A 215,150-nucleotide genomic window follows, 5' to 3' on the forward strand; every position below is an offset into this window, starting at 1 on the left:
TATACCGCCTAGCTTGCATCCATCCAAAAGTTCAACAATGGCAACAAAAGTGCCCGCTGATGCAGGCACTGTGCTTGGGGCTAAGGGTGAACACATATCCCACACAGTGATCTTGCTTGCCGTCTAGTGGAATCAACAGGCCCCAAAGCAAATTAAACAAAAATTGGTGTTACAGTCACGGTCATTACCTATTTCCTCACGTCTACCGCAAATGATAAACATCGGTCATGGTCATTCTTTCTTTCTTGCCAGAGGCTTGTTTAGAAAAGAGCAAGTGACTCAATACTTCTCAGTTAGACATGAAGGGAAGTCTCCTGAAGACTTCTGGGAAAGACATTCCCATTCCTAAGAAATAGACACAGAGAAAACAGTTGTTTCCATCCTTTAGACACTGTCCTATCTGGATGTGACTTCCTAGATGTTGCTTCTGGAACATCTGCTACAGCCATCCTGCTCCAGTGGGAGGAGGAAGCCCAGGGAGAGATGAGCAGGAGATAAGCTGCTGAGTGGACGTGCTGAAGAGCTGGAGAAGTGGGAGATTCAGATAATGAAAAACTTGATATTGAGGGGACTACAAAACTGACCGTCTAAACCAGAACACTTCCAAGAGTGAAAAGGGATGCTACTAATAAATAAACTGAGGCCGGGCATGGTGGCTCACAGCTGTAATCCTAGCATTTTGGGAGGCCGAGGCAGGCGGATTGCCTGAGCTCAGGAGTTCAAGACCAGCCTGGGCAACACGGTGAAACCCTGTCTCTACTAAAATACAAAAAAATTAGCCGGGCATGGCTGCGTGCGCCTGTAATCCCAGCTACTCAGGAGGCTGAGACAGGACCCCAGCGGCGGAGGCTGCAGTGAGCAGAGATCGGGCCACTGCACTCCAGCCTGGGTGGCAGAGCAAGACTCCATCTTCAAAAAAAAAGATCAAAAAAATAAATAAATAAACTGGGACAAGAGGCATACAGTGGAATAACCTACTTACATACTATGCTGATCAGTCTGGACTTTGTCTGGGCCTGGCTATTTCAGAACTTTTAAAAGGTTAGAGCCACTTCTGGATTTTATATGTATCTTTCTGGCTGCTATAGAGAGAAGGGCTTCCAGGGTAGGCCAAGAATCAGGGGATAAAACTGTAGGTCTGGCTAACATGAGAGAGGTTGAGGGACCCAATGAGGTCAGAGTGGTGTAGATCAATAAGAGGGGAAGATTAGAAAAATGTTCAAAAGGAAGAACGTGGTGGCTGCCTAGGTCTGAAGAAGGAAGGTAAGGTGGGATTCCGGTCCCTGGCTTGGGCATCTTCATGAAAGATGAAGCCATTTCCAAGAACTTGGAAAACCCAAGGAGTAATGGCCCTCCCCTCTTGCTGGGAAGACCCTGGCAACCAAACTTGGAAGGCTGCGGGACGCTAAGCTCACTGGACCTGCTGCATGAACTTGTACATAAGATGATATCTTGATGTAGAAAGTAACTTGGGGGTTGGGAGAACTGTGTTAGCGCTCTCAATCCTTCTGAAAGAGATTAACAATTAGAAAAAAATTTGAAGAAAGAGAATTAGACAGTGGCTAGGAGTCCAGTAGAAACTGTCAACAAGAGGAGATAGAGGGCAATATATTGTGATGTGTCTGAGGCACAGGACACATCAGGGAGACAAAATCTTGCCCTTGGCAGGAGCTACTTCATGCCTGGATTTCTAGGCACTCCTATGTTTTGGCTATAGTCAAATCATTCTCTTTCTTCCAAGAATCAATCTCTCTCTCTCCCTTTTTTCTCTCCTTGTTATTTCATCAGTTTTAATACAACTAGGGGGAAGGCTGAATTTTATTAAGCGTTCCGATACACAATTAAGATAATATATGCAACATGCTGGTTGCTGGCCAGGGGCTAAAACACCCACTGCTGTATTTCTTGAGAATCATTCATTCAACAAATACCTGTATTGAACACCATTCTGTGATTGGTGCTGTTCTTTCATTACAGAAAATAGAATACAAGGTATGATTGTTGCAGTCATGGCCAACTTCCAGGCTGTTTGTTCATGCTTGTGAAGCTAATTTAATAAAGATGTCTGATAGATGGATATTTGGCAAACACACACACACACACACACACACCTCTCTGTTTCCTCCCAACCTCCAAGTAAATCACCATATCATATTTCTCTACAAGAGCCAAAAGTGCTCTTGGGGATATTCAACTGAAAGAAACCTTGAATGTGATCAAGATAAAAGACAGTTTTTGTAAATTAATAATAAATTTTCTCTTTTCTTATTGTAGAACTTTTTTTTGCAAAAGACTGGTCTGAATCTAAGAAGACTTTTTCTGTACTTCATCTTCAGTGCTTTCAAAACAGCATTTCTTATATCAAACTACTATAGCTGCTAATGGTCAAAGTGACAGTGGTCTTTAGGATGAATTAAGAAGTAGAGAATCTCTTAAGGGAATACTCCTTTAGGTTAATACCATGCTCTCCTTTATTTGGCAGTTCATGCAATGCATATTTCTTGTCTGCTCTGTATAAAGGCCCTGTTCCAGGGGTGGAGACACAGAAAACCCTCCTCCTGGAGCATCTATTCTGGCAGGAGAGCCAAACAATAAGAAAGTAAAATTCAAGTAATTATTTAATTACAATTATGATGAGTGAAAAGTATATGTGCAAAGAAAACCAAAAACAGAGGCCTGAATTAGTCTGGAGAGACAAGAAAGGCTTCAATGAGGGCCTGAAATTTCAGCTGAGATTTGAGGGGTAAGGAGAAACTGGCAAGTTAAAAGGGAAGGAGGGAGGAGCAGAGAGTTTCCAGAGGGAAGGTGAACCTGAGCAAAGGCCCTTAGGGAGCAGAAGCAGGGTTGGAGAGGGGGAAGCAAGGGGGTGGGGGTGGTCCTGAGAGAAAAGCCCTGTGGCTGGAGCTTAGGGAGTTAGGAAGAGGAGGAGCATGGCAGGGAATGGGCGGCAAGGATTTGCAGAGAAGGTGGGGTCTCCAAAATAACTTACATTGGGGTATTGACACAATTGTTCCCAAGGCCTGATAGCACTCTGTTATTTGGTCAGTGGATTGAGAGACTAAAGGCTGTTATTGAACCAGCCATAACTAGGAAGGAGGTGGGAATGTCAGTGATTCACACCTACCTGAGCTAAGGGAGGCTCTGGTGCTGTCCACCTAGTACCTTACACTGAACAAAACTTACAAATTCCATGTTCTTCATTTGTGATTTTTTTCAGTGATTTATACTCTCAAAAGTAAGCCATAGGAAGGTAGTGGGACAAACTGATTAACAATGTCCTTGCAAATTATGTAAAGGGAGAAAATCCCATTACAATTGTTTCCTTCCCTAAAGCTCTATAATTTTGCACACGCTGTGTCACAGTAACATATGAATCCCTGATCTCCCAGGACCTTGAAAATGGAATGGTAACACATGGATCTAAATAGACCCCTCAGCCAAAACTAAGGCAACACATTTTATAGACATCATTTGGCGTAAAATTATTGTGAGTCCACTTTTCCAAATGGAACTGGAGAGCAAGTACATCCAAACCCAGGTCTGACCGGCAACGAAGGGCTAAGCCTGATGGCTTCTATGGCAGCCCGTTTTATTCAAATGACTGAATGGAACAGCAAACTGCATTTGTAATACAAGCTCACATGTTGATGTGAGTATAGAGATACATACTCACAAACAAGTACACTTATACATATGTAAATAGACATAAATATTTAATACTGTATTTCATCTGATCCAGGATGCCAATTTTATGAGATGCACCCTTGTTTTATGTACTAGTAAGAAAGAAAAAGAATGCTGCCAATTAAACTATGGCATGCTCTTGATTGTAAAATGCATCACAATTTCAAATAAGTTAAAATATGAAAATGTAAATCTCACAATTAACGAAACAAAGAGTATCTGTGTGTGTATATTGTGTGTGAGACACATACATACGCATACTTTTTTAATGCCCTTCACCTATGAAAAACTAAGCATTATGTTAGAACTAAAATGAAGCCTTGGATGATAGTCTCCTAGTGCCCACGTTATAAGATATCCAAACAGGATCACCATCAACTAAAAATTATATTATGTTGAAATCTGCTTATGTTTCAGGGCTCAGCACAAGTCCCACTTAATGCATGATTTCTCAGGGGAATCTCTCCCTTCCTGTCTGCTGGAGCAGCAGCAATTCAAAACTTGAGTTCAGAAGGTCTTTTTTCTTTTCTTTTTAATTTTATTTTTCCATAAGTTATTGGGGTACAGTTGGTATTTGGTTACATGAGTAAGTTCTTTAGTGGAGTTCTGTGAGAACCTGGTGCACCCATCACCTCAGCAGTATACACTGCACCATATTTGCTGTCTTTTACCCTTCAACCCCCCGACCCTTCCTCCCAAGTCCCCAAAGTCCATTGTACCATTCTTATGCCTTTGTGTCCTCATAGCTTAGTTCCCACATATCAGTGAGAACATGGAATGTTTGGTTTTCCATTCCCAAGTTACTTCACTTAGAATAATAGTCTCTAATCTCATCCAGGTCATTGCAAATGCTGTTAATTCATTCCTTTTTATGGCTGAGTAGTATTCCATTGTGTGTGTGTGTGTGGATATATATATCACATATATATCTGATATATATATATATCACATATATATCTGATATATATATATATCACATATATATCTGATATATATATATATCAGATATATCATATATATATCATATATATGTGATATATCAGATATATATTCTATATATATGTGATATATCAGATATATATTCTATATATATATATATGTATATATCAGAGTTTCTGTAACCACTCTTTGATTGATGGGCATTTGGGTTGGTTCCACAACTTTGCTAATCAAACTAAGGAGCTTTTGCATGGCAAAAAGAATAGTCAGCACAGTGAACAGACAACACACAGAGTGGGAGAAAATCTTCACAATCTATACATCTGACAAAGGACTAATATCCAGAATCTACAATGAACTCAAAGGAATCAATAAGAAGAAAACAATCAATTCTCATCAAAAAGTGGGCTAAGGACATGAACAGACAATTCTCAAAAGAAGATATACAAATGGACCAGGCGTGGTGGCTCACGCCTGTAATCCCAGCACTTTGGGAGGCCGAGGTGGGCAGATCATGAGGTCAGAAGATTGAGACCATCCTGGCTAACATAGTGAAACCCCGTCTCTACTAAAAATACAAAAAAATTAGCTGGGCGTGGTGGCGGGTGCCTGTAGTCCCAGCTACTCGGGAGGCTGAGGCAGGAGAATGGCGTGAACCCAGGAGGCAGAGCTTGCAGTGAGCCGAGATTGCGCCACTGCACTCCAGCCTGGGCAACAGAGCGAGACTCCGTCTCAAAAAAATATATACAAATGGGCAACAAACATAAGAAAAAATGCTCAGCATCACTAATGATCAGGGAAATGCAAATCAAAACCACAATGTGATACCACCTTATTCCTGTAAGAATGGCCACAATCAAAGAATCAAAAAACTGTAGACGTTGGCATGGATGTGGTGATCAGGGAACACTTCTAGACTGCTGGTGGGAATGTAAACTAGTACAGCCACTATGAAAAACAGTGTGGAGATTCCTTAAATAAGTAAAAGTAGAACTACCATTTGATCCAGCAATCCCACTACTGGGTATCTACCCAGAGGAAAAGAAGTCATTATTCGAAAAAGATACTTGCACACACACGTTTATGGCAGCACAATTAGGAGGTCTTGTTTTGACCTCTCTTTGTCTCTGTACTTAAATTTTGTATCCTTATCAAGATTTAAGTTCCCTGCATTGTGCATGTGAGTGGGGACAGATTACCGGTGACTGTTTATCTGTCCCTTGGGGCTCTTTGAACAAGCCTGAGCATAAATACCCATGCCTTTGACTTATATCCCAATGCTGTAAAGGTATAGATGTATAGAAAGAGCCCTCAATAGGTTGCTTATTAATGTTCCTGGTGCTTTTCAAAAGGAGAGAAAACTTTATAAGACAATCAGTTGAAGATTTCTCACTCTGAACATAAATTCCTTTTACCGAATCTTTTACTTAATTTTAATCAGCTAACATTTATGAAGCACCCACTAGGAGCAGGCACTTCCGGGCTAGCCACTACTGGGCTAGGCACTGTAGATACACAGAGAAGGGCTGCTGCTCATTGAGCACTCATTCCCATGTTGGGTGAGGGTCTAGAGCTGCTCACAGAGAGGCGGTGGGAGACAGGCACACCAGCATGCAAGTACAGTGCACTGGGATCTCTCTCACTAGATACAAGGAAGGTTTGGCAAATAAGTTTGTTTCTCATGGGCCATGATTATTAGCAGCTACTCTTGGATCACTGTGTTAAGAAGGATTCTGATGTCACAGCACTTCCTAACACTTCTGCTCCATTGTAAGGTGTTGCTGTGAAAGAATTCACCAGGAAAAGTACAGCTGAGCAAAGGAAGAAAGATAAGTTACCCATTAAGAACTAGCAATATTTTTGCTAGTGTAACCAGGGTCATAAAAACATAATTTTTATTTAATTATTTTAGGATATAATAACAAATGCATGTTAATTGTAGATATTTGGAAAGTACAAAAAATGTCACAGGAACCTAAAAATGTATACAAGGTCCCAGCATTAGGAGGCAATGCTATTGATGTGTCAGCATATTCCTTTCTAATCTTTTGTCTAAGCTTTGTTGAAAAGGAGGAATATTACAACAACAGTAAAGATATACAGAAGCCTTTACCTTTTAGGAACAGTTCCCCCAGTGTTTTCATAGAGCATTCTTGCCACAAGATGTCCTCAAAACAGGAGTCTGTGTTTGAATGCATTTGGGATACACTGTATCTTCTATCCCCATCTTAGGGATTCACACATGGTAACATGATACTAGCATAGTAAAGATCTTGGCAAGTTCCACAGTTAAAGAAAAATTCCTATGGAAATTTTCCTCCTTTCCTGCTTGCCTGCCTGCCTGCCTGCCTGCCTGCCTGCCTTCCTTCCTTCCCTCCCTCCCCCCTTCCTTCCTTCCTTCTTCCTTCCTTCCTTCTTTCCTTCCTTCCTTCCTTTTTTTTTTTTTTTTTTTTTTGAGACAGAGTCTCGCTCTGTCACCCAGGCTGGAGTGCAGTGGCGCGATCTCCACTCACTGCAAGCTCTGCCTCCCAGGTTCACTCCATTCTCCTGCCTCAGCCTCCCAAGTAGCTGGGACTACAGGTGCCTGCCACCGCGCCCGGCTAATTTTTGTTGTATTTTCAGTAGAGACAGGGTTTCACCATGTTAGCCAGGATGGTCTCGATCTCCTGACCTCGTGATCCACCCGCCTTGGCCTCCCAAAGTGCTGGGATTACAGGCGTGAGCCACTGCACCCGGCCTCCTTCCTTGCTTCCTTCCTTCCTTCTTTCTTTCTTTCTTTTTCTTTCTTTCTTCTTTCTTTCTTTTCTTTCTTTCTTTCTCTGTTTCTCTTTCTTTCTCTTTCTCTCTCTCTTTTTTTCTTTCTTCCCTTGCTCCCCTTTCTACTTCTCCACTATGCCTCTTTCTTTCCCTTCCCCTTCCTTCCTCTTTCTTTCTTTATTCCCTGCTTGCTTGCTTTTTTTATTACCTACTGACATCTTGCAGAATAACTACTTTCCTGAAGAATCCATGTTGGAAAATAATTTCTAAAAGAAAGGCAGTTCCTGATGTTCCCAAGGTCTCACATTTCTGTGTTTCTCAAAGTCAGGCAGCCAACATGAGGGAAGCAAGTCTAGCTGATGGAAGACAGTAAGTGCAAAGATAATTGCATTACACCTGGTGGCACCTGCTGAGGTATATTGCCTCAGAGAACACTGTATGGTACAAACAAGAGTGCAAAATAAATTCCCACATGCTGTACCCTCTGGATCGGTAGGATAAAGTAAAGATAAAGAATTAATGAACTTGAAAACTGCTAAAACTTGTAATTTACATAAACATCTGCTTTCTTTGCTCCCCAAACCTAAAATTAATCTTATATGTACCCAAAGTGAATGCATTTTTATAGTGAAGTCATATTTCTTACTCACCAATAATATCATGGGCACCAGCAGCATCCAGATTAAAGAAGGCAGAATTTCATATGTAAGGTTGGCCACCACTGTGCCTGAGCACCCTGTAATCACCCAACTGGGTTCATCTTGCCTGCTGCCCAGAAGTGCCAAACACTAAGAACAGCAGGAGTTGCGGTAGAGAAAGAGTTTAATAATCACAGTGCCAGCCAAGCTGAAGGGTGGGAGATGTTTTGCAAATCTACCTCTCTGAGAATTCAGAGGCTAAGGTTTTTCAAGGATAGTTTGGTGGGCAGGTGGCTAGGGAATGAGGGATGCTGACTGGTTGGGTCAGAGATAAAATTATAGGCGGTTGAAGTTCTCTTGTCATGTTGAGTTGGTTCTTGGGTAGCGGTCACAAGACCAGTTGAGCCAATTTATTGGTATCGCTACCAGTCCAGGTGGCACCACCTGGTCCATCAAAATGCAAGGTCTGAAAAACACCTCAAACACCAGTTTCAGTTTTTACAATAGTGATGCTATCTATAGGAGCAATTGAGGAGGTTAATTCTTGTTACCTCTGGTTACATAACTCCTGAACCATAATTCTAACCTTGTGGAGTTCTACAAAGGCAGTTTAAGTCCCTGAGCAAGGAGGAGGTTAGTTTCAGGAAATGACTTTGTTTTAAAGTTAAACTGTAAACTAAATTCCTCCCATAGCCTACGCCCAGGAATGAGCAAGAATAGTTTGTGAGATTACAAGTCAGATGGAATTAGTTATGTTAGATTTCTCTCACTGTCACAGTTTTTGCAAAGGTGGTTTCAACTGTGCACTGGAATACAGGCCCTGGGGACACAGAGAGGGGCACTATGAGGTTTTGATTCATCAGATAATTACCATGTCATCTTCATATGCAAGATATTGTCCTAAGCACACTCTGTCAATTTTCCTTGAAATAGGAGATCTCTTCAGTTCAACAACTATTGTGTGTCTATCATGTAAAAGGAACCCGGGACATAAAAGAAAGCCTCTATTCCTAGAAACTTGTAGTATAAAAAATTAGACAGCTATACCATGCCTTTACCTAAGAACTGATTGGGGAAGAAGAAGTGGTCCCAGAGATACAATATCCTTTGCCTCTAGCTTGAGGTAGATGCTCTAGTCATTAGAAAAAGACTGGAGCTGGAAAGCTCAAAATGAGATGTTTAGCCCAGGGTCACATCCCTCTAGTAAGTTCTGCCAGAATGAAAATCTCAGTCTACACAAAACTTCTGTTGGTGGCTTGTAGCTATTTTGTTCCATTTAAAAGCACTGCTTGATCTTTAGTGATTTGTTAACCACACCAGAATTGCTTTAGTATTTTATAATGGCTTAATTTTCAACTATTTAATTATTGATAATTTATCCTAAGAACACATTTATTATTTGTCATCTTAATTTTAGTTTATTTTAAATAATAATTATTATAAGCATAATCATAATATACATCATATATAATCATATAAACATTATACTTAATTATATATGAATCAGTATTTTTATACCAATTCATTTTAATCTTAATCTTTATTTTATTTTAATCCTCACTTTATTCATTTAAGTGAAGACTAGAAAATACCAGTGTAAATGAGACAGCCCCTGTTTTGCCTGTGCCCCAAATAAAAGAAGCCTATTGCTTTCTTCCTCCAGGCAGCAGTAGGGAAGTCTGTTGGCCCTTAAAGCAGATTTCCTCTCATGCTACTTATGTGGTTAAATAAGAAGTTCATAACATCCCCAGAAAAGGTCAGGTGAATAGCCTTAGGCTCAATATCACAGCTCTTGGCAACTCATTGTTTATTTATTTTTATTTTAATAAACAAATATAGCTATAGCCACTATATAGCAGATATTGTGGTAAGCATTTTATAAATATCCATCCAGGCCCCCCTCCTCAAAGAGGGAAATGTGTCTTATCTCAAGGAGTGCTCAGAAAAGCTGAGAAACTGCATTTCTGTCTTATTTTAGCACCACTCAGTTTCTAGCTGAGAAAATCTATGAGCTAAAACTCAAAGTCTCCAACACATATAATCAATATTAGACAAAAAACTAACCAGGTAGGAAGTCACAGCCCAGTGGGCCCTTCATTGTAATCACACCATGAGTTTAATTCAAGGAAAAATGCAGGTAATCCTGAAACTCTCTACAAGAGGTATGTGAACTATTTAAATCTATTATTCTACTTCTCTGAAACTGGACAACCACCAATAACATAAACTTTCTAAAGGAATAGTCCTGTTTAGTTCTTTCCCAGGTCCTTTCTCATCAAGAAAGCCAATAGAGCCTTCAGAAAGAAATATTCTATCATTACCCTATTCCCCATTTATAGAAAAGGAGCTCAAACCTCTCATGACAATTGCGGCTTAAGTAAAATCCCAGATGCCCTCAAGAATGGGTAATACACTCCAACCTTGCCTAGCTCCAGCTCAGTGTTTATAGGATAAGCAAGAGTGACCAGATTCCAACAATTTGAACAGAAGCAGAAAGGCAAACTGAAATGACTCCTCCCTACCCTTCCAGCTACAGAGAGATGATTACACACACATTTACAACTACTCCTTAAAGACTGCAGAACAGCTGTGCTAGATGATTATATAAGATGGAACCAGATGTGAAAGGAACTCAGCATGTAAAAATTAAAGCATTGGCCGGGCATGGTGGCTCATGCCTGTAATTCCAGCACTTTGGGAGGCCGAGGAGGGTGGATTACTTGAGGTCAGGCATTCAGGACCAGCCTGACCAATATGGTGAAACCTTGTCTCTGCTAAAAAAATTTAAAAACACAAAATACAAAATTAGCCGGGCATGGTGGCACACACCTGTAATCCCAGCTACTTTGGGAGGCTGAGACAGGAGAATCACTTGAACCCAGGAGGCGGAGGTTGCAGTGAGCCGAGATTGCACCCCTGCACTCCAGCCTGGGCAACAAGAGTAAAACTCCATCTCAAAAAAAAAAAAAATTAAAGCATTAAATAGGAAAGTGTTAAGGTGACAGTAACTGGCAGTGGGAAAGTTACTGCAGCATAATACCTTGAAGGAACACGCTTAGGAAAGTACCAGGAGGATGAAACAGACTAAAGAAAACACATGGAAGCCAAAAGACTGGTCCAGGACTTGACACTACTAGCACAAATTATTCAAAGCTTCTAACATGCAAACATACAGAAAGGGTAAAGTTTGGGCAGCACATAGCACTACAAGTATTGGTCTTCACTGGGTCCCTTGCAGCCAGACTCTGGAATTACTAACAGCAGTTTCAGTTCAGGTATATGCTGAAGATGATTCTCTAGCTGAAGTAAATCTGTGACAAGGGAGAGACTGTCCCTAAAATCAAGTTTTTATAGGCCTAAAGAAATTTCAGAGCAAGGGGACAATGGCAAAGGCCACAGCCACATCAAGTTCAAAAATGTCTTAAACTTTGTTGGAATGAAGAAATCCAAAGAAAGAGTAAGAGATCAGGACTTGGAGAAGGAGAGGCTACAAGGTGAGTCCCTGGGGCACGTCAGCCACAAATGTGTCACTAGACAGTCCAACGTAGCAGTGAGATTCTGGGGACACAAGACTTAAGAGGAAAAAGAAGTGAAAGGTTTTAAATAGGCATAAAAGGGAAAAGGGGAATTTCAAGCAAAGACATAGTGGCTGGCCACTACATAAACTTTTTAAATTTGCTAGAAGAAATGTCTCATATGCCATTCTCTGACAGAAAATATGCTTAGGTGCATTTTCTTGCAAATATGGCAAAGTGCCTTAGTAAACCTCATGATGGGTGATTTCTTCCATATGTTAAACTCTAGATAGCTGCACAGGAAGCCAAGCATACAAGTGAAACTGAAAAACCACACAATGTTCTCTTTTCTCTTGTTTTTCACACTCTACCACAAAGTCTCTGCTATGTTCTTTGGCAAATAATAGCAATGTGGGTTCTGAAGTTTGCTTAGGATGACTGCTATAGGGGCTCAAGATTTGTTTGTAGTTTCTAGGAGCCTGGGGTGTGAGGCTAGTGCTAGGAAAATCTTATGTGTCCTATTCATACTATAGATTCTTTAAGGAGAGGGTGATGAGAGAATGGGCTTTGATTAATCCGGTCACAGAGTTCTAAGGGAATAATGGCTATTCCAGTAATAGGCAGCTCAGGTTACTCAGGTTACAGATGCTGGAGACAGCCCTATTCACCCTAAACATCTGAGCATGATGGCTATAGTGGACAAAGCAATGAAGAAGGACGATTTGAGGACATAATGAAACATTAACTTACATGGGAGAGGAATTTTCATCTTCAGACATTAATTTTTCCCAGAAAATTTTAAAATGAGGTCATACGCATGGTGTTCAAATTGAGGGATTTTGTATATTGCTGGTGTATGGCAGATGCACTTGATAGCAATAACTCAAGCATACCCTGAGAATACCCTGGGTCTAAGAAGCATATATGTTCAGGGTTCCAAGTTAAAGAATCTGGAAGTACCAACCAAGATATGTACTCTTTATCTATGAAGAACATCCAATTCCCTGGCCCATCCCTTGGGATACAGCCTATACAGGGGATTGACGCCCTTTGTTTTGGGCTAAATGCAGGTTACTAGGCGGAAGCTGCTAAGTGGAAATGCTATATAACTGTGTGCTTTTTGTGAACCATAGCATTTTTCTAGTCCAGCCTGCCACTCCCGGACCTCCCTGTATGTGAGTCCTCAATAAACTCTATGTCTCATTCACTGGCTCCAGACCTCTTCGTTGGCCTCCAGGACACAGTGGCCACTGCTACTGGAGTCAGTAGGGGTCTAGCACAATAACTGGTACTGGGTATTTCTGTTGTCCTTGAAGCTCACTGCTTCATCTCTGGAGAGCTATATCGAACAACAGAGCTCACAATTGAGAATTAGAAGAGAGAACTGAGAGCAAAACTGAATTCTGGGTAGAATGTGACCTTAGAGTTAATTTCATTCATGAGCTGTTCTAACCCAATCCAGAACTTTCTGGGAGCAAAAGTTCACCCGGTGAGCCCAGAGAAAACATGAAGGAACAATAGTTGGTATTAGAACATCAGTCCTTAAACTGAACAGGGGGCCTATCGGGTCAAAACTACTTTCATAATTACACCATACTGCCTTTTTCACTCTACTGTCTCACATGTATATAGCTGAAGTCTCCACAGGCTCCATAACATGTGGCTCCATGACATTGCTCAGATGCTCCCACACCCCCTGCCACCTCCTGCTTACCCTCTCTATGAAAGTGATTTATCTTATAGGCGAGATTAAGCAAAGGGGATGAGCCTGTGTGGTTCAGCTCTTCCAGAGCTGGCTTGCCCACAAGCAGCTCATGTTCTTCTTCTCTTCCCTGCCTTCTCCATTCAGTGAGGTAGGCTCCACCACCGGTGGGAAGGTAGTCATCATCTAGCCTGTAGCTGAAGGGCAATGTTAATTCATAGGAAACGGACTAAAAAAAATCCAATTTTAACATCAGGTCCAGCTTTGCCAGAAACAAAACAATCTGGTAATCCTTATATGTATGTGTGAACCCAGAAAATCTGAGACAGGTCTGAGTTTATTTATTTAATTTAGAAAGTTTATCTTTGCCAAGGTTGAGGACGTGAGACAGCCTCAGGAAGTCCTGACAACATGTGCCCAATGTGGTCGGGGCACAGCTTGGTTTTATACATTTTAGGAAGACATGAGACATCAATCAATATATGTAAGAAGTACATTGGTTGGGTCTGGAAAGGTGGGACAACTTGAAGCAAAGGCAGGAAGACTCAGAGCAAAGCGAGAGGGAGCTTCCAGGTCACAGGTAGGTTAGAGACAAACGGTTGCATTCTTTGAGTTTTTAATTAGCCTTTCCAAAGGAGACAATCAGATATACATCTATCTCAGTGAGCAGAGGGGATAATGCTGAATAGAATGGGAAGCAGGTTTGTCTTCTCAGTTTCCACCTTGAGTTTTCCTTAGTGATTTTGGGGTCCCAAGATACTTTCTTTTCACATATGTTACTCAAATAGTGCATATGCTGAAAAGGAAAGTGTTGTAATTAATTTATACCTCAGATCCCAACCTGTGATCTTAGGTGAGTACTGTCCTTCCTGTACCTTAGTTTTCTCCTCTGGAAGATAGAAGATGGAGATATTACAGCTACCTCACAAGCTTATAATACACATAAAGAGCCCAGGACAGTTCCATAGCAGGTAGCCATGGCTTTATTATCATTCGTTAGATAAATCAGATGTCCCAGAGAGTTTCAGAATGCAAGAGAATGGGCTACATATAAGTAGAGAGCCATAAGGACATATTCACTACTCTAAAATGTTCTTTTATACCAACTAGCAACACTTGTGTCCTATCTTATCCTCACAGCAATCCAGCTCAAGTGACTATACTGAACTTTCTGAAACGATGGCAATTCTTTTGGTAGTCAGCCTTATAATCAGGAATTCAACAGTAACAAAGAAGCTCCTGCTCTGCTATTTCCATATCACTGAGACAGGCCTCACTTGCTGGTTGAAGTTTCTGTTCAAAGCCACACTCAGGGCAGTGGTGATCTGGGAGAGCTGCCTGGCTCCTGGTCTTTGCTGTGCTGGATGTTTTCAAGCCTGATAATAACAGTGGGATTTCCAGGCACTGCAGGTTGTATCCAAGATAATCAAGATGACAGAGGAGAGGTTGTAGTTCTTGAAGCTGAGGTCAAGCAACAACAACAAAAAACTGCATCTTAAAATGTGATGTGGGAGTTTGCAGAAATATTTGACGCCTGCATAAATAAATGAGAAAACGCAACCAAGCCCACAAACACTAGAATAAAGACAACCAAAACAATTCCTCAGCTGTAATAATAAAAATAATCTTCATATGGCATTATAACTTACTGAGGACCTCCTAGGTTCCAGGAACAGTGCTGGATACTTTAAAGGCATTATCTTTGATCCTTAGAAACAAGCTGCCAGGTTCTGTTATCAGCCTCATTCTACATGTAGTAACAAAAGCTAAGTATTCACCAAACCTATGTTCATTTCTTCTTGTGTACCCAGCTAGAATCTATTCTCCAATTTCCCTTCCAGTTAGGTATGTCATATAAATTACTTTTGCTGATAGAATGTGAACTGAAATCATATGTACGTTTTGAGATCAGGCTCATATAAACCTCCCACATGTAATGTTCTCTCTTCCCTAAATGCTAAATGGATATTGACAGAGTAATCTCAAAATCCATGGATAAAAAGAGGCAGAGCCTCCATCTGTCTGGATCCTTGAATGACTATATGAAGCAGAGCAAGGACTCCTACTGTTAGAGGAAAGGGGTCCCAATCCAGACCCCAAGAGAGGCTTCTTGGATCTCGCACAAGAAAGAATTCAGGGCGAGTCCATAGAGGAAAGTGAAAGCAAGTTGATTAGGAAAGTACAGGAATAAAAGAATGGCTACTCCATAGACAGAGCAGCCCCAAGGGCTACTGGTTGCGCATTTTTATGGTTATTTCTTGATGATATGTTAAACAAGGGGTGGATTATTCATGCCTCCCCTTTTTATACCATATAGGGTAACTTTCTGTCGTTGCCATGGCATTTGTAAACTGTCATGGCACTGGTGGAAGTGTAGCAGTGAGGACCACCAGAGGTCACTCTCAGGGCCATCTTGGTTTTGGTGGGTTAGAGCTGGCTTCTTTACTGCATCCTGTTTTAACAGCAAGGACTTTATGACCTGTATCTTTTGCCATCCTCCTATCTCATCCTGTGACTTAGAATGCCTTAACCATCTGGGAATGCAGCCCAATAGGTCTCAGCCTCATTTTACCCAGTTCCTATTCAAGATGGAGTTGTTCTCATTCACATATCTCTAACACTACCCCTCTAACCACTAAATAGACTTTATGTAAGTAAGAACCAAGTATTGCATTAAATCCATTGAGATTTGGGGGTTATATCATTTCACTTTATCTTAAATAATACATTGAATATTAGAAACTGGGGAAGAGCCATCTTAGAAAACTGAAGATGTCTCAGCTTATAAAAACATACACATTAACTTTACAGCAAGATTTGTTTCCAAAGTGCTGTAAGATTCCAAATCTCTATTCATACATCCACCTAATCATAAAGAAAATCCACACCATGTAGGAGCAAAAATAAAAACTTGTAGCCCCACTCTGCTTCTGTTTTTATTCCATTCATCCAAATAAGGAAATTTATATTGTTTAATTAAAAGCATTCTATGAGAAACTTAATATATGCATATGCAATTGTGTGTGTGTGTATATATATATATATTCATTCATTTAATATTCAATATTTCTATGAGGTAATGACTATTAACTCTTATTTTACAAATGAGGAAACTTAAACTTAATCCAGAAAGATCAGTAACTTGTTCAAAGTCCTTCAGCTAATAAGTGATGGAGCTGAAATGTGAAAGCAGACAGTTTGGCTTTGGAACTTGGACATGGAACCTCTATACTGTAGAGGGATGAAAAGAAATAGACTGAGTTAAAGAGCTAAATCATAAAATGTTTAGCAATAGAATTATGATTCCAATATTTATCCAGTACAACTGTATTGGTTTTTAAGTTCTGGACTACTTCCACACCAGTGGGTAAATATAATAACAAAGCCTGAGCCTGCTGGTGCCGCTTCCCCCTCCTCTTCCCCTGCCCTGCCCCAAACCTCATTGACTAAAGAGTTGGTTTCCTCTTCCTCTAGGAAGCTCCAAGACTCTGTTCTAATTCTATGGCTTACATTTCTTCTGACTACTTGACTCCCACATGCCATCTGATTGTTGCCTATCTTGAATATTGCCCCTGGGTATAATGAGATGCAAATTCTGTGACATGCAATTCTAGGTGCAAAAGTACTTTATCCAACATCAACAAATTATATCTGACCCCTACCAGAGTCAGGAATTACTTGATTCAGATATTAAAGTAGTTCTGTGTATGACATATGTGACTCAGGAAAGAGCACAGAAGAAAATTTCACTGAAGCCAGAAAATCTCTACATTTGGAAAGAGATAAAATTAATTTTTTTGAACACTGGTCTAACCTGTGCTTAATGTTCTTCATCAGTACCTGACACTGACATTGGACAAATTTAACTAATCTAAGACAGTTGTTAGTACATGACACATCTAACAAATGGGCATGAAAAAGTGCCTTCCATTTAACTTGCCTGCTGTCCTCTTCTAAATGGAGATATGCTTAGCAGAAAACGACGTTCTTTATGGGACCAGTCTACATGTCTCAGATCATTCTATATGCAATTTCTCTTTGGTTTGCACTTTCTCCCTCAAAATTTACCCTTTAGATTTGAAGTAAAAGAAGAAATAGGGGCCAGGCGCGGTGGCTCACACCTGTAATCCTGGCACTTTGGGAGGCCGAGGTGGGCAGATCACCTGAGGTCAGGAGTTCGAGACCAGCCTGGCCAACATGGTGAAACCCCATCTCTACTAAAAATATAAAAATTAGACAGGCGTGGTGGCGGGCACCTGTAATCCCAGCTACCCAGGAGGCTGAGGTGGGAGAATCGCTGAAACCCGGGAGGCAGAGGCTGCAGTGAGCCAAGATCATGCCACTGCACTCCAGCCAGCCTTGGTGAGAGAGTGAGACTCTTTCAAAAAAAAAGAAGAAGAAGAAGAAAGAAGGAAGAAGAGAAGGAAGAAGAAGAAAGAAAGAAGGAAGAAAGAGGGAAGAAAGAGGAAAGAAAGAAAGAAAGAAAGAAGAAGGAAGAAGGAAGGAAAGAAGAAGGAAGGAAGAAGGAAAGGAAGGAAGGAAGAAGGAAAGGAAGGAAGAAGGAAAGGAAGGAAGGAGGGAAGGAAGAAGAAGAAATAGGCCTGTGGATAGAGTATTAGCCAAAAACTATTAGTTTAATAGAACAGCACTGCCATTAGAATTGTAACACGGAGTAGATGAGCCTATAAAGCTCAAAGCCCTTTTACCCGGATAAAGTGGTCAAAGACGTTGGTTTCAAACACCTTCTAGAGCCCATCAGCAGTAATCTTGCCATTCTGGGTCAGCGGTTCTTCAGCTATGGAGAATACATGAATCACCTTTCTGAAACAGATGATTTTTTAAAAGAAGAAAATAAAAGAAAAAGAAATTTTACTCAATGTGCTATTTAGTTAAAAATCAAAAAGTTGTTCCTTTCTGAGAGAAGAGCTGTCTTTGTTTTCTGTTGCTTATAGTAGAATACTTGAATCTGGGTAATTTACAAAGAAATGTATTTCTTACGATTATGGAGGCTGAGAAGTCCAACATCCAAGGGCACATCTGTGAGGGTATTCTTGCAGGTAGAGACTCTCAAGAGTCCCGGGTGGTGCAGGACATCACACAGTGATGGGGCTGAGCATGTGAATGTGCTAGCTTAGGTCTCTTTTCTTCTTCTCACAAAGGCACCGTTCCTACTTTCATAATAACCCATTAATCCATTAGCCCATTAATCTATTCATCCATGAATGGGTTGGCTATTCATCTATTGATAAACTATTAGGTAGCCTCCAATCATTGTACCTGCCTCCTTGTGCACAAGTAGGAAAGTTTCTCTAGGAAGGACACCCAAAAAATCATCAGTGCTGGTTCATAAGTTACACTTAAAGTTTCATTAGACTTTACATTCCAAAGGTGACTATCACAATTTATGTACACTAGCCACACAATTTTATGCTTGTTCATTATTACCAATCTGATGGGTGTGAAATGTCTTGCATTATAATTTTAAATTACATGTGTCTGAGAACTAATGAGGTTGAGCATTTTTCTTCATTGCCATTGAGTCTCCTCTTCTGAGAACTGCCAATTTTTATACTATGCCCATTTGTCTATAGAGTTGTCATTTTCTTAATGGTTTGTAGTATAATTTTATTTTCTAGATTTTAATATTTTATTTATTATATATGTTGTGAATATTCTTCTTCCAGCTTCACCCTTGTTTTTTAACTTCATTTCTAGTATCTCTTATTAAACACTAATTTGGTTTTTTATAGTCAATTTCACCCATTTTTTTTCATGGTTTTTGATTTGGGGGTATTGTTTAAAAATCCTGTCTTAATTCCAAATTCATGATCACATTCTTCTGTTTTCTAATATGTTTATGTATTTTTATTCATTCATTTGTTCATCTATTTATTTGCATTTAGTCTTTAACTGATGTAGCATTTAATTTTGTGACTTTGATGAGGAAGATAACTAACTTTATCTTTCCACATGATATAGTCAATTGTCCCACTACTTGTCCCTGAATTTTAATGACACCCATTTATAGAACTAGTGCTGGATTTTGTTTTCTTCAATTTATTATTTTCTGCATCAGTTCCACACTACTGTAACTGCTATAGCTTTATAATATAGTTTAATATATATAGAATATATTCCCTACTTATTTTTCTATTTAAAAATTGTGTGGGGCCAGGTGTGGTGGCTCACACCTGTAATCCTAGCACTTTGGGAGGCTGAGGCAGGCAGATCACTTGAGGCCAGGAGTTTGAGACCAGCCTGGTCAACATAGTGAAACCCCATTTATTTTCTTTTTTCTTTTTTGAGATGGAGTCTTGCTCTGTCACCCAGGCTGGGATGCAGTGGCATGATCTCAGCTCACTGCTACCTCTGCATCCCTTTCATTAGACCTTACCTTCTAAAGGTGACTATCCCGAGTAGCTGGGGTTACAAACATGTGCCACTATGCCTGGCTAATTTTTGTATTTTTAGTAGAGATGGGGTTTCACCATGTGGCCCAGGCTGGTCTTGAACTCCTGACCTCAAGAGATCCACCCACCTCTGCCTCCCAAAATGTTGGGATTACAGGTGTGAACCACCACACCTGGCTGGCAAAACCTCATCTCCATTAAAAAATACATAAATTACCCAGGTGTGGTGGCATGCGCCTGTGATCCCAGCTACTAGGGAGGCTAAGGCATGAGAATCGATCATTTGAACCCGGCAGAGGATAGTGCCACTGCACTCCAGCCTGGGCGACAGAGTGAGACTGTCTAAAAAAAAATTGTTTAGTTAGTCTCACATCTTTATACATCCATATTACTCTTATAAACTGTTTGTCAAGTTTCTAAATACTCCCATTGGTAATAGCCAAAGAAACCTTGAAAAAGAACAAAGTTGGAGATCTCATTTCACATTTCCTGATTTCAAAATTTACTACAAACCTATTGTAATTAAAACAGTGTGGTGTGCTACATAAAGACAGATAGACCAAAAGAATAGAATATAGACAGCATAGAAGTAAATCCTTGCACATTTGGTTGAATGATTTGACAAAGGTGCCAAGACCATTTAGTGGGAAAAAAGGACAGTCTTTTCAACAAATGGTGTTGAGAAAACTGGATATCCACAAGCTAAAGAAAGAAGTTGACCTTTATCTTATACCATATGCAAAAAAGTAACTGAAATTGGTCAAAAACCTAAACATAAATGCTGGATTTGGCAATGATTTCTTGGATATGACACCAAAAGCACAGGCAGCAAAAGAAAAAATAGTTAAGTTGGACTCTATCAAAATTAAAAACTTTTGTGCATCAAAGGACACTATTAATACAGTGAAAAGGCAAACCACCAACTGGTAAAAATTTTTGCAAATCACTTACCAGATAAGGGGTTAATATCCAGAATACATAAAGAACTACTACATCTCTACAACAAAGAAACAAGCAACCCATTCCAAAAATGGGCAAAAGACTTGAATAGACATTTCTCCAGAGAAGGTATACAAATGACCAATCAGTACAGGAAAGGATGCTCAATGTCACTAGTCATTAGAGAAATACAAATTAAAACCACAATAAGATACCACTTCATACTCACTAGATGGTATTATCAAAAAACAAACAAACAAAAAATAAAAAGTATTGATGAGGATGTGGAGAAATGGGAACACTTTTACATTGCTGATGTGAATGTAAAATGGTGCAGCCACTATGGAAAACTGTATGGCAACTCTTCAATATATTAAACAGAATTACTATATGATCCAGCAACTCCACTTCAGGATACATATTCAAAAGAAGCAAAAGCAAGGATTCAAAGAGATATTTGTATACTCGGTCTCATAGCTGCATTATTCACAACAGCCAACAGGTAGAAGCAACTCAAGTGTCTATAGAGAGATGACTGGATAAACAAAATATGCTATATACATATAATAGAATATTATTCAGCCCTTAAGAAGAAATATTTTTAACTGTGGCAAAATACATCTAACATAAAACATATCATCCAGCCTGACCAACATGGAGAAACCCTGTCTCTACTAAAAATACAAAAATTAGCCAGGCAAGGTGGCGGGCACCTATAATCCCTGCTACTTAGGACACTGAGGCAGGAGAATTGCTTGAACCCAGGAGACGGAGGTTGCAGTGAGCCAAGATCACACCATTGCACTCCAGCCTGGGCGGCAAGAGCGAGACTCCATCTCAAAAAAAAAAAATTTTAAGGGTATAGTCTGTGATATTAAGTACATTTGCGCTATTGTGCAACCATCACCACCATCCATCCACAGAACATATTTCATCGTGAAAAACTGAAACTCTGCACCCATTAAACAATCATCTCCCCATTCCTCTCTCCCTCCACCCTCTGGCAACGACCTTTCTACTTTCTGTGTCTATGAATTTGACTATCTTAGGTAACTCACATAAGAAGAATCATACAGTATTTGTCCTTTTGTGGCTGGTCTATTTCACTCAACGTAACATCCTCAAGGTTCAGTCGTATGTCAGAAAGGAGCAGTAAATATGAGAGTTTGGATTGGAGAGAGAGAAAAGTATCTTTGAACCACAGGAAAAATAAGGAGCATATACAGCCAGAAGATTAAAGGATCAAGAACTTGAAATCTGCTCTAAGAAAGGACAAGGGGATGTTTACAGGGGCCTACCTGCCTGCCTGCTATTTCCATTGTATCCCAACCAATCACCATTTTTTATTTCCTTTGTTCTCTTCTAGTTCCTAGAATCTTCTACCTCCACGGCGGATCCCCTGATGCCACTCCAAACTTCTGTAATTGCACTCACATATGTGTATTCCAGATTTGATGTGGAAGGAAAAGGCAGTTACCGAGTGCTCAGTCTGCCATCTTGAAATAGAAATCAGAGATACCATTTCATGAGGACTGTCCAGGCATACTTTTGCTTGAGTTCCTTAGAGGCCTGGAGCACTGACTGCAGGTTGCCATCCACCTGCATCGTGGTGACCTTGACCGTATGGTGAGAGGCCAGCAGAGTTGCATGGACAGCTTCTGTATTGCTCATGTTCCTGCATGGCAAACACAGGTGAAGCTCATCATCTTCCACCAGCAGCTGCTGCAGAAGGATAGGTCAATGCCACCGGGAGGGCAGTTCAGACACAGAATGTGCATTATCTGGATGGCATCAGGTAGAGGCATTTCTCTCTGGTTCAGAAAACTGATTTTGACTGTTTTGGTTCCAAGCAGGAGCCCAAGGAAAGATTTTTTAAAGACTTAAAAATCTTTTAAGTAAAGGAAAGAGGGAACTCATACTCTAATAGCCACTTACTTAGTGTACTGTCAGCAATGAGAGCTGTACTTTTCCATTGCTCATTGCTCTATTGAGATTATTCTGAGGCACGTTATCATCCTGCATTTACTATGCAACTGATATCTAAGGGTGATTACAAACCATCCATAGCAAGTGTTAAAGACAGCATCTTTATCAACCATTTTAATACAATTTTTATTTTGTCAAGCAGTTTGCAAGTTCCTCAGGGGCATATACAATGCCATGAGTAAGTTTAATCATCACAGCTAGGGGGAAACAGCAAACGTTTTCTGCATGAATAAATGAATGAATTCATTGTTCATTAGCCAGTCAGTATGAGAACATAACTAATGTAAAAAGGAGCATTCAGTGTAATTAAGTGTTTACTTGTCTTTGCGATTTTTTTTTCCTTGAACAAATTAGGATTTTAGAAAGAAGAATGGAGGACATACAAATAGGGGCCAGGAAGGAGAAAGTAGGAAAAGTAGAATGCCTGAGGACACAGGAGTTCAGAGGAAGACAGGTCTTCAGAGGAAAGCCTTCAAAGGAAGCAAACAGGACTGTGTATTAAAAAGATGATAACCATGACCTGACACTGAATATATCCTCTCTGTCTCCCTGTAATTGTCACAAGGTGACAAATGGCTCAAGAATGCTCTAAAGCTCACTCTGAAACATGTCCTTAAGCAGCTGTGCCTGTAAGCACAGAGCCAAACACCTTCACTGTGTATCTTCCTTCACTGAGAAAAAATAAGCCTTACCTTATTTTTATGTACATTCAGAGAGAGAGAGAGAGAGAATGCCCATGTTGTGAACTGTACAATTTGGTAGTTATGAGTACAGAAGCTAGAGCTAGACTGGGTACATTTGAACCCTGACTCTATTGCTCACTAGCTCTGTACCTTGGGCAAGATACCTAATCCCTTTATCTTATCTGCAAAATGAGGATAATAATGGTGCCTAGCCCACAGCATGAAAATTACATGAAAAAAATATATAATGCACTTAGAACAGTGCCTGGAAATTGGTTAGTACTATTTAGTTGTTTAATATAGTTTTATAACAAGAATCTATCTTGATCGTGTGCACTGTTTTGGCACTGGTGGGTGGAAGACTGTCTAGGGGTTGTTTAGGAGGGTGAGAAGGGAAGTGGTGATTCACTGGATGTGGCAGAGGTGTCCTCAAGCACCTAAACATCAATTTTGATTAACAGGAAATGTAAGTAAATATGCTAAACACTGAGTCATTTTAATTGAGACTTTTAATCTAGTACTAGCATCTACCATAAATTCAGATTTCAAAAGCAGCAAAATGGATTGGTTAATGTCTATAGCCACTTTTTTTTTTATGCCCTGCACTGGCAAGGCAAATAAGTAAAACAGCCAGAAGCAGAAAGGGCCTACAAGATGAGCCACTGAAGGGTCTGTATGTTCTTTCCATATTCAACAGGTAAATGATTCTTCCCTCCAATGCTTAGTCATTGGAGGGAAGCTGTAAGGGGTGCAACATCCACTGAAGCTCTGCCAGTCCTTGTTCTACTTGTTAATTAAACCTAATTGAGAGAAGCTCTACAGCATGAAACAACTGGAAACCAATACATGACCACGTGAGTTAGGACCCCAGGCTCTGAGCCGAGTTGGGGATGGTCGGCTGCTCTCTCCCACCGCACCTGGAGGATTACTAGGATCCATCTGAAGGCAGAGCTCAGGTCCCTGGAGCCACGCCTGATTCAACTGCAAATTCCCTGAGCTCCCCGAGCTGGGCGCTGTTGGGAGGTGGCTGGTGGCGAGCCAGATGCGTCTCTGCCCAGCTAGGGGATGCAGTCACGGGGCGTCAGAGCTGTGAGTTCCCCACCCAGTCCGGTGGGGTCCACGGGGAGGCGTTCACCTGCTCACTCCGTAACCAAAACCACCTTCCTCATCATCAGCGTGATAAGCACGAAAACCGAGCACGCAAGCAACAGAGACCACAGCAGTTTCCCAGTTTATTTCTATCCGAGACTGACCCAGCGGCTGCACCCACGGCTCAGCCGTCGCCCCCTAGTCCCGCACCGGAGCACCCAGGGATGCCAGCCTCCCGGGCCCAGCCCAGCGCCGCCCGCGCCAGTCCCGCCCGGCGGCCGCAGTGAGGGGGCCTCTGCTGGCCGCGAGGCGCGTGGGGACGGAGCCCACCACCTGTCGTCCTAGACTCCACACCGGTCCACAGCGTTCCCCCATCCCTTTCGCACATCTTCCACCACAGGCTGGAGCTGCTTCACAGTGTTTTGCTAGAGGCTAAAATTTTCTATAATTATTCCATTTGTTCTTTCGCCTCATTTTAAATGCAAAAATCGAGGCACTGGCGACAAGAGCAAGGCTCCGTCTCAAAAAAAAAAAAAAAAAAAAAAAAGAATCGAGGCACTGTGTCATTTTTTATGTTCACACTCCAGTCATTCATCTCCTTTTCTTTCCCTCCTTCGCCATTACATTCCTAATTGCAGTCACCTATTAAAAGCAAAACAAAAAACTCTTCATGTCTTAGTTTCTTTGTTTACAGGCTGAAGCAGAAAATAACCTGGATTTTGATAAGGAATTGTATGTACTATTACAATATGTATTTTTATGGTGTAGAAAAGGTCATCCACTTCAACTGCCTCTGCTTAAAACCGAACCCTCTATAAAAGATTTCAGTCGATTTCTCTCTCCCTTTTTTTCTACTTCTCAGAACCATCTTTCCAAACACCCACCACGGAGGAGGTGGCAACTTCCAAGGAGGAGGCCTGGAGACAGAACTAAATCTAAACCAACCATTTACTACCTAGAGACATTTTTTTCTTTCTGAATAATAATTGAAAATAAAATATGTAAACTAAAAATTCAGTACAAGAAAAATGCAGTGAAAAGCCCATGTAGTATTCCTCTTGGCTACTTTGTCTTTACAGCGCAACTGTCACTGTCACAAAGCCCAAGTCTCTGATAGGGTCTTTCAGAGATTCTGTGTGTATGTATGTATATGTGTTGTGTGTATGTGTGTATAATACAAATGAAAACAAAAATCTATAAAGTTTACAGAATCTTGTTTTTATGCACTTAATCCACAATCCATATATACCACTTCATTTTTAAAACTTCACTCTTTTTAGTAATCGTATTTCTTTTAATATTTTTTATTACATTTTATGAATATGACATAATTCTTTATCCAGTACCCCAGAGGCTAGAGGAAGATGTTTCAGTTCTTTCTACTCTTTTGCTGTTACAGGAAAAAAAAATGCTGCAATGAATTGTTCTTGTACAGATCTAAAATCCTTTACCCACAATTCTAAAGTCCAAACAGCTAAGAAAATTTAGTCTTTTCAAATTTTTGGCACACTCATTTGGCAGCTGAACTATAGCTGTACTGATGTGAGGCTACTTATCATCTTTACTTCTACTACTTAATGTGAATTCATGTATCTTTTTTGCTAACATATAGCTAGGTTTGATTGCAGGTTGTTATCCCAGGTCCCAGTAGAATTATTGCAAAACATACTGTATTGTATGCACCAACTTATCTTTCTAAACTCCAAGCAATTTTAAATTCTAAAGCACGGTTAGTACACATTTTGCATAAGTGATGGCAGTCCTGTATAAATATCATTAGGTATATTAATGAGTTCTATCTTTAGGATAAATTTCAAAATGTAGAATTATTAAAGGTATGTGCATTTAAAATTTTGGTATTCTCAAATTGCTTTTCGAAGGAATTAACAATTTACATCACAAACAATATGAAATGAAAGTGCCTGTTCTTTCACACCCTGAACAAAACTTTTTGGTGTTTGATAATATGATAAGCAAAAAGGTGATAACTCATGTGCTTTTAATTTGATTTCATTTTACTATGGGTGAGATTAAAATTTACTATTGATTTGTGCACATTATTTAAATAGTGGGTTAATTATCCAATTGGCTTCTATGTTACAAATATTTTCCCAGCTTGTTATTTGAATTTTGATTTTTATTTGTGATAATTTATTGTACAGGAAATTTTAATTATTTTGTAATCATATTTATTCATCATTGATATATACGGAATTTATTTGGGTGTAAGGAATTGTATTAGTCTTCTATTGCTGCTGTAACAAATTGTCACAAATTTAGCAGCTTAAAACAATACACGTTTATTATCTGAGTTCTGTAGGTCAGAAGCCTGGCATAGCCTGACTGATTTCTGTGCTCAGGGTCCCACTAGGCTAAATAAAAGCCAGGCAGGCTCTGGGTCAAATCAGCTTCCAAGTTCACTTAGGCCCTTTGTAGAAACCAGTTCCTTGCTTGGTAGGTCCACAGTCCCACTTTCTTGCAGTTTATAAACTTTGCAGGGATGGAAGACAGAGGGGGGGATCCTCAGCTTTTAGAGGTCACCCACTATCCCGTCAGGTAGCCCTTTCTGCAGAAGGTAGTTTGCTCTTTCAGGGTCCACAGGAGAGCACTACTATAGCTGCAGATCTGACTTAACTTCTGCTCCTTCTCTACAGCTTTTAAGGGCTCATGTGGCCCACCTGAATAATCCAGGATAATCTCCCTATTTTAATAACAACTGTGCCACATAACAATGCAATCATGAGAGTGACTGGGCAAAGGTCATGGGGGACATTTTAAATTCTGCCTACTACGGCAGTGATAGAAGGCTCCAACTTTTTTTTTTTCCCCGTTTACTAGCCACTTGTCCCAAAATTATTTGGAATAAATCACTGATACTACCAATTTGTTTGGTTGTTTGACATTTAGATTACTGGATAATTCAGAAATGTTCATGATTTGAGAGGAACTCAGCCCCTACCCTTCTCCCACTCCAACTCCTTCCAAGACAAGAGATCAGTATTTGACAACTCTAACTCTGAAAATAAGAATAGTCTTATTCCAGGGCCAGACCCAAAGGCTCAATGTGAAAGTTCCTGGACTCAGAGGTGTCACGTAAGGAAAGAAAGTGAGTGGAAACTTGGGTGTGTGTCTGTCCCATGAAGAGCTCACCCTCTGGAAAACAGAAAAGGGTCCTAATCTTGGAGGTTTGACACTCATCATAATGTGGGAATGACAGCTAGGAAAAAACTGTGAACTCCAGGAAGGCTTGAAGGTACTGGAGCAAGGCCAGCAGCCTCTCCCTCCCACCATCACTTCCATCAGAACCACATAAGAAAGACCTAGTTTCTTGTTATCTCTAGAGACCTGGCACCTTTCACTAAAGAATTTGCTTTCAAGCCGCTGCAAACTTTGAACAATTGTCTGACCTACTAAAAGTAACAAAGACAGAACTCTAGATGACTGAAGAAATCATGTATTTAAGTTATTAAAATGTATTATGTATAGGACAGTTATCATGATACTATCATTTTGTTGATGTCTCTTTGTGTACTTTTGATACCAGCCAGGTTCACTCTACCTGCACAGTAAATAAATTACTGGGACAATGGGTTTTTGCAAAAGAAAAGATTAATTAGGCATCCCAGCAAGGAGGTGGACAACAGCTCTCAAATCTGCCTCCCCAAAGATAGGAAATATTTATGGATTAGAGAAGCAGGTGGTCTAAGGCATGGGGAAAGGTGATTGGCAGTGGGTTAAAATGAGGTAATCAGTGATCTATGCCAGCATTATCAGGGTTCATGGCATTTCACAGGATATGTGTCTCAGATCAGCATTAGCATGATCTGAGAATGGAGTTTTTGCCTCTGACATCAAAAGTTTCCCTCTCAGGTATCTGCACATGCCTAGTTGAAGGGTACGTGGTCTCAACTGGTTTGAACTGGACAGGAGCTGCCCTAAGTTCCTAAAAAACAACTGAAGTGACCACTACCATGTGACTTATGTTATCTGTAAAGTAGCCAGTGAAGGTTAAGTTACAGCATTCGGTGGTGCAGACTTCAGCTACCATGCCTTCAGCTTCAGGGAAAAACAAAAACAAAAGCAACAAGCAAACAACCCAAAGCAAGCAGGGCAGGATAAGTTTGGTGGATCTAATCAAATTAAGCCCTTGGTTTTACTTCCAGTAACTCCTACATTTTCGTCTTGACTTTTGTTGTGTTGATGTAGATATTTTAGTTTCTGGACATGGAGAAGCATCGCATCGCCTGGTCATGATAACTCTATTCCTGGACAACCATTCATCCATTCTCTCAATAAGAATCTGGCAGCTCTATCTGTGGCTGATTATTTGCTATTTTTTTCATCCACTTCTACCCTGAACTTTAAAATCTAGCTCTAATTCCTATCATGTGCCGGAACTAAGTCCTTGATGGCCAAGAATAAAATGATTTATTTTTAGCCCCTTATAACAGAGAACTTGTACTTCTCTGTAGATCTCTCTGGAATGAAGTTGCCTCCAGTTTCAAGCAGGGGGAAAGTACTGCCTTAACTCAAACACTCTCCCTTCACTTCCTTTCCCTCCTATCATCCATATCTCTTCTTTTCAAATCCCCATACCTCCGGCCTGGCTCATAACTAATGTGTGGGATAGGATTTTTTATATTGTTATAAATGATAAGTAATTAATTCTTACTCATATGGCATATATAATAAATCATTTTTTTTCCTGGGTGCTTGTGAATATATTTCTTTCAAATGTAGAATATAAATGATAGTTATAAATAGAGATCACTTTGCAATCAAAGATATAGAGAATATAGAATCATTTTGACTGTTAAATAGAGCAGGGTGGGATAGTTACTTCCTAGCCTAAGAAAGAAAATAAATCCAGATATATATATATATATAAATATAAATCCAGATATATATATATATATATCCAGATATATATAAAGCCTATATCTAAAGCATCATCTATGTCATCTACCCACATTTAAACCTATTTATGAGTCACTAACAAAAAATGTGTTTCTTGAACATCCAGAGTCTCTGAAATTTCTCTTTTCCACTATAAACTGCTATAAAACCTCCCATAATTCCCTTCTTTGAAACAGGAGTCAAATGAGACAGTGAGGAATAACCTCCAGCAATGGTGAGATGAGCTCTCTTTAACCCAGTGGATTGCTATCCATTTTCGACAGTCCTTTATGTATATTGTCATAGTTATTAAAAATAATAAGTAAATGAGACTTGTTGGATAATGAAATTTGTTCACATTTTCAGGTGGCAGACAAGAAACATGGATTATTGCGTGGAGTTCCATTAGTAGGAATAAGACTCATTCTACATTCTTGTTGTTCTTAGTGTTTTTTGTTTTTCATGAGAAGGAATTGTATCAGCACAAGGCAATATTCTAACATGACAATGACAGCAGACAGAACCTCAATAAACTCTGACTTGGTACTGCAAACACCATTTCATGATACCTTAATTCGAATAAACCTTTAATCAATTGTTCATATATTTATTTATACAACAAGCAGTAATCGAGTGCCTACTATGTGCCTTGCATTAATAGTGGCGAAACAATTTTTTTAAAAGTCCCAATCATCTTGGAGCTTATACTTCGGTAGGTTGAAAGGCAATAGACAAGATACGTAAAATACATATGTTAGATAGTAATAAGCAGCAAAAAGGAAAAAAAAAGGTAGATAAGAAAGATTAGAAGATATGAGGGGTATGATGAAATTTTAGACTGGGTGACCAGAAGACTTTGCTGAGAAGTGAAGCAAACAAAATGAGGGAAAAAAAATGTTTGAGCTGACAACCACAATAACCACCATCTCCCATGCCCAAGAAAACAACTACAAGGGAGAAGAAAATACTAACCCAATGAAACAGAATTAAATATCCTTAAACAAGCATTTGGAGATATTAAAAAATACTATGGATCAAAAATTTTAAAAACAGAAATGGACAAAGAACAGGAATAAATAAAACAAAAACTGATTATGCTCAGGAAAGAAACAGAAGAAAGTAAAATCATACAGAAATAAAGATGGAACTAAAAAGTGCGGAGAAGTCTTACTTTTAATTATAGCAATGTACCCCACCTACAGACCATCCTTCCTGAAGAACAACTATTAACTGTGGAAAAAAGGCAAAAAAAAAAAAAAAAAAACAACAATTACCTTAGAATTCCGAAGAAACAACAGCAGGCACAGTGTGGAGGACAGCCCATGAGACAATCACCAAAGCAGGCCTTATCCTAGGCCATATAACAAACCTCAACAAATTTAACGGTATAGAAATCAGACAGAATGTGTTCTCTGACTGTAATAGAATAAAACTGGAAATCAATAACAAAAAAAAGTCAGAAATCAATAACAAATTTTTTAAAATCTCTAAAAATATGTACATTAAACAATATTTCTAAATAATTCATGAGTAAAGAGAAACTATCAAAGGAAGTTAATAAAAATACCTACAACTTAATAAAAAAGAATGTGTCAAAAAATCTGGCATGCAGCTAGAATAGTGCTAAGAAGAAAATTTATAGTACTAAATGCTTATGATAAAAAAGAGGAAAAATTTCAAGTTAATAATTAAGTTTTTACAGCAAGAAAGTAGAGAAAGAAGAGCAAAATAAATCCAAAGCAAGCAGAAGGAAGGAAATAGAAAAGGTCTGAGCCGAAATCAGTGAAATTGGTAATAGGAAAACAATTGGGAAAATTTACCAAACAAAAAGTTGGTTCTTAGGAAAATACCATTAAAACTGAGAAACTCCTAGCAAGACTGACAAAAACTAAAAAAGAGAAGACATTAACATCAAGAACGAAATACAGAACATAATTACAGATCTCATAGCCATTAAAAAGAAAATAATACTACAAGCAACTTTTATGCTAATAAATTTGAAAACTTAGAAATAATTGACCAATTCCTTAAAAAGTACAAATGACAAAAACACAAAACAGAAAATCTGAATAGTTTTATCATCATTAACAATTACATGCATAATTTTAAAGATTCATAAAATAAATCTCCAGGCCCAGATGGTTTCACTGGTGAATTCTACCAAATATTTAAAGAAGAATTAACACCAATGTTATATAATATCTTCCAGAATATAGAAGGTGAGAGAACACTTCAACTCATTTTATGAGGTTGCTATTGCCAAATAACCAAACCAGTCAAAACCAAAAAAAAGTACAGACCAATATCTTTCATGAACTTAGACACATAAATTCTCCATAAAATATTAGCAAAGCAAATCCAACAATGTTAAAAAGAAATGATTTATTTTTGGTAAAGACAGCATCTCGTTATGTTGCCCAGGCTGGTCTCTAACTCCTGGCCTTAAGCAATCCTTCCACTTTAGCCTCCCAAAGTGCTGGGATTACAGGCATTAGCTAATCCACCCAGTGATTTTTGTCAATAATCTATTGTCTCCAATTGTTTTTGCAAGTTAGTTTCTTTGGTTCTCTGCAGTTTCACTATGTCTAGGTTTTTCTTTATCTGTGTCTATCTGGTGTGGAACTTGCCATTTTTCCTGAATCTGATGATCATGGCTTCCATCAATTCTAAAAAAAAAAAAAAAAACTCAGCCTTCATCTCCTCAAAGTTGCCTCTTTCCCATGTTCTCAATTCTTTCTAGAATGCCTAGAAGCATTTGAGATGTCTCACTCTATCATTCATATGTTAACTTCTATATCCTCAAAACCCAACAGTGCCTGGCATGTGGTCAGTGCTCATCTGTGGAACGAATGAATTATACTGAACCCATTGGAAATCAAAATAAATGTACCAGATCAAGGCAGAAAGCAGGCATCTGCTGAAATCCAACTTCCTAGCAGTTGAAGCTTTAACTTACTACTCCAGTCAGATACAAAAACAGTGAAACCTAGCATTGTTTAATGAAAGGAACCAATTGTACAGGTACATCATTTGGGAGCCTGGGAAGGGAGTGTTCCCTATTTTGAGGAAATTGGATAAAATGGCTCAGAAAATACGTACAGCACCAACCTAGTGACACATCATCAATGACGTGAAATCAAGATTGGTTCATGTTTAAAGCTTCCTTTTGAGTACTTAACGTAGAACAGAATTCAGTACCAATTTGCATTCACTGTGCACCTACTAGGATATTATCACAATTCTGCAAGGTAGGCACTGGCATCAATACTTTATGTAATTAAACTGAGGTACAAATTGATGTAACTTGCCCACAGTTATACAACTGGTCTCGAACTCCATACAGATAGTTAACTGGCTAAATCCAAATCTGATCCAAGGTCTGCCCAGCCCTAAAGCCCATACTCCTCCCACCACGCCCTCCCACTTGCTCAGATGCTGCCTTCCGGGTCAAACTTGGAAAATTAACCAACTCTACCAGATAGGAAGTGATCACTCAGTGCCTTACACCGTAGCATTTGAACCATGATATTCTGGCATATTCAATCTCCAGTAAAAATTATTACAATGTGCCAAAAAAAGCTCTTTATTCATTCACATATATTATTGCATTAAATCTTCACCCCATACCCATGAGTAGAAGCAGCAAAAAGATAACCACTCCACTTTACATATGAGGAACCTGAGATTCACAACAGATAATGTGCTTCTTCCAAATTTACAATGTGAGTGAATGGAAGAGTGAAAAACAGCTCTGATTTCAGGTCAACTTCACCCTTCTCTCCCAAAGACGGTGGACACAGTGGTGTGCAGCTCTCATTTTCACTTATAGAATGTTTATAGAAAACCTTTAACAACAAAATTAGAGAAACTAGAACCAAAAGCTTCATACTTTAAACTGTGAGGAAATTATATATCATTTTTTACTTTTGTCAAGTCATTCAAAATTTTACTGACTTTAGATTTCAGGCATTACATTGGTTATATTTAAAGTAAAAATATATGGCATTTTATCATTTTTCTTCATATCAAATGAGGCCTGGGGTGTGGTTCTTTGAAAATTTATAAAGTTTGCATAATTATCTGATACATGTAAACTAAATCCTCACTATAGTGTACCTTACACCAGCAGTTACCCAGTTAGAAAATTTTATTGAAACTTAATGTGAGTGAATAATTTCTTGCTGCAGGTTTACAACTATTAAGATACAATCATGAAAATGGGTTGGTCACTAATAAATTTGAAAATAATGTTAAGGGTCAGGCCCAATATTAGCATGAACTCCCTCAGAATCAATAAAAGATATTTTTTAAGCAAGAAATAATTCAAGTGACCCAAACATCTATCTATTTGGTTTTTGTTATTAACCACATGGGCACCCACATGAGGATTGTTAGGATTCTAACAATCTTAAGACTGTCAGAAGCAACATATGGAGGAAGAAATAAGGCAAAAGAGCTAAAAAAATTGATCATAAAGCAACCAAGTTCCGACTGCCACTCAGATAGTGGGCAGTACTTCCTTTTGCTGGGGCAGGCCAAAGAAAGGAGCAGTGTGTGCCTGTGTCACAATTATTCAAGTCCACCTCTTGTCCCATGGAGCACAGCTTAGGCCCCAGTTGGCAGAATAATATAAACAGATACTCTGTTGGGTGACTCAAGTAATTTTTATTTTTACATAAAATCTTTCCGAAAAGAACTCTAATAATTTTGATGTGATACCACTCTAGAGAACAACTAATTAATATTTTTACTTAATCAATTTTTTATTTTTGAGATGGAGTCTTGCTCTGTCACCCAGGCTGCAGTGCAGTGCCACGATCTCGGCCCACTGCAACCTCTGCTTCCTGAGTTCAAGTGATTCTCCTGTCTCAGCCTCCCAAGTAGCTGAGATTACAGGTGCACGCCACCACACCTGGCTAAGTTTTGTATTTTTAGTAGAGATGGGTTTTTGCCATGTTGGCCAGGCTGGTCTCAAACTCCTGACCTCATGATCCGCCCACCTCAGGCTCCCAAAGTGCTGGGATTACAGGCTTGAGCCACTGTGCCCGGCCCAATCTTTTTCTCATATGCATACACATACACAGTCTTGGAGATAATTCCAAAAGGAAGGAAAAGAGACAGTCATAGTTCATAGTTTATTACAAATGCATATTATCCAACTCAGTAGAAATCCATGTACCCCAGAATGTACAGAAGGTATGCAATGTTCCAGAGTGTCATTGTCAGCTCTGGTTTTATATATATATTAAATATATACATATTTTGAGACAGGGTCTCGCTGTCACCCAGGCTGGAGTGCAGTGGCACAATCTCAGCTCACTGCAACCTCTGCCTCCCAGCCTCAAGAGATCCTCCCACCTCATCCCCCTGAGTAGCTGGGACTACATGCGCATGCCACCACACCCAGCTATTATTTTTATTTCTTTTTGTAGAGACAAGGGCTCACTATGTTTCTCAGGCTGGTCTCGAACTCCTGGTCTCAAGTGATCCTTCTGCCTTGGCCTCCCAAAGTGCTGGAATTATAGGCATGAGCCACTGAGCCTGGCCTGATTATCTGTTTTTTGAATAGTGACCCTAATGTGCTTTTCCAGTTCCAGTAACTTTTGATAAAATTTTTCAGCAGTGTCTTCATCTAGGTCCATCTGGAAAAGAAGCAAAAATAGAGATGTCTAGAAATGAAAAATAAGATGAATAGTATTTGTATAAAAAAAAGGCATTCAATATATGAAATAAAAAGAAAGGAGGCAGCAGGAAAGGGCCATGGTGGCAGACACGTGGAAGAAGCTGAGAGCCTGAAGACATACTAAATCTCAGTCTCAGTTCCAACACTCACCAAACCCACTGATGCTTCCCTTAAACAGCAAGACTGAAAGATCTGAGTTTTGCTATCTCCCCCAATTTTTATATGCCCAGTAACAGAAGACACCAACCAACTGTGTTATCAAAGGACAAAACAGAAAAATCAAGAGTTTTGTGAATTTTTAACGGCTACTCACTTCCTAATATCAATCTGGCTTAGTAAAAGAGCCCTGGTTTTAGCTGGGCTCACTGCCCTCTGGATATAAGACGATACTTCAGCCTCCATTGAAACAATGGGTGCCAGAGCCATGAGACTATGTTCTGGCTAGTGAGATGTAAATAATACCTGGAGTCTCTTCAAGAGAAATAAAGCATCCCTTTTTTCTTCCCTTCTTCCACACCACTCTCGAGCCACAAGCCTGAGGGCCACGCCCTAAAGATGGCCAGGTGGTGATTGCAAGGAACTTGAGTACCTGACAATTTGTGGACTTGCCATGGCAGCCTGAGACTGCCTCTCTCCTAAATGCTTTTACATGCAAGAAATTAAAGATTCTATCTAGTTTAATCTATAGTTATTTTACATTCTTGTGTTTCATGCAGAAAATCTCGACAGTATGTACAGGCAAACTTTCAGCCCTTTTAAAATAGTGATATCCTTTTATCAAGCCAACACAGAGCCTAAACTTCAAGCACAGCCTCTTTGTTCACAAAATTGAAAGGCTAAAAATTAAATAAACTTTTGAACATTTTGAAAATAACATTTTTAAGGGCAGCCAGAGAGAAAGGTCGGGTTACCCACAAAGGGAAGCCCATCAGACTAACAGCGGATCTCTTGGCAGAAACTCTACAAGCCAGAAGAGAGTGGGGGCCAATATTCAACATTCTTAAAGAAAAGAATTTTCAATCCAGAATTTCATATCCAGCCAAACTTAGCTTCATAAGTGAAGGAGAAATAAAATCCTTTACAGACAAGCAAATGCTGAGAGATTTTGTCACCACCAAGCCTGCCCTACAAGAACTCCTGAAGGAAGCACTAAACATGGAAAGGAACAACCGGTACCAGCCACTGCAAAAACATGCCAAATTGTAAAGACCAGCGATGCTAGGAAGAAACTGCATCAACTAACAAACAAAACAACCAGCTAACATCATAATGACAGGATCAAATTCACACATAACAATATTAACCTTAAATGTAAATGGGCTAAATGATCCAACTAAAAGACACAGACTGGCAAATTGGATAAAGAGTCAAGACCCATCAGTGTGCTATATTCAGGAGACCCATTTCATGTGCAGAGACACACATAGGCTCAAAATAAAGGGATGGAGGGAGATCTACCAAGCAAATGGAAAACAAAAAAAGGCAGGGGTTGCAATCGTAGTCTCTGATAAAACAGACTTTAAACCAACAAAGATCAGAAGAGACAAAGAAGGCCATTACATAATGGTAAAGGGATCAATTCAACAAGAAGAACTAACTATCCTAAATATATATGCACCCAGTACAGGAGCACCCAGATTCATAAAGCAAGTCCTTAGAGACCTACAAAGAGGCTTAGACTCCCATACAATAATAATGGGAGACTTTAACACCCCACTGTCAACATTAGACAGATCAACGAGACAGAAAGTTAACAAGGATATCCAGGAATTGAACTCAGCTCCGCACCAAGCAGACCTAATAGACATCTACAGAACTCTCCACCCCAAATCAACAGAATATACATTCTTCTCAGCACCACACAGCACTTATTCTAAAATTGACCACATAGTTGGAAGTAAAGCATTCCTCAGCAAATGTGGAAGAACAGAAATTATAACAAACTGTCTCTCAGACCACAGTGCAATCAAACTAGAACTCAGGATTAAGAAACTCACTCAAAACTGCTCAACTACATGGAAACTGAACAACCGGCTCCTGAATGACTACTGGGTACATAACGAAATGAAGGCAGACATAAAGATGTTCTTTGAAACCAATGAGAACAAAGACACAACACACCAGAATCTCTGGGACACATTTAAAGCAGTGTGTAGAGTGAAATTTATAGCACTAAAAGCCCACAAGAGAAAGCAGGAAAGATCTAAAATTGACACTCTAACATCACAATTAAAAGAACTAGAGAAGCAAAAGCAAACACATTCAAAAGCTAGCAGAAGGCAAGAAATAACTAAGATCAGAGCAGAACTGAAGGAGATAGAGACACAAAAAAACTCTTCAAAAAAATCAATGAATCCAGGAGCTGGTTTTTCGAAAAGATCAACAAAATTGATAGACTGCTAGCAAGACTAATAAAGAAGAAGAGAGAGAAGAATCAAATAGACACAATAAAAAATAATAAAAGGGATATCACCACCGATCCCATCTGAGAATACTATAAACACCTCTACTCAAATAAACTAGAAAACCTAGAAGAAATGGATAAATTCCTGGACACTTACACCCTCCCAAGACTAAACCAGGAAGGGGTCAAATCCCTGAATAGACCAATAACAGGATCTGAAATTGAGGCAATAATTAATAGCCTATCAACCAAAAAAAGCCCAGGACCAGACGGATTCACAGCCGAATTCTACCGGAGGTACAAGGAGGAGCTGGTACCATTCCTTCTGAAACTATTCCAATCAACAGAAAAAGAGGGAATCTTCCCTAACTCATTTTATGAGGCCAGCATCATCCTGATACCAAAGCCTGACAGAGACACAACAAAAAAAGAGAATTTTAGACCAATATCCCTGATGAACACTGATGCAAAAATCCTCAATAAAATACTGGCAAACCGAATCCAGCAGCACATCAAAAAGCTTATCCACCATGATCAAGTGAGCTTCATCCCTGGGATGCAAGGCTGATTCAACATATGCAAATCAATAAACGTAATCCAGCATATAAACAGAACCAAAGACAAAAACCAAATGATTATCTCAATAGATGCAGAAAAAGCCTTTGACAAAATTCAACAGCGCTTCGTGCTAAAAACTCTCAATAAATTAGGTATTGATCGGACATATCTCAAAATAATAAGAGCTATTTATGACAAACTCACAGCCAATATCATATTGAATGGGCAAAAACTAGAAGAATTCCCTTTGAAAACTGGCACAAGACAGGGATGCCCTCTCTCTCCACTTCTATTTAACATAGTGTTGGAAGTTCTGGCCAGGGCAATCAGGCAGGAGAAAGAAAGAAAGGGTACTCAATTAGGAAAAGGGGAGGTCAAATTGTCCCTGTTTGCAAATTACATGATTGTATATTTATAAAACCCCATTGTCTCAGCCCAAAATCTCCTTAAGCTGATAAGCAACTTCAGCAAAGTCCCAGGATACAAAATCAATGTGCAAAAATCACAAGCATTCTTATACACCAATAAGAGACAAACAGAGAGCCAAATCATGAGTGAACTCCCATTCACAATTGCTTCAAAGAGAATAAAATATCTAGGAATTCAACTTACAAGAAATGTGAAGGACCTCTTCAAGGAGATCTACAAACCACTGCTCAATGAAATAAAAGAGGACACAAAAAAATGGAAGAACATTCCATGCTCATGGGTAGGAAGAATCAATATCATGAAAATGGCCATACTGGCCAAGGTAATTTATAGATTCAAAGCCATCCCCATCAAGCTACCAATGACTTTCTTCACAGAATTGGAAAAAACTACTTTCAAGTTCATATGGAACCAAAAAAGGGCCCACATTGCCAAGACAATCCTAAGCCAAAAGAACAAAGCTGGAGGCATCACGCTACCTGACTTCAAACTATACTACAAGGCTACAGTAACCAAAACAGCATGGTACTGGTACCAAAACAGAGATACAGACCAATGGAACAGAACACAGCCCTCAGAAATAATGCCGCATATCTACAACCATCTGATCTTTGACAAACCTGACAAAAACAAGAAATGGGGAAAGGATTCCCTATTTAATAAATGGTGCTGGGAAAACTGGCTAGCCATATGTAGAAAGCTGAAACTCGATCCCTTCCTTACACCTTATACAAAAATTAATTCGAGATGGATTAAAGACTTAAATGTTAGACCTAAAACCATAAAAACCCTAGAAGAAAACCTAGGCAATACCATTCAGGACATAGGCATGGGCAAGGACTTCATGTCTAAAACACCAAAAGCAATGGCAACAAAAGCCAAAATTGACAAATGGAATCTAATTAAACTAAAGAGCTTCTGCAAAGCAAAAGAAACTACCATCAGAGGAAGGCAACCTACAGAATGGGAGAAAATTTTTGCAATCTACCCATCTGACAAAGGGCTAATATCCAGAATCTACAATGAACTCAAATTTGCAAGAAACAAACAAACAACCCCATTAACAAGTGGGCAAAGGATATGAACAGACACTTCTCAAAAGAAGACACTTATGCAAGCAAAAGACACATGAAAAAATGCTCATCATCACTGGCCATTAGAGAAATGCAAATCAAAACCACAATGAGATACCATCTCACACCAGTTAGAATGGCGATCATTAAAAAGTCAGGAAACAACAGGTGCTGGAGAGGATGTGGAGAAATAGGAACACTTTTACACTGTTGGTGGGACTGTAAACTAGTTCAACCATTGTGGAAGTCAGTGTGGCGATTCCTCAAGGATCTAGAACTACAAATACCATTTGACCCAGCCATCCCATTACTGGGTATATACCCAAAGGATTATAAATCACGCTGCTATAAAGACCGATGCACATGTATGTTTACTGCGGCACTATTCACAATAGCAAAGACTTGGAATCAACCCAAATGTCCATCAATGATAGACTGGATTAAGAAAATGTGGCACATATACAGCATAGAATACTATGCAGCCATAAAAGAGGATGAGTTCATATCCTTTGTAGGGACATGGATGAAGCTGGAAACCATCATTCTCAGCAAACTATCACAAGGACAAAAAACCAAACACCGCATGTTCTCACTCATAGGTGGGAACTGAACAATGATAACACTTGGACACAGGAAGGGGAACCTCACACACTGGGGCCTGTTGTGGGGTGGGTGTAGGGGGGAGGGATAGCATTAGGAGATATACCTAATGTAAATGATGAGTTAATGGGTGCAGCACACCAACATGGCACATGTATACATATGTAACAAACCTGCACGTTGTGCACATGTACTCTAGAACTTAAAGTATAATAATAATTTTTAAAAAAAGAAAGAAATAACATTTATCTTCAATCAAGTTAGAGTTTTTCCATAATGGAACTGGAAGAAGAATTACAGAACTCTTCTAGTTCAACCCCATCTTTTAACAGAAGAGAAAGCTGACTTCCCCAAATTAATCAAATGTTAAAATACTTTCTTCAATGCATTTCCATCAAATGCTAATGTATGTCAGTTTGTAGAACTAAACATTTTCCCCTTGATAAACAAATCATTCCTTCTAAGTTAATAGACAGTAAGTTCAAATACACCCTGCTAGCCTAAAGTAAGCTATTAGTTTACAATAGAATTCCCCAAAGGGATGTTACAGGTTATGTAAAATTTGCTTTAAAAAAAATTCATGGTGAAGTACTGAAAACAGCAGGATAAAATATTTCACACACATTTCTTAACTGTTTCAACTTCTCACAGCCTTTACTTTGCTGATGTATGCTGTACAAGTCTCTGAAAGAGGGGAATGTAATATGAAGCATGGTTCAATTTTACTTGCTAGAGGAACTGCTTCTTGCAAATCTTCTCAGGAAACTAGTATCCCACAGAACATATTTTGAAAAACCTGGAAGGTTCACTTTTAGTGAACAGATAGCACAGGAAGCCAAGTGCATGGCTCCCCTTTTAACTCATGCTACTAACAGAGGCCAAGATCAATGCCAGTTACTTGACTTACCTGCGATAACAGTCACCTCAATCTCATTTTATCTTATGCTAATGCCTCCTCACAACAGGCTGGACAGTGGAAAATCGGGGGCTGAAATAAACCTTACGCATGACAAAAGTACAACAAAGTAGTTCTCTTAGTTTAAAATAAATTTTCTTATTCCCCAGTATGTAACGCTATGTTTGATTTCATTTTAGATTATACCAAGTCTAAAAAACACAGTACTGACTTTTTTTTCTGCACATTATTCTGTTCCTCTTCAAAACACCAATCTATTAAAGCTGACAACTGTCACAAGCAGAATTGAATACTCAAAGGGAAGTTAACTTCACACAGAAAAACACTTCATATTTCATTCAACTTGCAACGTATTTACTGAGCGTCTACCATGTGTAAGGCAGCCTGCTAGGAAATGGGGTATGACCCTCCTCCTCACAGAGCTTACATTCTGACAGGGGAACCCGAAAGTGAACAAGCATGATCTGCAACAGGTACGAGATGTCAAGAAAGCCTATTACAGAGGCACCCAGGCCCGGTCTACAGGGTCACTAAAGGCTATGGGATAAACTGATCTAAAGGATGAGCACAAATCAATCATCGAGAGGCTGAGAGCAGCTCAAGTCGGGGGAATAAGATGTGCGAGAAGCAGGAGAGAGCAGGATGAAATAAAATCAGGCCAGTGTGATGCTGGTGAACAGTGAGTACCCAGAGAAGCGAAGCTGGGGGGCTGAGGGGCTGGTCAGGAACACAGGCTTCATTCATCAACCCAACAGCAAACATCAGTGCAACAATGTAAGCACATTTACCTTCTGGGTCATAATGTAATTTCTTCCAAAGCCGGTGGTGGCACTCAGATATTTGATCAGAGGATTGAGAGATTCAGGCTTTTGGTGGAAAAGCCATACCTGGAAAGGAAGGATGTGTCAGTGATTTGTTTCTTCTGCCCAAGGTGAGTGAGGCTGGTGGAGAGTCACAATCTGCACTTTATAGAGCTCCCCAGACAAATTATAAACATCCTCTCAAATATCATCAGTGAATGGTTTGGCAAATATATTGAGAACCAATTAAAATATAGTTTAAAAGCACTTGCTTCTACAACCAATTTGTATTCCTACAATAAATGCATTTATTTCTGTAACACTTACCAGAACAAGAGCATCAAAGCCAATTCCATTTATGTTTTCCTTAGCTAACCTCAATTAAGTCAAGATTTAAGAATCTACTAAGTACTACAATGCTAGGTCCTCAGGTTTCCAAAGTGAATAAAAAATCCTGAAGGAGTTCAATGGAATGAGGGAGACAAATGTAAAGAACTGACTCAGATACAATGGGCTTTTTATGTAGGACAATTCTGAACCGTTAGTAGAGGCTGCCTCTGGAGCTCTGGGTTGAAGAATATTCAGAGACATCACGTGTGTATAGCCGAAAGGAGTATTATAGCCCATTAGTTATGTCTGCCATTGATGAGGAAACACATGCAACCCATTTGCCACGTGTGATTTAACTCCACTGGCTTCCTAATAAAATAACAACTTGATCTTCTAAGAGAGGGAAGAAAATCTTCATAGAGGGGAATGGTGTTGAACCTTGTTGTCCTGGCTCTTGACCCACAAAATGCTCTTTCTCCACGGGAAATCACAGACTGATTGTGCAGTCACCGTCCTGCTCTGCCTGTCCCTCCAGCTTCCCATTGCTCTGTATCTCCTCTAGCTGCTGGGGTATCTTGCCTCTAAAGAAGTGCTTTCCCTACAGTCATGGTGCCCAGTGCCATGGTACATGTTAAAACTTGCAAACTTCACTCCTAATGTTCTGTGCTTAGCCTTATAGTCCGCTTTAGTTCCCAACGGGACCTCAATTATTCACAGAGCTTATTCTCTTATTATCTTTTCTGTTGAAATTATTTCTACTACGAGTGAACCTATAATTCACATCTGCTAAGTCATCATACAAGTTATAAAAACTTCAGTAACATACCAGAGCTTCTGTTCCATTATATGGTGTCAAAGTGAATGCATTTGCAAAAAAGCGAAGCTGCAGAAAAGAAAACAACAGTTATTTTTTGGTGGTTTAGAATAGAGTCACGAAAGAATTATTCATTTAAATATTTTTTAAAACCCTGCCTTTCTGATTATAGAACACTTTTTAAGTAACAAAAAATAAAGAAGTCAAAAAAGAAACATCATTTAATCTCCATTATTCCAAATCCACTACTTTTAACATGAAGGCCTATTTACTTCTGATCTTTACTTTATGCCTGCCCTAAGGAAAAGACACTTCTTCCTGAGCCCTAAAGAGAGAATCATTTCCTAAAAGTAGCATTTTTCAAGATGTGCCACAGAAACAATGGTCCTGCAAGACGTTCAAATCACAAAACAAAAATATGGTTGTATAGTTACATAGTACAGAATTATCCCCTTCTTGGGAACTTTTGATGCACAGGATCAGTTTGAAAACTTAGAGAAGTCCAGTTTAACAATGTTCAACATGGGTTTTCTAAAATTATATGATTACAGAACTCTTGGGATCTGTGGTGCATGAGCAGTGAAACATTCCTTTAAAGAGAAGTGGACACTCAAATGGTGGTGTGGCAGTAACACTTAGAAATATTAAGCAGAGGTTTCACATTAAGTAAGTTCAAAAACCTCAAGTTAAATGGCATTCAGGTTCAATTCCTTAAATCATTTCCCAACCCTTAAACATATCTTCCAGGTCCCAAAAAGAGATTTTTATGAGTTAAGAAAAGAAGTATATTCATCACTTACTAGCAATATGGCCGGCATCAACAGCGTCCATATAAACGGAGGCAGAATTCCATATGTCAAATTGGTCAATGCTGTACCTGGACAGGCCACATTGGAATAGAGACCCTAGGAACAGAGAGGTGTAGCAATGAGACTTTAACTCAGTGTATATTGACTCAGTCCAGCTACATGCTAGTTAATAAAAGAGGTATGTACATGAGCCAGAAGGCAGGTAATAAAGAATTTATGTTCTGAGTTGTCTCTGAAGTTGGGTAAAACGTTTATGTTGAAGAATCATGTATTAAGAGAACCCACTGTGAGAGGCACCCAGGATGCAAAAATTAGTGGGACAAAGTCTCTATTCTCATGAACCTTGCAGTATAAAAAATAACCAATCTTAAAGCTGGGGGAGAAAAGCAGGGCCTGGTTATCTGAGTTTTCCCTATTATTGGCTTAACTGAAGATCAGCTTTTTAATCATAATAAGCATTTAAGATTAAAAGATGTACGGAGTACAGTCCTTGCCTTCAAGAAGTTTCTGGCCTAATAAATAGACAGCTAAACCTAAAGTATGTGTCTGTTTCCCTGCAAGTACATAAGACCCATACCTCTAGCTTGAGGGGGGTGCTCCCGGCATTAGGCTGTATGTGCTATCACAAAACTTTCTCCAACTGAAGATCTCTAAATCAGGTCCTTAGCCTAGAACTCATTTTAGAAAGTTCCACCCTACAAAGAGAGCCCCAATTAACACAGAGCTTATGTTAATACAAAGGGTCCTATGTGATCTATAGTTAAGTCCTGGAGCCCTGGGATCATGCCTCTTATTGGGATTTGTTTTACTATTTTATTTAGTTTAATTTATACTATACATTTTACTTTATTTTGATATTGACTATTTTAACTCATTTTTATCATTTTTAAACTCATTTTTTCTTTTAAATAAAAAAATAGGAAGTGCCAGTTTAACAGACAGTTCAACGGACAGACAGCACCCTAAGCAACAGAACCTGGAGGGTTTTCATCCTTTATTTGGTACTGCAGAGGCTTGGCACTGCCTGACATGGATCAACCATCCCTGAGAATCCCCTTGATTTACCAACAATCCTCTAGAAAAAAGTCAAGAGCTAAGACTTATCCTCATGATAGTCCAAAAGTTTTTCCTAAGAAAACAATGTACTCTGCCCCTAAAACAGCTAAGGAAAAGTTCTTATTCTAGGAGCTTCCTAGGATCACTTGGGGACTATTCTGTCCTAAACGCAGAAATCTTCAAACTAAAATCCAGCGTTTCCAACATATATAATTTTCTGATGTTGAGAGATAAACAAAAAAGAAAGAAGAAGATAATCTTAACCAAGACTGTATCCTTCCATTTGTTTAGTTATAGGGATTAAATTGTGATGATCCTGAGTATTTCTATACAGCTTGAGTGGGGGAGCATGCATGGATAATTAAAGTCTATCAGGCAGTCTATATAGAACCTGACAACATTTCCAGTAACGCAGGGCTTCAAAAGGAATCCTGTAATGTTATTCTTTCTCAGCTGCTTCTTTCCTCATAAAGGCCAAGAAGAAAAAGTCATTGGCTGAGAACCAATCTCAACAGATTTTACAAGCAATAGCTAAATCTCCCTCATTCGTAAAGGATAAAATCCCAAAGCTTACTTGATAATTGAGACTTAAATAGAATCCCAGACCTTTTTATGAAAGGAAAAGCTAATCCCTCTAAAAGGGAGTTCTCAGAGTATCAGGAAGCAGTTGTGACAAGTTTTTAAACATCTCAAGAAACTTCAGAAGGAGGTGCACAATTGGGCCAACATGCTGAGTCCAACCTGCAATATTAACAGCCAATACAAGAATATGTACACACATGTGCAGACCACATGCACTGACACCTACATACATGCACACACCCAAAAAATACATTCACAAACATATGTGCACACACCCACAAAACCCGTACATGTACATATGAACCTGCTACACATGGGTAGGCACACAAATACATACCCACATTCATGCATATCCACATGTACATATTTGCACAGACACATGCACACACAAACTCACATTCTGAATACAAAACACTGCTGTGAGTGCTTCATACAGATCCCCCTCAGTCAATCTTCCCAATAAATCTGTGAGGCAGGCACTATTACTATCCCTATTTTTCAGATGAGGAAACTGAGGCATAGGGAGATTAAATAATATGCCTAGGGTTACAAGGAGTCAGGATTCAAATTCAGTTCTAGAAAGTATGCTCTTAGCTTCAACTTTATAAGAGGCATGATTCAGGCTGGGCGCAAGCGCTGTAATCCCAGCATTTTGGGAGGCTGAGGCAGGCAGATACCTGAGGTCAGGAGTTCGAGACCAGCTTGGCCAACACAGTAAAACCCTGTCTCTACTAAAAACACAAAAATTGGGTGTGGTGGCACATCCCTGTAATCCCAGCTACTCGAGAAGCTGAGGCACAAGAATCACTTGAATTCAGAAGATAGAGGTTGCAGTGAGCCAAGATTGTGCCACCGCACTCCAGCCTGGGCAACAGAATGAGACTCTGTCTCAAAAAAAAGGGGGGGCACCATTCTAAGAGCCAGAACACAGAATACCACCTGATAAAGGTAGCAATTCCAGAATAAGCCAGGTCTAGACCATCACATAAGGGTTATATTTCTATGTCTAATTCATGATCCAAGAAGCTCCATTGAGGTAAAACATAATTCTTGATCATCATCTTATTTCACTTTCCTCCTCAACCCTAAACCTGGCCCAGTGCCCTAAACATGATAGGTCTTTTGTAAATGTTAGTGAAATTAAACTTCTCCATAGCCCCATACTCATACAACACTGTTAATCAAAGCAAACAAAAGAAAATGTCCAAGGGGAAGACTGGAGATTTTCAGGTAAGAATTTAGACCTGGGCAACAGAGACATACAAAAAGCAGTAAGCTGCAGACCACAGTGGCAACAAGGACTCAGTATGACCAACAAGGGTCACCATCCCCTGAAAAACATCCCATAAACTGAGATCCTCATAGAGACAGAGCTCTGGAGTCTTACCTAAAACCACCACTATCCAGAAGGTTTTATAACTACTTGACTGTCCTATAAACGTCTGCTATGACAAACACTAGGCGGCAGCATGGTACAGTGGGAAAAGTCCAAGCTATAAAGTCAGACAGCCTCGGGCTCAATTCTGAGCTCTACCGTTTACAAGTTGTGTGACCATCAGGTAAATGACTTAAGTTCTCCGAGATTTAGTGTCCTCATCTGAAAATGGTAATACTTAGACCCACCTCCATGTAATGAGGCAGGTATTTAATGACATACACAGACGAATACAGCACCTGAAACACAGCAAGTACCAAAACAGTAGCTATGATCACTTTTAGTAGTGTCACTCTGTTAACATAAGTTAGAATTCCTGAAGAACCACAGAATGATGAATGAACTACCTATAACTATAATGTCAGGAGCCAATTATCTCTGCCCTAACACTTTCATATACACCAAATATCAATCTAAACTAGAAGAGTTAGTGGAAAGCCAGCTACCTTATTAGGAAATCAACAGCAGGTAATTAAGAGAACCCTCCTCTGCCATTTCCGTATCACTGAGACAGGCCTTACCTGCTGGTTGAAGTTCCTGTTCAAAGCCACACTCAAAAGGTCAGTGGCATATTTGGAAGAGCTGTAGGGTTCCTTGCCTTTGCTGTGCTGGAAGTCCTCGAGGCTGAAATTAGATTTCCTTGCATTGCGAGATGATGTCCAGATGAGCTGAGATGGATTGTCACTGTGACAGAGGAGAGGCTCCAGTTCCCGAATCTGGGTGAAAGAAAAAAAAAAAGTATTAAAATATACTGACAGAATACAGATAAAAATTTTGAAACCACTGTACTGTATGGTAAGAGATTAGGGTCAGAGACATCAGTATTAACTAGTTATCTAAAAGAGACATGAATTAGTTACACAGAAAAATATTTATAGATATGCATACATACATGAGTTAGTATGTACATATATATCTCTTAGTCTATCAGCAGAGAGGGTTTAGAAGACACTGATATCTCAGTAGCAATAAGCACCCAGATCTTGGTTTCTAATAACCATTCTCTGATAAAAGAAAACATATGTCTTTAGAAAAGTAGCTGATTCTAGGACTGAACAAGGAAATACACAAGACGAGTCTGAAGGATCTTGTAGTGCCAGATAGTAAGAAACTGCTCAAAATGAAAGCTAAAACAAAAAGAGAAAACCATAACAATGGGGGTGTGCCAAAGAGATACAGGAGCCAACTGAAAGCGTTCCCAGTGGCCAAAACTGAAAAAATTTGAGCAGGAAAATAAAATAGTATTTATAATTTCAAAGCAGAAAATACATAAACATGAGTCCATATGGATATAATAAATGATTGAATAAAGACATAAATAAAGGAGAACTGACAATCTCCCTTGTGGAAAAAATCCAAATAATTTCTGTAGATAACCCACTCTCTTAAGGAGGTAGAGCACTAGCCAGTATGCATTGGCTGCACATAGTAACTTTTTTTCTTTTTCTCTTTTTTTTTTTTTTTTGAGACGGAGTTTCACTGTTGTTGCCCAGGCTGGAGTCCAATGGCATGACCTCGGCTCACCACAACTTCTGCCTCCCGGGTTCAAGCGATTCTTCTGCCTCAGCCTCCCAAGCAGCTGGGATTACAGGCATGCGTCACCACACCCGGCTAATTTTGTTTTTTGATAGAGATGGGGTTTCTCCATGTTGGTCAGGCTGTTCTCAAACTCCTGACCTCAGGTAATCTGCCCGCCTTGGCCTCCCAAAGTGCTGGGATTACAGGCAGGAGCCACCGTGCCCGGCCCAACTTTCTTTCAAAAAGTAGAGTATGAAAAGGGAGAAAGAAAAAGTAACTTCACAATGGAGAAACCTGACAGACATGACCTCAAGCCAGGTGATCAAGGTTAATATCAACACTGAGAAGTCATACTGATAGAATACACCCTTGATATGATGTCATGAGAATGTCACTTTACCTCTGTGGCCTTCCTCCCAAAAACCACATTCTTCAGTCTCACCATGAGAAAAACATCAGACAAATCCCGATTGAGAGAGTCTACAAAACACCTAAGCAGTACTCCTCAAAACTGTCAAGGTCATCAAAAACAAGGAAAGTCTGAGAAGCTGTCACAACCAAGAAGAGCCTAAGGAGACATGACTGCTAAATGTAATGTAGTATCTTGAATGGGATCCTAGAACTGAAAAAAGACATTAGGCAAAAACAGAACCTGAATAAAGTGTGTACTTTAGTTAATAATAATGTAGCAGAATTGATTCAGCTATTTTGACAAATGCATCATACCAATGCGAAATGTTAATAATGGGGAAACTGGGTGTAGGGCATACAGAAAGTCTCTGTACTATCTTTGCAGTAATTCTGTAAATCAAAAACTATTAGTACATTTATTAAAGAAAAATCTACTAGGAAAGCTTCCAGAAGTATTCCATGCTCACAATAAACAAGGCAAATGCAATCAAGAAAACTCAAACATGAGATAAAATCAGTTAACTGGCTGCTCAACTATAATAATGCCCTGTGCCCAGAGCTTTACAGAAACGATCACACCAAATATTAGCTTATTAAGCCCACAGCTTCTTTACCAGGATAAAATGGCCAAAGACATTGGTCTCAAACACCTCCTGAAGTCCATCAGCAGTGATCTTATCACCCTGGGTCAGCAGGCCTTCAGCTGTGGAGAACATATGAATCACTTTTCTGAAACAGCAGAAGATAATTGCATGACTTTTTAAAGCTTCTTTAACTGGAAATACTGAAAACACTTTCCAACCCATCCCCCCGACCCGTAAACTACACCTCCCTTGATTCTATAATGACAGGAATAAAAATACCTATTTCTCAGACTGGGTTATTGTATTAAATGAAATGCCAAAGACCCTCCTTCCCCCACTAATTCACAGAAATACTTACATACTTATAGCTCACGCTACCAATAGGAACTTGAGTCTCAAAAACCTGCTGCTAAAATTCTCTTCACCTCTTACCCAGTCAGGTTACAGGTAAACTGTTCTAAAGGAATAATAAGCTATGCCAAAGGGAAAAGAGTTTTCCTATGCACGAAGTATGTTTAACTGTCAAAAAAAAGAGTTAAACAGATTGTTTTTTTAACTGGGAATTCTTCAAACATATTAATATAGTGTTCTGCTGGGAGGTCAATTTAGTAGGTCAAGATCAATGCGGGGAGAGAGAGACAGAGAGAGTGTGAGAGTGTGAGAGTGTGAGTGTGTGTGTGTGTGTGTGTGTGTCTGTTTTTTAATGGAAAAGAAGTAAAGCAAAAGCATTGGTATAGTAAGCAGCACATAGTAAGAATGCCTATTTATGAATAAGTGTATTGGGTCACAAAGTAAGATTTATTCCTATAAATAAGAATTCTCCTGGTTGTGTTTCAACATTTTTGAAAGCCACTACACTAATGAGTAATGAGAATCTCCCAGGAAACATTAGTTGTCTGCATTTCCCCAACCTACTGGTCAGAGCACCTGACATACAGCTGGGAAATAGTTCAAAGTAACTTTCCTGGAAATTGGAGTCTCTCTGAGAACTCTGCCTAATTTCAAAATGTTCTTGCTAATAGGCATATCCAGGCAGACCAAAAAATGACCTTCTAAACCATTTAGAATGTCCTGGAGACTTAGAATACCATAAAAAACGGGACTTTCGGCACTCCCCACAAAAGAGGATTGCTTTTCTTTCATGATATGGTTGCAACATCTCCTTTTTCTGTCTTCAACCTTTTCAACAACCCCTTACCTTTCATCCCCCCAACTTAACACGCCATCAAAACTAGGCAGAAAAATGAACACATTCCTTCCAATCAGTTCATCCGTAAAACGAAAATTACCTTGAAAAGAGGCCAAAGAAAAGTGCTTTGATATTTAGTTGTGGATTAGGCATGATCCCAGCATTTAGATATATACAGTCTAATCTCTGAAACCTGCAAGTAAACCACCAAACAAGATTGTGAGTTGCAAGTAAAAACATCAGGACAAGACTGTGTATTCTATCTCTAGAGTGACTAGAATCAAGGAGGCCTAAGAAAGACAAAAAATACTTTCTAAATTAATAAATTAGCCACAGCAAGCTCAGAAGAATTTATAGCACATTAGAGTTACAGTTTTTCTTTAGCTACAGTAAACATTTGAGAATTCTTTCTTTGGTAGTGGCTTCAAACAGAATCTGTGGAGTCATCGTGGACTTTAAGTAAAACCTCTGATCAATAATTCCTTCCAGCTCTGTCCTCTCAATAAGGAATTGCAGCAACCCTCTATCTCTTAAACCCACTCTCCTCATCTTACAAAGTGTCTTGCTTTTAAAAAAAAAATCCACATTTCCTCTGGTTGACAAGTAAAATTTATATACTATTGATATTCACCTGACCTGATCTATTAATGCTGAAATCTGAATGCCAAAATATATAATAAAACAGAAGATCCATGTGGAAACCTTTCAGTGTTCATGGACAAGTCCTATGTATCCTAAAATGATGAAAGTTCATAAGAATACAATGAGATTATAAAAGATGAATGGGGGTAAGGTAATCTTGTTGGGCTCCCCCCTGAATACTTGTCATGGAAGGGATATGAAATGCTCAGCTGAAAAAGCATTTTCAGTTTTAAACCTATGTAAGTCTTCATCTAAGACTCTTCATCTAAGACTTACATAGGTTTAAATGTACTCATTTTGAACTAGGTTCAAGGCAGGTAAAGCCTGCTCTCATGATACTCACAGACACCATAAATATTCAGAATATCTCCTAGAGTTCTATGTACCAAACTGTCTCTGAATAACCCAAGATATTAAGAGTCATAGCTTCTAAAGTTAGGACCCTGAAATACATACATGGTCTTCAACACAGATCACATACAACCATTTCTTGATCATCCAATAAATAATTGACAAATGACTCAAATTATTAAATTGACCATTTAAAATGCTGATATTATTACCATCAGTTCATCATGTAAGTGCCACAAAGATAGTGTGAGTTCATCCATTGTTGCTTGTTCTATTACCTTATTTGCCAACTTTTATCTACGAATATTAACATATTTGGCTAGGAACGGAGAGGAAATGTTTAGTAAAGACATCAAATTAAGCTCTGGCTTCAGTAAAATGACATACCACTCATCAATAAAATAATTGATATATTGCTCTAATATGGATAAAACAGCATCACTATTTCTTACTAGTTTTCATCTGCACTATCTAATAGAAGAGAATGCTACAGATGGAAAGACCAGGTGTCAGGGATGGTGCTACTTGAGCCATTAGAAGGGATTCTCGAGCTCTCTTTAGCTCTAGTTTATTTCAGACTTAGAACTGAAGAGATCCATTTGAGCCACTGGGTGCAGTTTCTTGACATAAGTAAGAATCTATCTGGACACTTTCATATATTCCAAATTTGTGAATATCACTATAACCATCATTTCCTAAACTTGAATTAACACCAACCATCTCAAAAAAAAAGGCTGTTTTGCGGACTAAATAAATACCTCAAAACTTCACTAAAATGCTGATGACAGGTACCTGGGACAACTCACTTACCACCTGAAGTGCTCCCTTCTGCCCCACAGCCTCACTGCCTTGAATCTGTGCTAAGTTGCTAAATATCTTACGAAATACTAAATTACTAAACTTGCAATAAAGTACCGAATATCTTGAACCTTTGAAGGCATTTGGGAATAGTCAGTACTATAAATGTTAAAACTTTGGGTCTCAAAAGTAAACTGCATCGGAATGGGATATTATTAACTGGGAAATGAAGGTTCTTTTCTTCCAAATAAGAAAATATAACAAAATCTAAACAAAGCATGTAAGAAGCCAGCTGGCTAAGAAAGTTTGGGAAAAGAATGCCTGTAAACATGATTTAAAACTCGTAACTTCTCTCAACTTCATGGTTTTTATCTCCATAAGGACATTCAGTATACAGTTTCACAGCCCTGGAGATGCTTAAGTTATGGAGGAGTAGGGGATATGGAATATATCAAAATTTCTGTGAAAACAGAATCTAGAAAATCTCCTCAGGTTTTTTTTTTCTTTAAGATGCGGTAGAAAACTCTAATAGCTCAGCAGTACTGGAGAGAGAAACCACATTTACAGAGGACTAAGGCCACACTGAGAAGAGCTGGAGTGAAGAAAACTAGCTTTCACTTTGTAACTTGCGCATTTGGAACAGGCAAATGCAAATGATTATCAATTCACATCAAATGCGAAGTATTTTTATTCAGCAAATGTCTTCATCAAGAAGGCCTTCCTTGTTTCTACCCATTTCATTCTACTGTCCAAGGAAACAAGGTAGTTCTTTGTCTCTTAAGTGCCTCAATATTTGAAAATTAATTATTCCAGATAGCCCTAGGGCAGCATAGACTAGTGCAGGGTTCTTGGACTTTTTTCATCATAAATTCCTCTTACAATTTAAAAACAAATAAATTTAAAAAAAAGCCCTCTCTGCCCAGAAAATGCATTGTGCACCTACATGCAATTTTGTGTTCACTTTCAGGGGAGTTATACATCTGAGGACTCTATTCCTTCATATACCAAATATTGATCAAATGTCTATTACATGCCAATTACTGTGAAGGTGTGAACAAATCTTTACTGGCCTAGGGAAAAAAATACTCCTTAGGAAGCAGGGAGAAGCCCTGGGGTCTTGGACCCACCCAACTAATATAAGATTGGATGACCTTCCCAGGCATATTACCCTTATTTCTGTGTCTCAGTTTCTTCACTTGTTAAATGTCACTCACTACTTGCCTTATCTACTTAATGAATTCATTATGTGAAGAAAGATGTAAAAAATGAATTCAAATGTCAAAGGAGTTACCTTAACGTAAGGCAGTGCAACTGATCACACATCAGGATGTACTTACAAATTAGTCTCCATGAAATAATTATGATCATGATTGAGATTGAAAATGTGGTACTGGCCAAGTGCAATGGCTCACACCTGTAATCCCAGCACCAACTGATCGATCACATATCAGCATGTACTCATAACTTAGTCTCCATGAAATAATTATGATCATGATTGAGACTGAAAATGTGGTACCGGCTGGGCGCAATGGCTCACGCCTGTAATCCCAGCACCAACTGATCACATCAGGATGTACTCATAAATTAGTCTCCATGAAATAATTATGATCATGATTGAGATTGAAAATGTGGTACTGGCCAGGTGCAATGGCTCACGCCTGTAATCCCAGCACTTTGGGAGGCCGAGGCAGGTGGATCACGAGGTCAGGGGTTCGAAACCAGCCTGACCAAAATGGTAAAACCCCATCTCTACTAAAAATACAAAAATTAACCAGGCATGGTGGCGCATGTCTGTAATCCCAGCTACTCAGGAGGTGGAGGCAGGAGAATCACTTGAATCCAGGAGGCAGAGGTTGAAGTGAGCCGAGATCACGCCATTGCACTCCAGCCTGGGCAACAGAGCAAGACTCTATCTCTTTAAAAAAAAAAAAAAAGAAAGAAAGAAAACGTGGTACTGAGACACAATGGGTCACCCTATACAGACTTCCTCAACATAACTGCTTACACCGCACCTGTTTCTTTTCAGGTTTTTCTTTCCTCTCTTATTTTATTAAGTGTTATGCTGCACAATCACATGAGAAAAAAAATCCATCAGCAAGAGCTATACCTTTGCTTAAGTTCCTTGGAGGCCCGGAAGACCGACTGCAGGTTGCTGACATCCACCTGGACAATGGTGACCTCAGCAGTGGGGTGAGAGGCCAGCAGAGCAGCACAGACAGCTTCTGCCTTGCTCATGTTCCTGCACGCCAAACACAGATGAAGCTCATCATCTTCCGCCAGCAGCCGCTTGCAGAGGGCCAGGCCAATGCCACTGGGAGGACAATTCAGACACAAGATGTGGGTTATCTGGGATGGCATCAGGTACAGGCATTTCTCTCTGGTTCAGAAAACTGTGTCAAGTTGACCTCCAATGAGAAGCCCAGATAGAAAGAAAAGACTCAACAATTATTTAAGAAGGGAGGAATCCTACACTCCAATAGTCACTTGCTTGAGACACAGCCTAGTTTGTGTTTTTCTCATTTTGAAAAACTTCAATGACAAAATAACTGGACTGAAAACAAGAATTGTTCTTTAGTTTTTCTACTACTGGGCTTTATCCTGCCAGTGGTTTTCATTTTGTACCTATTATGCCACTCATGAAAATGATTTAATATATCACCAGTAAGGGCTCAAAAGAGCATCTTATTAGCTGTTTCCTATGTGCATTTTGACTTTGCTGTCTAGGCTCCTCAGGGGCAAGGGCTCTACCACCTATTGGTATCGTAAACACCATAAGGAGCACCAGAAATCTCTGATAAAGGAACAGATGAATCTTTCAGGATGAGGCATCAGTAACATGGCAGGATGTACAAATCCCTCTCAACAACTATGATTAAATAATAAAGAAAGAACTCAACATGATTAAGTAGAAGGTAGGAATACACTAAATATTAGATGAGTACACCACTTGGAAACAAAGAACTTCAAAACCAGCATTGTAAAACCGCATAGGAGTGGTGACAGCAGTCTGACCAGCCTGGCTGATAGCAATGAAAAGCTGGGTAGTAAGTTCTCTTACAAGACTTAAGCTGATTCCAGGCAAATATGTTAATAGTTAAAACCCAAAAAGAGCCTGGAACCATCAGTAATCTATTAGCACCAACAACAAAGCACCAAAAATATTTATTTGTCCTCACATGAGAACAGTAGGCATTTAATATACAATTGCACATATCACAATATATGTAAAAGAAACAGACAAAATCAATTCTGACTTACTCAGTACCTTCCACATAAGAAGCACCAATCAACGGTTAAAGTCACTTGAGAGGGTATGCTAAAAAGTTGCCAAATGCAGACACCTACCAAGCTGGCTTAGTTAATATGCATGTGGTTAAATAATTGAAAGTGGATCAATCTTAAATGTTTAACATGTCCTCTGTCTTAATCATTTAAAAATGCCAAATGCAACTAGTAGAAAAATGGTTTGATTGGCTTCATCCTCCACACGTTTTTCACAGAAGTGCAAATGACAGGTAAAACAAGCAACAGAAGAGGCTGAGAGACTAAACGAGCAACCCTGGAATTATTATGAGCTGGTTATTCTGCACCCCAACCATGCCTTCATAGGAAAAGATTAATTTTCTCTGGGTTTCTGAAGAGTATGTTAGCTCTCTAGCACTGAGCTAAATGAAACGGGATTGTTTTCTCTCCACCGTCCTAATGTTCATGGGTGTTCAAATTTGTAGGCAAAAGGCTTGTACAGACAAAACACCTGGAGTATAAGACATGATCACGTGGTCAGGAGCAAAATATTGGGCACTGACGATAAATACGAACAGTAGGCAAAGATGGAAAAGGGGCCGAGCCCGCCTGAGTACCCCATTGCCTTGATAACCTCAGGATCATCACTGCGACACTCATCACTTACTGATGCTCTAGTTTTCCTTTTCACTGTCATGTTTAATACAAAGCACCAGTTACTGAGCACCTCAAGAGGCCGACATGCCCCACACCTGCTGCAGACTCCGGGGAACCTAGGCAAAGCCAGGGGCGGGCGCTTCCGGGGTCCGTTCGTGGAGGGTCGCAGACCCCTGCTCTCTCGGACCCCTGATCCGCTGCCGCCTCTGCCAACCCAAAGGAGGCCTCACCTGCTAGCCCCGGTGATCAAAACCACCTTTCGCATCTTCGCGCACTCACACTTCCAAGCAGTGAAGCAAACGCCGCCGCTGCTTTCGGAAGTCCTACGATTTCGGGCCGCCTCACCCGTCACCAATCAGAGTACGGCCACGCCCCGCCTCCCGTTGCGTCATCGAGTCTGAGCTGATCCCTCCAATCTCAGTCCGCCAACCGTTCCCTGCCCTCAGAGACGGCGTCGGGTGAGATAGGCTGAGGGGCGGAGCTGCGTGACGCAAAGCCCGGAGCCATTCCAGGCTCTTCTCGCTCCGCCTCGGCGCAGGTGTCTGTCACTGCTTCCTAGGGCTCAGCGGGCGCCTGATCTTTAATCCTGGTAGGGGCGTCACCCGGCCTAGCACTCAGGACAGGATCTGTGACACGCACTGGGTCTGTGCCCTGGCGCCTGAGATTGGCACTTCATTGCAGGAAGGCCTCACGGTATTTGCACCAGTGCCCATTTTAGAGAAACGGTTTGGGTCTAGGAGCCAACGTTGGACGATTATTATCTAATTTTCTACTCCTTTTTGGATGTACAGATCCAGGCATTGTGCCACTTCACAGCCCAACTTTTGATCCCAGACCTCCTCCTCTAAAGAAACTTATTTCAGAAAATGAGCATTGATTTTATTAAGAACTTTATGTAGATTCAGACGTAAATTACCAGTATTCAAAACTTGGAATGTGGCGTGGAATCAGAATCTCAGAACTTCATTCCCCGAAGTACTGAGAATGTGCTGTAACCTTCTGTATCAGTGCATCTCAAACTGTGCTAAGGGACCTGTTTTTGTCTCCAAGCCATCCCAGATGGGTGCTTTTAGAAAATACAAAAAAATAAAGTGCTAGAAAAAGAAAAGCAAAAGGCATACAAAACACAAGCCCCGATATTTTATTATTAGATCCAAGACATATAAAAGTACTCTGCCAAAATGAGGCAGAATAGGGTTTGGAGGCAGGGTACTTAAGGCCACTTCGTGCTGACTTCCTAAAGCTCAATCAAGGAAAAACAGCAAGGGCTGGAAGTAGGGAATCTGAGATCAATTGGTGCTGGCTTCCCAAAGCTGGATCAAAAGGAAAACACCTGGGTCTGGGGGCCGAGAGCCTAGGGCCAATTAACACCAACTTCCTAAAGCTAAACCAGAAGGAAGAACCCCATCTCCCCACTCCCCAGTAGCAAAGGATCAAAGGCTACTCTCCCTACAACCTTCTGTTCCCAGACCAAACTGAGGGTTGGGCTGCTATTTTTCAAGGCCCAATAACGAGATGCAGATGAGCTGGGGAGGAAGAGAGTTTTTATTTCTGTAACCGGTTGCAGGGAGAAGGCCTGGAAATTATCGCCAGACCAACTCAAAATTACAGTTTTTCAGAGCTTATATACCTTCTAAGCGAACTGTCTACGTGTAAGTGTGCATTTATCTAAAGACATAAGTGATTAACTTCTTTTAATCTGTAACTAAGGTCTGAGTCCTGAAAACCTTCCTCTGGAGCCTCAGTAAATTTACTTAACCTAAATGGGTCCAGGTGCTGGGGTGATTGCCCTTGTATTCTCTCCTGCTAAGTGGTGGAGGTTTGAGGAGTTCTCTTAGACCCCCCAATAAACTTGTTTGTGGAGGCCTGGGGAGTTTCTTCAGACCACAATAAAACTTGTTTAATCCTAAAGGGATCCTGTTAAGGATTCTTTCTTTATTTTGTATGCTTTAAGAGGCCCAGGAAAGGCCTAGGCAAAATTCTTGATGGGCTTTTGTTACATCCCAGCCTTTGTATAAGGGTACTGGCTTTTAATATTTAACCACTTAGTCAGTACTGAAACAGTTGTTAGTGAGACCTGGCCTGCCACACTTCCACCATGTCTCAGATGGAAAGGGAAAGTGCCTTGGATTGGCTGTGGGCCAAGCACTAAGCATGGGCCATGCCATCATCTGCATAGGGCACAAATTCACCTCAGCCTTTACTTACCCATAAACCAAATCCTTCATCCAGATAAGGGGTAGCCCATAGGGACCTCAAAAGAACTACTTAAAACCCAGAAAACTTTGTAACTGGGCCCTTGAGCCACTTGCTCAGGCCCACTCCCACCCTGTGGAGTGCTTTCTCAGTTTAATAAATCCCTGCTTTTGCTCTGGCAGCTTCATTCCTTTGTTACTTTGTGCATTTTGTCCAACTTTTCGTTCCAAATGGCCAAAAACCTGGACGACTCACACTCAAGGCCCTCCTTCCAGTGACAAAACTGCTATAAAGGTTTCTAATGCTTACTCTAGGTTTCTGTATTTGTAGTAGACTGGTAATGGGACCATCACTAGCCCCAGCTCATGCAGAATAAAACTGTGTATCATACATCAAACGCTACTGAACATACTTTATTTAATGGCCTCTTTCAGTGTTTTAATTATTTATGAACAGCAATGATCCATAAAACACTGAGATAATTTATATTGGCTTTTGATTCTAGAGGTTTTGATTAATGATACCAACTTACTTAGTAATCATTTATCCTATATCAATAAAATTAGATTGAAAGAACAAATCTGGTTATTAGAACATTCGATTCCTAAATAAATTTTTTTTTTTTTTTTTTTTTAGACAGAGTCTCACTCTGTCAGCAGGCTGCAGTGCAGTGGCGCAATCTCGGCTCACTGTAACCTCCACCTCCCGGATTCAAGCAATTCTCCTGCCTCAGCCTCCCGAGTAGCTGGGACTACAGGCACACACCACCACACTCAGCTAATTTTTGTGTGTGTATATATGTGTGTGTATATATATATATATATATATATATATATATATATATATATTTTTTTTTTTTAGTAGAGGTGGGGTTTCATCGTGTTGGCCAGGCTGGTCTTGAACTCCTGACCTCAAGTGATCTGCCTGCCTCGGCCTCCCAAAGTGTTGGGATTACCGGCGTGAGCCACCGCGCCCGGCCAATAAAATTTCTTTATCATGGGGGTGGAACTCAGCTCCTACGCTTATCCCACTTTCAACTGTTCTAAAGAGACCACAATTTAACAACATTTTCTGAAAGTCATGGAGTAAAGTTAAGCCTAATTGTGAGAGTCTAGACCCAAAGACTCATTTTAAAATGTTCTAGAGCTCAGAGGTGATGAGGAATAAGAAGAAGACCTGGTTGTGTGGCTGTCCCATAAAAAAATCATTTCTATAAAGAAGGGAGAGGGCCTGGGCTGTGGAGGCTCAGCATTACCGCAGTCTCGGGATGACCGCCAGCCTAAGACAGACTAAATTAAGTGAAGTCCAGACAGCTTCAGAGCAAGACCGTCTGTCTCTCCTTTCCCCAAGATTTTCATTCAAGCCAAGTGATGAAACTGCTCTCTTCTTCCTTTTTCTCTACTAAAGTTGCTGCTTTCAAGGTATTATGACTTTTGAAAGATGGGCTGAACTGCTAGAGGTGCTCAGAGAGACTAGAATAGAGTTCACAATAGATGCCATTTAATTTTATATTTTACAAATATTTTATCACTCATAGGACACAGCTTGATAATCATCATAATATGTTTTTATTGATGAGTGAATGGATAGGTGTGTTTTTTTTAATCATCATAAGTTTATGTTTTGCATGGGCTCATTCTGTTCTCCTGGAAATCAGAAGAACAATAGGGTACACAATGATCCCATCTATCCCTGCCAAACCTTGGCCCTGTGATTTATCTACCAACCATGCCCCATGCTGAAAAATGTGCTCAGAAAACTCACATATTCTGAGAAATATTCTCAGAAAACTAAAAGTATAAACTTATTCTCAGAGACCAGGTAAGAAATGGGTTGTTTGGGGTCGTTTCATTCTAATCTCTAGTATAATGACTGAGTCTAAATTCTGGTTTTCATAGTTTTTTTTTGGTTTGTGCATGTGCAGGTAGTCTGAGACAGACTATATTTGGATTTAAAAAGGATTTCTGTGTATCAAACAAGACAAGTCTGTAACCATAACGATAAGGGATCACCAGTTAATTCTAGACTGGATTCCCCAGAACTGGACTAATTAATGTGAGGACGTAAAATCCCAGTGTCTCGTATGTTTGGATATGTCAGAGACCAAGATGCTTTCTTCCCAATAAACAGTCAGCTCATATGTTAGAGGTCTATTTAAATAATCCTTTGTTGGAAAGCCCCACAAACAGGTGTCCATACCACATACACCCCAGCTCTGAGCCCATGCCCCATCACTTCCCCAGGAATGATGTAAGACTATAAAGAGCAAAGGTTACAAAGCCCAGAACTGGCACTGTTTATACAGAAAGGGAGATCCATCAGTAGCATGACTCTTTAATCATTGTTATTTACAATTTATCATCTGACAGACTTACAGAGAATAAATAAAGAAAAGAAAATATACAGTTGGTATCACGTTTCTTTTTCTAATACAGAGAAATTTTACATATTCTATTTGGAACGTCTATGATAGTTTTAAGCAGAAATTAAATCCATTTGCCCTTTACCCCTTGACAAGACACATCATCTTCCAAAGCCTGCAGAAGGGGGCCCAGATGTTTCCTCATCACAGGAAGAGTGCACCACATCGCTGCAGAAACTCAGTCCTCAGAAAAAGTTACCAGGCAACAAGGTAGAAGAATAGGATATCATGAATAATAAAGGACATATAATGGATAGGCTAGATTACAGACTCTTGGTGTGTTTGCAGGAAGCCAGCTTTCAATTGCGTCCAAGCCTGTTTTCAAGAAAACAGTTTTTCACTGAAAGTGATTACCTTATCCCATTGTGCTTCCCTTGAGTCTCTGCAAATTCTTCCTTGACATGTTCATTGTGATTGTGGATGAGCACAGGCTAGCTTGGGACTCAGATTATTTTCCTGCAAGGCACCTGACACTGTTGCATGTTGTTGACAAGGTGTCTGCAGGAGAAACTAGATAGCTTGTTTCAAATAGGCTGGGTATGAGGCCAGAGTCTGGTCTCTCCTTTTGATTCGGTGTCCTGTGGAGAACTACCTTTCATTGCTGTCTAAATGCCTCCAAAAATTAAGCAGCTCTATAGATCAATTTCTCCATCAAAAAGTATACAAACAGAGAATGCACTTCACCAGGAACAAGTCTGAGTAATGTTTTTCTCTTTCCTCACTTGAAAATAAACTCTCCATGTTACAGCAAAACAATTCTCCCTACATTCACTCTAGTTAACTGGATGAGAAGTTTTTGTTTCTATCTTATGTTCATTCAAAAAAACAACATTAAGCAAATATTTATCAAGTGCTCACAATGACCTAGAAACTTAATAAGACACACATTGTTATAATCTTGACCCCTTAAATAGGGGACTTAAAAATGTCAATCATAAAACTCAAAACTGTAATCCACAAAACTGGAGTTTCAATTTCTCCCCAGGTTGCCGCTGTGTTTGCAATTAATTTGGTCTAATGTGGTTGTTATTCCATTTAATAATGGCTATTTAGGCAAATAAAACCTCTCTACCACTCTGAAAATAGTATTTTATCAAACATTAGGAGTCTACACCATTGTATTCTATTCTCTCCACAAGCTATTTCCAGTGCCATTAACTAAGTGCCAACTAACTCTTGACTGAAATACTGGTTTACTCTAAACTCCTTATTTTGTCCCCAGTGCTAATCCTACTCACGTAGAAGCAGCAGGAAGCATCTAGAATATCCTGCTACCTGGTTTTCTAGGCAACAAGCTATGAACAGGTCTTACTGTCTTTTGTGTTGCCTAATCTTTCTAAGTTTGTCTTGGATTGTTTCAGATGCCAAACAGCCAAACAAATCAGAAAATTTAGAAGCAGTGTAGGCAGAGTATTGCTCATGACAAAGGAACACATTAATGTGTTAATAGTCTCTCTAAAACTGTAGAACTTTATCCAGATAGTATCTTTCCTGTTGTATCCAGGCAAGGCCAGTTTACAAATCAGCAAGAATTAAACGTATCCAGCAACTAAATGAATATGTGTGGAAAAACTGGCAAAATTGAAAAAAGGTCTGTAGTTTAGTTAATAGCATTATGCCAATGTTAATTTTCTGGTTCCGAAAATGGACTAAGTGAAATGTTATAAACGGGGAAAACTGGATCTAGGGTAAGGCCACTCTACTATTTTTGTAACATCTTGAGCCTTAAGTTCTTTCAAAATAACAAGTTTTTTGTTTTTTTTTTTAAAGGATACAGCAACTCAACAATTCCCCACTGATCTTTGGCACCAAGTAATGCAGCTAATTGTAGCAGAAAACTCAAAATGCCAGAAATCAAATCACCATTAACCACTCCAGTCTCTTTCCTTCTCAATTCAGCTCTTGAAAACATTTACTAAGTGAAAAACACATTAATCTGTTTTTATAAAAATGTTACATTTCTATTTAGAAGGATTTCCCAGCAAAAATAAGGATCTGCATCTTCCTGGAGATGCAGAAACATTAGAGACCTACCATATGCACTGCCAGAGGACAGAAGTCTTACTAAAACGGAAAGACTAGGATGGCAAATTCCAGGTCTATAAATTCGACTTATGATCAAAGACTTAGTAGCCATGTATTGCAATTTTCTTTTTTTCTTTTATTTTTGTAGTTTTGGGCAAAACATTCACTGTTCTGTTTCAGCATACTTCCTTGGAACATCTTCATCTCTTTCCATTTTGCGGACACTCCCCTTCTTCTATTCTCCTTTACTCAAAACATATGGTTCAGACCCACATCATGGCTTTCTTGTGGGAAGCCTGGATGGGACTAGAAAAACACATGTGTCCAACATGGTGCATATCTGTTTGTGCAGATATCAGACAAGATTTAATCTTGTCTAACTTATGCGTATTGTTTTGATGTTTGCCTGTGGTTATTCTGGGCACAGCAATGGTGGGCATTATTGAAAATGAACTTTATTGGCAGATGAAAGATAATAGAACATGAAGATTTATGAACTACCATAAGCTCTGCATCTCTGGGTCTTCATTTCCAAAGCAGCACTTGGAAAACCAAGCCCAGTTCAGGCAAAGAGTTCCTTTCTTCTCACCAGCACTTGAAATGGTCCAGAATATACCTGATGCTCACACCACTTTCCTCACCCACTTCTGAAATGAAAAGGTCATTCCCTGATGGTTGCTATATCTTTTCCAAAAGGAACTTCCCCTTTCTTAAAATTCTGAAAAATTCCTTTCCATTTCATACACTGAACCTGACTTCATTTCTTAATAAATATTTTTATCATCTCTATCATCCAGAATTTCTTCTTTCTCCATCCATATTTACCTTTTACTTCAAGACACTTATTTTCCTATTCCCTTTCAAAACTCCTTCTTGTTTCAAAATGGATTCCCAATGGCTCTAGCTACTCCTGTTTCTACCTTGCTCGACTTGACCTTCCCCTGTGTCTTTCGTGTGCACTCTCCATTGCCCCTTTTTATATAGCCTCCTTTCTAGCCCTGACCTTCCTCCCTATTCAGTCATATGCACATTCGCGTATCCTTTTATTTCACCCCACTTGCATACAGTCCTCTTCTTTATACAGTCTTGTATACTTGCAAGTGATCTTTCCACAACATTAAAACCACATTTTGCTCCTCAGGCACCTCTTTGCACTCTAGATCTTTTCTGATCATATGTGTCTGGATAGCACATCAAGTTTCAGACCTAGCTATCAGCACATTAGCCAGCAAGAATATAAGTTTAGATCTGACAATCCCAAAACACAATCTGCACATAAAATAATTCACATATATCATGAAGAAGATAACTTACTGCAAAGGTAATAAGGCCCCACAGTTTCTGATCATTTTTTTTCTATCTCCTTTTCCAAATAAGTCCTAGCTTCATTCTTCTAATTCAAATTTGAACTACTTTCAAATCCTACATACTAGGCCCTCACCATGTATTCTGTTGGGTTGCATGGATTTGTGCTACTAAACTCTAAAGGCATGACTAAGCTAGAAACTAAACCTGTGTCTGTAATACAAAGTTCTCAGTGCCAGAAGTTGAAGCCTTCCTCATCCCAGAAAAGGACACAGATATGTATTACATGATAATACATATTGGGCAGCCATCTGAAACATATTACTTCTGTGACTCAAGGCCAGGAAAATTCAGACATTGTAAGTTCATTTTAAATATGATTTTTTTAAAAAAAAATATGGAATCATAGAATAACCCAGTGAACTGGTGCAGAATCATAAAAAAGAATAAGTGGAGAGATTTTAGGCAAAGGAAGATAAAATAATATTATTTTCTCTTGCTGTATAAGAAGTCATGGTGTGATCTGGATGTAGCCCTACCAGAGACATGTGGATAAAGAAGAATAGGCTGCAGGTCCTTAGTTCAAGTCCCTTTAATTCTAATGAAGCTAATACATATCTTGAAAGTGGAGTGTGGCAGGTCCCAAGGTATCTAGTCCTGCACATATCAAATATGCTAATGTATTTGGAAACACCTGGTAAACCTAAGGCACAATACAAATGGCATGTGTTACTATTACTACCATTACAGTGATTTCTTCCATGATCTCTTTTGCTGACTACAATTTTCAGATCAAGAAATGACCAGATTACTAAACCCATCAGTTATAGATCCAATTTTCCAGTGAGTACTGGACATATCAGAACCAGAAAGGACCTCAAAACCATTTAATCTAATTTCCTCATCCTATAAATAAGAAAACAAAATGCAGAAAGACCAAGTGATTTAGCCAAGATGACACACTTAGTGTGAAGCAGAAAGAGGATTAAAGCTCCCAAACCAATGCTCTCTTGACTCTCAAACCAATGATTTCTCCACAGTTAGTCCTGGGATAGACTAAAGCCCAAAGGCATAGGACAACTATGGGGAAAGGACATTTGCTAGGATCAGAAGATGACCTGCAAAATGGAGCCTGTGGACTTGGGATCTATGCTTATGCTGTGGCGTGGAGCAATGCTGAAAGCTGAATGGGGAAATACACATGTTCCTGAGAAACTGTTGTAGAAGGTAAACTGGTGAGGGCAACAGAGGCAGACCCAAGGGGTCAAGGCTAATCCTTCTCAGCTTGGGAAACTGATTTGTAATGTTTTCTTGTTTCTCCTCAATTGGAATTAAGAGTTCCTTTTTCCAGCTTCCCACTAAATCTGAGGATTTGTGGAGTGTGAAAACTCAGAATCTGCTCTGAGCAGATTCCTTCTTGACAGTGGCTCTGTTTCCATGAATTCTGAAGCCACAGCCCTGAGCTTTCTTTTCTGCTGGTCACGCCATCTCAGAGGCAAGAGTGTGTATACTCAGCAGTAGCAACAGATGTTCATCCTGTGCCTCTCCAGAATCAAGGACTCTCGGAGTTAGAAGGACATTAAACATTGTCTCATACCACCATCCACTTTGTGTTTGAAAACCTCCATTTTCCTTGCATTGTTCTTGAGCCTCTATCTTAACCTCTCCAGTGACAAGAGACTCCTCACCTCTGGTGGCAGCCCATTTATCCTTGTATGTTCTGAGTGCTTCGTTTTTCCCAATAAGGAATGGAAATCAGTCTCCCTGTAACTTCTCCACATCAGTTCCTAGGACAATTTTTTGGGGACACTCAGAACAGATCTATTCCCTCTTAGACAAGGCCATTAGGTATTTATGCCTGAGAAATTCAGCCCCAAGCCCAAAGATCCCACAGAGGCTTCATCCTTGAAAATGCTAGAAGATTTGGACAAGATGAACTCAAGAGTCTACCATCAAGATATCAAAACATCAGACTTTACTGATTAAAAACTCAGATTCTCACTAAAACACACACATGAAAATATCTGAACAAGACAAAGAAGAGAACCCTCTTACAAAATCACAAATAAATGGTGGATAGCATGTCTGTTATGTGTCCTCCATTGACCTCCTTTCCTATGTCCATTATCTATTCATGAATCCTTCCATCCATGAGGTACTTTTTTCTTTTGTAAATGACAATCCCCCTTCATACACTCTTGCAGCAGACATTCTTTCCTATCTACATCCCCAGTTGTTTCATATATGAACTTCAATCCTGACCCCTGCCCATGAATGAACAGAACACCCATTTCAAGAAATTGGGGGTTTTCAAGAATATATCATTCACTTTGACAGGAGAGAGAAATACAAACAGTGAGACATGTCCAGAGGCCAAATTAGAAAACCACCTGTGATTAGTTGCTGAATTCTGAGTCCTCAGATTCTCCACATCTATCAAGTGTTTTCCCTAAACTTAATCTCATGTTTCCCAAGACATTAGTATTCTTCAAGTTTTTCTTTCTGAAGATTCTTTTAGAATGACATGGAAAAATATTGTAGAATCTGCACATTTATAAGCACAAGTATAGTTAACCTTTATAAATTATCTGAATTTTCTAGCCTTTGTTATCCAACACTTTGGTATATCAAAGATTTTCTTTTACTAGATTGTATCTGCCCTAGGCTTTTTTTTTTCCTTTTTTAGTTCTTTAATGTAAAAAAAAAAAAAAGTATATATGAGTCAGGGGTAGGGAGTGGGGGTGACCAGGAAAAGAGGGCAAAGCAAACAAGCCTCTGTCTCTCAGTTTCATTAAATGTCCAGATGGAGTGGCATAGGCATGGGTGAGTGGTAGGTCTTGTAGGGAGGACCTGAGCCGCAGGAACATGGCCAGGCACTGACAGCATCACTCGTCGCCTTGTTGAAGGAGCAGAAGGTGGATTTCTTGGAATGAGGGACGGTTCTTCGTATCTCTTCTCCAGCAGCTGAGCATCAGCTTATACACAGAGTCAGGACAAATGGCTGGTTGAGAGAGGTAAGTCTTTGGGAACAAAAATAAAGGAAAACAAAAGAGAGAGAGAGACAGAATATTACAAAGACGGGGGAAAGGGAAGTATCTTTGCATCATGGTTTGATTTGCCCCCTGCCCACTTTCTTGAACTTGATAACTGAAATGGGTGCGGTGTCCATTTTTCCTACTCGTGAAAGTTCTGAATCATATCAGCCCTTTTCTAAGCTGTTCCATTTGTCTTCTGCAGTTGTCTGCAGCAGAATTTTTTGATGGGCCATTATGTGGTCCCTACCTTCATGCAAAAGATGAAACAACCAAAAAGAGACCAAATCTTCCATTTATGGGCAACCCATATTGAAGTTCATCTTGGCTGAGCCAATCATGGCAGAGGCAGAAAACAACATTTTTCTTTGGCCCACTCACTTATCTCATGTACTCAGGAGTAAATTTTCCTTTGACTATAGTAAGAAGGCAAATTGCCTCATAACCAAGATAGCTAATTTAGACTCCCTGCTGCCAAAATATTTACAGAGTATCAAGATACAATTAAATTCTGAGACCCCTCTCTTATTTTTAATATGCATAATGTATTATCTCTTGTCAATCCCTTATCTATCTTTGGCTTGCTTGGATCTGTTCAAGCCACAGAAGATCCACTTTTTATTGTCTGCAAGATCCTTCCCCCAGCTATTATCCTTTTCCTGGTAAAGATACCATAATCCAAGGGTATGCTGTTGCCAGGCCCCTTTGGGGAAGTGCGGTGCTATAGTTACTGGCAAGCTTTAAATTCCAGATCTCACAGGAATTTTAAATCTAAGCCACCCAAAAAAAAGCTTGGAGTATCTTGGCTAGGAATTGAGACTCCTGGGGAGCTTGGGAACTCATCTTTCCCTGAGTCCTGAGATGTCACAATACTGGGCCCAGAGATGCCTTCCAAGAGCAACAAGTTTAGGATATATCTGCCCATTTTCAGACATCCAAGTCTAGAAACATTGCTAGATAGTCAAAACCAACCCCATTTCTTATACTAAGCTATATTTTTAATGAATGCTAATACATTCCTTTTACACTTTTATTTTTTGACCCGGAAGAAAAACCACATGGTCTAGATCAAGAAATAGATAAATCATGAGAGATAGGACTTTGTTTCCTGCTACCTTTGAGTTGGGGAGAAACCTGACATGACCCTTTATGCTCTCCAAGAGTCAATGAGTTGACACATAGATAAAGCAAAGTGTATGGATGCCTGGGGAGGATACTGGTCTTTCACATCATCTGGATAGTTAGTGACAAAGACTAACACCTGGATAGTCTGTCTTCCATCTCGGCCCACTCCTGCTAAGTCAGGACTTGCCATTCTCCATCCTTCAAGGTACACAGGTCCACATCCATTCATCCCCAACAGTTCTTACCTGCCTCCCTTGGTCTCGGAAGAACTCTCCAGTATTCTCAATAACCTGTTCATCTGACAGCTGGGAATAGGGCTGTTCTTGACAAAAGGTGAAAGTCTCCCACAAAGTAACCCCAAAGGCCCACACATCACTTGCTGTAGTGAACTTGCCCTATTTAAGTAAAGAAAAGAATGGGAAATCAGAATAACCTGTGCACAACAACACCCTGTTAAATTTCATAATCTGCAGCTATACCCCTTCCCCCACCACAGGCAAGGAATTCTGAAAATGCCAAGATGTGCATGGAGTATTTAGAAACAGCCCATTCTTTCATTCTCATGATCTCAGCTTGGTTCTGTTTCTCTGGGGATGAGATCCAAGAGCTGAAAAAAATGCAGCCATAAGCTATTTGACTCTGCAACTGAGTGGTAGGTCAACCTTTCAACTCTAGGGTAGCCTTGGGAAAATGCTCCTGAGAAAGGCAAAATCTGAATGGGAAATCAATGGTTTTTATGTTAGAGATAGAGGAATCTAGTTTAAGTGCCTGCAGTGAATCCAGGACTCTCATTTACCAGTTCAGTGATAATCACAGTGTTGAAAGATAGACTTTAACAAGTGACAGCAATGAGATTCAGGTGTAAATAGCATGCATTGACTACTCACATTTTCTACTCAATACAGGCAACCACACTGTGAAGTGGATGATATTATTTATTATTAAATATTTTTTCCTTTGAGAAATGGGGTCTCATTATGTTGCCCAGCCTGGAGTGCAATGGCCAGTCACACGTTTGATCTCATTACTGATCAACACGGGAGTTTTGACCTCCTCTGTTTCTGACCTGGGCTGGCTCATCCCTCTTTAGGCAACCTGGTGGTCCACTGCTCCTAGGGGTGACCATATTAATGCCAAACTTAGTGAGGACACCCAATTGTCATAGCGCAGCGCAGCCCAGATTTTCATCCTCCTGCCTCAGCCTCCTGAGTAGCTGGGACTACAGGTACATACCACCATGCCAGTTATCCTTATTTTTTAGATCAGAAAAATGAAACAGGAGAGGTTTCCCAGATTCTTCTGGTTAATAAGACCATTAGTAGTGGAAAAACTGGATTTGAACCAAGGTCCTCTGAATGTCAGTCTAATATATTGTTTTGAACACCATATAATACCTTTAGGGAGAGTAATGCCTAACTATCCCATTAGAAATGGGTAAAATATAGCAATTCACATATATAGGTGAAAAAGATCTTTATAAGGATTTATGTAAACTGGTGTACATCACAGCATCATTCATAATAGCAGGAAATTGGAAAGTACTTAAATATCAAATTATAGAGGCATTATTAAGTTATAGTATATATCTACACATGGAATATTATGCAGATAATAAAATGTTAAGTTAAAAATAGAGATAGAGAATTGTATGGCATAGTGTCATCCCAATTATGTAATATAAATTACATATATGTACATATGTATATAAATACATGCATAGAAAAAAATTGCATGCATAGAAAAAATATATGTATAGAAAAAAATCCTCAAAGAAAATATACCAAAGTATTGATAGTGGTTATCTTGGTGAGTGCGAGGGAATAACTACATTTTTTATTTCAAAATTAATTTACAAATCCTATAAGAATATTAGCAGGAAATAAGAAGAGTAATCATAAATGAACAAAACCAAATTGGTCTCAGACTTTTCTCTGCAATGTCACACAAGAAAAAAGATAAAATAACATGTACATGGCATTGTAGGAAGTAAAAGTGTATAGTCTAATGAGTCTATAAATCAGCTGAGTGGTTATAAAATCAACAATAAAAAGTCTCAGGTATGCATGGACAGAAAATATACCTCTAATAGAGATATTTGGAAAAAATTACTCACTTATGGTATGGAATATCAAGAATCAAATAAAAATTATAAAGCAAAGAATGATGAACTTAAAAAGAACATGTTGAAAAGTATTGAAATACAATTATAGGAATTAGTCTATATAATTATGAGAAACATGCTTATGAAACTAATGGAGAAGAAAATATTTTGTATAGGTAACATTTCTTTAAATGATAAGGTTTTTAATATCTTAAATTAAGAACAATCACTAGGTAGAAATGATAAAGAGAAACAAAGATAATAAATCTCTTATACTTTTTAACTTGTCTCCCTAAATTTTTATGTGTGTTAATTTTTTAGCAGAAATAGGCAAGCATTAAATAATAAGAATTAGTACACAAAGAAAATAATTTCAAATCAGAGAAAATACTACAGTCTATTGAGTTTGCCTCCTGCTGTCTCAGGTTTGTCTCCACGTGTCATGCATGCGAGCCCACAAGCCAGTTGTTAGACAGGGCTTTAAAATGCTGAGAACTTACCAGCAAGATACTCTCCCAAGACATCCAGCGGATAGGGAGCACTGCCCGGCCCTGGATCCGGTAATAGTCACCACTGTACAGGTTCCTGCTCATTCCAAAGTCAGCTATCTTGATTGTGTAGTTCTTACCCACTAAACAGTTTCGTGTGGCCAGATCTCGGTGAACAAAATTAAGAGAGGAAAGGTACTTCATGCCAGAGGCAATTTGGGTAGCCATAAACTTCAGATTGGTGTAACTGAGGAAATAGACAAGAAGACAGAAGGTAGCCTATGGAAACAGGAAGATGTGAAAGGTACACATTCTAAAATGGTATCAACAAACTAGGGTTGAAAGCTCAACATTCTTTCTCTACTCTTGATAAATCCCTTGTGTTTCCCCAAAGGGCAGCGGCTCCATTATTCCCTGCACACTGACTTCCCCCACCATCCCAGAACAGTGATACACTTTAAGGCTCACTGCTCCCTATTTTCAGATCCCAGGTTACTCTCATGACCACAGGGAGGAGAAGGAAGACCTGGCTTGTTTACCTGACAGTGCGTACATCGCTGGAGGAAGAATTAGGGGGCTCGTGGCGGGAAAGAAACTGATTGAGATCTCCATTCTCCATGTATTCAGTGATCATACAGAGAGGGTCATCAGTGATACACACAGCTAATAGATGGATGATGTTTGGGTCCTTGAGCCGAGACATGATCTTTATCTCCTTAAGAAAATCATTCCTTGGGAGGATTCAGACATAGATAAACTCAGAAGTTGCCAGAGTCAGAATCAAGAGAGAGAAGAATGCACACAAAGGCCTATTCCTAGACATTATGCCAAATCTTGTTTCCCTTTGGATAACTTTTGAGAGGACAGAGAAATTGACACCTGGATCTGTCTCATTCTATTCCTCCTGAAATATCATGGGCCCTTATTCAATTGTAATGTTTTTGAGAACAAGATCCATGACTTATTCACATTTCTATCCCTCACATCTAACAAAATCCCTGCCACACAGAAAGTGATTAATATTTGCTGAATCAAAAATAGGCTGCTAAAAACCACTCTACAGAGTAAAATGTTTCACTGAAAATCATATCTTAAGTGCATGAGGATATTTACCTTTTATTTTTTAAAGCCATGGAGTCACTCTATTACAAGTGAAGAAACTTTGTATGATGTGAACAACCATCTTTGGCTTATCTGATTACTCTTTATTTTCTCATACTGACTTTTCTTAATGCAGTACGAACCATCAGTCAGTTGCAACATGTATTTAGTAGCCTGTCCAAAACAGAGCTCTTAAAAGGCTGTGGTGGTAATCATGTCAAAAGAAGTATTCATTTGACCAAGACTAATAATTGTTTGAGTACATGGTGACAGACACCCTTGGGTCATAAAGTAGCAAGATTTTGTTAGTGAGGCCTCTAGCCCACATTCCCAAAACTGTTGGAGCAGATGAGTTATAAGCCCTCCAAGAGTTTGCTAGGAATCCTGGACTGGAAGTCATACTACGTCAATATAAACCACTGGAATCAATGCTGTCCTGATGCAACACCTCCCCTCTTTCATTCCCCCTTCCGTCTCAAACCAGGGGTTTCCATGGCTTGGGAGGGTTCACAGTCATGGCCATCCATCATTGCTAAGGACACACGTGGAGGAATGGCAAACTTCACCGATCAGAACAACGGAGAAAGGCTTTGTCATATCCTATGTCCTGTGGTTTGGTTTGGTTTTGTTTCCCCTCATGCCACTTTCTCCAATTATGTGCTAAGATTAATATAAGAAATACTTCATCTCTCTATAAGACCCAGAGAATGTCACTTTTTATTCTTACCAGTATCTTAAAGATTGAAATTATCAGTTAAATTTCTAAAGCCTCCAGTTTCATTTCCTCACCTTTCTCTCTTCTTTATCTTACATCTTGTCCATTGCAAGACTTTTAATGAAGTCTATCACCATTCTTGGAATTTATGATAATTTGGAAAATAAGAATAATAAATTTTTTTTCACTATGAATATCAGTGAGACAAATCAAGACAACACAAATGGGAAAATGCATATGTTATCCAGGTGTGGAGATTTCTCTGGGACACATGCAGCCAGCTTTCAACCAGCTTGTCTCTCTGGGTGAGGATTAACTCACCATTATTGTAATGGAAAGGCTGTCAGACAATGAAGTGTGGCTGGAAACTGCAATTTATGTAGAAAAAGATCCAAGAGATTATTAGCCAGTTTGGAAAACTGCTAGAGAACTGTGGATCCTTTTGCTTTGAGGTTCATAGATAATTTTCCACATAGAGGTAGCTTCTCATTTTGAGGGTTGCTGGAGATAGAAGAAAAGGAGCATAAAAGAGAAAAAAGGGATGAGAAAATAAATAGAAATGTGAAAAAAGGAGACTGGAAGAGGCTTAGCAAGAAAGTCATGTGTGATTCTGAAGACTTCGTCAAGAGGAGGTAATGACATGCAGGAGTATGTCTGTGTATAAAGACCAAAGAAGTACACATCTAGACAGTTGTATATGTTGGGAACAAGTACAGTGCTTGTGCACAGGGGGTTAGGAAGTAAATATGTGTCAAGTACAATGGAAAATGTACCTTTGTGTTTGAGAGAGGTGGAGAAAAAGATGAGGACTGCCGACCCCATCAGAATAAGAAAAAGGATAACAGTGGAAACGGGAGGCAGCTCACTGACCTTCCCATCTCAAAAGAAAAAATTGCTCAGAAGTATCCAGGAGTATTCCTGGTCCTAAAGATGAAATACATAAAGGAAAATTCAAAATGTAGACCACAGACCTGGCATTCTTGTTGGCATCTGCTCGGAGCATTTTCACAGCCACCAGGACAGGCTGGTTGGCACTGACATCTAGGGCAAAATCTTTGTCTTTGAATTTTTCCATTCCCTCCACTTCACAGAGATGAACCTAGACAAAAGTCATCTAGTCTCAGCATCATCATTTCTCCTGAAGATGTCTCAGTACTCTTGCTGGGCATTTCCTGGAGATAAACTAACTCTTACAACTCAGGCAAAATGATCAAAAGACCAATAAGAAGATATGTGTAACATATCTATGATTCAAATAATTGATAAGATTTAAAACAATGGTAAAGTACCCAGCTAATGTGCTACTCTCCTGCCTTAGAAATACACATTGCTTGGAACACTAAGTGAATGAATGAATCAATAACAATATTATATTACAGCATAGCCCAATATAAAATGTCTTTTATTACAAATGCTTGAACTTCGATTCATTAGTCACTGGATCATGTAAAACGTAAGGCAATTTCCTAAAATAATCCCTTAGTATAGGGTTTAGCATTATAAGAAACTCCTGTGTATTAGTAACAGTATAACAGATGTGGGTTTTCAACCCAGGGGACAGAATGAGTACATGTCACACCATGAACAGATAACATGGGTCCCTCCACCTGTTGCAACACCAGACCTATCTAAGGAGAGAACGTGAGATCCACACTGAAAACCAATAACATGTCTTAGGAAACCAAATGTTTTATTTGGAGTTTAGACGGCAGTGGTGAAGAGTTCCTATTAGAATTCAAAACATTGCTTTGAGCTCCCAGAAGGTTCATGTGACTGATGCAAGAATGAAAAGTTTAATAATGCATGCATCACTCTGAGGGCAAATGAAAAGAGTACTCCTCCTTATCTTAGTTGGTGATTCATTCCCTAGTGGCTGATTCTGGGACCAAAGGCAGGGGCGAGGTTGTTTTTGACCATTTTACATATAACTCCCATTAAAGGGGAAAAAAACAAAGTGGCTATTGAGTAGCAGAATGTTCCTGGACAGTTCATAAAAGATGATCACATCTTCTGGATCCCACCCTCCATAATCTATTGTAAACATTTTTGAAAATATTGAATGTTTTTCAAGATATCTGAAGTCTAGTGACTTGCCTGCCTTAAAAACTCCTGTATAGAAATCAGAAGTCCCAGGAACTCCACAGCTATTTGACAAAGATGAGGTTGACCCAATACTGGAATCCAGAGGACAATGCAAGGAGAGACAAATGGAAGAGACATTCTGTTGTGAATCCACCTCTGGAAGGGACTCTTTGTTCTACTGATCATTTTTATCCAACCACCTTCTTCGAGCTATAAGGGACTGGAGGCCCAATCAAAGAATCAACTCACCTCCCCAAACTGTCCTTCTCCCAGCTTCTCTTTGAAAGTTAGGAGTTTCCTGGGGAACTCCTCCACAGCCACATCTTTTCCTGAGAGCAGGTCCATGGTGACGGCAGGCACTGAGTATGTGTTGCCTCCTGTCACTCCTTGGAGGTTCACTATGTCAGCCTCTGCATAGTGGGGCACCCCCTCAGGGCCACTGGGCTGGACTGGCTTCACAACACCGCTGCAGCCTGGGAAGACAAGGGCAACGAGCCTCATTCCGTGGAGTGTCTTTGGAGATCTCTTCAGGCAGGAACTCTGAGAGGAGGGCTAAAACATGCCCCTGTGAAAGCCTAACCTGCTTCATGACATTCTTACTTGGAAAATGGTTTTGCTTCCTCTAGAGATTTTCTTGTGGCCTTCAGAATGTAGAACATCATTTTATTTCTCATTCTTTTCCTCATAATACATGATCATTAACAAATTCTGTGGCTAAACTTGTGGAATTGTGTGGTGAAGCTATAGGAAGGCTCATGGTATATCAGGGTGGGAATATTAAAGGTTGAAGGTTTAATAACTTATTTCCTTAATTTTAAGACACTGTTATTGACTTAAAAACTGATTTTAGGTATAAAAAACTTTCAGATTAAAGACATATGATCTAGCTTAAGACATATTCTAACTTAAAAAAACCTTAAAATATGAAGTGGGGTATGTTTTAGACTTAGGAAATAGGTAAATTACTTCCATTCACCCCAAGAAATAAATTAGTTTATATCCTTTATTCTTGCTGTCTCTGTGAAATTACTGGAATTTAGCATGCTCTTTCATGTCTTCTATCCATGGAATAATAAAATAGATGCAAGTTTCCTTTTATCCTTTGAAAAGACCCCTTCAGGCTCCTTCCTATAAAATCCTATGCTCTTGAATTTAGTCCTGTCTGCTTCTACATCCAGCTCAGGCCTAGCTCCTCTCTCCTGAACACTACAAGTTCTTTTCTACTGACTCGGGTCCCTCAGGTTGATGATCTTATAGAAAAGTTGCTCTGAGCTAAAGAGGTGACTCCAGCTTCCCTTCTGATATGACTCTGCATCATTTTTTGAAAGACATTGAAATTTGAATCAACTGACACTACTTACTGTTTTACCTGTTTTATTGTTTTATTTCAATGCTTTTATTGAGAAAAGGTAAGAAATGTTTTACTCTCATAATAAAATCTCATATTACTCTAATAAATGTTTACCAAAGAGAAATTAACAAAAAATAGATAACTCAAGTAGTTATTTATTTTAGTTATTTAAATGGCTACACCACTGGGAATTTCGGAATGTCTTTAGCTTCATTTATTTATTTATTTCTCCAGGTGAAAATCTAGTCCTGCCTTTACCCACTCATGAAATTTGGTGTTGGGTGAGTACTCTATCTGGACTTTCTCACTTTCCCGACATGTAAAATGAGGTTAGACTGGTTGGACTGTTTAGGTTCTTCTGGTGTTAACACCTAATTCACATGTTTTATTATTTTTTTCTTTCTTTTCTGGTATGTGGGTCCCTCCACACATCTTATATTCAGTAGCAAAGGAGAGTTGCTCAAATTAGGCCAGGAGCAGCGGCAGACCAAATCTAGAAAGAGAATGTGGACTTCTCAGGAGGTTAGCAGAGACTAAAAATAGATGCAATGAACTGGGAGCAGGCGTGTCTTACCTACCTGATGCTTGCTGAGGTTTCTCCCTTGACGCCCTGCCCACCACATCATCCTCACCTGACTCCTCCTCCCCTGGAGCAAATTCTGGGAGTTTTCGTATCAGCCTGGATGGCTCCTGGTAGTCAGGGCGAAGGGGAAAGATGCGATCGTAAGTCGAGTTGGACTCTTGTTCACTAGGTGATGAGGAGCGGTTATTGTTGAACATGCTAGAATCACTTGGCAGGGAAAGGCTGACTGTCATTTCATCATCCAGCATCCTCCGAGAAGCCTGGAAGAGAAGAGCAAGGAGAAAGGCACGTTGGCACAAAAGAGATGGTCAATGCCTCCTCTTCTTAAACTCAGCTCTTCCACTCAAATGAAATAACTCTTTACTACTGTTTAACCCCAGCAACACTGCACGTGCTAGGAATGCAGTCTGGTTCCACAAATGCCTGTGTTGTAGGAACTTAGAATAATCCTTCATTTCTTCAAGGTAGAATTTGATCTTCTAATTTCTATGATGTGCTTTCTGAAACACTTAAAAAAAAAAGATTATCTCCCTGTTGCTATAAGAACCTATCAGTAGCCAAAGATCTCAATCTTATAGAGTTTTCTATGTTTTATTAAATGATGGGTTTTCCTGGCTTACCCTTTAACTACTTGGTTTTGGAATAGACATAAATTGTTTATTAACTTAATACATGTGCTATAACATGATGAATCAATAGTTCTACTTGATCATTCTGACACCCTAGATTAGGATAATACCCACCACTGACCCATATTTTCACTAACCAAAAATAAAATGGCTACAACATGGGACAGGAAAGCCCTGGGTGTCCAGAGATAACAATGTGACTTACACCTAATAAGAGAGGGAGAACAACAAAGCAACTACTTCTGTGGTATCTTATCTAATATAACCTGCCTGCTCCATCAAAAGGCAAATGCCAACATTTGCATGTATGTGACTATTTGGGTTTAAACATGTAAAATGCTCCACTCCAACAAACACAGCTTTGGTGCTCAATGGCGAAACTTAGATGTGCTCTTTTCCACTAGACTAAAGGTCTTTTGTTGCAGTAATATCCCCAGTACTAAGCATGAAGCTCAGAACAAAGTAGGTACTCAATATATGTGGGTTAAATCTCTCCAAGAAGGAATGTTGAGGACACCACCAAAATTATCCTACAAATAATGCTACATACAGTCTACAGCTATGTTAAATAATGTTCTTAGAATGTATGTGTGTACTTAATGATTTTCCACATAAAATTTTGTTCCCAGGAAGAAATACTGGGTGTCATTCCAGAGCACCTTGAGTCAACTTACTCAGGATGTACAGGGGTAGAATTTCTTGGAGGACCAAGTTAAATATTCAAGGGCAAAATATTTGCTCTACCTTTTACGTGGAGATTCCAACATTTCTCTCTTAGCCCATGAAGATATTCCAACAGGCCTCAGAATAAAGACTCAGAGAAGTATGGTAAATTGTGGCTCAAATAAAGAGAAAAAGAGCTCATATAGCAGAGAACACAGACCTTCCCCCCTTGGCTAAAATGTGGTGCTAAAGACTATTTAAGAAGGTCACATATCCTCTTCAAGCAGTTCAATGAACCTTCAGTTCACCACCACCCTCATTCTGGAATACCTCATTAAACACTAGTGTTTTCCAGCATTCTAAAGGAGGAAAAATTTTGATATTTGCCTCATTCATGCCTTGAGACATACTCATGACAGCGAGTGAGTCTCTGTGGATTCTGTATTTCAGTCTTCTGTTGCTATTTGCGAATTGAAAGCTTTAAGTGTTTTCAGACTGGTAGACATACTTGTGGGAAGCAAGGAGACCTTCTCTTCCATGAAATATTCCTTCCTAAAAACCTTAAAACAAACATCAACCATCTCAGGAACCTGAGGGTGGCACAGATCAGAAGGAATTGCAGGCTACTCATCAGGATTGCTCCTCCTTACCCCTGATTTGAGCCATTTTTCTCCCATCCTGCATCTAGAAAGCTCTAGAGACTCAAGCCCATTCTCATGGTGCCCTTTCCTCTCCTCTGGAATAGAGGTTCCACACAGGCATTGGTCTCCTCTGAGTCCCCACCCCCAAACACAGAAATCAATCAGGATTTCTCCTCCTTCCTATTCCCTGCCCTCAGGAGGCAGTTCAAAGCCCCACAGCTCAGAGTTCCTGTGGCCTCTACTAGTCCATGTCTATTGAGAGTAACTAATTGACCAGGAGAGGTGATCATGGCCAAAGGCAGAAACACTTAGTCATCAGCAGGCCCCAAAAGAATCAGACACTAAGCAGCAGTGAGTTGCTATTTGGTCCAAGGGAGTTGCTATTTGGTCCAAGAAACCAAGACAAGTCATAGATATTACATCTTTGATGAAATGAATATAGTTTTGAAGAAAGAAATCAATGCATTTCAATATTAACAATTGGAAAAAGCATAGAAGACTGGACATCAGTTGTATGACCTTAAGCACATCACATTTTCTCATCAGAAAAATAGTTAAACATAACAATGCCTATGAGTTATTACTCAAGGAGGTGTATATAAAATTATGCATGAGGAAAAAGTCTGCTTCCTGTAAAGTGTTAGACAATGTAAAAAGTTATTCAGATCATTTGGCATAGACAGAGTCTGAAGAGGGACTCAGAGGGATACATAATCACAACCTTCAAGTACACAAAAGTAGAAATAGAATAGTGAGAAACTTGGCTTGAATATTAATGAAGCTGGATGTTTTTCTACACACACACACACACACACACAAACACACACACCAAACAGACAAGCAAAGTGAAAAAGATGAGAAGGAACTTCAACAGCATTATCAGAAATTTCAGCTTGGCATTAGGAGAGTAATTCTTAACCTCAAATGTGCATCAGAAGCACTTGTTAAATTTTTTTTTAAATATGGATGCCTGGACTCTACCCAAAATCCAGTGAATCAGAATCTTCAAGGAAAATGCCTGAATGGAGATTCAATGTATTAAGAAGAGTTTTCTGCATTTCCGAGGAAGGTTAGGAAGGTTCCAACATCTCCACTCTAAAAATGAGAAAATAGACTTAGCTAATTCTATTCTGGCTTCATTCCTATGTTTCTTGGTAGCCTCAGTTAATTCCAACCATTAATAAATGTTTGCAATTTGCCTTTTACTCCTGGGACAACAGTGGCTTAAGAAAGAAAGGAGCAGTTTCTTGTATCATGACCATTCTGCACCTCCTCACCTTCTCCAGCATTTTCTGCCAGAACTGCCTCCAGAGGATGATGACAATGATGGCCAGGAGGATAAAGATGATGGCCACCAAGCAGCCAATCAGGATCCGAGTGTTGCTGTCATCAACTTTAAGCATTGGATCTGTGACCAGGGAGAGAAGGCAGAGAATACAATCATCTCACAGGTCAAGTAAAAGTATGAGGGACTGAACTGGAAACATGGAGGTAGACCCTGTTCCTTGAGGATAACTATGGAAGATGCCACCTTAATACTTCTGCTTATTCTTGCTCTTGCTACTGTTTTTTTTTTTTTCTTGCTACTGTTTTATTCCTTTTTTTTTTTTTTTCCTGAGATAGAGTCTTGTTCTGTCCCTCAGGATGGAGTGCAATGGCATGATCTTGGCTTACTGAAACCTCCCCCTCCCAGGTTCAAGCAATTCTGCCTCAGCCTCCTGAGTAGCTGGGATTACAGGCATGCGCCACTACACCCGGCTAATTTTTGTATCTTTAGTAGAGATGGGGTTTCTCCATGTTGGCCAGGCTGGTCTCGAACTCCTGACCTCATGATCTGCCTGCCTCTGCCTCCCAAAGTGCTGGGATTACAGGTGGGAGCCACCACGCCCAACCTGTTTATTACTTTGTTCCCCTATCCTATTTCCCTCTTCCATAAGACAGTAGTCTCCCCGTCTCCATGTGTCAGACAGAATAATGGTGAGTTTTTCTATTCTTCCCAAAATTTTGTCTCTGTATTATTATGGCCTGAGTCTGTAGTCCCTTAATCACACCTCATGAAAAACAGGTGAGGAACCAGTTTCACTCTCTGCATTCTTTGAGACATGCCAAGGTAGCTGAAAGTCCTCTTTGGACACATTCAATCCCACATGTTTCCCACATTGCTGGCTAGTGTCACCAATGACTGCCTAAAGCAATGCATACATGGCATATTTATCTCCAATTGGAGAGATCAGCATTTTGTTTCTTTGATTTCCACCCCTCCTTAGAAATACCCACTATGGGTCTGACCCAGGAATGTCCCTTTCCCTGTTTCTGACCCCAAATTCCCAAACTTTCATGGAGAAATTAGGACAACTCCAGACTCTGCCTCCGCTGAAGAAGCACATGAATCCATAGTGAAGAGAGTATATTTGGATCCATAATCTGGAGGTAGACAGTCCTACCTTTCCAGGGCTACTCTTCATCCAAAGCCAACTGGTGTAAAGCCTCCCACACAGCCAGGGCTTTGCAACTCTCCACCCTTCTTCATCCCCCAGTTAGTCCCTTCAAATTAATTTGTGTAATTAGGAATCACATATACCATAGGTTGTGGGTGCCATAGGAGAGGTGGGCAGGGCTTCAGAGTTGTTGTACATTGCAGCATCTGTTATAAAACAAGGGTGAGTCAGAGCCAAGGAGAAGACAGATAGCTAGTGTTTTCTCTGAAGGCATATTGTGACCTAGCACATTACAAGATCAATTTAGTGAGTTGTCATCAGTCTTTTAAAAAGATAAAATCATAAATACGTTGAATAAAAAATCACCATTTATCTAAATAGTAAAAGCAAGTTTTCCTTTGTAAAATTTTTGTTTCACATATTACATACTAGATGCTATGGTACAAAAAAGTTTAAGAAACAGTGATTCAAAGGGCTGTACCACACATTATCATAAAGCATAAGAAGCAGGACCCAAATTCAGTGAAAATACAGAGAGAATATAGCGGGTAAATGGGCAAGGGACAGACATAGTGTTAAGATGCTTTTTCCTTCAAGGATATTAGATTGTTTATAAAAGAGTCTCCACTATGCCTCATCGGCCTAGCCCTTCAATTTATGAATTAAGGCTTAATCTTTATAGCTATTTACTGACATTGGAGTGTCTTTTTCTGTGATTTTACAGCTTTTGAGACTAAACCACAAAAGCGTATTTGCCAGATTGATGTTGGCAGCTTTGCCAGAGTTTTTCCCTCTGATTTGTCTAATCAAGGGGGTCAAGAATTAGAATATGTATTTCCTTTCTAAGAGACATTTCTTCCAGGTATCCTAATTTTTCTTCTTCTTAATATTATTATATAAATAAGGAGGTATCTGGCCTCTGCATGTGCTTTCTGAGTTCGGCTGTCAGGCTCCAGTGAAAACTAATATTATTATGCATTGGATTTAAAGCTCAAGAGACCCCAGGAGTAAAAACCATGGTTCATAGCTATAATTAGCTATAATAAGTGTACCAATTACTATGCCAGGAGAATCCCTGAGGATGGGTGGGAATCTATTTGTCCCCCAGTTAACACTTACAGTGTAAGTGGCACTGACTTTGAGCATCTTGATTTCTACTCTCAGTATTCAGATGAAACAATCAATCAACTTACTCTTAGATTAAATCATTAGCACAGAAGGCATTTAAACACCAAACCTGTTTTCCTAAAAATATGCTCTATTTTCTTATCAGTACATCTTAATAAGCAAACCATCTTGAAATTTTTTTCCCTTAAAAATCAAATCTGAAAGGATGGGTTCTTCTGATTTATTTTTCTTTTCTTTTTTTTTTTTTTTAAACAGGGTCTCACTCTGTCACCCAGGCTGGAGTGCAGTGGTGCAATCTCGACCCACTGCAAGCTCTGCCTCCAGGGCTCAGGTGATCCTCCCACCTCAGCCTCCCAAGTAGCTGGGACTGCAAGCACGTGCCACCACACCCAGCTAATTTTTGTGTTTTTTATAGAGACAGGATTTCGCCATGTTGCCTAGGCTAGTCTCAAACTCTTGAATACAAGCAATCCTCCTGCCTTGGCCTCCCAAAGTGTGGTTTATCTTTAAATTAGTCTCTTCCTCTCTTTTATGTTATTTTACACCTGGACTTTTCTTCCAGGCCCAGTACAAGTCTCATTCCTTTGATGCTGTCTATGACAAACCCACGCTAGTGCCTCTCTCCTCCTGACCATTTATTGTTCATATTGCTTTGGACATTTCTTTTTTTTTTTTTTAAAGCATTCTGTATCTTTCATCTTCCCATTTAAATTTAATGGTATGAACAATGTTCTAAACACCTTTTAACTTTTCAAGATTTGGCACAGTTTCTGGCTGTAGTAAGTTAAATCACTATTCGCTGCGGTTACTGTTCAATCAAAAGTAGTGTTTAAAGTTTAAAATGAATCCCTAAAGGTTGAAACAAATGGAATACAATGAACCTAACTGTATATCACATTGGTGACATAACTACATACAGAAAAGAATTATCCCACTGTTACCCTAACTGTATACCACACTGGTGATATAACTATATACAGAAAAGAATTATCCCACTGTTACCCAACTGACCTTAGAATATAGTGCTTTGACTGCACATTCTTAGTAGGATATATTCTCAGGACAAAGAAAAGAGAATTGCTAAGAAATCTTAATGTTCAATAGTTATGTTGCTAGTAATAATATTGGTATTGCTTTTTGAATAATAGGATGAAGAAAATGCTGTTAACATTGTTAGGAAACATGATATTTAGCATAAATAATAGAGATGAACGTATAAAATCAAATTTAAATAAAAACGTTATCTTTAATTTGAATTGGAAGTAACAATGTAAACTCACAATCTTTCTTTTTAAATATACATATTTCATTGCTTTCTTCCACCGAAAAATCCAAGAAACAATGACAACCTATTAGTAATGAGCATCCCTACTACCCAGTTTGTGTTTTCTAAATACCATTTCCTACTAAAAGGAATCAAGATTTCTTGAAATGGTTGATTCCACGTCGGGTGCTGTACATGTTCAAAATGAGCTTGAAATACCTTGTTCTTTCAGAAAACAAGAAAGTTATCAAAGGCTTCTAGGGTCAGATCAAAAGAGCAAAGAGCCCCCTTAAAAATGCAAACTCTAGGCTGGGTGCAGTGGCTCACATCTGTAATCCCAGCACTTTGGGAGGCCTAGGCAGCTGGATCGCCTGAGGTTGGGAGTTCGAGACCAGCCTGGCCAGCATGGTGAAACCCCGTCTTTACTAAAAATGCAAAAAAAAAAAAAAAAAAAAAAAAAAAGCCGGGCGTGGTAGCAGGCGCCTGTAATCCCAGCTATTTGGGAAGCTGAGGCAGGAGAATCACTTGAACCTGGGAGGTGGAGGTTGCAATGACTCAAGATAGTACTCCAGCCTGGGCAACAGAGCAAGATACCATCTCCAAAAAAAAAAAAAAAAAAATGCAAACTCTAGTCAAAGACAGCACAACTTGAGTATTAAAAAGAATAATGGCCAGACACGGTGGCTCATGCCTGTAATCCCAGCACTTTGGGAGGCCAAGGCCGGCGGATCACTTGAGGTCAGGAGTTCGAGACCAGCCTGGCCAACATGGCGAAACCCTATCTCTACAAAACATAGAAAAACTAGCCAGGCACAGTGGCAGGCACCTGTAATCCCAGATACTTGGGAGGCTGAGGCAGAAGAATCACTCGATCCCGGGAGGCGGGGGTTGCAGTGAGCCGAGATCACATCACTGCATTCCAGCCTGGGTGACAGAGCGAGACTCTGTCTAAAAATACTAATACTAATACTACTACTAATAATAATAACTGCAATCGATTAAGCATTAAATTGATAAAAAGCAATGAGTTTATAATGATACCAAAAAAATAAGGGTAAAAACCAAAATTAATTAGACATTATTGAGGGTTGCTACGGTATCAAGTCATTACTCTGAAAATTAACAATTAAAGGGGAAGATAAGTCACGTATCCTGCTCTTTCAATGTGATTTCTGAGTAAACTGGTGCATGATGAAGAATAGTTACTCTATTCGGAAGAAATTCAGCTAAGAAATGCAGAAAAAATAAAAGAATTAGAAAATCATCATTTAGCAACCCCTAGTGAAATAAATAATTCAGACAGTGGTTATTGATGGAGGATAAAACTTAGGGAAAAAGTTCATGAGGAACCAGAAATCAATCTTAGTATCACAAAAAGTGAGAGGATCTAGCATTACATCCCCATGATGAAGTTCAGCATAAAATATACAACACTATCCATAAAGAATTCTTGACAAAAATAAATATTGAACTGGAATCAAATTAACCTGTAGATGTAAGCACCAGTCATTAGGAATGACAGAGAACAGAAGCTCAAGTAAAATGACACCACAGAAAGCCATCAGCCAAGCCAGAATCCATTTAAAAAGAAATAAAAATGGAAGGAATTTTTTAGATTAAAAGAGGCACAGAGCAAATAGAATAAAGAAACACACCAACAGATTCTTATTTTGATCCTTATTTGATAAAGTCAACTGAATTAAGACATTGTTGGACAGTTAGTCATACTTGAATATGGACAGGATATTGGGTGGTATTAAGAAATTATTTAATAATAAAGATTGTTAGATGTTATCATGGCATTATACCTATGAAAATGATGCTATTTTCTTAGATGCAGTCCGATTATTTGCTAATGAAATCAAATAGTATCTCACATTTGCTTTAAAATGCTACAGCCAAAAGGAAGGAATAGGTGAAACAAATATGGCAAAATATCAATGATTAGTAAAGCTGAGTGATGGGTGGTTTATTGTTCTCTTTACGTTTGTGTATATTTAGAAATTTTCATTTAAATATCTCAGTAATGCTTAGGTGTGCTTTTCCTTAACAGCGCACTCGTTAACTACCTTAAATTATATAAAAATTTTAACACACTATACTCTCATTTAAAAACATTCTTTCTAAGAAGAGTTACGTGCATATTTTGTTCACTTCCATTCTCATCCCATCCCCTCCACAATGAAAACTAGTCACACAAAGGATTCACCGTATCCGTCAATGAGAAGCTGCCTGTACAATCCCACTCCTCTGAGACCTGCTAATGAGAAGTTCTGGGCATGTGCATTCCTCCTTCATCACCTTGCTCCCACTTCCCAAAGAGGACCTGAGCTCCCTACCTGATTGGAAGGTGATCTCACTGAACATCATCCAGGTATCTGCAAAATGGTATTGACACTTGATGGCACTGGCCATTCGGTGGTGGAGAGGCACCGTGACAAACCGAGCACTGGGGTTGACGTCATCCAGGACAAGGGGGAAGGAAATGGCATTAGGTTCCCACTCACTGGCTTCAGAGCGGAAGTAGCACTGTACCTCCTTAAAGATCTTCACACCTTTAGCAAACATGTTGTTGCAGTGGACCTGGTAGAGAAAGAAGCATGTGAGTGATAGGTTGGCCCTGCTAAGGTGCATGGAGACACAGTGCCAGCCAACTCAGTGGTTGCCGTCTACCCTGATTCGAGCTATTCTGAACTGAGGTAAGAGGAAGACTGCCATCCTGCTTCCTCCTAGGTACATTTCAGAGCCAGTCTTCTTCTTTTCACAGGGCTAGGTGAGAAACCTGAAATAGTGTACAATCTAAAACAATTTCATTTTTTTTTTAGAAATCTCATTTCTAAATGAGAATACACATATTCTCACATATGTGTGTATGTATCTATGTGTATAGATACACACACGAATCAGGGTAGACGGCAACTGCGGCTGAGAGGATTATAGACTCGAGAGAGTTCAAGGCAAGGAAGGGCTGAGAAGATGCTGGTGCAGTCCTCATTTAACAGATGAGAAAACTGCAGTCCAGCAATATGAAGTGAGGTGGCCAAGGGCAGACAGTGCATACAGGTGACCAGGGTTGCAGCCCAGGTTTTATAAGGCCTGACCAACTATCACTGCCACTGTGGGGTTCCTAGAAGGAAAAATTCAGAAGACTGCAGAACACCAACTACATATATATATCTAGTTGTATATGTATATACATATATATAGTTGTATATGTATATACATATATATAGTTGTATATGTATATACATATATACATATATATAGTTGTATATGTATATACATATATAGTTGTATATGTATATACATATATAGTTGTATATGTATACATATATAGTTGTATATGTATATACATATATAGTTGTATATGTATATACATATATAGTTGTATATGTATATACATATATATAGTTGTATATGTATATATAGTTATATATATGTAGTTGTGTATATATATATCATTGTGTATATATATATATAGTTGTGTGTGTATATATATACACACACACACACACACACACAACTGTGCTGGTAAAAAGATAATCTTTGACCCTAAAAATTTATTTTTTTCACCTGATATTAAAAGAAATTAGAGCATTTTTATGCGTCTTAAAAATCTGTGGGCCCTGGACACTGTGTTATTGGCTTAATGGATATGTCACCTTTAGTGTCAAAACAACAAAAAAAAGAGAGCTCACTGACCTATTCTAACTCCTTACACACAAGTGGAGAATCACACCCTTAGAGATGAAGTGACTTGTGAAATGCATTTAGCTAGTTAGTAACAGAATATGTCATTGAACTGGCATCAGCCTAGACTTTTTTCTAGCATGCCTTTTCTCTACCACACTATGATTTGTGCCTCCTTAAAGAAGTTCCACCACACCCGACCCCACTGACCTTCATGGTAGTGAAATTCCTGATGCGGTCAAATTCAAACATGATCTCAATGTAGCCATTGGTGGCACTCTCGTTCCGCCAGCCCACATAGTCATAGCCGGGCCACACGTGGTATTCATGGGTCTGGGTGAAATCGTCCAGGCCAGACACACCATCGGTCAATTGGCCTAGCCCTTCTGTCATGCTGCTCAGGCCAGGAGAAGAGGAGGAAAAGGAGAGAGAAATCTGAGTTAACCACACATTCGTGGAAGAGCTTTTACCCGGCATCTTTACTCCAGATTTTGTATGAGCTTATTATCTTAGAATTGAAGGATTGTAAATAATCAGATTTGTATTATAGTATTGACTCGTTTATCTTGCATCAATGGAGAACTAAGAATTTCATATTAGTAATTTTTATAAAATATTTGATGCTTACTCCTTTAGTAGTAAAACTTTTAAACAATGTCTTATTTAATATGAAAAGCTTTCTATAATTTATTGCACCTTGCCTATTCTTATATACTGAATATGTCTTCACATAATGACTTAATATTATCAAATGCATTTGATGAACTAATTCATAGAGTAAATGATGAAATGGATAAATGCATAGAATGAATGCTACCATACATAGTAGCACTTGCCCCACTATCATATAAATGTTTCCAGAGCTTGGTGCTGACTCTCCTTTAACTACATATTGTCATTGTTCAGTGAATCAATTTCAGAGAATCCAGTCACACTCTCTTCTATTCCACATATCCAACAACCCAGTTTGATATTAAACTAAGGGGGAAAATATAAGCTCTAAATTTAAATAATAATTTCTATTTAATTTTAATTAAATATGTAGGATACTAGACCCAGGAAGTAAGATGCAAGGATTTCATGAGAATCCCAGGTATTGGATTTAGTTTTGTGTTCTAGCTTAGCAGGCTTTTTTGACTTCTGAGTAAGAGGCTCTGTTTTAAAGGCTGAGTTTTCCAGAAGCCTGACTGCTGGATGGAATATAACTGCAGGTATGCTTATTTGACTACTTAGAGAACACGAAGAGGCTCCTTCCTTCTTTTTATGGAGGGACAGAGCAAAAACCATCATGTGGAACTTCTCTTTCCTCAAGCTCTGCATCTCAAGCTCTGGCAGATATGACACAAATCTCCCAAATGACGAGATTGGGATACTCACCCTCAAGCAATAATTGGCGTGACCCTTGAGGTTTATAGCTAGATCAATAATATGTAAAATTTGTGAATCGCAAAAAATAAAAAAATACTAAGGGTGATTATGCCAGCCTTTTAAAATATATTTAATCATTGAAAATGTTTGGTAAATTATAAAATTTGACTGGCCTTATCCACAGTGACCAGAGCCTGGATCTCCCTTCCAAGGTTTTGCCATCTTTTTCTTCTCTCTACAGATCAGAAAGCTAGGAGAACATAAGTTTACTTGCAATAAATATATTTCCCATTATCCTCAGAAAAATAAATCCCAGGAAAGTTTTATGAAAAGCAACAGAAATTAAAAGGAATGCCTGTTCAGTTCCCCCTTGGTCAAAATTAAATCAAGTGAAGAAGGGATAAGAAAATAAATGTTCAATATTTATATACTTTAGAGTTATTAAAATCACCAGTAAGCATATATTATTCTTGAAATTGTTTTAAATTTAAAAAGTAACTTTTGCTAATATGACTATTTCCTGAGACTCTGATGTCGTCTCTCAGTGGCTGAGAGGATCTCTTCACTCAGCCACCTCCACCAGATATTTCATTACTTCAATTATTAAATGAAAGCCAATGATGTCTACATTTTTGTAATTTTTTTAATCTTTCCCCTGGAGTTCAGAGCCATAATTCCGGCTACCTTCCTTATTTCTCTACTGAATGTCTTCTCAATCTCACAGACCTACACTCCAAACTAAATCCATCATCATCCCCTACTGAACTAAGTCTTTCTCCTTGGTTTCCCTTTTCCATAAATTATACTTCTCTTCATAGTAATGGAAAATGCTTGGCGCAAGGTAAGCACTCAAAATATATTTGTCGAATAAGTAAATGTCATCCCCATTGTTTCAGTCACTTAGACTGTCAAACTTCATCTGACCCTTTTTCTCACCCTACTGTCTTGCCCCATACATCCAATCAGATTTCAAACGTCCTAAATGAATATCTTTTCCTCATTCCCCACAGTCACAGTTATGGCCTTGGTCATTAATTCTTTTTACTTGGCAGAACTAAGAGTTTTAAAATGTTCCTCATAGCCTCCTCATTCCATTCCAATCTAACCTTTGCATGCTGCTTGATTAATCTGTCTAAAGCACAGCTCCAATCATGTCCTTCCTCAGCTTTAAAAATCTTCAATGACTCATTACATTAATGATAATGTTTATGAAGAACAAGAACAGCAATTTCTCCTCTTCCTCCTCCTCCACTTCTTGCTCCTTTTGGCTTTGACTTCAGGTTCCTTCAAAATATGGCATAATCTGCTTTGTTTTGCTTCTCCTGCACTACTTTGCCACATAAATATGGCCCGTGGTTAAATAAACTGTTGATTTCTCCCAGACAGTCCCCTAAACTTTATAACCATGATTCTTTTTTCCTCATGCTATTATTCCCTCTGCCTAAAATTCCATTTCAAGATTCTGCACCTGTGAAAGTACTACCCATTCTTTGGGACCCAGTTCAGATTTCATCTGTTCTACCATATCTTTACTGGTCCTTCAGTCAGAAAAATGATAATCAGATAACAACTTATATGTGCATAGCAATTTATCTTACGAAATGCTTTTCACACACATTTTAATCCCTTAAGCCTTGTAGCAAACAGAAGTAACTTTTATTATATAAAATCCAGATGTTTTCATCCCCATTTTTGTGCTTTCCTACTATAGTTTACTTTTTCCTTTGAACCCCAGAGCAATCATAGGCTATCTCTTGCTCATATACTCGAATCATAGTAACTTATATTCTGTTTTAGCCCCTACTCCAAATTGTGAGCACTTTAAAGGTAGGATCAATGACTCCATTACCTTTGAATACCTAACATGCCTGGCCAAATTCCTTGTATATAGTAACAGTTGATTAACAAAGGCTTATTAAATTAAACTGAATTCGGTTGATCTCTGATTTCCTCTGTGCCTTGAATACATACCTGTTGGGGTGTGACTGAGCGAAATTATGCCAAGACAGTTTAAGCAAAAAGGAAAGAACAGTGACTAAGAAGATGGAAAGGAAGTGACTAGGAGTAGAAGAGTGGATGAATCAGGTCTTCACCCAGGGGATGGCAGCTAGAGGGCAATAGTTCATTCTCCACACCTAAGCCAGTGGAAGGCTGTAATTCCACACTCCCTTCCTGAGACTCACTAGTATCTCCTTCTCTCGAGCCCTGTCAACCTCCATCATCTGGTCTGGTCTTCACTATGGACTGAATTCTCTCCCAGGCTCACTTTGCAGATGCAGACCAAGCTTAGAGAGAAAAGTGTTAGTGTGGGCTAGAAGAATGGCAAGGCTTAAAGGCTTGAAGTGAAATGGTATAGATGGGAGCATCCTGTACCCAACCCTAAGTTCCTACTATATCTGGTCACACTTCTTTGCCATGGCACTCCTTTGATCCACTTCAGGCTTATCCATTGCTCCATTCTGTTCTTCTCAACTCCAGCTTCTACTATAGCCAGGTCAGTCTTGCCTTCAGCCCTGCTTCCTTTCTTCTGCTACCTTCTACCTACCTTCCTCTGCTACAATTCTCATCTTAACCTAGAACTTTCCTTGTCTATTGTAAGTCTTACTAGTCCCCTTTTTACAAATTTCAAAGCATTTATATGTATAAGGTCTATTCTTTCTGACTTCTTGACTTGCCCAGAGTATTATACTTATTACTTCAATTCTCTGGCCCTTTGTTTCCATAAGTAGGCCAATATTTGTGTCAGACTACATGTCCTGTTTTGAGGGTCAAAAATATGGCTATTATACTTAGAGCCATATCACAAACTTTAGCCCTTACTTTGTGTAATTGATTGTTTTCTGGGTAATTAACTTGTCTTCCCAAACCGGGCTTTAAGTTCCCTGGAAATAAAGGTCATGTATATTCCTTCATCTAAATTATTTCCAAATGCCTTGTACAAGAACTAAATAAATACTGATTGGTTGATTGATTATTGATCCCAAGGCATGATAAAATATTATTCTTTCCTAGTGGCCAATTTCCCATTCTAATAAAGTTTCCCAGGATTTACCTGTATCCAACAGCCCCGTCATAGACAGAATCATTCAGATAAATGATGGAACCTCCAGGGAGTACAAACTGCTGCCCAGCTGGAGCATTGTAAGACACCAAGCCATCTGCAAAGGAAATACAGCCAAGTGAGTGCCTACTGCTCAGGCCCATTACCTCAGGGAACTCTGTGAGTTTCAAGGGTATAAGCTTGCACAGCGTGTCCAGCAGGACTCCATCTGGACACCGAGGGAAGACTTTGGAGGAGTGCCCCTACATGGCAGTCAACATAATGACTCTGAATGCATGATTCAGTGTGGGGCCCTAAGCCCTGGGTTAATGAGCAATGCTTCTGTCTCTATTCTTCCCAAGAGGGAATCACCATTCCAGGAGTAACTGATCCCATCCCTTTCTGATTTGATTGCCTTCATTTCCCAGAAGTTGGAGTTTTTAATAAAGTCTATAGGCTTCCTGGGCTAGTGACCTACCTAGCCAGACACAGCCGTAAAGCTCCACCCTCATACACACATTCATGGAGTGGTCGGTGACTGGAATGAACCGGACAAATCTGGCCACAATGGGCGGCTCCAAGTCCTTTAGGAAAATGTCATAGGGGTTACTATTTCCATCCAGCACCTGAGGAGAGAGAAGAGAATGAGTGAAGAGGTGGTATTAAATCATGCTCACTTTTCTTCACCCCACCACGTTTTTGATGGACTCTCTCTTCTTAATTCGAGGAGCAGAATGCATCTACTCTGCTTTCATCTACTCTGCTTTCCCCACAGCCTTGATATTCCTTCCCTGCCTCCCTCACCCTGGGTCACACATTTACAAGGGCATGCCTGGTCTGTGGACACACATATCCACACAGAAAACCTGTACCCTTCTTCTCCTAGCCTAAGTCAAAATATGGTCTTGGACATCCAGGATCTGGATGTCTCTTCTTCCTACCTGTTTCCCATGACGGTTCCGCCAAGAGATCCAGCGAGTGCCATCCCGACTGTAATTGATCTTGTACATGGGGGCAAACTCGATGCCATGACCTCCTGCATGGCGCCCCTGGGTCCCCACCAGAGTGATAAAATGGAGGGTGTGCAAGTCAATCTGCAGAAACTCCTTCAGGTCATCAGGTTCCACTGGAATCTCAGGGCACCAGGCTCCATCCCCTTCTTCTGAGTCCAGCCTTGAGAGGTGAGGGTTGGGGAGATAGGGAGCAACCATGAAACCACAGAGCTGCTTACTGGTTCACAGGCAAGCAGCTGCCCTGTACTGAGGGGAGAGAGCAGGCTGTCCTTATAAACATTTTGGGTTCTTGCCACAGTTTTCACTGCCACCACAGTACCCATTTGTGGTCAGATCCCTTTCCCTGGAGTACCATGAGACCCTGAAAGACAGTGAGCTGAGGCCTTCAGATCACACATAGCCTTCACTCCCCATCCTGATTTAGAAGCCTAAAGAGAAATAAAACTCTTCCTACTCTCTGTTCCCACATGAGTCATTTCATATTTCCCTTCCCTCTTTCAAACTCAGCCTAACAAAGCTAGCCACCCTTTGCTTGGACATCAAGTTATGGCAATAGGGAGGAGGGATAGTAGGGTCTCCAGTGTGGGTTATGCAATGCAGCAGGATGGGCATTGCAGACCAGCAAGGAGCCATAGAAACACATGGGGAGGATGAGGGGGAAGATCATGTCAAGGAAGTAGTAAATAATCTGGTTTCATTTTATTACCTTCAGGCTGAGCTACCACTGAGCAAAATTGTGAAATTATTATAAAGTTTACTTTGAGAACTTCCTACCACTTTTCCTCTCCCTTGGATTGCTCCCTTTTCTTACAGCTATTACCCATTCATTTGTTGCTCCCTTCCAATTCCACCAACCATCACTCTAGTCTTTCATACACTAAGAAATTAAGGGGAAAGGTTCATCAGGATTCCTTTTCTTATGGGTAATTCCATTTTAATAAAATCAATACTTCACAAAATATTAAGATTCCAGGTAGAGTATTGGGTCCAACCAGTAGAGCAGTAGGGAGTTTATTGATGTACAAGACCCCTGAAATCAATCACCCCAGGAAACTGCCACACTCTGTCTGTGGGCAAGGATGGCCCTTCTATGTAAGAGATCCTTGAGAGAGAGGGAGAACTTGTTGGAGGCCTCAGTGTCTTGATGCTTCGCAGTGAGTGATGCTTTGCAGTGAGTGATGTTTCATAGACCCACTGAGAAGAGGAGTGGATGCTAACTCCCAGTGTCCTACATAATCTGCACCTTCCCATAGCTGCCAATGTTGCCTGCCTCCTGCAGCAGCTCACAATGAGAAAGTCAGGGAAAGCAAATCCACTTCCTATCAATGAACCCATTCACTGTGGGTAATGTGGCCCTGGGGCCTCTGTGGTTGAGATGGGGCTGCCAGACCAGTATATGTGGCTAAGTCCTGAATTCTCTCCCTGAAAACATACAGAGCAGGACAGGCCCACTTGCTGTCTGTCCTTCATTCTCAACAGTTCCTGCCAATAACACCACCTTCCTCAGCCCCTAGGGTCAGGAATCTGTGCCCAGGAAATCTGCCCAACCCCAGAACATGGGCTTTCTTGATGTAACCATCCTCACCTTCCATATTTGGCAGCTGTGGACTCTGACCACTGACTGGAAGCTGTGATGTCCTCATCTGGAATCTGGCCTCCTGACATGCCCAGAGGATAGCGGCATATAGCTAGACCAAGAGAAACCAAAGAGAAAAGAGAGGACATGCTTTTATTTTTATTTCCAGAGCCCCCTAGGAAGAATATCACTGAATATTGAACAAGGAATAAGAGAATTTACATCTTCCTAAATTCCTCTATGGCCCCAGTTTGATCACCCTGACTCTATCAGACTTGTCTTCCTGGCCCTGACTCCAGATACAATTTGGGCCTCCGAGATTTCACCCCCAGCCAATCTATATTTTGGTTCAAACTCTGACAATCAATGTAATACAATGTAATGTGCCAATTTATGCTTTGTACTTGGTAATAACCCCAGTGGCCCATCCCATTCTCTTATTAGAAGATGTTTACTTCTAATCAATTTCCTAACAGTAGTGAGGAACCCTCATAATCATCAGGCACCTTTATGACCCAAAGAATTATTTTTTCAAGTAGTTAATTGCATGAAAACTATAAAGAAACTACACACTCACCTACGAAGGGATCGAACACACATTTCTGGCCCTGGTTAGAACCATGTTCTGGTTCCTGGCTATAAACAATAACTTCTGGATACAGACTTCCACTTTCAACCAAAGACGGAGTAACAGAGACCAGATTTGCTCTCCAGTGTGAAACAACCAAAAAGGACAAAATTATGAAAAATTATGTTTTAAGATAACGAGCATCTGACAACAAAGGACAACAATCTGAGAGTCAGGAAACAAAAAAGTTGACCCCTACAATGGCATCAGCTTCCTGGCATGAGAGTGTGTCCAGGATACAACACAATGAGTGGGAACTCAGGCAGAGCCTGGAGCATTTCCTGAGTTGAGGAGACAAAAATGGGAGTCCAGAGAAGTAAAGGAAGCTAGAGTCTCAGGACACCGGGTTGCCAGATAAAATACGGTATACCTAGTTAAATTTAAATTTCAGATAAGCAACAAAAGTTTTTTTTTTTCTTTTCTCCTTTTTTTTTTATTATACTTTAAGTTGTAGGGTACATGTGCACAATGTGCAGGTCTGTCACATATATACATGTGCCATGTTGGTGTGCTGCACCCATTAACTCGTCATTTACAATAGGTATTTCTCTTAATGCCATTCCCCCCCCCGTCCCCTCACCCCACGACAGGCCCCAGTGTGTGATGTTCTCCGCCCTGTGTCCAGGTGTTCTCACTGTTCAATTCCCACTCATGAGTGAGAACATGCGGTGCTTGGCCTTCGGTCCTTGCGATAGTTTGCTCAAATGATGGTTTCTATCTTTATCCATGTCCCTACATAGGACAAGAACTCATCCTTTTTATGGCTGCATAGTATTCCATGGTGTATATGTGCCACATTTTCTTAATCCAGTCTATCATTGATGGACATTTGGGTTGATTCCAAGTCTTTGCTATTGTGAATAGTGCCACAATAAACATACATGTGCATGTGTCTTTATAGTAGCATGATTTAGAATCCTTTGGGTATATACCCAGTAATGGGATTGCTGGGTCAAATGATATTTCTAGTTCTAGATCTTTGAGGAATCGCCACACTGTCTTCCACAATGGTTGAACTAGTTTACACTCCCACCAACAGCGTAAAAGCATTCCTATTTCTCCACATCCTCTCTAGCACCTGTTGTTTCCTGACTTTTTAATGATTGCCATTCTAACTGGTGTGAGATGGTATCTCATTGTGGTTTTGATTTGCATTTCTCTGATGACCAGTGGTGATGAGCATTTTTTCATGTATCTGTTGGCTGCATAAATGTCTTCTTTTGAGACATGTCTGTTCATATTCTTTGCCCACTTTTTGATGGGGTTGTTTGATTTTTTTTCTTATAAATGTTTAAGTTCTTTGTAGACTCTGGATAATAGCCCTTTGTCAGATGGGTACATTGCAAAAATTTTCTCCTATTCTGTAGGTTGCCTGTTCACTGTGATGGTAGTTTCTTTTGCTGTGCAGAAGCTCTTTATTTTAATTAGATCCCATTTGTCAATTTTGACTTTTGTTGCCATTGTTTTTGGTGTTTTAGTCATGAAGTCCTTGCCCATGCCTATGTCCTTAATGGTATTGCCTAGGGTTTCTTCTATGGTTTTTATGGTTTTGGGTCTAACATTTAAGTCTTTGATCCATCTTGAATTAATTTTTGGATAAGGTGTAAGGAAGGGATCGAATTTCAGCTTTCTACATATGGCTAGCCAGTTTTCCCAGCACCATTTATTAAATAGGGAATCCTTTCCCCATTTCTTGTTTTTGTCATGTTTGTCAAAGATCAGATGGTTGTAGATGTGTGGTATTATTTCTGAGGACTGTGTTCTGTTCCATTGGTCTATATCTCTGTTTTGGTACCAGTACCATGCTGTTTTGGTTACTGTAGCCTTGTAGTATAGTTTGAAGTCAAGTAGTGTGATGCCTCCAGCTTTGTTCTTTTGGCTTAGGATTGTCTTGGCAATGCGGGCTCTTTTTTGGTTCCATATGAACTTGAAAGTAGTTTTTTCCAATTCTGTGAAGAAAGTCATTGGTAGCTTGATGGGGATGGCATTGAATCTATAAATTACCTTGGGCAGTATGGCCATTTCCACGATATTGATTCTTCCTACCCATGAGCATGGAATGTTGTTCCATTTGTTTGTGTCCTCTTTTACTTTGTTGAGCAGTGGTTTGTAGTTCTCCTTGAAGAGGTCCTTCATATCCCTTGTAAGTTGGATTCCTAGGTGTTTTATTCTCTTTGAAGCAATTGTGAATGGGAGTTCACTCATGATTCGGCTCTCTGTTTGTCTCTTATTGGTGTATAGGAATGCTTGTGATTTTTGCACATTGATTTTGTATCCTGAGACTTTGCTGAAGTTGCTTATCAGCTTAAGGAGATTTGGGGCTGAGATGATGGGGTTTTCTAAATATACAATCATGTCATCTGCAAACAGGGACAATTTGACCTCCCCTTTTCCTAATTGAATACACTTTATTTCTTTCTCCTGCCTGATTGCCCTGGCCAGAGCGTCCAACACTATGTTGAATAGGAGTGGTGAGAGAGGGCATCCCTGTCTTGTGCCAGTTTTCAAAGGGAATGCTTCCAGTTTTTGCCCATTCAGTATGATATTGGCTGTGGGTTTGTCATAAATAGCTCTTACCATCAATACCTAGTTTATTGAGAGTTTTTAGCATGAAGGGCTGTTGAATTTTGTTGAAGGCCTTTTCTGCATCTATTGAGATAATCATGTGGTTTTTGTCTTTGGTTCTGTTTATATGATGGATTAGGTTTATTGATTTGCATATGTTGAACCAGCCTTGCATCCCAGGGATGAAGCCAACTTGATTGTGGTGGATAAGCTTTTTGTTGTCTGCTGGATTCGGTTTGCCAGTATTTTACTGAGGATTTTTGCATCAATGTTCATCAGGGATATTGGTCTAAAATTCTCTTTTTTTTGTTGTTGTGTCTGCCAGTCTTTGGTTTCAGGATGATGCTGGCCTTATAAAATGAGTTAGGGAGGATTCCCTGTATTTCTATTGACTGGTATAGTTTCAGAAGGAATGGTACCAGCTCCTCTTTGTACCTCTGGTAGAATTCAGCTGTGCATCCGTCTGGTCCTGGACTTTTTTTGGTTGGTAGGCTATTAATTATTGCCTCAATTTCAGAGCCTGTTATTGGTCTATTCAGGGATTTGACTTCTTCCTGGTTTAGTCTTGGGAGGGTGTATATGTCCAGGAATTTATCCATTTCTTCTAGATTTTCTAGTTTATTTGCATAGAGGTGTTTATAGTATTCTCTGATGATAGTTTGTAATTCTGTGGGATCAGTGGTGATAACTCCTTTATCATTTTTTATTGTGTCTATTTGATTCTTCTCTCCTTTCTTCTTTATTAGTCTTGCTAGCAGTCTATCAATTTTGTTGATCTTTTCAAAAAACCAGCTCTTGGATTCATTGATTTTTTGAAGGGTTTTTTGTGTCTCTATCTCCTTCAGTTCTGCTCTGATCTTAGTTATTTCTTGCCTTCTGCTAGCTTTTGAATGTGTTTGCTCTTGCTTCTCTAGTTCTTTTAATTGTGATGTTAGAGTGTCAATTTTAGATCTTTTCTGCTTTCTCTTGTGGGCATTTAGTGCTATAAATTTCCCTCTACACACTGCTTTAAATGTGTCTCAGAGATTCTGGTATGTTAGTGCTATAAATTTCCCTCTACACACTGCTTTAAATGTGTCTCAGAGATTCTGGTATGTTGTGTCTTTGTTCTCATTGGTTTCAAAGAACATCTTTATTTCTGCCCTCATTTCGTTATGTACCCAGTAGTCATTCAGGAGCAGGTTGTTCAGTTTCCATGTAGTTGAGCAGTTTTGAGTGAGTTTCTTAATCCTGAGTTCTAATTTGATTGCACTGTGGTCTGAGTTTTTTATAGTTTCTGTTCTTTTACATTTGCTGAGGAGTGCTTTACTTCCAACTATGTGGTCAATTTTGGAATAAGTATGATGTGGTGCTGAGAAGAATGTATATGCTGCTGATTTGTGGTGGAGAGTTCTGTAGATGTCTATTAGGTCCACTTGGTGCAGAGCTGAGTTCAAGTCCTGGATATCCTTGTTAACTTTCTGTCTTGTTGATCTGTCTAATGTTGACAGTGGGGTGTTAAAATCTCCCATTATGATTGTGTGGGAGTCTAAGTCTCTTTGTTTCTAGGTCTTTAAGGACTTGCTTTATGAATTTGGGTGCTCCTGTATTGGGTGCATATATATTTAGGATAGTTAGCTCTTCTTGTTGAATTGATCCCTTTACCATTATGTAATGGCCTTCTTTGTCTCTTTTGATCCTTGCTGGTTTAAAGTCTGTTTTATCAGAGACTAGGATTGCAACCCCTGCCTTTTTTTGTTTTCCATTTGCTTGGTGGATCTTCCTCCATCCCTTTATTTTGAACCTATGTGTGTCTCTGCACATGAGATGGGTCTCCTGAATACAGCACACTGATGGGTCTTGACTCTTTATCCAATTTGCCAGTCTGTGTCTTTTAATTGGAGCATTTAGCCCATTTACATTTAAGGTTAATATTGTTACATGTGAATTTGATCCTGTCATTATGATGTTAGCTGGTTATTTTGCTCATTAGTTGATGCAGTTTCTTCCTAGCATCGATGGTGTTTACAATTTGGCATGTTTTTGCAGTGGCTGATACTGGTTGTTCCTTTCCATGTTTAGTGCTTCCTTCAGGAGCTCTTGTAGGGCAGGCCTGGTGGTGACAAAATCTCTCAGCATTTGCTTGTCTGTAAAGGATTTTATTTCTCCTTCACTTATGAAGCTTAGTTTGGCTGGATATGAAATTCTGGGTTAAAAATTCTTTTCTTTAAGAATGTTGAATATTGGCCTTTACTCTCTTCTGGCTTGTAAAGTTTCTGCTGAGAGATCCGCTATTAGGCTGATGGGCTTCCCTTTGTGGGTAACCTGACCTTTCTCTCTGGCTACCCTTAACATTTTTTCCTTTATTTCAACCTTGGTGAATCTGACAATTATGTGTCTTGGGGTTGCTCTTCTCAAGGAGTATCTTTGTGGCATTCTCAGTATTTCTTGAATTTGAATGTTGGCCTGCCTTGCTAGGTTGGGGAAGTTCTCCTGGATAATACCCTGAAGAGTGTTTTCCAACTTGGTTCCATTCTCCCCGTCAATTTCAGGTACATCAATCAGATGTAGATTTGATCTTTTCACATAGTCTCATATTTCTTGGAGGCTTTGTTCATTTTTTTTTACTCTTTTTTCTCTAAACTTCTCTTCTCGCTTCCTTTCATTCACTTGATCTTCCACTTGATCAAATTGCCTACTGAAGCTTGTGCATGCATCACGTAGTTCTCTTGCCATGGTTTTCAGCTCCACCAGGTCATTTAAGGTCTTCTCTGCACTGTTTATTCTAGTTAGCCATTCGTCTAATCTTTTTTCAAGGTTTTTAGCTTCTTTGCGATGGGTTCGAACATCCTCCAAACTTCCTTGGAGAAGTTTGTTATTACTGATATTTTTAAGCCTACTTCTGTCATCTTGTCAAAGTCATTCTCCATCCATCTTTGTTCCATTGCTGTTGAGGAGCTGTGTTCCTTTGGTGGAGAAGAAGTGCTCCGATTTTTAGAATTTTCAGCTTTTCTGCTCTGGTTTCTCCCCATCTTTGTGGTTTTATCTACCTTTAGTCTTTGATGATGGTGACCTACAGATGGGGCTTTGGTGTGGATGTCCTTTTTGTTGATGTTGATGCTATTCCTTTCTCTTTGTTAGTTTTCCTTCTAACAAACAGTCAGGACCCTCAGCTGCAGGTCTGTTGGAGTTTGCTGGAGGTCCACTCCAGACCCTGTTTGCTTGGGTATCACCAGAGCAGGCTGCAGAACAGCAAATATTGCAAAACAGCAAATATTGCAAAACAGCAAATGTTGCTGCCTGATCCTTCCTCTGGAAGCTTCATCTCAGAGGGGCACCCGGCTGTATGAGGTGTCTGTAGGCCCCTACTGGGAGATGTCTCCCAGTTAGGCTACTCGGGGGTCAGGGACCCACTTGAGGAGGCAGGCTGTCCATTCTCAGATCTCAAACTCCATGCTGGGAGAACCACCACTCTCTTCAAAGCTGTCAGACAGGGACGTTTAAGTCTGCAGAAGTTTCTGCTGCCTTTTGTTCAGCTATGCCCTGCCCACAGAGGTGGCGTCTACAGAGGCAGGCAGGCCTGGTTGAGCTGTGATGGGCACCACCCAGTTCGACCTTCCTGGCTGCTTTGTTTACCTACTCAAGCCTCAGCAATGGCAGATGTCCCTCCCCCAGCCTCGCTGCCACCTTGTAGTTCGATCTCAGACTGGTGTGCTAGCAGTGAGCAAGGCTCCGTGGGCGTGGGACCCTCCAAGCCAGGCGCGGGATATAATTTCCTGGTGTGCTGTTTGCTAAGACCATTGGAAAAGCACAGTATTAGGCTGGGAGTGTCCTGATTTTCCAGGTACCGTCTGTCACAGCTTCCCTTGGCTAGGAAAGGGAATTCCCCAACCACTTGCACTTCCCGGGTGAGGTGATGCCCCACCCTGCTTCAGCTCATACTCCATGGGCTGCACCCACTTTCTGACAAGTCCCAGTGAGATGAACCCAGTACCTCAGTTGGAAATGCAGAAATCACCCATCTTCTGCGTTGCTCACGCTGGGAGCTGTAGACTGGAGCTGTTCCTATTCAGCCATCTAACAAAAAGTTTTAAGGTGTAAGTATGTCCCATACTATAAAAAATTATCAGGCATTTGACAAAGCAGAAAAATAGAAACCATTGTAAGAAAAAAAAGAACAATTGAAACGGATTCACAACTGATTGCATTTCAAAATCTCAGTGACATTTGTTACAGAAATTATTTTGAAATAATTTTAAACCCTAAAATTTATATGGAACCACAAAAAGTTTCAAAATATCCAAAGCAATCTTGAAAAAGAAGAAATCAGTCAGAAGTATCACATGTCCTAATTTCAAAATATTTTAGAAAGTTACTTAAAACAGTATGGTACCTGAAAAAACAGACATATAGACTAATAGAACAGAATAGAGAGCCTGGAAGTCACCCACACAGGTCAACTGATCTTCAACAAGAGTGTCAAAAATAAACAATGTGCAAAAAAAAAAAATCTCATCAATAAATGGTGTTGGGAAAACTGGATATCCACATGCAAGATAATAAAATTAAACTATTATCATACATTGTACCCAAAAATCAACTCAAAATGGATTAAAGATTTAAACATGATATCTAAAAGTATAAAACTCCTGGAAGAAGATACATGAAAAAAACTTAATGACATTGGTCTAAGCAATGATTTCTTGGATATGATACCAAACACATAAGCAACAAAAGCAAAAACAGGCAGAACTACAATTGAACAACAACAACAAAAACTTCTGCACAGCAAAGGAAACAATGAACAAAGTGAAAAGACCTTTGGAATGAGAGAAAATATTTGCAAATTATATATTTGAAGGTTAATATCCAAAATATATAGGGAACTCATACAACTTGATAGGAAACAAAAAATATGATTTTAAAGTGGTCAAAGAAGTTGAATAGATATTTCTTCAAAGAAGACATACAAATGGCCAAGTTACATGAAAAGGTGTTCAACATCACTAATCATTAGGGAAATGCAAATTAAAACCATAATGAGATATCACCTTATACATGTCAGGATGACTATCATCAACAAAATCAAAAGATAACAAATGTTGGCAAGGATGTAGAGAAATTGGAACCCTTATAAACTGTTAGTGGGAATGTAAAATGATGCAGTCAGTATGGAGGCCCCTCAAAAAATTAAAAATAGGACTACCATATGCTCCAGCAGCCCCACTTCTGGTATATACCCACGAGGATCTAAATCAGCATCTTGAAGAGATATCTGCCCTTCCATGTTCATTGCAGCACCATTCACAAAAGCCAAGACATGGAAACAACACAAATGACTATCAGCAGATAAGTAGATACAGAAAATGTGGGATACACCTACAATGGAATCTTATTCAGCTTTAAAAAAGAAAGAAATTGGGTGGGGGGCTAGGGGAGGGATAGCATTAGGAGAAATACCTAATGTAGATGATGGTTTGATGGGTGCAGCAAACCACCATGGCACGTGTATACCTATGTAACAAACCTGCACATTATGCACATGTACCCCAGAACTTAAAGTATAATGATAATAAAAAATAATAATTAAAAGAACGAAAAAGAAGAAAGAAAGAAATCCTAACATTTGTGACTACATGGTTGAACCCGGTAGACATAATTCTAAGTGAAATAACCCAGCCATAGAAGGGTAAATATTGCATGATTCCACATACGTAACATATCAAAAATAGCCTAAATCACAGAAACAAAGTAGAATGATGGTTGCCAGGAATTGGGAGGAAAGGGAAATGGGGAATTCCTATTCAAGGGATATAAAGTTCGGTTATACAAGATTAATACGTTCTAGAGATCCACTGTACAACATTGTGCCTATACTTAACGATACTGTATATTACACTTAAAAACTTGTTAAGAGAGCAGGTCTCATTAAATGTTTTTACAGTCATCATCATTATGATTATCATCATAAGGAACTGACTGCATTTTAACCCTAGGCACTTCACTTGTCCCACCCTAGATCATGCCTTGCTATTCAGCAATAAAATGAACTATTGATGCATGCTACAACAACATGGATAAATTTCAAAACAATTATGCTTAGTAAAAAAAGTCAGACTAAAAAAGCACATACTGTATGCTTCCATTTATATGTAACTTTAGAAAAGAAAAACAAGTTAATCTATAGTGACAGAAAGAGATCAGTTGTTTCCTGGGGGAAGGAGGAGTGGCCAGAGGAATCATAAAGGGACACAAGCAACTTTTGGTAGTGATGGATGTGGTCATTATCTTGATTATGGAGATGATTTCACAGGTTTATATGTAAGTCAAAACTGGTCAACTTGTGCATTTTTAATGTGTGCAGTCTATTGTATGTCAATTGTACTTCAATAAAACTGTTTTTGAAATGATTTCTGGAGCAAGATAATTTTGAAGATTTTTGTGTATTATCACTTCCATTTTCAAAGCCTGTGGCCAGGCCTTTATGTTCATTCACCCTAGGGCACATTTATGTTTACAGGGAAGAAAAAAGAAACTACATGAAGACAAAGAACTTCCTAGAAAGCCTGCCCTCAGAAAGGGACTGCAGGGTGGAGTAGAGGTGGCAGGGAGAAAGGCGAGACTTCTCTCAGCTTGGAGGGGTCAGAGAGAGGCAAATTTATAGTCCCAATAGGTACCAAGCCCCAATCCCAGGAAGTGCCCTGGAGAAGTAGCAAAAATCAAGGGAAAAAGGTTTCACGTGAGCATAATGCCCAGGCTTGGCACAGAAACAGCAGAACTACGTTCCCTAAGGAACATCATGGGCTTGAAGAATGAGGATATCCACTACAACCACGAAGAACTGAAGGCAAGAGGGCCCTTCTGCCTGTATCATACCAAGGAGAACTCCTGGAGTCTTATCTCACCCTAAAAAAGGGAAAGATAGCTTTAGGCCAAGGATTAGCTGATACTTCCAGAAACCGCAATTAACCAAAATCATATGCAGGAAGTTTTGGCAAGAAACATGGCCATATACCCACAGGAACACTTCTATGTTCACCATCTGATATGGTTTGGCTGTGTCCCCACCAAGTCTCAACTTGAATTGTATCTCCCAGAGTTCCCACATGTTGTGGGAGGGACCTAGGGGGAGGTAACTGAATTATGGGGGCCCGCCTGTCTTTCCCGTGCTATTCTTGTAATAGTGAATAAGTCTCACGAGATCTGATGGGTTTATCAGGGGTTTCTGCTTTTGCTTCTTCTTCATTTTCTCTTGCTGCTGCCATGTAAGAAGTGCCTTTCGCCTCGTGCCATGATTCTGAGGCCTCCCCAGCTATGTGGAACTGTAAATCCAATTAAACCCCTTTTTCTTCCCAGTCTTGGGTATGTCTTTATCAGCAGCATGAAAATGGATTAATACACCATCAGATATAGTTTGGATATTTGTGCCCACCCAAATCTCATACTGAAAAGTAATCCCCAATGCTGGAGGTGGGGGCTGGTGGGTGGGAGAGGAGGTAGGGTGTTTGGATCATGGGGGAGGATCTGTCATGAATGACTTGGGGCATGCCCTTGGTGATAAGTGAGCTCTCGCTCTAAGTTCACAGGGAATCTGGTCATTTAAGAGTGTGCAGTCCCTTCCCCGCCATCCCACTCTCTCTCTCTGGTTCCTGCTTTCACCATGTGACATGCCTGCTCCCACTTCACCGTCCATGATGATTATAAGCTCCCTGAGGCCTCCTCAGAAGCCAAACAGATGCCAATGCCATGCTTGTGCAGCCTGCAGAACTATGAGCCAATTAAGCCACTTTTCTTAAAAATTGACCAGTCTTGGGTATGTATTTATAACAATGCAAGAACAGCCTAACACACCATCCACTATGATTTCCAAGTCAGTTTTGAATCAAGAGATGAACATACGAATGTAATATCACTTTGCCTATTTTTATCAAAAGTATAATTTCTCCAGTAGAGGTAATGTGTGCCACAGGTAATCATTATGCTTGAATCTTAAGGGCAAATCTGAACTGTTTGGGGATGAAGCAACAAATTCTCAAATTCCACTTTCTGAGAAGTGAAATTGAAGGGAAGAGTAAGGATGAGGAAATACTAACACAGGATGCTAATGGGGCCAAAATTTCCAATGGATGAGATCAATGTACTTTTTGAAAATCACACACAGAAAATGGCCCTCTCAGGGGCCTGCTCTAATCCTTCCTCAACACTGATCTTACATGTCGCTGAGTGTGCTAAGTGTTTTAGTCCTTGTCACCAGTGACTTAATGAATAAAGAGAGGCTTCTGGAGGCCTTTAACCTGGGCTGCATGCCCAGGTCAGTTTATCAGAATGCTCACATTGGCATTTAGGACCCAAGCCCAGCTACTAATAATGTAGAACTTCACTTACCCTTTGTGACTGTCACCTGTATGTATATCTCCCTCAGGCACCTCCTGGGGAGAAGATCTAGCTGTCCAAGGCAGGCATTCCTGGATCTTTTGACTTTAGTCCATGTCATAGTGTCCCTGATTGCCATCTTGACCCTGATAATAGAATTCTTAACAGTTTGCAAAGTGCTGTCCCATGGCTTATCTTTGCTTTACACTTGCAATAACCCTATGTAGTAGGCAGAGTACACACTATTACTCTCAAAATATATACAGGCTGAGTATCTCAAATCCAAAAATCTAAAATCCAAAATCTGATACTTTTTGAACATCAGCATGATGTTCAAAGGAAATGCTCATTAGAACATTTTGGATTTTGGATTTGTGGATCTGGGATGCTCACCTGGGTAAATTTATATTATATTATATTATATTATATTATATTATATTATATTATATTATATTCCAAAGTCCAAGAATTCTGAAATCTGAAACACTTCTGGTCCCAAGCATTTTAGATAAGGGATACTCATCCTGTATGAGGAAACTGGCAGAAGGCCCACAGCTATTAAGTAGTAGGGATTGACTTAGATCACATTCTGTATCTCTATCCAAAGTTTGTCCCAATACACCAGACTTTAACCTTTGCTTTAACCAAAAGACTGGCCTGATGCAAGCTGTGTGTCCCAAGATTCCAGGCTGCCACAGAGGCATGTAGCTTAGTCAGAGAGCTGTTCTCTAGCGTCTTCTCTCTCTTCTGAAACCAACGCTGTGTTCAGAGTCCAGTCCTATCTCCAACCCCATTTGCTTATTGCTTTCCAAACCCATGGTTTATTTTAATTCCTATGTTTATTAAATAATTCATTAAGCAATTCATTGGCCTTGCGGGAATACAGTGGTAAACAAAACAAAGTGCCTTTTGTCACTGAGTTTACATTCTCATGTGGGGAAACAGCCAATAAAGCAAATAAATATATAATGTGAGAGAAGATGGCAAGTGCTGTGAAGAAAAATAAAGTATGCAAAAGGAATAGGCATTCTTTTATATAAAGAAATCAAGGTAGGCTTCTTAGATAAGGTGACTCGGAGCAGAGACCTGAGTGAAGGAAGACAGCAACCAGGTGACTCTTGCAGGGATGATGGTTTATGCAAGGGGAACAGCAAATGCAAAGGTAAACTTGAGGAAAAAGCATGCTTGTTGTGGAGGTGGTTTGAGGTACAGCAAGGAGGCAGTTTACCCAAAGTGAAAAAACTAGTTAAAGTTATTATGCTAGCATTCTCCTTTTCCAATGTAATGAACTTGTACTCAACAAAAGCAAGCATTTTGGGGGGAGGATAGGGCCAATTACAATGAATGCCTCCTTTCTCTGATTTCTCACATTTTAAATATCTTTCTTATACTATTAGATACATACTGCTTTGTAATGTACCACGTGTGAGTCCTATCTCCCCTGCAGGTGGCAAAATTTTGAGGGGAATAAAGCACTGTATCTTATTCATTTTTATTTCTCAGTGCATATTGGGGAGAAAATAGGCATTCAAAAATATTTATTTAAAAAAAGAGGTAAACTTTAGAGATAGATGTAAGTAAGGAATAAAGATAACATTGAGTAAAATACAGACTCCCTCCAAAGCTCATCCTCCAGTCTTTTTTTTTTTTTTCAGGCTCCATTCTTTCAACGACTCAAGCCAAAAATCTTGAGGCCATTCTTGACTCCTTCAATACCCTGTATTCAGTCCATCCACTGAGAGAAGATTCTACTGGCTACCCTAAAAATATTCCCATATCCCACCTACTCCTTCTCACATATTTTACTACCATAATAAGCTAATTCACTGTCTTCCATTGCCAGGAATAGTGCAATAATTTCCTAACTGGTCTCCCTTTGTCCACCTTTTCCCATGTATCTTTTAGAATGTAAATCAAATCATGAAACTCTTCTGCTCACACTATTCACAATAGCAAAGATATTAAATCAGCCTAGGTGCCCATCAATAGTGGATTGGATAAAGAAAATGTGGGCCAGGCATGGTGGCTCACGCCTGTAATCCCAGCACTTTGGGCAGCCCAGGTGGGCGGATCACTTGAGGTCAGGAGTTTGAGACCAGACTGGCCAACATGGTAAAACCCTGTCTCCATCAAAAATACAAAAATTAGCCAGGCATGGTGGTGTGCCCATGTAATCCCAGTTACTCAGGAGGCTGAAGCAGGAAAATTGCTTGAATCTGGGAGGCGGAGGTGCAGTGATCACACCACTGCACTCCAGCCTGGGCGACAGAGAGAGACTCCATCTCAAAAAAAAAAAAGAAAAGAAAAGAAAGAAAGAAAAAAAAAGGAAAGGAGAAAAGAAGAGAATAGAAAATGTGGTACACATACAGCATGGAATACCATGTAGTCATAAAAGAAATGTAAGTCAGATCATGAAACTCTTCTGCTCACACTTTTCACAATAGCGAAGACATGGAATCAGACATCCCCTGGCTGTCTTGGACCTTGTCCTTACCCCACTTTCCCCATCAGCCACACTGGCTTCCTTGTTGTTCCTCAAACACACTAAGTATACTTCTCCTTCAGGAATTTTCATGTACTGTTAAGTATCTAATTCAGTAAAGTAAGAATCTTCATAGAGTTGAGAAAAGAGAAGTGAAATACCACACTGCCCATTCTTTCACGTACTGACATCTCTGAAATCTGGATGCACTTCGCAAGCAAATAGTGTCATAGTTTAATTGGCAGTAGTTTTTCTTTCCTTCTTAGAGGCACACAAAGTAATGATGCATCTTAGAGTCGTGAGTGGCTTAAATTCAGTAAAATGCAGTAATGATGACATCCATTTAGAAGCATTTACCAAGTGTCAGGCAATATGATAAGCATTTTCCACCCAATATTTCATGTTTCCCACTAATCACACATTCTACAGGTAAGTTTTAACTGCAAAGGCCATTCCTTGAGTAAATACTAACTCATCTTAGAACTTGGCTCTAAAGCCTGTAATTCCACTGAGCACACAACCCTTGAAAATCAAGACTTCGCATCCACTCCCGGTTCTACCACTTATACCATGTGGGATCTCAGCAAGCTCCTGTCTCTCTTTGGGTCTGTGTCTTCATGTGGAAAGCAAGAGAGTTCTATTAGGCTTTCTGTAAGGCAGTGGTTCCCAAAGCCAGTCCGTGGACCAATAGCATTAGAAAAGCCTGGAGAGGTTTTAGAATACATGTTTGTGAGCCTCCTCTTAGAGATTTTGCTTTGGTATACCTGAAGCTGAGCCCAGTAACCTGCATATTTTTACAGTCCACCAGGTGACTGTGCTGCATAGTCAGGCTCTGGAGCCACTGCTCCCAGGTCCCTTCAGCCTGGACGTGTAATGATTCTCTAGGACCATGCTGGGCACCAGAGAAAGCCACACTGACTGTCCCACTGGGCTTTCATCGCTGGCTTTCATGCATCTCTAAACACTAGGCCATGAATGCAATGAGAGCCTCTGCTTCTTGGAATATCTAAAGTAAAGCAGAAATAGGGAATGTGGGTCACATGAGGTGAATCATGATATTGTTGCAAATAACTTTCCTTCTAACGTACTGCTCATTCTGAGAATGGCAACTAAGGAGTTTTATCAGAGCTACTGCTGTTGCAGCTGCTTTTATGACACATTTCAGTTAAATTATATTTCCTAGGCATAGAAACCCTTTATGTTTTGTGTCCTAACTGAACCCATTCAGTTAGGGACCTAACTGTTATATGGGTCCTAACTGAACCCATATAACAGATGTGGAGGTAGATCCACATAGGATACTCTGCTATGTGGTGTCAAAGGAGTGCCAGTTTCCTTCCTGAAAGCTCTTTGATCTATGTACTGTGATTGCATTTCAGTTACCATTTAGAGCTGTGATCCTCAAAATATGCTTCCAGGATCAGCAGCATCAGCATCACCTGGAAACTCATTAGCAATGCTAATTATCAGTCTCCATTTGACCTATTGAATCAGAAACTCTGGTGGGGTGCTGGGAGGGGGTAGCAAACAGTGTTTTAACCACACTCTAGATGACCCTAATGCAGACTCAAGCTTGAGAACTAGAGGAAGTAGGGGAGGACATGAGGCTTCGTTTCATGTAAATAACTTGTTACATATGTCAGCGCTCCCCTCTTCCTCGACTCGTCCAGCTCTTCCAGCATACAGAGGGTTTAGGTCAACTGTGTGGTGGACAGCAGAGTGGCAATGACATTGATGAAAACTGGAAAGGCTCTCCCTGAGTCAACCTCTGCCTGGAGACCAACATAGAATTCTTGGAGAGGAAGAGTCCAGGAATGATAGGTAACATGTTACTCTCAACAGGAGGCAGTCAAGGAATGAGAGGTAAACTTGGCCTTTGAGAATCATCCAGTCCATTAGCAAGTCTACAAATCCTACCTCCCGCAGTTGAGTCCAGCTGTTTCTCTCCTCTATTCTTCCCATGCAGTGCGCAACCTCCATGACCTCCCATCTGAGCCGCTATGCCTTCTAGCTCTTCTTCGTTGTTCCTCTATCATCCTTTCTCCACACAATAGCCCAAATTAGCCTCCTAAAACTTTATTCTGTCATGAACCTTCTAACAGGTTTTCATTCTTCTTAAGAAAATGTGACCCATGAGGTCCACACGATCTGGCCTCATCTCTGGCTATTCCCTGTTCTTTGCTCTCTACCAAGCACGCTGACCTTATTTCAGTTCCTGAACACACAAAGTATCTTCCAGCCTCAAGGTCTCTGTGCATGATGCTCCCTTTACCTGGGATGTGCATCCTCCCTCCTTCACTCACTAGCTCCTGCTCATCCTTGAGCTGTCAGCCAGTCACTCCCCCAAGGAATTCCCCCAAGTCCCCAGCTAAGTTAGGAATTTCTATTATATGCTCTTATAACAAACTGGTTTTCGTTCATAACTGTTTTTAGACTTGTAATGTAAATAATTGTTTAATTTTGGTCTGCCCACTAAACAGTATGTGTTATGAGGGCAAGGATCATATCTATCTTCCTCTGTTGTATCTCCAATTTCCAGTAGAATGTCTGGCATTAACGAAGTGCTCAATAAACGTCTATTGAAAAGTGATAAAGGAAGTGTTTTCCGTTGTTCATCATTTTACAAGGCTTAAAAACAAAGTCCTGGGAGTTTGGTCAAGGGTAGCCTTGGCTAATGGTGTTTTAGCAGACAGGAGATACAGGAAACTTCCTTGTAAGTCTGAGTCATGACATTTTATTGCAACCTATCTTTACCTGCATGTATTGAGTTCACGAATGTATTTCTTTTACAAATGTGTATGTATTTATTTAATAAATAAGTTTTTGCTGTGTATCGGGTGTTCTTCTGAAGATACAGTAGTAAGCAAGACAGATAAAATAATTTGTCTCATGGATCTTACATTCCGGTAGGGGAGACAGAAAAAGACAATAGATGTTTCATAATCAAATAGGTACAATTTGATTATGTATTTGACAGTAGCTATTACTGGCTCTTTCTATTCAGATAATGTGACAAAGCTATGGAAAATACTAAAACATGGTATGGGATTAAAGTGAGGATGGTGTGTAGGGGGGCTCTATTAAGTAACAAACTCCAACGGAGATTTTCTGTTACTCTTGTGCTTGTTTACCTCCTTGTTAAAATTGTGAGCAATTTTGAGAATAGTAATCATGTCAGATTCTTCCTTTTCCCCCTCAGTACCTGCCAACACACAGCACCCATGAGATGCTTAACACACATTTGGCAAATAAATAAGTAGATGAAAAGGCAGAGAGGGCTACAAGTATTGCACACAATCTCCAGACAACAAAAGTTAGGATGGAGGTCTAGAAATTGTGACAAAGTAATATAAGGATGAGGATAGACAATTCAGAGATAAGAACTTAGTAAATCAGCAATAGTCACATTAAGAAAATAGGCAAAGTTTCTCAGTGATCCAGTATGCCCAAGGGCCTTAGAGAAAAGGCACAGGAAAATGGACAAGATGATCTTGGATGACCTTTCTCATCCTACTGAATCTTTGGAACCAGGAAAAGCCCAGGGCAACCAACGTGGCACTTCTCAGCTGTACCAGTGTGGTTTTCCCATTGAATGTGCCTATTTTGGGTAAACTCCTTCTGTGGAAGGGATCTCAGCCAATAGTCAAGACTCAGAACTGCCAAGTTGGCCCAAGCCCTAAATGTCAGGTCTCCTTGCTTTCCCCCAAGTCCACTTCCTCGTTCATCAAATCCCACCAGTCTGTCTTTGTTCTATTATGAACTGTAAAGAAGCATGAAAAAGCTGGGAATGGCAAGGGATGCAAGAGACCCTGCAGCAAAGAAGTGTCTCCTGGTTTTTCCTGCTGAGTTGTCTTAGTGGTTTTCTGATGCTTCCGCTACCCACCAATCTCCCGGACAGAGAAGCCAATTCACTTTTCCAGTTTCCCGGAGTGGAAAACTACCAGCACAGGCTGTGGCAGGCCCAGCAGGGAGCTCCAGCCCTCCAAGCTCTGGTAGGGCCTGGCAGGCAGGCTGAGGAGAAGCAGCTGCCACCAGTCCCCAGCTTCCCAAGAATTATTTTTCATACTATCCTGCCAAGGCTGAGAGCCTGAAAGGGCTGCTTGTTCCATAATGTTTACCATCTCACTACTAGCTCCAGACCACAGGCTCCCCGTCAATGAGTGTCCTATATGCAGCTTCCAGGAAAACACACACATGGCCCACATGAGGCCTGAGGTGCAGAGACCTGACACCTGGGCCTCTCTGGGCCCAGACAAGACTGACTGGGGGGCATTATTGGGGTCAGCGGTCTCAAGCCAGTCTACAATCTAAAGGGACATCTGCAATCATAAAACGTTGGAGCCCAGAAGCAAATTTAAGAAGCCAATCCCTCTAATGTCTCCGTGTTAAATACCAGAACCTCTGAGGCCCAGAAAGGTGAACTGACTTACTCAAGTTCACACAGAGGGCTAGGGTAACCAGGACTGAAATTCAGGTCTCCTGATCCCTGGTTCTTCCTCCTCCAACCCTAGGCTACCATGGTCTAGTTCTTCCAATTTCTGAAAGGACAAGGTAGTCCAATTAAAGAAACTGTCACTGAGGCCCTGCTTCCCACAAGCTTCACAGAGCAGGCTGTTTCAGACTGGTCCTTTGTGCAGATAAATATTGACACAATGGGATTCCACAGGGGGGCCAAGAAAGATTATTTGGGTTTCTTTCTTCAGCCTACAGGGCTATTCTTTGGGTATAATGGTCATCCAGACCTCTTGCACAAGTTGAAATTCCCCTTAGGAATAGACCTTTAGGATTGCAGTTTTCCTGGAAGCCCAAAATACTTTCCAGAAACAGTTCTTGCAGAGCCCCAGGAGAGCAGTCCCCAAGCTGTAGTGGGTTTCAGGATACTAACATAGGGATCAGATAATGAATTCTTCTTCCTGGTTAACAAAGACAGTGAAACTTTCATAGTAAATAGTATCTCCTTTCCCCAACAAGAAGGTAAGCTGAAGAGAAAACTGGGTAGCTATGCAGATCAGGAGTGAAGAAGAAAACTGAGGCCACGGTTTGGAATCATGGAAAGTTTATATTAAGACTTGGCTCTGCCACTTCTGAATTATGGGACCCCGCTACCAGTTACCAAACCTCTATGAACTTCGGTTTCTTCATCTTTAATAATCCTGCCAAGCCAAGGTTAACATAATGTATACAAAGAAGTTAGCATACTTTATAGAATGTAATGGGGCTCAATAAATGATATCTAAGAGGAGAAGAGAGAACTATTTGCTTAAAATAGTACATTCACTCTTCCTTAAACAATTAAAAGGTTTTATGACCTTAGAAAGGTTACTTAAGCTTTCAGCCTCTCAATTTCATGGTAGTAATTGCACTTGTTTATAGGAATGCCATAAGGAATATATGAGTTAATTATGTCAAGCACTTAGAGCACTAATATTCAATAAAGTTAGGTATTATTTATTTTTAATTATTTTTACTTTGACTCATTCAGTAAAGTTTGGAGTCGGCTTCCAAAGTTGCATAAGATAAAAATAAATAAATAAATAAGTGAAGAAATTTGGATAAAGGAAAAAGAAAATAGGAACAATTAGATAAGCTAGAGCTAAGGTTAATACAGAAAGTGTATTACATTTGGTTCTATACCACTGGCTGATGATGGGTTTCAACTTTGGCTCTGAGCTTCCTAGAAGTCAAGTCAAAAAGTAAAACATGATTAGTTAACATGAATCACAGTGGCAACAAAGTATAAATTCACTTTTTATTAATATCTCTGTTTCTAGGTGGGATGGAGTAGTGTGCAGTAATTAGTGCTCCCTCTAAAAGTAACTGGAAGAGCTAAATAAAATTCATAAATCATCTACTTGAAGGAATCTGATTGTTTCTGAGGCAATGAGAATGCAGAGACCAAGACTTCAGAGAAGGGAGAATCTCAGAGAGGTGAGGGAACTTCTGTAGGCACTTTCAGCCATTTGCCCATTTGGAGCAGGGGCAGGAGGCTGACTCCGGGTTTGGCACTAGCAGAGGGTCGCTACGGGACAAAATTAGCAGAGTTTTTGAGGGAGACCTGGTATCCCTCGAGCATGCAGTGTATCTCACTCAGCACATATGCCAAATGCTGGGGCTGTGTGGAGGGGGAATGTAAGGAGAAGCCCTCTGAAGAGCTGAGCTGATTTTTTGAGAGTCGGACAGGACACAGATTAGAGTTCAGGACCTGGTGGGGAAAGAGAACACGTGGGAGTTTTTAAGAAGCACTGGAAGATCAAGAATTCAGGCTTATATCCTACCAGCTATCCAGAATGAATACATTCTGCTCTGCTTTCGAGGTGGATTTGTCCTATGGGCAAGCCCAGGGCTCCTCCCATGCCAATACATTTCTCAAGTTAGCAATACCTGTACATAGACAGTACACATCATTGCATACTTCCTATATTTAATATAAGTTACAGTAGCCAAAAGATTGAATCTGACTTCCTCCCTTGAAATGCCAATCATAAGATATTGACATATATTTGAATTAAATTTAACCACATTTTCCTTTATGTATAACAATCAAAATGCTCTGCTTGTAGCCTAAACGAAGACCTTAGGCATTTAGAAACAAGCATGAAGGCCTTACCCTCCCCTGCAGCCCCGGGCTGCTCTACCTCTGCAAGGAGATGGGCTCTCCCAGTTCTCTAACACTAGAAGGCTGGACCCGGTGCTGCACTTTGGTAGCTTCAGCTGAAATGGCCTCGGTTCGTTATCTTCCTTCTAATTTACTCACACCATACTCAGCATCTCATCATTTAAAGGGATGATATTCCTATGGGTTCCTTCTCAGCTTCCCAATATCTTTCTGAGATCAAGTCTCACATGGCATCATTTAGATATTTTTTTGTTTTGTTTTTTGCAAAAAAAAAAAAAAAAAAAGCCAGGCGTGGTGGCTTACGCCGTAATCCCAGCACTTTGGGAGGCCAAGGTGGGTGGATCACCTGAGGTCGGGAGTTCGAGACCAGCCTGACCAACATAGAGAAACCTCGTCCCTACTAAAAATACAAAATTAGCCAGGCGTGGTGGTGTATGCCTGTAATCCCAGCTACTCGAGAGGCTGAGGCAGGAAAATCTCTAGAACCTGGGAGGCGGAGGTTGCAGTGAGCCGAGATCGCGCCATTGCACTCCAGCCTGGGTAATAAGAGTGAAACTCCGTTTTAAAAATAAATAAATAAATAAATAAATAAATAAATAAATAAAAATAAAAATAAATAAATAAATACAGAGAAGCCTGGGAGTTTCCTTGACTTCCTTTTTCCCCCTCCCTCTTTTTATTCATCAAACATTTGTTGATTGCCTATATAAGCCAAGCACTGTAATAGGTGCTGGTCATGAAGACACAACAGATTATCACTGCACCAGAGACAAAGACCAAAGTCATAAAAACCTCTGAAGCAGGAAGAAAAAAAAAGTTGCATAAATTTTTTTAACAACTCATCACCTCCCACTTAGGCTCATAAAAGACCTCACTGATTTTAGTGTCTTAACTTCTACTTTACTGTGTGTGTGTCCAAACCACTGAAAAATTCTGTGAGGGCTATCTTGCCACATCCATACTCTTCAGAGACCCACAGGCCAGGACCAAGAGCTAAGTCAACAACCACACTATTATCCCAAGGAAAAAAAAAAAATATATATATATATATATATAGTAATGGATATGCTTGGCTTGAGCACAGGGTCCTGCATCCCTTTAGAGTTAGGGTGGCCAGAGTTCAGGACTGTTAGAAGCCCCATTTCCCAAAAGCAACTTGAGTCTGTCTTGGGGACCACAAGGGACCTTAATGGTCACTAAAGGAGTTTTTTTCTCTTTCTTCCTCCTGCATCATCTGCTTGATAGAAACTGTTGTTTCATAGTGTTTATTTTCATTTTCTTCTCTTCCAAAAGTAACAAATCACAGTCTTTGATATTTGCATGTAACTTTCCAAAGCCCATTTATTTCCATTATCTCTTTCAATCCCCTGCAGTAACCCTATGAAGTTCAGAGAGCAAAGTTTATGGACCCCATGTTATAAATGAGCAAAGTGAGGTGCAGAGATTTACCTAAAGTCACAAAGCTAGATAGTGACAGAGCTGGAACTAGAATCTAGATCTCTTGATCTACATTGTCACAGTCTGTCTAGTAACTGTATCACGTGGTCATCACACCCTGCTACCAGCACACACACCCTGCTACCAGCACACACACCCTGTTTATCATGTGATCACTAGGGTCAAGAATCACCAAGTTGGGGAAGAATCTGGACAGAGAGCCCAGGGAGGATTATTGCTTGTCTAATTTTTAGAACGCGCTGGTCCCAGGATTTGTTGAAATGTGATAGCAAAAGGAACCTGCACTCTGGGAAAGACAGCATGGCATAGCATTATGTTAACACCAGGTGAAGACAAGGCCTTTGATCATAAAACATTTGTCATATACTGAGGATCCCAAGATTATATGATTCCTACTTTTGGTGCCATCCTAACCCCACCTTTGCCCTCATGACCCCTCAAATAATCACTATCCTCACTCTTGTTTTTCTATTTGTGCCTCTGTGCCTTTTCTTCAGCTCAAAAGCTTTCCCTTCCTCTTTTTACATGGCCTGGCAAATTCTTTCAGCTCCAGCTAACTCTCATACCTTCAGTATCTCAACTAGCATGACACTGGAGATTTGACCTGATTGGGTAAAATGTGAACATATTTATGTACATATTTATGGACTATGTATGTATATATATAAAGGTATATCTATCTATATATATAAAGAGATATGTATCTATATATTTATATGGATATATCTATATATAGATATATATAGTGTGATTATATCTATATATAGATATATATAGTGTGATTATATCTATATATATAGATATATATAGTGTGATTATATCTATATATATATAGATATATATAGTGTGATTGTTGACTTAGCTCTTGGTCCTGGCCTGTGGGTCTCTGAAGAGTATGGATGTGGCAAGATAGCCCTCACAGAATTTTTCAGTGGTTTGGACACACACACAGTAAAGTAGAAGTTAAGACACTAAAATCAGTGAGGTCTTTTATGAGCCTAAGTGGGAGGTGATGAGTTGTTAAAAAAATTTATGCAACTTTTTTTTTCTTCCTGCTTCAGAGGTTTTTATGACTTTGGTCTTTGTCTCTGGTGCAGTGATAATCTGTTGTGTCTTCATGACCAGCACCTATTACAGTGCTTGGCTTATATAGGCAATCAACAAATGTTTGATGAATAAGAAGAGGGAGGGGGAAAAAGGAAGTCAAGGAAACTCCCAGGCTTCTCTGTATTTATTTATATTTTTTATTTTTATTTTTATTTATTTATTTATTTTTAACTCTATATATAGATAGATATATCTATATAACATGTAACATGTGAACATATAGATACATCTATATATACATAAATACATACATAAATATACTTACATACATAAATATACACACATAAATATAGATATATCTATATATACATAAATACATACATAAATATATTCACATATATAAATATATGTGTGTATAATATTTATTATATTTATTATGTTTATTTTATACATATATATTTTTGTATTTATATTTATATTTTAATATATATTAATAATATTAAATATTATAATATTTATAATATATTTATTATATTTATAATTTTTATCCTATATATTATATTTGTTTCATATCCTTTTCCTATTTTATATCTGTATCAATCTATGTTTCTTACATACTTATATCATTATATTGTATGTCTTGATCTTATGGGCTTGAAGCCCCTAGAGTTCTTGTCAGCTTTCAGAACAAAACATTAATAAGCAAATATGTGAAGCAGCAGTGATGCACGGACCTAATGGCCCCAGTGCGCCCAGTTTCCATGGTAAGCAGGGTCCCTGTCTCCTCGTCTGCTCCTGCCAACACTGTTGTTCTTCTGTAGACTCTTAGTCTTTCCACATGAGAGCCCTGAGCAAAACTGAGCTCTGCAGGTGGTTGTGAAAACTGAGAGGTCCAGAAAAGGGACTTTGTGTGAAGCTCTTCCTGGAGTCCCATGATCATGCTCCTGGCCCCAAAGTTTAGACTCAAGGAGACTAGGTCTCCCTGGGCCTCTATCCCTACTGACAACAGAAAAAAAGTGGAGCTTTGTTTTTTCTTGCATTACTTTCAGCTCCTCTGACTGCCTTTTACAACTAGGAATCTAGGCCTCAGAATGCAAAACAACAGGGTGAAGGCAAAGTTTTAGGGTATGAACCGGGAATTCACCTGGCTACTTTGGATGGAAAGGTGATGATGCAGTAGATGTATTTGGAACCCTTTTATCCCAAGATACAAAGCCCAGGAATTAGGTGAAGTCTGCCCTCAAAGAAAATGAAATATTTTTACAGTATAGTAATTAAGTTAAATAATTAATTAATTAAATGATTAAACTAAAATATAAAGGACAGTATAGAATAATGGAAAGACTAATGAAGTCTGCCATTATCACAGCACAATATACAAAATTGAGGAAGAGGACAGAAGTTCCAGCATTTATTAATCACATTCTGTGTGTTTGACACTATGCTAGGTACTTTACATATATTCTCTTACTCTTCCTAACAGCCCTTAAGGCAGCGATCAGTGATAGGTGAGAAGACTGCAGTTCAGAGAACACAAAACTCTGACCATGCTCGTCCAGCGAGTAGGCAAAGCCTGGTTAGGTCTGCTAATAGTCTTTTCAAACATGTTTCCTCCCATCACTTTATCTCCCTAAACCTCAGTTTCCTCATTTGTACAAGATTAGATTAAATCCACCATTCTTAGTCTTTTCTGGAACTGGTCACAGAGTCTTTTGAGCATCTGTGCTCAAAAGTCATTTTGCAAATGTACTTTTGCCTTCACACATTAAGTTTGGGATGCAATTTCAGGGGATTCATGGGTCTCTGTAACCCATTCATGGCTGGTCCATGAATCTGGGTTTCCTCTGCCCTGACATTCCTTGAGTCTCACACTCCAAAGGCAGTAGAGCACAGAGGTCAAGAGCATGCTTGTGGCCGGGTGTGGTGGCTCATGCCTGTAATCCCAGCACTTTAGGAGGGCGAGGTCAGGAGTTCAAGAACAGTCTGGCCAACATGGCAAAACCCCTTCTCTACAAAAAATACCCAAACTAGTTGGGTGTGGTGGCGCATGCCTGTAGTCCCAGCTACTTGGGGAGCTGAGGCAGGAGGATGGCTTGAGCCCAGGAGGTCGAGGCTGCAGTGAGTCATGTTCATGCCACTGCACTCCAGCTTGGGTGACAGAGCAACATGCCCTCTCCAAAAACAAACAAAAAAACAAGCGAAAAACTCTTAACTGATACATTGTTGGAAATCTGAAAAACGGGATAAAGAAAAAAGAAGTAGAAGAAAAGAGCATGCTTGCTGGAGCAGAGTCGAATCCCGGTTCTGCCACTTAGCTTTCTCTGTAACCTGCTATGAGTTACCTAATGTTTCTTGGCCTCACTTTCTCCTCTGTAAAACTGGAATAATAATACTACTATTATATAATAATACTAATACTAATAAGATTATTGTGAAGATTAAATTTGTTGACACCACTTAAAATGGTACCCAGAATATATTAAGTGTTCATTGAATATTCTTTGAGTTTTGCATTCTCTTTTTCCCTATTTGGCACAACCAAGAGGGCTCAAGGGGCAGATGAGTTTCTGTTTTACCCAGAGAAAGACTCTTTTACTGGCAGGAAGGATGCCAAAGGCCACTCTCAGGCGTCAGCCTAGACTTAAAAAACAAACACACAAGCAAGAAAGAGCCAATCTGGGCAGCTTCTAGCATTGCTCACTTAAGATAAATTCAACCAGAGAGGTCTTTTGCCAGCCTTTTATCTTTTTCTCAGGGCCTGTTCAGGCTGTCTAACACACACTATCTCCCCCTGCCCCCCCACCTACACACACACATACACACACATCTCAACACTAGTACCTCAGGCCTGGTTTCACAAACCTGAAACTAGCATCACCTTCTCATTAACAGATGAGGCCACATAAACCTTCTCAGCACATCTCTGGGAACACGAATGACGAGAAGCCAGGGAAACAAAAATGAGTTTCCAATTTGGAAATATGTGTAGGTGAATTAACACATAGCAGCCTTGGTGGAAGACAAGGGAGTGGTGATAAAGGCACAACCTGGTGCAGAAGGGAACCAAAGCATCCCTGGTGCTTCAGTTTCTGGGTGGGGGTAAGTTGAACCACAGGGCTTCTAGCTCCAGCCTTCCTCATTTAGCATAATGAGACTAGGTGTGAGCACTGTATATCCTATTCGCCTGACTCCATTCTTTGGCCTCAGGCTGTCCCTCAAACCTCAATTACATCTCATCCCCATAAAGGTACACTGGAAGTTGGTTGCAGAAAGGAAAGCATGAGGCTGCATGGATATGTGTGATTTGTAGATAAAGGTCACTTCAGCACATTGCTCCCTGAGGACCCAGGTAGAAGTCACCTGGGATTGGGAGACAGGTAGCCCTGGGTCCCTGTCCTAGCTTTACTATTAGCTAAATGTGGAGCATGGGCAAATCACTCACCTGCTTTGACTCCCAGTTTCCTCATCTGTAAAGTGAGGAAGAGTGACTTAGATATTTCTAAGGTCCATTCCAACATGAATAGTCTAGAATTCTAGTTGCCTTACCCTAAGAACTCACTGACATGTGGGATTGATGCTGGAAAGAACAAAAACCACAGTGGTGAACCTAAAATAAATTTGGGGCCAGGAGGAGAAAAGCTCGTCCTCTCCTAATCCCAAACTCTGAATGGCTTTGCCACTCTTTTTCAAAGTGGAAGCATTCTGGATACCAAAGGGGGACTCCCACCCCAGGACTCTGAACTGGTAGTAAGTTGCCTGCTTCCTATGAGGGGAAAGTGTGATATGAAAATGGGAAGTTCCAGCACTGCCCTGCCCCAGCTTTATACCATGGATCCTAAAGGCCTGGTTTGCCTGTTGAGAAGAAGAGATGTTTCTCCCTTTCCTGAGCACAAACAGTTGTCACAGGCCAAGTCAGGGGAATAAGAACAAGCACCCCTGTGTTTTTTATACACAACAGTCCTCTAATTGGCTGGGTGGGTCCCAGGGCTTCAGACCGCTGGGCTAGAATTTCAGGATCATCAGGATAGTTCTATTCATCCTCCTACCTGGAAAAACATAAGGTGCCAGTTCCCCACTAACCACTGAAACAATGGTTTTATATCCCCTAGGGGAGCCTGACACTGATGTCCACTCAAACAACTACTGCAGCCCAGTATTTTTGTGCATGATTGTGGGGTCTCTTTCCCATGGAGATGCCCTTAGTTCTCCTATCAAGTTTGGCAGTCCCAGCCCAAGCTGGAAATAAGGGAAAACTTGACTCAAGGATCCCACAGGGGAATGGATCTCCTACATAGCCCCGCCGGCTCTCTCACTCATTACCCTCCACCAGGAGCCCCAAATGTTCCTCACCCTCCTCTCAGCCATTGCATACGCTATATCTTCAGCCTGAAATGCTACCTCTTGGCCCCACCTCTAGAGCAAAAGATGCTCTGGAGCAGGGTAGCTTGTAGCACTATGACTCTCCTGCAGGTTAGGCTGGGGCAGGGTTTCTGCATTCACCTGCTACTAAGCAGAGTTTTAGGGTTTAAAATTTTTAAGTATTTATCAGTCACTTCCTGTGTGCTTAGCCCCAAAGGCAAGATTCTCCTGAAATTCAGACTTCACATCCCTGAGACTGGGAAGTGGTAGGGAGTTGGAAACAAGTAGTCTTTCTTGCAAAAAACAGCCATGCAACTTCAGGGGCTATACTTCCAAGCCCAAAGCCCAACAAATCTTCCAGTATGGGCTATAAAGTTCTCACACCATAAAAATCACAGTAATTTTGTAGCAGAAAGGGTCCCATAGATTATCTAATCCAACTTAATCTTACTACAAGTGAAAATATTAAGGAAGTATAAAGAGACACGTAACAACTCCCTCACTGTCACACAATTAATTTATGACCAAGTCAGGATTATAATTAGGGTTGTTACTCAAAAGTAAGCTAAATACTTATTTCTAAGTTAACTCCAAATCATTCATCAGAACTAATAACATTCCAATCATCTGTTGATTTGTATAGATGATTTTCAGAAATTATTGGGATGATTATTTGTTTGATTTGGATGTCACTAGCTAAATGGTATTTCTAAGCCATGATTTCGACATAAGAAACTGCCTCTAATTCTTCCAATAACTTCTCCCACTGGATTAATGATGATTAGGTTCCAGTTCCTGGTGCATTGTTGCAGCTGGAAGATAGCTGAGAACACTGCCCACAATTCAGGACTATGTATATACACCTTCATGTCAGCATTTCCCACAAAGACTTGTGTAGCCTACGCTCCAGGCCCCATTGACAATGCCGCCTTTAACACTGCCATTACTGGAAATGCCATTAACACCATCTGCCTGACTGCCTGCTTTGCCAAAACTCAGATACTTTAGAACAGTGAGCCAAGAACTCTGCTGCCTTCGTGCTTCAGCCAACTATCTCTGTCATACCACCACTACTCTGCAGCCTCCATGGATGACACCTGTGAGACATTTATGATTTCAAATACTAGAGAGTTTTTTTAAATATAAACAAGATTATTTATCCTCTCTTGGTATCTGCTGAGACACCAAGATTGATATTTCATATCATATCATGTTCAATGTTTGTTATCAACTAAATCATGCTAATACTGAAGGCTTATTGATCAATAGTCATTGTAAGATCTTCAACAATGAGCTTCAACTAATTGTTATTTTATTTTTATTTTATTGAGTTTAATGCTTAGCTCAGTTACTATTAACCAACCAATATGTTATAGCTAATAACCAACTAAAATGTTTCAGTAATGTAATAATTGGTTGCATATTGGATTTGCTTATAACTCAGGTCTCCTGGCTTAAGTTCTATTTGTTATATCATGTGGCCATTCTGTGGGAAAAACCTAACTGGCCAAGAATTCACTCAGTCTTTCAGTGTCTTCAGTTACCTTTCAATACTTTCAGTTATAGTCAGTCTTTCAGTTGACACCAGTAAGGACTCCTGAAGAGTCATCCTTAAATCAACATGCATTTATCATATGCTGACTTTTATGCTCAGCAGTGTGCAAGCTATAACATTCTATGAGCCTCAGGATTCATGATAGACTCTTTATCACTGATAATGAATGAAAATTTCTCATCTGCCTCAAACACTCATCTCTGGTTTGACTTGGTAAAATAGAAAGAAATGGCAGAGAGAAGGATTAGTCCTTCAACATGTCCTGTTTTCCTATAAAGGTCTTTGCAAAGCAAGAAGTCTGTTTCTCTTTCCCTGTCAGAAAGAGCCAACAAAAATACCTGACACCAGAAATAGAAAAAAAAATTAAGATGACTATTTGCTGTCTCCAAACAGCCCATTTCCTGCTCCGGGGCCACAGTGTGGACTCTAACACAGAAGATTAGCTCTCCTGGTTAGTCATTTAAATGTCCTCGTGGCATGCTAGTCTCCATGACTATGCTTACCACCAAAACATCCCACCATTCCATGCACTCACAGCACTCTTCCTTAGAACTCAGAGCATGAAGAATGTAGTAGGAGGCAACCAAACATCAACAATTGATTGAGAGGAATACAGAGCAGAAAAAGGAAAAAATGGTACCCAAGTTAGGATCTGAGATGCAACAGCTGAGCTTATTACGAGAAAGTAACAAGGCACTGGGCTCCTTCAGCCAATAATTCTTTGATTTTAAGGATGTTTGATCATATTTCCTATTGAAGGTATAAAGAAAAACCCATGCACATGGAACTTTTATGAAGGGAGGAGAGCAAGCATTTTCACAAATGTACCCTTATGCTATGAAGAGGACAAAATTAAAGCACCCTCACGTATCAAAATATAGCATGGAACAACTGGAACTTGCATATACTGCTATGGGATGGTAAAATGGTAAAGTACTTCAAAAAATTTTTGGTATTATGCAGAATAGTATATCATATGCTACACATATGAAGTTCCACTTCTAAGTGTATACTCAAAGGAACTGAGTACTTATCTCTACCAAAAGTTTTATATAAGAATAATTATAGGAGTTTTGTTCATAATGGGCCCAAACTAGAAATTATTCAAATTCCCATCTACAGTAGATTGGCTAAATAAAATATTCAAACAAAGTAATATACAACAATGAAAATGAATAGTTGACAACTGCATGCAACAGTAGGATGAATTTCATAAACAAAATGTTGAGTGAAAGAAGCCAGACACAAAGAGTATTTATGCATCATCTAATTCCATTTATATAAAGTACAAAAATGGGCAAAACTAATCTATGTTGCTAGAAAGCAGGATAATGGCTACCTTTGGGGGGTGGTGAGAAAAGTTACTGGAAGGGAGCATGAAGAGAGCTTCTGAAGTGCTGGTATAGTTCTGTTTCTTAATCCAGGTACTGTTTAGATGTGTTCAGTTTATGAAATTCATAAAATTGAACATTTAAGCTGTATACTTTTCCATGTTCATATTTGTGGCAAAATGAAAAAAAAATGACTCCAATTCTTCTCCAATACCTGCATCCCAGACCTTTACCACCTAATTTTTTGTGCTCTCCCACTCTGACTCTGGGCTTGGCCACATGAATTGCTTTGGCCAATGAGACTTAGTAAACATGATTTCAGCAGTGGCTTGAAAAATGTTTGAATATTCTGGCTTCTGGTCTTGTTCCTGTGCAATTTCCAGGAAAACATACCCAAGTTAGTCTGCAGGAGGATGAAACAGAACACAGCAAAGTTGCCCCATTCATCAGTGCCACAGCCATCCTAGATGAGCCAATAGCCAGCTGACTTCCAGTTATGCTTGAGTAAATCAACACAGAACAGAGAACAGTCCAAACAAGTCCAGCTAGGAGCCAAATAAATGCTCGTTAAAGACATTGAGCTTTGGATAGGTTGTTAAGCAGCATTATTGTGTAATAAATAATACAATTATTTACTTCCATTTAAACTTTAAAAATGCATGTAATACAAAATAATCCCACAAATTTGGGCTCAAAAGATTCTCTTAACCCATCTATTTTGAGCATGGCCACACCCTAGAGGAAAGAGAACCTGCCTGAGATCCCACAGGACCAGGATCCCAAAAGCATAACAGGACATCCAAGTAAAATCAAAGTCTAAGACAGCCCAAAACAACTGGTAAACCAACCTGAAGAAGTTCTCTAAGACATCTAAAATTTCTGTCCTGTTTTTCTCAGAAGATGCAGAAGCAAATGGTTGCTTCTGCCACCTCCCATTTTTTTAAATGCCCTCTTACTGCACCCTACTCTATATAAGAAAATATTTTACAATATTCAACAGGTTGTAAGTATTAAAATATATATAAAGTATATTCATTTTTCTCCCTATTTTAGTCATATTTCACCAGGAGATTTAAAAAGAAAGAGCTTTGTAGTCCCTCTTGGCAGCTTTTAGACCCACCATTGAACATTGATGGGTTTAAATATTCTGCTGGTCTTCTAGCATATAGCTGAGTAATAGCCATGTTACCTGGATTAACCTGAGCTTTTGCAGAACTCAAGATAAGCAGCAGCAGGAACAGCACCAAGAGCATTCTGGGAATCAGGATCATCTCAGAAGATGGTGTTGGAACTGGAGTCTGCCACCAACCAATAATGCAAGAAAACAGAAAGAGAAGGAGAGGAAATGAGTGAGGCAGATACTGCCAACATGAATGAGTACAATTCTCACAGTTAATTTTGTGTTCCTGCAGTGTTTATTTTTATATATGGGACTTCGAATCATAGACTTTGGGAGTTGAATGGCACATCCAATAATCACCTAATATAATAATTTTCAAACTCTATCAGATTGCACACTCATGAAATTTAAATTAGCAAAAGTATAGTCAGACACACAAAGTTTTCCTAAGATAAATACTTACCCAAATGGTGAATAATGGTAAAATAAAACTTATATTTATCATGTAAACTGATGTTTTCATAATCTTGATATTGATTCCAATATTCAACCAAGAGAAGCATTTACTTTTAATGTTTGCCTTTCAAAACATATAAGTTCAATATTTATCCCGATTCATTATCTTTGGAGTGATACCTGGGATTCTGTATTTTCAGGTTTCCCCAAAATGATTCATAATATCTAATCTATGATAATAGATTAGATTTGGAGACATCAGTATGAACTTATGTTTAGCTTAATAAGGATACAAATAGTTACATATGGAAATATTTATAGATATGTGTATATGCCTGGGTTAGTATACACACATATGTTCCATCCGCTGAAAAGGCCTAGAGGCAATGACATCCCAGTAGCAATGAGCAAACCTAGTGCTCAGATCTTGATTTCTAATAACATTCTTCAATAAAAGGAGACAGGATTCCTCAGAAAAATGGCTGATTCTGGGAATGGAGCAGAATATAAACAAGATGGACTTGGAGTAGCTTTTAGTGCCAGAAATTGAGAAAATGTACACACAAAAAGATGATGGGGTATGACAAAGGGACACAGTAGCCAACTTAATGAGTTCCTCCCCTCAAAAAAAGCAGTATTGAATTATAAACCAAAGAATAAAATAAATATCCATGAGTTCATGCTGCTATAAATTAATGATTGAATAAACAAATGGGGAGAATATGCACATTTCCAATGCAAAAGAATTCCAAATAATTTATGTAGATAATCTGCTCTTAAGAAAATGAAGCATTACTATCTCCCTTCCCCAGCTCCTTAAGAGTAAGTTGCACATAGTTACTTTGTCCCAAGAAGTACAGTGTAAAAACAGAGAAAGAAAAAGGGTCACTTTTCAGTGGAGAAATCTGACAAACACTTCCTCAAGACAGGTAATCAAGGTTAACATCAACATTGATAAGTCATATTGATAGTATGTGTCCTTGATATGATGTTTTGAAAATGACACTTTACCTCTGTGGTCTTCCTCCCAAAAACCTATTACCTCAGTCTACTTATAAAAAAATCACCAGAAAAGTCTCAATTGGGGGAAATTCTATAAAGTTCCTGATGAGTAATCCTCAAAACTGTCAAGGTCATTAAAAACAAGAAAGTCTGAGAAACTATCGCAGCTCAGGGAGCCTAAGGAGATATGATAACTAAGTGTAATGTTATATCCAGACAAAGGACATTAGGGGAAACTGAGGAAATCAGAATAAAGAATGGACTTTAGCTAATAATAATGGATCTATATCAGTTCATACATTTTGACAAATGTACTATGTTAATATAAGATGATAATAATAAGGGAAACTGGATGTGGGATATACAAGGATTCCCTGTACTAGCTTCACAATGATTATGTAAATATAAAACTGTTCTAGAAAGCCAGGCACAGTGGCTCATGCCTGTAATCCCAGAACTTTGGAAGGCCGAGGTGGGTGGATCACCTGAGGTCAGGAGTTCGAGACCAGCCTGGCCATCATGGTGAAACCCCGTCTCTGTTAGAAATACAAAAATTAGTCAGGCGTGGTGGTGGGTGCCTGTAATCCCAGCTACTTGGGAGGCTAAGTCATGAGAATCACTTGAACCCAGGAGGTGGAGGTTGCAGTGAGCCGAGATTGTGCCACTGCACTCCAGCCTGGGTGACAGAGTGAGACAAAAAAAAAAAAAACTGTTCTAGAATACAAAGTGATTTTTAAAAAATTCCCTCTGAATAACACTAATAATCAAGCAAGCATTGGATGCACTATTAGAAATAGTATGTGACACAATATTATAAAGAGAGAAGAAATTCCCTTAAGCTAGAGTGATTAAGGAAGGCTTCATGGAGAAATAAATATCTGATCAGGTTCTTGAAGGATGAACAAGACTTTAATAGGCAATAACAGGGATGGAGTAAATCTGGGTTGACATGAGTAAGGCGTTTTCTTTTTCAGGAAACAGAAGCTTTCTAAGACAATTTCTAAGCAGTATAATACTGACACACCCAGAGGGGTTAAAAAAAAAAAAAAGCAATGTAGTCAGATGGTTTTGACTGAAGAGGATGGATCCAAAGCAAATAAAACACGGAAGATTTAAATGGCCCCATAGTGAGGGGCTGAGGGCTATGTGATCTACAACTACAAAGGGTGATGAGCATAGTTTCATAGCAATTGATTTGGATAAGATAAAATACATGTCTCAGTGTTTCTAGCCACTTCCAGCAACGGGAACACTATTTCCATAAATAAGTTCCTAAATAAACATGCCCAGAGAAAGAAACACACAGGTGAATCCTGGAGACATTGGTCTTGGCTATAGTTGAGCACTAACTCATGACCATAATCCAGGATGTCCTTCCAGAGAGACCCGAGCTCTTTGTAAGCAGCCATTCAGTAAGTGCTGAGGCCCAGGACTGACTTGGCTCACTGCCCTCTCCTAGCAGTCTTTTGCAGGACAGTCCTAGAATTCTCTCTCTCTCCTGTGGCACCTCTCTCATGGGTTACTGGCCGTAACTTCCTCCCCTCCATAACCTTCCCCAATAATTCCTTCTGCAAAGAATGTCTCCCACACCTCATTTCCTTTCTTTCCTTCACCAAAACACATGCTTAATTTAACTCCATTGGATCCTTCACAACATTGTTATAAAATTATCCATTTAATTATTAACTTCAAAATGGTTCATTCTTATATTGCCAAAGTATTACTTTATATCGTGCACAAAGTATGTGCTCAAAAATGGTTTTTAACTGAACTAAGCCAAACCTACTAAGTGTTCAAAAAATGTTGACTAATTTACTTTTTGAAACTGTTGCCGGGCTTCAAGCTGCGAATCTCCAAAAGCAGTAATTATTTTTCTGTTTTGCTTAAAATTAGATGACTGTCAGCTAACAGAGCACTGTAAAGCACCTAGAAGTATTATACCTATACCATGTACTTCTACTGCGAATCAGAGACCATCTCTTACAATATTCACAGTAACTCAATGAGGTTTGTTTTCAACAACAAGGAAGCTAAGGAGAAAGAGCTTAAAGCTAATCAGGTTACACACCTGATAGGTGACCAAACTCATATGTGAACCTAAGGCTTGTGTTACTTCAAAATCCACATGGGTTTTTGTTGTTTTTGTTGTTCCTTCTTTTGTTTTTGCTCATCATCACACTATATCATCCTTTGATCTGGGCTCCACCTATCTCGCCAGAGCTGCCCTTCTCCTCATCCTTTCCACCTCAGTCACACTGGAGCTTCTTTTCTTTTTTCTTCCATTTTCTTTTGCCTAAGGACCTCCGCCAAGAAGTTTCTCTCCTCTCTTTGCCTAGTTCAAATCTCTACTAAATGGTCACTTTCTCAGCAAAATATTCTCTCATCCCCTTGATTGTTACATGCTCTAAAAACATAATGTTTCTATGTAGAAATGATCATAGTTTCTCATTATATATTCATTGCTGTGATTGTTTAATTTGTATTCCCCCCAACACACATAAGCTCCATGTTCATTTTATTCGTTATTGTAGTCTCAACACTACCAGAGTGCCTGATAAGTATTTGCAGAATGAATTAATGATTGCCTTGAGCCATATATTCAGTGACTACATCTGGTCATTCTAAATTCCATACCCTAAAAGGAAGTATCTCTAAAGCTTATTGTGAGCAGAATCACCCTTTTCTGCACCTTCGAATGAGTCTTTCCAAGGGTTCAATATTTAAACAATGTGACATGTGAACAGAACTCAAAAGTATACATGGAAGCATGTCAAGGAGCTGCTAGGAAAGCCCTTCTCTACCTACTTATTTAGTTAGTAGTACAAACCCCTTTGACAATTTATTTAAGCCTCAAGAAATAAAACTCAAAATGCAAACACCCCTGGTCAAGCCATTGGCCTTCATTCATTCATTCAGCAACTATTTTGTAAATATCTATTAGGTGCTATTACAGGTGATAAGCACATCAGTAAAAAAGGCAAAGAAGGTTCCTGCCAACATGGAACTTATAGTACATAAGAAAACAAGTAAATGAAGAAGAATTTTAAAGAAACATATGTACAGGGAAGAAAATAAAATAGAGTAATGTAACAGAAAGGGAATGAGAGCTGTTCTAGGTAAGGTAGCCAGCAAAGGCCTCTCTGCGTATGCAATTGGTATAGAAATAGATAAGCAGAACACTGAAGAGAATGAACAACCCGGAAAAGACTCATGAATAAATGGAAATGTACTACATGAGAAGGTGGGTATTTAAACTTGGTGAAGAAGTTTCAGATGCTTTAGTAGCCCTTTCAAAAGCAAATGAAGGTATATCTACACCTCACAAAAATGAAGAGCCCAAAATGTAAAGATGGAACCATAAGAATATTTCAAGGAAAATCTAGAAAAATTTGCTATGAGCTAAAGATAAGGAAGGCCTGCACAAATGAGACATGGAAAGCAAAATCCAGAAATGAAAAGAATAATAAAAAATTTCCACCAAAATTCAAAACTTCTTTAAGACCAAAAGACATCATAAACATAACATGTAAACAACTGGCTAAGATAAATATTTGAAATTGTATAATGAAATAACTTCTAGTATTAATAATCTCTATAAATCATTTTTTAAAAGCCACTAGAAAAATGGGCCAAGTACATAAAAAGCATTCAACAGGGGAGACAATATAATGCTGTAAACATCTAAAAGTATTCAACCTCTCAAGTAGTCACAAAGACAAACATTAAAGCAGTAGTTGAACGCCAATTTTACCTATCAGACTGGCAAAATTTTAAAGTGTGATAATATAAACTTTGGCAATAATATGGCAAATGCATACTCTCATCCTCTGCTGCTGGATATATAAATTAGAAGATAATTTCAATAAAAATACATATACCATAATTTCTATATCCCATTTATTCTTATTTACCCTAAAGAAAGACTTGTGTGTGTACACAATGAGGCATGCACAAAAAAGTGCTTTGCAATATATTTTTTAACAACAAAAACTTAGAAAAATGTCTACCAGTAGGATAATGTTATTAACTATAGAATATTCCTACTGTGAAATGCTATGCAATAGTAACAATGAATGCATTAGAGCTACTCACAGTTACAAGGGTTGAAGTCTATGACATGTTTTTAGGTGAACAAGAAGGTTGCAAAGTTTATATAAAGCACACTATATATTTTTATGATAGATACACACTCATGTACATTTATATATATATAAGATCTGGAAGATTAAACACCATGCTGACAGCAGTGGTTCCCTCCAAGACAGAGTTAGGAGATGGACTGCTGTATTTGTCAGAGGAGATTGTGAATGGTGATCAAAGGGAGACTTTAGCCTTATTTGTAATGTTTTGATTTTCAACAAGAAAAATGTGTTCCTTGTTAATGTCATTTATATTAGCTTTTCTGACAAAACCAAACAAAACATTTTTCCTGGAAGCAGGCTATCCGAATCTCAAGGACACTTTCTGTGCATTTCCGAGAGTTGGAGGTGTGGGGGGAACACGTCCTATACTTCAAGAATCACTTGTTGTATTGGGAAATGTCTTAGTACATCTTGCACATGAATAGAGTGGAAGAAGAAAACAGTTGAGAATTACTGCCTGTTTCTATTTTAGAATTCCTGAACTTTATCAGTTACTTATACATGCATTACATCATTGAGCCTCACCACAATCCTGTGGAGAGAAATTATCATCTCCTTTTGACAATAGAAAAGTACGGCCCTAAGTCACTTCACCCTCAATTGAGGCTGTTTTACCTGGTCTGGCTGGTGCTTCCCATTCATTGTGCTGAATTAGAGTTGGCTTCTTTACCTGACTTTCTCTCAAGCCTGACCATGAGTCATTGAAGGTCAAGGATCTTGCATATCTCTATCTCGAAATGAGATTAATTTTGACTTGCTTGGGTCACTAAGTTAGAAGACCACAGAGTAAGAACTGAATCCCAGTTCGCCTGACTCCAAGGTCAGTGTTTCTAGGCCCACAGCCCAATATTTAGCAAAGAACATCAAGGAGCATGTGGCTCAGAGAGAATATGTCCTTTGTAGTAAAGAACCCACTTCCCTCTTCACAGTCAAAATCCTCTTCCCTAGCCAAGCTGGATGGACATTCCAAATTGATTTCAAAGGAAGTCATGGCTCAGGACTTCCCAGATCTGACAAAAGACCACCAGCTCTCCATCTCAGGATTGCCCCCACTGGGATCTGGACAGGCCATGTGTCAAAGCCACCAGGAAACCAGGAAGTAAAATGGAAGATCAGGCAGACAGGAGTGTGGCAGCCACAACTAGAAATTAGCAGCTCTCCAGGAAAGAAAAAAGCAAGAGTCTGAGAGGTTAAATGTCTCACAAATTATCTCTGTACTTGGGTGAGCTTCTAAAAGCCTTTTTCTGAGACACATTCAGGGCCAAATCATGGTGAAAGGGTAAGTTATCTGAACATTCTGCCTGACACAGTTCCAGTCCATGTAGGGTTCTTATAGGCAGGGTTTGCTCCTACCTATAAGAACTTCAATGAATATGTGGCTCATGGATGAGCCAGGAATATGTGGGCATCCTAGATCAGCTCTTGGTTGTACACACATGACACCATATTTCTCTTTTCCAACTGTCTTAGCAATCAGATCATTTCCCAAAACAAGCTTCACACTAGTGCTCAGATAGGATGGTATGGGGACACAGCTAGGAACCTTGGGAGATAAGTGCTGAAATGATTTTTGACCTGCCAAGTGAGAAAGAGTGAGCAGGAAGTTAAGTTCTCCCTCTTGCCTGGTTTATACCCCTGGTGATCTCAGAGCAAGCCCCAGCACTCTGGACTGGTGGAAACAGCAGCCCTTCAGTGGTTCAAAACACAAGCCCTACTGCAATGTCTTTGCTTTAGATCTAAATACACATGATAGATTATATATGTATATACGTATATATGTGCATGTGTGTGTGTATATGTGTGTGTGTGTATATACATATGTGCATGTGTGTGTATATATGTATGTGTGTGTATATATATATATAAATATATATTCAAATGATATAGATATGAAGAGAAACACCTTTGAAATGTAGCTATAATAGTGAACTACATTTCTTTGGAAAAATACCTCCATCATTTCCACCCCAGTGATAATATGGAAAGTAAGAAGAGCAGGCAACTCCTGGATCTTTTGCTCCAACAAAATGGAAAGTTTGAGTACCTCCATTCTTCCTAAGCCCCTCAGGAGTGACCATAACTCAAATATGGTAGAACTCTTTTTTCTCCAAGTCTGATCATTGCAAAAAACAACTTTTTCTCTGAAGCAGAACTAGGGGTATATCCCACTTTAAGAAATGCCTAAAGTTACCACACTCATAAATCATGAAATGTTTATCTACACTACAGAATAGTTCTTCGCAAAAGGATTCAATGCCGGGTAACTTTGAATAACAAATCCCACACAGTACATTTAAAATAACATTCAGTATATAAAAATATTCCATCTACTTACCAAACTCATAAATCACTAGATGAGTAGCCATTACAAAGTAATTCATCCCTTGACAAAAGAATCCAGTGCTGGGTTCCTTTGAATAGCAAATCTTTTCAGTACATTCAAAATTGATGCAACATACCAAGATCCAGTTTATACCCAACTTTTCAGGAATACAGCTTGTGTAAAAAGCAAGACATGTCTGATTTGGTAGACGGCCATTCTCTCCACGGAGTCCATTTTTCCAGATCCAAAAGCTAGGGACTATCTGAGGTGGCCTCGACTTTGCTGAAGAATGAAAATTCAGATTTCCCCCAGGGATCTTGACACTGAGCCTGTGATCTGGACCGGAGAGGAAGTGCTGGCCCTCCAGGAAAATCATCTGTGGCCTGTAGCCCAGGCCAGGCCTCTCCACCTAAGCTCAAATGCACCTCCCCTGCAGGAAAGGTAGGACCCTGGAAAGGCTGGAGTATGAAAGGGAAAAGAGATAAAGGGACTGAGGTCAAGTTGGGGCAGGCAAATACAATGTGTGTGTGTGTGTGTGTGTGTGTGTGCATGACTGTGTGTGGCACTTGCATTTGTGTGTGTTGAAGATTAAGATTTGGTGGGGAGAAGAACACCCCCATGATTTAGGGCTATGTATTTTAATTCAGGGGCCATTCAGGGCATTTAAATCTTGTTTTTCCTCTCTGCTGAGTCATTTTCATTTCAGATTAAACAAATATGAAGAGCAGTTTTGGAGTATTTCATATTAAGCAAACAAATATGCAGAAATGAGCTTGGTTTTGGCAAGAGATGGGCCCTCAAACACATACACAGAAACAAACAGCAGAGCTGTCCCAAACATTCTCATCTCATGTTCTGTTTCTATTCCTGAGGATTTGTTGAAGTTTTCCTAACTCTCAACTTTCCTCTGGGAGTCCCAACCTCGTGCTTCTCAAAATGCAGCCCCTCGGTGTGGAGCCAAAGGCCCAGAATGACCCCTTCCGTAAGTATCTGGGCACATAGGATGTGCCCCAGGTGACCTGAGGTGACCCACACTGGATGAAATAGCAAGCTCCACTTCTGCCTTTGTTGTAAGACTACTTTGCTCCCCTCCATCTCAGCCTTTTCTTCTGTAAAATGAGATGCTAGAGTTTGTAGGAGAGGTGAGGGGGGAAAGTGCTAGATGGCTATCTTATTCTCTCACTCCTTTCTAAGAAGACAAGAAGATGTTGAGTCACATGACTATTATAGAAAACATCCCTCTTCCAGGGGCAGAATGGAGTCACAGAACATTGACTGCATTACTTCATTCACCTAGTTTCCTGTCTGTACTGTACACACTGGAAATGTCAAATCTAACGTCTTCATTTGATTACTGGGAGTAAGAAGGAGAGAAAATGCAAACTGAAGGCAGAGCATTTTCCAGATACAAAACAGTATTTTAGAAGTGTTATCATCCAGTATCCCTCAGTCTGCTAAGACCCTGGACAAGTTATTCAACCTTGGTGAGCCCTAGCAATCTCTAGCTTTTCATTTGGATCTTTTACTCTCACCTCTGACTTGCTGGAAACTTTTCTGCATGTGAGTATCTTTCCCAGCCAGCTCCTCTCATTTTCTTTCCCGTCGTACCTTCTGTCCCAGGCTCCGTAGCCCTTGGAAGCATGTGCTGGTGAGCAGAAGGTCATCTTTCCACATTACTGGGCACAAGAGGGTCAGCCTGAGGGACTGTGGTCAGAGGCTTTTGGAAGCAACCAAGGAAATATGCCAGCCCTCAAAATCATAGAACCATACAGTAAAAACCTGAAGGGACCTGCAAGCTCATCTTTCTCAATTCTCTCCAATTGGAGGTGATAAAAATAAGGCAGCCCTAAAAGCAAAGTGACCTCCCCAGGGGCAGCAGCTGCTCACAGGCAAGGCCAGGCGCCTGGTATTCCAGCCTAGCACTTGTTCTCTTATCACGCTATCCCTATTAGCCCAACTTCCTGTTTTTCCTCCCTAAAACTCTGAGCCACCCGTACCTTCTTTAGGCCCTGTCTGTCTCTGATAACTGGTTTCTTTAAACCAGATTGAAGTTACTTCCCTCCACCCTCTGAGCCCCTGCACTCAATGTTCTGCCTCCTACCTCCCTTGCTGCTCCTTATGAGTCACCTTGTCTGAGACCAGGCTTGCTGGGTTTGAGTCCTGTCTCCCACCTCTCACCAGTGTCATGCACCTGGGCACACACTTGAACCTTGGCACCTCTGTCTTCTAACCTGTAAAAATGGGAGTAATAATGGCACCTGCCCATAGGAATGTTGTAAGGATGAAATGAATTAACATGCAGAAGTGCCTAGAACCTAGTGCCTGTCTCATAAAAGTTACCATTTATTTGTATTTCTCTTTTGTTTTCACTGTGCCTGGCATCATGTTCTCAATAAATTTGCAAGTTAGGGGCAAAAAGCATGCCACCCCTAGCCATACTCTTATTTCTGTATCCATTAACACCTATATAGTAAGTACTCAGAGAATATGTGTAGGTTGGTTGGCAGGTATTTACATGATAGTAAAATAGGCAAGAACAACAATACAAACTTCCTGCCTTTGACCAGGACATTTCATTTGGTCCATCCTGTGAGTGATGCTGCCTCTGGGGAAAGTGCCTTGGGCTTCAGCAGTCATGAAAGACCCAAGCAGTTTCCTATGAACCAGCAGAGCAGAAATCAGCCTGGGCTGAGGAGAACTGAGTGGCAGCCACTTCTGTGGGGGCAGTGATGTGATTACGCTGCTTGATCAATACCGTGAGTGAGAGTGCTTACACCCCAAGAACCTTCCAGTTCAGCCACTTGAAGCCACAAGGCCCAGGAGCTTGTTTTGATTGTGCCATTTCCACCAGGACCATCCTACTCTTGCGGTTATGGCTGTGCTGCCTCTTGAGAGCACATGGCTCTGAAGGGCTGCTTACTTTTAGCGCAGGCCCAATCACCATGGCCTGAAGCATCACTGAGACATCAATCAATTCTATCTCATCTAGCTATAGGAACCCCTCCTGAACCCAGAAGAGATCATGTGTGATGCCAATAGACCCTCCTTCCTGATCCCTGCAGGAGACCCTCCTTGGAGAGAAACTTCGGCTCAACTTCCCAGACACCAGGCAGGGTCTGTCTGCCCTTTTGGCAGAGCAGTCTTAGTGTCTTTCCCTTAACATACTCAAGACTCAGGAGATCAAGGCCTACCCTGGTGTTTTTACCACAAAGAGACAGAGACCTCTCACCTTCTCTGAAACCATCAGAGACAGAAAGGATTTCTCCTCCCAGGCCTTTGCAACCATATCCTGTAGTGATAACTTCAGAAATGCTATGGGTGAGAAACTTCTAAAACAGCCAGGTACTAACTAGTCTGTGGGTTTAGGGACACTTTTCTATCAGTGTAGAAAATATGAGCTGGTTAAAAGTAGAAAATGGTATCACTATTAAAATTAAATGGAATAATGCATATAAAGAACTTATAGTACAATTCCTGGGATATAGTAAGTGCTTATAAATATCAATTTTTGAATAGCGGTATGAATAGAATGGTGTATAGGAAGAAAAAGATCAGCAGTCGAGGTGGCAATCGTATGTTTAGCATCTATGGTGAGCCCAGGACTGGTTGAATCACCTGGGGCAACACAACAACAACAAAAAGTCAGTCTTTTTTTCTTGCCAGGAGGAGATTTACATGACTAGCGCCTGTGAGCATTTGGAAAAACCAACAAGACAATGAGCAAGCAGCTTCATGCCAGGCCATGGCTGCAGGGTTGGTGCAATAGATTAGAAGATGTATAAGTGGACCTGGATGAATAACAGACTTTAGGAAAGACTATGAAGAAAAAATACAAAACAAGCAATCATGAAAAATTGCAGTCTCAACATCCAGGCTGTTGAAAGAGGCAAAGGCTCAGGAAGACCTTCAATTGTGAGAGGGAGAAAGAAAGCGAGAGTTGAATTCAGAACAGACCAGTTTGTTCTCCATCCTCACCAGTCCCTGACAGCTGTAGACCTCATAGGGACTTAGAAGGCCTTCTAAGGCTCAATTGCCTTAGGAAAAAGAAGCAGGATGGAGACACAGAGCAGTGGCTCTAAACTTAATCTACCCCTTTTTTTCTGATGTTAGGCATGGTAGAACAAAGCAGATTGGCCCAGGGACATACAGACACTAAGAGTGAAGGCTCTCTAGCCCCATACCTAGGAAGAATATGGCCCAGGAGTTCCTGCCTGAATCCCAGAGCCTGAAAGCCTCATTCAGCAGTTGGATTAGCACCAAGTGTCTGGGATTCTTTTCCTGGTCCCTACCCCTTCCTCCAAACAAGTCAGTCCCTCAGCACCTACAGTTTCTGCAATCCTTGCCAAGATAATAAAGTCATTGATCAAGAGAAGTTCAGCTTCTAACCCTTTCCATTTCATGCTTCCTTCACATTGCTGGCCGGACATTCTCTTCTGTGTTACTTTAACTTGCAGCCTCTGAACCAAGCAGTGCAGAAAATATGTTTGTTCAAGGCGATTAAACACCTATAGGCTCCATCTCCACTCAGGAAGCTTCCCCTTGAGTCACCAGCATCTGGTACCTACTCTTGATAAGTAAAGAGCCCTCCTCTCTATCCTACCAGGCCCGCTCCTCTTCACTTTCTGGCCCAGGTTAAAAATACCACATTGCCAGGGCCAAGTGTGACACCAAGGGCTTGCCCCATGCTGGCCTCAGAGGCTTCTCAATCTCATTCTCAGAATGCCCTTGCTTGGGTCGAACCTCCCAGCAACTCCACCTCTCCTGCAGAAGACTCACATTTATCAGCCCCTTTGCACAAGAGCTTATGGCTTGTGAGTTGCCCCTTTTCACCAGGTAAATGTATGCTTTCCTTCCAACTCTTGCTCCTATCTGACTTGCCTACCCACCTGTGGGCTCAGACGATGCTTTGAGGATATGAACACATATGAATGTAGAATTTTTCAGTGGTAGTATCTTTATGCATGTCTGTCTCCCTGGCTAGGCTTGAGGAAAGGGTCTTGTCATGGTCTTCCTTACATTCTTATGCAGAGCACAGAGTTGGGAGATAATCAGTGAATGTGCTGGGTAGATGAGTGGATGGCCTGAGGGCTCTGCAGTGTCCAGGAATGGCTGCTGACCTGTTCATCTCACTGCCAGGAGTTGAAAAGATGTCATACACAGATGTCATACACATTATGCTCTTATCTTCACCATGGCACTTCTTCTAGGCCATAATAATCTGTCTCCTCTCTTGCGTGATCCACTGCACCTGTTCCCCAAAACTTAGCAGATAACCATTTAGTGACTTAAATTGCTCCTTAATTGTGTTAGTGTGTATGTGTGAAATTTTTATCTCCTCCTCAAGAATGTAAGTCCCTGAAGGGCAAGAATATTTTGCATGTCTCAGGGCTTATGAGAGCACTGATAAACGTTTATGGAGCACTTATTATGTATCAGGCAGTGTGCTAAGATTTACATGAATTTTCCTCATTTGGTTCAGGGCCTCAGAAGGATCTTGAACAAGTGAAGAGAACAGAAGCAGAAACTTAGCCAGATGACAGTAAGCTGGCCTCTGGGCCTGAGTTCTAGTCCCAGATCTGCCACTCATCACCCCAGGGCCTAAGCAGTCGTCCCATACCCAGAATGGGCTCAGCTCCCTCTTCATTCCAACAACGAGGCTGGAATGAATGAAAATGGAGGAGTTCCAAGGCCCCTGTCAGCCCTGGCACTGTAAATCTACCAGCCGTGGTTCTAAACACTCCAGTGGGTGCACCACAACAGAATAGAGTTGCCCCCTGATCCAGAAGGAATGCTGCTCCCCCTTTAGCCCAGGCACATACTGTATTACAGTAATGAGAGCTTTGGCTGCTTTAAATATCACAAAACAAAAACAACGGGCAGCCCGAGTTCATCATCCCCATCCAGACCACAGAGGAGCACACCGCCAGGCTGAGGCCAGAGTGACATGGTGAGAGAAGCCCACACAGTCGCTTTCAGGGATCCATTGGCTCGTAGCTGGAATGAAAATCACCAATGGCAGGGGCTGTTAAGAGGCAGTCAGGGGGACAGCCCGCAAGGTCACACTGGGACAAAGAGGCCCTGGCTGTAGTGAGATTGGATATCTGGAATCCTGGATCCACCAGAGATGAGCTGGTGCCAAGCCTGAGGCTACAGGAACCACGGTCTCTCACCTCTGGGAGAGCCAGGAGAGTCCAGCCAAAGGTCTCCACAGAAATGAGGCTACAGTCTCCCTCTGGGTCCTGGGAGGCATCTGCAAAGCAGAACAGCAAACATTAATCAGAAGGGCCGGAGTGGGTGAGCATGCGAAAAGCACAGGAGCCAGGTCCTTTTTCTCTCAATGATTCCCCCAAAAGCAAAAGGGCAAATCTTCAGGGGATTCTGGCAGGCCCTGCATGGAAAACCCCTTGAAGCAAGAGCTATGCTGTTGAGAGTCCTTAGTAAATCTCCATTATGTAAAATGGCCCAGGACTATTCAGAAGCCTTATCAGATAGTGCTATAGACTGGATGTGTGTGTTCCCCCAAAATTCCTATATTGAAATTCTAACCCTCAATGTGATAGTATTAGGAAGTAGGGCCTTTGAGAAGTGATTAGGTCATGAGGGTGGCACCCTCTTTCAGGGTCCTTTTAAAAGAGACCCCGCAGAGATGCCTCACTGCTTCTACCATGTGAGGACACAGTGAGAACATGCCATCCATAAACCAGGCAGTGGGCCCTAACCAGACCCTGAATCTGCCAGCACCTTGATCTTGGATGTCCTAGCCTCCAGGACAATGAGAAATAAATTTCTGTTGTTTATAAGGTAACTGGACTATCTTTTTTTCATTATAGTATCCAAATGGGGTAAAGTAGATAGTTATTTGATGTTGGTATGTGTCAAATCAGGGTGAAAAGCATGAACATGAAGCAACTCCACACATGGACAATGAATAAGGTTCATGCACACTCTCTTCCTGCAGAAGTGGCTTTGCTGCCCCTTTACAACTCTCAGGCTGTTAGACTCCATTGCTCCAAGGCATTTTCTGGTGATTGGGGAATGGAACAGGCATTTATCTCAGCAAGGCAGGGATTAGGGGCAGGGAGATGCTTTATCTATATCCCATCTACCCCATAATAAATGGTACCTCTGCCAGAATAGAAAATTGATAAAAGATTTGCCAATATTTTTTGTTTGATAGCAAAGACACATGGGCAACTCTTTCCTAAGCTGTAGGTTCCTTGCAGGATAAGGCTTCTCAATAACTGTGTGAGCCAGGGCTTTAAAAGGGAGGCTGAAGGTCTAAAGTCAAATGAAGGATGCCACCACCTCTGCCAAGATTCTACTCAGCATTAACTGCAGGAATGTGCAGATCTGTCTCCTCTCTTGTGTGCAATAGGAGCCAATGGCGTATGATGTCATCAATCCCATGGGGATCCCGGCATGCGCACAAAGTATCGAACTCATTTTGGGAAGACAGACACACTCTGGAAAGGCTGGGGTTGGGTGGAGGGGGAGAAGCTATGGGGAAAAATCCATTAGACATGAAAACCAGGAACTGGAATAACTACATAAGGGGAGCTTATGTGACTTCAGCACCTCCTTTTGTGAGGTTCCTAGCACACTGCTTGGCCTGCCCTTGAAGGTGAAGATAGTATCTCTCTTTATCTCTAACACCTAACACAGTGCCTTCCATAGACAGGTGATCAAGAAATATTCATGAATTCACCTATAGTAGGTGCTCAATAAATTTTGTTCCCTTTTTAACATTCTTAATCTCTTCTACCTCAGGAACTTAAGCCAATTGGAGGTTCGTGTCCTATTTGCCACACAGGACTGGCACTAAATGGACAACAGTGCTCTGGCACACACCCTCTTCTCATCTTCCATCTATCCTCTCTTCCTCCCTCACACTCACCCCTCTTCTGATGAGAACAATAGCATAATAGCAGGCTCTTCATTACCTTCCCTTCTCTGAACTCCTCATTGATGTTGATAACATTCTCTTGAACTGGAAACTAATTTTTTCCATATGATTCAGTCTTATCTCTATTTTTATCTCATTTTCACAATGCCAAATATAATATGTTTATCTCATTATAAACTCACTGATATCAGGAACTAGGCTATACGTTCTGTATAGGCATCGTGGCACATTGCACAATGCCTTATATACTTCTGAACAAACTGCATATACTCTCTATCCCAAGCTATGACTTTCCTAGTTATATTTTATGCTTTATCACTCAATCTAGTCTTCTTCCTTTACACATGTTCCCAACTTCCAAAAGGAAAGGATGGCTTGAAATATTCATTAACCAGCATTTATTGAGAACGTATTACATATCAGAAAATATGCTAGGTGATAAAGAAGAAAAAATGTATATATACACACACAGAGAGAGAGAGTATAAAAGACCAGAAATGCCACAGTTTAAGTCACTTTCTCTATTGAAGCCAAGGGAGTTAGCTAGCTGAGTGGCTTATCGGAAACAGCATCTGACCAGCTGCTGAACTAATGGTGTAATCTTGGATGAGCCAAATATTCTCCCTGAGCCTCTGTTTCTTAGTCCTTCATAATGTGAGGAAGACATGTCCTCTCTAACATTATGATCCTTCTGGACAACGAGCAGTACCAAAGCTTATGTAATTAGATCCTATGGTAGACAATAAACATACTGTAGCTATTGGCATAAAGATTGAGAATCATGAGGTTGAAATAGGGTAACATTTAAACTGCATGTAACACCAATTACATTTAGGTTCACATCAACAGACTACATACTCAAAGACTCTAGCAGTAACAGACATTCGATGAATGACCTATACTCAGAGTCGCACACATGAATCTAGTTGGGTAGGGAATATCTATTCAAAACCAAGAGCCAACAATAGGAAATGATACATTGTTGGTATTCTTGTTTTTTCTGAAGTCACTGCTTGCATGGGACCTAAGTATAAGCTGCTTGCATAGTCAGTATAAGATGGAGGAGAAGGTAAAAGATATCTTTTCTCCAGCTGATGGGAGAATTCAAAAATTTTCTAAGGAGAATGAAAGAAATAATCCAAGAAGGAAGACAGAGTGACAATAATTGCAACGAACAAAGATGAAAAATATGATTCAGAACTTTATGCACAACAACGCCACGTGAGGAGGAAGCTGGGAAGAAAAATAAGACAAAGAGGAGAAAAAGGAGAATCCCAAACTGTACAACTAAAACTAATAAAAAGAACTAGACTCTTCTCAGAGAAGGTAAATTGGGCTTTGTGACTAGAAAGCTGTATCTCCAGGATGCAAAGTTTCAAGGAGCTTAATACAGCTCCAGTGGGAAGAGAAAAGTGGTGATGAGTGACTCCCTACCAAGAAAACATGGGGATTTACTGAAAGACCTTCGAATGTTTCATGCAGAAAAAAGAAAACTACACTGGGACTTATGTTGGTCTTCAAATATGTGATGCCCTATTCTGAAATAAAAGGATTCAGCTCATACAACAGAACTCCAGTCATGACTAAGGAAGTTGCAGAGAGGCAGATTTTTATCAAAAATAAGAGGGAACACCCTAAAAATTAGAGCCATCCAAAAACGGGCTGTGCTTCTTTGTGAGGTTATGAGCTCCCCACTACTGGAAATATTCAAGTAGAGGCTGACTAATCATCTTACTTGTGAGGCTGTAGGGAGGATCCTTCTTCATGCAGGATATTGGTTTAGATAACTTTTAGATCACTTTCAGTTTTAATAATCTATGTGTCTGTTCACCAGAGTGCAAAAGCAGGTTAACTTGACATCAGCCTGACACAAAGCAAATGGATACTCATGAGCTGAAAGAGCTACTTTATTCATACTGATACAGAGTCAAAGTCTTACCTAGCAATAGTTTATGGCCAAGAGCCATATGGCTTGTAAGCCTATGAACACTCCCACATGACCATATCACCTACACACGTAAATACCAGAGCTGATCATTGTTACCTTCCATTTACTGCAAATGCCATCCGGCCCAGATACTGTGGCAAAACTAGTATATCAGGCTATCCTCTACTACAGCTGAACTGTTTAAACCAACTTTGAGCTTCAGAAGTAAGGTCTGGAAGACAAAATTAATCACTTTTCCAAGGGAGTTGGGTCAACCTATTTAATACCACTTAATAGTTGTAAAGAATGATTCTATCTACTACGGTCAGCTATAAAAAGTGTTTTAACCTACAAACATATATTAGTAAATTACCTCTGCTTTTTTTTTTTTTTCAGTTCTTCTTCCCATACCCAGATCTCCCCAAGTCCTAAATTATTTATCAGGGTTTTGAATGCCATTGAAATATATACCAACACTGCTCAGTGTTTCTCCTGAGCACTGCTGAATGTGGTAAAGTTTCATTTTACCACAACACATGTAGAAGACAAAATGCAAAAAAGAAAACACCGGTTTAATCACACAGCACACAGTTTCCTTTTCTGTCTCAACCAGTAGCTACAAGCGGTTTTAAGACATGAACTATGCCATTCTCGTAGTGCCCTGTAAGTAATTAATGACTTTGAGTAACACCTCACAGAGGCATCTTCTCAGTAATACCTCTTCCAAAGTCTTGCTGTGACCCCAAATCCCAATAGTAGAGTAAGAGATTCTCATTGCTTCCAAAATTTTGGTTACAATGTATGCTTTAACATGTGTAGTAAAAGGATGACCCAGCCCCAGCATGCTCATGTTTCTATGCAAATACCTCCTCTTGTGTAGAGGTCTGCAAGTACATCAGATTTCCAAGGCTGAAATCATGTGCTAAAAATGCTGAAGGCTCAGCACTCTCCATACTATGCTGGAGTTTCAAGGTCTTAGCTGCCTGAGAATAAAATATTCCCCCAAGTGTGAATCTTCAATATGGCATGCAAATGAGTTGCATGATGTCCTTGACCTAGCTCCCTGAAAAGGGATGTGGCATACAAAACTGAGTGTCTGGGTCATAGTCATGGGGTCCACAATAGCCCAATAGACATTGCACTCACAAGGCCCTGAGCCTGGGTAGGATCCAGGGCTGATACGGAGCACATTTACCCAAATAGCAAAAGATGGTGTTGCCAGTAGAAGCCAGGATATTGTCGCCAAACATCAGGTGAGGGGTGGGAAAGTCATATGGTTAGAATCCTGCAATATTGAAAAGAAGAAATGGTGAGAGATAAGATCAGGGCAAAGTCATGGTCACTGTAAATGTGCTAGACATCCACCTCTGTGTGGTCCATTGCAGTTTAAAGAAGCTCTATCATAAGTAACTACCTTTGTTTGAAAATAGAGTTGCAGATGCTTTGTTTGAAAACAGAGTTGCAGATGCTTATGATTATAGTTAGGGCATGTGTGGGAAATCCATTTCCTAACAAATTGAGCTACATATCAACTTAGGAAGAGGTGACAATAGAAGCTAATTAGGAGGAAAAGATCTTTCTGAGTGTTATCTAAACTATTTATTTGTGAATCCAAAAATCTCAGTGTTTATGTCTAAGAATTTTACCGTAGAACTTTGCATCTTATTTTTATATCTGTGTGTTTTAAAACTAAAACTGAATTTTCACTTGGATAAAATTGATGGCATATTCGGAAATAATGACTAAGTCTTACAGAAAGGAGATAAAAGTGAGATTAAGAGAAGTTGAATTCATCGAAGATATTCTATATTTTGCTTTTATTTTTTCATGCTTTGAATAGAACAAACAAGAAGCAGAGAATGGCATAACTGTATCCAACCACCTGCTGGACAGTGTGTAGAAACCATATTGCACAACCACATTTAGCATCGAGCTGTCCTCCAACACTCCATACTCTTCAAAACCAATGTTCATGACACTCAGCAATCTCAAACTGGAACAACTGCTACAGTCTGTTTTTCACAGAAATTTGGGTTCACAGTACAAGACAAGGTAAGTGCTATTCCTTAAACAGGTGATATTTGGAAGTAGAAGTGTCCAGAGACTACGCAGAATTGGAAAAAGGAGATGTAAATCAATGCAAGCAGAGTGAACATAGATCCTTTAGAGGATATTATTAAGTCATTGTGGCCTAGCAAGGAAAGTGTTTAGATTTATAATGCTAACAAGGTAAGTTTCAATTCAACTCTGCACACAGGTTTTCAGAAGGCATTGAGAAATTCAAATGTCTCTTATCTGTTCTCAAAATCTCCTTGCCCTCTCCCCACATTCACAGGCATCAGGGAGCACTGGTGTAAGTTAGAAGCCTATGCCAGCCTTCTCCTGAATCTCCCGTCATGGGAGCTTCCCATTGCAGACAACCTTGGTTAAATAAGCATAAGTCCCAGAGAATATCCTTATAGTATAGACAATCCCAATTTTGGATTACAGATTATAAAGCTCCACACTATGTGAGTCAAACAGGGTAATTTCAGACTAGGGAAGGCATGCTGATCTTCCTTCCTTTTCTTCAAAAACCCCAAGGACTGGGCTTTAGGAATAAAGCACATTACTATGAGGCTATGAATTGTGGGAGAAGGCCTCCAAAGCTAGCAATGGGAATGACTGGAAAGAATCCTCTGAACAGCCCCTCAGACTGCTGCATAGTTCAAGAAGAGAATGGTAAATTACAAGGTGCCTACAAGCCTCCCACTGGCCAGCTTCTGTTGGTAGAAACATTCCTGATGCAACCTTCTCCCAGCCCTGAGGATGCTTGAGCCATGCCCACCTATACACAGCAGGAGTTAGGGGAGAGGCAGGCAGAGGTTAGCACAACCCTAATCATAGTGCTAGATTTCAACCCAGCTTGAAATGGAAACTATTCCCCCCATTCGCCTGAAAAATATTCACCATGGCACATCCAGAAGTAAAAAATAAAGGAGAAGGGAGAGTGTAGTAAATATATTGCCTATAATGTGCAGGCCTGGAAGTGGCAGCAAGATAAGACACCTGGAATGAACACAGATCATGCCTCCCTGGTGCTTTAGATGCCTGGAATGAGCACAGACCATGCCTCCCTCGTGCTTTGAGCAGCCTCAAATGTGCATACAGCAAGAGGCTAACCGACTCTGGTAAGGAGGGCGTCTACCTGAACAGCTTCTGAGAACTGAATCCCTTGACTGTTCTGCTTGGACGCAGTATCCCACAGAGCATTGCCATTTGTCTGATCTTACTCCCTTCTCAACTATCCCACCTTCTCTGTTTTCCCTTCAGTCAGCTTTCCATGTTCAATTTCATTCAGCAAAGTGTTCTAAGACAGTTCTGCTGCAGATAGACAAGCAGATAAACTGCAGACATTAGTGACCAACAGATTAGCAGATTCTCTTCTCAGTCTCGTTGAGGATTTATTTAATTGGCAGTTGCTGTCTTCAGTGTTAATAGCTATAGATTTTTAGGGTTAGAAATGAAGAACTCTAGCCCATCTACTTCTACTATCACTCCACCAACAACCCTAACAAGCAGTATAGCTCAGTGGTTGAGCCACAAGCTCTAGAATGACGGTGCCTGGCTTTAAATCTAAAAGCTGAGCTTTACTAACTGTGTGAGTTTAAGCAAGTTCCTTAACACTCAAGCCTCAGTTTTCTCATAGAAAAATAGGATCCTTTCCAAGAGGACCATCGTGAGGAGTAATCATGAGGACTCAATAAGTTAATACCTAGAAACAGTGCTTGGCATCAAGTCTTAGCTCTTATTATTACAACTGGAGCTGTTTAAACAACTGGAGCTGGTCTCATTTCATAGTAAATGTATTTTGACTCTCCCTAGTACACAACTAGGCCTCATACATATTAAATAATATGACATTACAACACTTTGGCAGCAAAAACAAATACACCCAAAGCAAACAAAAAGCCCATCCCCTTTGCTCTAATAAGAAACAGTCCAGGTTAGCATGCAAAATTGTCAGGTTTGATCTCATATTGGAATGTGTTTCTCTAAGTAGGTCTAACCCCACATTTGTTGGGACACTTCAGTTTTCAGCAAATGACTATGTGAGACTTTGCAGTTTCAAGTTTTCTTTGCCATGAGGTTCTTATGACTCAGATTTTATGACCCACCCAAGAGATCACCTGGGCTCCAATAGTTGAGGTGCTCTGTGCACTCCTGCAGTGGCAAGCCTTATTTTTTTTTAAGTGTCTCTAACTCCATCTCGTCTAAGAAACATGCACTCTAACCAGTAGTCTTTATCCATTAATTCTATGAAGTTCAATAAAAAGATTAACAGAGAAAAAGTTGTTTAAATGAATATGTTATTACTTTCCTACTGAGCTCTCCCCAGTAAGATCATGATTAGACTCAAGGTGCATGTACCCCCACCAACTCCCACCCCCTACCCAGAATGAGAATGGGGAATTCAGCAAAAAGAGGCATGGAGGCCCACGGAGAGGGTTCTGGTTGAATCTCTTGTATAATAGAAATCTCAGCAGAGAAGTGGACTCTGGGCAGCTAAGTACAGGAACCCAGGCCCAACAATTGGGAAGTACATTCTGGAACCTCAAACAGAGGATTAGCACAGTCAGACAAGTGGGGGCTTTCCAGCCCAGGGGAAGCTGGCGGCTAGGCAGACAGCGGGGGCAGGGAAGAAGGCTGGGAGGCACAAGCTGCCTCTGATTTCAGCAGGAAGAGTTGGGCAAACAGCAAGGGTATGGGTGGAGAGGAGGGAGGAAAGGGGCCTCTGGTTTAGGCTCCAGCCAGGAGGGTGTAGCTGTCAGTTGCATTTGGGGTTGGGGATTGGTGAGGTGCTGGTCCAGCAATCGCCTCCACTAAATGTGCATCCAATCAGTGTCACTTTTCAAGCCCTCACTCAGCTTTGGCCAAGGAGGCAGCGAAAGCCAGAGGCTCAAGCTGAAACAGGCAGGAAACTGGAGCTCATGAAATATGACACCGAGAGGGAAACTGAAGGGAAAGAGTCACAGCCAAACAAACACACCCTCAGCCAGAGCTGGAGCCCAGAGGCCTGAGAGGGGGGCCCTGGCCTTTCACGGGGAGATGGCCAGCTTTTCTTGCTCTCCTCCTTTCCGGGGTCACAATTCCCCCAGAAAGGGGAGGCTCTTTTTGCTCAGAGCATGCACACTCGCCACACTCACAATTTAGAGACGATCCTTTTATGAACCCTTGTTTGGTGAAACTTTTAGTGTTATTTGTTTTTGTTTTTTTAAAAAAAAAAAAGGAAAAGAAACATTTAAAACATTTCCATGTCTTCTGTCGGTCAGAAGATATGCCGAACCCATGAAATTTACTATCACTTCTCTCCTACCTTTTAACCAATACTGGAATATAATGAGTGGGTTATGTCATGGATAATCCACAGTAATAGACAACATTTAGCTCCAGAATGAGTTCATTGATCTACTTTTCAATACATAAGCCAGTAGGACCTAGTCGTTAGTAGCCTTGCACATTTTGAGTCAGAGGAACTGTGTTCATAGTTCAGCATTACCTTTGACCTGCTATATGACCTAGGGCAAACCACTCAACCTCTCTGAGCCTTAATTTTCTCCTCTGTTAAATGGGAATGATGGTAACAATCCCATATGACTGTTATTACAATTAAATAAGATTGTCTATTTAAAGCAGTTTTTATAGTGCCTGGCATATAGCAAGTACTCAGTAAATGGTAGCTATGAGTGTATCTGAGGCTCAAACATTTATAATTCTCCAAATAATCCTGTTAAAATAATTTTTAAAAGCCCATTTGAAAGACATTGGCACAGTGCTCCACATCCCCATTTTAAGTCCCTGCTCAACTTTCTTCTAATGCTCATGCCCAGCAGGGATCAATAGCATCACTCCTCACACTGATGGTACAAAGCATCAGCTTAAAAATCACGGCTTTCTGGCTGGGGACGGTGGCTCATGCCTGTAATCCCCAGCACTTTGGGAGGCCGAGGCAGGTGGATAACTTGAGCTCAGAAGTTTGAGACCAGCCTGGCCAACATGGTGAAACCCCATCTCTACTAAAAATACAAAAATTAGCCGGCGTGGTGGCTACTGCCTGTAATCCCAGCTACTTCAGTGCCTGAGACACAAGAATTGCTTGAACCTGGGAGGTGGAGGCTACAGTGAGCCAAGATCGCACCACTGCACTCTAGCCTGGGCAACAGAACTAGTCTCTGTCTCAATAAAAAAAAAAAAAAAGAAAAAAGAGCTGCTTTATTTTCTGACTTGTCTCACCAGCTTTCCCATCGTGTTAAAAGCTTTTGTGTCTATATGAAGGGACTGTAATAAATTGGAAAGAATGTCCACCTAGCGCATCAAAAACTTGACAAAATTAATAAAGTTGAATTCAAAAATTTTTTTTAGCAATTAAGTCTAAATTCTAGAACTAAGTCACAGTAATGATATTGCTCCACAGCCAAAGCAAGACATTTGAATTTCGACATTTGAATATTTTTCACGGATACATTCAAAATTCTCTGAACAAAAATTTTACATGTGATTGAGTCAAATAAAGTGGTATTAAAATTTGAAAGATAATGTTTCTGTGTCTGAGAAATTATGGAACACAAAATTACCAGGAAAAACAAAAACAAAACTCAAACACAAAGCTAGTCTGCTTTTTTGTGAGTTGATGAATAATGTTTTGACTGAAAGATATTTCTATCAGTTACTAATAAAAATACTTCTAGATTTTTGACATATCACAGAAATGTAGCTCAACATGCATTCTTTTTTTAATATTTATTGAGAAATTTCTAAACATCAGGAACTTTGCTAAGCACTATGAATAAGTAACACAGTTACTTCCCACATGTGTCTTAGAGTTTCACGGGAGGCTGGAAAAAAGAAAAATCAATGACAAAATGATATGACGGGGCAATGATAGGAGAACACAGGGACTTGGCCAAGGTTTAAGGGGCAGGAACAGCTTCCCAGACTAAACCACATCTAAGCTGAGATCTAAGGGATGTGCAAAACATAAAATGAGGAGGTGGGGGAAAGAACTCCACAGGTAGATGCACCCTCATAAAGAAAGACCCAGAGACTAAAGGGCCTTTCCTCAGAGGGAATGTGGGAAACATGGAATCGCCTTGGTGTGGCTCAAGCACGGAGTGTACGGCAAAGCAGAAAGATATGAGACCAGTGAGGAAAACCAAAACCTTGTAGGGCATTTACTCTGAGAGCAAAGCAGAGCCACTGGAGGGCTTTTAGGCAGAGGAGTGGCATATCCAGTCAGTGACTTAAAATCAGAAGAGAAAAAAATGGAAACGGGAAGGCAGAGTTAAGAAACTATTACCCAAATAGGCAACGATGGAGGGGATGGAGACAAACCAGGAGTTCGAGACCACCCTGGCCAACATGGTGAAACCCCATCTCTACTAAAAATACAAAAATTAGCTGGGTGTGGTGGCATGTTCCTGTAATCCCAGCTACTCGAGAGGCTGAGGCAGAAGAAGCGCTTGAGCCTGGGAGGCAGAGGTTGCAAACTATGAGAGATTTAGCTATGAAATCAAATGGATCATGATTTGATTCAAATATGAAGGTGAAGAAGAGAGAGAGAGAAGCCAAGAATGGTGCTGAGTTTCTTGCTTCGGAGGCCAAGGATCCCAATGCAGGGCCTTTGCGCTTACTGCCCTCTCTGCCTGGAATGTTCTTCACATACCTGTCAGCCTCCCTTACTCACTTCATCCAGGCTCTGGCTCCAAGGCTGCCTGGTCAGAGGTCCTCTTCGACCACCCCATATAAAATAACACCTAGTCAGTGCCCAAACCCTCAGCCCAGCTCCATTATTCTTTATCTTCTTATCCCCTAATACCACTTCAGAGTATTTCTTATCCCCTGACTTGTTATACATTTGTCTGTTCAAGGACCTTGCTGTCCCCTTGAGAATGTAAGCTCCATGAAAGCAGCAGTTGTTTCTATTTTGTTTCACTCTCAGTACCTAAAATAGTTCCCGGCACATTGTCACTCTCAATATGTCTTTGTTTGATGAATAAACTTATAAAGATAGAAAACATCAAAAGAAAAACACAAAGGCAGTTCAGAAACACTCCCTCACTTTCCAGCACTAGTTCTAATACTTTCATGCAGAAGCTCCTTTGCTTTTTAGTTAATAAAAATGTAAGATATACAGAAAAGTACACAAATCGCACAAGTAAAGTTCAATGACAAAGTGAACATACCTGTGTTATCACTACTCAGGGCCAGAAATATAACAACCTCAGCAACTCAGAAGCCCCCAACACAGCCCTCCCAGTCATTAACCTCTTGCTCTTCCCCAAAGGTATCAGGTAAACTGATGTCTAACCTCATATAGTTTTGTCTGTTTTTGAACTTTATATAAATATAATAACTCCATTTGTCTTCTTTTTTGTTTGGCCCCTTTCGCTCAAAATTAGGTTTGTGAGGTTCATCCATGTAGTTCTATGGAGCAGTATGTCATGCTTTTTCATAGTTTAATAAGATTCCACTTTACAAATAGCCTATAATTTATTTTTTACTATTGATGAACGTCTGGGTATTTCCAATTTGGAGCCATAACTAATGACGCTGTATAGACATTCCAGTACATACTTTTAGGTAAACATATGGATATACATTTTCATTGGATTATAGCTAGGTCATATTATATGCTGGGTCATAGAGTATGGTCAGATTATATGCTGGGTCATAGAGTATGCAAATGTTCCATTTTAATAAATATTGCCAAACTGTTTTTCAAATAGGTTACACCACGTCTGATTCTTACCAGCAGTATACGTTATTTCCCACTCTTTCAAGTCTTCAACAATGCTTGGTAATACAAGTCTATTTGGTTTCAGCCACTTTGGTGGGTATGTAGTGGCATCACATTTCCCTAGTGACTGAGGTAAAGGTGGAGTGAAGGCAAGCTTCTTTTCATGTCATTTGGATATCCATTCTTGTGAAGTTCCTGTTCTGGTCTCTTTTCCCTTTTCTTGTCTTTTTCTTATTGATTTGTGAGAGGTCCTTACATGTCCTGAATACAAATCCTCGATTGGTCATAAGTGTTCCAAACAGTTCCTCTGACTCCATTGTTTGCCTTTTCCTTTCTTAACAGTGACTTTTGATAAACATAAATTCTTCATTTTAATGGAATTCACGTGATCAATCTTTCCCTTTCTGTTAGTGCTTTCTGTGGCTTGGAGCTGTTGTAGGAAGCATTCATAAAGAAGGATGAGTAGAGCAGGGAAGTGGAGGTGGAGGGAAGGCACTTTCTAAACGGTGGCGGGAGGAGGTGGGTGTCAGCCAAGGCAGGGATGTGCTCTCAAGACTGAAAACACTGGGCTGGACTCACTAGAGCAGAAGGTTTGTGTCAGTAAATGTGGGAGAATGTTCAGCCAGGTAAGGTGAGGCTAGACTGCACGGGACCTTAAGGCAGGCCAAGGCATTTCCCCATGACCTGAAGGCACTGAGGATGCTCTGAAGGTCTCTGTCTCCACCCACCTACAGGCCTTGCCTGTCTTTGTTTGCAGCCTACCATGTGGATATGCCCACCACAGAATTGAACCAGTGTCCCTTGTGATACCTTTCTACCTTCTACATACTTCTATTTCTGTCTTTATCAGACTGCATGGCAATTTATGTATCTTCCAATCTAAACTGACAACTTCAAAAGTAGATATTGGTAGCAGAATGCAAGATCAGTTTGTACAGGCTCATAAGAGCTGATTATTAAATTTTCAGGGCTTCTGTGAGCCAATTGACATCATGTTGGTAGCTTGAAATCAAACATGGCAAGAGTATTTACTCAATGGAAATCAGCAAAAGCTACAAATCAGGGTACCGCCTCCCCACAGAGCCAGTTGTACTTGCCAGCACGTCACTAGACACTGGTCTTATTCATCTCTATATTGCTGTCACCAAGCACAGCGTTTGCATCAATGTTTGTTGAATTAAATCGCATTTTTTCACACCTATCACTCCTTTTAGGACTCCACATAAATAAATTCTTTGAACAATCATTATGAGAATCCTGCTCTCTGCTCCTTCAGTACAGCCAGACAGTAGGTTGCATTCCTTTGTCATGCACAGTGAGGCCATCCCTGAGAGTTTTCAAGGGCATTTGTGAGGCAATTAAAGAACACCAGGCAATGCGCAATTAAGGGCAAGGCAGGGTGTTGGAGTGGCCAATCCTTCCAGAGCCCAGTCCTCAAGAGATCTTTACAACCTGGCTGGTGCTCCTAAGAGGTCTGTGAATCTCATGAGATTCACAGAGTAATAGCAGCGCAGGCACTTCCTAGAGCCAAAAGCTCATCGAACTCACAAGGCCACTAAAGGAGCAGCCTGTGGGCCCGCTGTGTCAGACACCAGGCATGTCCCTTGTTGTTCCCTCCAAAAACAGGATGGGGAAATGTCAGTTGGTGAGAGAGCTCGTGACTCACGACCATACCCTGGGGGGGAAAGAGGTTTTCAGTAAAAGGAATGAGTAAAGTTTTATCTGCCATACAAACCCAAGAGCCAAAACTTGGTGAAAGAATGAATACAAATTAAATAGACACAACTCCAGCATTTCAAAGCAATTAAAAAATGTAACTGTAGGTCCATTTTTAGAGCAAGAATACTATTCCAATGATTCTTAACCGAAAGAATGCCCATGGCTCAGAGGGCCAGCGCAGGAGAATCTCCTCAGGAACAGGCATGAGGGCTTGTGTGATTCAAACAAAAATTACTCACTATTATAATTGCTTTAATTTAGTTTTAGTCATGGTTATTTACTCAGAAATTTCAAATAACATTAGGGAAGGCATAACTTTTTATGTTTATAAAAAGATGTGTGGGTTTTGTAAAGGATGAGAAACATTCATATATTTTAATTCTCATCTTTTACAGATGAGGAAACTGAAAATCCATCTGTAAACTCTACAAAAGCATCGAGGAAATCTATCTTATCACCCATTATGTATCTAGTACTAACAATGCCTAGCACATGGTAGGTATGCTGGAAAGAGCTGCTGAATGAATCAGTAAATAAATGAATGAAAACCCAAGAGGAGATATGACTTGGCCAGTGTCACACATGTTGACATTTTGGCAGAGCTGGCATGAGTGTCCTAACCCCAAAACCAGTGAGCTTTCCACCCTAGAGGAGTGGTTAATTAAGAACATGGACTCTGGAGCCAGACTGCCTGGGTTTCTACGCCAGCCCCACCACCTGCTAGCTTTGTGACTATGAGCAGATTATGTAATATTCGTGAACCTCATTTCCTTCTTCCATAAAATGGGAATAATCACAGTCCTGCTTCCAGAAAGCAGTTACAAGCATAAAGTGAGGAAACACATGTAAAGTATTTAGAAAGTGCCCAGCTCTCAGGACGTGCTCAATACATAAAGGCCACAAATGATAAGACAGGACTAAATGAAGTAGTTCCTAATGGCTCAGCATTCTGTCTTTTTTTTTTTTTTTTTTTTTTTGACATTGTCTTGCCTTGTCACCCAGGCTATAGTGCGGTGTCGTGATCTCAGCTTACTGCAATCTCTGCCTCCCGGGTTCAAGCGATCCTCCCAACTCAGCCTCCTAAGTAGCTAGGATTACAGGCATGCACCACTACACCTGGCTATTTTTTTTTTTTTTTTTTTTTTTTTTTTTGTATTTTTAGTAGAGATGGGGTTTCACCATGTTGGCCAGGCTGGTCTCAAACTCCTGGCCTCAAGTGATCTGCCTGCCTTGGCCTCCCAAAGTGCTGGGATTACAGGCGTGAGCCACGGCACCCAGCTGGCATTCTGTCTTCTGTGTTCTTGGTAAGCCCTTTGAAAAATTAACCTAAGACAAAACCTTGATGCCTTCTTTTTAAATGACAATTTACATTTTTTCCAGCAGCCCATCAATGTAAAGTAAACCCAAAGACTAACAAAAAAAATAATAAGTGAGACCAATAAGACAGTCTTTGAGGAAAGTTCTACTTTACTCTGTACTTTATCCCCTAAAAAGCCTGACAGGGGACCGCTGAGATAGCTTGGTGGTCACGAGCACAGACTTTAGGCCTTAAATGCCTAGGTTGAAACTTTAATTTCTCCCTTGGTTTTCATGTATGACCTTGGGCAAGTTATCTTCTCTGTTGGTGCTAATGCTTCTTCAGTTATAAAATAAGCTTAATAACTGCCCTTACCACATATAGGGTTGTGGTGAGGACTAGCCAGTACCTGGCACTTTCTTGGAAACACAGGTATTAACCATCACCTCACACAATAGACATTCATGTGACATCACGTGTTTCCATAACTTCAGCTGCATGACAGAGTGCTGTTGTCTCGCCATTGGCTATCCTTGAAGACTATGTTGCAACTGGCACCCGAGCCACAGTCCAGATCCACAGTGCAGCGTGACACTAGCCTGCAGAGATGCGCAAATCATATCTAAAGCCAGCACTGATCACTGGAACCAAGCTCCATGTCAACCAGCCTGAGTTAAAGAACCTAAGTCACACAACAAAAGTGTGCACAATTTTCCCGCAGAACATCATGAGGGGACCAAGGGCTCTGAGGCTTCATCATCAGTGAAAACAGAGCACCAGGGTATGAGCCCCCTGACAAGGGTCTCGGGAAGGCCGGCCCCACAGCCAGAACCAACTAAGCTGTGACTGGCAGGTGCCAAGGGACACACTGGGAGCTGAGCACTCTCAGGTACTTCTTTACTTCTTGGTACTTTCCTGGACCTTCTCCAGACAGTTTCCTGGCAGAATCATAGCTAAGTTCAACCCAGGACAGTTTGTGGATTATCACGTCTCCTGAAGCTCCACAGACACCCCTCCTCCGTGCGTCATGGCAGTCTTCTTTATGGGTGAATTCATAACCCATACACAAGTGAATTTTTAATAGAGATGTGTATAAATGTTCTTCAACTAGCAGAGCTTAAAACCAATAAACATGTATTTTATAGGTTCAGTGAAGTGCTGTGGTTAAGAGCTTAGGCTCCAAGGTAGGTGCTGCTCGAGTTCAAATCCTGATTGAACCACTTATTTACCTGGGCTGAAACACTTAACATCTCTGTGCCTCTGTTGCCATATTGGTAAAATATAACCATTATTTCGACAACAAGTAGTTTCCATGAGAGGAAGTAGAGTTAACCTGTGTAAAACACATGGGAATTACCCAGAAAATAGCAGGCATGCAGCACAGGCTAGCTACGATTAGTATACCACTTATACTGGGTGGTACAGATATCTGTGCAAATGAGAGAAAGGAGCCATAGAGAAGTCTCACATTGAACCAAACATGAAGTTGTGTCCTTGTACGTGCTGTGCTTGTACTGGAGACATGTCAGTCTCACTTGCTTCATTCTTAATGCACGCTCACGTATTCCCATTGGTAGAAGCCACTTAGAACATGTCCAGAGTAGCGGCCCTTTCAACTGCTCTCATCCTTTTACTTGCATAACACTGAAGTTGCCGAACCAATCTCATTCAAAGTTTCCAAAACAGTCACCTTTGGACTGAGTCAGCCTGGAAACTTTTAGTACACTGGGTTGCAGCTTCAAATAGCTGTGAAAACAGCAGATGCTCACCTACATGGTGTCCTGCTTCTCTGATTGCAGCGGCATATAAAAGGGCACCCAAAAGAAGGATCCACCTCGTGACCCCATTAATGCTTGGCATATGTGCCCTAAATACTCATTATTTGTTGCAGGACCAGGTATGTAACTGCACTAGGGCCAGTATTGATGATGTCAGTGTCTTGGAATTCAGCCTCTTCTCTCCGTCCCCAACCTGGCTCAGGCAGCATCCCCCTGGTTCTGTACATCAGACACCTCCTCCATCCCCACCGGAAATCTCAGTCATAAAAGAACACAGGTCAGAGTGTCATTACAGTATTATAGTCAGTTATAATCAAAACTGGGATGAGAACACGCAGGGCTACTGGCTCCAACATTAGAGCTCTTTTCCTAAGACAGTTGGGAAAGCAGCCCTTGATGTTATGTTCATCCAACAATGTGTAAAATTTAAAAAGAAAAAAACCCACCTCAAAATAAACATATATTCCTAATCTGCCATGGTCACTTCTGGAAATGATAAGCAAGCTCTCAACGTTGCTATGGGGAATCCATATAATGAGCATGGAACTCACAGAGGCCAGGGAAAGCAAGCCCAGCAGTGGGGCCGTTTTATGGCCATGGTGACTACATTTATTCCTAGGCTTAAGACCAGGCCACTGGGCATACAAGAAAGAGCAAACCACTTGTCAGTATTCCAGGTGCAGGTAATGCCTTGCCTCCTCTTCCTTCTACCACATCCAGGCCACCTTTAGGGGAAATCAGAGAGGTACAACTCCACCTTTATAGAAACACAGCAAGGCTGGACATGAAGACAGTGGCAGGCAGTAGAGAGGCCAGAGCAGCCCAAAGCCCGGCAGCCTCATTGTCTTCTCCTTGCTCTGGATCTTCCCACTTTCTCCCCAGTCAGGAGCCCTCCTGAGCCCCAACCAAAACCTTCACCTTGTGTGGGTAACATTAACACAAGAAAATGAAATTTAACGCAGCCAACTCTGCAACACTTAGCAACCCAGAAGGCTGAAAGCAATTTAATCCAACAACTTTTTGTCATCAACAAAAACAAGAATGATAGGCCAGGCGTGGTGGCTCATGCCTGTAATCCCAGTACTTTGGGAGGCCAAGGCGGGCAGATAACCTGAGGTTAGGAGTTCAAGACCAGCCTGGCCAATATGGCAAAACCCCATTTGTACTAAAAATACAAAAAATTCCCATTACTGGGTATATACCGAAAGGATTATAAATCATTCTACTATAAAGACACATGCACACTTATGTTTATTGCAGCACTATTTACAATAGCAAAAACTTGGAATCAACCCAAATGTCCATCAATGATAGACTGGATAAAGAAAATGTGGCACATATACACCATGGAATACTATGCAGCCATAAAAAAACAATGAGTTCATATCCTTTGCAGGGGCATGGATGAAGCTGGAAGCCATTATTCTCAGCAAACTAACACAGGAACAGAAGGCCAAACACCGCATATTCTCACTCATAAGTGGGAGTTGAACAATGAGGACACATGGACACAGGGAGTGGGATATCACACACCAGGGCCTGTCACGGGGTGGGGGGCAAGGGGAGGGAGAGCATTAGGACAAATACCTAATGCATGCAGGGCTTAAAACCTAGATGGCGGGTTGATAAGTGCAGCAAACCGCTATGGCACATGTATGCCTATGCAACAAACCTGCACGTTCTGCACATGTATCCCAGAACTTAAAATAAAATTTAAAAAAAAAATACAAAAATTAGCTGGGCATGGTGCCGGGCACCTGTAATCCCAGCTACTCCAGAGGATGAAGTAGGAGAATCGCTTGAACCCAAGAGGCGGAGGTTGCAGTGAGCCAAGATCAAGCCACTGCAAGAATGATAAATATCTATTCAGAACCTATAAAAAGCTCCAGGCACTCTTACAGATCTGTGGGGAAAACAAAGAGAATAGAACACAGTCCTTCTTCTTCGGTTATTCTTTGCCTAGCACTGTCTGATGCTTAATAGAATGCCTGGTGTGCATACCTCCCCTTACTGGATTATGAATCTCAGCTCTGCCACTTAATAGCCATATGGCCTTTGGGCAAATCACTTAGCCTCTGTCTGCTTCAGTTTCCTTATCTGTAAAATGGGGATAATGATAAATCCTTCTTCATAGGATTGCTGCAAGGGTTAAATAGGTCAAAGGGCTTAGAAAAGTGGCTGCTACAGAAAAACTACTTAATAAAGACTTGCATTAGTAAGCCTCCACAGTATGTACGTCGATAAAACAGTTTCCTTGCCTAGGGAGCATCCAGTCTCTTAGGATATTACAGCCAGAAAGGACCTCCGAGATCACCCAGTTCAGCCTCCTCAGTGTGCAGGTAAGAATGAGGTTCAGGGACACCAGTTGACTTGTCCACAATTATATACCTTGTTAAAAAAGTAGAGCCCTGAGATTAGACCCAGGCCCCCAACCTGGATCTCCAGTGTGCCTCCCAGTCTAAAAAGCTAGTTTGTAAATCACTCTGTTGACTCTTCTTAGAACGTATTTGTATTTCAGTGACTCAAATAAAGAAATACATAATGTTAGGAGTATTGTTGCAATAGCACCATGACAAAATATATGGTATAGTATTTTAAGGTGGTGACCACCCACTGTCCCATTTCATTCATACATTCTATGAAAGAACACAGATACTTCTGCTTCACTCTGTTCTAAATATATTTCATGCATAAAAGCTTAGTATAAATGATTTCTTCAAATCCTCACAGCAATACTGTGAGATAGATATTGTATATTTTATATATAATTATTCCAATCATACTGAAGAGCAAACCAAGGCACCCAATAGTTAAAAAAAACATGCCCCAAATCACAGTTAATGAAAGGTAAAATTGTGATTTAAACCCAGAAAATTTATCTCCAGAATTCACCCTAGTAGCCACTAGGCCGTACTATCTCACTAGCCTGAGAGGGAAAATTTCTTGTGTCCCAATTCAAGTTTGAGTGTTATCCACATCTGTAGATTTCAAATTTTCCTGCTTTTTAAAGTGCAGATTTTCATGGTAGGAATCACATAAGGTAGCAATGGTGCTAAGGGTGCTATTCATGTTTGTGTGTGTATGTGTGTGTTGGTGTGTTTCTGTGCTCTGTGTATGTGGTTTTCAAAGCTCCCAGGACCCACACAATATGAATTTACATATAATCCTCTTTGGGTGGTTGGTTTGAATCATTTTAAGAATTTTCTGCCCACACAAGCACAAGTATTCTACTGGGAGACAGAGCATCTATCTTTGAACCACTGTTAAATTGCTGTAAAATCTCTTATTCACAGACTTCTCAGAAGTTCACATAGCCAAACTCTGAGCTTTGAGCAGTAGCAAACTCTAAAAACAGTTCTGCAAGAATGAGTCCCATTCTTCATGCTCCTTAAGGAGTCCAAATAAAGAATTAGTGGTGTTAGTTGGGAAGAAAAAATAAATTAATAAATTTCATGAAAGTTCTTGGCATTTGACTTCAGGTTTGCGGAGTCAGGGCCTCATGGTGTTGAGATGTGTTATTCACATCAACCAATGTAATAATTCTTTTGGTTTGTAGAATTCCTTATGCTTAAAAAAGAAAGATATTTTATCATCCTTGTCAAATAGAGGCTTGGAAGGAAGAAGGAAGGATGTTCCCTTAAACAGAAAAGAAAACTGAGACAGAAAAGTTTAAGTGATTTAGACCCAGAAAATCAAAGTTTTATAACTGGAAGAACTCACTTGTGCAAGGCCAAGGACCTAAACCTAGGCTTCCTGACTCTGAGTCTAGAGCTTTTCTGAAAAATAAGGCAACACAGAGGTGTATTTGTGTGGGTCTATTTCTGAATTCTTTATTGCATTCCTTTGATCTATATCTGTACTTCTGTCAATACCACACAGCCTTGATTACTACAGCTATATAATAAGTCTTCAAATAGGGTAGACTGATTCCTCCCACTTAGTTTGTTTTAAAAATTGTTCTAGCTATTATGGTTCCTCAGCCTTTAGTCAAAATTTTAGAATAATCCTCTTTCTATCTATTTTAAAAAAACAACATTTCTGAGATTTGGGTAGGAATTATATTAAATGTATATATTGATTTGGGGAGAATTGGCATCTTTAGTATATTGTGTCTTTACTATGTCGAGTACTTCCATGAACATAGTATGTCTCTCCGTTTATTTAGATCTTTTTATTTCTTTCATCAGTCTTTGTAGCCTTCAACATACAAGTCCTATGTATGTTTTATTATATTTAAACTTACATACTATACATTACAAATATAATATATTTAAATGTACTTACACTTATTATTTTTGAGTGATTAAATTAGCACTATATTTCTTATTCTGGTGTCAGCATGTTCATTATAGGTATGTAGACGTACAATTGATTTTTGTATCCTGTGAGCTTGTTGAGCCTGTATCCTGTGGTCTCTTATTAGTTCTAGGAGAATTTATTAGTTCTAGGAGAGTTTTTTGTAAATGTGTTGGTATTTTTTTCTGTAGGCAATCATGTCATCTTCAAATATAGTTTTATTTCCTCCTTTCCAATCTGTATGCCTTTAATTTCTTTTCTGTAATGGCTAGAATTTCCAGTGCTATGTTGAATAGGAGTGGCAGGAGCAGATATTCTTGCCTTGATCCCTGTCTTAGGGAGAAAACATTAAGTCCTTCTTCACAAAGTATGATGTTAGCTGTAAACTTTTTAATTGAGGTAATTATTCTATTCCTAACTTGCCGAGAGTTTTTTTTAAGTCATGAATGAGTATTGAATTTTGTCAAATAATTTTCTGCATCAATTAATATAATCACATGATCTTAAAATATTGAACCAGTCTTGCACACTTAGAATAAATCTAATTTGATATGATGTGTAATTCTTTTTGTACATGGTTGTATTCAATTTGCTAATATCTTGTAGAGGATTTTCACATGTATTAATATAGCTACTCCTGCTTTCATTCAATTAATGTTTATATAATATAGCTTTCTTCATCCTTTTTCTTTGAACATGGCTATATCATTATATTCAAAGGGGCTTCTTATAGACAGCATATAGTTGGGTCATGTTTTTAAAGCACTCTGCTAAACATTGTCATTTTTATAAGTCCAAAAAAGTTAAACATCAGTAATTACATGTGTTAAACATAAGTAACTACATTGTTTTAAGCCTCAAAATGATATCCTCAAAATCCTTAAAATATGAAAATTTCACAAGTGAAGAAACTGAGACACAGAGAAATAAAAGTACTTGCCTAAGTCAGTATACCTAGGAAGCAATAGAATTGGAATTTGAACCCAATCTGGCTCTGGTATTCTTGCTTGCACCCATTATTCTTTGCCAGCCTGGGCTAGCCAGCAAGCAGAGCTGCCTCATTCTCACCCCTAGAATTAACTTTAGCACAGGCTATACATATTTTAATAGGGCCACCTACTCAGTGAACTCTAATCCCACTTGGGAGAGAAGTAAAGTTCCAGTTCACTGGTCAGGCCCCTGGCCTGACAGTACTTGTAGCCATGAATGCTGGTCATGACTAGCTTCTGTTGCTACTAGGTTTGGGCAGGCAGTGGGTAATAGTGCTCTCCTTATCATCCTAGAAGTTTTAGGCAGAAAAGTCCCAAATCAATGGCAGGCCAAGTGACTGGGGGAAAGTCCCTGGCCAGTTAAAAAAGGAGATGCATACTTAAGCCTGGGCAAACAGAGCAGCAGTGTCCAGCTCCAGTGAGGCCCACCAAGATAAACATGGACCCCCACCCTGCACTCTCACTGTGGGTTTCTCCAGGAAAGAGGTGGGAGGAGCCCGGGCAGGACACAGGACAGGCCCTTGGGTCTGGTCCAAAGCAAACACACAGACATGACCAGGGACTTCATGAGGTTATAACTCAAAGCTATCCTGTATTTGGTGGGAGTCACCTAAATGTTCCAAGAGGGACCCAAAATTTACCTTCTTCCTTTGAATGAAGCAGATTATACAGTGAATCAGAGCACAGACATGAAAGTCTATACACAATTAATGGCCCCCTTCTGCTGTGAACCTTCCTGTGCTGTGAACATACACTCTCTGCTATAAACTGAATGTTTGTGTCCCCTTAAAATTCCTATGTTTAAATCTGACCCCCAAAGTCATGGCATTTGGAGTTGAAGCCTTTGTGGGGTGATTAGATCATGAGGACAGAGCCCTTGTGGATAAGACTAGTACCCTTATACAAAGGACCCCAGAGAGTTCTCTTCCCCCTTCTGCCATGTGACAACACAGCAAGAAGACAGTTATCTGTGAAACAGCAAGCAGGCCTAACCAGACACCAAATCTGCTGGCACTTTGATCTAGGATTTCCCAGCCTCCAGAATTGTGAAAAATAAATTTCTCTTATTTATAAGTCACCCTGCATATGGTAGTTTGTGACAGCAGGTCCAACATACTACAACCCTATCTTACCACCTTCATCATCCATAAATGGTCTCTTGGGATTCGGGTAGGCCTGAGTGGCCTAATTAATGAAAAGAGGACACAATGCCCTGGTAAATTACCACTGTCACCAGAGAGGAGAGGACCTGGGTAACTAGCATAAAGAAAAACATATTTCAAAAGACTCTCAATCAATCTACAATTGTAGATTGTGTAACCCAACCAACCAAACTGCAGTCAAAGGTCATATAGATGAAATCTTCACCCTGTCCCTGAAAACCTTTCTCCCGTGTGTCAAGGCTGAGTACAGTGCACGTTAACAAGCTGATATGCCAGTGATCTATTTTATAAAAGCTAAAAAACAGATCCAGGAAGGTTAAGACACTGTCTCAAGGTCATCCAGCAAAAGGGGAAGCAGAGCCCAGGCTTAAAGTCTGGTTTCAATCTGGATCTTTTGGCTCCAGACAGCGTTCTCTTCATTCTACCATGCTTCCTCACAAAAACAAGCAGACGTCGATGTTCACGTCTCTAAGGACACAACACTCCTCCCAGAAAAGAAGCCAGATTGACTTACCCAAAGATAATCAGCAAGTCCCTAACTGAAATTAAGTCTTCTTAGAAATGTCTTAGCTGCATAATTTCAACTTTATAAAAAATTGTGTTTTTATAGAAGAAGACTGGAATGTGTTCAGCTGATAGGATTATGAATAAACTCCTCTCCCTCTCCCCTCAAAAAAATAGTCTTTAAGGTTGGGTTATATTATTTTCTTTTTCACCTTTTTGGTAAAGGAGTCCATTTTCCTAAATGCCATTCTAAAGATGACTAAGGTCATTGAACTGAATCCTAAATGCCATTCCAAAGATGACTAAGGCCATTGAACTGAAGTCTTCAACAAGAAAGAAATGAGCTGAACAAACCAGGAGGTATCATGTTACTCGACTTAACTTCAAAGTATACTACAGGGCTGCAGTAACCAAAACAGCATGGTGCTGATACAGAAACAGACATATAGACCAATGTAATCGAATAGAGAGCCCAGAAATAATGCTGCATACTTACAACCATCTGATCTTCAACAAAATCAACAAAACCAAGCACTAGGAAAAGGACTCTCCATTCAATAAATGATATTGAGATAGCTGGCTAGCCATATGCGGAAGATTGAAACTGGACCCCTATCTTACATACCACATACAAAAACCAACTCAAGATGGATTAAAGACTTAAATGTAAAACCTAAGACCATAGAAACTTTGGAAGATAACCTAGGAAATACCATTCTGGACATAGGACTTGGCAAAGATTTCGTGATGAAGACACCAAAAGCAATTGCAACGAAAACAGAAATTTACCAATGAGAACTAATTAAAAAGATTTTGCACAGCAAAAGATACTATTAACAGTAAATAACCTACAGAATGGGAGAAAATATTTGCAAACTAGGAGGGGAACAACAGACAAAGACTTAATGTCCAGAATCTATAAGGAACTTGAACAAATTTACAAGCAAAAACCAAACAACCCCATTAAAAAGTGGGCAAAGAACATGAACAGACATTTTCAAAAAAAGACGTACATGCAGCCAACAGGCATACGAAAAGAATACTTGACATCACTAATCATTAGAGCACTGCAAATCAAAACCATAATAAGATATCATCTCATACTCATCAGAATAGCTATTATTTAAAAAAAAACAAAACAGATGTTGGCAAGGTTGAAAAAAAAACAACACATAATCTGCTGGTGGGAGTGCGAATTAGTTCAGCAATTGTGGAAGGCAGTGTGGTGATTCCTCAAAGAACTAAAAGGAGAATTACCATTCGACCCAGCAATCTTATTATTGGGTATACACCCAAAGGGCTATAAATTGTTCTACCATAAAGACACATGTTCATTGCAGCACTATCCACAATAGCAAAGACATGGAATCAAACTAAATGCCCATTAATGGTAGACTGAATAAAGAAAACATAGTACATACACACCATGGAATACTATGCAGCCATAAAAAAGAATGAGATCATGTCCTTTGCAGCAACATGGATGGAGCTGGAGGCTCCATACTGTCAAAAATATAACTGAGTTCTTGACTTAAAAATATGATGGTCATCTGTGTCTCTGAAAATTTGTGTGTTTCTCTTTCCATGTCAGAGAACATGATCTCATTATCCTAAGCAAATGAACACAGGAACAGAAAACCAAATATCGCATGTTCTCACTTACAAGTAGGAGCTAAACAAGGAAAACACACGGATACTAGGAGCAGAACAACAGACTCTGGGGCCTACTTGAGGATGGTCAGTGGGAGGAGGGAGAGAATCAGAAAAAAAAAACCTATTGGGTACTGTGCTTATTACCCACGTGACAAAATTACCTGTACACCAAATCCCCATTACTATATGACAAACCTGCACAGATACCACTGAAACTAAAATGAAAGTTAAAAAAAAAAAAAGCTAGTGAGTGTCACTCTTGTAAGAACATGCCTTAGTACTGTAGACACCACACTGTCAAAAATATAACTGAGTTCTTGGCTTAAAAATATGATGCTTATCTGTGTCTCTGAAAATTTGTATGTTTCTTTTTCCATGTCAAATTATTTCAAGACCTCTTCAGGACCCTCTCCCTGATGTGCAGGTCTCCAGGACTCTGACTCCACTGAGTGCCAGTCACCAAGTCCAGCCTGGAGTTCAGTGGCTGGGCAGTTTCTCCACCTCACTGGTCTCTGAACACAACCTACTTTGTTGCCTGAGGGATCCTTAGAAATTGTGCCACTTTGTGAGGACAGACGGTTTTACGGGAAGATACGAGGTTACCTGGGGAAGGCTAGTCTATCTGCCCTCCAGGACAAGCATGGCCAGATTTGTGGGAAGGAATGCATTCCGGGCAACAGACCAGAGGGATTACTCAGTGACTTACTCCGTGACCTTGGGCCAGTGATTCCTCATTTACAAAAGAGGACTTTGGATTAGATGATCTTGAGGGTTCCTCCCTGCTCTAACTTTCTGCAAGACTATGTTTCTAGTGCTAAATCCCAGAGGATGTATTTGAAAGAGATAGACACATCAGGTAGGACAGACCTTTAGCAACCAAATATTAATAACAGCTCATTTTAACGTGTTTACTCTGCGTCATGCACTGTTTTAACACTCCATATACATTGCCTCACTTAATCTTCACAGTAACTTTATGAGACAGGAATTATTATTATCACTAATTTATGTATCAGTAAACTAAGTTCAAAGAAGTTACTTAACCTGCCCAAGGTCACACTAGTAGGTAACAGAGGTAGGTAACTAGTAGATAACTAGTAGGTAACTACCAATAGGTAACTAGTAGGTAACAAAGTCAACTCTTTAGCTCAGCCAGTTTGACTCCAGAGCCATGTTCTTCACTGCTGCTTCACGTTGAAAGATGTGTCTGCAGAGCTCATCATCTCCTATGTGACCTTTACTGACTTTCGGTTTCACCAAATTCACTCTCCCTCTTCCCTACAAGTTGCCCAAATTCTTTATGGCTTCCCTTGTACAAAGTTTAAAAAATAAAAAATAAATAAAAAATAAAAAAACCTTTGCTCAAGTCCCAGCACATAGGTATAAATAATATAAAATGGGAGAGGCAGTATAGAATTGTATATAAAGTAGATGTGAAAGCTGAAAGCTGAGGGAGTTACATTCATATCCAGCAGGTGGGGAAGTGGTTTAGAAAGTAGAATAATTTCCTGGATCCCTGAAATCACTGACTGCCCAAAAATTCATAAACACCTCCTCCACATTTTCACTTGTTTCTGCCTGGTTCCCAGGTGAGGGTTGCTTGGGAGGTGCTGTTCAGTTCCAAGATGCTAAATTAAAAGATGGAGACGAGTCACTCAACCTGGGGAATGTAGAAAAGTCAGGAGAAGAAAAGCTAGAAGTCCTCCCTTGCATCCCCCCACCTATTCATGTAAGAGAGGTTCCTCTGTGCCTCCTCTTTTTCCTGGGGTTATCCACGACAATGAAAAATCCACTGGGAAAAGGCATAAGAAGCCTGAGAAGATCAACTGATTTATCCATGAGTAGAGCATTGCAAACCGTAATCAGCTATTAAATCCATTGACAAATAAAATATTAATTGAATGCCAATATGTGCAAAGCAATCTGGAGATATAGGGTACTTGCCCTCTTGACTAAGTCTTCCACAGTAAACCCTCAACAAATTTGAAGTTTTCCACCAAGTGACAAAGCAGCATTTGGAAGTGGCCCCCTGGGGTAGGAAGCATCCTGCCCGGACCCTTAGGGAGGAAAAGAAAAATGCAATAGTTTGAGGAAAGCAAAACCTCTATCCTCAACCCACCATGGGCTTGGATCTCAAGTATGCTATTATTGTTTTTCCTCGTGTGCTCCTGGGATCCAGCTCACAGCATCCAAAGCTGGAATCAACCCAAACTGGCCACATCTCGCATAATATTGTTTTTGGTTCACCCTCTGTGATTGGCCAAAACCCCGTGAGCACAGAGGAAACACTGTTTCCTTTTGACCACTTTAAATCCTTTTATTTCTCATAGGAAGGGCATTGACTTTTCCACTATAAAGAAAATAGAAAACTGAGCATGGGGCATCACAGGGAAGGGAAGTCTGCAGGGCGTGCTTGTTCGGAGCCCAGGCTTTGAGTTCCTGTTTCAGCTCTCTACTTTCTAGCTGTGCAACTTGGCAGGTTACTTATCCTTAGTGAGCCTCACTTCCGTCATCTGTGGAAGGGGTGGATAATATTTACCTCCTAGGAATTTTTTAACTCCAGGGACTTTTAAAAACATTGCACATAAAATCACTGGTTCCCCCAAAGTACTTGGCACTGTGCCTTGCACACAGTAGGTTCTCAAGAAATGGTAACTATTATTGCTGTTGTTTCCAAAATGTGTAAGAGGCAATGATGAGATTTTGCTTTGGAGTCTATGTTTGAGCTTAATAAGCTATAAAAGTGTGCCTATTCTTTTAGTTCATTCACCAGACATTAGCTGAGAACTTAGCATGTGCCTGAATGAGCTAGACTCTGGAGATAAATGATACATAACATATTTTCTCCTCCTTCAGGATTTCACAGCCTAGCAGGGGGTAAAGTATTATATAAACTAATAACAACAGTGGTGTGACAATTGTTGTAGAGGAAAGTGCTGTGTGGGCATAAGGAGGGAGAAATTAATTCACTTGGTTGGAAACAGCTTAGTGTGAGTCAGGCTGGAATTACAAGGCCGAGCTGTTCTGCCCATTTCTGCTTGTGACTTGGAGCATGTGACCAGGAGTAAGGCAGAAGTTTTATGAGCCTTTAGACCAAATAGGTAAGTGTTAGACACCATTCTTGACTGTCCACTTGCACTCATGTAAATACACACACGTTCCAATGCACTACCACACACTGCATTCACACACACACACACTTCAAATCACCTTCATATATGCACATGTACATTCCAACTTAAGCACACACACAGTTTTCAACTCACTTGCCTATAAACACACACACATTTCAATCAGTTACTAGAATGTGACATTCCACTACTTGTCTGTCTTTGGCTGTCTACACTGCTAGGCCAGGCCGAGGACTTCTCTCTGAACTCCAACAATCTTTGAACACCCTTCCTGTCTACACTTTCAGCTCTCTCAAAATGTTCAGTTACCCTTCCTGTCTGTGCTCATGACTTCAGTCTCATTCCCACCAAACCATCCTCTTTTCTGCAGCCACAGGGATTTTTCTAAAACTCAACCCAATAGGGTCTCTTTTCTGCTTAAATAAAACTTCATTGACCACTTCTCTACTTCCCATTACTGATCCTAGCATGATACACAAGGCCTTCCATGATCTCACCTGTCCCAGCAACTCAGCTGTCTTTCTGCCACTTATATTCACTTATCCATTTATTAAACAGATATTAGCTAAGTGCCTACAATGTGCAAGTCTTCGAGCTGGGTACATTCTCTTTGAAACACATGCTTTAGCAGGTCTAACAAAGTGTGGTTCCTTGAAAGCCCCAAGCCTCCTCCAGGCTACAGGCCCTTGCTCACCTGTTCCTTTTGACTGGTAGACTTGCCATCAACAACGACATGATCAGGACCCTTCCATTTCCCACCATCGTCCCCTCACAGAATTGAGCACATGTCCTCTGCAGTTGCTTTCGTCCTGTGGTTGCTGCTGTGCCACCGCCAGAACCCCTTTCTTCTACTCATTGGCTTACAAGTGCATCCCCATCCCCGCTACCCTGTAATCTCTACATTATTCTACATCTCCACCATCCAGCATCATCCCTGGACCATGGGAATCTCTTAGGAAGCACTTTCTGAATGAAGCAATGTTTCTCCTCTACTTTTTTTTTTTTGAGATGGAGTTTCACTCTTGTTGGCCAGGCTGGAACGCAATAGCGTGATCTTGACTCACTGCAACCTCCACCTCCCGAGTCCAAGCATTCTCCTGCCTCAGCCTCCCTAGTAGTTGAAATTACAGGTGCCCGCCACCATGCCTGGCTAGTTTTTTTTTGTACTTTTAGTAGAGACGGGGTTTCACTATGTTGGCCAGGCTGGTCTCAAATTCCTGACCTCAGGTGATCCACCCGCCTCAGCCCCTCAAAGTGCTGGGATTACAGGCATGAGCCACCATGCCCACCCAATGTTTCTCTTCTTATCCAAACCATGAAAATTTAGTTGTGCCATTTTTATCCCTCCCAGTTAAAGAGGTCCTAGAGAGGAAACTCTATATCCAACATTGTAGCAAACAATAAATAATCTCTGTATAGTGCTCTGCACCAGTTGATCTTTATACTAGCAGGTGGCAGAAGTAAGACTCAGGTGCAAATTTCTGACTAAATTGTGTGTCCAAAAGAACAGGTAAAAATAAAACAGAGATTGCTGGTGAAACAGTAAAGCAAAAGGGGTGAGCTGCTCTCACCAAAAGATAAATGTCACACTTTACCAGGTTCACTGATTACCTATGAAAGCAGGTTAATCCTGCTCTGTATTATTAAGTCCTAGGAGGTAGAGTTTCTGTTATTCATTCATTAATTCATTCACTCACTCATTCATTCTTCAGTGTATATTACTGAGTACCAAATATATCTGGGTCTGTGTTAAGTGCTAGGTAATCCATCCATGAATTAAGAGCACGCAAATTGCTTTTGGTGAGAGCAGACCACCCCTTTTGCTTTACTGAACACTCTGCATTGGGATTGCAGCCTGAATTGAGGGAGAGGGAAACAGACAGATTGAAGATAGGTTCTGGAGGGTGAAACAAGCCTTGCTGATGGCTCATATGTCGAAAGAATAATCAAGGATGACTCAGCTTGAGTACTTGAATGGATGGTTTTGCCATTTATTGAGTTTGGGAAGAATAGAAAAGCAATACATTTGGAGGAAAGTAAACCCAGCTTTGAACACAGCAAGCTTAAATTATCTGTAAATCATCCAAGTAGAAATAAGCATTCTGATTGTTATCTAATCTGGAGCTCAGAGATGAGGCCTGAGCTAGAGATATAAATTGGAGGGACAAAAGCATATAAACGGCCTTTAAGGACGAGAATAGAGAGATTACCTAGAGAGAGAGTATGTGTAAAAAGGGAAGAAAAAGGGGCCAGGACCCTTACTAAGGCTCTTTCTACTCTAACACACTGCCTTTTTTTCCTTGGATTTGTAAGTGGAGGCAAATAGATACACATGTAAAATGTGTCCGCTGAAATGGACATAGCATGGTCCATGGGGGGAAATGCTGGAACTCGTCGGTTTTTTTGTTTTGTTTTGTTTTGTTTTGTTTTAACTAAAGTGCTGTAGGTGAAGGGAAAAAATGGAGATCTGAATCATTGAGAGTTCTTAAAAAACAGATTCTGGCTCTCTCTTGCTGTCTCTCTCTCTCTCTCTCTCTCTCACACACACACACACACACGCACATAATGACAGATGATAATCAGCTACCCATGCACAAATGAAAAATACAAACCCCATGAGCCTAAAATGCTTCATCTTCTCATCTTTTAATAGGACACAAGAGAAATAAAAAGCCAGAGTTGCCCTAACATTAGTTCATTCCTCTCCCATGACTCATTAAGCATTGATGTCACCTTAAAATTTTACGATTAAGAGAAATCGGCCCTATGTGAATTAATGGAGCTCTTCCCTGCCCTGGACCCAGCAGGGTCTATCTGACATGAAGCAACACAGTTTATGGGGAATATAAGAGGGTGATGTTCCCATACCCTTTCTGAACTGGGGCCCCACCTTTGAGAACACCAACTGGCTCCCAAAAGCTGCCCTCTAAGAGGCTCTTCTGTGCACAAACTTTTTAATGATGTATTAATTTTTCTTGAAAGGTAGGGGAAAGAATTTGGAAGTACATTTGAGCTGATTGTTATACCTACAAAATTAATGTATTTATGTCTAATTGCAGAACTAAAATGGGCAATTAGAGCCCATAATTAAAGAACGTACATAATGATGAAATTACAGTGTGCAATGATTCAGGAAAAATCTTAATTATACTCTGTGAACCTGAAGTTCCTGGCACTATCTCACATTGCTATTTTCATCCCAGAAATCATTTGTATGAGTTCATCTCACAGGTTTTCCGTGTCTCTGAGTGGGGATGCTTCATGGGGACAGAGAGGCCCCGAGAACATGCCCACTGGTAACTTTCACTGAGACCAGTCAGCACAGTCCATCCTCATGAGAATGGCCGCCAGAACATTGAAAAAAACAAAACTGTATCTCATGATTAATGTGATAGAAAGCTGTTCTCTGGGCAGTTTTCAAAAGTTAATCTTTTACCACAATACTATGGGTGGAGATTTGCCTAAGTACTACTTATTTAGAGGCACCATCAAAACATTTGGTCAATTAATGAAGAAACAATAAAGTATACATGAATCTATATGTATATATGTGTATACATATATATACTTAGTTTAGTATAAATATGCATATGTGTTTAAATATATAACATATAGTCTTTAAAAGAATATGAAGAAAGACAAGAGCATCATGTATGATGTAGTTTGTGTAGATCCAGGCACTAATTTGCGCACTACTTTGCAAAAAACTATTCAGAAATATAACAGGGAAAAGTTAGAAAAGCAAAAAGTCAAGGCACAAGAGGGAAAATGTGGAGGACCAGGAGCCAGAGCATCTACCTGGACGGAATGCTAAAATTATGTCAGACATTTTTTTATAAGCACTACTTATATGTTGACTCATTTAATCCCCATCACAACTCTATGAGACAGACACAATTGTTTTATAGATGAAATAATAGAAGCACAGAATGGTTAATAATTTGCCAGTTACCAAGCTGGTAAGTGACAGAGCCAGGTTTAGAACACAAGCACCTGGCTGCAGAGCCCAGCAGTGGTCCACTGAAGGCTTTTGAGCAACAGAGTGATGCAAGAAGATGTATCAAGAGTATGTGCTCCGGTAGCTCTAAAGAGGATGAACTAAAGTTGAGGGAAAACTGCAAGCATTAAACTATAGCAATTGCCTAGAAAAGTGACCAAGACAGTCTGACCATTGAGAGTGACAAACAAATGGAGGGAGAGATGAGAGACATCATGGGAATAGACAGGGTAGGGCTGAGTGACTGGTAGGTATGATAGGGAAGGTAGGTCAAAGATGACTATGTTTTTGACCTAAATGACAAAACGAATTGTGATAACATTATCAGAGACAGGAAAGGGAAGGAAGAATACAATGGAAGAGTTGAGTTCTTCACAGATGTTGTGTCTTTGAGATACTGAGGGCTTTCACGAGGAGGTGTCCATCAGGCAGCTAGAGATTCCAGACAAGAGCTTAATTTATCGGGCTAGAAAGGCTAATTAGAAAGGAGACTAGGAAGAGAGAACCAAAGCCAGGGGCAGCCTGACAAGGCCAAGGGAGAGAACACAGAGGAGAAGGAAAGGGGAGTCACAGAAAGGACATGACTCCAAAATAAAAAAGGCAGTAGTTATTAGTCACTGCCTCCCAGAAGCTTCTCGGCCTTCACCTAGAATAACCCCATCTTCCTCTATCATAACTCACACATTTGGGCCATGGTAACCCTCGGGAAATGCTAATGATATGATCATTGCTATTTATTAAAATTGCTCAACAGTCAGCTCCAAAAGGGCAAGGGTAGCATCTGTCTTGTTCACTGCTGAATCCTGGAAGCCTTGTGCTTAGCCTGGCATTAAATAAATGTCCTGGGCAACGAAGGAGTGAGTAGAGGACTGTAGGAACTGAGCTGATGAGAAGTTGGCAGTAGGAACTCATTCCCAGTCCGGTGCCATTTCTACTGTGCCCCACGACCTTCTCCTCTCCCGACCACTGCCCCCAGCTCCTCAGGGGCAGCCCTCACAGCTCAGTAATGAGTTCCCACGTGATAGGTTCACATGTTACAGACCATGCGTGTATGTGTGCTGACAGGGTACAAAGAGGCCAAGCCACAGCCACTTTTCCCTTCACAGACCACACCCCTCATTTACTGTGAACCTCCTGGCACATGAAGAAAAGGTTAAATACAGCATTTCAACCACCATAACAAGCATAAAATGTTTACCAGGGCCAAAGGAAAAAGCAGCATCCCACCCTCGGGCCTCCCACCACTTGTACCAGAGTCAAATCACTGAAATTAGTGTTCTGGCTCCTCAGCTAACATAACCACTTGCTTCTGGCAAATCAGAGAGAAGCCACTTACCCTTCCAGATCACATGAGCCTCTGGATATCAACAGACAACAGAAGCACTAGGAGTTTGCATTTGGTTAAAGCAACTGAAATCAGAGGCATCAGCAAAGCTGAATTCAGTCAATCGTATCCAAAGTATTTGGGTTTATATTAGCTAAATTATTAATGCCCAGGAGGAAACTAGAGGGCAACAGTTTCTTTTATCATTGTTGTCATGGCTCTTCTGATCTGTCAGCTTGGCTAGGCTGTAGACCCCAGTTACTGAAACACTGATCTAGGTGTTGCTGTGAAGATGTTCTGTAGTTTGATTAGAATCCATCATGGGTTGACTTTACGTGAGGAAGATCATCTTAGGTAAACTGAACAAGCCTGATTCAATCAATTGCAAAGCCTTAAAATGGAGAGCTGTGCCAGGCACAATGGCTCACGCCTGTAATCCCAGTAGCTTGGGAGGCCAAGGCGGGCAGATCACGAGGTCAGGAGTTCCAGACCAGCCTGGCCAACATGGTGAAGCGTCTCTACTAAAAATACAAAAATTAGCCAGGCATGGTGGCGCATGCCTGTAATCCCAGCTACTGGGGAGGCTGAGACAGGAGAATTGCTTGAACCCAGGAGGCAGAGGTCGCAGTGAGCTGAGATCGTACCACTGCACTCCAGCCTGGGCGACAGAGCAAGACTCTGTCTCAAAAACAAACAAACAAAACAAATGTTTACAAAGCAAATCATCTATATAAACAAAATTACAGAGAGAACTTAAACCTTTTTAACCTTTAGAAAGCAAACTCTTTTCAGGAATTTTAAAAACATGTTATTAGTTGACAATGTATATAGCAGCAATGATAAAGTTCCCAATTTCTCTGTTCATCACAGCAGGGCCCTTCACTTTGTGCTAGCAGCGCTTGCTGGCCATGCTTCTCTGTTAACATTAATGCACTCATAGAGAAAATAGCCCAGTTACAGAAAGATACAGCTGTCTCTCTTTAAATGGGCTGGTGACTCCTGACCAAAAGCAGGAAAAATAATATGTAGAACATTTCAAGCCCAAATAAACAGAATACCAATTCTAAGGAAGAATTACTGTATTCATAAATTAAATAATTCACATAAAGGGATCAATTCTTCTGTCTAGCACATAAGCACTTCATAAATATTAGCCATTATTATTGAATTATTAATTAATGAGTATACATTTATTGATTAGTAATTAGGACTGGTGATAGAATAATTAAAATAACTAATGTTATTGTTGCTGATACAATTAAGTATACCTACACACGCATGTTTATAACAAAAGTGTTCACTAAAAAGCCATGTAACATTCAAATTTTTGGACTTGACTGTGATGTGTTTGGAAAATGGGAGAAAATAGATTTGATTCCCATTTACATTTCAACTTACTTAAAATTCTAATGGTATTCGATCATCTCCATTGTTTCATAGCCTTTGAACAGGCTTCAGAAGCATAACAGCCATATTTCATAAATTAAAAATCAGAATACTGCATTTTACAAACAACATTTTTCCCCGGTTGGTGAATTTTTGTGAAAAATATCTAAAAGTTGTTATATTCGGTTATAGTAATAATTTAATAAGTTGCTTATATTGAGAAGAATAAAATAATAACAAAATGAATATAAAATTTAGTAAAAATATTTCCAGTCACTATTTTTTGCATGTTTGAAATCAGAACTACCCTTAAAAATCCTGCATTTATTTGTCACCATGTGACATGAACACAGGTTATAATATTTGCGCCCCAAAGGAACTAAAGTACTTTTCCTTAAATATTTTCTTAGGTATTTAAATCATGTCAGGAGTCTGCCCCTGACTCCGCTGCCAGATTTCTGTGAATGGATAATGTTTCTGCTGCACCTAAGTCAAATCTCTCCCCATCCCTACCTATTTAATAGAATGGTGGGTTGAATTGTGTCCTAGAAAGATATCTTTAACAGTGTGGTAGGTTGAATCGTGTCCAAGAAAGACCCTATTTCCAAATAAGGAACCAAAGAGTTAAGGTTATATTCATAGGTAACCTTAGGAATGTAATCTTATTTGAAACTAGGGTCTTTGCAGATGCTATCAAGTTAAAATGAGGTTATCTGGATTGGGATGTCACCCAATGACTAGGATCTAAGGGAAAGGAGAAAAAGATGTGGACACAAAGACAGAGAGACATACACAAGGAAGAGTATGTAAACATCAAGGCAGAGATTGGAGTGATTGCAAGAGCCATCAAAAATTAGATGTCAAAGAAAGATGCTTCTCTAGAATCTTCAGAGGGAATATGGCCCTGCTGACACCTTGATCTTGGACTTCTAGCCTCCAGAACTGTGAGACAATCAATGTCTGTTGTCCTAAGCCACCCAGTTTGTGATCACTTGTTACAGTAACCCCAGGAAACCCATAAAAGCAGTCAGATCCATTATTCCTTTTCTTCAGAAATATTTTTCCCATCAATCACAAGCTAAGGTCTAATGTGTCTAACATTCACAAGCCTAACCAGGGTTTTCACATCAAAGAATTAGCCTGGATCTCCCCTGCCACGGTACCTTTACTTCCAGTGGCTTTCCAATAAAATTGTATTTACAAACAGGCTGCTGGCCCACAGGCTGTCATTTGCCAACTTGATTTTTTTCAATATTGAATTAAAATTTTATTTATCTTGATAGCTGAGTTTTTGGCATCCCCTTAAAGTTTGTACTCCAGGGGAGTGCTTCACTGCCTCACCCTACTACTGGCCTTATCCCTCTAAATTCTTCCCCCACTCCCCCTACCTCACTTTATCCAGTAGTTTGCATTTTTCCAGGCTGAATTGTTCTTTTTCTTTCCAGCCTCTCTCCAATGCTCTGAGTAATAATTCTTGGTCTCCAGTGACTCTGACAAATGACTGCATCTGCAAATTTTAATAACAGCTAATATTTCCTGCAGATAATTGAGTAAGATGACAATTAAGGTCAAGCCTAACCAGATGCCAACTGGCCTTCCCTAGACACTTCCCTTGAGGGAGAGGGGTAGTGTCATTGTTGGGGTTGTGGTGGTGTCCTTTGTCATTCTCCTGCCTCATTTATGCAATCTAAGCCATCCTAATCATTTGGATATCATATTGAGAACATTGCATAAAAGATGGTAACTAGTTAAAGGACAGCTCATCTTATGCTGGTCCCTCACTCACCACCAGTGCATTTCTTCCAAACAATATCCTTTAAATGTGTTTGGCCTTGAGTTTCTTGTTTGTGTGTGTGTGTTTGTTCTTTTCTACAATTTAGTGTGACTGCCTGCTCCCTGATCCAAGCTTCTCTGCCTGGTTGTAAAGGTTTCCTGTTGACTTGTGCTTTATTGCAGTGTGACAAAAAGAGCTCTGGACAAAAATTCAAGCCACTGGGAAACACAGGGTCTGCCATAGTCTATCTGTGTGGGTCTCTGGCCAAGCCAGTTGCCCCCTTTAGCCCTCCCTTTTCTTCATCTGTAACACAGAATAACAATTTCTGTCCTTTCTTCCTGTGGTGGTTCTGAGTAAAGAGAATAATAAGTGTTCAAGTGCCTTATTACTAAAGTAAGTACTGTACAAAAGCTTACAGATATAGATGTACAAGGAAGACCCTTGCATTATTGTTTGTAATCCCAAAACACTGGAACTGGGGGACTGGCAGCAAAATATGGTATATTCAAACAACAAATGATTCTGCCATCATTCAAAAATAATTGACTTGGGGATAGATAGATGATTGATAGATAGATAGATAGATAGATAGATAGATAGATAGATAGACATATATGAACAGTTCCATTTTGAAAATGATATGTGTGTATATATATCTCCATCCAAAGTTGCATGGAGATATATATATATATATATATATATATATATGAGTTTGCATATATATATATTCATGAGCTTACATATATCTTAAATAATTATAAAAATATATATATATATGAAACTTTAGAAAAATGTCAAGAAGGATAAACATCAAACTTAAATGTTAAGAAAAGTAGTTATCTCTGGGGAGTTAGAAAAGTTGGCTGGGAAGAGAAATTTTACTTCTTATTTTATATAATTCTTAAGTGTTGAGATTTGAGGTTAGTACAACTTAATGATTTTCAGGTTTTTAATTTTTAAAAAATGCAGAAAAAATAAAGTGCTACATAAATGCCAGCTATTCAGCTGCAACCATGTGCCAGATGATTTTACATACATGCCCCTTATGGTACACATTTTTAATCACTAACCCTCCCCCTTTCCCCCACACGCATTTTTTCAACAGCTGGGGAAATTAATCCCACGGTGATAAAGGGGTTTACTCAAGATTACATAACTAGTAAGTCAGAGCAATGATCCATCATCCACTTTGACTATAACTCTGCATACTCTTTCCGGAGTTCACACTGACCCATTGCCATTGAAGCTATGCCTGTCCTTCATTTGCTCATTCATTCATTCCACAAATACTTACTGAATGTCTACCCTGTGTTTAGCACCATACTTGGTCCCAGCAAGAGCTGCATAGATGAACAAGGCAAGCTTTCTGCCCTTAAGCACTTCAAAATCTTTTGTGCTGCTAATAAAAAACAGAAGGAAAAAGAATGCGAGAGAGAGAATGAGAGAGAGAGGAGAGTAAACAGTTGGGAACTGTTCATCTAACCTGGCTCCTCTTGTGAGGTTGAGTCAGAAGATGACTCTGATCACCTCCTTCTAACAGTGCCCTTTGTGCTGGAACATGGCAAAGATGTTCTTGGCATTTTGGTACACAGTTTCTCAACCTCCTTCATGGTTTTTGTCCAACATGGACATATGGGTGGTGAAAAGAAAAAAGGGGAGCAATGCATTTGTGGAAATTTGAAGGAAGAAAAGGGCTCTGGTCATGTTAGGAGTTATTCAAGAGATGAAGTTTAAACCAATTTATACTGGCTAAAAATGGAAAAAAGAAATCCTCTGACTCAAAATAAAGAAACATAGACTTACTGTGGGCCTGTGTGTGATTTTTCTTAGGATTTTCAGAAATATCATAAATAGTCTACATATCCTTCTCCTCTTATGTATCTGGGGATCACAGATTGGACTTTATTGATTAACAGACCATAAACAAAGGATTTAGGGAAGTGTTCACCTTTATCTCTAAAGCTCACTTAAGTAGGTTTTTTCCTCCCCATGGAGTTGACTTTTTATTCAAATGATATTATCTGTTATATCTTTGACATGTGCCATAGTTTTGATAAAAGGCAGCATGTATGAGTGGCAAAAAAAAAAAAATCATACATGCAAGTCCCTGTTAATCAGAATCACTGAGGACAGCATTATAAAGGAAATGGTACATGAGCTAGGAAGGGTCGAATTTGACAGTGGAGTGGGCAAGGGCCACTTAAGATGCAGTGGGAACCTGAGACAAGGTGCAGGCAGATGAATGAGCACACCTAGGGCCATGAAGGAACAAGGTTCACTCAGCTGTAGCACTGCAAGGAATGTTGGCAACCATCTACAACATAGTCCCTTGTTTTACAGGTGTTCCATCTGAGATCTAGAGGGTGAACTAACTGCCTTGTCAAAATCACACAGCCTTATGTTAAAAGAGGCTCCCGGTCCACTTTATGATGTTTAACACATGCTCTGTGAACATTCTGTCCCCAGGAACAAGTAGAGCTTCAGAAAGGGGAGGTTATGGACATGTACAAGAAATAGGAAGTCTGAAAAGGTTTTTGATTTGTGTAGAAAATATACGTAGGAAACTAAGGGAAGTGAAATTGGGAAGATCAATTGGGATTTGACTCTGAAAGACCTTGAATGTCAAACCAATTCTGTATATGTAAGAGAGAACTACTCCATATGTTCGAGCAGAGCTCAAATAGCAAACTTACCATTTTTTATCCCCAGGAACAAGACTAACATATGAAAATAACTAAGAGCAAGGAAAGATATTCCCAAGAGTAAAAAAATTCTCAGAATCCCAGGGAAATAAGGAAATTACCTAGGTTTTTTAATGCATTCTGTCAACAAATATTCCTTTACAATATCTTCCCTTTAAAAAAATACATAACTCATTTCTTTTTCTGACGAAAAAGTGATGCATGCTCATTTATGACTTTTCAATTGCATAAGGAAACAAAAATGGTCCCATAATTCCGTAACCTAAAAGTCATCATAGTTAACAATTTGGCATATTTTCATTAGAGTTTTCTTCTATGCACTTTTACATCATTGATTGTATATCTTTATATTACATTGTGACTTTTATCTTGATTTAATATAATATCATAAATACCTTCTTGTGTTATCTAAAACTCTCACAACCCAAAGGCTTATAACTTATATACTTAACCATATACTCAAGGCTGGTCATTTAGGGTTTTTTAGTACATAATTCTATAATAAATTTGTGTATAATCTTTGTGTATAGATTTTGTCCTTTTCAGTGTATTCCTTAGAGTACATTCATAAAACTAAATTTCCTAAGTCAAATATTATGGAAAATTTTTAAGGATATTCACATATCTTGTCTAATTTGTTTCTATTTCTGATTATTTAATAGGTAAAAAATATACATACAATTCTGGAGTTAGGAAGAATTACCAGAGTTTTTATTGAATGAAAGCAGTTTTTCCTGTTTTAATATCTTTAATTAATAAATATTTAATATTTGGGCAAAACAAGTCTTCATAAAATTAGTTTGTAGCAAAATAAAAGTCCAGATTAAATTGAATGTCTACTCAGCCCTTCCCCGCATTTTGCACTGTTGCTTTCTCCTATCTTCTGATCAGTACTCCAGCCCCCTTCCTTTTCTCACTCCTGTCCTCCCCCAGCCTCTCAGACTCTTGGATATTTTCAGTTCTGTGATTTATTAGGGGGTTTCCATTTTGCATTTCCGAGTACAGGGCTCAAGTCCACATGCTGAGGCTTCTGCACCCTTCCCCAGGACTTTGAAAAGTAAAGTTTTGCAACAAAAAGATTAATGGTGCTTTCCTGATTTTCACGGCCTGTGTGTTTCTCATTATCTTCCCTTGGATGCAATCACTGGCTTTTGTTCCGAAGCCACATGAGGCTAGACACCGGTCTTCCCAGAGCAGGGAGACTTCTCTAGGACTAATACTAGGCAGAAAGCTGAGTCACCAGCCTCTTGTGTAGTCAAGTCCCCTCCACTCCATTCTGCTTGGCATGGTTCTGCCGCAGCCTCCTTCACTGCCCACCTGCTCTTATCCTGGCCCTCCTAACAAGACTCTCCACCCTCAACTTCTTTCCCTTCTAGTCTTTTTCATACATTACAGCAAGATCAAGTTTTCTCACAGCAAAATTCATATCATTTTACAACTCTGCTCAAATATCTGCAGCAGTTCTTTGTTACTTACATGGAAAAGAAAATCCAGTATTTTGCAACAAATCCATACATATTTATTTATTGAGTTGACATGAGATAGGGGACCCCCTCCAGCAAGCTCTATAGGTTTTTAAAGGGGTAGCCAGAGCATTAAGCACTATGGAATCTGTACAATGAGCTCTATGTTTAGTTTGTGAGCTAAAACAGACACATGAAAAGTGAAATGAGTCAGCCCTGCATATTTGACTGCCAGATGTCACACTCCACATTTTTCAAATTCAACTCACTCTCTTCTCCCCAATCTATGTTTTCAATCTAATGGTTCCATTATTCAGGTTCTCAAGAAAAGACACATACAGGCCAGGGATACTGGGAGATTTGGGGGGCAGGAGACTTTGGCCTTGCAATGCCCATTGAAATCCAATTATTACATATTCACTTTCTTAGTTATGCTTAGGGTGAATAAAGGGGCAACGAAATTAATAAAACATATCCCCACTGTTATGAGTATATAATCTAATGGCAGAGACATAGAGCTTGCTGGAAAGGGTCCTCTGTCCCGTGTCAACCCCACACACCCAAACTGTGCCTCAGAAGCTGAAGTCTCCAGATCCCCCTCGTTCAGTTATTCAGTTTAGAAAAAGTGGACTAGGACACCTCCACATACTTTCTTGATTCTCTTCTACTTGTTTTCTACTGAATCCCAATCAATCCAGATATTAGAACAACTATTAGTATTTGCAAGCACTTCATATTTATAAAACACTCATTCAAACATTATCTGATTTGATCTTCACAAAAAACTCACAAGGCATGTTTTTATCACCTTCATTTTACAGATGAGAAACACATGCTTTAGGGAAAGTGAGCCACACAATTAGGTTCTTTTCAGTGCAATAAACATATGTCTAATTTCTAATATATGTCAGGCACTAAGGGTAAAAAAGTATGTGAAATGAAGCTCTTTTCTATCAATGACTTTACAATCTGGAGAGAGAGACAGACTGCAAATGGATAATTTCCACATAATGTGGTATGAGAACAGACAGTGTAGAAGTTGCTGCAAAAGCAGAGAAGTAAATGTCCAACCTAACCTGCAGATTCAGGGAAGGAAGCTGGGGTGGTTATGTCACCTGGATGGAAACCTGAATGAGGTGTTAGTTAGCTCACAGATCAAGAAACTAGAATTTGAACTCAGGTGTGTCTGACTCTCCAGTTCAGGTTTTTCCTGCATCCTGTTACACAATAGTTTTTCAATGGATATTCACTGAGTGAATGAATGAATGAGTGAATGAATGAATGAATGAATACATTGTACTTCTTCCAATGAAGAGAATGTCTAAAATATCAGCCCAAATAGTAACTTTGGCTTTAAAACCTTCACATTGTGACCAGCTAAGCTAATCAGCTCTGCATCTTAGGGAATTCCAGGAGGGCTTCAAGAAACAAGGTTTAACATAAGGGGCTCTAATTCAGTCCTACAATCTTTAATTGGTTGAAGTCAAGGTAGACTCTAGAATTAAGGAGAAGACTCTCCACTTATGTCTACCCGGACTCTTCACAAACCCTTTTAGTGTCCTGGACTGTGCAGACAAAGGGAAAAGGAACTAAGTAAGAATAAAGCTTCTGGAGCTACAGCAAAGATTCCCACAGAATCTCACCCTAAACCTCTTTGGCCCCAGATAACTCTGGATGAGGAAAAAGAATCTCAATTCTCCTACACCCACCTCCTCTGAAATTCGGTTCTGGAAAGAAAACCAAGATCTCCAAGACTTGCAGAGCAGAGCAGAGTGCCCACATCCTCCAGTGATTACACGGGTCCCACGTCCCTCCTCCTACAACCTCCGGCTTCACTGTGTTTGTGGAGCAGATGCCTCCATGCCAGCTTCTCTTCTGTATTTCCTGATCCTTGGCCTAAGTCTCTGCCTTCTGTCTCTGTATGCTTGGCGTACACACACAGCTATTCTTGGAGCTTGTGTGTGCCATCATTTCACAATTCAAAAACCCAAATAAGAGACAGGTGGTGGGGTTCTCCAAGGGAATTAAAAGAAGGACTCCAAGCCCATACAGTCTGCCCAGTGAATAGGCCAGAGCGGGGCCAAAACCAACGCTACCTTTTTAGGAGTAAAATGTGTATTATAACCAACTTGTACAAGTCTTTTTATTTCCTTGGTCCCAGATATATTTTTACTCAGAATTTCCTTTTGATTCCAATTCTTGGGGAAAGTCAAACTTATGTTGAACAATTAATGAAATCAATTTGTGGAGGAGGGAGTCAGCTCAATAAAATTATATAAAATTATAACCATTTCTTTGAGGAGGGACATATTAAATGGATTTTGGAAAGTCACAGGCTCTGTGGTACCATTATCCAGACCAATTTTAGGCTCAAGACCCTTTGTGGGTTGCTTGGGAATGACGGTTTATGGTTCAGCTTCTCTATGAATAGCCATGGATTCAGATGGGCTTGCTAAGTTTGCCACTGGGGCAAGAGAGTATAGCTATTTGATTCTTTAAGGAAATATTTAGAGTCACTCACATAAGCCAGGGTCAGCAAACTGTTTTCTATAAAGTCCCAGATAGTAAATACTTTTGGCTTTGTGTGTCATGCAGTCTCTTTTATAACTATTCAACTCAGTCAATACAGCACAAAAGAAGCCACAGACAATATGAAAATACATGAGCGTCACTGTGATCTAATAAAACTTTCTTTGCAAAAAGAGGTGGCAGGCTGGATGCCACCAGCAGGCCACAGTTTTCCAACTCCTGTCATAAACCATCTGTTCTGCGCAGAAGTGTCACTCTCAGGAGGGAAGGTGTCCGGTGACAACTCTAGAAAGGAAGTTGCTGCTTTGATGTTAGAAAACTTCAAGATCTGGTTGTTTTATCATTACCTAAGTAATTGAGTGTCAGAACCTGCATTTAACATGATCCCTAGGTGGTGTGTATACATTACATCTGGAGACCAGCAAGTCTCAAAGGCCAATCAAATTACAGATTCTGATTTAGTCTGAGGTCCTAGATCCTGCATTTTTAACAAGCTCTTTGATGATGCCAATGCTCTCACTAGATGATATTTCAGATAGTAAAGATCTATTTTAGACCATTTTCTACAAGACTTAATACTGGAGCAGAACATAAGTACGGGGGGTCCCAACTGCCCACCGCCGCCTACCTCCTCTACCCCCAAATAAAATAATGACTGATAAATACTGTGCTAAATGTTACACAAAAGCGAAAATGTTTGACAGAGACTCAGACCTTACCTAGAGGGGATCATGGATTTTTGAGTGTGAAAAAAAATTTAATGTCTCTTATAAGACAATTAGATATCAGTGAGAAATCCTGAAACATGCTATGAAAGTCTAGAAGAGAGACTCCAAACCCCTCTCATCCATCATAAATGGAAAAACCGGAGTTCTGTGCCCAAAAAACAGGAAGTTTGAGCAAGTTCAGGCTCAGGAAGCAATTCAGTGAACACAGCCAGCAAGAAATACTTAACAACGTTGTTCCTGCAGCCCACAATTTGGGGCTAAAATATGTAGTATAATACAAAAAATTACAAAGAAATGAGAATTGAAACAGTGAAAATAAGATTCTACCTAGCAGCCCAAATCTGCTCTGACAGTAATAGAGTTTGTGGCTAACCCTTAAATCTACTCTTATAAGCTATAACAATCAAAGCAAAAACAAGAAATTGAGACCTTAGAAAATCCTTGCTCCAAGTGTCTCATGCATATATATTTTTACGTTTTCCAAATGGTTTATAGTTATGACACCTTTAATCTTATTCAGGACTGCACTCACACTCAGCGAGAGGGACATCAGAAATGAGCATCTCTAACAGTAAAGTCATCCTTCCCTGCTAGAGCACATAAAACGCACGTGCTGAATCCCTAAAATGGTGTCCAGACTGTCCAGATGTCTTAGCCCAGCCAACAGTCAGGGCTTTCCACAGTCTGGCAAGTGTCCTCCTTTCCAGTGTTATCTTCCACCACTCCTCAACCCAATCCTCTGCCCCAAGTAGACAGCCGTTTCCTACCTCCCCTCCACTCCACATGCCCAGCACAGTCTGTGTTCGCCAGATCACTCTGGGTCCTCACTGCCTAGGTCAGCTCCAAGGATAATGACCCACATCTTTCCTTCTGCATATCAAATTCCTTCCTAGCCCCCAAGGCTTAGCTCAAGCTCCACACCCTCCATATTCAAAGCATGTGTTCCTTGAACATCCCAGCTACAAGTGTCCTTTCCTTCCTTCAACCATTTGTCAGGTCCTGACTCATGCTTACCTCCCTTGAGTGTAATTCTCTTTTTCATTCCTTTCCTTTCCTATTAGCCCATGAGAAACCAAGGCTGGAGTTATCTCTTATTTATATTTGTATCCCTTCAAAATACTTCCAGAGTCCCTTACACATCACAGGTGCTCAATAAACTTTGTTACCTTTTTGGTAAATAAAAATATTGTCCACAGTTTATGAATCCCATGAACAAATAAGAGCATGTTATTCTCTAGACCGCTCCCCTCCTCCCCAGTTCTTTCTTCATGTTACTGAAGTCTGCTCTCAGCTTATGCTTTTCAGAATGTTTCTGGAGCCCTGTTTACCTAGAATTGTACATGTCAGCCCTTGGTTCCTCCCCTCCATTCCCCTTTGAATAACTTTTATTTATTTATTTATTTTTTTGAGACAGGGTCTCATTCTGTCACCCAGGCTGGAGTGCAATGATGTGAACAGGGCTTACCATGCCTCAACCTCCCAGGCTCAAACCATTCTTCAGCCTCAGCCTCCCCAGTAGCTGGAACGACAGGCAGGCCCCATCATACTTGGCATTTTTTTTTTTTTTTTGTACAGACAAGGTCTTGCCACGTTGCCCAAGCTGCTCTCCAACCTGGCTCAAGTGATCCTTCCTCCTCGGCCTCCCAAAGTGCTGGGACTACGGACGTGAGTCATTGAGCGGTCTGAAGAGCTTCTCTCCTCATTTTCTGCTAGGCTCTCTCTCTCTCTGGTGGAGGGACATCCACAGCAGCTGTAGATTCTCTGGTTAGTTGAACACTGATCCTGAGTTGCCTTTCTAAAATAATCCTGGCACAGCCATCGTCCCAAATTTCAGACATTGAGGTTTATGCAGCAACATGATCACAGAGTTTTGTGTACTTCAGCTGCAATCCATTCTGTGACAAGCAGACATTTCCAGGTGTGTTCCTGTCACAGCCAGACCACCATCCTCACTGCCACCCCCACCTCCAATGTCCCAGCCTGCCCTGTCTTCATGCCCTGGAAAGCGTGCACAGCAGAATACATAAAACCAGAACCTCCGACCAGAGACTTGCGAGAAACACACCATTCCTAGGCCACTTGCTATGGAAAAAAGACAGTTTCTAATTAATGAAGACTAAGTCATAATTGGAAATGCAGGCTTTTCCCTTTCAAGGAGAAATTAATGTTGGCAGAGTTGCTCTTTTGAGCTGCCCTCCAGTGATTTTGGAAGAGCCATTTTAGAAGAGAGAAGGAAAGGAAGACACTGTGAACGGCAAAGGGAGAGAAGAAAATGGAGAAAGAGAAGGCGATGGAAAGAGAAAACAAAACAAGAGGGAGTCGAGGTGGGGGCGGTGGAAGGGAGAGGGAGAGAATAAGAATCAAAAAGAGAAGGGAGCAGACTGGGGAGTGGGGAGGGGAAGGGAAGAAGGGGAGGAGAAGGGAAAAGAGGAAGGAGAGGGTGGAGGAAGACTGACTAGGGGTACCACCACTGGATCTCATAAGCACGGGGCCATCGGTGCTGCAGTGGTCTTGACTTCTCCCTCTGGGAACTCTAACATCCACTAGGGGACAGGCCCCCCACAGCTTGTTAGAAATACTCAGTGCTACAAAATCTGTGTCAGAGTTCCCTAGCCCCAGACAACTGAACAGAATTCAGGAGTTCAATCTCCAAAGGCTGTTGTTACCCTTCTGCTCTCAGTACCTATTAAAGAGGCAAGATCTTTGAAAAGCAGGTGGCTACCCATCCAGAGTATGCCTTATGTTCCAGATTACCTATTAATAACTTCTCCTGTCCTCACTAGTTCTCCAGATTGGATGCTGAATTATTTGGTCTCCCTATTAATAAGAAACACAAGAAACTAAAACTTAGTAAATCTCTAAACAGATTGAAATACTCAGTCTGATCGTTCCCAGAAAGAGAATGAGCCTGAATTCGTGACCAGAAGGACTCTTCCTGGAGGAGCCAAGGTGTTTGAGATAGTTCCAGGGATAATATGACAGTGGGGGTGGAGGAGTGCACCAAAATCAGGCTTCACAGGACAAGGCTATATATAGCATATGCCTTGAATATTCTAATAGTAATTTATGGAAATCATTGTTTAAGATTGGTGCCCAGGCATGGTGGCTCATGCCTGTAATCCCAGCACTTTAGGAGGCCACGGTGGTAGGATTGCTTGAGCTCAGGAGTTCAAGACCAGCCTGGACAACATAGTGAGACCCTCATCTCCACAAAAAATACAAAGTGGTGGCATGTGCCTGTATTTCCAGCTACTTGGGAGGCTGAGGTGGGAGGATAATTTGAGCCTGGAGGCAGAGGTTGCAGTGAGCCAAGATTGCACAAGATTACACTGCTACTCTCCAGCCTGGGTGACGGAGCAAAACCCTGTTAAAAAACAAAACAAAACAAAACAAAACAAAACAAAACAAAAACTCCAGTGGCAGGGGAAGAAAAGACCACAGTGATAGTTTCTGAAAGGTAAAGCGGAACAAATCATAGATAAATAATGTTTGAAAAATCTCATGTAATAGAGAAACCCTGTAATAATTTCTGGTTGGTGGTGAAGCATAGCAATGAATTATTCATTCTAAAATATACACTGTGAAGGCTCCAGTTAAGACCTCTTAACTCCCCCATACCAAGAGTCTATCATAAGGAAGGAAAAGAGGAAGGAAAGGAGGGAGGAAGGAAGAAAGGGAGGGAGGAAGAAAAGGCAAATTTCAAGGCAATCTGTGGGAAGAAGGAAACCTAAGACATTAAACTATGAAGTGAATTATTACCACCAGGAAGCAAAGAGCAGCGAGGCATTCCCTAGATAATAAACAGAAAGGAGGAGATAATCCAAAAAGCATCTTGACAGGGAGAAGAAATCTTCTGGGGAATGTAAGAAAATACCACTTTAGGCCCACCCTTATCCCAATAATCATTCACATTATTTACTCACTCATTCATTCATTCAGCACACATTCCGGAAGCTGTGCAGAATACAGTAAAGCCTAAGTTGAATCTGAGGGCTCTCGCTGAGCATCCTCCATGTGTCAGACCCTGTGCTAGATGCTAGAGGCACAGGCATGAAGGAGATATGGAGCTCCAGGCTGGGAAGGTCTCAGACACAATCTAGAAATTGCTACAGTTCTAGATCCTCAGTGGGATTTTAGCCTGCCAAAGGATGAACTGAGAAGTCCCATTCAGACCAAAATTCACCTGCAGCAGACCACCTTGATATGTGGAAATGGTTTCCTAATAAAAGTTCTGCAATATAGCATGCTTCTCTTTTTGCCTTGAGTCCCAGCTAAGCGCTGTATGAATCTGCAATCAGTATCCCTGGGCTAGGTTTTCTTACATTTAATTCCCCCAAAATATAATTACAGGACTCTTGTACTATTATCCTGGTTGTAGTGCTTCTATTAAGTATTGTTTTACTCTAAATCACCTCAAATTATTCCCAGAAGAAAACAACTTATAAAATAATTGTTAAAAATAAAAAATAAAAACAAATTGTAATATTAGAAAACACAGATTGACGCTGGAACCCTACAGATTCCAGTGGGTCCTGTAAGGGCAGAGAAGTCCCAGAAAGAGGCCAGATACCCTGGCTTACTCAAAACTGAGGAAGATATTCTAGGCCAGGACACTCTAAAACTGCCCTCTAATCTAGGGCTGGTCACAACCAAATCAACGGAAGTGAAAATGAGTTAATTGACAGTCCACATCAGATTTCCTATATAGTCAAATACATTCTCTCCTCATCTGATAGCAGCTCTAGGCACAGAAACCAAGTGTTCAACTTTCCCTGTGACACCAGGCAGGATAAGTGGGGGGATTCAATGTGAGCCACACCACTCCCAATCTCATGTGGTAACAGAGCCTCAGTGACTGGACCTACTTACATCAACGGGTGCAGAGCATTCTCTGTGGAGCAGGATCCTCAAAAACAGCTGGCCTCTGCTTCTCTTCAATTATTTCAGCTTCTTTAGAATAATTCAAACCACAAACCTTGGAACTTTCTAGAGCACTGAACCCCAGGCAACTTGTAGGTCTCTCTTGATGGAGGCTGGGAAAAAGAGAAAGCAATATTTTATTATAGACTTTGGTTCCATTCACATTTCTTTCCTCTTTGGCACTCCTGTCCAGCGCTGTGCAACAGAAACCTTCCAAGCACACCAGGCACTAAAGGAATTGGATGTATCCCAGAGGATCTCGGAGGGATGTTGTTTATACCTAAACTGATACTTGCCCAGTTAAGAAATTAAAACTGAGAATTTGAAATTTATTGTGTATTAACTCATTAAATAATAGTAATTTTGTTGAATAATAATTGTTATAAAAATAACTTTATCTTCAAAATTGTTATAAAAATAACTTTATCTTCAACATGAGAAGAATGACATCATTTTACATTTTTTAAAATCTCTTAAATATTTGGCCTGACCAGACACAGTTGGATTATCGTATCTGCTTCTGGATTCAATGTGTTGCAATGGCACATGTCACTGAGCCTCTGGAAAACTCCACCGCACACTCGTGAGAGAATGAGAATAAAAACAACTTAGTATTATTATTAAAATAATTTTGATCTATGGATCTCCTGAAAGGGTCTCAAGGACTCCCCAGAATCCCAGAACACACTGGGAATCACTGCTCCACACGATGAAAAGTGAGTCTCATTTCCACCGCGCCATCACCCTTCTTCAGATATAACTAATTATCAGTTACTTGAGTAATTTTCTAGAAATAGTTTACACATATATAAAAACTATGGATTTATAGTGTTTGAGGGTTTTTGGTTTTTTGTTTGTTTGTTTGCTGTTGTATTCCTTAGACAGGGTGTTGCTTTGTTGCCCAGGCTGGAGTGCAGTGGAGTGATCATAGCTCACTACAGCCTTGAACCCCCGGGCTCAAGTGATCCTTTTGCCTCAGCCTCTTAAGTAGCTAGGACTACAGGCACACACCACCATGCCCAGCTAATTTTTGTATTTTTTGTAGAGACCAGGTCTTGCTATGTTGCCCAAGCTGGTCTCGAACTCCTGGCTTCAGGCAATCAAGCGATCCTCCCACCTTGGCCTCACAAAGTGCTGGGATTATAGATGTGAGCCACCATGCCTTGAGATGCATAGCTTTTTAAATTTAAAAAGTTGAATATTAGTATGCTATACATTTCACCTTGGCTTGTCTATTATACATGTTGGGGACAGTTCCACGTCTGCATACATAGTTACCTCTTTCCTTTCCTCTGATCTGTTGTGTCCCTCTGAATGGATATAACTCTCTATAACGATATACAGGCGGGCTGCTGAATGGCCCATTTCTTTAGTGAAGGATACAGTACTTAATGGGAATAAAATGGCCACACAAAGCAAGAACAAATGCTACACATCTCAGCACAACTTTCCTCCGGCTTCTAGTTTCCTAACAAGGTATGCAGCTGAAGTCTTACAAAGTTGACAAAACAACCAAATTTTACTATACTTCTGCCCTTTTCTACTTGGGGCTTACCTCACTGCTCCAGAAAAACTTACATTAACAATCTCTGAGCCAATGTTTATAGGAATGTTTACAACAACCAGCCTCTCCTGGTTCTTGAAACACTCACTATCATCAGCATCACATCAGCGTCAGGGAAGAAAACAGGACCCAAATGTCCCCAAACAGTATTTTTTTTTTTGAGACAGAGTCTCATTCTATCATCCAGGCTGGAGTGCAGTGGCATGATCCATGATCTCAGCCACTGCAACCTCCGCCTCTCGGGTTCAAGCGATTCTCATGCCTCAGCTTCCCAAGTACCTGGGATTACAGGCACTCGCCACCATGCCTGGCTAGTTTTTATATTTTTAGTAGAGACAGGGTTTCGACATGTTGCCCAGGCTGGTCTCAAACTCCTGACCTCAGGTAATCCACTTACCTTGGCCTCCCAAAGTGCTGGGATTACAGGCATGAGCCACCATGCCCAGCCCCCAAAACAATTTTCTGAAAGCTAGTTCCCTGCAGTACTAAGATGGCAAAAGGTTAATCCTGTTGGTTCACAATTTCGCTGACGTAGAAGCTAAAGGAAACCCCACCTCACAAAGCTAATTTGCTTTGATCACACTGAAGGTCTCAAATGCTAAAAGTTTCTTTGTTTGTTTGTTTGTTTGCTTGTTTGTTTTTTAAGACAGGGCCTTGTTCTGTCACACAGGCTGGAGTGCAGTGGCGTGATCATGGCTCATTGCAACCTCCACCTCTTGGGTTCAAGTGATCCTCCTACCTCAGCCTCCCAAGTAGCTGGGACTGCAGGTGTGTGCCACCACGCCCAGCTAATTTTTGTATTTTTTGTACAGACAAAGTTTTGCCATGTAGCCCAGGCTGATCTCTAACTCCTGAGTTCAAGCAATCCTCCCACCTCAGCCTCCCAAAGTGCTGGGATTAGAGGTGTAAGCCACCATGCCTGGCCACAAATGCACAGATGGTTTTGTAGACCATCTGAGTTCACTTCCTCACTCAGATTTACTAGCTGTACAATCTTGGGAGGTTGCTTAGTGTCTACTTGTAAAATAGAGACGATACTTATGTGATAAAGTTATGAGGATGCATAATTGTAATTATGTACAAAATGTTCCTACCACATAGTGGGTACTCAGCACTCAGTAATTGTTAAGTCCTCTCTCCTTATTGTCTGTGAACCAAAATGAGCTGTGGGGCTGATCGTATGTGCTGGACTTAGCTGGCTTTTCAGGGAAACCCAGTGGTCTACTCTTTTAGGAAGTCTGGGAATGTAGGAAACTGGGGTAAGAGAAGATGGCAGAGCATTTTTCTTTTCCAAACAAAAGGAATTTCCTGGAGTGTCTGTCGTCTGTCTGATTCAAGATGAGAAGCACGAGTCTGCTTTCCTACATTCCTCCCCACCAGGCCAGGAAGATGGGCACCAACAGTCCCTGCACTTCTGTTTCAGCTTTCCAGTCTGCCCCCGAAATTACATAGTTAGTGTGGTTTGCATTTGTAGGTCCATAAGGCATACAGAAAACCCCGCCCAGGTTTGGAGGAGCCCCTCAGGTAAGCATGACAATTTTTGAATCCTTCCAAGAGTAGAACCAGCACCTGCAATTACATCCTCCATTTACAAATGAGGAAACTGATATTTAGAGATGCTAACTAAATTCCCCAAGCAGCCCCAACAAGGGCAGAGTCAGAATTCCAAACCAAGTCTGTCTTATGCTAAAGTGCATGTTTTCAACCACATCATCATATGATGCTCCAACTAGGAAGGATAACACCCTTCCCATGATGTAGCAAAGCCAGTCGGTTTCATGGAGATAGTGAGATTTCACAGGTGAGACAAATATCCTTAACCGTAGGCTGATGGTCTTACTAACGCAAAGTTATAACTAAAATCAAAATCAAAATTCTTCAGAAAATTATTTCTAAACTTGACACGAAAGTAGAATGACAAAACACCAAAGAGTAAACCAAGATTCGACTCATTTTTGGATTATTGTAGATTATTTATTTGACTTAAATTCAATTAGTATTTTGTTAGGAGATTAAGATTATTACATTATTTCAATAGATTACTGTTTTAATAGCTTAATAATTTAATAGTAATTTGTTCAACCACGTTTCTGAGTTCCTAGTATGTAATATGTACTATAGTTGATAGAAAGATGAAGGAAACATGTTCCTTGGCCTCAAAAAAGATATAATGGATATTACAAGATATAGTAGATATATATGTCTGGGTTGGTAAGGTAGTAAGAAAGGAAAGAACAAGGTGCTAAAAGAAGGAGAAATCAAGCCAGTTGAGTGTTCCCTAAAGATTTGTTGGAGTGAGGAGCCATTATTTGAGCTGACTCTTGAAATATCACTAGGATTTTGTCAGATAGAAAGAATGCAGACAAAAGTCTAAGAAAAGGGAACAATTTCAATGGGCAAGTTATGGGATAAGAAGATTAGGCCGGGCGCGGTGGCTCACGCCTGTAATCCCAGCACTTTGGGAGGCCGAGGCGGGCGGATCACGAGGTCAGGAGATCGAGACCATCCTGGCTAACACGGTGAAACCCCGTCTCTACTAAAAATACAAAAAATTAGCCGGGCGTGGTAGCGGGCGCCTGTAGTCCCAGCTACTCGGGAGGCTGAGGCAGGAGAATGGCGTGAACCCGGGAGGCGGAGCTTGCAGTGAGCCGAGATCGCGCCACTGCACTCCAGCCTGGGCGACAGAGCGAGACTCCGTCTCAAAAAAAAAAGAAGATTAATAAATAGTTGGCGGGAGGACAGGAACACACAGGTAATCGAAGACAAAGCTGGAAGCTGGAAGATGATTGAGGTGGGAAAACGCAGGGCTCCAAATGCCAGCAAGGAGTGAGCACAAGAGAGCCGGGAAAGGCTTTGGAGAGTGGGATGGCAGGCTCAGAGAAGCTCTGTGAGGCTGAACCTGGCATGTGGGTTGCTTTGGAGGAGAAACCTGGGGCAGGATGACCAATGAAAGCCTGCGTACAATAATGACATCAGGAAAGGGAAATAAATAATGTGGACATATAATAATGTGGAGAGGGGCTGGGTGCAGTGGCTCACGCCTGTAATCCCAGCACTTTGGGAGGCCAAAGCAGGTGGATCACTTGAGGTCAGGAGTTCAAGACCACCCTGGCCAACATGATGAAAACACGTCTCTACTAAAAATAGAAAAATTAGCTGGGCATGGTGGCACACACCCACTGTAATCTCAGCTACTTGGGAGGCTGAGACATGAGAATTACTTGAACCTGGAAGGCTTAGGCTGCAGTGAGCTGAGATCGAGCCACTGCACTACAGCCAGGGTAACAGAGCAAGACTCTGTCTCAAAAAATAATAATAATAATGTGGAGAGGATTGAGAATTGACCAATGACTAGCACAGGAGGGAAGAAGGAGGGAGTCGAAAAGCCTGGGAGTCTGGGCTGCATGTGACCAGGAGCACATAGTTATTTATTTATTTATGTATTTATTTTTGAGATGGAGTCTCACTCTGTTGCCCAGGCTGGAGGGCAGTGGTGCAGTCTTAGTTCACGGCAACCTCTGCCTCCCAGGTTCAAGCGATTCTCCTGCCTCAGCCTTCTGAGTAGCTGAGATTACACGTGCGCACCACCCCACCCTGCTAATTTTTGTACTTTTAGTAGAGATGGGCTTTCACCATGTTGGCCAGGCTGTTCTCGAACTCCTGACCTCAAGTGATCTGCCTTCCTTGGCCTCCCAAAATGTTGGGATTACAGGCGTGAGCCACCACACCTGGCCTGTTATTATTATTATTATTTTTTTAATGTGGAGGAGGAATTGGTTTGTAAGGGGAGATTGTGAGTTTGGTTTGAAACATAAGTAATTTGGTTTCCTTAGAATGAAAACAGGTAGACACATCTTGACTTTGGCATTCAAGAGAAGGGTTGGTCTTAGAGATCCACATTTGAACTTCAACTACGTAAATGCAATAATTAAAGTCTGAGACAGATTAAGTGATCCAGGAGGAAGGAAGAGAAGAAAAGCGAAGACAGAATGTTGGGGCTCATCTGCATGGGGTGGGTGAGAGGAGAATAGCTGTGTTTCCTTTACCTTCTGCCAGGTAAGACTCAGGTCAACTTAAAAATGGATCCAGACCTAACCCAACTTCCTTATTTTATGTATGAAGAAAACCCAAACCCAAAGGGTTAACTGATTTATCCAAGGCCTCACAGCTTCTTAGTAGCAGAACTGAGACTAGATGGATTAAGTGACCATTGGGAATTAGTGCTGCTTAGCAACTGAACTAGTTGCTGTATATCACATGATGTGGCTGGAGTCAGAGAAGCTTGAGAACACACTACAAACTTCATTTATCTTTGTTACATCAGCCCAGCACTGTAACTGCGCCCAACAGTCTAATCAGCGCAGGGGTTCAGACCGTATCTTATTCATCTTCTTGTCACTGTCCGCTCTACTCTCTCTTTTCCTACCACTGCCTCCACCACCAGAGTTATTGCAGAGTAGAGAAATTGCAGATTATTTTCCTTTTTGAATATGAAGACAGGCTTTTGAAAGGAGCTGAAGAGTTCATTTAGAATGAACATAACCCCTGGGGAAACTGACGCTCAGAGACATTCAATGACTTACCCCAGATCACCAGTTAGTGGCAAAGCCTGGACCCAAATCCCAACTCTTGTTTCTTTGCATGACACTACCAACCTCTAGTGCAAGAGACAAACTTTCTAGTCCCTGATTTCTTTAAATATATGCTGTGCCATCCTCTTCTCTCAAGGTGCTTCTTTTAAAAAGAGCTCCATGATCCAAAAAGTTTGTGGAGTGCTCTAAGATCGCCATCTCTTGGATAGTCAAAATGTTGATTACCATATTAAAGACTGTGGGACATCCTGCAGTAAAGAAACTTGCTTAATTCTCTAACAATATTTTTTGAACTAATTTGACCACGGAACTGTGGCCCTGTAATCTACTTAAAACCCACAGATTTCCAAGAATTGCACTTTGGGAAACAGTGCCTAAGTCTCATTAGCAAGACTTGCTTTGTAGGTCTCAAGCAGAAATGTGACTAGTGAGTGGTCCTCACTATGGGATAAGGTTGGGGAGTGGTGAGAGATGGGAAAGAGAAGCAACAAGTAGTCCTAGTCTCTTCCAGAGCCATCTGCTCTGCCAGTAACAAAGGGTGAAACAGCTACTGAGCAATTTCAATTTGGAATCCTCACTGTAAGCTTAAGGCACTTTCTCCTAGTAAGGGTTCTGGTGGGAAAATGAGTGTTTTTGTTCTCATACATTCCACATCAGCTGATGTGCTTGTTCCACGCTGCCTCTGCCACCATTCGTGGTCATGCCATCTTGTCCTTCCACATCCCTCTGGCTTTTCTTTCTGCACTCCACCACCCTGGTCTAAACCCTGTCCCTTCACATCTGGACTACCGAAAGCAACCTTCTTTTTTTGTTTTTGTTTGTTTGTTTTTTAATTTTTTCCTCAGTGCTCCTTGTTCTGAGAAAGCAGCCCTCTAATGAGTCTCCCTGACTTGATTTCTTATCCCCTGCAATTTACTTACATACTGCTGTCACATCTTAAGACAACACTTCACCGGCTTTCAGATAAAGGAAATGTTCAAAATTCCACAACATCCAAAGCTCTATTTAATGTCAGAAAACCCATCTATGCAATGCTATTTCTCCATGCTCCCCAAGGCAAATATCCCACCACCCTAGGCTCCTGTCCTCACTGTTAACTGAACCAGCCAGCCATAAGCAATCTGACTGCCAAGTGTCTGTTCCACTGCTCTTTGCTTCCTGGCTATCCAATTTATTCCAATTCTTATTCAATTTGCAGCATCCAGCACCAGTCCCCTGGCTATACAAACCCTTCCACACACTTTTACATTTGCAGATTCTGAGCAACTAGCCCCCCATTTACTTGCATTGCTCTTTTACTGCTCCCTGAATTTTCTAACTGAAAATAAACTCTGAAAGGGAAAGGACTATGTCTTATTAAATAGAAGCCTCTTAGTAAGTACTCAAAAAAAAAAAAAGGGAAAAAACCTCTTGCTAAATACAGGAATGAATCTGTCAGAGGCATTTGAACCAGAGCAACTCCATCTTGAATAGGGACTGGGTAAAATGAGACTGAGACCTGCTGGGTTGCATTCCCAGGAGGTTAAGGCATTCTTAGTCCCAGGATGAGACAGGACGTTGGCACAAGACACATACAGGTCACAAAGACCCTGCTGATAAAGCAGGATGCAGTAAAGAAACCTACCAAATCCCACCAAAACCAAGATGGTGATGAAAGTGACCTGTGGTCATCCTCACTGCTCATTAGACGCTAATTATAATGCATTAACATGCTAAAAGACATTCCCACCAGCGCTATAACAGTTTACAAATGCCATGGCAACATCTGGAAGTTACCTCATATAGTCTAAAAAGGGTAGGGATCCTCAGTTCCAAGGGAAATCCCTGCCCCTTTTCCAGAAAACTCATGAATTATCCACTCCTTATTTAGCATATAATCAAGACATAACTATAAGTATACCCAGTTGAGCAGCTCATGCCACTGCTCTGCCTATGGAGTAGCCATTCTTTTGTTTCTTTCCTTCTCTAATAAACTTGCTTTCACTTTATAGACTTGCCCAGAACTCTTTCTCGCGTGAGGTCTAAGAACCCTCTCTTGGGGTGTAGATTGGGACCCCTTGCCGGTAACAAATCCATATTGACCTTAGAGCTATGATTTAAGTAGAAAATGTCAAGTCCACAAAACATTAAGGAAACGAATCTCTTTCTGGGCCTCAAGTGCATTTAAATATTTCTAGTTCAATTGACTTTAGTTTTAGAAACGCAGGGGAAGATTTATTCTATCTCATCCTGGATGGTCAGGAGCATTTTCATTCTTTTTTTTATAGATAGATTTGTACTTTCTACCACCCTCTCATCGGCTCTTTGCCATGCTTGGCCTCCAGGAAGGAGAGTCTAGACCGAGTATATTAAGTGATATTTAAACATGCATCTCTAAATTTTCCAAGGGTCTGGCCAAAAGCGTATTCTTCTCAAGAACACATCTTTCTTGACAATTGCCCCTTCATTCATTCTTTTACTTATTTGACAAGCATTTAGTGAGTGAGTCCTTGAGGTACAAGGATGGATTTTTTCAAAAGTCATGGTTCTTGAGGCATCCACAGTCTAATGCAGTTTTACACAAAATGTGATCAGACAGACACCTGCAACAGAATCACCTGAGGGAGGTTGTTTTAAAAGATTCAGGCCCCCTGAACATTTGCACAGACAATTTCTTATTCAGTAAATTCGGAGTGGCATCTGGGACCTGCATTTTTCAAAAAGCACTCCAGGTGATTCTGATGCATATTAAAGATTGAGACCCACTGGCCCAATGGAAAAGACAGGAATGTAAGAGGATAATTGTAGAGCACTTGTTCCTAGTTGCAGTTAAACAGATTTTCACAATGTGAAATGGAGACATAAGAAGAGGCTTTAGTGAGTAAGGCTTGGGTGTTGCAATGAGAAAGATATAGGTTCAAATTCCGCTGCTGCCACTTACTTGTCATGTGATTGACCTTTTCTTGGTGTCATGTGTCCTCACATGTAAAATAGCCAAAGTACTCACCTCACACCAATTACAAGGTTTTCATGAGATTACATATGTAAAGTGCTTAACTTAAATTTTAGAGCATAATAAACACTCATTACTCAGAAGTCCTCACAATTGTCATTTTGAATTATTAATGGAACTTAAAGGAAAGACCGCAAATGAGAAAAGTTTTCCTGAGAACCGTGGAGCCCAAATTTAATTTTAAAGCAGTGTGTCTCAAAGGATAAATATCTTGCAGTCCACAAGAGTTCTAGGATTTAAAAAATTTTCTGTCTTTGATTATAATTTAACATTTTAATACAAGCAGTAACCATCATGCAATTTCACTGCCTGGCTTTTCATTGGTGTTTACAATTGCACAAATGCCCAATGAAAGCCAGATGAAGTCAAGGATCAATCTGGACATAGAGGAAATGTTGGGAAAACTGAGTCGTTGCATGGCATGAGGCAGTTCAATCTACTCAGCCATAGGATTCGATGCCATCTTCACGCTGTGAGCAGATGTGCCATGGGGACTTTGGCTTTTTACATATTAACACATACCAGCTTATAAGCAGAAACTTGAGGCATAAACACACAAAGAAGAATGGTTCTGTCCCTGATTCTGTTAGTAAATGGATTAGATATCCATTTAGTACCAATTTTAATATCAACACAATGCTAACCCTATCTTCAAGTGAGTAAACAATTTAAAAAATTATCAAATGACACCTCATAGAAACTGACATTCGATGATTGCTTACTACAGAGTTTGGGTTGAGATCTTATTTTCCTGAACTTATGAACCCTCAAAGCTATTAATAACAATTTGTTCAACATACTTACACTAACAGGCATGCTTTGCATGAAATTAATACATTTAAATAACAGATTTAAACATAGACCAGACCCTGAGGATACATGGTTCTACTGTGTCTGTCTTTAAGTTCCACACTAGTGATTAGTTTCAACAAAACCACATTATCTATCACATTAAAATAATTTAAATTGTATTGGGTTTCATAGTTATATTTGATTTCTTTCTCTCTCTCTCTCTCAAATCCTGAGGTCTGCTCAGATATAGTTGATTTAATTTATTAATTTGTTTTGGCTCTATAGTTGCATAAGAACTATAAGCATAAGAAGTGTATACCTAGATTTAAAATTATACATATTTTAATAAGATCCTAATAATAGATCACCCAAAAAGCTGAAAAAAAATTCCCTATAAAACATGTCCATGTATTATTCAGGTTTGAGTAATACCAAAAGGGACAATCCTGAGGAAAGGTTTGTTCAGGGCTGTCTACTCTTCTATCATCACCTGTCTCTCTTGAAGAAGGGAGTCCCCGCCTGTTCACCAGGCATGAGTGACAGAGAATCTGCTTCATCAGCAACTTATGACAAACGCCACCCCTGCAGTATGCCTGTTCCATAAGGCCCTTGGCCATTGCTTCACAAACTTCCTGACCCACCTTACATTGCCAATAGCAAAGCCATTATTTGGGGTTGGGGAAAGGAGAGGACCAAGAGATCCTCTTCTTTGCAAGTGAGACACCATTTACTCTACACTTCAAGCTATGTATTTATCTAGCCTTAAGAAGTGTGGTTGGCTGGGCATGGTGACTCATGCCTGTAATCCCAGCATTTTGGGAGGCTGAGGTGGGCAGATAACCTGAGGTCAGGAGTTCGAGACCAGCCTGGCCAACAGAGTGAAACCCCCTGTCTGCTAAAAATACAAAATTAGCCAGGTGTGGTAGTGCATGCCTGTAATCCCAGCTATTCAGGAGGCTCAGGCAGGAGAATCACTTGAACCCAGGAGGCAGAGGTTGCAATAAGCCAAGTGTGTCATTGCAATCCAGCCTGGGCAACAGAGTGAGACTCTGTCTCAAAAAAAAAAAGGTAAATGATGTGGATCTAGATATCTCAATCGTTTGTCACCACTTTCATCTAACCCTCATGTATTCAGAAGAAAGTGTCATACACCATGATCATCAGGCTGTCTGGTGGATATGTTTTCCTAATGCCTATTGCTGAATCATGCATTTGTAACTATAATAACTTCATCATCATAAGGATGGATTTGAAAGTATTTTTAAATAGCATCATAGTACTTCCCTCAATAGCTCTGAGAAACTGTAGCTGAGTAAATTTAGGAACAAGTTGTAGATGACAATTATGGCTTATGTTCCTATGGAGGGCTGGATTAAGACCTTATGGAGGCTTCAGATACAGAAATATTATAGTCTCTTCTCCACTCCCACCCCAACATGTACTTCATTATTTTTAAAAATGCTAAAAAGTAGCATTTTTAAGAATGTAAGAACATTCAATAAAATTTCTATTTTCTATTTTTCTCATTAAGACTACTTCAATACATTTTTGGAAACCAAATATTAGCTTATTTCCAAAAGGAACTGGAGGTGTCCCTACTAGAGTCCTAAACACTTGGGGAAAAAGCAAGTTGCAAGTGTATCCAGGGTTTTCACAGGCATCATATCTCTTAAAAGCCAGGTCTCATTTCTTATGTACAGTCTGCGGGTAACAAATATGGAGTCATTCTGAATGTGCCAGACTCTCTTTTTCCAATTTAACTACCCAAGAACTCCTTCCCAGGCTTCTGCTTGCCCTAACCCTACCCAACCCCAATGAGGGCTTAGTTCTAAAAATATGAAATTCCTTTCAATATTTGAGTACATTGTAAGTTAGAAAATTAGATCTTCTGGCCGGGTGCAGTGGCTCACACCCGTAATCCCAGCACTTTGGGAGGCCGAGGCGGGTAGATCACCTGAGGTCAGGAGTTCGAGACCAGACTGGCCAACAGGGCAAAGCTTTGTCTCTACTAAAAATACAAAAATTAGCTGGGCATGGTGGTGGGTGCCTGTAATCCCAGCTACTCGGAAGGCTGAGGCAGGAGAATCACCTGAGCCGGGGAGGCGGAAGTTACAGTGAGCCAAGACTGAGCCTCTGCACTCCAGCCTGGGTGACAGAGTGAGACTCCATCTCAAGAAAGAAAAAGAAAATTAGATCTTCTGCCCTGTTTCAATGCTCTTCTTTCCTATATTACTTCTGCAAAAGGCATGAGGTCAGCAGTGAAAGGGAAATGCAGAGTCATTGAAGTTTACCTGTATAGATAGGTCAACACCAGACATTCTGAGCATCTTTGTTAGAATATATTTTGTAGATGTTGGCAACTCAATCCATTGAAAAATGATGATCAGAAGCACCTGGAAACCTAGAGGTGGAACTTTCTACAGCTCAGGGAAAGGCACAGTGTAGCTCAATTTTTCTGGAGCATGGGGGGCCCTGGTGGATCTAGGAGAGGGGCAGAAGAAGCTGGTACCTTAAGTCATGAAAATGAAACAGGTAAGTGAACTTCAGAAAGTTGTGAAGGAAAGACAATAGGAAGACCATCAATCCTCTTTAAACTGTGAAAACAAAGCTTGCCACCAAAATATAGCAAAAGGATTAGAAAGCAACTTTTCAGCTGCCCTTGAAGGAATTGTATAGGTCTAGAATTTACATCCTAGCTTGACATCCAAGCTTGATACCCCTTTGGTAATAAATGGCTAAGCAAAAGGCTTAGAAAATTTTTCACCTCCAAACATGATATTAAGCAGCAGTTAATTTGTTTTTTACATAACACTGAATGTCCAAATAAGAATTTCTTAAAAGCTTTAACAAATGAAAAGTATTTCAGAAAAGAGAGAACACTCAGTGAGAGAGGGAAAGGTTAAATAAAGGTAAGCACTTCTATTATCAGAGGACTGAACACACCCATGAGGAAAGGAGTATGATCAAGAGAAAGACACCAGCACTGCCTGTAGTCAAACCAGGAGAAACCAAATCTGGGGTAGTATTCTGAAACCCTCCCGGAATAACCACCTTCTATTTGTTGTTAAAATAAAATAAAACAGGCCAGGCACGGTGGCTCACGCCTGTAATCCCAGCATTTTGGGAGGCTGAGGCGGGTAGATCACCTGAGGTCGAGAATTCAAGACCAGCCTAATCAACATGAAGAAACCCCATCTCTACTGAAAACAAAACAAAACAAAACAAAACAAAAACACAGAAAATTAGCCAGGCATGGTGACGCATGCCTGTAATCCCAGCTACTCGGGAGGCTGAGGCAGGACAATCGCTTGAACCTGGGAGGTGGAGGTTGTGGTGAGCCAGGATGGCGCCATTGCACTCCAGCCTGGGAAACAAGAGTGAAATTCCACCTCAAAAAATAGATAGATAGATAAATAAATAAATAAAATAGGCCAGGCGTGGTGGCTTACGCCTGTAATCCCAACACTTTGGGAAGTCATGGCAGGTGGATCACCTGAGGTCAGGGGTTCAAGACCAGCCTGGCCAACATGGTGAAACCCTGTCTCTACTAAAAATACAAAAATTAGCTGGGCGTGGTGTGGGTGCCTGTAATCCCAGCTACTTCGGAGGCTGAGGCAGGAGGATGGAGAATGGCTTGAACCCAGGAGGCAGAGGTTGCAGTGAGCCAAGATCCCGCCACTGCACTTAGCCTGGGCGACAGGGAGAGACTCTGTCTCAAAAATAAATAAATAAATAAATAAATAAATAAATAAATAAATAAATAAATAAATAAAAATAAAATAAAATGGCCCTGTATATAATATAGACCCAATACAAACCGAGTTTTCACATGAGCTTATCTGTTCCTCCTTATCTGTACTCACAAAGACATTAGTATCTTTCTACAATGTTCACAAATCATAAGAATTAAAATTTAAGTCCAGTACTTCTGATAGTAAGTCCAGTACTTAGGCCATTTTTTCCATGACCTAGCTCTCTTTAGATGCTGATCTTAACGGCATAACCAATTAATAGAAACTTACTGAGCTCTTTTCCATCCTCAAAGACTATAGTATATGACATTTCAATTACTGCCCTCTAAAAATTTTTCCAACAACAAATAAGAACTGTGCCAGGCATATAAAATAAGCCCTTAATCTAATATACAGTGAGAGTTCAGTAAGTACTCACTTATGGGTTAATGCTATAAGGTGAGTTAGAGCAATCACCTAAGACATGGTCTTTGCTAAACTAAGTGATACTGACCAAGAGAACTAGGGATTCCAAGAAGATCTGGGATGGATGGAGGATCTGAAACTTAAGCTGGCCTTCAAAGAAGAGTGGTATTTGGCTAAAATGAGAGGAGAGAGGAGCATATTCAGAGAGTATGGGGACAGGGTGACAACTAGGGTGAAGATCATAGCGACTCAAGTCTTATCTGTGAAAGTGAATATGGGGATGTGGGTGCTGACAGGACAGCGATTAGCATAACTGAACTGGAGAATACAGAAATTGTATATTGCCCTTTACAGATGAGAAAAATTTAAATGCAGAAAGATTTAAAACATTGTTGCACAAAGTCCCACTGCTTGTAGGTGGCAAAGTTAAAATTAGAATCTCACCCTATTAACCCTTGGCCCATCACTCTTTCTACCATACCAAGTTGTAGTTAAAACAGCTCAATGAGGGTGGGTCCAGTGGTTCATGTTTGTAATACTAGCATTTTGAGAAGCCAAGGTGGGAGGATTGCTTGAGCCCAGGAGTTTGAGACCTGCCTGAAGAACATAGTGAAACCTCATCTCTACAAAAAACAACAGTTAGCCAGGTGTGGTAGTGCGCACATATAGTCCCAGCTAGTCGAGGGGCTGAGGTGGAATGATCACAAACGAACAAAAATGACTAGTCTTTAAGTGATAGTTATTATAATTTGAAGAGTATGACACAAAAATACCTACTTATCTGCTATTAACCTATTGAATTAGTCTTTTTCAAGATTTTGAAACATTTCTGCCTCAGGTAGCTTTAATAAATAAAATAATATCATTTAAGTTTAGGGTACTTATCTGAAAAACAAAATTAAGCATTTTAAAATACAGATGCTCATGATTATAACTATATTACAATGACTGCCTTCAAATAATAAAGAAGTAGCCAAGATGGAATCAAAGTATTAGAATTTGGAGATTGGGCAGATTTTTTTAATTAAACTTTAATTCTTTTTAAAGCAGTTGTAAGTTCACAGCAAAATTAAGCAGAAAGTACAGATTGTTCCCATATACACCCTTGTCCTCTGCTACAAAACCTCCCTCACTATTGACATCCCTCACGACATTGGCACATTTATTACAATCAATAAGCCTATCAATAAACCTAATGGTCTGTGATATCAACACATCATTTTCAGCTGGGCGCGGTGGCTCACACTTGCAATCCCAGCACGTTGGGAGGCTGAGGGGGGCAGATCATGAGGTCAGGAGTTCGAAACCAGCCTGGCCAACATGGTGAAACCCTGTCTGTACTAAAAATACAAAAATTAATTGGGCGTGATAGCACGCACCTGTAATCCCAGCTACTCAGGAGGCTGAGGCAGGAAAATCGCTTGAACCCAGGAGGCAGAGGTTGCAGTGAGCCGAGATCATGCCACTGCACTCCAGCCTGGGCGACAGAGGGAGACTTCATCTCAAAAAAAAAAAAAAAATCATTTCACCCAAAGTACATTGTTTGTCTTAGGGTTCACTCTCAGTGTTGTACATTCTATGGGTTTTGACAAAGGTATAATGACATACATCTACCATTGTAGTAACCACAGAACAGTTTCACTACCCTAAAAATCCTCTGTGTTCAATTTATCCCTCCCTCACCCCTAATTCCTGGCAACTACGAATAGTTTTTACTGTTTCCATAGTTTTGTCCAATGAAATTCAGAATTCGAAGTACTATTTCTACTGAATGAGTATCACTTTTGCACTGTCGTGAAGTTGAAAAATTGTAAGTTGAACCGTTTTAAGTCAGCACCATCTGTATTTTTCTCAACCTGTGGTTTGTATTCTCATTCTCTTGACATTGTCTTTCACAGAGTGGAAGTTTACGATTTTAATGAAGTCCAGCTAATCAGGGATTTCTTTCACAGATAGTGCCTTTGGTGCTGTATCTAAAAAGTCATCGCAATATCCAAGATTACTGAGATTTTTTCCTATGTTATTTTCCATGAGTTTCATTGTTTTGCATTTACATTTTGGTCTATGATCCACTTTGAGTTGCTTTTGTGAAGGATGTAAGGTTTATACCTAAGATTCATTATTTTTGCATGTGGATGTCCAGTTGTTCCAGCACCATTTGTTGAAAATACTACCTTTTCTCCATCAGATTGCCTTTGCTCCTTTGTCAAAGAACAGTTGGCTACATTATATGGGTCTATCTGGGCTCTCTATTCTGTTTTGTTGATCTGTTTGTTTATTTTTTCACCGGTACCACAATGTATTGATTACCAGAGCTTTACAGTAAGCCTTGAAGTCAGGTACTGTCAGTCCTTTGACTTTGTTCTCATTCAATATTGCAGTGGCTAATCTGGTCTTTTAACTGTCTATATAAACTTTAGAATCAGCTGGCTGAGGCCAGTCATGGTGGTGCATGTCTGTAATCCCAGCTACTCAGGAGGCTGAGACAGGAGAATCACTTGGACCCGGGAGGTGGAGGTTGCAGTGAGCCGAGATTGCGCCACTGCACTCCAGTCTGGGCAACAGAGCAAGACTCCGTCTCAAAGATAGAAAAAGAAAAAAGAAAAAAAAAAAGAATCAGTTTGTTGATATCCACAAAACAACTTGCTAGAATTTTGGTTGGGATTAGGACTTATTTTTAATTTCCATTGATACTATTTTAGCATTATTATGTCCATTTTAAACTGTCAGTTATGTACACATTCTAAAATTACAACTGCATCTGTCTGAGGAACAGATTGCTATTCTTGAGTGAATTTAGCTCCCACTACTCTCTTATTGAGGTCAATTTGCTCCCCTGCATCTCAAGAGGGTTCATCCTGAAGGACAAGTGCCAGTAGCTTTTGAAAACTTCACCAATCCTCTAACTTTTACATGCCTCTGAGAAGTTACAGTACTGCAAGGCATTTTGGTATGGCTCCCACAAGGACTTCCAAAGTGCGATTTTCTTTTACAAAGCCCAAGTAGTCACTCATTTTACTTCCAGCAAGAAATGGAAGTGGCATATATTGGTGTGACTGTACTTTAAAATTGCCAAAAACACACATAGACACACTTGCACGCACTTCTCCAACCTTACCATGGGGATATGGAAGTTTGTTCTTTAATGCTTGGATTTAGACATAGAACGATAGCCATAATTATGATGATAATAGTGAAGACCATGGCAACAAAGACAATGGTGATGATAAGAAGTACAGTCCCAGGCCGGGCGCAGTGGCTCATGCCTGTAATCCCAACACTTTGGGAGGCCGAGGCAGGTGGATCACCTGAGGTCAGGAGTTTGAGACCAGCCTGGCCAACCTGGTGAAACCCCAACTCTACTAAAAATACAAAAATTTGCTGGGCGTGGTGGCGGGTGTCTGTAATCCCAGCTACTCAGGAGGCTGAGGCAGGAGAATCACTTGAACCCAGGAGGCAGAGGGTGCAGTGAGCCAAGATCGCACCATTGCACTCCAGCCTGGGTGACAGAGTGAGACTCCGTCTCAAAAAAATAAAAAAAATTAAAAAAAAGTACAGTCCCAAAAAGGAGGAAAAAGAGGATGGGGCTCTTGGTAATGGCTTTATGCCTCATTTGCCTATACCAATGTCTCCTTTATCAGAGATTTAATCATATTTTATGTGTTTCTGAAATTTTCTCCAGTCACTGCTATGTGTGTCTGTTGTTTCCTAAGTTCCTAAGGACAAGAATTGCGTCTTTTACTTCTGGATCCTTCATTTCATTTGTCTGTATATTCAGCAGATATTTTATTAAATGTCTACTATGTCCAGATAATGTGTTAAGCCCTAGCACTGAATAAGGCATGCACTAAGTGCACAGAAAAAAAATTTTTCTAATAAACGAGAAACCTCAAACTGTAGCTACATAACATTATAAACAGCTTGAGAGGCAGCAATATGATTTATTCTTTTCATAATAACAAATAGGGCATAAATAATAAATTTATTTATTATTTTGTTATGTTTAATAAATACATATTGAGTAACTGATAGCAAATAAAACATAATACTAATACAAGGTTGTAATAATAGAGAAATTGTGCAAAGGGTAGAAGGAATTCATGAGAACTCTGCATTTTGTTCTCAGTTTTTCTGTAAAGCTAAAGTTGCTCTATAATTTTTAAAAATTATAAAAAATATAAAATTTGGGGTCCTATTTATGGCATAACACCTGGCTCCACTGAAAATCACCATTTAATAACTATTTCTGTATTATTTTTAAATTACAGTTCAGTAAACTTTAAAAACTAAATTTTATTAACCCAATGTGGATACCAATTTTCTAAATCAAGTTTCGTACAGTCAAATTCATATTATACTCCCTAGAACCTAAAGCAATGAATGCTTATAAATGCTTGTAACTTCATGGGGTTTGTTCATCATAAAACATAGAACAGTGTCCAGCAGAGACTAGGCATCCAATAACTACTTACTGAGGAGTAAATAAATAAATACAGCAAAACAAAATTATGACAGAGTTTACCAGGATGCTATGATATTTTTAATAGATAAAAAATATACCTGCGATTTTTTAAAAATCACCACTATTCAAGAGAAAAATAAAATCAGTGGAAAACTATCTTAGACATGAGAGTTCACTGAGATTTGTATTGTTTCATGTTTTTTTGGATTCATAAGAGCATTCAAATTTTAAAAGGAAAAAATGCAAAAATGCTAGATTATTTGCCCTCATTTTTAATCCATCTCCCATCTCAATTATTTTGGCTACCTAAGCTATTAAGGCCCTAAGGATTATCTTGCATTACCTACCATCTTCACAGGTACAGTGCTTTCCAGTTTCCTATACATTATCTTATCTAAACTCAAATGAAGGGGATAAAAACTCATGGGGAAATTGAGGACCAATGAAGTTAAAAAACTCCTCTGAGGTCGAAACCCTAGAAAATGATGGTGGTGGGACTAGAGCCTCACTACATGTTCTTTTCACTACATCACGCATCTGAAGTTCTATTTATCACATGCCCTCTCCCTCTCACTCACACTACAGAGCACCAGCCAGCACTAACCTCGGAGCTATAGATCCAAAGGGCCCCTCACAGATTTTTGTGGGGTTCTTTTAGGCACAAATCACAAGCCACAGACGACTTAATGAGTGGATCCATTACAGACAATATCCAATTTCCAGGAGAAGCCCAGCTAAACTCAGGAGCTGTGTAGTGAGTCCAAACCCATGTTTAGAATTCCTCTACCTTTGCATTGCCCTTCCAGGCCTTAGCAACTCTTGAGCTGGCTCAAAACTGACCTTCCTCAGCATTTCAAAGCCAAAGTAAGATTCCAGCTAATAAGTACACAATTTGCCAAATGCTGGGGTTTATAAAATTAGGAAACATCAAATATTTCTATGCAAAACAATTAGAAAATAAGAGAACCATTTTTAGCCAAATTGTACGTGAATAATGCAGGCTTAATAATAGCATATTTAAACATATACAAATATAATTAAAAGAGAGAAAAATTTACAGAGATCATCACTTTAGACACGAGGTGATTGATGTTCCAATAAATATCCTTGACAGGTATCTGGACATCTCAGCTTCTTTACTAAACTATGTTATTAGCACAGTGTTAATAAATCTTTGATGAATAGAATTAAATCAAATGGAATAAAATTGAATTGCCAAAGACAACACAGTTGGAGATTTATCAGCAGAGGTACTTAATTCTGTTTCACATCAGAATCACCTGGGGAGCAGTTCAAAGTACTGATTCCGAATCTCCAACCTCAGATATTCTGATTTGATTGGTCTGAAAATCTTTTAAGGTCTACCTGGGGTTTCTAATTTCCTGGTGAACAGTCCTCATTATGGATGGTTGCTGCATTCAGAGAAGCCCTGGGATGCCTGGGGATGCTGGACACATTTCTGGACTGACTAGTCATTGTTGGGACAGAGTCGATCAATTCATATGTTGCACAGCTTCAAACAGGGCAAGAGGTATAAAGAGTCCAGTGTGTCTGTGTTGCGGACAGGTCACCATTTATGTGAGCTGGCACAAGAATGTTAGCATGTCTGTGGAGGTCCACTTTTAGACGTGTGTTTGCTTTCTGGATGCCTGAGAGACATGTGTTTGAATTGTGTGTTTGAGGTGAGGGTGATGTGAAGTGCCTGAAAGCAGATCTTGTAAAGGAGCTTGGGAAGGATATCTGAGAGCTCATGCGAATTGAAAATGGTGTGACATGAATGTATGGGGGGTGGCCGCTCCAATTTTTTCATGTGTCTATTAAAAATGCAAATACATGGAAAGGTTTGAAGTAAATTCACTGTGTGTGATAGAGAATTCATATGACTTCAAGACTGGGGAGCAATTATACAAGAAGGAAAGAAAAGTGCGAGTTCACAGAGTGGCTAGGGGAGAATAAGCAGGTGATAAGGTCCTGTGCTTGGACATGGAGACTCTGTTGAGGAATCTAAGTGAAAGGCATTCCGGAAACACCTTACCCACTTCCCTTACATTTAAGGTTTCTAAAGCAAATGGATCTTACCCAGAAACAGAGGCTGAGGCCTCCCCACTGCAGGCTGGCTCTCCACCCCCACCCCAGGAGCAGCAGCCTCCCTTCTGACTGCAGGCACAGAATAGGGAATGCCAGGGAAAGGATGAAGGGAGATGTGCCTGCCAGTGACAAGAAGGTCCTGGGTCAAGGATCTGCCCTCAGCTAGATACGAAGCTCCTCAAATGTCACTCTTGTCTGAGGAGCAATCAGGGGACTGGTCCTGACTAAACACTTCCTTTTCAGAGACAGGGGATGCTTCACCAAGCACAGTGTCCTTCAGCCTGCACTGCTTTGGGCAAGGAATCACATCAAACCAGGCCAGTGGAGGAGAATTTAAGAGACAGAATTTAAGACAGAGCCCTCAGGAATATTCCCCCGGGAGGGAGGAAGGCCTGCTTCCATTCAAAGGAGATGGGCACTAAGACTGAGGCCACCCATTTCAGAGTTTCACACACATCCAAATCCATCTGCCCTCCCGCCAGCATCAGCACCAACTGCCAGACCCAGCACCACAGGGGCTGCCTCATATGACGTTCTGTGTTTACCGATCCTAATCGAAAGAGCTGATATGGGTAAGCCCTTGATAGCCTTCAGCATGCATGCATGTCCAATACCTCTTGCAGCAATCACACTGAAAGGTACTGCAATTGTTCCCATATAATAAATACAGAAGTCAAGGTGCAGAAAGGCAAAGCAACTTTGTTAAGTAGTAAAAGGTAGAGCCAGAACTTATCCTGAATCTTCTGACTCTAAGTCCCAGGCTCTTTGCATAACAAAGGTAAGTATATACCAAAGACCCAGAAATCAACCCCACATCTGATATCCAGACAAATGTTCAGCCAAGTGCAGAAGTGGCCTCTGAGAGAGAATCCATACTGCTCCCATAGCCTGACACCTTCACCTCCTGATCAGCCAGTGAAATATGGAATTTGACCCCAAAAGTAACCAAATGCAAGGGAGATGAGGGGAGTATCATTGAATAGTGATTCCAAGCATAGGTTTTAGAGTCAGATATACATGAGTTTCAAATGTATTAGCTACATTTCCTTGAGCAACTCATTTCACTTCTCTAAGCGTTAATGTCCTTACATGTACGATAGAAATAATGCCTTACACAGCTGTGAGAAGTCAATCAAATTATGTATGAAAAGCTCTGAGCATGAATTATGTATTATTTTGAGCCTGGTGCATAGAAAATACTCAGAATTTAGCTTCTTTTTATTTTACACACACACACAAATATAACCATAGACATCATTAGCTGATGAGCCGCCATTGGCGTCCTCTCTATTACTGATAATTAACGTCCTTGTGGTGACTTGCTCATCATACTGCCTCTATTGTCTCAGCCAGAATAAGCCTTAAAAAGGAAATGAAAGCAGAGGTATGGAGTGGAAAGAACACTGGACTAGCAGTAGAGAGAATCTCAATTTCATTTTCAGCTCCACTACAGATGTGCTGTGGGACTTGAACAGGTCGGTCCCCTTCCTATCATTTTTTACATCTGTGGAGGGAGGGGGTTAGATGAGAGGCCTAAGGCCCTTTTCAGGACTCTTAACTCTGTGTTGTAGGAAGCCAATGATCGGCAAAATGGTGCTGAACCCCCTACTGGCTTGAACAGTACGAACTCTTGCCTCAAATGGCTGGTCTGAGAGTTTCAGCCACTGGGAACAGTTCTCTTTCCCTTTGGATGGGACTCTTGAACCTAGGCCAGGACTCAGAGGTCCCAAATGAAAACAGCCCCAAGTCATTCCATAACAAAGGGAAAGGCACCCAGAGCCAGCGAGGAGATGAGTCTGGGAAGCTGTATTTCACTGTCACAACTGAAAAATCTTCCATGCACCCAGCCTCCCCCTAGCCACCCCAAATCTCAGGGGGAAGCCACCCTCATCCAAAGTTACCCTTCTCACAAGTAAATCAGCAACTCCCCTGAAAAACAAAAAGTGCTTGGTCTACACTATCTCCAAAACTCAGGACCTTCTAACACCACTACTAAATGTCTAAAAACTTAGCTCTCCTGCTCTGCCTTCTTCATCCTGAAACTAACTCTGCAATCGGCCTGTCTTGCCTGCCAACAATTTCAACTCTGCTAACACTGTTTATTGTATCTTGCAGCTGCTATGGATTCATTTATTTTGCTTCAGGCTTCTTTGGTTATTACTGCTCTTTATTCTTCCCTTCATAGCATAAATCCAGACCCCCAAAAACATGGGATCTGATTTCTCGAGTCTGTGGTGCCTCATTCCGTTCCCTTCCTTGTCTGACTTAAAACGCCCTTCTGTTTCCTTTTTAAAACTTTTCCTGAAACACCAAAAGAAGTATATGCGGAGCTTTCATTTTCAAAAAAGAAAAAATAATAAAGAAAAAAGACCCACATAACTTACTTTCATCCAGGGGTGCACAGTTTTGGAAAGAAGAAAACAGAGCTATAATCCACTGCGTTTCCCCAACCCAAAAAGAAGAATTTGTTGTGAAACGCTTCTTTTTCCACTTTGCTGGTGAAGGAGCCCGGTGGTAGGCATACATCCACAGGCTGATGCAAGATGCCTTTGAGAGAAACCTCACATTCTGAGGATTCCTGGGAAAGCGCCAGGGATCCCAGCATCCAATATATTGCACATTTGGTTTCAATTAGGAAGGGGGTTGGGGAGGGAAGAAGGAAAGTCACCAATCAGAGCTGTTTTCTGTTTGGAGACTATTTCTTTTGACCCAAGGGACTATGGGCAAAGCTATAATTTACAGCAAAACCCATTCATAGAAGAAAAAATATGTATAACCATAGGACAGACTTAAAGACACCGCTCCCTTCTGCCTTATTCCCACCCATATCCATCTCCACTTCCTTCCCCTCCATCTAAGACTTGATCCCCTTCCTGTGATCCCCACCCACCCCCCGCCGCCTACCCCACACCTCATTTTTCTTACTTGAGCTGAAGCTATAAGCAAAACTTAAAGTTTGGAGTTTTCCAATTGAAGCTTCCAGGACAGTTGGGGCACACACGCGGAGCTGACCTTTAGTATTTTGACCATGAAAGCCTAGAGCTGAGCTCTCCCCCGAAAGATTTGATTTAATCCCTTCCCACCACGGCTCCCCCCACCAAAAAAACAACTGGAAACTGCCAGAATCCAGGATTCCTATTTTTTTCCACTCAATTCCCAGTTGGCTGCTGCCTCTGAGGGTCTGTTGCTGTCCTGGATTCATGCTGCTAAATGAAAACACAAGCATTTATAAGGACTTTCTAAATTATTTTGTGAACTTTTTTTTCCCTCCTTTATCTTCTCCCCGCTTCCACAGCTATAGTCAGAGATCATGTGAAAGGGGCGGGTAGGCAACAGGGGAGGAGCCTTCACTCCACTCTCCAAACGATAACTAATAACCCTCTCCATCCATCCAGGCTCCAGCCTTAACCCTTCAGAGCCTGGATCATTCCTGACCAAGCCCACGCTGGGCTGTTCTGGAGGTCCTGATTCTCCGTGAGTATGGAGAATGCAGGGCAAGCAGGGACCCAGGGGCAGGAGATCCAAAGAGAGAGGTAGATGGCAAAAGGCAGGTCAAGAAGACCGAGCTTACCTTTGAGAGCCAGACTTCTTGTAAAGAGACCTCCTTTCTCTGAGCTCTGGAGCTATCACCAGCTCTTCTCTGTTTGTAGTTAATCTGGGATTGCACAGTCTCCAAGATGAGCAAGAAAAGAAGTGAGCAAACAGGAAAGGGAGGATGGAAAGAGATCATGGAGGAACGTTCCCATAGTAAGTTAGGGGCAGGAGATGTTTCATAAGGGGAATGGAAAGGCACACACACACACACACACACACACACATACACAAACAATGAGGGTGGCCATGAAACTGAGAGCCAGTGTTGAGTCAGTGTTAAGTCCCTAAAAGTCTCATAAGCTCAGCACCAGTCTGAGGGTCAGAAAGCAGCCGTTAATATCTGTGCCTCACAGCTGTTACAGAAAAGGACACGGAGAACATGGGAATGGTTCAGAGGGCAGCCATGGAAATGATTAAAGGCAGCAAGCAAGACCTTAGAGAAAAAACTAGAACTAGGGTTAGTTTATGAAGAGAAAAGACACTGCAGAGATCAACTTATTAAGAAGACTCTTCAAATAACTTACAGCATCTGAAGTCAGGCCTGAGGGTGACTCAGGCCAGACATGCAGCTCAACTCAATAAATATGTGTTGGGCTCTTATCAGGCACTTTACTGGGTGCTTGCCAGAGACAACTAGAAATCCTCCTCAAATGTCCACGCCTGTAGTAGTTCACCTCTTTGGCATTACTATAAAGAATGTACCAAAAATACAATCTGTGATTTCACAGATTTGGTGATACTATAGGTCAAATGTGGAAAACAGTAACAACTTCATAAAACCAGACTGAGCCTGATAAAGGACAGGGCCTGTACATATAGGTATGTGTTTTCCTTTTTCATTTTAAGGTGGTTCTACTCCATAGGTGAGGTTGTTTTTTCTCTGTGTATGTATAATTAGAACTCAAGTTGTAGTCTTAATTGAGCCAGGACTGAGCCAGTGATGTAGACTGCAAAACCCAGACACACCTGGGTTTGTCTGAGGCGGACTAGGCAGTCAAGAGTCTATTTGTATATAGACCAGGACACTTCTGGGGAAGAACTCACTGAACACAGAAAGGACCAAGGGATAAAAGTCCCAAGAACAACTGAGCTACGTCAACAGTAAGGAGTAGCTCAAAGGAAAATAGCATGTCTATCAATCACTCAAAACACCATCTCCATCACTCAGGCTATTCTCAGCCAAAGCTGGGGTCTAATCTTGAACTCTAGGAAGAAGGTTCTACAAAGAAAAGAGCAAGGAAAAGCTGAAAGTGATATTTTACTAAAATACTTCAGGGATATTTAAAGCATGAGGAGGATTCATTAGACTGAAGCCTCAGTTTTCGGAGACAACTCTGATTGAGTGACAACCAGTGTTCAGCCTTGACACCAGCCACTGCTGTAGGAAGCCAGAGCTGGAAAGTAAGAAAATGGCAAAT

The 215,150-nt window shown here is 40.3% G+C and overlaps 2 protein-coding genes across 7 annotated transcripts; both read right to left on the reverse strand.

Annotated features, from left to right (window-relative positions):
- Nucleotides 1-34,359: 34,359 nt before the first annotated feature.
- On the reverse strand, nucleotides 34,360-56,501 carry HSD17B7 (hydroxysteroid 17-beta dehydrogenase 7). 2 transcript variants are annotated; one of them, XM_034939337.4, is made up of 9 exons: nucleotides 56,351-56,501; nucleotides 54,328-54,531; nucleotides 50,530-50,622; nucleotides 49,271-49,385; nucleotides 47,249-47,443; nucleotides 43,646-43,750; nucleotides 42,858-42,914; nucleotides 41,690-41,788; nucleotides 34,360-34,880 (listed from the first exon to the last, which is right to left on the reverse strand). In XM_034939337.4, exons 1-9 carry the CDS (start codon nucleotides 56,383-56,385, stop codon nucleotides 34,758-34,760), a joined length of 1,026 nt encoding a protein of 341 aa, XP_034795228.1. In that variant the 5' UTR covers nucleotides 56,386-56,501; the 3' UTR covers nucleotides 34,360-34,757. The 2 variants fall into 2 exon arrangements, 1 of the variants encoding a protein (XP_034795228.1); XR_004666637.4 differs by lacking the exons at nucleotides 34,360-34,880; nucleotides 41,690-41,788; nucleotides 42,858-42,914; nucleotides 43,646-43,750 and having other exon boundaries at nucleotides 47,415-47,443; nucleotides 49,271-49,359.
- A 4,133-nt stretch (nucleotides 56,502-60,634) lies between these two features.
- On the reverse strand, nucleotides 60,635-214,419 carry DDR2 (discoidin domain receptor tyrosine kinase 2). Of its 5 annotated transcripts, XM_063598736.1 has the most exons (20): nucleotides 214,257-214,286; nucleotides 213,710-213,808; nucleotides 189,441-189,604; nucleotides 139,703-139,782; nucleotides 125,679-125,787; nucleotides 94,106-94,208; nucleotides 92,449-92,680; nucleotides 91,986-92,133; nucleotides 91,520-91,625; nucleotides 87,310-87,493; nucleotides 85,749-85,992; nucleotides 81,161-81,223; nucleotides 79,857-79,987; nucleotides 76,696-76,906; nucleotides 74,962-75,185; nucleotides 73,602-73,729; nucleotides 71,354-71,545; nucleotides 70,827-71,061; nucleotides 68,471-68,620; nucleotides 60,635-67,088 (listed from the first exon to the last, which is right to left on the reverse strand). In XM_063598736.1, the coding sequence occupies exons 5-20, from the start codon at nucleotides 125,758-125,760 to the stop codon at nucleotides 66,954-66,956; spliced, it is 2,568 nt and encodes an 855-aa protein (XP_063454806.1). In that variant the 5' UTR covers nucleotides 125,761-125,787; nucleotides 139,703-139,782; nucleotides 189,441-189,604; nucleotides 213,710-213,808; nucleotides 214,257-214,286; the 3' UTR covers nucleotides 60,635-66,953. The 5 variants fall into 5 exon arrangements, with proteins under 5 accessions (XP_063454806.1, XP_063454801.1, XP_063454800.1 ...); XM_063598731.1 differs by lacking the exon at nucleotides 139,703-139,782 and having other exon boundaries at nucleotides 214,257-214,419; XM_063598730.1 differs by having other exon boundaries at nucleotides 213,710-214,286.
- Nucleotides 214,420-215,150: the final 731 nt, after the last annotated feature.

This window comes from Pan paniscus, chromosome 1 (assembly GCF_029289425.2).
Source record: "Pan paniscus chromosome 1, NHGRI_mPanPan1-v2.0_pri, whole genome shotgun sequence".
Lineage (NCBI taxonomy): Eukaryota > Metazoa > Chordata > Mammalia > Primates > Hominidae > Pan > Pan paniscus.

Coding starts and splice junctions, on each gene's coding strand:
- HSD17B7 (XM_034939337.4), bottom strand. CDS start 56,385: ATGCGAAAGGTGGTTTTGATCACCGGGGCTAGCAG. Junction 50,623..54,327: donor TCCAAGGAACTTAAGCAAAG/GTATAGCTCTTG, acceptor GTTTACTTGCAG/GTTTCAGAGATTAGACTGTA. Junction 42,915..43,645: donor TGATGCCGGCCATATTGCTA/GTAAGTGATGAA, acceptor TCTTTTCTGCAG/CTTCGCTTTTTTGCAAATGC.
- DDR2 (XM_063598731.1), bottom strand. CDS start 125,760: ATGATCCTGATTCCCAGAATGCTCTTGGTGCTGTTCCTGCTGCTGCTT. Junction 76,907..79,856: donor GGCAGAAAATGCTGGAGAAG/GTGAGGAGGTGC, acceptor CTTCTCTTCCAG/GCTTCTCGGAGGATGCTGGA. Junction 68,621..70,826: donor CTTGGGAGAGTATCTTGCTG/GTAAGTTCTCAG, acceptor TTACTTAAATAG/GGCAAGTTCACTACAGCAAG.